The following is a 228,606-nucleotide window of genomic DNA, read 5'->3' as shown; positions in this document are numbered from 1 at the left end:
ACAGTGCCCGCCACAGTGGGGAGTGTCGGGGCACACAATGCGCCTCCTCCCCTCGCTAGTATCTGCCCCGGAGCCGCAGAAAAGGTGTAAAAGAGCCACATGCGGCTCCGGAGCCGCGGGTTGCTGACCCCTGGTCTAGTTGAATTTTAACTGAGCAGATACCTGCAAGATCCTCTAGGTGGCAGCATGGCACAGATGCAGAGACTAGCGACTATTCTGCAAATGTCACACTTTGAAAGCTGATACTGCTTTCTGGACACTTCCTGCAGACCCTCCAAGTGTCTCTATTTTCCACGGGCACCCCTGATTTAGAGAAGCTGTTCCAGTTTCTGATTTAATCCCGGAGTGTCCCACTTTGTTGTTGTTGTTGTTTAGTCATTTAGTCGTGTCCAACTCTTTGTGACCCCATGAACCAGAGCATGCCAGACACTCCTGTCTTCCACTGCCTCCCGCAGTTTGGTCAAACTCATGCTGGTAGCTTCGAGAACACTGTCCTACCATCTCGTCCTCTGTCGTCCCCTTTCCTTGTGCCCTCCATCTTTCCCAGGGAGTCTTTTCCAGGGAGTCTTCTCTTCTCATGAGGTGGCCAAAGTATTGGAGCCTCAGCTTCAGGATCTGTCCTTCCAGTGAGCACTCAGGGCTGATTTCCTTGAGAATGGATAGGTTTGATCTTCTTGCAGTCCATGGGACTCTCAAGAGTCTCCTCCAGCACCATAATTCAAAAGCATCCATTCTTCAGCCTTCTTTATGGTCTTCTTTATGGTCCAGCCTTCTTTATGGTCAGCCTTCTTTATGGTCCAGCTCTCACTTCCATACATCACTACGGGGAAAACCATAGCTTTAACTATATGGACAAACCATTGGCAAGGTGATGTCTCTGCTTTTTAAGATGCTGTTTAGGTTTGTCTAGGTTTTGTGGGGGGGGGGTATAAACAACAACAACAACAACATTTATACCCTGCCTATCTAGCTGGTTTTCCCCAGCCACTCTGGGCAGCTCACAGCATATATCAGAACATACTAAAACATCAAACATGGAATGGGACATCCCTGTTTTCACTGGAGAAATATTGGAAGGCATGTTCCTGTGCACCTTGGCAAAGAGTGCGGCAGGTCCAAGCTATGCTGTCACACTGGAATGCAGTTCCGTGTCCCGAACTTCGCAGGATGTGCTTTGGGGGGGGGGGGAGTGACCTGGTGTGCTATGGAAGTTGCTTGCAAGGGAAGGGTTAAGTGCCACTATCATTGGTGAGTCACCAGAAGAGGAGGAGAGACCAGAGGCAACCATACTTTACCTGCCGAAGGTTCCAAGGTCAAACCTTGGTGTCTCCAGACAAAGGATCTATTAAAGGGTGGTAGGCCCGAGATCCTGAGAGAGGCTGCCAGCCAGAGTTGACAACACTGGGGTAGACGGACAAAGAGTCTGAAATGGAAAAGGCAGTTTCCTATGTTCCTATGGTAACAGAGATAGTTGTTTTAAATTTCAAGGGCTGATTAGATAGGCAGCTGCTTTATTCCAGCAAAAGGGGTAGCCAAGCCCTGATTTCCCCCCCTCTAGTGTGGGTAGAAGAGGAGGAAATGATCGCCAAGAGAGATCTCCAGTTGCCGCCATCTGCTTCAATCAGTGGCAAGAAAATTCACATCGATTTCCAGAGATGTATTTACAGGAGGACAAACTGGGCAGTTTCCCAATTTGACAAATCTGAGGAGGTGACGACCAGCACTCTTTGCATTGCAAATAGGAATAGGAACTTGGATGGTGCAAGAAGACTTTTTTCTTTTTTGTGGGCACAGAAAAGGGAAGGAATCTGTAATAGGAAAAGGAAGTAGTTGTGCTGGTAAAGGGAAGCCCTGTCCCATTTTGGCTGGCAGGCAGGACTTTTCTGGCCAATGAGCATGCAGCAGAGGCCCAGGACATTTATCTTCCTTTGCTTACAGGAAGGTTAGATGGCATGGCATTAAGCAGGCTTTATCCCACGTTTTCCAGTGGGATTTCCCCTTCCTTATCTCAACAACTGCAATATTTTGGGGAAGCGGGTCTGTTTAAAAAGATCGCCCAGTCTATAATTTCACCACCTGTTTACGCCATGATGGCTGTGCCCTGTCTACACAATTGGAAGCAGCAACGCATCCAAATATTAGTTGCTGGAAAGCAGATGAGAGTGCTGTGTTCGAATCCTGCTTGCAAGTTTCCCACAGGCCACTGTGGGGACAGGATGCTGGATTATACGGGTCAGTAGGGGTCTTACATTCTTAATATGAATTTGCTGGGGTGTGGTTGAATCCCACCTGAAGACTGCAACCGTCTGGTGAAAGACTTCTGGGAAAAGATATATAATGAATTAAAAAAAAATGTTGAAATATACATTTATTAAGAAACCAGAAGCCTTTCTACTTGGAATAATAGGAATGGAACTGCAACGAAAAGATGTTAGATTGTTTTTGCATGCCACAACTGCAGCAAGAATTTTGTTAGCCAAAAATTGGAAAATACAAGAAATACCAACAGTGGAGGAATGGCAGGTGGACTTTTTGGAGCTGGCCAAACTGACTGGAAGAATCCACGATCAGAAAGAGGAGGAACATCAAGAAGACTGGAGGAAATTTAAGAAATATTTAGCTAGATATTCTAAAATAACATAAGTAGAACAACTTGCAAGCACCAAACTGGCCTAGGAGTAAAATATGTGGAATTGTATAATATTATGGATTGAAAACATTATGAAAAGATATTAAGATGGTAATTTGAATAAGTTAAATTTATTTGAAAGTGGATATTGGAAAACTGCTACAATGAGATCTATGGAAACTCAGTTTGGGGGGAATCTCAGGAAGTCACCTAAGAATGATAACTAAATTGGGACTTTAACAGTTAGGATACATGTTTGTTTGTCTTTTTAATAGTGTAATGTTTTCTTTTATGTTTGTTAAAAATTTGGAAAACCAATAAAAAAAATTGGGGGGGGGGGGAGACTGCAACCGTCTGAAAGCACCCCTGATGCGCCACTGAGGGATGGAAGATCTTAGAAGTTTAGAACTGTAGAGTTGGGAGGGACCATGACAGTCATCTAAACCAGGCACCCAACCAACTTGGCCCTCCAGCTGTTTCGGGACTACGTCTCCCATCATCCCTAGCTAACAGGGCCAGTGGTCAGGGATGATGGGAATTGTAGTCCCGAAATAGCTGGAGGGCCGAGTTTGGGGATGCCTGATCTAGACCAGCCAGTGTGGTGTAGTGGTTAAGAGCAGTGGACTCGTAATCTGGTGAACCGGGTTCGATTCCCCGCTCCTCCACATGCAGCTGCTGGGTGACCTTGGGCCAGTCACACTTCTCTGAAGTCTCTCAGCCCCACTCACCTCACAGAGTGTTTGTTGTGGGGGAGGAAGGGAAAGGAGATTGTTAGCCGCTTTGAGACTCCTTGGGGTAGTGATAAAGCGGGACATCAAATCCAAACTCTTCTTCTTCTTCTTCTCTTGCAATGCAGGAATCTTTTGCCCAACGTGGTTACTAAGCGAAACCTGTGATCTGATCCGGGTGTGGGGCCCTGCCACGGCGAGTCCCAGCCTTGGTGCAAATCAAGGGGGAACTCCAGGGGAACACAGAACTCAGAGGTTACTCTAGCAAGAAACAAGCTGAAACGGAGCCCTTAGATAGGTGCAGCCTAGCTTTTAGCAGCACCTGTGCTGCTAGATGCTGTTCTGCTATAATAATAATAATAATATATCCCTCCCTCCCCAGCCGAAGCCAGGCTCAGTGCGGCTAACAACAGTAAAATAATACAGCATTCTAAAATCAATCCATTATAAAATCAGTTCAAATCAAATTGATGGCAACCATTGGGCTAGAGTTCTGTGAAGAATTACCACAGGAGGGGGTCAGGCTGTGCCTTGGCCAAAGGCCTGGTGGAACAGCTCTGTCTTGCAGGCCCCGTGGAAAGATGTCAAGTCCCGCAGGGCCCTAGTCTCTTGTGACAGAGCGTTCCACCAGATCAGAGCCATAGCCGAAAAAGCCCTGGCTCTGGTTGAGGCCAACCTAACCTCTCTGTGGCCCAGGACCTCCAAGATGTTTTTGTTTGAAGACCGTAAGGTCCTCCGTGGTACATACCAGGAGAGGCGGTCCCATAGGTACGAGGGTCCTAGGCCGTATGAGGCTTTAAAGGTTAAAACCAGCACTTAAACCTGATCCTGTACTCCACCAGGAGCCAGTGCAGCTGGTACAGCACCGGGTGAATGTGATCCCGTGGCGAGGACCCCGTAAGGAGTCTCGCCGCGGCATTCTGCACCCGCTGGAGTTTCTGGGTCAATCTCAAGGGCAGCTCTTGCGATGGAGCCTCATGTCTTCTGCAATGCAGTCTTCTGTGCTAGAGAATTGGCAGTGCTGCGTTTTTGGGCAGGGAGACAGGAGAATACTTCTGGACCTAGCACCACATGCCCATCCCATTAGCATCCTGGCCCTTATTTCCCTGCTGTTGAGGGATCTGGACCCCAGGGTAATGAATGACACCAGCTCCCTTCTCAAGTTCTGTTTGAGTAATGATGGCGTAAGTGAAGGCAGGCTGGGGGGGGGGGGCGAGCAGAGAGACACACAGACGACGGCTATCGCACCAGCATTACCCATCGCTCTCAGGACCCTGCAGACTTCCTTAGTCATTTGTGTCGCTGTCACTTTCCAAGGAGCCGTTTGGCTTCCCCGGGGGAATGTTGACGCACTGATGGAAAATGTCAGCTTGTCATGTTTGCCCAACGAGGCATGAACATCGCAGAATTACAGAAAGGAAAGGCAATGACGGGATCCTGCGCCTATGAAAACCAGAGGCAGGACGCGCAGCGATAATTTTTTCACAGCTTCATCTTCCAGGGGATTGAGATAAATTAAGTTAAGCAGCAGCTGGAGCAGCATGCATGGATCATGTCTCACGCAGACAGGCCTGGCAACTATTCTACACCGCGCAGGAAATGCATAAGAAAAGAGCATCGTCTGCCCAATGTTGGGGATTTGAGATTGCAGGCCTTGTGACATGCCATAGAAAGAGGTGGCCCAATTCTGTACCAGTTAGGGTATCATTTTTGTAATTCTCTCTCATCGAAAAAAGTTCCTGCAAGTTAATAATATTAATAACACCTGCAAACAGGGATAGGGGGAACTGTCAAGTTCAGGTCTCTCATTTTCCCCAGACTTAACTTCAGATCTCTACATTTTGGCAGCAACTGATTTTTTTAAAAGATCCTCATGAAAATTCACCAGCATCTTAGTGTAAATTTACCCTAATAAACACAGTTTTGACTAACATACACATTTCTGCAACCAATTTTCCCCGAACAGACTACATTTTTATTTTTTCACTTATATTTTTTTATGCACACTTTTACCTAATATGTGCATTTTGGGGAAAACTGGCTTTCAAACTGCATTGCAAAACTGGAGTATGTGAGAATTTTGAAGGATGGCTGTTTTTCAGTCCTCACATTGTTTCAACAAGTGGGGATTTGAGGGGTTTATCTTTAAAAGCAAAAATCAAATCCTTCCCCATCTCTACCCACAAACTACCACAGGGAGAAAAGTGCTATTGCAGCCTGTTTCCCGCTATGTTCATTTCCTACCTAGGTTTCCCCTCTTCCCAGGGGATAATTCACAAATATCTCTCCACCCGCTCTCTAAAGTGGTACAGTCCATTTTACGACCTCAGCAAGGCTCTACCACCTCATTTCCACCCTTCGCTACATATCTAAACTCCTGATTTCATACTCTTGATTAGAGTGTTTCTGCTAATGCAGTCCTATCACAAGCATTCTGCCCTCTCTTCCCACTTTCCCAAATTCCTCCTAGTTTTAAGGGCTGGTTTGGCTGGTATCATCAGTAAACAAGCCCTTAAAATGGTAAGAGGCCTGGGAAGACATGTGAAGAGTACTGCATGCCACACTGCCACATGCTTTGAATACTAGACAGCCTTCCTAACCCTCCTCCCCCGATCCTATGAAAAAATACAAATGGTTAAATAAAAAAATGGGTGCAGAAAGATACTGACACACTCGTGTCTTCCATTACTTCCTCTTAACAAATATTAATAAAAAGAAAAAACCCAAGCTGCTCAAACTGGCAACCAAACCATTCTCCTGGAAAACTCCAAATCATGTGTTCTGAGGTGTGGCTTTTGAGGGAACAGTTCTGAGCATGCTCAGACTGCCCTTCAAGCTGCCCTACTAGGCTTCATAGTAGGAGGGAGGCGGGACTACCACAAAGGGGCATAAAAGCAGGCAGCCCTAGTGCTCAATTTCCACATATTTTTTCTGCCCAGAGACACATCGGACGGACCCTTTTGCCTTAGCTATAATTTTGGGATTAGGATTGGCTGAGCATTACAGAGACCTGGTTGGCCAGAGAACAGTAGACTGGCAAAAACGTCTGCAGAGCTTCTCAGAGTTCAAAGAAAAGTATAAAATGTGTTTGGGGCGAGAAAAGAATATGCAGCTTTGAGATTTCTTGGGAATTTTGCTTTCGATCGCTTGACATTCTCCTTGGGAGGGCTGCATCCCAGTAGCGCTTGTAGACCAGCCTCCACTGCATTTCCTTCTGCTCCCCTTGCTTTTGTGCAGTCACAATTGCCTCTCTACAGACCGTACTATCTAGGGCTATCCTTTTGTGATGAAAAGGGCATTCCTGGATATAATTTTGATATGCTGGATATCTGAGAATCCCAAACTGATCTTCAGGCTGCCTTCATCACAGGCTGAAACATCACATAAAATGGGACTCTCATACCCTTGAAAATACAGATTTCGATTCATTACCAACACCCCTTTTCATCTGAGATATCTACCACTGGTTTGGGGACTTTGAGAGCTGCTTGGCAAGTGTAAAATTAACTAAACAATTAACCTCAGCTTGCCTTGATGGTTCGCCTGTTTCTTTGATGTATTTATTCTTGTATAGATTAATTGGGGGGGGGCGTCTGTTTCTTCACTATCTGCATATTAATTGATTTTAGCTTCAAAGGAAATTACTTCTGCACAGCTGGCGAGGAGGGGGGATCGTTAGAATTGGCTGATCCTAAATTAGCATACAACACCGAGCCCAAAATTGAGCCAGTACTTCAAGCCCAAACTTCTCTTCAAGCATCCGCTTTGAAAAAAAGGCTTTTGCCCCTGTGGAGAGGGGCGGATCTGTCCCATCTAGGCGACCACGAAATGCTTTTGCCTCTGTTCTAAGTAAATGTTTATGTGCAGGATTGGCTTGCAACTAGCAACCCTGCAAAGTAAGGCGAATGTCTTGGGGAACATTTTTTTTTAATACGTGGTACAGTATTTCCCTTTTTGAAATTGCCTGCTTGTTCGGTCTTTCCTCCTTCTGGGTTCCATCAAGAAAGATGCCTCTCCCCACAGAAGAGTGCTAGACTGGTGTAATACCTAAGTTCAAAACGGGCCTCAATTTGCAGAGAACGAGAAGCTGCTGGAATCATACCAGGAGGGGGGAAAGCAATATGGAAAAGAAAGAGTTCGCCATCTCAACACACTCAGGCATGCTTTCTCCAGCAAATACCACTCCATAAAGAATTCTTTATCACGCATACACCAACAAGCCACATGGTGCTGCTTTCCCACACGTCTGTGGGATGTGTGTTACGGAAACATTCAATTACAAGAATGTTTCCAACTTTATTGGTACCGCACCAATAACTATCTATTGGACTTTTATTATGCACACTTAACTAACACCTTTCAAACAGTCACATCAGAAATAAAAGCAATTACATCTTTTACTCTGTTCCCCTGCCCAAACCTACTGTACCAGCACTGCCCGAAGTAAACAATAACAGCTTTATTGGATACAACACACACAACAGATTTTTGTTCTGTTTTTAGATGACACACTTTTGGGGGAGAAGAAGGATATCAAAGGGCCTGTTGAGATGTCTCAACCCTTTAAGTGTCTGACATGGGGGGAAAATGAAGGCAGATCTATGCTGTATTTTGTTTGAACATAGTGTATCTCCCAAATCAGTTATTCTTTCTGGGGATGGATTCTGCGGGGGGAGGCAGGTTCAATGGAGTTCCTGCTTTTATTAGACTATGGTACAGCCTAAGATCAGATTGTAAAGGATGAGGAAGTCTGAGACTTACCCCAGGTTTTCTATCTGGTTAAGGAACATCTTAATAGGCCCAATACATATTTTTTTTAAAGGAAGCCAGGTATAGATAATTTTGCTCAAGGTTATAGTGATGCATTTTGGGAGTTTTGCAGAAAGGAGCATATTACTGATTGTGATGCACAAAAGTTTTTCATAACAACCTATTACTAAGATGATTCCATACAAGAAGCATCTTTTAGAGAACACTCTTAATCAGAAAAATCACTGTCAAAAAATAACGGGCAATATGTTCTAGTCTTCTGCTGGGCTGGTTTACCACAAGCAGATGAGTAATCATCAGAGAGATTGAGCCATCTCACTTGGTTTTCAGAAAAAGAGCTTTCTGGAGAGGAGCCTGCCCAGAAACTATTGTTTTTTGAACAAGAAAGATCCACTTTCTTTTTAACTCCGGACGTTACTGGCATATTTGGTATATTCTGTGAATTTTCATGGAATTGGAGCAGAAGGTGTGGAGACTTGATGGACTTAGGAAACCCTTGTCTGGCATTAGTAGTAACCTTTGAACGATTTCCTCCTTTCCTGGAGGAATAAAGTATTTTCCTCTCGCTATATTTTGGGGGTTCTCTTTTCACCCTGCTTCCTCCACTTTTAATTTGTATCATGCTCTCTTTGGCCAGCTTCTCATTTTTGTGTCTGTCTGCACTGTCGTTGTGAGTCTTCAAATGTGGCTGCTTTGGAGTGTTAAGTCCCTTTGCCCGGCTGCCTTTCTTAATTACTTTCCTCAGCGGTGTGGATAGACTTGGTCCTTGAGTATATAACAAGCATTCCTCGCGGCTGCCTGCAGTGGTGTCTGCACTGGAACGGCAGGTGCAATGAGGACGGTTAGCATCACGGCTCCCAGCCCCAGAACGGCTGCTCTGCTGAATGTCAGCATTTTCTTTGCCCTGTGAGGCTGTGGCAGTAGAAATGACCAGGCTGCTTGGAGGAGCATCACTTGAGTGGGAATTGTTAGGTACCTGTCTGGACATCATGTCTGGGGAAGTCTGGGAAACACTATCTTTTATATGAATTGGTACTCTGGGTGCAGAAATGAATGTTTGCAAATCAGCCAGGAGACTAGGGAGTTGCAGGTGTTCTAACCGCTCACAGAGCTTCAAGTGTTGTTCTTTCTGCTGAGCTGTGAGCTGCTCCAAACTCTCCGTCAGCGATTGAAGGCTGGATTTCAGATCTGAAATCTCTGTATCTTTCTGTGGAAAGTGATGAGGGGAGTAGAATCATTAGATGGTACGAATTCACAATCTAGAACAGAAATAATAATAATAATAATAATAATAATAATAATAATAATAATAATAATAATAATTTTTATATCCCGCCCTCCCCAGCCGAAGCCAGGCTCAGAGCGGCTAACATCAAATGTATAACACATTAACATAAAATCAGACAATCAATTAAAATACATCCTCAAATCAGATCAGGATCAGAATAAAATCCAATCAGATGGCAACCCACAGATTAGGGTTGGGGACCTTAAATGCTCACCAGGCCCAACTGTTTGTGCTGAACTTATATGAGCCTGTGAGAAAAATTGGGAGAGAGGGAGTCAGACTGAACCCCGACCAAAGGCCTGGCAGAACAGCTCCGTCTTGCAGGCCCTGCGGAAAGATGTCAAGTCCTGCAGGGCCCTAGTCTCTTGTGACAGAGCATGCCACCAGATTGGAGCCGAAAAAGCCCTGGCTCTAGTTGAGGCCAGCCTAACCTCTCTGTGGCCTGGGACCTTCAGGATGTTTTTATTTGAAGACCGTAAATTCCTCTGTGGGACATACCAGGAGAGGCGGTCCCGTAGGTACGAGGGTCCTAGGCTTTCAATTCTAAAAAACTAAAACCAAAACAAAACAAAACAAAACAAAACAAATAATGAAGGGAGCATGGATCAATCAATGTTCTAATTAGCTCAGGATCATCTTCTCACAGTGGCCAACCAGATCCCTGTGGAAAGCCCACAAGCAGGACCCAGGAACAAGAAAAACTTCCTCTCCTGTGGTTTCCAGCAACTGCTTTTCAGAAGCATTGTTACTTCAAAGTATGGAGGCAGAACATAGCCATCACGATACCGCTCACTTTCATGAATGGACGAGTGCTGATACAGTGGTGCCCCGCAAGACGAATGCCTCGCAAGACGGAAAACTCGCTAAACGAAAGGGTTTTCCGTTTTTTGAGCTGCTTCGCAAGACGAATTTCCCTATGGGCTTGCTTCGCAAGACGAAAACGTCTTGCAAGTTTGTTTCCTTTTTCTTAACACCATTAATACAGTTGCGACGACTTTGAGGAGCAACTCATAGAACGCAGTGTACATAGTAGCCTTTTTTGAGGTTTTTAAAGACTTTGGTGAGTTTTGAAGCTTTTCCAAAACTTCTTTTGCAGCCATTTGGTAAGTTAAGCCTTTAAAACTTTTTTTGGGGGGGTTGGATTTTGGGTTGGGGTGTTTGGAATTCAAGGACTTGGTGTTGGGGAGGGGTTTGCAAGAATCTGGAAGCTTGTTTTTTTTCCTGCATTTTTATGATTTTCTGTGACCATTGGGCCACTCTGCTGTTTTTTTAAAAAAAAATCTGGATTTGAATTTCTGTGTGCTGAGTGGCTGGGGGAACAGTTGGGGAGGGGTTTGCAAGAATCTGGAAGCTTGTGGTTTTTTTTCCTGCATTTTTATGATTTTCTGTGACCATTGGGCCACTCTGCTGTTTTTTTAAAAAAAATTCTGGATTTGAATTTCTGTGTGCTGGGTGGCTGGGGGAACAGTTGGGGAGGGGTTTGCAAGAATCTGGAAGCTTGTGTTTTCCCCCCTGCATTTTTATGATTTTCTGTGACCATTGGGCCACTCTGCTGTTTTTTAAAAAAAATTCTGGGTTTGAATTTTGAAATGCTCTTTACAGTATGTGTGACTTTAAAGAGCACTTAATAAACTCTTGTTGTACCAAATTTGGCTTTGTTTGGACTTTTTTTGACCATAGGAACGCATTAATTGATTTTCAATGCATTCCTATGGGATTTCGTGCTTCGCAAGACGAAAAATTCGCTAGATGAAAAAATTCGTGGAACGAATTAATTTCGTCTTGCGAGGCACCACTGTAATTTACTCAGCTGAATAATTTAGTGAGCCGATAATTTATTGACCTGAATGACATTTCACATGCATATTTTACCTATTGGAGTAGAAATTTCAATTATTAGAAGGAAGTAGATATTAGTCAAAATCATTCTCCCCCCCCCCCTTTTTTTTTGCATCCCTATTCTTCATTGGTTTCTTTTAGATTCATTCTATTCATGTCATGGCTTTTTCTCTGATCATTCATGAAACAGTGTTCCCAAATTATTCACCTAATTTCATTAATTTTATGACATTCCTAACTTCTCTTTTTTGACTGAAGAAGTTTCCTTATTTTCGTAGGAGTTCCAGGTTCTGAAGGCTACATTTTTAATATATTTGATTCCTGCATAGTACAGTTTTGAAAGCTGACATCTTAAACAGAGACAGCTCTTTGTGACCCTGGTTGATTAATTCTATCCTTGAGACCCTTATTAACCCGTATCCCTTGTTAGGCTGACTTCAGAGGTGTTGCACTGGCATTTCAGGGCAAGATAATTTATTCTGCAAATCAAAGGCAAGAGTATAGCAGCACTGCTCTGAATGTGCCTGATGCCTCTTTTTCATACAGAGCAATTCTCATAGGCTTGAAAGCACCCACTCACCTGCAACAGGTAAGAATTACATGGGGGCAATCTTACCAAAGGCAACTAATTCTTTTTGGCCATGAGTACACTACAAACAACTGAAGGTACCTCCAGGGTTTCAGTATTTGCACAAGTAAAGTAGCTTAAAGCACCCTGACACACTAGTGCAACAAATCCACTTTTTAAAAGACTTTTAGCAGTTAGGAAAGTGACAGGGAAAAGCATTGCAAAGTATGGAAAAGCGCATGATTAATAGAAGGATGTTCCATTCCACAAGCAAATCTCGACACACGCCTATTGTCATATAGCCTCCTCGCAAACAAATCAGAACAAATGTGCAATAAAGACTCAATTTAATCTAACTTCCATGTAAGCTTTGTGCAAACAAATCAGGATGAATGCTTAATAAATAGGTCATCCAGAGGAGCCCTAACAAAAATGTCCTGGACTGCTCTGGTAGCTTATGTTTTCTCATCAAACGTGTGCTTAGAAGAGAACTTGTATCTTTTTTATTAAGGGGGAAACGATAATGAAGGTGATGAGTTTCTAATTTCTTAATAAAACTGGATAATCTTGTTTTTGTTAAATCCACTCAATCCCAAGAAAAATATGTCAATTCCAGACCCACCCTGTTTTCCGGGGACAGTCCCAGATTTACTGAAGCTGTCCCAATTTCTGATTGATCCCAGAATGTCTCGCTTTCCCCTTTTTCATAGGATAAATGTTGGAGGATACAAAACAGGACATCTCTATTTTCACCAGAAAAAGAAAAGGATATGCAGTCCTCCTGTGAAAAGTCCCCATTGCCTGAAAGAGGAGTCTATACATAAGTGATACTTTGAAAAAAATAATGGTGGAGGGACCAATTTATTCTGCCGGTTGTGAACCCGAGTGCTGAGGGGGGTTTTTTGGGGCATTTTGGAGTCTTGTTTGTGGCAAACTACAGTCCCTGACAACAATGCACTACAGCTAAAAAGCTGATTATTATTTCATTACAGGAAATGTACAGATGTGTCTCTGAAGGCACCATCCGATAATTAGTCTGCATTTTCTGAAGAGAGAAAAGAAGAAGTAGGGGCAGAGTTCAGCTAAATAAAGTAGAACAATCTCCACACTTACGTTTTCCAGCCTTTTCTTCTCCACTCCTAGTAATGCTTGTTCCATTTCATTTTTGTCTCTCAGAGCATTCAGCACCAATTCATAATAGGATTGAGACGTTTCTTGCACTAGACACAGAAATCAATACAAACCACATTTATCCTGTCACATTTACTCTGTCAAAGATAAAATGCCACTCAGTGTTTCTCAGCGAGGTTGGAATGAAATTGTATACTGTGGGTTATGAAGTGGGTGCAACATTTCACAAAGAGAACTAGAAAATGTCTCCACCACCACCACCACAGTGTTATTTAAAACTGACACAATGGTGCTTCCAAGTGGGCATGTGCAACGAAGGAAGATTCATTTTATAAATGTTATAAATGTTATAAAGCCCACTTGCTTCTTATTTTATACATACAGATCCCTAGCCCGATCTCTTCCATATAATTCCAAGTAATTCAAGGTATTTTCACAGCACATCCCAACCCAATACACATCATCATGCCACAGTTCTACCAATGACTAAGATGAGACATGTGTGGAAGGTTCTTGGAAATGCCACTTGCTTTTTTAAAAAAAGTGGCACTCAAAAGGCAAAACTTTTGTACAGTTTGTATAGCGCATGCTTGTTAATCAGAACAACAACCCCACACTATGAATAACAGAGCTGGAAAGAACTTTTGAGGCCCATCTGGTCCACCACATACCACATTCCACCCCTCCCACAAAAGCCAGAGCCCCATTTGCTGCAAGCAGGAAGTAAGTGTACAGTGCCAATGATATATCCACAAAGGAATTAGCTATAAGAGAAGTCAGAGTAGGGGGAGGTGGGGTTATGGCTTGTTTTGTTTTTATTACGTATTTTGTGTTTTTATCTTCTATTTTTATGCTGCGAACCACCCTGAGATCTACAGATGAAGGGCAGTATACAAATATTATTATTATTATCATCATCATCAACATCATCAAGGTTATTATTTGCTTGATTTTTGGTACATAACACATAGAGCATGCAGAAGAAGAAGAGAAGAAGAAGAGTTTGGATTTGATATCCCGCTTTATCACTACCCTAAGGAGTCTCAAAGTGGCTAACAGTCTCCTTTCCCTTCCTCCCCCACAACAAACACTCTGTGAGGTGAGCGAGGCTGAGAGACTTCAGAGAAGTGTGACTGGCCAAAGGTCACCCAGCAGCTGCATGTGGAGGAGCAGGGAATCGAACCCAGTTCACCAGATTACGAGTCCACCGCTCTTAACCACTACACCACACTGGCTCCTGCAAGTCTAGCTATCACTGCAAGCCCATGAAGAGCCTCTGCCAAGAACTTCAAATTGGCTACTGCTATTTGCAATAATTTCGATCGTAGTTAACAGGCCTCAGTATACATATTTTGGGTTCTGTGTATTCTGCGTTTTTACTCAGGCATGGGGAAAGTGCCAAAAAAAGTGCAAAACTTTGTACAGTAGTTAATTTCCTGATAATTTTTAGTATTGACTAATTATATAGTGCTATGTACTCTACGTATAGCAAGAAGTAGAAAAAGAGTTTGGATTTGATATCCCGCCTTTCACTCCCCTTCAGGAGTCTCCAAGCGGCTAACAATCTCCTTTCCCTTCCTCCCCCACAACAAATACTCTGTGAGGTGAGTGAGGCTGAGAGACTTCAGAGAAGTGTGACTGGCTCAAGGTCACCCAGCAGCTGCATGTGGAGGAGCGGAGATGCGAACCCGGTTCCCCAGATTACAGGTCTATTGCTCTTAACCACTACACCACACTCCCTGCCAGAGAAGCCTACATTCTAAAAGGCTACACAGGATAGGCAACACAGGACAGACAACAGAGGAAGAGGTGATGGAGCAAAAAATGAGGAAATCAATTTATCAATTTATTTCAGTCTCTCTCTCTCTCTCTCTCTCTCACACACACACACACACACTTAGCATTGGAAATAAAAGATTGTGCGAACTATTGGAATTTTGTGTTGCTGTGCTTGTTTTTGTTCTATGATGAAACATTATGTAGACCACTTTTGTTGTGGTTTCAGGCCTAATTTGGGGATATGGGTGGCTTTGGCCACCCTGGTTAACATTGGAGAGGGGGACTCGTCAAAATGGGCTTCAGAAGGAGAGAAGGGATTCTAACAGAACGATCGCCTTAGTAGAACACTGAATTCCTCCTGATGTGTATAGCTAATAACCAATGCCAATGAGACAGGAAGTGGTACATCTATTCTGACCTTTGTTTTCATATATAATACCCTTTTTACATTTTTAATATATTCCACACTTTTCCTAACCATTCACATTTTGTCAGGAAAGTTGATGCTTTTCAATAGTTCACTGAAGTCAGTAAAGTCAATCTTGCAGCTTATCAAATTCAAGATTATCTCCTGTTTACACACTGCTTCTTTCATATAATCCATCTGGCAAACTAGTGGATCTCAGGGTATTTTACAATTCATCATTTCCTCAACTGAATCGAATTTATCACCGTTTTCCAAAAGGTCATCACTCTTGTACAGTATCAACACATACGATTAAATAAGAAACTCCTTTTGTGTTATTACAGTACCATCATTTCTCATTATTATTATTTTTTATAAATGTTCTATAGCTGTTTTCACGGCAGAAGCACATTTAGATCCATCACTGATGCCACAGTCACAGCCAAGCATATTACTTGACCCCAGTCAACCTTGCTCAAAAACTAGACAAAAAGCAAAAGCCTCATTAAAAGTCTAGCTGCTACATCTAAGACAAGTTTCCTGAAATAAAAAAGGTTCTTTCCCTCTATGGCGGTTATCCTTATTAATGGCTAATACATTACCGCACAAGGCTATAGACTGAAAGCAGAATGCAGATGATGGGTTATCTTTCTTTTCCCTTTCAAAGAAAAAATAATACTGCTAAGTGACAGTTTCTCCACTAATAGCCAACACAATCGCTTTGGGGCTTATTAGTTTTAAGCAGCCCTGTGAAGTCTTGGTGCCCTGGGCATGGCTTCTAAATTTATTTGCTCAAAAACCCATCCATTTCCGTAAATTACTGGATTTGAATGCCGAGCCTCATGTATTATTTGGGTTAGAGTCCTAATGGGAATCTTGAACTTTTACAGTAATTCTCAGCAATTCTCCTGGTGACACCATCCAGTGGAGACAGTGTCAGTTTCTCAAAGGGTGCTTTCAGATGACTTGAGAAAAGGCACAGCAGTCTGGAAGTCATCTTTAGAACTGTATAGTTCGGGAGAGCTGTTTAATCAAATCTCCACACAGGTGTTTCACTGATGGACAGCAACCCATCCAGCCACCTGCTGCTTGTTCTTATGAAGTCGGACACCGGCAGTATAAGGGTTCCCTTTTTAAAATCTGTGAACACAGTGCAGCACCTAAGAAATTACAATCCTGTTTGACTTAGCAAGGGTGTTCATCCAGTTTAGGACCAACAGGTGCCTATACAGTGGTGGTGGTGGTTGACACTCCTGTCTTCCACTGCCTCCTACAGTTTGGTCAAACTTATGCTGGTAGCTTCGAGAACACTGTCCAACCATCTCGTCCTCTGTTGTCCCCTTCTCCTTGTGCCCTCAATCTTTCCTAACATCAGGGTCTTTTCCAGGGAGTCTTCTCTTATCATGAGGTGACCAAAGTATTGGAGCTTCAGCTTCAGGATCTGTCCGTCCAGTGAGCACTCAGGGCTGATTTCCTTCAGAATGGATACATTTGATCTTCTTGCAGTCCATGGGACTCTAAAGAGTCTCCTCCAGCACCAGAATTCAAAAGCATCAATTCTTCGGCGATCAGCCTTCTTGATGGTCCAGCTCTCACTTCCATACATACATCTGCAGTGATCATGGAGCCCAAGAAGGTAAAATCTCTCACTGCCTCCATTTCTTCCCCTTCTATTTGCCAGGAGGTGATGGGCCCAGTGGCCATGATCTTCGTTTTTTTGATGCCGAGCTTCAGACCATATTTTGTGCTCTCCTCTTTCACCCTCATTAAAAGGTTCTTTAATTCCTCCTCACTTTCTGCCATCAAGGGTGTGTCATCTGCACATCTGACATTCTTCCGGCAATCTTAATTCCAGCTTGGGATTCATCCAGCCCAGCCTTTCGCATGATGAATTCTGCATATAAGTTAAATAAGCAGGGAGACAATATACAGCCTTGTCGTACTCCTTTCCCAATTTAGAACCAATCAGTTGTTCCATATCCAGTTCCAACTGTACTTCTTGTCCCACATAGAGATTTCTCAGGAGACAGATGAGGTGATCAGGCACTCCCATTTCTTTAAAACTTGCCATAGTTTGCTGTGGTCGACACAGTCAAAGGCTTTTGAATAGACAATGAAGCAGAAGTCTACACTATGTCAATGAAGTCTCCACATAGTCAGTGAAGCAGAACTCTCCACTATGACCTGTCCATCTTGGGTGGCCCTGCACGGCATAGCTCATAGCTTCTCTGAGTTATCCAAGCCCCTTCGCCACGGCAAGGCAGTGATCCATGAAGGGGTATACAGTGGTACCTCGGGTTAAGTACTTAATTCGTTCCGGAGGTCCATTCTTAACCTGAAACTGTTTCTGGGTTAGCGGAGTCTGTAACCTGAAGCGTATGTAACCTGAAGCGTATGTAACCCAAGGTACCACTGTATTCAGAAATATGGTTCTTTGGCACCATGACACCAGTATATAGATATCAAAGCTGGTGTTTCTCTTTAATGAAATGGCTACAGCTCATGTTTTGCATGTGGAAGGTCCCAGGTTCAATCTCTGGCATCTGCATGTAGGACTAAGAAAGGAACTCTTGTCTGAAAGCCTGGAGAACTACTGCCAGTCACCATAGCCCAGCAGCAGGCAGCATTCAGGCTTGTTGAATCTACCTTTGTTACTTTTTTTTTAAAAAAAATTATTAAGAATTTTGTTAATACAGTAGAGAAAAGACAGAATAAACAGATAATAGACAGAAAAAAGAACAAACATAAAATTTAACATCTTGTAGTACCCATCTTTTCTTCATCCTTTGGACTTCCTCACATCTCCCGCTCTTGCGTTCCAAATTTATAAAACTTTAGCCAGCAACTTATCACCTTGTTTCAATTCTTATTATACACATTTCCAATGTTTTGTCCCTAACTTTGAATATTTTTATCTAGGTCTTAAATACCTAATTTTAACACAATATTTATTCAAAATTTATTTTTCTCATAAAAATCACTCATTCTCATAATCTTGTCAACTAACTTTATGGGCCCTGTTATTTTCGAATCTCTCATCCTTCTTAGCACTCATATAATTTACAATGTTTTTGTAGATAGTCCTTAAATTTCTTCCAATCCTCTTCCACGGCTTCCTCTCCCAGGTCTCGGATTCTGCCAGTCATTTCTGCAAGTTCCATGTAGTCCATCAGTTGCATCTGCCATTCTTCCAGCGTGGGCAAATCTTGAGTTTTCCAATACTTAGCGACGAGTATCCTTGCTGCTGTTGTTGCATACATAAATAATGTTCGATCATTCTTTAACACCCTCTGGTCAACAATGCCCAAAAGGAAGGCCTCTGGTTTCTTGTTACTTATTAGAAAGGTTTCCTATGTTTATGAATTACACCAAGGAATACCTCCATGTGCTCCTGTCTGCAGACCTGTTGCCCATTGCAATTATGTAGATGTTGCATTAGTTAATTCTAAATATTTTAATGGGTTACTCCAAGTCCTCACATCAGCTGCAGTAGTCACAATCAAGGAGGAAGCGTTTCTTGCTAATGTAGCTTGTACATACAACAATTTTTCAGACATGCTACATTAGCAAGGATAATGACACCTTTGATCGTATCGTTGTTGTTTGCCACAGCACCCCATTACTGTGATGGGTAGATAACCGAGAGACAAATTATGTCCAATCTCTGACTCCATTCATACACAATAATTTCAGTGACAATTATTTTGCTTTGTGCTCATTCAGATACTACATTATTCAGATATGTTGCTGAAGTCTGTAATTTCAGGCATGGATTTGAATTTGTCTAGTTTGTAATGTTCAGGTGCGCTGTTTAGAGTGCCATTTACCCCAAAAATAATTTATTTTGCTTGGAATGCAATGCAAATCTGAGAAATGTAGAATTAGCAGTCAGGCTGACCTGGCTGCTTTGTACATATATATGCAAAAGTTCTTGAAGGAAGCCCTTTACTTTCAATGAAGCTCTCATTGATTGCTGTTACGCTGTGTTAACTGCAAAGCTGACTACTTTGTAAGTGCATGCACAGATGTTCTTAACCGTTGGCCTCTTACTTTCAATCAGACTCTCAAAGATCGCCGCACAACCATACTACTTTTTGTTTGGTAAATATATGCTCTAGATTTGGCTTAATTCTCTTGATTGTTTCTTGCAGACATGTTGTAGGTTAGCCATTCCCCCATCCACACTTGTTCTCAGGTGTATCCGTATTGGGAGAAGCATAGCTGTCAACTTACAGATTTGAAAATAAGGGACCAGCAGCCTCAAAAATAAGGGATCAACAGCTAGAATAAGGGATTTTCAAAGCACAGGTATGTTCAACTTCTGAGCCCCTACAAGCCACAGGCAGAAAGCCCAGCCAGCAGCCAAACAAAGCCTCAAGCGGTGGTTCCCACAGCGCAGCAACCCGGCAAAGGGGATGCAGCAAGGAAAACCACCGTCACCTCTCCGCTGGGAAGCACTGAGCAAAGGCGAGTCCCCAGGCAAAGCTGCCGATTTGATCGGCACAAGGCATGCAAGCTCCACCCCCAGTCGTTCTTAGACTCCTTATTGGGTGAGCAACGCAGCCAAGCAACACAGTTGGAGCCTCCCTCCTCCCAGGCTGGCAGGGAGGGAGGGAGAGGAGCTGCTTCCTTTGAAACCCAGGAAATTTAAGGGACATCATCAATAAGGGACAGCAGCGGGACACAGCGCTGGGATAAGGGACCTTCCCGCAAAATAAGGGACAGCTGACAGCTATGGGCAGAAGGAAGGAAGCAGACAGATTTCCAAGCTGCTCTATGGCATGGTTGGGGCACAATTCTCTAGGGTGCATATGCACTTTGGCACTATCCATGCACACATGCCAGTGTTACAAGCTGGGAGAAAACAATTGGGGGAATATGCGAGTTTCTTTCTAATTGCTCGCTAAGAAAGCTAGTAAATAATAAGCCAGTTCTAAATTGCACGTCAGACGTTCTCCACATTGTGTTAGTTTACCATATATTTAGAAACTGCACACTTGAAACAAATCAGTATAACTCAAAATCTTCAGAGAATAAATTATTTGGTGGTAAACCCAGCAATCTGATGTTATAGATGGTACCAATGCAGAGCCCATTCAGTAATAATGAGTGGGAATTCCAACCATAAGAAATATGGTCCTTCAACAACATGACACCAGTTTAGCTGTCCTAGATCTGTAGGCAACATTCTGTTCTCACAGCAGCCAAACAAATGCCTATGAGAAGCCTGCAAGCACAACCTGAAGGCAACAACCCCCTCCCCACTTTTGAGTCCCAGCAACTGGCATTCAGAAGCATACTGCCTCCAAACAGTGGAAGCAGAAAGAGCCTGAAAGGCTCTGGTAGCTTTTGCATTTATGTTATACTGTATAAAACTAAAAGGGAAGTCAGACTCTGTTATGCAAAACAAATGTTTAGAATGTTAACATTAACGGTTTTAATGTTTTGTTTGTTTTACTGGTTAGAATAATTTGCACAATTTGTTCATAATACAAATGCGAAAAGCTGCCTTGAGTTTGGAAACATGAGATATAGATGTTTTAACTGTGCTCGCTTGCCTAGGGGCTTCGGACAGCAACTCCCCCTACTCTTCATGGGAGCAATTTTTCCAACTCTTTTGAAACTGAGTGGGCGAGGGGGTTTAAGGCAAAACAGGGTGCACCAAACAAACATTAGCTCAATAAAATAAATTTGCTAGTGGTCTGTTTTAAGTGGACAGCTGACCTGAAGCCTGCAAGGAAATGTAAAACAGACAGCTTGGTCAGTGCTTGATTTGCTGTTATGTATGTCAAGTCAAAAGCAGTGCACAAAGGAGAATCTGGGCTTGCTCTGCTGAGTCCTTTTTGAAAGGTACATCTGACCTTTAGGTCAGCACTTCTGTGAAGCAGCAGATGGGAGATGGTTTCCTTTCATAGCAGAATTTCAGCATATATGCTTGAATTGCTCACTATTAGGGGATATTTGGAAGAAAAGGTGAATATGAATATATATATATTCTGGGTCTTTTAATCTTAGTTTTATCTCTGGTCCATTATGCTACCTTTATCTGCTGTTTTAAAAATAATATTGTTGTTTCACAATGTATTTTACTTAGCCACTCATTGTTTTATTTGTAAGTTGCCCTGAAAATATGTGTTTTTCCCCCGCTAAAGGGCAGCACATGAATTCTTAAATAAAGATGCAATGGTGGGGAGGGTGCTGCTGTGCAGCCGAGTATGGGGGCACCAACAAGCTATGGAAATAGAAGGTGATATTAAGTCTGCCCCGCTTCTCAGTATTGCAGGAGGGCACCTGGGATTTCCCAGTGACCTGGCTGTGGGAGGGATGCCACCCACGTCATAGGGACTCCTGGCCTCTTGACGCCCCCCCGGCTGACCAATCAGGATAGCTAGGGGCATGGCCATTAGCAGTTTAAACAACAGCATGGCCAGGGGGTGACCTCCTTTCACCTCCTCATGTTTATGTTGCTTGACAGCAGCCTTGCAATGGACTAAGGTCGGCTGCCATATTGTTGGGACCAGGTAGGAATTTTTCCACTTGGCAAATTGGCACCAGCCATTTGGTTTTCGCCTACCTTGTAGCAACTGTCACAACTTTGTAAGGTTAGGGAATGGGTAAGCCTTGTTTATGGGAAAGGAGGTGGTGGCCTCCACCTGTCCCTCCAAATTAAGGGTACCCGTTAAAGGGATCTGGGGGCGTGGTTCCTGTCTGAAGCTTGGCCGTGGGCTAGGGCCATGGCACGACCCCACTGGGACCCTGGGGGTGCCCCGATTTGATGTATATAATAGGGCTCCCCATACCTTTGGTTTACCCTTATGAGACTCCCTGCAGATGGGCAGGAGTCAGGATATAGTCTGGTTTTACCCAATGCCTAAGCCAAACCACTCACATCTGTAACCAATAAAGTTGTGTCCTATTTTATCCCATTAACCTAAACATTCGTGTCTGTGTGTTTGTTAGCTAAGGGAACTGCGGGGCCCAGGACCTCGCTATGCAAGTTCCCATTGGGATGAGCCACTTAGCTGTGAAGTTCCCAAAGTTGAGCTTAGGTGACATTCCCTTAGCTGAGTTTGTGTGCTGTTTTAATGCCTCATCTAGAACACCTAAAGCTGTCTGGGGTTAAGGCCAGGAGGAACCACATGGCAGGACAATGGATGGTGATGGAATAAACTGCCCGTGTGGAAGGTTTCGTTCTAATGTCTGCCAGTGAAAAAACTGCCAAGCAGCAGGAAAGCTGAGATTTCTCCTAAAGTCATTATTACATTAAACGTTTTTGGATCCCACTGTGCTAAATCAATGGCATATATGTCTATGAAAATTCCCCGCCTTCCCCAGCTGACGAACTGCACAGCCAGGCACAGAGGCAAAAAAGGAAAAGGAGTAACAGCTTAGTTATGAGCAGCACAACTCTAAATAATGAGCTTAAAATGAGCTAAGCCATTGCCTTCTTCACATGAGGCCACATTCTCAAAACAAACTCCCTATATTCACAGCAGTTAGAGACTAGGGCATTGCCCATTTGATACACTGGGAAGTCTAATACATCGACCCAATTCCTGCTGCTTTCCCTATCTACCAATAACATATAATATATACAATATTCTCCTAGAGGCACACGCTGACAGCTGCAGTCTGCAAAATGCCTGTCACTTGGAGGAAAACTTTCTCATCTTTTTGCACCAGATGCAGGAGGTGAGAGACTTGGATTTCAAAGGGAACACATTTAACTGATATCCTTCCAAGACTCCACTGCAGTTACTTAATGGTAGGAAGATAATTAACCACCACTGTGATCCCAATCGAGCAGCAGTGTTTATTGGCAACCAGATATGTACAGATGAACCGGTGTAAATGGAAGAAGCAATATGCTGAACATGGCTGATGCAACATTCTGCTGAAATATGGTTTGTTAATACGGCAGATGCCAAGTGTTCTGGTATATGAAAACTTACAATGCCTTATAGGAAGATAGCTAAGTTTTCAAGCAATACTAACATATTTTGCTTTTAAATAATTGGCAGGCAGTTTTTTACATACACACACGCACGCACGCACCTGTCCAAAGCAATTTTTCCAATATAGTAGCCAGTGTTTCAATTATACTTCAATATGAGTTTAATATTTAAATCCCAGCCTGCCGATAGACTTCCTGGACTACCTTATGTAAATCCTTAGCTCATGGCTGCGCTTTCTCCTTCAGTAAAAAAGGAAATTAGTTCCATGTTATTCAAACCAAATTTTCTAGTCATGCCATACTAGAATTCATACTCCTATTCCGTGTCTGAATTTGCCACTGTTGGTGCATCTAAAGTGCCTCTAGGCTGTCACTATTTTGCAGGAGGGATTCAAGAGCATACCATATATTTAGCTTTGGGCAATTAAAGTGGACTAATAATAGTATTAGCCACCTCAGGCGCCACTTCCATAGTCACCTAAGTGAAAAGGGTTTTGGGGTAGCATTAGTGTGGGAAAATGAGCTGGCTCCATAGGGAAAGAGCCTTCATTTTCAGAAGTGAGTGCTCTAACCATGGAAAGGATAGGTGCACAATTTCTGGGGTTCACAGGGGAGAGAGATGGAGGGAAAGTAACACAGCTAAGCAGAGGGGTAGATTTGCCAACATGCCTCAAGTGCACCAAACAATGCCCCACCCCTCCCTTCCAAGGCACTAATACAGTGGTACCTCGGATTAAGAATTTAATTCATTCTGGAGATCTATTCTTAACCTGAAACTGTTCTTAACCTGAGGTACCACTTTAACTAATGGAACCTCCTGCTGCTGCCACACGATTTCTGTTCTCATCCTGAAGCAAAGTTCTTAACCCGAGGTACTATTTCTGGGTTAGCGGAGTCTGTGACCTGAAGCTTTTGTAACCTTAAGTGTCTGTGACCCGAGATACCACTGTAAAACTATTCCCACAATAAGTGACCCCCAAACAGTCATGCTTTCACGGGGCAAAAGTCATTTACTAGAGACGTGGATAACTAGTGTGTCATTCACAACAAGTGGAGAGCCAGGATCACACCGTGGTTAGAGTGCCACAGGAGAGCCTGTGTTCAAATTCCTGCTCAGCCTTGAGGCTTACTGGGTGACCTTTTGCCAAGTCGCTATCTGATATGGTTCTTTTGAGGATAAAAATGTGTTCCTTGGAGGAAGGATAGGATAAATATGAAATTAATACAGTAAATCACTGCATTTCCTATGGTGATAGTGGCTGGTTCATGATCACCCAGGTGAAACTATAGCACCTGGAAAGGTCCCCCGTAGCTATGAACAGATGCAGATGCAATGATCAGTCTGACCTCCACACTCTGATGGGAATAGAAATAGTCCAAGTACTTACTCAACTTAGAAAAGCTTCCGAAGCCATCCAAAATAGATTTCAGAGTTTCTTCAAACTTATCCAAGGAAAAGTGCAGCTGCAAAATAAATAGTTTTGTGAAAGACTTAATATTTATTCATTTCCCTTATGGTGTTTTCAGTATAGTCAGTGTTTCCAGCTGAATCGACAAGCATTCAAACCAAAGGTTCAATTATATTTTATCATAGGGCATGACAAAAGGCAAATGCTCTATTAATTAGAAAATAGGAGAAATGCATGAAACATTTCCCACCCCTGCTTCCAGCTTATAATTTGATTTCACTTACCCTTTGAAGACTCTCTTTAGTGTTCAAAATAAAGGTGTTTAAAAGCTCGCTGAATGGGAGATACACACAAAAAACACAGAATTTGTATGCAAATTAGTCAAATGCAAATACAGGGAAAAGCCAAGATAATCTCACGAGACAGCATGCACCACACAGCAAAATGTAGATTTAACACATTTTAATTCCTCATTTAAGTATTTATCTCCGTGGAACTTTCACCTCTATAGTCAAGTAAATTCCATTAGCAAGAATCCCCAGTGAACTTGTTTTTCTGAAATGCTGACAGATGGCAAGTGCTAAATCAGGGGTTCTAGTAATTGTAGGAGAACTTTGTTTCAACAAGTCAGTTTTACCTGCTAAGATCTGATGATGGGAAAAAAGAAAATGGGGGGGGGGAGGACATGGTAGGTTTGTGGAAGAGGAAACATTTGAAAACGGTGCCAGCAACCCGAGGAAGTGAAGGAATAACAAATGTAAAATGAACAGGAGAATGTGTCTGGGAGGTATTCCTTCCAGGAAGGAAATGGATGTCCCGTATACCCCAGGTAGTGTGGTTGCTGACCTTGAGCCAGACATCCTGGAAAGTGAAGTCAAATGGGCCTTAGAAAGCACTGCAAATAACAAGGCCAGTGGAATTGATGGTATTCCAGCTGAACTATTTAAAATTTTAAAAGATGATGCTGTTAAGGTGCTACACTCAATATGCCAGCAAGTTTGGAAAACTCAGCAGTGGCCAGAAGATTGGAGAAGATCAGTCTACATCCCAATCCCAAAGAAGGGCAGTGCCAAAGAATGCTCCAGCTACCGCACAATTGCACTCATTTCACACGCTAGCAAGGTTATGCTTAAAATTCTACAAGGAAGGCTCAGGCAGTATGTGGACCGAGAACTCCCAGAAGTGCAAGCTGGATTTAGAAGAGGCAGAGGAACCAGAGACCAAATTGCAAACATGCGCTGGATTATGGAGAAAGCTAGAGAGTTCCAGAAAGACATCTACTTCTGCTTCATTGACTATGCAAAAGCCTTTGACTGTGTCGACCACGGCAAACTATGGCAAGTTCTTAAAGAAATGGGAGTGCCAGATCACCTCATCTGTCTCCTGAGAAATCTCTATGTGGGACAAGAAGCTACAGTTAGAACTGGATATGGTACAACTGATTGGTTCAAAATTGGGAAAGGAGTACGACAAGGCTGTATTTTGTCTCCCTGCTTATTTAACTTATATGCAGAATTCATCATGCGAAAGGCTGGGCTGGATGAATCCCTAGCTGGAATTAAGATTGCCGGAAGAAATATCAACAACCTCAGATATGCAGATGACACAACCTTGATGGCAGAAAGTGAGGAGGAATTAAAGAACCTTTTAATGAGGGTGAAAGAGGAGAGCGCAAAATATGGTCTGAAGCTCAACATCAAAAAAACGAAGATCATGGCCACTGGTCCCATCACCTCCTGGCAAATAGAAGGGGAAGAAATGGAGGTAGTGAGAGATTTTACTTTCTTGGGCTCAATGATCACTGCAGATGGTGACAGCAGCCACGAAATTAAAAGACGTCTGCTTCTTGGGAGAAGGGCAATGACAGGCCTAGACAGCATCTTGAGAAGTAGAGACATCACCTTGCCAACAAAGGTTCGTATAGTTAAAGCTATGGTTTTCCCAGTAGTGATGTATGGAAGTGAGAGCTGGACCATAAAGAAGGCTGATCGCCGAAGAATTGATGCTTTTGAATTATGGTGCTGGAGGAGACTCTTGAGAGTCCCATGGACTGCAAGAAGATCAAACCTCTCCATACTGAAGGAAATCAAGCCTGAGTGCTCACTGGAAGGACAGATTGTGAAGCTGAGGCTCCAGTACTTTGGCCACCTCATGAGAAGAGAAGACTCCCTGGAGAAGACCCTGATGTTGGGAAAGATGGAGGGCACAAGGAGAAGGGGGCGACAGAGGACGAGATGGTTGGATAGTGTTTTCGAGGTTACCAGCATGAGTTTAACCAAACTGCGGGAGGCAGTGGAGGACAGAGGTGCCTGGCGTTCTCTGGTCCATGGGGTCACGAAGAGTCGGACACGACTAAACAACAACACATAGACAATAAAAGAGTTAGTGTTAATCCACCGCAGTCTCTGGCATTCATTAAACAAGGAAAGGGAGATCTTGCTAGTGGCAGCAATGCTGTCATGCTTTTCATTGTCCTTTTTAAAATAAAGCTTAAAGGTACGTTCTCTTTCAAGAATTGTACAGCAGGAGAAGAGGCAGAAGCATAGGTGAGAATTAAAACATTTACACTTATAATATGCATGAAATGGCATGAGCACTAGAATACAGTGGTACCTCTGGTTAAGAACTTAATTCGTTCTGGAGGTCCGTTCTTAACCTGAAACTGTTCTTAACCAGAGGTACCACTTTAGCTAATGGGTTGCCGCGCAATTTCTGTTCTCATCCTGAAGCAAAGTTCTTAACCCGAGGTACTATTTCTGGGTTAGTGGCGTCTGTAACCTGAAGCGTCTGTAACCCGAGGCACCACTGTATATGAAATGAAGCTATGTTTGTCACAGAGAAAGCATCACAAAGGGAAAACAGTGGCCTGTTTAGCATTGTGGTGAACCCAGTCTTAGAATGTCTCAAAACAAAGGAAATGTCTGATCACCTATGATTGCGTGGGCACACAGAAATTACAGAGGAGAAAGTAAGTCCTGCTTAATATTTCAACTGACAGGAATACAATGCAACAAAATTACTACTGTATATTGACCTTTTACAAGAAGGTTGCAATTATTACTATGGGAAATGAGCTTTCTCAATGCATTATATCCAACTCCTATTCACCTGTGGAAGTCTTCCATGTGAGGTGGGGTGGAGTGGGAGACAACATGTGCCAGTGTGGTGTAGTGGTTAAGAGCGGCAGTCACATAATCTGGGGAACCGGGTTCGCATCTCCGCTCCTCCACATGCAGCTGCTGGGTGACCTTGGGCCAGTCACACTTCTGTGAAGTCTCTCAGCCCCACTCACCTCACAGAGTGTTTGTTGTGGGGGAGGAAGGGAAAGGAGGTTGTTAGCCGCTTTGAGACTCCTGAAGGGGAGTGAAAGGCGGGATATCAAATCCAAACTCTTCTTCTTCTTCATGTCATCAAGAGGTTCAACAAGAAGTCACGTTACTGACACCATGGATAGGTGTCATGTAAAGGTATGAAATTAGATTAGAGCTAGCTTGGCAGGCTCTGCATTGTTTAGCCTTGCAGTTCCCTCTCTAGCAGAAAGTAACCTACACAAGGGAAGCAGAGTTGCAAAGCTGGCCTAATAGGCCTTCACTCTGAGGTCTCAGGGCAGGTTACAGTATTAAAGCACAATATTAAAAGCAATTTATAACCATAAAAATAAGGGGGCCTTAATAACATACACCTCAAATGTCAAAAGCCTGGGTAAAGAGGTGTATTATCAGCATCATCTGAAAGTCATATAATGAAGGTGCCCAGAGTATAGGAGCCAACTCCTCGAAGAAGAGGAGTTTGGATTTGATATCCCGCTTTATCACTACCCAAAGGAGTCTCAACGCGGCTGACATTCTCCTTTCCTTTCCTCCCCTACAACAAACACTCTGTGAGGTGAGTGGGGCTGAGAGACTTCAAAGAAGTGTGACTAGCCCAAGGTCACCCAGCAGCTGCATGTGGAGGAGCGGAGACGCAAACCCGGTTCCCCAGATTACGAGACTACCGCTCTTAACCACTACACCACATTGGCTCACCACACTAGGGGCTTCGGGGGCTTTGGCTCTCCCAATGAAATGTTTGAGGGGACGGCTCCTTCCCCCAGTTTATGGACAGTGCCGTTCAAAAGGTGTGCGTGCACCACATCTTACCCCCAATATTTTATTCAAGAATATAGTTCTTAACCTGCAGTCTGAGGACCAGCAATGGCCCTTGATGTAGTTTCATACAGTCCTCAAGACTTTAGTGAAAATAACAGAGGAAAAAGGTTGGAGGTTTCTTTGACGTTTCAAGATGTAGGAACTTTGTAAACTATAAACTGAAAAGCTGCCTGCCTTTTCAGTACCTCAAATTGCTGCAGTGGAAAATTTCTCCTCCAAGCCCGCAGAAAGCTTTTTTGGACTTTGTTCCTAGAGGACAAACACGCCAATTAATTTTAATTTAGAAGCACTTTTTGGCAACTTCCCAAGAGCGGCCGTAAGGAACAAAGTTGTGGTGATTTGTGAAGATCAAGCAAAACAGAACCGTGATACTCAACACAACCAAGTTTCTTCCATTTTAACTGAACTCTAGATAAACTCATACCACATAGTGAACTTGTCAATAAACCTAGATGAAAATTAAATTTGGAAATTAGAAGGCAAAAGGTTTGAAAACCCAAGATAAAAACAATGTTGTAAAGAAAATAATTTGATTTTGCACAAAACCATCAAAACAAAGTTGCAGATCTAAAATAATTTTATGCCGGATATGTATCCATTTGAATAGAGAATTCTTGTAGAGGAGAGAGGTGTCCATAAACATTTTATAAACTTTATTATTTACAAGATGAGGAGCCTCTGTTATAGAAAGGCATAGCTTACCTGTTGCTTAATCATTCTGCTACCCAGAGGGGCCTTCCAGTCTCACATGATGCACTTAGGCACAACCCAGTTAAAGGGACAGTGTTCCCACACAGGGAGTCCACTGGCTTTCAACTGGGGTGCTGGGACCCAGTACTTACTGGGTGTGGGTCACAACAGCAGCACTGCCACCACACAAATATATTATTAAAAAGAAAGGCCTGGGTTCCCAAATCCTTGTTTGGGTTAAAAGAGGGTCTTGGGTCAGGAAAGATTGAAGACTACTGACTTAAATTAAATGTCCTCCTTTGTGTTGCTCAGTGCCAGAGCAGAAGGCCAGCATCTATCTATCTATCTATCTATCTATCTATCTATCTATCTATCATCTGTCTGTCTGTCTGTCTGTCTGTCTGTCTGTCTGTCAGGGAACTGCCATCGGAGCCAGAGGGAGAGGGAGGGCTCCAGAGGGATTCCGGAGAGCGTCCCGGGAGGGAGAGAAGCAGTCCATCTTCTGGGGAAGGAAATCAGCGTAGCACCAGTGGAGAAGGGGGGCAGATGGAGGAATCGGCGAGGTGGCTCCATGACTCCTTGCCGGGGACCAGCGGGGAGAGCACGGGTCCTCCGCTGCCCACACCCTCCCTGCGCAAAAGGCTTCCGCGCAGGGAGAGTAGGCGGAGACTAGGCGTCAAAGAGCTTCTTTGCTGGAAGAAGTTCAAGAAGTGCCCACTGACGGAATCTGCCAGCGATTGAGACAGCCATGGGCAAGTGGCTGTCCGGACAGAAAGGGTTCACTCAGGCAACCCAGCCAGGTGTGGCGCCAATTTACGCATGAGCAACCCCTAGAACCATTACACTATCTATCATCCAACCAACCAACCAACCAACCAACCGCCCTTCATCCAAAGAGCTCAAGCTGCTTCACAGCATAAAAACACAAAATGAAGAAACACAAAATACATAACAAAAACAAGAACAAAAGGGGGGGCGGACCTCCACAATCCCCTCTCCCAAAAACACATTTAAAATGACATATAATCTTAATCAGCTTCTTCCTTGGGGGGGGGCAGGAGAGGAAGCATTTGGGGGATAAGGCTGCAGTGTGCATTAGAAGGTTAACCTTTTCCTCTCCAGCTGCATTTCCCCCCTCTACAAACTTCACCCCCATCTACACAGTTGTTAGGCTTGGGGGAGAAGAGAAGCTTTAATCGGGCACAACTGGCATTGAGGCTGCAAGTAGGATCCAAAGATGCCACAGGCCACGCCTGGCCCATGGGCTGCCAGTTCCCTGTCCCTGATTAAGAAAGAACAACATCTTCAACAGAAGATGCCAAATACAGTTCCAGATTTGTATTTGTTACATTATGGCAAAGGGCTAGTACTCAAGTTATCCTTTGCAATGCTGCTCTGTGTGGCATAAAAGAGGTATGGCCTCACAGAGACTTCTTTCTGCTCAGCCCTGGTATACAGTGGTACCTCAGGTTACATACGCTTCAGGTTACATATGCTTCAGGTTACAGACTCTAGAAATAGTGCTTCAGGTTAAGAACTTTGCTTCAGGATGAGAAGAGAAATCGTGCTCCGGCGGCGCAGCAGCAGCAGAAGGCCCCATTAGCTAAAGTGGTGCTTCAGGTTAAGAACAGTTTCAGGCTAAGAACGGATCTCCGAAACGAATTAAGTATTTAACCTGAGGTACCACTGTATAGGCACAAGCTCTGCAAGCAGCAACAAGATCAGTAGCTGAAGTGGGGGGAAACGTGAAAGGTGGGAGGTGGGGTGATAATGAACAAGATACGTATCTTCAGATAGCAGGAATGGTAGATGAGAATTGCCCATGTGAAATCCAATCAAAAGTGGTCAAGCATATGTTAGAACTTGCCACATGTAGGGGGGAAATAATGGCTCTTGCATTATATTTGGCTCAGAAAAACCAAAAGGGAACCCTACATTGAGAGAACAAAGCTCAAAGGCAACAATTCTCTGCAGATGTAGATGATAATGATAAGGGATGATGCTTTGGGTAAGGAGATTATGAAGGAACAAGAAGAAATTGCGTAAGGTTTTTTGAAACAATAAATCTGCATTTAGAATTTTCTCTAAATGTTTATAAAATCAGATGGTTGTCAATCTTGCTTTTAATTTGCTTGTGGATAATGTTTCCCAATAGATTTTCAATGGTTGTCTTATCAGAAGCTTTTCAATGTATTTTGTCAGAGGAGAGATAATCATTTGAGCAACTACAATTGCCTGAAGTCTTTCCATCAAAATACAGCTTTCCTACAAGAACACACAAACACTTTTTTCATATCTTTCTCGCATCTTTTTTTCCTGAACATAATATGTACCAAATTGGAATTATTCATCACTCCACAGGGGGGAATCATTAAAATCCCTCACACTTGGTTCTGAAGTTATTACATAGCTTGCTAAAGGGAGGAAAAACTTCTGTGGTTTTTCTTAGGGTCCATCCATCCTAATCCTCTCTTATTAACAAAGCGTGTATTAAAGAATGCCATAGGGAGGCTGCAATATCAGTAGAACACACAGCTCTAAAATGATTGTTTATATGATAAAGCTATACATTTTAAAAACACATTTATTCCCTCAAAACATACCAATCATTCTAATCATGGCCTACTTTTAATCAAAACATAAAGACTAGTGTAGCAGTGCTTTTGTTCAGCCATAAGGCATTTCCTCTGCATTTTTTTGTTAGAAAATTCCTCCCTGCCCCCGAAATTCACTCGAATGGAACTTGACAAGACAGACTCCTCTCCTCCTGACAAAGAGCAGATGGAAAGTTAATGCCTATTAGGCGAAGGCAAACATTGTACACTCTCATTTTTCCCTTGAGAGGACCTGCTATATAGCCAATTCCCTGTTCAGACTAATATACATTTGTGTTTGGATGGTGCTGTGCAGGACATATTATCATTGAACTGTAGAGTTGAAAGGGTCATCTAGTCCAACTCCCTGCAATGCACAAATCTTTTGCCTAATGTGGGGCTCAAACCCATGACCCTGAGTTTAAGATCACTATACAGTCGTACCTTGGAAGTGGAATGGAATCCGTTCCAGAAGTCTGTTTGACTTCCAAAATGTTTGAAAACCAAATCACAGCTTCTGATTGGCTGCAAAAAGCTCCTGCAGCCAATCAGAAGCTATGGAAGCCACGTCGGACCCTCGGGCTCCAAAAGAACATTTGCAAACCGGAACAATCACTTGCGGGTTTGCAGCATTCAGGAGCCAAAACGTCTAAGTTCCAGGGCGTTTGGGATTCAAGGTACGACTGCACTCTGGAAATGATCGTCCTTAGCACCCTTCCACTTCCAGAGTTTGAAGTCGTATGCCTCTGAATGCCAGTTGCTTAGAATCTTATGGGCTTCCCATAGACATCTGGTTGGCCACTGTGAGAACAAGATGCTGGACCAGATGGGTCACATGCCTGTTCCAGGAGGCTCTTCTTCTTATGTTCTCATTGTTTTAGGGCATGCCCACAATATATACACAGTATTTTTCACTCCATAAGGCACACCTGACCATAAGGGGGGGGGGATTCAAGAAAAAAAATATGCGGCTCTTGGGGGCTTTTGCGGGAGGTGGGGGAAGTGAGAGAGCCTTGCTCTGTCCCTTCCCCCACCTCCCGCAAAAGCCAGGGATAGCCGCACAAAGCCTCCCCAGGGCAGCGGGATGAAGGCTCCCCGCTGCCCTGCGGAGGTTTCGTGGGCTACCCCAGAGCTGCTCAGGAGCTTGTTGGGGCTGGCGGTGGGGAAAGCGCTTTCCCCCACTGCCAGCGCCAAAGAACAGGCCGGGGAGCAGCGGAAAGGCTGCGCGCAGCCTTCCCGCTGCTTCCCGGGGCTGGGGCTGGGGGAAGCCTGGCTCCCCCCCCCCAGCCCCAAAGAACGGGTCGGGGCTGGCAGGGGAAGCCCAAGTCCGTCCCCCCAGCCCCAGGGACCACATTCGCTCCATAAGACGCACAGACATTTCCCCTTAGATTTTAAGAGTAAAAAAGTGCGTCTTATGGAGCAAAAAATACAGTATTTTTCCAGAGGGACTGGATATACTGAATGGCTCCATCTAATCCTCAAAACTCACATGGCAACTTAAGACAGATCCCTGCTAGCCCATGTAGCAGATGAGGACACCAATGGCTATCAAAGTACACACACACACAAACAAACACAAACACAGATGTATAGGGCTCATTGTAGCCAGGGGATCAAATCCTCCAGCAGCACAAACACAGAAAGCAGTAGCCTACACAGCACAATCTTTATGCTTTATGTACAGAGGGAAAGCCAAACCCATATTCCACTGAGAATGCTTTCAGACAACCTGCTTATTCAGTACTCATCCTGATTTGGGTAGGCTTGATGACACTGATTATTTAGGAAGCATTCACCCTGATTTGTTTGTGGGGGAGGTTAGATGGTGTTGCATTGAGCAAGTGATACCTCACAATTTCCAGTGTGTTTTCCTGTCACTTGTTGCAAAAAGTCCAATCTTTCAGGGAAATGGGTTTGCTGAGCAAGACCTCTCAATCAAATGTAACTGTGCAACCTGAATTTGCCAGTATGTGATTGGATCCCGTCCAAAAATAGTAGTAATTTGGAAGCACCAATTCAGGCAACAGGAAAGAGAAGAGAGCTGCTGTAGCCAGGGATGGCACCCTTTAAAGGCCTTCTGCTGGTCCTGCCCCTGGGTATCCACCAGATGCAGTGACTGACTCTTGAGCCACATCAGCCCATGACCACTCCTGGCTTTCTGTCTGCACCATGCTGGGTGCACAATGTGATCTGCTGCAGAGAGGGTGGTGAAGTTGCATTAACAGTAGAACCTTTTAATGAGGGTGAAAGAGGAGAGCACAAAATATGGTTTGAAGCTCAACATCCAAAAAACGAAGACAGTGGCCAGTGGTCCCATCACCTCCTGGCAAATAGAAGGGGAAGAAATGGAGGCAGTGAGAAATTTTACTTTCTTGGGCTCCATGATCACTGCATGATCACGAAATTAAAAGACGCCTGCTTCTTGGGAGAAAAGCAATGACAAACCTAGACAGCATCTTAAAAGCAGACATTACCTTGCCAACAAAGGTCCGTATACCGTTAGTTAAAGCTATGGTTTTCCCAGTACTGATGTATGGAAATGAGAGCTGGACCATAAAGAAGGCTGATCGCCGAAGAATAGATGCTTTTGAATTATGGTGCTGGAGGAGACTCTTGAGAGTGCCATGGACTGCAAGAAGATCAAACCTATTCATTCTGAAGGAAATCAGCCCTGAGTGCTCACTGGAAGGACAGATCCTGAAGCTGAGACTCCAATACTTTGGCCATCTCATGAGAAGAGAAGACTCCCTGGAAAAGACCCTGATGTTGGGAAAGATGGAGGGCACAAGGAGAAGGGGACGACAGAGGACGAGATGGTAGGACAGTGTTCTCGAAGCTACCAGCATGAGTTTGACCAAACTGCGGGAGGCAGTGGAAGACAAGAGTGCCTGGCGTACTCTGGCCCATGGGGTCACGAAGAGTCGGACACGACTAAACGACTAATCAACAACAGCTGTCGGTGTGGGAGTGAGACCTCTCTACTAAACAGTTTCTTAGCCAAGCTGCAATGATATTTATGGGGGGGTGGAAATCTTGTAGGACTTATACACAATTGTATTCAACAGAAAGAAGAGTCAACTGATTTCACAGCTGTTTGCTTACTTATCGTGTTTTTCCTTGATCTTTTTCTTATTCTCTTCAAATTGCTCCAAGACACCTTTGAATCTTCCAGCTGGAAAATTAAATGGTCCTTTTTCCTTTCCATCCCCTCCAAAGAGCTGTGGTTTAGACTGGTATTTGGCAAAAATACTGGGCTCATTCTGTTTTTGAGAGAAAGAGAGACAGCATGTGCTAATATGATTTTAGAATGTTGTTTGTGCTGTACTTTTGTACTGTTTTATTGTTGTTAGCCGCCCTGAGCCTGGCTTCTGCTGGGGAGGGTGGGATATAAATATTTTTTTTATATTATTATTATTATTATTATTATTATTATTATTATTATTATTTAACATGCATTAACAGAAAGACAGATAAAGCATCACCCAGGCTATAGCAACTACACTTTCACTAGGAAACAGAGCCTCTTTTTCAGAGAAGTATATTTGTTTCAAAAAGATTTACTCCACTGTTCAGTCAGAAAGATTTCATAGCAGCTAACACATGGTATGTTAAAATACAATTCAGTAAAAATGAAAAGGAAAGCAAGGGGTATAGCTTTGTGATGCAAAACATCTTCAACTCAGTCCCTTGGAATCTCCAGGCAGAACTACTTTGAGTAAAGCATCTTTCCTTCCTTCCTTCCTTCCTTCCTTCCTTCCTTCCTTCCTTCCTTCCTTCCTTCCTTTTTTCTAAACCACCAATTCATTTTTAAAAAGCATGTACATGAGAGGAGAGTGCTGTTGCTCTCAGCTTGTGGGCTTGCCATATGCATCCGGCCGGCCACTGTGAGAACGGGATAATGAACTAGATGAGCCATTGGGCTGATCTAGCAGGCTCTTATGTTCGTATGAGTTGTTGGCATTTCAGGAAGAAAAGGCCTGCTTTTAATCCACCAAACCACTGTAGAAGAAAATGGAAACATCACTCCCTTGATCTTCAATTTAAGCAGAAAGCCTATCCTGCTGGATTACTCTCTTTCATCTTCAAAAATGTAGGAAAATCCATTTACAAAGTGCAGATGGGGCAAAAAGTATCAGGACAACAGAAAGGACCACATTGTACTTTTGAATCTCGAACATTAGGGGCTCGTCCATACTTCCGCTTGTCCTGTACTTAGAAAGCACAGCTCTGGGCAGTTTTCCGCTTGCCCCACTGTTGTCCCAGAGAAAACGTGTTATTTAGCACTTAATTGGACCAAACGTCAGTCTGCAGAAACCTCACTGATGTTTACTCCAATTCAGCACTAAAGAGCAGCTTTTCCCCCAGGGAAAGAGTTGAGAAAGTTTGGATGAGCTCTAGATTTCTTTTTTGGTTTTGACCCTTGAGGATGTACCCTGATTTAAGCATGATTTCAGTGAAAAATGACGAATGAGTTGTAAATGGCACACTATTCAGAACAGCACAAAAATGGCAACACACACTTCCAACTAGTGGGTTTAGCTGGAGACGCCTGGCCTTCCTCCCAATGAAGCTCATATTTGCATGTGATTCCCCATCAACTTAAGGATATGGTTACAGAAGTCTACTTCTTTGTGTAGAAGTAGCCTCTAGCCGTATCAGAGAAGCAACTATTTTGTAGCATTGCACACCACCCCAGTCTCTGAGCTGTGTGAAATTCCAGGGATTCCAGGTATTCACCTAGGGTTTAGGAATGAGGCACAGCTGAGACTGTCTGTGGTGTCTTTATGATATATGGTTTATTTACACATATTTACAACCTGAGCCTATAGCCTTGGATTCAAACAGAAATCGAACATTGTTCTGCCTCTCTCCAGCTTGCTTCTTTTTCATCTAGTTCATATCACTGTAATAACTCTGCCTTTTCCTTCTAACTAACCACAAGTTGAGGGAGGAGCCCCACCCCTTTGCTAACTCACACAGAGCCCTTTTCCTTTGTTCTCTTAATGGCCAATCACCCAGGTGACCACCTCATCAAGAACTTAGCTTGCCTTATATTTCAACACTTTCTGGATCCTGGGATTAGAAGGGTCTCTACATACAGCCTATTTCCCCAAGCTCTTAACTATCCGCACACACCCCACACCCCACAAGACATCTGTTCCAAAACAAACAGCAAAATACAAGTTCCCTGTAGAAAAGTAACAAGCAAGTTAGCAAAGGCATTAGAAGACACATAATCAAAAACCGATAATAAAACACAATTACACTTTTAACCCAACACCAGTATAGAAACACCTTTCTTCCTTTCAAGCAAATTTCCAGCCCATCAGGATCTCTTCAGGCCTTCCTCTTTCTCCTTGGTCCGCATGCCCTAGCCACAGTTCTGCACCCCAAAGCAGCTTACTCAGTCTCCCACATTTGAAACCCCTCCTCTTGATTGGGTTATTCCATGCCTTTTTCTCCCTGCATGTGTCCCAGGTAATGAAGGAAGTAGTGATTGTGATATTGGTATATAGTCATCCTTCTTCTTCTTCTTCTTCTTTGGCGATCACTCATAGCCGAGTAAGATTGTCTTCCATAAACACGGTTTTAACAATGAGTCTGTAAGTGACTGTGGAGGCCAATTCTGGATCCACACATCCTTCCATGGTGGGGACATTGGTTTTTGGGTGGAGGGCAGCTTTCTCCCGATTGAAGAGCAGAGTGTTTGAGGACCAGGACATTCGCAGGAAAACCAAAATGCTTGTTTGCAAAGCTATTATCCTACCAACCTTACTATATGCTTGTGAACATGGACCACTTATAAACGCCATCTCCAACTCCTCGAAAGATTCCATTAACGGTGTCTCCAAAAAAATTTACACATCATTTGGGAAGATAGGCGAACTAATATCAGTGTACTAGAAGAAGCAAAGATCACCAGTGTTGAAGCAATGATTCTTCAACATCAACTTCGTTGGACTGGTCATGTTGTGCGGATGCCTGATGATCGTCTTGCAAAGCAATTACTCTATTCTGCAATTAAAAATGCACCCTTTTTCGGGGATGGATGTATTGTGAGGTAAAGCAAAATCAATTTGCAATGAGCTTTTATTTTCAGAATGAAAATAGTTTCTCAAGAGGTGTCTTTCAGGGGGTAAAAAATAAGCAATAGATCTAGATTGCATGTGGACTACATAGATTCAGACTCCATTGGTTCTAGAAATAAATTGTCATGGGTTACACAGCCACATTTGTTGTGAGGTTAATATGCCGCATAGAGCTTCTGCAGGAAGCAATGTAATAACAAACTCTATATAATGTTCAATTTTTACTAATTCCCCAAAGGCAGAAAATTACCAGTATAGAAACATTACACATCAGACTCACATCCTGAGAATTTTGCTGTGAACTTTTGTCTTGTCTCAATTCAAGTGGGGTCAATGCTGACTGTGAATTCTCCGGGCAGAACTGGGAACCAAAAAGGAACTGAGAGTCACTCATACTGCTGTAATCACTGGTCCAGTTCAATGGTTTGTTAGGCCTGAAACAGGTAAACAGAAAAAGCAAGTGTAAAAAATAGTAATGACAATATATTAAAAACATACAGCACAGCCAAAATATATTTGGTTCTTTATCATGCCCCAAGCTGCCTAAACTCCATAACAAAACAGTATTAAATGCTTGGCAATCCTGATGAATGTTCATTTGGAGGCAGAGGAACTTCCACTATTCATCAGAAAGAAAGAAAAACCACAAAACATGGAATCCTAGTATGATTAAGGTCTGTATCATTCTTCTCATGGCATTCAGGAATAATGCTTTTATGTTGCTAGTAATACAATTGATCATTCCCCTCATCCAACAAATTTAAATGTCTGAGGTTTTGGTTGAAATTACATGAGGAGAATGAACAGAAGTGGAAAATATTTCAAGAGTTCTCAGCAGCAGCTGCAAATTTGATGTAACTGATTGTTTTGTTATTACTTATGCCTTGGGTCACTTGTATTTTACAATTCTATATAAGGACAGGACTTTGGAAACAGGCAGTGAATCCTGCATCATCCTGAAAATCTTATTTATTTTTAAAATGAGCTTACAGTTGTGTAGAAAGGTTATAGGTGAAACGTCAGAAAACTGGGGGATGCTGAAATCCCCAGAATTCCCTGGGAAAAGGGATTCTGTCAAACTGCTCTGGGAATTGTGACTTACTGAGAATAGGGGTCTCCTAACAACTACTGGCACCCTTAACTAACTAGAGTTCCTAGAATTCTTTGGGGGAAGATGTGACTGGTTAAAGTGGTATGATATAGCTTTAAATGGATAGGGCAGATGGGGTCTATGTCGCTACTCTGTCAATCATCCTAGAGAGGGCTAGTCCTAGTCCTGGACTGAGCTAACGTCAGCAGCAGTATTATGCTTCCTCAACGGAGCAAGAATGAGTAAAGCTGAATCTTTGCATCCTCTGAACCCCAGTATCAGGTAGCTCATACTGTTATGTACTGAAGTTCTCACCCTGGGCCAGTAGGGGACAATGTAGATAGTTATAAAAATAAGGGATCGAAAGTGACGTTCAGTGATTGGATAGTTTTAGAAAATTGTTACAGTTACGTTGTAGTGGAGCTCTATATAAGCAGGCTGACTGAACCCTTCAGTTCAGTTCTGTTCTGGCCTGTGAATAAACAAGAGCTGTTTGAAGAATCACTGTGCCGTCTGATATGTTCACCCACAACTTAACACATACAAAACTGTTTTCTCTCTGCAACTTCTTCAAAGTCATCAGAATTCTTTGAAGACCCATGGTATGAGCCTTTGGTGTGTTTAGAACCCTAACATACTGCATGTAACAAAGCCATTCATTTAAATCTACATGTTTAAAAAGTAAGTTTCTTCTTTTACTTCTGTGTCCTTAGCTATCCCCTAGTTTAGAGAACATTTTGAGGATTGATTTCTACTAGGCTTGCCAGATCACTCCCTTTTCATCCTTTCAGATCGTGCTTTTCTGTCGCAGCTCAAACACCGACATGCTTATTTGATGTCAGAGGCCCTATTCCAACAAAACAGCGCTTTTGCTTTTAATCTTTGCTATTTATAGGATGCCAGCCATGTTGGAACAGGAGTACTGACACATCAGAAAAATGACTGGGAAGCATATGACTGCAGAAATGCAATAAATATGCAAATGTTGTTTTAAATATAATAACATCAGACTATGAACTCAGCTGTGTACCAGATGCAGACAAAGCTGTATGCTGTGCACAAATTACATCTAAAAAGGGATTGAATACCACCTACAACTGTGCACTTTCCCTCCATCCTACATTAGTAATGGAAATTGATATTTGATAAAAGTCACAATGGATTCACATAAAAATTCTTCCCAAGTCATTTAATCAGTGTGGTTTTAACATACAGTATGGGTCAGCCTTTTTCAATGCAGTATGCCAGAACTACATATTCTGTTCCAACAAAGAGGCCATCACCTGCCTATGAGATTCTGGAGGCACCTGGCTGCTGTTAGTGACAGACTGCTGAACTAAACTGACACTTGGTTTTAAAGTAGCCTGACCTTTTACTCGCCGCCCCAGATTTCTTTTTCCTTAGGTCACCCTGAGGGCTAGTGAAGGGAGCAGAACAGTTTTTATATGCAAAGGTTGGAGGCTGTATGCTTCTGAATACCAGTTGCTGAAAAACATACGAGAGAGGAATGTGTTGTTGTGCTCATGTCCTGATTGCAGGCTTCCCACAGGCATCCGGCTGGCCACTGTGAGGACAGAATGCTGGACTAGATGGGCTACTGGCCTGATCCAGCAATCTCCTATGTACAGTGCTATCCCACCTCTATCCCTGATGAAGCAGCAACTCTTGTTGATGAGGAATGTTCTACTGGGGCTTCAGGAATAGGGATTTGATGAGAGAAAAAGCCTTAGATTTGTACATTCAGAGCTATATTAGTGCAATTAACTTTGCTAATTCTGCTGAGTGGAACCTTGGACAGTTGCCTCAAAGTCCTAAATTGACAGCACCACTACGTCGTCCCCCCCCAAAAAAAAACACACCAGGTTTTTAGGGCTAACATTATCCCATATGGAACACACCTTTCTAAATTTATTTATTTCTTGTATATCACACTTCTTTCTCCAAAGAGCTCAAGGCAGCATACATTGCTCTCCCTGTCCTCTTTTAATCCCCACAACAACCCTTTGAGGTAGGTTAGACTGAGAGGCAGAGGCTGGTGCAAGGTCACCCAGCAAGCTTCAGGTCTTAACCCAACTCTCCAAACACGACACCACACAGGCTCTCAGTATGTGAAAAAGTATCTTCCTTTGTAGTAAGCTGCAAGCACAAAAGTCCAGCAATAGGGGACAGCGGAGAGGGCAATTTATTTGCCTGGGGGAGATCTGGCCTCCTCTGATACCATCTGTGGTTCAGGCACTAGCATCCCTGCTAGCACTTTTCACGTTTCCATCCTCTGTCATTGAGACCCTTTTCTAGCCTTGGAATGGTGTTTCTGCAATCACTGCCTACATGATAAAAAACAACAACAGGCAGTGCTCTCACCAAGTTGTATCACAGGACTGGACCTGACCTGAAGTTTAACTCTCTGCCCTAATCACCACACATTACTCCACATCCATCCTGCATGTCATCCTCTGATTGACTCCCATGATGATGTTAGTGTGAACAAGCTAACTTATGTCATATGTGTTTACCTGATTCAAATAACTATTTATTTTTAAAAGTGGTGGGGAAAGATAGGGAGGGAGCAGATTCTTCCTGAGGGCATCATACAGTACAGTGGTACCTCAGGTTACATACGCTTCAGGTTACATACGCTTCAGGTTACAGACCCAGAAATAGTACCTCAGGTTAAGAACAGTTTCGAGTTAAGAACGGACCTCCAGAACGAATTAAGTTCTTAACCCAAGGTACCACTGTATTTAAATCAGGGGTGAGGAACCTGTGGCCCTCCCGATACTGCTGGACTACAACTCCCATCACCCCTGACTACTGGCTATATTAGCTGTGGCTTATGGGAGTTGGAGTCCAGCAACATCTGGAGGGCCATAGGTTCTGATGCCCCCTTGTGAGTCTTCCTATATAACTGTGGTATCCTTACACTGGGAGAAAACATTAAAATTGATTTAGATATGAATCTAGTAAGCCTCGTTTAAAAAAAAACAGACCTTGAAAACTACTAGATGGTAACACAATTAAGCAGCATGTGTTTAAATAAATGGTAAATCATGCCAGAGAAAATTAATCACACTGTTCTCCATGTTGGCTTTGTTGACTCCTTCTGCCTTACAAAATCCTATTAACTTGCCTGCCTGACGTGAGTACATTTCCCTTAATTGGCAGATAAATTATTAATTTATTTTCTTGTTTTAATCCTCCTCCTCATCCGCCATCATAGCAAAGCACAAGAGCAGAGGATTTAGTGTGTACACTGGTAAATTTTTGTGACAGTTTTAGAAGGTTAATTTAGAGAGCATATGCTCAGTGGGCCAAATTGGTCACGTGGCTGTGCTGGTGTTACACAGGGGATTAATCTGTTTGTGAAATGGGTCTACTTTGCTCCCCTCACTTTTACAAATTGCCCTGCCGCTGCTTTCTCTCGATGTCTACAACAGGAAAAACACTGGGTATTTTGCTACATCCTAGATGCAGAACCTATTCTTCTGTTACTTCTTAAATGAAAAACTTATAAGCAAGCTCATAAATGCAGTAGAATAAGCTCCACAGTTGTATAATGAGTAAATTGTATTCTGAGCATCATGATTCATTTCAGCACTGTCTTCATCATGACTAGAGAGGCCCTTTTCACATAATAAGCTTTGTACTGTAAACAGCACAAGGGAAATTACAGAGATAAAATGTTCGCAAGGCCTAGAATAATTTAATCTGGCGGTAAAACAGTATCTTCCGCACATTTTAATATTCCCCCTCAAGTAAAATTAAAATATATTACCATGTCTGTGTTCTTGTAGCATGATATAAGATCAGACATTTTCAGAAAAAGTAACAAATTATGCATCACCTTCCATTTGATGGATGTATTTGCATGTCACCTTAAATACTACTCATATCAACCATATAAATGCAGTCTGCCCTACTTCTAGAGATGCCTTTTTTAAAAATCACAAGGTCGTGGGCTTCAGATTGCATAATCATGCATTGCATTGTAAATTCTAATTTAGACTAATGAAATGCTTTTCGAGCCAATTCACAGAGGCAGCAATTCCTTATTTCTCTAAAAGCAAGGACACTAGGCTGTCCAGATCACTAAGAGCTAATCTGCACATTATGAAATAGCTCTGATATGCACAAATAAGTGCTCTGAGCAGTGTAATGTTCAAAAATCATACTCGAAGACACAGCAGGAGCTCTTCTATGTGGAGATTTCTTTATCTTTTTTTCTCCTGCTCTAGAGAATAGGACTCGACCCAATGGCTTCAAGTTACAAGAAAGGAGATTCCGACTAAACATCAGGAAGAACCCAGTCAGGTGGGTTCTTATTAGTAGTTATTAGTACTTATTAGTAGTAGTAGTAGTAATATTCCTATTATAGCTGTTCGAAAGCGGGACAGACTCCATTGGGAGGTTGTGGACTCTCATTCATTCAAAGGTTTTCAAGCAGCGGTTAAATGGCCATCTGTCACAGATGCTTTAGTTGAGATTCCTGCATTGCAGGAATTGGACTAGATGACTCTGGGGTCCCTTCCAACTATACAATTCTATGATCCCCAGCATGCCACTGACTTCTTCTTCTTCTTATTATTATTATTATTACAACTTGTATACTGCCCTTCATCTGCAGATCTCGGGGCGGTTCACAACATAAAAATATAATATAAAAGCACAACATACCTGATAAAAACAATACAGTGGTACCTTGGGTTACATATGCTTCAGGTTACATACGCTTCAGGTTACACACTCTACTAACCCAGAAATAGTGCTTCAGGTTAAGAACTTTGCTTCAGGATAAGAACAGAAATTGGGCTCCGGCGGCGCAGCAGCAGCAGCAGCAGCAGCAGCAGGAGACCCCATTAGCTAAAGTGCTGCTTCAGGTTAAGAATAGTGTCAGGTTAAGTACGGCCCTCTGGAACGAATTAAGTACTTAACCAAAGGTACCACTGTAATAAAAAACTGATAACAAACCAATAACCCCCCCAAACGCATTTAATAGGCGTATAACATGTTAATCAACCAAAGGCCTGGTTGATGAGGAAGGCGCATAATGAAGGCGCCAGACTTCCCTGGGGAGAGTATTCCACAAATGAGGAGCCACATCAGAAAAGACCTGTTCTTGTGCTGCCACCCTGCAGACCTCTCATGGGAGGAGATGCATGAAGAAGGGGGCCTCAGATGATTATCTCAGGGTCCAGGTAGGTTCATATGGAGAGAGGAGCTCCTTGATGTATTGCAGTCCTGAGCCGTTTAAGGCTTTATAAGCCCAAACTACAGTTAGGGTTGGTTATAGCGTCAAAACCAGAATCGGAACCCATGGTTGGAATTTATGCACTGTCAACGATAACGACACAAGAATGCTACTATAACGGGCCTTAGCTTCCAAAGGTGAGAGCCACCTTGGAGTTTTATTTTCCAATAAGTCTTTATATTTTGTCCAGACATTAAACACTGCTTTTCTGACAATATGGTTCTTAAAGGCCTTATTGATCTTAACCTTGTCATACCATAGATATGCATGCCAACCAAAAGCATTGTTAAAACCTTCCAAATCCAATACGTTAGTGTCTTCGAGAAGTAGCCAGTCTTTTAGCCAGCAGAAAGCTGCTGACTCATAATACAACCTTAGGTCTGGCAGGGCAAAGACTCAATATGGAGGCCAAATGGCCAAAATATTGGGAAATATTAGAAAAAGACGGAGACAATTGGAAATTGCAGAGTTTGGAGAAAATGAAGGATAAAGTGCGAGATTGGTTACATTACGCTCAGATTAAAGAAGTTTTTTAAAATGACAAAAAGTTAGGGTTCCAGGTGGAGAAATCAAAGTTGGAAACAGAACTATTAGAACCTAGGACCAAGGTACTTTCAAGAATGTATAACTTGCTGTTAAAATGGAGCACACAAGATGAAGCGGTCAAATCGGCTATGATAAAATGGGCACAGGATATTGGGCACAATATAATGTTTGAGGACTGGGAAAGGTTGTGGACCACTGGGTTGAATTTCACTGCATGTAATGCTTTGAAAGAAAATGTTATGAAAATGATATATAGGTGGTACATGACCCCAGTCAAACGTGCAAAAATATACCATTTGTCTGATAATAAATGTTGGAAATGCAAAGAGAATGAAGGAACATTCTTTCACCTCTGGTGGACCTGTCCTAAAGTGAAGGCCTTTTGGGAAACGATATATAATGAGCTGAAAAAGGTATTTAAGTATACCTTTCTTAAGAAACCAGAGGCCTTCCTTTTGGGCATTGTCGGTCAGAGGGTGACAAAGAAGGACTGAACTTTCTTTCTGTACGCAACAACGGCAGCAAGGATACTCATCGCTAAATACTGGAAAACCCAAGATCTACCCACACTGGAAGAATGGCAGACGCAACTGATAGACTACATGGAACTGGCCGAGATGACTGGCAGAATCCGAGACCTGGGAGAGGAGAGGATAGAAGAAGACTGGAAGAAATTTAAGGACTATTTGCAAAAATATTGTAAACTGTATGAATGTTAAGGAGGATGCTTGATCATAAACAATTTGGCACCACTGAATTAGATGAAGTGAATTATGAAGATAAGTTAAATTTATGGAAAAATCAATTTTTTAGATAATGATTAGGCTAAGCCAAATGTCTTAAAGAGTGAAATGAATATATCTAAAATTTAAGACATAATATTGGAAAACTAGAATCTAAGGTGGGGACAAGGTGATAAATTGCTGAACTAATTTTTATAACTTTGGAACGAAGGAGCGGGAGATGTGAGGAAGTCCAAAAAGGATAAGAAAATATGCTATAAAATATGATATTTTTGTATGCTTTGTTTTTTGTGTTGTAATTAAAAAACATTTAATAAATATTATTTAAAAAAAAGAATGCTACTATAACAATGGCAGCAATAACCTGCTTACCCCATCTTTATAGGAGTGCTAAACATCTCTTTGACATTCCAGAGATTTGGATTCATTTCCCAGGCTTGCCTGTTAAAACATAAAGAGAAATATGTGAATGTTGCAGTGTGGTACATTATTCTTCTCATACACCGTTTCAGCAAGGCATCAATTTTAGCAGCTGTTTCCCCCACGACTGCCATGAAAGCTAGGCAGTGGAAGAAACTACCCTAAAACAAGACACAATCTCCAAGTAAATTGCTGAACACCTTGCTTCAAGAATGGATACTACCCAGGCAAATATATTGCTTTGGCTTTGTTGTTATTGTCAAGATTCTAGTGCCACTCAGCATTAAAAATCAACAGGAGTGAAATACAGGGTGCTTCAAGATGAAGTCACCTTCATCAGAATGCCAGCCCATAGATGTTTGTTTACATGTAAACTAGATTTTTCACTTCCCACAGAAAATCCCATATGTAAAAATAGCCCATTATACATTGGAAATTGTCGTTTTTCTTTTGGGGTTTTTTTGGAGGGCAGTTTGTCACATGTACGGTGTGACATTTTGATGAGTGGTCTCTGTCACCATATCTGATCCTCTTTGTTCTTCAGCTGAGCACAACCTACAAGCCATTTTATTTCTGGAGGTCCCCAAAACCAAATGAAAGACATCTATTTCCACTGATTTCTACATGCTGAAGGCACCCTCAATTTGGAAGAGCAATTCTCTCATGATCACCACACAATAAATATGTGGGGTTACCAAGGAAACTGTAATCACAATCCATATATCAGGATTTCTGCTGCTGTTGTTTTAAAAAATAATAAAAGAGCTCTTGTGGAAGGCCTCTTAATTACTCTTGCACAAGCCTTATGCAAGTCAAATACTATTCTTGTGAGAGACCTCAGTATCAACTTTTTCTAACAAATAGAAATTTATGATGCTGTTACTCATTTCCTGGCTTCTTCTTTTTAAGATGTTGTTGTTGTTGTTGTTGTTGATGTTGTTGTTGTTGTTGTTGTTGTTACATTTATACCCTGCCCATCTGACTGAGTTTCCCCAGCCGCTCTGGGTGGCTTACATCTAAAACATAACAAAAACATCAATCCTTTAAAAAATTCCCTAAACAGGGCTGCCTTCAGATGTCTTCTAAAGGTCAGATAGTTTTTTATTTCCTTGACATCTGAAGGGAAGGCATTCCAGAGGGAGGGCGCCACTACCAAAGAAGGGTATTGGAGGGTGGAAAAGTGATTGAGGGCAGGTACAAAGCAACAAACAATACATATAAAACACATTTACAGTGGTACCTCTGGTTGCGGATGGGATCCATTCCGGAGGCCCGTTCGCAACATGAATAGAACGCAACCCGCAGCGGCGCGTCTGTGCGCGCACGGGTTGCGATTCGCTGCTTCTGCGCATGCGCGTGACATCATTTTGCCAGTCTGCACATACGTGAGCGGCGAAACCCAGAAGTAACCCTTTCCGGTACTTCCAGGTCGCCGTGGGACACAACCTGAAAAAACGTATCATGAAGCAAACGTAACATGAGGTATGACTGTATACACAATACACTACAGTTTACCCCTCACAGAGCTACAGTTCCAAGCACCTTAAACTCCTGTTCCCAGGATTCTTGGGGGTGGGAATGTGCTTTAAATATATGGTGTGTCAAGTTCCTCCAACTGGGGTAGATGAAAAGCCCTGGAATAGAAACGTATATTTGAAAAAGAAAAAAGAAATTTGGATTTGAAAAACATGCCTCTTGAAAAAATGTGTGAAACATGCTTAGCATGCACACAGAAAAATCAGGGCTCAGTTATGGCCCATGTTACTATTACAATAGCAAATTGTGTCCCTGGCAAAACAGTGCTGACAAAAGGAGAGGAAAGAGGGAGCTTGATAGCAGCATGCTTGGGGGGGAAGACAACATCAGAACATGGGCATAGCGGGGGGGGGACAGGGGGGCAGTTGCCCCACCTAAATCAATACAAATCAAGAAAATGACATAGCTAACTGAGGTTCTGCACCTCCCTTAACAAAAGGCCTGCCCTCCCAAACAAAAATCCTGGCTATGCCCATGTATCAGCATCTTTGGAAAATACCCCCACAAGGAAAAACTAAGGGGCAAAACACCCCTCGCAAAAAAAATGATACTATTTATTATTATTTATTTATTTATTTATTTATACCCCGCCCACTCTGGGCGGCTTGCAACAAAATATTAAAATACAGTAATGCATCGATGCTTAGATGGCCACAGGACGCTGCTGTCGGGCTGGTGGTCAGAAAACACCATTTTGTGGCAGGTCCCATTGGCGTCGCTTTGACGTTTTTATTTTTATTTTTGACGCCCTGAACGGTTCATACCCCACACACTCCGTCTACTGTTACAAAGTCACTCGTGCCTGAAAGGCGCTTAAGGTATTGGAAGAACCATTGCTGCCTCTGCATGATTTGCAACCTGCCGCATCCCTTCCCTTCCGCCCCCAAATGCCAATGTAAAACGAAAAGGGACTTGAGGCGAGACCAGTTCTCCCCTCTTGGGGTTGGGCTGCTGATGCAGCTCCTCCTCCCCTTTGAGAAATGTCCCTGGGTGTGCAGAGCTGACATGCAGGCATTGGTTTAAACTGTAAACCTAGCGTGCCTCCTGCTCCTTTCTTTCAGCAGACCTTTCTTTCTTCCGCCTTCCCTGGCTTAGTGGGCGCGCAGCGCGCGAGAGGCGCCTGACGCTCTTCCTCAGGCGAAGCGCCTCCAGAGGCTCCCTCACGGTTCTCCCTCACGCAGCGAGGGATCCTCGCTATATATATTTATAAAGTTTTAAGGGTGGTCCACGCGCAAAGCATATCGCACAAGGCCCGCACAACTAGTCTCTTCGCCACACCTCCCCCCCCAAGAGAGGCAGCGCCACAATAAAAATAAGTATTTTAGTTCCTTGACCGAATTAATGTTATCGCTTCCCTCACAAGAAACGTCCTCATCTCGTTTCCACCTTCCCTTCACAGCCGGAACTCCCCATTTGGGAGCGGGCAATCTTGTTTTTCCTAATCTCACCCGTCTTTTCAGAGCCTCAGGAATATTGAATCACCACAGACTTGGGTTATGTGTACCGACATTTCATCATCATCATCATCATCATCATTATTTTAAACTGTTTAAAAAAATAAATCAGATTTCTCCTCAAGAGAAATTCCACTCGGGAAGATCCAAACCCCTCACAACATTCAGTTGCTGTTTCAAGAGATCTCAGCACTCTTCATCCCCTGAAAAAACACTCTTGGAAATCCCATTACTCCGAATATTAAGACCTCAGCAATCCAGTTTTTCTGTATAAAGAAATGGTAGCCAAGTCACCAGGGAACAAAAATCACAATTGTTAAGTCAGTGCATATAAATGTACATCAAAAGTTACATTTGCCCGTTGCCTAGCTCTGAACAGTCTCTTAAAAGTTCATGTGAAGTATTATATTGATGATAACGATAATAACAATAATAATGTATTTGAGTCTCAGGTTGGGGTATGTAAGCTTACACCCTGAAAGTCAGAGAGAAAGAGGTGAAACCTGTTAGGTTGCTTCAAAGCTGGTTTAATACTCATTCTCTCAACTTGCAATCCTTGGAATTGAGGGAGAGGCTAGGAAATTTCTAATAGGCTTTTCAACACCTCACGAAATTCCAATATATTTTTTTTTGGGGGGGGGGAACCCATGTCAGTTAAACTGCTAGAACACAAATGAAAGTCTGTAGCTTAACTAAGCGGTCCACATAATTTTTATGCAAAGTCACCCCCAAAAAGCTGACACTTGTGTGGTCATTAAAGAAATGGGGGCAGAGCAAAGTGCTCTCAAAGGGCAGAAACGCCTGATTCAGGAGATAAAAAGTGGCTAATTCAAAAAGATACAGACATAATATTATTCAAACTGGGTGTGAGCAGATCTGACCCAAGCATAGGATCCTGATTCCTGCTCCTCCATCAACATGCCCTTCATCGACCCATATCCCCCCTGGCACTGTCAGTGTCCCGCAAACAGAAGAGTTGTTGCAAAAAGTGTCCTTTTTGATTGCCAGTGTGAATGGGGATTTGGGAGCAATCCTACTTTACCCAGCAAGCATAAATTGGGGATAGGATGACATTGTTAGGTTCCTAATGAGCCATTCCATTAATCCTAGCCCCTGTGATTCAGGATTCCCATTCTTTTTTCCTTTATGTTACACAAAGCACTTTGCAGTAAGCCCCGACAAAGGGCAGAACAAAGGTGTGCGAAATAAAGTGAGTTTTGGCAGGCAGCCCCTGCTATTCCAAAAATTAAGACGTGGCTTTGAGCTTGCTTCTCACTGGGTGAAAGTGGGGGGAACATATGCTTGCAATCTCCCCATTTACTAACCTCTGTTTATCCCATAAAGAACAAAATCAAGGTAGGAAATCTCATTCCAACAGATAGGAGTCTGAAACATTCCCTCAAAACAGGTTGTGCAAACTGGCTTCCTTTAAAAGATATAAAGACAGAAGAAGCTATAGCATATTTTTCCACACCATATTGGAAAAGGGCAAAGTTCAGTCTAGTTAAATTGCCCCATGGACCTTCACTCAATCCATATCCAGCATTCTTGTGCTCCATTGATTTGCCTGTAGGCAAATGGCATTTTTTCTCCTAGTGAAGTGTAAAATACAAATTCCAAATCAATCTTGAAGTGATGCAGTGTGGTGTCTTAAGTTTTGATAAGTTTTTTGTTCTTTTGCATACAGCCTGATCTGCGCTGGCCCAAGACCTTTTGGCACTTGAGGCAAACCACAACATGGCGCTCACATCCACTGGCCAGGGAAGAGGGGGTGAGTGAAGATCTACACCAGGAACAAGGTGGAGGGGAATCAAAGCAACCTTACCCAACAGCTGAAATGCGAATCAAAGGTCATTGAGGGTGGTTGGGGGGAAGGAGCCAGGTCAGAATCAAGCTGAGTGGCCACAGAGCCCAGACCCCAGAGGGCAGCCCCCACCATTTCCTCCCTGGGAGTGGGAGGGAGACCAAGACATTGCTGTAGAGGCGGCATTGGTGGGGGGCGCTGAGAAAGAGACAGATCCAGCCTCCAAGGAGTGTGCCAAAGCCATTGCCACTACTGCAGTAGCAGCAGGCAATGCATATATTGGAGGTCAGATCTGCTATCCCCATGGATCCGGCCGCCTGAGGCAGTTGCCTCAGCCTGTCTCATGGGTGAGCCAGGCCTGAGTCTGATCTTGTTCAAGTTTTCCCTAGAACTTCGCTCCCACGGATTTCAGTAGCACTTAGTTACCTGTATTTTGGATTGCAGCCTGAAGAACTTTAGTCACTATCTCTACTGTACTGGGCACAAGAATTGTAGGATTCATACTGACTTTGCAGAGAGTAAAGTGAAAGCTTTACCCATTGTAGGCTTGTAATTTATGCAATCAATGATTTACTTTAGCCTTGGGGTGGTAAGACTTTCCGGTTTTTTCCTGCTGTCAGAAGGGCATGCAAATATGCAAGCAAAACCAATGTTTGTAATATATAAACACCATGGGAATTTCACTTACTGAGGAAATTAGAGGGAGCTAAATTTTCCCATCACAACAACTGGGTAAATAATCCATGAGCTACATATTCTCCAAGGGAAAGTTTATCAGCGTTGGTTATGCAGATGTAATGACTTGTTAACTATTCATTGTTTCAATATCCTGCTAAAGAGTTGAAAAGGGAGTAATAATATTTATCTGTTTTTTCCCTTTGTAATGATCCCACCCCCCAAAAAAATAAAAAGTCAGTGTTACTATTACTAGATACAGTAATTTCTTTTATTTTTCATTTCCTTTTTCAATACAGTTATTTCTTGAGTATGATGGTACCGGGTATATAGCCAGTACACCATAATGCCAACCTGTGCAAACTGAAGAGATGGTATGCTCTGTTTCAGCTTTTACATGTGAATGCCAATACAGTATTGTTAAAGTAGAAGGATACAACATGAAAGAGAAAGTACATTCCCGCCACAGGGTTGTTTTTTTTAACATCCCAATTATATTTTGAGCTGAGCTGAGTTAAGACACTCAGGTGAAAAAAGATCAGTTTTATGTTCAACTCTGGGCTCTTCCTGCTGGCTGCTGCCCCCGGGTTTGGTAGAGTTAAAAAGGAAGTAGGCTTAAAAATACCTCTCAGTAGAGATACTAAATAATATAGGAAATTGATGCTGCCATTGCTCACTTTAGACCACAGTTGCTATGCTGTGCATACTGATCCTGTGAGTCCATTTGACTGCTTTACCTTCAAGAATACATTTCCACCATATCCACACATATTGTGTGTGTGTGAAATATTCTGTTAATCATCTGCTAAATATATTTCAGGACAGGTGCAAATTATGTACATGCCAGCAAATAATACACATACTGAAAGAAACAGAGTTTGAGAGTATATTGAGACACAGGCTAACCATATGGCACAGTTGGAATAGGGCCTAAGAATCATGGTGAAAGATACAGATCCATGCATAACACAAGCATATCCCCTTACCAAGTATAATTGTGCTTGGAGAGCCCCCCCTCTGGCTTCTGACTTGCAAATAATGAAGCCTTCCTTTGCCACCGTGAAATATGAAAATGTATTTTTATAACTGCATTTTTAAAATGACTTCGAAAGTAGATTCTCAACAAGTCAAAATCTATGCCGGATAATGGATTTCATGCTTTTATCAGTGCATACCCTCCAAGGCACACTCCTCCATAGTCTCCTGATACAGACGGATGCCAACCAACCAACCAATGTAGGCACTAAATGCTGCATACCTGCTTCGTTGTTCTCTTGCCCTTTCTTTGTGGGATTCTTCTCTTTGGCCATCTGCGCAACAAAAAATTCTATTAAATTATTCTATTAAATTATTTTATCACCATCCCACAGACTATGACAAAAATCCATGCTATTCTTACAAGGCTTCATTGGCTCCTATTGAAGACATTTCCATACACGTTAAGAAATAATGAGTTGCTTTGGCACTGTACAATTTCAGTGAGATTTGGCACCAGTTTGTTGCGTTATTTTCTGCTATTACACAGAATGTTCCCTGATTCAGAAGTGGCTGTGGAGATTCAGTTTTGTGCTGATTGCTGGCTGGATCTCTGGGGCTCAGAAAATGAGATTTGATATTTTCCGTGGGCTTCTGTGCAAAAAGGTAACATTTCATTAAAGAAGGACATTTCCCTTCATAGCCATCTATGACAGCTAACCTCATTGTTACACTCTCTAGTTTCTCTCCTTCACAGCACAGAGCTTAGGGCTATTGTCAAGCACTGTCTTCAAGTATATATCTGAAGGAAGTGGATTTTTTTTTGCCTCTGTAGTGAGACACAAGAAGCCTTTAATCTATTAACAAGCAATGAAGGTGCCTGAAAGCAACTGGTCTCCTATTTAGTGGATGTTCTTAAGCACCTTCCAGCACCTTTTTTACAAAAACTTCTACAAAAACACATAGTTTTTCTGGGCACTTAAAGAGGTTGATGTTCAACCTGGCATAAAAGCCATAACTTTAATATTTAAAGTTAAGGTAAAGGTAAAGGGACCATTAGGTCTAGTCGTGACCGACTCTGGGGTTGCGGCGCTCATCTCGCTTTATTGGCCAAAGGAGCCAGTGTACAGCTTCCGGGTCATGTGGCCAGCATAACTAAGCCGCTTCTGGCGAACCAGAGCAGCGCACGGAAACGCCAATATTTAAAGTTACTATTTCATAAATCCATTCATCTTCTCTCCTACAATGGCTATGGTGGGTAAGGATCTTGACCAGGCTTCCTCAACCTCGGCCCTCCAGATGTTCTGAGACTACGATTCCCATCATCCCTGACCACTGGTCCTGCTAGCTAGGGATCATGGGTGTTGGTAGGCCAAAAACATCTGGAGGGCTGAGGTTGAGGAAGCCTGATTTTGACCATATAAAATGCTTATTTGGTCCTAAATTCACACTCTTAAGGCAGATCCAATGAGTATAGCTGTGTGACAAGATGCCGTACTACAGACATTCATGAGGATGTGTTTTAGTGGCACACGTAACTGTATCGTAATCCTAGTCCATCTCAAAGAACATATGTTCCACTATGGCACACAGCTGTATGGAGAGAGATAGGCAGACAGACAGACAGACAGACAGACAGATAAGATAGATCAGAACCTAGCAAATGTTTTATCCCTCATCATTATAGAAATAAGTTTGAATACAAGTTGTCATACGACAATGTCTGCTGAAGATCAAATCTCAGTGCCAAGCCAAAGTGCCATTTTAAAGTTGTGACTATTTATTTAAGTGATTGGTTAACACACTTCACCTATTGGTATTTGATTTCTATTAAGTAAACCCCTTTCAAAGGTACTGGAATGTTGCGTTCTCAAAGTAAAGTAAGGATTGAACTCTGATTAATAAGAATACACACAGAGACTTGAACCAGCAAGACTCTGGGAAGGGTGCGTATAATCATGTCTCTCTGTGCCTGTCCGTGTGCAGCCCCTGGCCCAGGTAGTTTTATTCACAAAAGAACTTTTTACAGAGTGTTCGTAAGAACCAATCAGATTTCTTCTGAGCATTTCCACAAACCCACATGGGGGAAAAGTTAAACTATAAACACTAGTTAGGCATACATACTCTGGAGTAAATGAATGAAAACAACAAAGGAGCGAATACAGCAACCCCGGAGGTCATAAACAAGCAATACATATGATAAGAAGGATGGCCAGGAGGACAGCGGATCATTATCACCTTCGTGTGAGATCTGTTTCCTGGCCCTAAGATTAACATCCTAAGATTAATATATTGGAAGGCTACTTCAAAGAAGCTTGCCCACTATCTTTATGGCCCAAGATGCCTGCCTGGCTAAGCAACTGGGCTGTGTATGTGACATGTGAGGAAGAGAGGAATGGAACAAGGATGCAGGGGTGTAGATTGATCAAGAATCATATCAAAATAGTTTAAACCCAGTCAACGCAATGCTTTCATTGCTGACACAGATGGCTTACTCTATATTTGTTATAATTCCTCATAGCAATCCCATCTGATCACTACATCTCTGGATATTTGCACTCCTACACTGGAACAAGCCAGGCAAGGGTTTTTATTTATTTATTTTGTCTTGAGAGCAGTTGGCAACCCTATCTACCTGCCCTTCTGACTACCCCAAACTGTCTGAGTACTAATCACCACATTTTAATAACACAGGTTCCTTCTCAAGAGCAGAGAATGGGCTGAAATGTCACATTGAGCATCAGGCAGACTTCTTGTCCCTGATCTAACAATCCATGCTTTCCGCATATAATAGTTGCTTGGCAACCATGTAAACATGGGTGGCAAGCCCTATGCCCAGGTACCAGCTAGCTTCAGGTGGCGGCTCAAATAACTGAGGGGACAGGCCACTTTTACGTGGCTCCCCTCAGATCCTGAGGGGATGCCTAGCCCGATCGTAGGGACATGGGTGAGTTCAATGTTTGTGATAAATGCTGTCTGTGGCTGTTTGCAAGGCTTCACAAACACTTTATATTCTAGAAAAAGATGACTAGGTATGTTTAGAAATGCTGCCCTCTAATCTGGAAGTATTCCCCTCTAATCTGTGGCATCTGGGCTGCTTTGTATTCACTTGGGCTACATACACACTCTACCTCTGAAGCATATCTGGTGCTCATTCTTTCCTGTAAAGAATCTTGGGCACTGTGGTAAAATTCTCAGCAACTTTTAACAAATCACAGTGCCCAGAATTAATTGAGGGAGATAATGGGCTTTGGAGGTATAGTCGGTGCAAAGCTTTCCAAACTGTGTGTTATGACACATTAGTGTGTTGGCTGCAGTGTGTAGGTGTGTTGCACAAATCCTCTTATAAGGGGTTAGTTTAACCTCCGGCTTGCTAGTAAAACTGAACTACTGTGCCGCGAAATGATGCATGTCTAAAAAGTGTGTGACCATCATGGAAAGTTTGGAAAGCTCCGGTATAGTGTGTACCGAGCCTTGGTGAAAAGATAAATGCATTCTGCCCTGGCTCAAGTATTCCCTCATTTTTGTCCTTACTTCACATGTTCCAGGCCTGAGTCTTGGCAACCCTTGGTGCAACTTAAGCCCTGCACATGAATTGAAGCTTATTAAATAAGGGGTTGAACCATAAAGAAGTCTATGGGATGAAATTAAGGGGGTTGGCTGAGGTCAGGTTAACCCTGCAAAAAATCCATTCCGATCTGTATGGGAGGGATGGTTTCTACTCAATGTCCCCATTTCCTCAGAAATGACACTCTAATGATGGGAAATTCTGTACAGCAGGATGGGTGCATGGTATGTTTAGACTCTATAATAGGACAGAAATGCTTGGCTCAGATCCTGCCAGTTGTTTCTGAACAGGGCCAGCAGGAAGCAGTGAGGTACTCTGGATGACTCCAACTCCCTTCTCCTTACTTGCTGGTCCACTACTTTTGCCACAAGAAAAGGGTTAGGGAGCAAGGCCTATGGTTGCCTGGCAACCATAGCATCCCAGGCAGGAAACAGGAGTTGCCTTAGGCATATTGTTGCTAGGCCAAATATAAAAATGGCAATTTTGCTCCTCCGTTAGATACATCCTGTAATCTTGAGTGTTGTCTTTTGGGCTGCAAAATTCTGCATGGATTTTTCCGTTATTTTAGCAGCAATGGCAGCTTTTCCCTTGCTGGGAACTTAGGCTGTGTATACACTACACCTTTAAATCACAATCAAAGCACATTTCCCCCCCCCCCCCACAGAATTCTGGGCATTGTAGTTTGTGTTAAGGGCTGATGGAAATTGTAACTCAGTGAGGGGTAAACTACTGTGAGGAGTATGCTCTACTCTCCATCAGCTTTTGGCGACAGTCTTTGGCCTCCTAGAGAGTCTTTATGTATGAGTGTCAAGCAGTTAAAAATTCACCCACAACTCCAATCTTTACCTCTTGCATCCTCACTTCTTACTCTTCCTTTTGCATCTGATCTCCTATTCTTCACTCTCTACCAGTCCTGAGCAGCAGAAATACACATACCAAATGCACACACCAAACAAGAGGCATAGCCATTTGCTGCCAGTGTATTTTTTTCTAATGCTGATTTAAACTCACTTACTTAAACCCACATTTCATTGCCCTTTTCTTGATAGATAAGATGAACAAACATTCTCCCTTTTCGTTTAGCAGCATTCTAATGTATGAAAACCTTCCAAATGTTTCCTCCCCCAATTCTTTCTTTAACATTTAAGCGTTTTACATCAGTGATCTAAAGTACTTGACATTTTAAACAATGTACAACATTAGTATAATAATAATGGAAATGGTTAAAAATAAAACAGCGAGAGAGAGAAAAGAGGGGTAAGCCTAGGTAGTAAATCTCCCTTGATGCATTAATCTCATTAAGGTTCAATAAATTTAATTTGATATATAGTCTCAAAGCACTTCCAGCAATGCATGTCGATTTATATTTTCCTGTACCTTATTTCCCCAATATACAATAAAAATGATAACATTGTCAACAAAAGGATCATAATCTTGTCTTTCCCCTCTCAGTCACATCATACTAGTCTGTTTAACCATGCAGGCTACAATTCATACTTTGTTTAGCCAAACATGCAATCAGGCATTCTTCCGATTATAGGAAATAATAAAAAAAAGAATAGTGATCTGTCTGAGTGGCATCACATTCTTAAGCGAGTTAACATACCGTATTTTTCGCTCCATAAGACACACTTTTTACCTCCTAAAAAGTAAGGGAAAATGTCTGTGCGTCTTATGGAGCGAATGTGTGGTCAGTCGCTGGCTCTCTTTCCGGCCCAGCCCCCTTGCCCAGGCCTCCATTGTTGAATGTTCTGCAGAAGGAGGCTGTTTGTTTCCCCAGAGACATATGACTGGCTGATTAGCTTATCTGTCTGGAAACGTAGAAACTGCTCCCTTCCCTTTCCTAAGGAAGCTGCAGAACTGTGAGTTGAGCCCCATAAAAACAGGATTTTCTCCCCCTTTGCAAAGTAAGCTCAACAACTTTGAGCTGATCCTCAAAAAACAGGGCTTTTCCCCTCTGCAAAAGAAGCTGTACAACTGTTAAATGATCCCCCCAAAAATAAGGCTTTCCCCCTTTGCAAAAGAAGCTGCACAACTTTGAGCTGATCCTCAAAAAAGGGGGCTTTTCCCTTTTGCAAAAGAAGCTGCACAACTTTGAGCTGATCCCCCCCCCCCCAAATGAGGCTTTTCTCCTTTGCAAAAGAAGCTGCACAACTGTGAGCTGATTGCCCAAAAAACAGGGCTTTCCCCCTTTCCTCCTCTAAAAACTAGGTGCGTCTTATGGTCAGGTGTGTCTTATGGAGCGAAAAATATGGTAACTGCTTCATAATATTTTGTAAATGATGGAACAGCTAACCCTCTGTTTTTATTTCTCCTAGTAAAGTCTTTAAGGCTACCCTGAATCTTTTCTTTTGCTGAATAAACTTGATAAATATATTTTGCCAAGTATCTATAATTTAGGGAAGTACTCTTAATTGGAAAATTCAAAAACAAATATAAATTTTGGGTAAAATTTTAGAAATGTTAATTTCCCTAAACAATATGTTTTCAACAGCAACCAGTTTTTAGTATACCTTTGCCTTTAAACACCAGCTTTTCATGATTGTATTCAAATACATTATTTAGGTCTTATGATAGATGCCATAATATTTAACTGGAGAATCTTACCCAGCCGCTCAGATTTAGTGCAGTTTATTTTATATCCTGAAACTTTGCTAAACTTGTCCTTTACATCAAGTAGCAGACTAATTATATTTTCCAGACCTTTAACATATAAGACCACATCACCTGCGTACAAGCTAATTTCAAAATCTTCCTAGGCAGCTTTAACACCTGTTATCATCTGGTTAGATCTAATAATTTCTGCTAGAGGCTCAACAGATAATGCAAACAAAAGCACAGATAGAGGGCAACCCTGCCTTGCTTGTCTCTTTAAACAAAACCTTCAAAATGTTTTCTCCCCCCTGTTTTCTTCCTTTCATTCTGCAAGGTAATATATACCTTTCCTACAGTTTTTCCCATAGCAGCACTGTCTGTGGGTAGCACAGCTAGTAATCTATCCCATGAGACACATTGCTGAGATATAGGCATCAAAGCCTACCAACCAAGGTGGATAAAAGATGGAATTGTACTTTTATTTTATAGCGGTGAGAAACTGTGACCTCAAAAATACTGCAGAGGCCTGACAATGTGCACAGAAAAGTGGTCTTTATTTGTCTACTGCTGTTGCAACACAACACAAACAAATTTAGAACAGCTCCTCTACCTTTTGCCGTAACCAGGGCAGTTAGCTCTACAATCTCAGGCTACAACACAAAATATTGAGACTCTTAAAAAAATATTGTCAGTTTACAGGGTCACAAAGACAGGTTTGGATACGTGCAGGGAATGCTTGATGAAAACTCAAGAGAGGGGCGAAACATTAGTTCTGACTGTCGGGGACTGAAGCTTCCAGTAGTGCTGTCAGAGTAGGACTTTGGGTGGGGCAGATGTCCAGAGTCCCCGTTTTATATCCTGAAACTTTGCTAAACTTGTCCTTTACATCAAGTAGCAGATTAATTATGTTTTCCTCAAAGGCCCTCAAATGCAGTTGGCTCACCACAGTTGGAAGTTAGTGAAGTAATTTAGGTAAATTAAGGTGAAGGACCCCTGGATGGTTAAGTCCAGTCAAAGGCGACTATGGGGTTGCGGCGCTCATCTTGCTTTCAGGCTGAGGGAGCCAGCGTTCGTCCACAGACAGCTTTCCGGGTCATGTGGCCAGCGGGATTAAATCGCTTCTGGCACAACGGGACACCGTGACGGAAACCAGAGCGCATGGAAATGCCATTTACTTTCCCGCCAGAGCGGTACATATATATCTACTTGCACTGGTGTGCTTTCAAACTGCTAGGTTGGCAGGAGCTGGGACAGAGCAATGGGAGCTCACCCCGTCGCAGGGATTCGAACCACCAACCTTCCGATTGGCAAGCCCAAGAGGCTCAGTGGTTTAGACCACAGTGCCACCCATGTCCCTAGTGAAGTAACATACATTATCTCTAAATAGGGAGAGACCCTGCGAGGTCCAGATGTCTGGAGACAACAGTTACCTAAACATACCACTAGAAGCCTCAGTACGCTCTTACCTCTTCACCCTTCAACATACCTACAGATATTCTGATTGTCTCTCTTTATCAGGGAAAGCACGTTTTCCTGATCCCTCTCTCTGCTAAACCACCACCCTTATTTTTGTATTTGGGGATGGCCTTGTTTGAATTTAAATATGGGATTTAAATATGGGGTTCATCTCTTTCCATGGGCAAGTTAAAAGTTTTAAATGGGCAGATGCAACTTGCGTCCAAGGGACATAGACATGCATTTCACACCCTGTACATGCTGAGATTTACAGTACAGTTGTACCTTTGGTTACATACTTAATTCATTCCGGAGGTCCATTCTTAACCTGAAACTGTTCTTAACCTGAAGCACCACTTTAGCTAATGGGGCCTCCCGCTGCCGCTGCGCCACCACCGCACGATTTCTGTTCTCATCCTGAGGTAAAGTTCTTACCCTGAGGTACTATTTCTGGGTTAGTGGAGTCTGTAACCTGAAGCGTCTGTAACCCGAGGTACCACTGTATTTTGAACAGTTGGTAAACAAATTCGTAGGACAATTATATTTTGCAGACGTCTCTTTAACCAGAAGAATCATTGCCCTCTTGACTTTTAAATCATTGCGGGGCAGCCTAATACAGAGTAAATTAATATAGTGCAGAGTAAATTAATATAGTGCATGGGCAATGAAAAGACTTTAATTATACGTAATACTCATTAAGTGATCCTTGGTTTGAAAATGGAAGTGTTCTGGTAAGAACACCATTATGACTGTCAGCGCTGGAAGCTACAGCAGTCAAGAAAAATAATAGGATAGAAGGGTGGACAACTTATAGAAGCTTATTAAAACAAGAGGGAGGAGAGTATAAATTTAAAGAATTTAAGGAATTATCAGGGAAATGAACTACATGATTAAAATATCATTTGAATGATATTTTAAGAAAGATAGGATACGAGGGTTTGGGGAACAAATGTCACAACTGGAGAGAGACCTGTTGGGATGTAATGTAAAAAAAGTGTTGTCTTGAGGAATGATGAGATAGAATCCATTTGCCCCCAGCAGCCCCTGCCCCAATGGTGATCAGAAAATGTCTGCCTGAGGGAATAGTGCAGAAATCAGCTCAGCAGTTAGAAAATAGAATCTACTTGCCTCAGCAGTCCAACACCCAAAAAGTATCCTATGAGCAGAAAATGTCTCCAGAGCCATCCCGCCACAACCCCCACTTTCGAGTTTGCCACAAAATGCTTTGTAAACTGGCTGGTCAAGAAAGTCAGTCACAAGGAGATGAGCAAACTGTCTGTGTTATGTACTGAAGTTCTCACCCTGGGGGATACTGTAGACAGTTTTCACTCAGGTCCACATATGCAAATAGCGGATTGAAAGTGACGTTCAGTGATTGGATAGTTACAGAAAGTTGTTACTGTTGCGTTGTAGTGCAGCTCTATATAAGCAGGCTGGCTGAACCCTTCAGTTGTGTTCTGTTCTGGCCTGTGAATAAACAAGAGCTGTTTGAAGAATCACTGTGTCGTCTGATATGTTCACCCACAACTTAACAGTCTGGTGTCTGTTTTTAAACTTGCATAGGTCAGCTGAATATGGGCAAAAAACCAACACAGACTGGCAGTTGCAGACAGGCCAGGAGGGGAGCAGTGAAGAGGCTAGAAAAGTTCTGTTTTTGCCTGCTATTGTAATGTCTCCCAAAAATAGGAATTGTTGAGACAGACTCCCAGAAAGAGGAACTGCTTAGGAAAGGACTCTTGTGTGGCTTGTTTGCAAAATAATGTAATCTCGCTCTGCACATGCTCTTGTACCTGTGTCTGGAAGTTGTTTGTGACATATTATAAAGGTAAAGGGACCCCTGACTGTTAGGTCCAGTCGTGACCGACTTTGGGGTTGCGGCACTCATCTCACTTTATTGGCCGAGGGAGCCAACAGACAGCTTCCGGTTCATGTGGCCAGCATGATTAAGCTGCTTCTGGCAAACCAGAGCAGTGCACGGAAACACTGTTTACCTTCCCACCGGAGCGGTACCTATTTATCTACTTGCACTCTGACGTGCTTTCAAATTGCTAGGTGGGCAGGAGCAGGGACCGAGCAACGGGAGCTCACCCCATCACAGGGACTAAAACCGCCAACCTTCTGATCGGCAAGCCCTAGGCTCTGTGGTTTAACCCATAGCGCCACCCGTGTCCCGACACACTATAAAAGTGGGCCCCAAATACCAATCGGGTCTCAGCCTTTGAGAATGATTTCGCTGATGCCAGCTGCAGCTTAATAAACCAGACCTTCCTTGAAGAACCCGCTGCCTGTCGTTATGGACTAGGACAAATTCTGCAACAGTCTAAAATGTATAAACTATTATTGGAATGGGAGACAAAGAATGAGCGAGTAAAATCCTCAGTGATACACTGGGCAATAGATATCGGTCATAATTTAGACATGGCAGCATGGGAACGATTGTGGAACGTGGATATAAAATTTACAGCATGTTATGGTTTAAGAGAAAATTATATGAAAATGATGTATTGTTGGTACAGTATCTAACACCGAGTAAACTGGCAAAAATGTACAAATCTAAATCAAACAAGTGTTGGAAATGTAATGAGAAATAAGGTTCTTTTTATCATATGTGATGGTCTTGTAGTAATGATATATAATGAATTGAAAAGGATGTTTAAAATAACCTTTGTAAAAAAACAGCAACCAAAAGCTTTTCTTTTGGGCATTATAGGGACAGAACTACCTAAATTGTATAGAAAATTATTTATGTATGCTAATACAGCAGCAAGAATGTTGGTCGTAACTTGCCCCAAAATGGAAAGAAGCAGAAGTCCCAGCAAAGGAAGAATGGATACAAAAACTTATGGAATATGCAGAAATGGCGAAACTTACCAGAAGAATAAGGAATCAAGATAACCAACTTTTTATATATAAAAGAATGGAAATGGTTTATTGAATATTTACAGAAAAATGGCAAACAGATAAAAACATTGGCAGGATGATTGTAATAACCTGCAGTTTCATAAGAGTATATATTTAAAGTAGAGAATTAAATGAGCAAATCAAATGAATTTGGGTCTGCAGAAGATATTAAAAAATAAATTTAAGGAACTGCAGTAAGAGGGGGAAGGAAGTCAAGCTTTGAAATGTTAAAATGATTGTAAAATTAATGAAATGTATAAACCTGGAAAGTATAAATAAAAAATAAAATAAGTGTTATATCCCTAGTTTTGATGGTAAAATGTTGGCAGGTATGTAAGTAGCAGCAGTGGCGCCTAGTCCTAACTCCTCCCATATCTGCTATAGTGACTGTGCTGGACAACAGACAACAATGGTTATAGATTCCAGCTTCTTGGCACAGAATGGTTACTTTAGTGCAGTGTTTTGATTGATTGGTTTTTAATGCAGAGTACAGTGGTACCTTGGTTCTCAAACGCCTTTGTACTCAAACAACTTGGAACCCAAACACTGCAAACCCAGAAGTAAGTGTTCCAGTTTGCGAACTCTTTTCGGAAGCCAAACGTGCTCTGTTTTGAGTGCCATGCTTCCGTTTTGAGTGTTACGCTGAGGTCTGTCTGTTTTTGCTATTCATTTTGCGTTTTTGATTTTGCGGCTTTTTCGTTTTGTTCTTGTGACTGTGCGGAACCCAGTTCAGCTACTGGCTGATTGACTGTGTGACTGCAGTACATTGTTTATTGCTTTCATTTGATGGATCAACTGTCTTGTCAGATAGTAAAATCCATGTTAAGTTGGTGTTTCAGGGGTTGTTTTCAAAAGTCTGGAACGGATGAATCCATTTTGCATTACTTTCCATGGAAAAGTGCACCTTGGTTTTGGAACGCTTTGGTTTTGGAACGGACTTCCAGAACAGATTAAGTTTGAGAACCAAGGTACCACTGTATACTCAGTGTCCCAGTCTAGATTATGGCTTTCCAGTCCCACGTTGATGGCTGGATGATGTTGCACACAACCCAAAATACCTTCTCAGGCAGAATGCTGTTTTGGTGAGGGCAAGAGGGCAGCCCGGAAACAGGGCGCAGCTGGGCATTCTCTACCAGCCACTTAGGCTGGCGCAGATCAGCTCAGACTGAAGCTCCCCTTATGTCTGGTCCGTGGCGATCAAGACTGTCGAAACATTACTCTCAGCCCTCCCAAATGAAGCTCTCTTGACAAGTCCTTGGCTGGCGTAACGTGGCCAAGAGATCCCCCGTGGGAAGCTGGCCTGCATCATCGGAGACTCGCCTGTCTGCTTCTTGCCCTCGCCTGAAGAGCCTCTTTTCTTGTCGGTAATAAGAATAATGACAAACCCGTAAGAAATCCTTTCGTAGTTGTCAGAGGCAAAGTGTGACCTTCCAGTGGCCCCTATCAAGCTCGCCAGCGAGTTTGGAGAGGCGACTGGATTATGTTGCTCAATTGCTAATTAGGGGCTCCTTGTTGCCTTTCTTGCTCCAGCACGCCAACGGTTTCTATGGCAACTACAGAAGCAGATGCAGGAGCGACTTCACCCAGGAGTATCGCAAAGCAGCCCAGCCGCAACCTCCTGAACTCTTCCTGAAAAGAATGAAGGTGAGTGACGGGTCATCTGCGGCTGGTCTTCGACAGGCTCCCACTGGGAAGAAGGCAAATGAAAGCCTTCATCCTTACCAGACCTCCTATCTGGTTGTTAATAGGGACAAATGGAATGAAAGAGCCGTATGGGCGTGCTGTGACTAATCTGATTTTGCACAGAGGAAGGCATGAAATGTACTGGAAGTAGGCCTCAGTTAAGATCTGGGAGAGAAAGTTCTCATCTCAAGTTCAGGTATTTAACTCTTTGACCACAGCCTTTTCATACCTGAGACCCACCCACTTTCAACCTGTGGCTACCCCTTTTTTTAAAAAAATAATAAATAAAAACCTATTTATTTTCCAACTGTACACAGCATTCCAAATGCAGTCACGCCATGTAGCAGCATTACAATATTGGCAGTTTTATTTTCTCAACAGCCCATCTGGCTGTTAACCAGAAAGCTGGTGGTTCAAGCCCAGCCAGGGATGGCTGTGGGCAGGATCCGTGCATTGCAGGGGGTTGGACTAAATGACCCTCAGGGTCCCTTCTGTTGTAAACAAAATCTGCGCTTCTTCCCTTATGGGGTATCCAAGAGCCCGTATAGAGTGTTTAAGTGGGTTCCCTATCGGTAGGAGGAAAATAACAGACCAATCAGAGAATATTGAGAAGCAAAGCAGCTGGTAGGCTTGATCTTTATTAAAGCTGTTGCAACAGGGTGCTCCCCTCACACACAGGAGAACAGAGGAGGACCCAGAAAACAGGGGTGCCTGCCCTTATATAGACATTTTAAATTCCCTGCCCTGGAGCTCAAGACCATCCCTCCATACATACATACATCACAGAAAGGGTGTAACCCAAGTCCACACCCCACAAACCTCAATACCTACATTACAGAAAAGGCGGTCTGCAACAGAAATTTGTTTTTCCTGTCTGCCAGGTTATCTGATAATGCCTTATCTGATTGCCTTTCCCGGTAGTCTGGCCATTCCTTTGAGATGGAGATTACCCAATTCCTGAGACAATGGGAAGGTCCCCCCCCCCCCTTGCAGAGAAAACATTTGGTCAGTTTGGGAGTCAAAATGGTTTCAGGACGGTCTTCCTGTGCTGCTCCAGACATGTGGCCCACATATCTATGTACAGTGGTACCTTGGGTTAAGTACTTAATTCGTTCCGGAGGTCCGTTCTTAACCTGAAACTGTTCTTAACGTAAAGCACCACTTTAGCTAATGGGGCCTCCTGCTGCTGCCGCGCCACCGGAGCACAATTTCTGTTCTTATCCTGAAGCAAAGTTCTTAACCTGAGGTACTATTTCTGGGTTAGCGGAGTCTGTAACCTGAAGCGTATGTAACCTGAAGCATATTGTTGTGACGTGGGGTTTGTGATTTCAGCTCTCTTGACATATTATGCTGGAGACGGTTCTCTAGTAACACTTCTTTATTAAAGCAACAAGACTGAAGACTGAGGAGGGGAGAGCTACATTTATAGGGACAGGGAACAAACTAGAAAGGATACATTTTGGAGGGAACAATATCAGGCAATCACAGTCCTGCCTTTTGGAGGAAACCAATAAGACAGAGGATCCAAATACAACAGCTTAAATGAACCAATAGTAGCTGTACCCTCTGGAACCAAAAGGCAGTTACTTTACCCTAATGCAAATACAGACAATAATAATACAGATATAAAATCCTTTGACTCAATGCACAACACGTATGTAACCCGAGGTACCACTGTACGTGCTTGGCTGGCACATTTATGAACATTTATTATATATATAAGACCTTAAATTTTTATTTACACCTCCAACTCTACGATTCTATGATTTTCAGTTCCCTTCCTAGTGATTGCTAGCATGGAATGTGCCTTCCCCCCCACACACTGCGTCAAGATCTTCCTGCACCACGACCCCAAGGTCTCATTTCTGATCAGTCAACTCATGAGCCTATACTGTATATGAACATGCTTCACTTTTACACTCGTTTACACCGGATTGCATTTGCAATTTTACCACCCAGCTTAGAAAGGAGCTTTTGCAGTGTGGCCCTAGGTCACAGAGTACTCAAGAGACACACACTGTGATAGATATGGGATGGCAACTGATGGATCCCATCACGAAGGTTGGTGGTAGTGGTGATGGCTGTAGCTGACTCTTTCACTTGCATTTGTGTGTGTATGTGTGAAGCCTGGGATTAAAATCCTAGTTCAACCTGCATAAAATTGCTTGTCCCAAACTGCTGATTTTCTCCCATTTGACCCTTCGCCGATGTGAAATTAATTTGAGCTAGAGCAGCAGGTAGGCTTCTGAATCCCTAGTGCTTGACTTTTCTGCATAGTGTTGCAAGAATATGTCTTCCTGTAAAGCATAATATGTCATGCTGTAAAGTAAAATGCTTTTCTGATCCAAAAAATCTATTTAGGAAGATGCGGTTATGTTTTTGTGCTTCCGTTACAATCAGTTTTAGGAGGTTGTGAATATCACACTGTTAGGACTTATGCTAGATGCTGCTTAAAGCTTTAATAACTAAAAAGCAGCTAATTGTTTGTTAATTATCTTCTTGCTGTTTTTAATAGCTGCCTTGAGCGCTTTTATAGTGAAAGATGGATATAAATTTCTCAAATAAAACAAAAATGAAAGGTAAAGCAAATTCCGTGCGCCCAAGGTTACATTATTGGAAATTCTTCTCTATCCTCTGTTTACTGAGTAAAGGTAAAGGGACCCCTGACCATTAGGTCCAGTCGCGGACGACTCTGGGGTTGCGGCGCTCATCTTGCTTTATTGGCCGAGGGAGCCGGCATACAGGTCATGTGGCCAGCATGACTAAGCCGCTTCTGGCGAACCAGAGCAGCACACGGAAACGCCGTTTACCTTCCCGCCGGAGTGGTACCTATTTATCTACTTGCACTTTGACGTGCTTTCGAACTGCTAGGTTGGGAGGAGCAGGGACCAAGCAACGAGAGCTCACCCCATCACAGGGATTCGAACCGCTGACCTTCTGATTGGCAAGCCCTAGCCTCTGTGGTTATCCCACAGCGCCACCCACTGTGTTACTCATCCTAATATGCTTGCGAGGAGGTTAAGATGGCATTGGCTCAAGCGACCTTCCAGTCCATTTCCAGTCCAATATTTTGGGGAAACAGGTTTGTAGCGCAAAACCTCCCAGTCAGCTATAATTGTGGAACCTGAATTTGCAGGTGTGTGATTGAATCCTACCTGAGAACAGCTACAGTCTGGAAGAACCCTCTTGTCACCTGCTCATGAGAGGGATCCATTGTCGGTAGTGTCTTTCCTGCCAGGTTGTCCTTTGTTATTGTGGTATGGAAGTGCCAGCCCTCCTCTTTATTAAACCTATCTGCTGGGATTTCGGGTAGCAGCTAAGCTCTATTTAATTGCTTTGCAATATCTCGAGCGGCATGTTGTGGATTAGGCTCCTTCTTCCCCCACATCCTGGCACTGACAGCCGGAGACTTGGCTTCTGTCCCCATTAAGCGATGAAGACAGCTGCCTCTTAATTCTCTTCCGGGAACCCACAGCGGTTTTGACAACAGGTAAAGCCACGGCTGCTTCTCGTCCTCTGTGCCGCTGCGCCTGGAGCCCTGTCACCTCGCAGCACTGCAGAGGCAGGAAACGGAGCATCGTGTTGTGACAAGGGGCTTAGCTCATGTGACTCTGCATCTGTGCTGCTTGGATAATCTCTTTCTCTGATCCTTTCGGTTTGCAAGGGAGAACTCCCACTGCTGATTCCCAAGCCCCAGTGCTCGTCCTCAGCTTATTTCATGGAGGGGAGAAATGATATAGCTCAGTATTTTATCTGTGGGAGATCTAATCAGGGTGATCGGATGCAAAGGCAGGGGCTTGCGTTCACTTAATAGTTCTGCCTGTTTGAGCAGGCACTTGTTTTCTGACCCCTGCAGCATTTGGGGATTACAAACTGTACCTGTTGAAAATCCCTCACCGGCAATATTTTATTACAGTTACAAAATCCCTGACAGCTTGTGGGCTGGATATAACCCCCCAAAGCACTTTATCTGGTCCCTAGTTACCCCGTACTACATGTTAATTATGTTGTGGCAAAGTGTTTGCTAGCAGTTTCACTGGTACAGAAAATATTGTTTTCAAAAGCTGTGAGAGACCAGAGGCGGAGTCCCTCTCTCTCTCTCTCTCTCTCTCTCTCTCTCTCTCTCTCTCTCTCTCTTGGTTTCAAAGCCCATGCTGATCGTGGGGGTCAACTTTATTTATAAAGCCTCAGCAACAATGAAGGCTTGGCAAAACGCCTCTCCTACCCAACCTTGAAATTACAGGGTGGCTTTAGAGAATATAGAAGCAAAGGGTCATAACTCAGTGGCACAGGTACATGCCTTGCATGCAGATAATCCCAGGCTCCATCTCCTCCAAATAAAAAGGTAGCAGGTTTAGAAACAACTTCTATATGAGGACCAAACTAGATGTGGTATTTATCATATGGTTGCCCTGGTGCCCTTGATCTATAAAAAAATTAATAAATCGCTGGTACAGCCCATCCCCGCAAGCCGGATCAGGACTATACTGTGTGTGGAGGGGGCCTTAAGCCTTTTTCCTCTGCTTTGTTCCCAATGAGAATCCACACAACCCCATGAGCCCAGGAAGGGGAAGGGGGCAAGGCCAGGGAGAGTTTCACAGGAAAGGATGAGAAGTTGCTTCTGGATCCAGGAGAGAACAGAAAGATAGTATTGGGGGGATACAGGCAAGGGCATCACAATGTCAGAGCGACGAAAACAGGGATTCATTTTAGCAGTGGTCCTGGGTAGATTGAGCAGGCAAAGGTGAGCTATCGGAAGGCCAGAGAAAATATTATTGCGGACTGCAATTGTTATGTACTGAAGTTCTCACCCTGGGCCAGCAGGGGGATAGTGTAGATAGTTTTCACTCAGGTCCACATATGGAAATAAGGGATTGAAAGTGACGTTCAGTGATTGGATAGTTACAGAAAGTGATTACTGTTGCGTTGTAGTGGAGCTCTATATAAGCAGGCTGGCTGAACCCTTAAGTTCAGTTCTGTTCTGGCCTGTGAATAAACAAGAGCTGTTTGAAGAATCGCTGTGTTGTCTGATATGTTCACCCACAACTTAACAGTAATCACTGGGGGATATTAACAGGAGCACGTACCAGATGTTGCATCTTCAGTGGTGCAGAACAGGCCATGCTGGCCCAAAATATGATAGGGCCAACGAGTGTAACAGCCCTTGGGATGTGGTTAGTATGGGTGTGAGTTCACCTGCTAGGTTTGCCATCTGCGCCTTGTCTCTGCTTTCTAGGCAGCAATATACAAGACACCCAGGTCCTAGGATTAGAGATATCGCCCAAAACCGGTTTGAAGTCCATATCATGATATCAGTTCCATAGGTTTTTACCTGACAATATATTGCGAATCATGATGTGTATTAAAGCTGGGCAATATATTGTCCCAAACCAGTTTGAAGTTCATATCGTGATATTGGTTTCATAATTTTTGACCCGGCGATACATTGCAGATCATTACGTGTGTGTGTGCAAAAAAAATCACAATGGGGGAGAAACCATGAAGCCGGCCAATGCCTGTACATAGCTGCATCCTTATTTCAGACATTGTGATATATTGGTGTATCACGATGTTTAGCTGGTGATATATCGCGATGTTGAAAAACCAGATCCCGCCCAGCCCTCCTAGGTACCTCACAAGAGGGTTACCGTATTTATTGCTGTCATTCATGAGAAGACATTTGCTTCTGAAGAGCCACATGGCGTAGCCTCCACTCCAAGGCGTGCGCTAGGAGAGAGACCCTTCCTCCAAAAAGAAACTAAAATTTGCAGCCTGTATAATGTACAGGCACCTATACACACTGTACTTCACAGTGAGGGGCTAGCTAGTACCTTATACACTAGCTTTCAGCATGATTTGGATAGACATGGAAAATCAGTGAGGTATAGGCAGTGCATTACAAAACGCAGGAGAGCAATTCCGGCTTCAGCTTGTAAAATGGAGAAATTCCCTCTAGCCGGACTGACTGAGATTAGTTGTGAGGGAGAAGTTGCTCTAAAAGAGCCAGCACCTCACAAACACTTTTAGGCAGCCTATAAATGTCGGCTTATAACAATCAGAGACCTGTAGCAAAATATGTGTTTGGCTACTTCAATAGGATAAATACAACCTGCGCATCTTCAGCTCCTTGGCTTGACCGCCCTGTTGGCTACTAGGGATGCGCAGGGACGCCAGCTAAGGCAACAGAATAAGCTCCTGGAGGATGCAGAACTGATCTCCAGCTGCCAGCTTGCAAGAGCTTTTCAGACATCAGTGAATGGCACAATTGACTCCCTTAGAATGATTCCTCCTGATGAAATTCGTCTGCTAACAAAGCATCCCTTGAAGCTGACATCTGCACAGAGAACACAAGAGCATCTCCAATTTTGTCATATGCTGGGGAGCTCTGGATTCAAGAGAGGAAAGGGTCTTAGCCCAGCGCTTTGCAGGATAAGGCCCCGCAGGTGTACACTCTGATAATGTGGGTGGGCAAGAGCACTCCTCATGAGACACAGAGCAGGTACAGAGTGACAAACACACCACAGCAATTTTGTTTATCCTATCGCTGTGCCAGCCTGAGAGGCCCTTGGGTGGCCTGTTCAGCTCTGCTTCCCACAAAGACCAAGGGGTCTGGTACTCCCATCTCAAGATGCCCCAGTTACAGGTTTCCTGCTGCCTGCCATCAGAGAGAGGATCGCCAGTGATAGTTTACTCCCCACTTGAGTAAAGGTTGGACCTTCTGCGAGGACCGCGAGCCTAAGACTAGGCCTCGTATGCCTAGGCATAGAACGGTGTATTTTCTTTTGTTTTGCATTACATTTTATTTTGAAAATAAATACAGTGAAATCACTAATTAAGAGAAAGGGGGGGGGAATCAAACTCACTAATTACCGTTTTTTTGTATATCAGCATGGGTGGGCTTATGAGATAGAGTGAAAACAAAAAGGCTGCGTAGAGACTTACTGGTTGTCCCTGACAGTTGTGAGTATTTGGATAAGTTACGTATCTGAGTCATTTCTTATTTCTTGATGGAAGCTGTGGAACAGGCAACTGACGCTTTTATTTTTCACTCCCTACCAGTCCTGAGCAGCTGAAATATACATACCAAATGCAGCACACCAAGCAAAAAAGGCATTCCATTAGCTGCTGCTAGGGTGAAAATTGTGGAACAATCAACTGACCCTTTTTAGATCCAAGGGGCTTGGCCTTATAGAAAGAATCCTAGAGGCTTCAATGTAGAATAGACTGAAACCCAAATTCCAGTTTCCTTGGCCAAGACATTGCTGTTTACCTGATTGCATACCAGAAAGTACTCTGTACAATAAAAAAAAATCACACACCAGCAATATTTATTCTATTTTACCACCTTTGTATCAAACCCTTCCATAAAGGATTTCAGGGATTTTCTTTTGTGCAGGGATTTACCCAATTTTCTCCTCACAACAATTCTGTGAGGTACAAAATGGAAAGAAAGCGTGACTGGCTAAAGGTAGTTCAGCAAGCTTCGTGAATCGTGACTGAGTGGGGATTTCATTCCAAGTCTTCCCCAGTCTGCCCAGTATGGTATGTACTGGATAGGGATAGCTTGATCACACTTGTCCATGCATTAGTAACATCATGGTTGGATTACTGCAATGTGGGGCTACCCTTGAGGTTGGTTCAGAGGCTGCAGCTACTGCAGGTAAAAGATCCCTGAATGGTTAAGTCCAGTGACTAGGCTGCTTGTGGGGCAAACTACTGCCAGTATATAATACAGTGGTAACTTGGGTTCTCATTCTGGAGGTCCGTTCTTAACCTGAAACTGTTCTTAACCTGAGGTACCACTTTAGCTAATGGGGCCTCCTGCTGCCGCCGCGCAGCTACCATGTGATTTCTGTTCTCATCTTGAAGCAAAGTTCTTAACCTGAGGTACTATTTCTGTGTTAGCGGAGTCTGTTACCTGAAGCGTCTGAAGCGCCTGTAACCTGAGGTACCACTGTACGTTGTTTGTAGGATTTTCACCAGCTGTGAGTCTGCCCCCTATAAGGCCCTATATTATCCCAGGACCAGGTTATGGCGAAGCGAGGATGTTCAGGAGAGCCTTTCACACTTGCTTGCCCAACTGCAACTCAACAGCTCTGCAGGGTTGCCAGTTGAGTCTTAATCTAAGGTAGTTGCTGCCATTATCATCTCACTTCCTTCTTGCAGCCAAGGTGCACCTGGGGCGCACCAAAATTTTGTTGTTTTTCTTAAGGCTTCAAGCCAGGCTTCAAGCTGCACTCATTGGCTCAACCTACATACAAACTTGCTGGGGAAAGCAAGGCTAGCTTCTAGCCCACCCCAGTATCAAAGCAACTTGCTCTTTACCCTGGTAGTTTCCCTCCCTAACTTCCCAAAGCCCAGGAACTCTGAGATCAACTCACCCTGTGTTTCACAAGCAGTTCCCTTATATGTTACTCAGTGTGGAAAGGCAGGCCACATTTCACAAGTCTTTCCCAGATCTCAGAAAAAAATGGGTTGGTCTCTTACAACTCTGATCTAAACAGTAGCCTGGATTCCAGAATCCCGAGGCTTGCAATTGCAGAGTTTTATGGCCTAGTTGTGAATCTTTACTAGAAATAAAAGGTAGGGGAGAACCAGACAGAGGTGAAAACAGAATACAAAGTAAACCAGAACACTGTGGCTCTAAAACTGGGCTAATCCTACCCTACTGACTACAGCAGCTTTTCTCAGCCTTGGGTCCCCAATCGTCTTGGACTACAGCACACGAAATCTATAGCTTCCCAGTACGAATCCCTCTCCTTTGGGCCAAATTTGCCCTCACCTGGTGTTTGAAAGCAGATGCCATCTTTACCCCACTGGTACAACTGCAGGGTGTGGCGTTTGACAGGGAGCCGTGGGCTAATCTCGCTTGTACTCTTTTCCAGGAAACCCCTTCAAAGCACATATTCTCTAAGCACGACAACAGGCACGCCTTCCCAGGATCAGCTACATATTTTGAGAACGTGAGTGTGATTGGTTTCGGGGGGGGGGGGTGCGGGAGCGTGGGGGCGGGGAAGTTTTTTTTGTCCTTTTCCTCTTATGCAGCAATAGAGGCGGTAGAGAAGTTAATCAGAGGAGTGCTTGATTAGAGACACCGGTTTCATTCCTAATGTGATTAGCTCTCCCTTGGCAGGCTCCAGGGCTCCCTCAGGAACTGATGACACCCACCGGCTGCCTCTGCAAAAGCACTAGTTAAGTGCTCTTGGCTGCACGAAGTAGCCTGAGGCTTTGCCTTACACGTCTAGTGGGTACCTGATACACTCGAGCATTCAGGGTCAGGTGCCGCAGGGACAGGACAGAGCTGGGCAAGGGTTAGGTTCAGCACTGGAGTGCTCCATACCGCATCAGGTCCCTTACCTTTCCCGCCCTGACCTGGCCAAAGTGATCCATGCAATGGTCACCTCCAGGCTTGACTACTGTAATTTGCTCTACGCAAGGCTGCCCTTGAAGCTGTCTCAGAAACTCCCAGCGGGTGTAGAATGCTGCAGCGAGGCTCCTCACAGGGTCTCTGTCATGGGAGCATATTCACCCAGCTGCACTGGCCCCCGGTGGAGTACAGGGTCAGATTTAAGGTGCTGGTTTTGATCGTTAAAGCCCTTCACGGCCTAGGACCCTACGGGACCGCCTCTCCCGGTATGCCCCACGGAGGACCTTAAGTTATCCATTAATAGCAACACCCTAGAGGTCCCGGGCCCTAAGGAAGTCAGATTAGCCTCAACCAGAGCCATGGCCTTCTCAACACTGGCTCCGGCCTGGTGGAACGCTCTGTCTCATGAGACCAGGGCCCTGCGGGATCTGATTTATTTCCGCAGGGCCTGTAAGACAGAGTTGTTCCACCTGGCCTTTGGCTTAGAATCAGTTTGATTCCCTCCCCCTCTTTTTCCTTTCTCCTCCTGTGAAGAGGCCGCATCCTAATGTTTTAATGTTGTATTTTAATCTTGTTTTTTTTAATTGTATTTTAATCAACTTGTTTTTATTGTTGGTTGTTAGCCGCCCTGAGCCCGGTCTTGGCTGGGGAGGGCAGGGTATAAATAAAATTTATTATTATTATTATCATCCTTTGTTAAGGCAGGTGTGCGCCGTAAGATTCCTCCCTGGTGCTGGGAGGGAAAGTCGGCTAAGCTTGAACTCAAAGGTTAATCTAGTGAAAACCACACGTTCTGAAACATTATGAGAACCAAAGCACAGCCATCCTTTGAAACTTGCACATTCGAATTTTGCAGCGCAGTTCTCCAGCCAACTAATGTGTAGGGGGGAAATGCATATATTTATGAGAATAGCATACAAAATGTGTTAGGATAAACTGGTTGCAAAAATGTGTATATTAGTAAAAGAAAAACCCTGCACGGAATGTGTTTATCAGGAGAAATTTGCACTAGAATGCCAAATAATTGCAATTTGTGGCATACCGGCTAACTTGTGGGTTACTATATGCAGGATCAAGTATGGAGGGCAGGAGTTTCAGCTTGGTGTGAAGACAGATTAAATTTTTAAAAAGCAATCGCAGAGTTGTGAACCCTTCTTCAAAACTTTTGTGAGAGACGCCAAGCACTTGATCAGTCGCAAATTTTGTCCCTCGATTCCAAGGTAGTTCACCCGTCACTAGTTTCGATTAAATGTGGCAAAGGTTTCCTCCAGTGCCCTCCCCTGCTCTCAGAATATCACACCTGTCTTTCACCCTTGGTAACCTCCTGGCTTCTTCTTGTTCTGCATTTAAAATGGTGTGCTAGGTGGCTCCTTTCACAGTGCAGGTGTGAACAGTCTGGTCATTGTTTCCCGGCAGGGCTTAGGAAGGAGGAGAATAGAGGGAAGCCTTCCCAACACCAAGAACTTAATTGACTGGGTTCCCTTGAAGGAGGAGTTAAGACGTGAGAGACCCCTCATCTCAAGCTACCAGTATGACTTCCACTCCAGAGAAAAGGTCCCCCAGGTGTTAGTTCATCACTCCCACAGGCAAGGGCAGCCCCTGCAACGCACACCCAGCACCACCTACCAGCACACTTACCGGAGCTACTCTTTGTATGAACCCATCCTCAGGACATTCAAGCGTGAGGTGGTGAAAGATGCTGAGCCCACCGCCCCCATCTCCAGTGAGCCCACCGCCCCTGTCTCCAGTGAGCCCGCCACCGTTCCAGGCTCGTGTGAGCCCACCGCAACAGATACCAGCAAGACCCCAGAAGCCTTTGCTCCAGGACCCATTTATGTGCGCCCTGGCACCCACAGGCCAACCCGGTGGACTGTCTCAGACTGTTTGCACTGGCACAATTGCTGATCACACGTGGGAGTTTCTCCGTTATCTGCAAGAACAGTTAAATGCTCCTTTGTACAAGGTGAAATATGGGAAAAAATAAAATAAAATCTTGCTGGACTGTGACACAAGTGGATGCTACGGGTTTTGCATGTCCTTTATTTCCCCTCTGCCAGGTAACCTTTTGCCACAAAACTCTTGATTTTGGCCACAGAGTTGTTTTGCCGGTCAGAAGAGTTGTGCGGAGGTATGCTTGCTTAATTCTACTGTTTTGTTTTCAAGACTAAGCACAAAGGGTTGTTTTGTAGGGACAAATAGGCACCAAACAGGGAAGCCCCGGAGGAGGAAGGCTCAGAGCCTGGGATTGGTGGGGGGACACTGAAGAGAGATCAGAGGCAGAAGGTGTGGGCGGGCGGGGAGAATGTTTGGATGCTAAAGAAGTAACAGGCTTTAGTGAGCAAGGAGAGCCTGTGACAGGGAGCAGCTTAGACTCAGAGGCTGAAGCAGAGGCGGGGAGGGCAAGAGGCTGCAGGAGAATCCCAGAAGTATGACTCTCCTGCTGTGGCAAGTTCCCCTTCCTGCTTGTCTCCAAGGTCACACAGGACAATGAACAGGGCTGAACAGAGATTGCAGGTGGGCCGCTACAGTTTGAGGATGCTTGGACAATGTCTGGTAAGAGGAGGAAACTGGCTGGATGACGAGAAGCGGCAGGAGGCACCAGCTGGCAAACCCCCTAGGGAAGCCTCAGAGGAGGAAGGTTCAGGGCACCGGGAATGGTGGTGGGACACTGAGGACAGGTCAGAAAATGAAGGAATGGTTGGCTGCTTAAAAAAAAAAAAAGCAACAGGCATGAGCGAGAGGGAAGAGCCAAGGGCAGAAAGCAGTTCAGACTCAGCACATGAAGCTTCTCAGGAGCTTGCTAATTCGACTCCCCCCCCCCCCTTTCTCCAAGAACATGCATGTGGCTGAACAATGAGCAAGAGTTCACTCTTGCCTTAGTGTATGCCAACGTGGGCAACCTCCGGAAGAGGAGGTGATCTTAGGGGGAAATGGGAAACAGGAACCTGTCAGTCCTGGCAACTGTGCTATGGAAGCTGGCCCTGCCTTGAGGCTTCTCTGCGTTGTTTGCTGTTTTCTTGAATAAAGAATTAAACTTCCTGCTCCTCTCTGCGTTTGAGTGCTGAGCTGCATCTGACAGATTGTCAGCATTGGGGAGAAGGAAAACTGCTGTTGAGCCTTAACAACCTTCGGACTTTGTTCAACGCGAGCTTTAAATCTGCCTTTTGGCACTCTTTCTCCCTCACCTATGTTGATGCTTGACAACCTGCTAACAATTGATCTTACAATGACTGCTTACCACCAGCAACAGCAGCTAAGAGTTAAGTGCAGACAGCAGCTTAGGCACATGGAGCACATCTTGGAACAAGACCCATTTTTAGGAGACAGAAAACCAGGAGAGAGAGAAAAAAATCCACTGGTTTTATTGGCATGAGGTGCTACACCACCTCCTAGGCACTGGGCTAGAGGGCACCTTATGTGCTACATGAGACACAGACCAAGTTAGGAACACACAAGAGGGTGTCGTGGCTGCACCCAGCCTTCCTGGAGTCAACTCAGCTGTGCAGCGTAAAAGACATCAGCGCAAGGATAGCAATGGCAACTCAAAAGCAGAAACACTGGAGTGCCTGCTCCACTTAGTGTCTGCACCTTCCACCACTCCTCCCCAGAGCCTGCTGAGGAAACCTTGCTGTCCTTCGGAGTTAAGGGCCAGACCCACGCAGCCCAATGAGCATGGCAAGAACGCAGGTGGAGCTGTGTCTTGGGCTGTATGGCGGCTTCACTGCTGCGTTCGTCTCCCAGGCTCAACTTTGCGTGTCATCGCTCGCCCTTTTACCGGCAGCCTTAATAGCGGTGCAGTAGAACGTGAGCTGTCAATATAGCACTATCGATATCCGTTATACATGGCGAGTTTACGGAGTAGCACAAGCAAAGAGGGAGGAAAGGGGAGGGGAGGCCTGTGCCCCAGAGAGCTTACAATCTAAAGTTCAACAGCGGGACAGACAATGAAAGGGGAGGGTGCTGAATGGAGCGTTCCGGTTGGCCATCGCTCCGCCGCTTCAACCTGAGCACGGCGCAGCCCATATTCTCTCCATGTTCCTTTGGAGTTGGAAGGCTACGCGCAATGAAGAAGCCATGGCTGGGAAGCAGGAGACCTTCTGCGCCTGCTGTGGCACTGAGAAAGTAGTAGATCTTGCTTCGGCTGGCTTGGTGCGCTGCGAAGGCGCTTCGCCTGTGCCCTGCTGACAGTGCCGGGCTGGCCCAGTCTCTGAGCTACTACTCTATGCTTTGCAAAGATGAAATGAGCTACTTGGAGAACAGCAAAGGGAAAGGTCACTGCTGCAGGGCGCCGCGCCAGCAACGGAGCACATGCTCTCCTCCCTGCTCCCTTGTACGCATGTCCCGTCACCGTCGTCGTCAGGCACTTTAGTCCTCTCGGCTTGTATTGGCAGAAGAAATCTCTCTACCGGCAAGCATCACTCAGACGCCTTCCTGAAGGCACAGGGCCTCCACGGCGCTGCTGGGACCCTGGGCCACCCCTCCAATCACAAAGAGCAGGTTGGCAGCCTCCAAGCTGGAACAGGAGCAGCGGCCGGTGGGCATGGGCGGCAAGGGCTCCCATTTCTTCCTCGCCAAGTTAAATCCTTCCACGGATCCAAGAGCACTTGACTGGTTCCCTGCAAAGGGGGTAGAGAGAGAGGCGGATCCATGAGCCAAGCGGTAGTTGGTGTCAGCAATTGCAAAAAATAAAAAACCTGGCATATCTACTGATTTCACTAGTACAACAGTACACTATGGCTGAGCCAAGCTCCAAGGCAAGCATCTCCCATGAACAGCAATGGCACATCCTGCTGCAGCAGGAACGAAAGGTTTCGTTTACAGGCCAAGGGATGTTTATGAAAGGCAGGGATTTAGAAATCAAACTGACGCCTGAAACAGTGCAAGCAGATCCTGGCATGCTTTCTCACAGCAGGCCTCTTTGCCAGCATCCCAGGACTGCCAGCTACACCAAGAGGGTGTGAATGAAAGCCAGAGACCCAATGCTGAAAGCATTCAGATGACACATTTTTAGGTAATTGCTCCCTCTAACTCTCATTCATTTCAAAGACAACCTTGTTGGAGTTTTGCAGTTTAACTTTTATGCCTTCTTTATTATTGTGTTTTGTGAGGACATCTAGGGTAGTGTTTAAGAAAGGCAAGAAAGTTGACAGAAAGAGGAGGTTTCTGCAGAAAACAGAGGTCGCTAAAGGCACTCTCTCCCCATGCTCAGTCTCAGTGACATGTAGCAAAGCATTTAGCCCAGAGATGGGGAATCTTTGGCCCTCCCATTGTCAAGGGATGATGGGATTTGTAGTCCAACAACATCTGGAAGGCAATATTTCCCATCCTTGAAACGGACCCTAAGGCATCGTGCAGCATGTATTTCCACTGAGAAAATGGCATGCAAAACTTACCTGTATCTAAGAAGATGAGTGAATCAGTGGCTGCCCTGATAGTTTGTGCAAGAGGTGGAGGATGAGCAAACTGCAACAATGCAGAGGAAAGACCTACAAGATTCAGTGCTGAAGGAAGGGAAGGCTCAACCCCCTGTATTTTCTCCTACTGTAATGCCTGTCCCACTCATTCATGTTAGGTAGCAACATGGCCCCCCCAACACATCCTTCCAAAGGCGTTTGGTTCTAGATATGTGTTCCTGACACAAATTGCAAAAATGGAAAACTGCCACCTTCTCCCTCACTTTGATTCTATCTACCAAAAGGCAGTTATCCTCTGTTTAGGGACAACTCAATTCCTGTTCATGTAATGGGCTAGTTCGCACATCACAGTAAGCCAAACTGAACTGCTCACATTGTTCCCATTTTGCCCTGCCCGGCCTGGAACAAAGAGCAACCAACCACAAGCCTTGGCTTAGTGTGACATGTGAACCAGTGCTCATGCGGTGTGCTCTATCACTTGTGCGCTGTTTGTTCCCGGTGAGCTGTGGCTTACGGCTGACCATGGTATGTGAAATGGGTTGGGCCAACTGCTGCCAAAATGGTAGCTTGCAGGGGAGGGAATATCTGAAAACGCTGTGCACACTGATGTAGTTGTACGAGAACTGCATTAGCCTTGATGTTCAGAAACAGAGTCAATACCCTGGTTTCCAGATGCAGGGGAAGCCATTTCTATAGCTTCCCTGGTTGGTGGAAGCAATAAACCTCTGAATGCTATTTGATGGGAATTATAAGCCTTGCACTCAAGTCCTGCTTCTGAGTGACTGATTCCAAAATGCTTGGATTGGTCACTGTGAGAACAGGAAGTTGTATTAGATAGGACACTTGCCTACTCCATCAGGCTGTTCTTATCTTCTCATAGTGCATAGAATAAGGGACTGTTGCAGGCTAATCCAGAACAGGAATGCAGAAAGAGAGAGAGCTGAACAACGAGGCAGAAAGGAGCAACTTCACAAATCAGATCCACGTCTCTCGGCAGGTAAGGGAAGATGACACACTTGAAAGAGATGGTGTAGGTCTACTTGTTTTAAGGAGTTGCATTCCATCCGACAAGCCCTCAAGCCCAGGGGCTTGATCTCACATGCAATCCAACATATCCCCAGCTTGGAACAAATTCTTGTGCATCTCCATCTTCCGCACACCTCAAGAGCACAGAAGTGGCCCATCTGCCACACTTACCAAGCCCCCCTGCTGCTACCACGCGGCCACCCAAGCGTCCAGCCACGAAGTCAGCCCTCTTGTCCCTCATGCGGATGGCGCGGCTCAGTCGATTCCAGGACCCTGGATGGGAGATGGCGGAGAGGAAGAACTCAGCTCACTGTGGAGGGAGAGGAACTAAGACTAAAGGGGAGGACAAGAACCTATGAATGCCAAGATGGATCTTGACTAAAGGGCTATAATTTGGGTATTTACCTCTCTTGACATGGACAAGAGATGACTCGCAATCCTTATCTACCCATCTTAAAGGTAAAGGGACCCCTGACCATTAGGTCCAGTCGTGGCCGACTCTGGGGTTGTGGTGCTCATCTCGCTTTATTGGCCAAGGGAGCCGGCATACAGCTTCCGGGTCATGTGGCCAGCATGACTAAGCCGCTTCTGGCAAACCAGAGCAGCGCATGGAAGTGCCGTTTACCTTCCCACCGGAGTGGTACCTATTTATCTACTTGCACTGTGACATGCTTTCGAACTGCTAGGTTGACAGGAGCAGGGACCGAGCAACAGAAGGACACATCGTTGCGGGGATTCAAACCGCCGACCTTCTGATCGACAAGTCCTAGGCTCTGTGGTTTAACCCACAGCACCACCCGTCTCCCATCCACCCATCTTAAGCAGGGGCAGTTAATCTCAGGGAGCTCAGTTCCCTGTCTTCACTCACTCTGTGGTGAAATGTGATGCTGGATGATAGCCAGGGAAGGCCTTATGTCAGAGCTCATCAGCCTTTGGTGCCCAGATGTTATTGACCTGCAGTTCCCATCATCTTCAGCCATCTTAGCCTTCATACAAAGGGAAGTCTATTGCAAAGATGTTTTCAGCCAGGGGTGATGGGAGCTGCAGACCAACAACATGGAGAGGACCAGAGTTCAAGAAGGCTGTCTTATATGGTATTGCCTGGGAAGTGAAAGTGTGACTAGGGCTGAAGCACAAGGAGTTGCTGAGTTGCTTAAGGCTGTTGTGCCATCACTTTCAGGCAAGAGTTGCTGTCAATCGACCGCAGTCCCTGCTTTAAACCCACTTTCCTTCAAACAGGCACAGCATGACTCCAGCTCACCCTCCTCCAAGTCAAACATCTCCACAGTGTTGACAAAGTGGGGCCGGGAGTAGAAGTTGTGGGGTCCCGGCTGCTGCAGCCCTCCCAGGCTGAAAAAGCAGCTGTCCAACATGGCACAGCTGGCAAAGGCACGCCGGCTGGGCACACTCGGGTAGCGGGTCCAGCTCCTCACTTCCAGATCCAGGGCTTCAAAGGCCGTTACGGGCAGCTTGCCTTGCCTTCCTCCTGTGGGAAAAGGAAACGCCAAAATACTAGTTCGGCCACCCGTATTGGTTCCAAAGGGCAGTGGCTGAGGATTCTGGGGACTAACAGAGCAACCAACACCATGTCTACTCGGATGTCAGTTCTGTCGGATTCAAGAGGGGTTACTTTTCAGGTAAGCGGGGTTACTCAGCCTCTCCACCTAACAGCTGATGTGCTTTCCTGTGTATCCTCCAAACTCCTGCTGGCCTCAGAGCTTCAATTCTAGTTGTGGATATTTTTGGATACAGTATTTTTGGTATGGATTGAAGAGAAAGCAGCAGAGAGGGCGTTTAGAGGGTGCTCCCCACTTTACGCAACTCTGTTTATGCGTGCAGGAGCCTGGAACATTACCTTGTAAGTAGGAGAGTCACCTGTACAGTGGTACCTCGGGTTAAGAACTTAATTCGTTCCGGAGGTCCGTTCTTAACCTGAAACTGTTCTTAACCTGAGGCACCACTTTAACTAATGGGGCCTCCTGCCGCCGCCGCACTGCCGGAGCACGATTTCTGTTCTCATCCTGAAGCAAAGTTCTTAACCCGAGGTACTATTTCTGGGTTAGCGGAGTCTGTAACCTGAAGCGTACATAACCTGAAGCATATGTAACCCGATGTACCACTGTATAACAACTTGAGCCTACATTGGTGGGGTTCACAGCCTCAATACCCCAAAAGGCTATTGCTTCTCCCATAGCCACAGCTCTGGATTTCAGTAAAGATCCAGTAGGTCTCTCTCTTTTTCTCTCTTTCTCTCTCTCTCTCTCTGCTTGCTGCTTTTCATCTAAGCCACATCCCTCCCACTCTCAACTCTGGCTTTTGTCCTTCTCGGGATCTGTGAGTCGATTACAATGGTTTTAGTTCACCCATCTAGCCGATTAGTCAACTAAGCATTGCTTCCTTACTTCTTACCCATCACGTAAATCTTGCTCCCGTGCAAGAAAGTGGAGGCCCCATAGCAGGGGGTGGGCATAGAAGGCAGGGGCTGCCAGTGATCCTTTGCCAGGTCATACATTCGCACCAGCGCTTGTGGAGAGGTGTCTGCACCCATCCCACCTAGAGCATAGACGACACCATCTGGAAATGAAGAGGGAAGAGGCAGGTGAAGAGTTTGGATTTGATATCCCGCTTTATCACTACCCGAAGGAGTCTCGAAGCGGCTAACCTTCTCCTTTCCCTTCCTCCCCCACAACAAACACTCTGTGAGGTGAGTGAGGCCGAGAGACTTCATAGGAGTGTGACTGGCCCAAGGTCACCAGCAGCTGCATGTGGAGGAGCGGAGACGCGAACCCGGTTCCCCAGATTACGAGTCCACCGCTCTTAACCACTACACCACACTGGCTCTGTGGTGACGAAGGCTGGCAGACGATGTTAAAAAAAAGCAGTGAATGTACGTCAGGCACAGACAACAAGGTCATAAAAATAGTCACTGCCGTGTGTAATCACTGTCTAGCTTCCGACAGTAACCAACCCAAAACACGAGAGTGAGAAGTGTAGAATAAATTACAAGGCACTGGAACAATATCTTTGGCTCTCCAAGTATTGGCTGTGCTTGCTGGGGCCGATGGGCAGTGTCCCCACACCTGCACTTCACAAGGACTCTGTGAAATTCAAAACGTGACTAGCAGAGGCTGAAGGATATCCAAATCTTAAAGCAAAGGTGTCACACAAGGTCCAGGGGGCCAGTCAGGTCTTTTGAGTGCTGTGTAAGACGTGCGGCATTGCAGCACACTTCTTAGTAAACTGTCTTAAAGATCAGGGACATGGATGCCTTTAACAGACAGTAGGACATGCGCTATATATGTTTTACCATAATATATTTTAATTATAACCATGTTATGAATATTCAAGAACAGAGAATGCATCAGAACAAGCTGGAACTACTTCTACTTTTCCGAACGTTAGCATCCTAAGGGAGTTTTGAAGTAAAAAATTGTTGCAATATACAGCTACCTACTCACACTTGCGTGCATGAAAGGACTAACCTGAGTACACTGTTTTATTTTATGTTGCACCTTGCTCTGGGATTTGTTCAAAAAGAGGGTTATAAATATATGCATATATTTCTGAAGAAGTGTGCATGCACACGAAAGCTCATACCAAGAACTAACTTAGTTGGTCTTTAAGGTGCTACTGGAAGGAATTTTTTTTGTTTTGACTATGGCAGACCAACACGGCTACCTATCTGTAATTTTAAATTCTGTGTGTGTTGGCAACCCATGCCACAGGTCAAGAGTGGGGAACCTACACCCCTTCTCCAAAATCTCATTATAATAATAATAATAATAATAATAATAATAATAATAATAATAATAATAAAATTTATTATTTATACCCCGCCCAACTGGCTGGGTTTTCCCAGCCACTCTGGGCAGCTCCCAACATAATACTAAACAAAATAAAACATCAAACATTAAAAACTTCCCTAAACAGGTCTGCCTTCAGATGTCTTCTAAAAGTCAGATAGTTGTTTATTTCCTTGACATCTGATGGGAGGGTGTTCCACAGGGCGAGTGCCACTACCAAGAAGGCCCTCTGCCTGGTTGCCTGTAACTTCTCGCAGTGAGGGAACCGCCAGATGGCCCTCAGAGCTGGACCTCAGGGTCCGGGCTGAACGAGGGGGGTGGAGATGCAGTGGTTGGGATGAGGAAGCTGTAGTTCAGCAGTATCTGGAGGGCCAATATGGGAGCAGCAAGAGGGGGCAGCTCGCCCCCCCCCCGATCAAGTAGGGCAATACAAATACTTAATTAACTGACCAATCACTTTGGTTCTGTCCCCCCAACAAAAGTCCTGGCTCCACTCATGGCCACATCCTTGCTATAGGTTAATAAATAATAATAATAATAATAATAATAATAATAATAATAATAATAATAATTTATTATTTATACCCTGTCCATCGGGCCACTCTGGGCAGCTTCCAACGAAGTATTAAAATACAGTGGTCTGTTAAACATTAAAAGCTTCCCTAAACAGGGCTGCCTTCAGATGTCTTCTAAAAGTCAGGTAGTTGTTCTTCTCTCTGACATCTGGTGGGAGGGCGTTCCACAGGGCGGGTGCCACTACCGAGGAGGCCCTCTGCCTGGTTCCCATCGTTCTCCCCCTCTAAGGCGATCAGATGGAATGGAGGAAGAAGACTGCTGCAGAAGCAGGAATTCTGACACACAGAACTTTTCCCTCACCTCTGCGCAATAAGCTGCAGTTCCCCAATCCCATCTGATACAGAGCTGTCAAAGATAATGAAGTTCTGTCTCCGGCATCTGCCCTCTTCTTTTTCTCTTGCAAAACCAAGCGCTGTTGCATTCATGTCCTGCTTGCTGGTTTCTAATAGGCATCTAGTCAGTCACTGTGAGACGGGCCTGATCCAGCAGTATTCATATTATGTTAATATAGTTTTTTTTCTTTCTTTGATTGCACTGTTAAGTCCTTCATTCCTGTCGAATCATCATACATCTCTCCTTTTGGTGAAATAAACCAGCACCTTTTAATGGGCTCCCCTCACCGCACATTCAACGCCTTTGACCTTTCAGCTAAGTTACTTTTCAAAAATAAAGCATTTTATAGTCCTCCAGAGGATTTGGTGAGCTCCACAGCCCAGGTAAATCTGTAAACAAAAGTAGCGGCTTCTCCTCGTCACTTATTACAGATACCTGCTTCAAAATGATCCTGGATTTTGTGGCAAACCTACCAATTTAACCCAAGGTTTTGAGCGGATTTAGTTCCAGCAATAAAGCCTGGGGAACTTGACCCCCATCTAATCTGGTGTAGTGAATCACGTTCTGGAGTGTAACTGGATTGGGAACGAAGGGGAAGCTGGAAGCAGCTCTTAGGATTTGTCAGTAAAAGCTGACAATCGGGGGGGGGGGGAGATAGATGTGAGCCAAGGTTAGGAAAAAGGCCTACAAGATGAGAAGTTTCTGAGTGAAAATAATTAAAATAAGGGCTGTGGGAATAAGTTGGCACTGCTGCACTCACTATCAAGCTTAGCTCGATATTTATTTTTCCTCCCTACCTGAACGCTCAAGTTGATTCTAATCCGTCTCCCATGGCATTCACCTTTTAAGGCTTCCACTGCCCATTCGGAAGGTGGGGAAGTACAGTGGTACCTCGGGTTAAGTACTTAATTCGTTCTGGAGGTCCGTACTTAACCTGAAACTGTTCTTAACCTGAAGCAGCACTTTAGCTAATGGGGCCTCCTGCTGCCGCCGCACCGCTGGAGCACGATTTCTGTTCTCAACCTGAAGCAAAGTTCTTAACCTGAAGCACTATTTCTGGGTTAGCGGAGTCTGTAACCTGAAGCATATGTAACCTGAAGCGTATGTAACCTGAAGCGTATGTAACCTGAGGTACCACAGTATTCATGGGGAAATCAAGACACTAGCTGCCCAAGTGACCCCCTGGGGGAAGAGCTTTCCTAACTCTCTGACTCCATTCCTCACACTGAGCAAGAAGAGTCCTTTATCTCGTACTTCCATCGTCCCACCTCCACCAAGCATAAAGGTAAAGGTAAAGGTAAAGGTACCCCTGCCCGTACGGGCCAGTCTTGACAGACTCTGGGGTTGTGCGCCCATCTCACTCAAGAGGCCAGGGGCCAGCGCTGTCCGGAGACACTTCCGGGTCACGTGGCCAGCGTGACAAAGCTGCATCTGGCGAGCCAGAGCCGCACACGGAAACGCCGTTTACCTTCCCGCTGGTAAGCGGGTCCCTATTTATCTACTTGCACCCGGAGGTGCTTTCGAACTGCTAGGTCGGCAGGCGCTGGGACCGAGCAGCGGGAGCGCACCCCGCCGCAGGGATTCGAACCGCCGACCTTTCGATCGGCAAGTCCTAGGCGCTGAGGCTTTAACCCACAGCGCCACCTGCGTCCCCACCAAGCATAGCTGTCAACTTTTCCCTTTTCTCGCGAGGAATCCTATTCGGAATAAGGGAATTTCCCTTAAAGAAAGGGGAAAGTTGACAGCTATGCCACCAAGACACTGCCCTCTGGCAGGCCCCCCAGGACCTGCCCTTCCCCAAACAACGCCCCCACCTGCTTCCCAACGTGATCAGCAACGAACATCTCAGGGATACCAGGCAATCGCATCGAATTATACTCGCCGCGTTGTATCCCTGGAGACGCCATGGCAACCCAGCCATGCTGCCAAGTTCTGCTTCTCGTGTAGCCTGCCCACCGTTCTGCAGACAGCAGACTCAGAGACACGCCCCTCTCCAAATCTGAGATTGGGGGGACTGCAGGAGAATCCGTTGTGAAGGGACTGTCATATTTCTTGCAGATATGCACTCTTTCTCTCTTCCTGCGTTCCTCCCCAACCCCCAGTGCGCAGGGCTGGTGGGTGCAGCTGGGAGCGGTGATGGTGACCAAAAGGGTACAATCTTCTTGTCCCAGATCCCAGTAGAGGCCTGGGAACAGTAGGTTTCCGAGCACAATTCAAAGTGTTGGTGCTGACCTTTAAAGCCCTAAGTAAACAGCCTCGGCCCAGTACAGTGGGACCTCTGGTAATGAACTTAATTCATTCCGGAGGTCCGTTCTTAACCTGAAACTGCTCTTAACCTGAAGCACCACTTTAGCTAATGGGGTCTCCCACTGCCGCCATGCCGCTGGAGCACGATTTCTGTTCTCATCCTGAAGCAAAGTTCTTAGCCCAAGGTACTATTTTTGGGTTAGCGGAGTCTGTAACCTGAAGCGCCTGTAACCTGAAGTGTATGTAACCTGAGGTACTGCTGTATACCTGAAGGAGCGTCTCCACCCCCATTGTTCAGCCCGGACACTGAGGTCCAGCGCCAAGGGCCTTATGGCGGTTCCCTCACTGCGAAAAGTGAGGTTACAGGGAACCAGGCAGAGGGCCTTCTCAGTGGTGGCGCCCGCCCTGTGGAACACCCTCCCATCAGATGTCAAGGAAATAGCCAACTATCTGACTTTTAGAAGACATCTGACTTTTAGAAGACATCTGAGGCAGTCCTGGTTAGGGAGGTTCTTAACGTTTGGTGTTTTATCACATTTTTAATACAAAAAAAATTCCTTCCAGTAGCACCTTAAAGACCAACTAAGTCAGTTCTTGGTATGAGCTTTCGTGTGCATGCACACTTCTTCAGATACACATCTGAAGAAGTGTGCATGCACACGAAAGCTCATACCAAGAACTGACTTAGTTGGTCTTTAAGGTGCTACTGGAAGGAATTTTTTTTGTTTTGACTATGGCAGACCAACACGGCTACCTATCTGTCACATTTTTAATATTCAGCTGGGAGTCACCCAGCGTGGCTGGGGAAACCCAGCCAGGTGGGTGGGGTATGAATAATAAATTATTATTATTAGACGGGATGAGGAAACTTTAGGCCCGGGGTCTGGGTGCAATCCTCTAGGCCCTCTCCGCAAACCTCACCTGCTCCCTAGGCCTCAGCACCTCTCATTAGCCCTTCCCTGCACCTTCCTCAAATGTCTTTGCCTGGCTGGAATATGTCATCAAATGGCAACGATGCTTCTTGCTTGCTTACTTGTGAGTGTATGTGTGGAAAGAAACCTCTGGCTTTTGGGTGGCTGGAACGTAGCTTACTGCTCAAAGGTAAAATCTGTGGAACTCCTTCAACACAGAGTTGCCCCCAGCAGCTTCAACTACGTATACAGTTTGTAGCCAATGCTAAAAACAATCTGCTTTAACCGGGCCTTTAACCCTTGATATGTTTCTAGGACCTATCTTGTTCTTTGGACTGTGATTCACTATAACTGATTCAATATTGTTGTTATCCTCACAGTAATTTACTAATAAAGGTAATGGGACCCCTGACCATTAGGTCCAGTCGTGACCGACTCTGGGGTTGCGGCACTCATCTGGCTTTATTGGCCAAGGCAGCCGGCGTACAGCTTCCGGGTCATGTGGCCAGCATGACTAAGCCGCTTCTGGCAAACCAGAGCAGCGCATGGAAATGCTGTTTACCTTCCCGCCGGAGCGGTACCTATTTATCTACTTGCACTTTGACGTGCTTTCGAACTGCTAGGTTGGCAGGAGCTGGGACTGAGCAACGGGAGCTCACCCCATTGTGGGGATTCGAACCGCCAACCTTCTGATCAGCAAGTCCTAGGCTCTGTGGTTTAACCCACAGCGCCACCTGCGTCCCCACCAATTTACTAATAACTTGCTGCTATTAGTAAATTTATTGCCCACCTTTTCGCCAAGCAGGTCCCAGGGCGAGTTGCGAGAATTTAAAATTCAGGATTAAAAACAGTTAAAACAGATGGCAGTCACGGAATACTGAGTTTTAAATTGTTGTAACCTGTTCTGTGACCTGCTGGTCAAGGAAAATAGAACCCAAATATGAAAAAAAGATTAAAAGGAATGTCCAGAGCAATTAAATTCTAGACAATTAAGGATATAGCATTCAGGCCATTAGAGTTTTTGAATTGTTAACTCTGTGAAGTTGAGATCGATAGACATGTACTGTGTGGCTGTAATGTAAAAATTATTAAATGGACTGAATAAAATCAATGTGCCGACCCATGTTGGGGAGCCACACATCAATGGAAGAGCACCTGCTTTGCATATATAAAGGTCCCAGGTTTAATTGTTCGCATCTCCACTTAAAATGTTGGTTGGGTTGGTGAATCGTTTGTCTGAGCACCTTAGGGCTGATATGACCAGTTGTATTCATGTTTTTTAAAAATTGGGTTTATGATTATTTCACCTTCGCATTGAAAGCTGTGGCTTTCTCATTTCTGCTGCTAAGAGTTGCGGTGACTTCTCCAGCTGCTAGGTGCCGTGTGCACATCAACAGCAGGGGTATGGCAAAGTGTGCAATGGCTGTTTTGCAACAGCAAACTACTGCATATAATTGAATACGCTTGCTTGGAGCAGTGTGCTAAAAATCAGTGCACCTTTGCTTTCGTTTTTCAAGGAGCCAGTATATTGCTTTTGAAAAAGACTTGGATAATAGTACCTCTTTAGATTTTACATTGGATTTTAATGTCACCCTCCATTTTTTTCCTTCCCACTGTCTTTATTTGCACAACAACCCTGCGAGGTGGAGCTGGCTGACAGTGACTAGCTCAGGGTCTCCCAGTGATCTTCATGGCTCTAGTCTGAGACTCTAGACACTACCTCACACTGACTCTCTTTCGCCTATGTATATATTGGAGGGGCGGCAAAGTTATGGAGAAATATTAAAAGCCAACAGGGAACATGTTGGAGGGGGCAGGCCAGAAGAGGATTTTCCAGAGGTCAAAGACCAGGACTTTTGCGCCCTGCAAAGTTCCTTGCCTTCCCTTCTTGAGGAACAAAAGCAAATTTATGCTTCATAGGTAATGGTAAAGGGACCCCTGCCCATTAGGTCCAGTCGTGGCCGACTCTGGGGTTGCGGCGCTCATCTCGCTTTATTGGCCGAGGGAGCCGGCATACAGCTTCCGGGTCATGTGGCCAGCATGACTAAGCCACTTCTGGCGAACCAGAGCAGTGCACGGAAACGCCGTTTACCTTCACGCCGGAGCAGTACCTATTTATCTACTTGCACTTTGATGTGCTTTCAAACTGCTAGGTTGGCAGGAGCAGGGACCAAGCAATGGGAGCTCACCCCACTGCAGGGATTCGAACCACCGACCTTCTGATTGGCAAGTCCTAGGCTCTGTGGTTTAACCCACAGCGCCACCCGCTGACCATAGCAGCATGCTAAAACACATGCCCTGAATGTAGAATGGCGCAGCCTCAATCCCTGGCATCTCCAGTTTAAAGAATTTGGTAGTAGGTGATGGGAAAAGCTTGTGCCCAAGGCCCTGGAAAGCCACTGCCTGAGAAAGAGAGACAAAGTGCCTGACTTAATAATAATAATAATAATAATAATAATAATAATTATTATTTATTTATACCCTGCCCAACTGGCTGGGTTTCCCCAGCCACTTAAGGCAAATTCCTGGCAGATTAAGCAAATTTGCATGGTGGTTGCAGAATGCAGTTGTTTGTGATAAAAAGTGCACTGCACCCAGCTCAGAGTAGACCTCTCCCTTCCTCTCTGTCGCCTCCAGTATTACCCAGCACCCAGCCGTTCAGAATCCTCTTTAAGTGAATGTATCAATGAGTTCCGCTTTCTGCAGAATGTTATAAGAGTTCCTCAACCATTCAAAATCTGGGGAAACCCATCACCCATTTTTGTATATGGAGCAAATGGCCTACAGTATGTTTTCCTATGCAGTGAAGCTGAAACAGAGCAATGCTTTCTACCTTGGGAGCAAGCGTAGCTCTTTGCAGAAATCAGTGCTGGTTCAGAAAGCAGGGCTGGGCTGGGGTGCAGTTCAACCACCTTAGGGCCTAAGTAGCCAAGATAACTTTATCCTGTATTCTCTAAGACACACTAAAAACAAACAGAGGAAACTATGATGCTCTCTTAGAAAAGTTCTCAATTCGCAGACTGGCAAATAGGGCACACCAACGAGTTGCAGAATAAAGCTTTTACTCGCCATTTTCCGACATGTATGTTTGTTCTAATAAAAATGTCCTGCCTCGCAGTGGATCTTGACATTTAGCCTGTGTTTTCATTTCCAGAAGACCCGCCACCGATTTAACCCTCTCAGGTGCTTTGCTATAAGACGAGAACATACATATACCCGTATTTTTCGCTCTATAAGACGCACCAGACCACAAGACGCACCTAGTTTTTGGAGGAGGAAAACAAGAAAAAAAATATTCTGAATCTCAGAAGCCAGAACAGCAAGAGGGATCGCTGCGCAGTGAAAGCAGCAATCCCTCTTGCTGTTCTGGCTTCTGGGATAGCTGCGCAGCCTGCATTCGCTCCATAAGACGCACACACATTTCCCCTTGCTTTTTAGGAGGGAAAAAGTGAGTCTTATAGAGCAAAAAATACGGTACTTTTACCATTATTATTATTGTTGTTGTTGTTGTTGTTGTGGCTTTTTTGTTTGTTTTATTGTTTTTTTTCTGACAGGGTTTGATTTGGGGTTTGTTTTATATTTTGAATTATTTTTTTCATATTGCGGCTTGTTAGCCACTTTGGATTTAGTGAAAAGTAGGCAGGATATTGTTTTAAATATGTGTGTGTATCTGTGGGAACTGCAGGAAAGTAGATTTTAGCTAAACATTAGGAGAAACTCCTAACCAGTAATAGCTGTTAAGTCAGTGAAACAGACTGCTTTGGGAGGTGTTGGGCCATTTAATGTGTAATGTTTCATTATGTTTTTATATATGTTGGAAAACACCCAGAGTGGCTGGTGCAGCCCAGTCAGATGGGCGGAGTACAAATAAATGAGTGGTACCTCTGGTTAACTGCAAGAAGATAAAACCTATCCCTTCTTAAGGAAATTAGCCCTAAGTGCTCACTGGAAGGACAGATCCTGAAGCTGAGGCTCCAATACTTTGGCCACCTCATGAGAAGAGAAGACTCCCTGGAAAAGACCTTGATATTGGGAAAGATGGAGGGCACAAGGAGAAGGGGACAGCAGAGGACGAGATGGTAGGACAGTGTTCTCAAAGCTACCAATATGAGTCTGACCAAACTGCGGGAGGCAGTGGAAGACAGGAGTGCCTGGCGTGCTCTGGTCCATGGGGTCAGGAAGAGTCGGACACGACTAAACGACTAAACAACAACAACAACAATTCTTGGGTTAAGAACTTAATTCGTTCTGGAGGTCCGTTCTTAACCTGAAACTGTTCTTAACCTGAAGCACCACTTTAGCTAATGGGACCTCCTGCTGCCGCCGCGCTGCTGGAGCACGATTTTTGTTGTCATCCTGAAGCAAAGTTCTTAACCTGAAGCACTATTTCTGGGTTAACGGAGACTGTAACCTGAAGCGTCTGTAACCCGAGGTACCACTGTAAAATGATGATGATGATGATGTCAGGAGTGCATCACTGGTCCATCTAACTCAGTACAGTGGACGCTCGGGTTGCGAACGTGATCCGTGCGGGATGCATGTTCGCAACCCACAGCATTCGCAAACCGCGTCTGCGCATGTTGCAATTCAGCCCTTCTGCGCATGTGCAAAGTGTGATTTAGCGCTTCTGCGCATGCGTGACTGCCGAAACCAGGAAGTAACCCATTCCAGTACTTCCGGGTTTCAGCGGTCCGTAACCTGAAAAATCGCAACTTGAAGCGTCCGTAACCCGAGGTATGACTGTATTGTCTATGCTGAGTGGCAGCAGCTCTGTAGGATCCCCAGCCTTACCTGGAGACACCAGGGATTGAACCTGGGGCCGTCTGCATGCAAGGCAGATGCTTTTCCACTGAGCCACCATGGCCCTTCCTGACAACAACCTCCAGAGATGACCTCCAAGGTCCCTTTCAACTTCGTAACGCTAGGCTTCTCTGAGCAGCCCCAGCAGTAGGAACAAGCTCTCCCCTCTCCTCCCGTACCAAGCAGCTCTGAGAAAGGGGTTGTTCTTGATCTTGCTCAGAGATGTTTGGAGTTGGGGGAGAGGGTTCTGCTAACCAAAAAAGTTTGTTTTTCACTCGCCGCGAAGGAAAGTGACAAGTTTAGGAATCCCCCGCTCTTCAGAGTCTCAAAAACGTGGCTATTCAGCTCATGCATTTGACGAAAGTGTTAGCCCTGACTTGCCTGGTGTACTTAGTATACTGTCTGCTTTTACTTTGACATTTGCATTTAAATGAAATATTGCCCTTTGTGTTTCAATGCTGCTCCTCGCTCTGTTCACACAACGAAGAGTGGGTTAGAAATAAACAAATTGGAAGGATTCAACCTAGCGCTAAGGGGGACCATTCCATCAGCTCAAACATTTCAACCTGCCAGAGGCAATGATGTGCCCTCTCCTCCCCCAGCGTGCTAATCTGGTGGGTTCCCCTGGACCCCCTTTTCTCCAAGCCAATTTGGGGTGGGGTCAGTAGGAGGAGAGGAGGAGAAAAGCCTTGTTGTGCTAGCAGAGGTCCTTGTACTGGCTTCCGCTAGCAGGGCTCATTAGTTGAATCTGGCCCATTGAGATTACAGGTGTGTGTCCCCCCCAACTGACTCGTACCACTGTATTCCTCTTTAGCTATATTGCTCTGCAAATAAAAGCTTTTTTGAATATTTTAACAAGTGTTTGGACATGGTTTTAATTCCAAGGGTAGGAGTCAGTGTTGCACATGATATTGGCTTCCTAGCTGCAACTGTAAACAACTGAGAATCGCCACGGATTTAAAACAGCAGTGAAATCTATTTTAATGTTTTGTAATACGGTAGCGCAGGGAGGGGAGAAGAGCTCTTGAACATAACACAACCACAAAAACCACCCGAGTATGGGCAAGAATAGTTTTTAAGGCCATAGTAAAAGGCCAACGGAGATGGTGGTCATAAATTTCCCTGGACACACATGCATCTCCTTCCTAGTTTATCCTCGCAACAACGCGGTGAGGTTGAGAAGCAGCGATGGGCTCAGGGTCACTCAGTGAGCTTAACAGCTGACCAGATCCACTCCCTCCTTCCCTTCTGGATCACATCGGGTACCTGCATAATGGAAATGCAGCTTGGCTGAAGTTGCCCCAGATTCCGATTGACACTTAAGCTATTGGGCGCCTCTTTGAACTCCTACGATACGCAATGAACAAAAGCCAGCAGACAGAGCTGTGCGTTTTGATCTCGCCTGGAAATTGCACCCAAGCCAAGCAGTGATGAAAGGCATCAGCGCTTTATGCTTTTCTGTGCCACTTGTATAATACATTTCACCGAGCAAGAATTTTATCTTAAAGGGTATCAAGTTTGCGCTCACATTTTGAAGCAAGAGACAGCCCGGACAACATATTTACAAACTTTCTTTTTTAAAAGGGGCCTTACAGCCCCAAATATTTGGCCACAGTAGCTCAGTGTGTGGAGCAGGTACAAAAGTTCCCACATTCCCAAGTGGTGGTGTCGTGGTTAAGAGTGTTGGACCAGGTCCTGGGTTCAAATCTTCACTTGGCCATTGTTGAGTCTGAAGGGGCCATGAGGATAATAAAGTCCAGCTCCCTGCAGAGCAGGAATCTTTTGCCCAACGTGGAGCTCGAACCCACAACCCTGAGATTGAGAGTCTCATGCTATACCAGTGAAGCTCTCAAGGTGACCTTGCGCCTGTCGCTAACTCTCAGCTTTACCTACGTCACAGGGTTTGTGGTGGGGATTAAATGAGGAGCAGGGTTGGGGTACCATGTAAGAAACCTTGAGCTCCTTTAAGCACTTAGGGTGCTAATTGCCTGGCCTTTGTGGCAATCATGAAGCCACTTCCCCTCCTCAGCTTGAAGCTATGTTTCGAGCAGAAAATAAATAAATCAGGAAGCTGCCTTGTAAAGAGTCAAACTTCCAGGACAATCTCTAGCCTTACCTTACCTAGAGATACTGGGGATTTTATTTATTTATTTATTTATTCCATTTACAGTGGTACCTCAGGTTACATATGCTTCAGGTTACATACGCTTCAGGTTACAGACTCCGCTAACCCAGAAATAGTACCTCAGGTTAAGAACTTTGCTTCAGGATGAGAACAGAAATCGTGCTCCAGCGGCCCGGTGGCAACAGGAGGCCCCATTAGCTAAAGTGGTGCTTCAGGTTAAGAACAGTTTCAGGTTAAGAACAGACCTCCGGAACGAATTAAGTATGTAACCAGTGGTACCACTGTATTGTGTGTGGAGGGGGCGGAATACATATAGATTACTTATATGTATCTGAAGAAGTGTGCATGCACACGAAAGCTCATACCAAGAACTAACTTAGTTGGTCTTTAAGGTGCTACTGGAAGGAATTTTTTTGTTTTTATATGGTGGAAGCGATGCTTTGTCCAAACCTGGAGTAAAGGTTTGTCTCCCCTCCAAGAACAAACCTTGCTTACAGGCTCATGATTTATTTGGAAGGGAGACAAACCATAAGCCCAGGTTGAGACAGAACGCTAAGACAAATCATGGATTAGCTTCCTGGTATCGCAGCAGCAGAAAGGGCTAAAGCAGGCACGGTTTATACTCCATGCATCAGCGCACTGTGAATTCACATTTAGGCTTGACTGTGGTTTAAAGTGAGGTCTGGCATAAATGAATTAACAGAGTTCAGGTTCTCGTGGAAAACAACTAAGTGCCAAATATTTTTTAAAGACAAAAACTTTCTGCGATTGCATGAAATATCAGCGACTATGTTTGCTAGCGTCAGATGAGTAAAAAAAACAAAAACAGCCCAGAAAAATAACACGTACACTTAAAATTCTTAGTGATGAAACTATTGTCTTCATGCCTATCAGACAAGGCTTCTGAATCTATTCCTGATTGTATGAAACACTGAAGTTTTAGGGTGGTTTAAAAAGAAAGAAAGAAAAGAAAAGAAGGAAAGGGAAGAGGAAAGAGATAAGCAAAGAACTAAAAGGACTGCAACCAGCTCCAAAGACAACAGAGAGAAAATTGACACGCACACTAAAAAAGACTCCGAAAATGGAGAAAAGATACCCTAAAAAATTCTAAGCATGTCAAGCTTTTAATAAGCAATGTCTTCAGCTGCAGAAACTGCTAACTGCATATTACGAGGGAGGTTGTGAGTGCCAAGCTACACATTACGTGGGCAATTGATGAGCGGATCTTCTGTTTCAGGGAGGGGTGGGGGATTTAACTTTACAGCAGCTGTGGAAGGCCCCCAAATCTTATCAGAGCAGCAGTACTGGGTGAGGGAGTATTATACCACTCCACACTTGTTCCATATATTTTTCCGATCTAAATTACCTCTCCTGAAGCTGTTGTTAAGTCCTGTAGGAGAGGAGAAACAGCCCAAGCCCCCCGCAGGGCTAACAAGATCTTAAGGGTGTACAATTTTGGCGGAGGAAGTGCGGGGGGGGGGAGATGTTTAGACACCCTCTTTCCCAGCACCCGGTCTCCAATCAAACTGGCAGGCTCCTTCAGCAGCATTGCATCAAAACCAGAAATGTTCTTTTTATTTATTTAAAAGCATTCTTATCGCTCTCTTCAGCAGAAAAGACTCTTAAGAGCTGCTTGCAGAGAAATAAGAAATAACAATAAAGCCCCTGTCCTCGGGCTTATGAGCTGAAAGACATGGCACAGAAAGAAAGGGTATGGGGAGGGAAGAGGAAAGCAATGGAGCTCAGGCATCAATTCTCAAAGTTCTTGTCGTCATCAGTTCAGGGAGGTGGAGTTTGGAGTCAAAAGGAGCTAATCTCTCAGCAGAGCCAATGGAGCGGCCCTGCTTCTCATTTCTGCCTGTGTCACAGCCTAGTGGGACTGCAAATTTCACAAGATAATATCACAATATGAAAAAAACAGGGGTATCTGCATGTTTCCATCAGGAGGAGCATAGAAAGAGGACAATGTCCTTCAGTTTGTTAAACCTGCTTTAAGTCGTTTACACTCAAGTCTTCTCTTGTATATTATTTACTACAAAGCTCAATGACTAAGCTCTTTAGTGACGAAATGTCTGAACGATCTCTGAGCACTGGACCACTGGTATATCACAAATGGAATCATTATTACTGTGTTGTTCAAGATAAAATCTATTTTGGAAAGAGAAGAAATGAGCGCAGAACCACTGTTGTATCATATGCGAACTCTTTATTTACTGTGTTTGCAATTGTTTAAGATAAAACCTATTTGGGAAAGAAACTACTTTTGCCATTTTTATGGATGTTTATTGTTTGTTTACAGATAGTAGCCTTGGTGATAATTATCTTCTGTCAATTGCAGCATATCACAACTCTGTTCATTGTTTTATTGAAGCCTAATGTTAACAGCAGCTACAAGGTGATGGTTGAGAAAGAGGCTGAATAATGGGTGTCACGTGTAAATGTATAGTTTGGCCATAAGAAACAAAACAAACAAGAACGGTATTTGTAAGGCTTTCCTGTTGTAATAAAAAAATTTAAATTATTTTATATATATACTAAATGTTCATAAATGTACCAACATAGATATGTGGACCACATGTCTGGAGCAGCACAGGAAGACCGTCCTGAAACCATTTTGACTCCCAAACTGACCAAATGTTTTCTCTGCAGGGGGGGGGGGGACCTTCCCATTGTCTCAGGAATTGGGTAATCTCCATCTCAAAGGAATGGCCAGACTACCGGGAAAGGCAATCAGATAAGGCATTATCAGATAGCCTGGCAGACAGGAAAAACAACAACGTTCAAATTTCTGTTGCAGACTGCCTTTTCTGTGATGCAGGTATGATGTTTGTGAGGGGTGGTCTTGGGTTACACCCCTTCTGTGATGTATGTATGATGTATGTATGGAGGGATGGTCTTGAGCTCCAGGGCAGGGAGTTAAAAATGTCTATATAAGGGCCGGCACACCTTGGTTCTGGGTCCTCCTCCTTTCCTGCATGTGAGGGGAGCACCCTGTTGCAACAGCTTTAATAAAGATCAGGCTTACTAGCTGCTTTGCTTCTCAATATTCTCTGGTTGGCCTCTGTTATTTTCTCCTACGGATCGGGAACCCACTTAAGGACTCTATATGGGCTCTTGGATACCCCATAAGGGAAAGAGGGCAGATTTTGTTTACAACACTGTCTGGAGACAAATCCTTCTTGCCCAAGCTGACCAAATGTGAATCTCAGGCCTGATTTGAACGTGATGCTGGATCAGCAAGAAAAACTTACCTATGTGACACTGTATATGCCCAGCATCTTATTAAAATCAAGTTGCCTTCCCTACAGAAATGGGAGTCAGCACACATATCAGGGATTCATAGCCCAAGAAGGCTCTAAGCTTATGCACCAACCCTGCACAAAGATCAGTTAAGGACCCAGCATAGCTTGGATCCCCACCTTTTAGCAAAGGCGTTTTCGAGGCAGGTTGCAAAGTGACAAAATTAAACATGGGAAAACATTGCAATGGAGAAGCCATCAGGCTTTCTTTTAAAAGCAGCAGAGTAAGCGGCTTTTGAAATGGAGCACCAGGTGTGTGCAATTGCACTTAAGTTATTCCTCCCTGCCTGATTCCCATTAAAGAAACCCGAAACTCCATTCATCATGCAACGAGTGCTTAATTAAAGAAGCAGCTAATATACCAACAGCAATTCATTTGCCGAGTGCAGGTCCTTGTGCAGTCAAAAGGACACAATCTGTACATAAGAAACAGGCTTGGAGAAACCCTAAGGTTTGTAGAGGAACAAAAAAATGAGGGGGCTGAAATAGACCAATGAGAACTGAACAAGCTCCGTGGAACGGAACACTGATGAGGAATCAATAAAACTGGGGTATGGCAGAATGGAGCGTCCTGATAAGGGTGTGGCTGGTTGGTGGCCTGACCAGGAGAACCATGCTGCAAAAATTTGTTGCAGATCCCTAAGGCTCAGAACAAAAACACACTGTGAGATTCTTGTTCCACATCATGCTACCCTGCTTAGCTACATGAGAGCGAATCTTCACCTACCTTTCTCTTTTTTAAAAAAGTATTTTTACTGAAAATTTTCGACATAAAATACAGTAAGAATCAAACCAGTCTACAGAACAATAATGTTATTTTAAAAAGGATATAAAAGCAAAAGAAAAGAGAGAGAGAAAAACGTATAAGGGCCTTTATCATATTTATATCTTATATAGTCATACCTTGGAAGTTGAACGCCTTGCGAGACTAACGCTTTGGCTCCCGAATGTTGCAAACCCAAAAGTGATTGTTCCGGTTTGCGAATGTTCTTTGGAACCCGAACATCCATCACGGCTTCCGATTGGCTGCAGGAGCTTCCTGCAGCCAATCGGAAGCTGTGCCTTGGTTCCCGAATGTTCCCAGAACGGATTCCATTCATCTTCTGAGGTACGACTGTCATTCATTCGCATACAAAGAGATAAACCCTCCTGTCTCCCACCTTGGAGCTACTTCTTCCGGGACTCAGCTATGCAGCTGCAAACAGAACGTTTTAAGTGTGTTCTAAGTGCATTATACAAATGTGATGCTAGATGGTGTTGGTGAGCTAATGGAAAATGCCACATATATATTTTTAAAAATATTTTAAAGTATTTTCACAGAATCTTTTAAAGCCCTAAATGGCCTCGGTCCAGTATACCTGATGGAGTGTCTCCACCCACATCGTTCTGCCCCGGACACTGAGGTCCAGCGCCGAGGGCCTTCTGACAGTTCCCCCGCTGCGAGAAGTGAGGTTACAGGGAACCAGGCAGAGGGCCTTCTCGGTAGTGGCACCCGCTCTGTGGAACGCCCTCCCACCAGATGTCAAAGAGAAGAACTACCAGACTTTTAATAATAATAATAATAATAATAAATAAATACATAAATAAATAAAAAATAAAATTTTATTTATATTCCGCCCTCCCCAGCTGAAGCCAGGCTCAGAGCGGCTAACAACAGTAAAATAATACAACATTCTAAAATCAGTTCATTATAAAATCAGTTCAAATCAAATTAATGGCAACCATTGGGTTAGAGTTCTGTGAGGATTGCCAAAGGAGGGGGGTCAGGCTGTGGCTTGGCCAAAGGCCTGGTGGAACAGCTCTGTCTTGCAGGCCCTGCAGAAAGATGTCAAGTCCCGCAGGGCCCTAGTCTCTTGTGACAGAGTGTTCCACCAGATCGGGGCCACAGCCAAAAAAGCCCTGGCTCTGGTTGAGGCCAGCCTAACCTCTCTGTGGCCCAGGGCCTCCAAGATATTTTTGTGTGAAGACCGTAAGGTCCTCCATGGGACATACCAGGAGAGGCGGTCCCGTAGGTACGAGGGATTTTTAGAAGACATTTGAAGGCAGCCCTCTTTAGGAAAGCTTTTAATGTTTAACAGACTATTGTATTTTAATATTCTGTTGGAAGCCACCCAGACTGGCTTGGGAAACCCAGCCAGATCGGCAGGGTATAAATAATAATAATAATAATAATAATAAATAATAATAATAATAATAATTACTACTACTACTACTATGTATGTGTAGATTCAGCCCCAGTCTCTCGCCGCACCTACCTTTCTCGACCGCAGAGACACCCATGGAAGCCTGGCCAAGGTCTGCCTTCTTCTCCCACCTGCCCTCATCCGCATGGTAGACTTCGACCGAGGCCAGTGGGCTCTGCGTGGCGTCCACCCCTCCGATTACCAGCACGTCCTTGCCAAGCATCACCGCCGCAGCCCCTGCCCGCGGGGTGGCCATAGGAGGCAGCGCCGTCCACTTGCGCGAAACAATATCCAACATCTCCACCGTGTCCAGGGGCTGGCCCTGCTGGCTGCAGCCCCCCACCACAAAGAGGTGCCCATCTTGGAAGGTTGGGCTGCAGTAGACCCGGCAAGTTGGCATGGGCGGGAAAGCCTCCCAGAAGAAGGATTTGGCACTGGCGGCTTCCATGTCGCCCAACAGCCTGGCATCTCAGGAGGCAGACATGGCGACGGCCCCTGCGCTGGCACCGTGTCTCCGTGGGGCAGCCCCCCAGAGACCTATAGGGATTGGCCTGAGGCGGTTGGTAGGCCTTCCTTCCTGCGCCGCTGAAACTCCGCATCCACAAGGCATTAGTAGACTGGGAGGCAAATATGGCCGCAAGGAGAAGCCAAGGACTCCTGAGGGAGAAGGCAAGGAACGCTGTGATGCCCGAGGGATGCTGTCTCCGGTGGGGAGGGAACCATTCCTAACCGGAACTGCGAGGGTTTTTCTGCAAGAGATGCCTCACGTTCAGGCCTGAAATGCGGGAGGTAGCCACCAAATGTCTAATACACACAAGCCAGTCTTCGGAAATACGGCTCTCTCGGCAAGTTGTCTTCTAATAGGGAGAGAGAGAGAGAGCGAGAGAGAGAGAGAGAGCGCATTAAGGAAGGAGAGGTACAAGATTATCGGTGACTACCATGGGAGCCATTTTGAGGAATCTATCTACAGACAAAACAGGCCACGGTGAAATCTCCCAAAGGGTTGCCCGCAAGGCTTCAAGTTGCCTTTCACATCTGGGCAGAAATCCCAAATCTGGCAGCTGCTAAAGTCTCCAGCTTCCCTGGGCCTTTGGATTAATTTACACATTCCCCAGAACCAGCTCAGCCCATCCCGTATAAACCGAGGCACAGTTTGCAAGCTCCATCTGCCATGTGAAGACCTTCCCTACAAGGCCACACAGCCACCTCACTGCTGCGTTTTCACGAGAAGCAGGGCCGACCCAAAAAACCTGAGGCGGAGCAAGGCATGACAAGGGCCTCCCACCTCACAAATCAAAACAACCAGGGTACCCAAGGCCAGTGAAGTGATTTTGGCACCTGAGGCAAAACAAATCCCATTCAGTGTTTCCTCCTGCCCTCTGCCAGTAAAAACTCAAAAATGAATAAAACAAAAAATGAAGGTGTCAGGGGTTCAGAAGGAGAGACACAGGAGGGGGAGCAAATGGAGAGTGAGGAGGAGGAGTACGAGGGGGGCGCAGGCAGTGACAGTGGCCAGAGTTATTCCACAAGCCTCTCTAGCGAATCGGAGGACTCACAGAAGGGAGCGCCGGTGGCCAGAGCGAGGGGGGCTCCAGGGGGGAAGCCCCAGGAGGAAGGGGCCAGCGGGGAGTCCCTGAGCAGCAGTTGGAAATCAGGACCAGCTTCTCCACCAGAGCGCAGTGGGGAGGGGGAGTCCCAGGAGTCGGGACCAGTGTCCTCACCACCAGAGAGAGGAGAGGAGTCAGGTTTGGCAACGCCCACATCAGGAAGCGGGGAAACGGTCAGAAGGAAAGTCACCGGCTGGGCGCGCGCGCCAAGTTCAAATGTACAGGAGCGCGGCACAGCGGGGAGCCCGGGAAGGGAGCCAGGTCCTAAAGCCCACCGGAGGGAGGGGCAAGACTCAGGAGGCTCAGCGTCAGAGGAGTCCAGGAAGGAGGGAACCCCAGAGGGCAGAAGGACCCAGCGAAGGAAAGAACAGCGTAGGAGGTGGAGCCGGGCTAGAATCTTAAACTGGTGTGGGTGGAGCAGTGAGTCAGAGGGGACTTAGCCGGTCTAGCGTCGAGACGTGGGTCTGCGCGCCCAGAGCTTGGAAATGGAAACTAAACTTTAATAAAGACTTTTGTATATAACATCCACTGGGCGTTGGTCCTCTGTGAGCTGGGACCTAGCGGCAGTCCTGACAGAAGGATTTGTTGCTGCCTCACTCCACCAAAGGCTAAGGCTGATCCCTTTCTCCCTCATTTTGTACACACTACCAAAAGCAGTTAATTGGGGAATGATTCTCCCCATCCCTAAAAACACCTGAGGTGTGAGCATGCCAACCTACGTTTTATAAGGGCAGAATCAAGAGTTACTGTTTATTTGCTTATTTATTCCTTTACGAGTCGCTTCCTTTGAATCACCTAAAAGTGATTTCACAATACCAGAGAGAGTGAGAGAGAAAAGTTCCTTTTATATTTGTTAATGGTTTACATTTTTAATGTGTAATTGTGTGATATATGCAGTCTTACACATGCCTCCTTTTTGCCTCTTCAGCCCCAGGATCACATAGGGCAGGCATGTCCGAAGTCTGTTTCAGGGGCCTAATTTGGCCCCTGTGGCAGTATATGTCCTGGGGTAAAATCCTAAAAGAAGCTCAACAACTTTAGGGTTAACTTCAATCCTAAAAAAGCTCAACAACTTTGGTAGGCCCTCAACGCATGTTCACTTCATCAAATCTGGCCCTCTTTGGGCACCCCTGAATAGGGCAACAGAAACCGAAAAACAACATTTGCTGCTTACACAGCATACGTTTAAAGCACATGGCTTCCCCCCAGAGAACGTGCTCTAACTGCAGCCAAAGTTGGGGCTGGGACAGGGAAGCCGGTTTACAGTGGTACCTCGGGTTACATACGCTTCAGGTTACAGACTCCGCTAACCTAGAAATAGTACCTCGGGTTAAGAACTTTGCTTCAGGATGAGAACAGAAATTGTGCTCCGGCAGCAGCAGGAGGCCCCATTAGCTAAAGTGGTGCTTCAGGTTAAGAACAGTTTCAGGTTAAGTACGGACCTCCGGAACGAATTAAGTACTTAACCCGAGGTACCACTGTATTCCTATTCTGCAAAGTCCCCCTGTGACCGTAGTGACAGCGGCAGAATTAGCTCGGCCTACTGCCCTCCGAGAACAAGAGCAACTTCCAGCGCCCTGGGGTCAAGACCACCTGGCGTCAGGATGGCTGTGGTCAAACAAATCGCAGGCGCCCCTAGAAGACGCAACGGGGGCCTGTCAGGTACATTCACACTCTGGTGCAAAGACAGCCCACACCGGAGAGAGGCAGACTTAAGTGAATGTGAAAGGTCCCTGCTGGGATGGAGACAGCTTCAAAACACATTTAACTGCAAAAAAAAGAAAGGAAAGGGGGAAAAAACGACAACAGCGAGGAGGGTCACCAGAGGATAGGAGAAGCTGGATGTGGCAAAGGCAACTGTGGGAGGTGGAAGGACCGTCCCAGCAACAGCCTCCATCCCCTTCCCAGAATCACATCCACTCCAGCTGCTGTAGCCTGGGAAAGCGAAATACAGTGGTACCTCGGATTAAGAACTTAATTCGTTCTGGAGGTCCGTTCTTAACCTGAAACTGTTCTTAACCTGAGGTACCACTTTAGCTAATGGGGCCTCCCGCTGCCGCCGCTCCACTGCCGCACGATTTTTGTTCTCATCCTGATGAAAAGTTCTTAACCCGAGGTACTATTTCTGGGTTAGCGGAGTCTGAAACCTGAAGCCTCTGTAACCCAAGGTACCACTGTAACAGCAACCTGGTAATTAACAGTTTGCTAATAAAGAGCTCCCTCTGTAGGTTACCACCGTGTACGACCACAGCTTCAGCCACAGTCCTCACCTGGAGCTCCTCCAGGCTGTTTGTTTTTGGGTTTTTTCGGTAAGTGTATCCTGCAACGTTATCATTGAAGCTATAATAGTGGTGGATTTAATAGTGGTGGACCATCTGCTTTTCTGAGATGCTTCCCCAATGCTGCTGCCTTATTGGCATGGCGCTGTGCGGCCATGGATGTCCAGGGCGAGGAATTACACTAGTGGCCCAAATTGTGGAAACCTTTTGGGGAAAGTGTTTTTTGAGGTTTGATGGCTCATAACACCTCATAAACACTCATGTTCATTGGCTACATTCAAATGAAGGAAAGCTACTGTCAACCTAAGCAAGTTGTGCTTCTTTTTTCTGGTTATTGGCCTATATCTTTTGATAGAATACAGATAATTGAACCAACATTGTCGCATTACATTCTTCATTAAATTATCATTCCACTGATCTATAATTTTATGGTATTACTCCAAAAGAAAGTGGTGTTACGAGCCATCAAACCTCAGAAATACACTTTTCCCAAAAAGGTTTCCACAATTTGGGCCACTATGGTGTAACTCGTTATTGTCCAAGGTCCTAACTTACAAGTTAGGAAAAAGCACCCATCAGCCCTACATCTCTCAGCTTCTCTAGGTGTGAGCCCCAGGAGGCAGCTGCCGCAACAGAGAGACCCCTCCCCTGACCTCAGCTTACGTATCTCCCCCCACCTGAGCTGCACGCAAGCAGGCGAAGACTGTGTCCGTGTGCAGCCTGCTTCTGCTCCTTCCTCTTCGGTCCTCGCCTGGTCCTGGGAGACGGTGGAGCAGGAGAGGTGGGGGCAGGAGGAGGTGGTGTGGCAGCGCTTCACACCAGGCTGACCTCTCCCTCCCTCCCTCCCTCCCTCCCTCATCGCCATCTGCAGAGGCGCTATTTTGCTGCATTACAACAAAAGCAGGGCAAGCACACCCACTGAGCATTTCTGGTATAAAAAAAAATGCAGGATGTCAGTTACGGGACATGCACTGATTTGGAAAGGAAGCAGTGCAATGAGCACAAATCGTCATGGATGGACAAAGGAAAGGATGCCCAAAGGGTCTCCCCCCGAGAATCTACTTTATCTAGCCATCCCGACAACCAGAAAATGTGGCAGGTGCTTCTCAACAATCAGAGAGTAAAGGACCAATAGCCATAGGTAAGTGACGAAGGGCCCTTCCATTGTTCGTCCGCATTCCCTTTTAAACTCCGCCAGCTAAATTCCTTTCCTTTCTTTTCTTTATAGGTCTGGGGGGGGGGGTTAAAAGTCCCTGAAGAAGAAGAAGAAGAGGCAGAGAGAATGAAAGAGAGGGGCGCTTTCCCAGGCTGCACAGTGACAAGCAAATGTCCTGCATTGGAACCGGACTGGAAGGAACGGAAACAACGGAATTTCCCCCATCCCACTAGGAGGGCAACTCTCGTAAACCTGAATATTCCTGCCCCGTGGACTGAAGTGAGAGGGACAACCCGCTGTTACAGGAAAATTAAGGAAACACAATAGGGCTGTCTCCTAAAAACAACAACAATAACATTCCCACAAGGTGCACCATTGCATCTCAATTAACTCATGCATTCTGAATGAAGCTGTGGTGTAGTGGTTAAGAGCGGTAGTCTTGTAATCTGGGGAACGGGGTTCGCGTCTCCGCTCCTCCACATGCAGCTGCCAGGTGACCTTGGGCCAGTCACACTTCTCTGAAGTCTCTCAGCCCCACTCACCTCACAGAGTGTTTGTTGTGGGGGAGGAAGGGAAAAGGAGATTGTTAGCCGCTTTGAGACTCCTTAAAGGGAGTGAAAGGCGGGATATCAAATCCAAACTCTTCTTCTTCTTCTGTGCAGAATGAGAGGGAATGTGTTTATGGGATGCATTTTAGGTGCTGCAAATAGCAGCTTAATAGTTACTACTCTCGCACGTGGTGGTGCAGAATAGATGCACCCAGGGACAAAAACCGAGCAAAGCCCATGCATAAAGTATTTCCCTATGTACCTGTACAACACATTAAAATCTCCAGTGGGGAAGGGCTCCCTCCTGGTCTCCTGGTCAACCTAAGCCAGGTCAAGTGGCTACAGGAAAGAGGGCCTTCTTGGTGGAGGTGCCCCAGTTATGCTCTTCCCCACATGGTGTCTACGGTATTTTCCTTCCCAGAACTATGCAAAGACCTCCTTCTCGCTCCCCGCCAACTTGTGCTTTTTAAGGACCATTTTAAACCTCCTACCTGCTTCATGCCACTTTTATGATTTTGTGGCTTTGCATATTGTACAGTGGTACCTCGGGTTAAGTACTTAATTTGTTCCGGAGGTCCGTACTTAACCTGAAACTGTTCTTAACCCGAAGCACCACTTTAGCTAAAGGGGCCTCCCGCTGCTGCCGCGCCGCCGGAGCACAATTTCTGTTCTCATCCTGAAGCAAAGTTCTTAACCTGAAGCACTATTTCTGGGTTAGCGGAGTCTGTACCCTGAAGCGTATGTAACCTGAAGCGTATGTAACCCAAGGTACCACTGTACACATTTTTTTATTTTTGCATGTTGATTTTGATCTATGCTTTTTTGCAAACCTCCTGGGAATATAGCTGAAGGACAACATAAAAATGCATATGTTAAATAGAAGCGTAGAATCTTAAAGAGTTGGAAGGGAGCCAAGGGTCATCTAGTCCAACCCCCTGCGATGGCAGGAACCTCACCTAAAGCACCCAGGACAGATAAATAACAATACAACAAACAATAGGCTCTCTCTGTCCTGCTCAGTGGGGGGGGGGGGGAGAAAGAGGAAAGCAGGGCTTCTTCCCGCACACGGTTCCCATATTTTACAGGCAGCTGCTGCCCCTGCCCGTTCCGCAGCAGTTGGATCTGCAGACGTCAGCAAGTGATTGTGTGAAAGCTTCGCTTGCTTATTTCTGCACAGGCCACAGGCCAGGTCAGCCACCAATCTTATTTGCACAGCTGCAGGGGTCAACCAACCTGGGTCCCTCCTCTGTCACGAGCTCCTCAGCTGAAGCCATCAGGGAGACCCGAGCGAAGCTGGCTTTGAAGGCAATTTGTCATATCATTGTGAGATGAAGAAAGAGAGCAGAGAGGTGGCAGCAGCAGCTGCCTTTGAGACTCTGGGAATCTCAGGCCTGGTTCCCCATGCCACCACGGAGACCCTACCGCGCTCCGTGCCCCCACCTGGAGCTTTTAATTTGAGCGATAAATCTCCCCCTTTTAAATCTTGTCAAGTACCAGGACTCTACAGCTCATTTATCTTCCTCCCCGCAAAAATTAGGATCTCTAGTAGCTTAATAGCCAAGAGCTGCATAATTCAGCAACCCAGGCATGAAATATTGATAGCCAGTCCCCAGATCAGAAATAGCTTTTGCCTCTGGGGGGTCTTCCAGGGCTCTTAAGGAGACGGAAGGGAAGGCACTTATTTTGCCATCTTCAGCACCCAAGGGACCTGGGCACATGCTGGCTCTTGAGAACTGTTGAGAAAGGGGGGGGGGTTAATCAGGAGGCAACGCCATAATCGCATTGAACAAGAACTGGGTGCCCCCCAACATTGCCTGGCATTTGTTCCCAGGTGTACCGCAGCTGCAGCATCTCATTTGCGAGAAGCCACAGCTCAGCGGGCTAGAGAGTTATGCGGCAAAAGGGCCTGGAGTCAGTTGCTAGAAAACTAGTTAAAGGAGCTTCTGCAAGAGCCTGTAAAAGATGAGGAAAGGAAAGCTATGCAGCAGCATATGTAACCACCCATAGAGCTAAACTGGGATTTAAACCTAGGATAGCAGGCTATTTCAATGGTGCATATTTATTTATAAAACTTTCTTATACCACCTCATATACTGCAGTTATGTTAAGGAGTGGTCATTAGGAGGTTTGGGGCTGGTAAGCGAGGGGTTAAATCCTGCTCAGTATGGCTCTACATGCTCTCCGGCTCGGAGCAAGCGCACATAGCCAAAGCTCAGTGCAAAAAAACGGTTTGAAAGCCCTTTTGCAAACAGCTCTGAGCTGCTCTTTAAAGCCCTTTTGGAAACAGCTCTTGCGCTGCTCTTGAAACCTTTGGGTTTTGGAGGTTCAAAGAACAGCGCAGGGCTATTTGAAAGCCCTTTTGCAAACAGTCCAATGATGCTTTCTGAGCCCCTGAAATTTGCAGGTTGAAATCGCAGCACCAAAGGATTGCAAAAAGGGCTTTCAAGCAGCCTGTGATGTGCTTTGTAGTGCGGACAGTATGGTGTCAGGTGATCGACAGCTTGTCAAATTTGACCATCCGGGGGGTGAGACGATAAGGATCTGGGCCACTGGCCAGAAAAGGTTCCTTAATACTGCATAGTATGGGCCCAAAGTCTGACTTGGTGTAAGACAACTTTATCTATCAAGGGCTACCAGTCAAACACACCCTCCAAGTTCAGAAGCAATGTACCTCTGAACCATAGCTGTCAACCGTCCCTTATTTGGCGGGAAAGTCCCTTATCCCAGCGCTGTGTCCCGCTGCTGTCCCTTATTGATGATGTCCCTTAAATTTCCCGGGTTTCAAAGGAAGCAGCTCCTCTCCCTCCCTCCCTGCCGGCCAGGGAGGAGAGAGGCTCCAACTGTGTTGCTTGGTTGCATTGCTCACCCGATAAGGAGTCGAAGTACGACTGGGGGGTGGAGCTTGCATGCCTTGTGCCGATCAAATCGGCCGCGTTGCCTGGGGACTCACCTTTGCTCAGCGCTTCCCAGCGGAGTGGTGACGGTGGTTTTCCTTGCTGCATCCCCTTTGCCGGGTTGCTGCGCTGTGGGAACCACCGCTTGAGGCTTTATTTGGCTGCTGGCTGGGCTTTCTGCCTTTGGCTCGGAGGGGCTCAGAGGTTGAACATACCTGTGCTTGGAAAATCCCTTATTTTGGCTGCTGATCCCTTATTTTTGAGGCTGCTGGTCCCTTATTTTCAAATCTGTAAGTTGACAGCTATGCTCTGAACTGCAGTCACTGGGGAACAAAATTATCTTACAAATAATTAAAACTACATTTCTGTCATGGGGGCTTTAGTTGCATTCCAGCATTGCAGAGGGCTGGACTAGATCAGTGTTTCCCAGCCTTGGGTCTCCTGCTGTTTTCGGACTACGATTCCCATCATCCCTGACCACTGGTCTTGCTAGCTAGGGATAATGGGAGTTGTGAACCAAAAACAGCTGGAGACTCAAAGTTGGGAAACACTGGACTAGATGACCCTCAGTGTCCCTTCCAACTCTACAATTCTTTGTAGGTGGTGAGAAACTTCTAAAGGATAAGTACTTACCTGGACAACGAATCTATCCTGGCTGTAAATGGTGTATACTTTGGACATCCCTGAGAAAGGCTGCTGTATGTAGAAACTATGTTACCCTATTAAGAAAAGAAATATATAGCATTATTAAAGGTAAAGGGACCCCTGACCATTAGGTCCAGTCGTGGCCGACTCTGGGGTTGCGGCGCTCATCTCGCTTTATTGGACAAGGGAGCTGGCGTACAGCTTCCGGGTCATGTGGCCAGCATGACTAAGCCGCTTCTGGCGAACCAGAGCAGTGCACGGAAACTCCGTTTACCTTCCTGCTGGAGTGGTACCTATTTATCTACTTGCACGTTGATGTGCTAGGTTGGCAGGAGCAGGGGCCTAGCACCGGGAGCTCACCCTGTTGCAGGGATTCGAACCGGCAACCTTCTGATCGGCAAGTCCTAGGCTCTGTGGTTTAACCCACAGTGCCACCCGCGTCCCTTAAACATCATTTGGAAATGGATGTGCGGAAAGGCAGCCCTTGGGGGAAAGGGGGAAGCGACAACCCCTGATTTGCACAAACTCCCATTTCATCCATCCATCCTTTAGGAAGGGAGCTGGCTCAGCTACTTCTGACGTGAACTGAGGCACTCCAATATTCTAGCGGGCACTGAGGCCACAATAAATAAATCAATGCGTGGCTGTTTCCTTACAGCAACGGTTCTCAAACTTTCTTTTCCCTGGGCCACACTTTCAGAATAAAAAATTTGCTCACGTCGCACCCAATGTTTTTATTGGTAAGAAATGTATCAGGAGAAAACGATCGCTAGCAGGGACTGGTTCTTAACACAGAACACGACAACTTTGTGAGACACCCAAAAAGTATAAAAAACAATGAGAACATGGATCCTTTCCAAAATTCTGCAAGTGAAAAAATTAACTTTGATACTATGCTACGCTGAAAGGTGTGCACGTTCCTCTGGTTGCCCTTGAATTTATCCTGCCACACTTGCCACCCTCTCCCGCCACACCCGTTGAGAACCCCTGCGTTGCACGCTTGAATATTTATCATCATGTACGCGGGCACTCTCGCTTCAGATCTGAGACTGCCTACCTTGCTGAAACACAGGGCAATACCGGCTTTGAGCACCATACTTCAAGAGCAGCCTCCGATCCTACCATCCAGACCTTTAGCTCATGCTGCTCCCTTGCTGGACAACAACAGCCCACTCCCATGGACCCTGCACACCCTACGCAGCTGTAGAGCAAGATTGCGGGGCTGGCGATGGAGCTGAACAGGGTGCAGCCGTCTGAAGAAGGTGTCCGGCCACACTTTGCCTTGCTCTGATGCAGAGGCTTTCGACTGCATTGCTAGCACTGCTGACTCAGCAATCCCCAGCTCTGGCTACCCCTGCAGTTCAGTGCAAGCAGCCAAGAGTTTGGAATCTGTATCTTAAAAAAAAAAAAGGAAGCTAAACCCCAGTGGCGCTCTCTCTCTCTCTCTCTCTCTCTCTCGCAAGACAGGACGTGCAGGCTGGCCGCGATAATTCTGCCGCTGGCACCTTAACCATCTCATCCCACAAAGGGAGACCAGAGGATTCAGCCTTAAGCCGGCAGAAAATTCCTTTTTTATTAAATTGAGCCAGATTAAGCCTCAGTTGATTTGAAGGATCACGCTCACTACAGGTAAAGGAAGGTGAGGGAGCCAAGCGTCAACATAACGCGAAAGGGAGAGGGAGGCCTCTTTTCCCTATCCGCAGAAATTCCTACCCCCCTATGCAAACCAAGTCAGTGATAAGTGCATGATTTGCATATTAATGTCTGCTTCCGAGATATGGATTAGTGGATAATTTGGAATTGTAAAACAAGAGCTGGAAAAGCAAAAGGCGATAACAGAATATGAGGGGGAGCAGGAGAAGGGCACAGAGGAAGAGGTATAGGTGCAGATTAGCAGAACTGGGAGATAAAGGTATGGAATATTCACAGAACTGTAGAGTTGGGAGGGACCTTGAGGGTCATCTAGTCCAACCCAATGCAATGCAGGAATCCTGCCCAAAGTTGTCCGTGCATGGGCTTGAACCACGAGTAGACCTAGAGGAACCAAAGAGAACGCCAAAGGGGACTGAAGCCCCTGACCGCTTTCAAAACCATTTCCTGCCTACCCTCCTTTGAGCCCATGCCAAATACTGATCCGAGTTACATATTTCCCACAAACATGAGGACTAGATGCTTGAGAGCAAAGATGCTCAAGACGCCATGTTAAGCAAACAGGGGAGACCGAGGGCACAGATTAACAGGGCACACATAATCCTAGCTGAGAGGGGAAGAGATTTTTCAGCACCAGATCCGACAAGAACACCGTTCTGCGACATTCCTCCATGCAGAGCCGCTGAGTTGCCAAGCAAGGCAAGTGCTGTGCAGTGGCTGGGCAGGTCAAAGGTTGAGGGCACAGCAGTGCATTGTTGTGGCTTTCTGACAAAATAATAATAATAATAATAATAATAATAATAATACATTATCCTGCCCTCCCCAGCCGAAGCCGGGCTCAGGGTGGCTAACAACAATAAAATAATACAACATTCTAAAATCATTTCATTAGAAAATTCAAATCAAAGTGATGGCAACTATTGAGCTAGAGTTCTGTGAAGATTGCCAAAGGAGGGAGTCAGGCTGTGCCCTGGCCAAAGGCCTGGTGGAACAGCTCTGTCTTGCAGGCCCTGCGGAAAGATGTCAAGTTTGTTGCTGTTATTGAGAGCGGCATCTACCCTGCTCTTCAACTCAGTAGCCAGGGCAAGGAAGACGGTGTCTTTGTACCTCATAATGCTAAATGGATTTATAATAACCCACCCTTTTAACACTATCCCATGGCATAGGGGACATGTACAGGCCATCTTTAGGGGCATCCGTCTCCCTTAAAACACAGAAAAAGAGAGACGCATATGATGGGAAGAAGAGCAGCAGCAGCAAAACACCGGCTACATGCTCCCGACGAAACAGATCGAACTCAACCGAGCAAAGGCAGGCACTGTAGCAAAGGCACAAAGAGGGCACAGCCATCTGCCCTACAGTTCAAAAGAGGCCTCCCCCCTGGGCAGCTTGCATGATGGAGACTCTGGTGGCAAGGGAAAACTATGCCATTCTCCCAGGCATCCTTTGGTTCCCTTGTTCCCCTGCTCTTGTCTTCTTGCTTGTTTGTATTAGCCGAGTCGTTTCTAACGTATGTAATATTGTACTTTGTGCATTCTTGGAAACCGCTCTGGGATTATGCTGGGAGAAGTAAACAAACAATAGAAGGAGGAAAATTCATTTTGGGGGCGGGGGCGGGAGCAGGAGAAGGGATTCACCATGATCTGGTATGTTAGGAACTAAGGATGCAAACAGGAACGCAGGAATTCATTCGAACACATGAATTAAAAGGGGGCAGGAGAAGAGTATCTGGTTAATTAGTGATGTTTGAGGGACAGGATCAAGAGAGGAGGAGGAGAGCCTCTTCCTGAACAGGAATGTGACCTCTCAGTGTGCGCATGTGCAATGGCATTGTCAAGGTGGGACCTTGGAGCAGATGTGCAGAGCCCCCCTCAGCCAGGGATGAGCCAATCTGTCCATTTTGGATGCTCTCGGTTTCTTCCTCTCCTCCCCGATCTTGAGTTCATTTTGTCATTTTAAAAAATAACAACGATTCTTGTGAAAATTCACCTGCCTTTTAGTGCAAATTCCTCGTAATATTACAAAGGTTGGCATGCCATCTTGTCCAATACACACATATTTATATATTTTTTGCAAAGCAATCCCCCCCACTCTGACAGTTATGGACACCTTTCTTTCATCTAAAGATTTCAGTACGCACCCACCGATTGCAGAACAGCATTGCGAAATTCACAGAAGGTCCGCAAATTGTTTTGGAAAGGGTGGAAGGCAAATTTGGAATTTGGAAGGCAAATTTCGAAGGTCCGCAAATTGTTTTGGAAAGGGTGAAATTAGGTGGACAGAATCATTGAGTTGGAAGGGACCACGAGGGTCATCTAGTCCAATCTCCTGCGATGCGGGAATCTTTTGCCCAACACGGGGCCGAAACCCACAACCCTGAGATCAAGGGCCTCGTGCTCTACCAACTGAGCTATCCCAGCTTTGCCTTTTAAGGGTGGACTGAATCAAGTCTCCTACAATCAGCAGAATAAGCAGCAGGGCACCCGATTGCAGAAGAGCTGGATTTCGTATGTTTTGAAGTAAAGCCATTTATGAGCTTACGGAGAAGAGGGGGTTGTGGGTTAACCCCTCCCACACACGCGGGGGCTGGCCTTTTGCCCCCGCGTGAACAGGGAATCCCCGGGCGTGCCTTCGACCCTGCCCGCCAATCAGCGGGCTGGGGAGGCGGGGCCTAGCCTATTTAAGGCCAGGCACGCCCGGGGATTGCCCTCTTTCCCCTTTCCAGCTGAGCGGTTTTTTCCCATTCCACCCACCCTTTACGATTAGCTAGCTATGACCTTGCTATGGACTCCGGTTGGTCGCCGCAAGGGGCCTGGTAGGAATTTTTCCAATTTGGCGCACTTCTAGCCTTTTGGTTTTTTCGCCTACCTCGTAGCAAACGTCACAACTTTCGCGGTATTGGCGGTTAGGCATTGGCAGGGGGTTGAATTGCTATGCAAATGAATGGGGGGAAGGAAGCGCCATCACCTCCCCCCAATGAAAAGGGTAGTCTGGTAGAGGACTCCGGGGGGCGTTGCCTTGTCCGAAACCTAGGGAGGTAAGGGCCTCCAGCAGGCCCCCGAGCAGTGACACCCGTGGGATCCTAGTTGGCGTACTTCAACAGGACTCCCATGGCTTGTGGATAACCCTTCCCAGTCTCCATGCCAGGTAGTCGATAGGAGCCAATGCCTAAGGCCAATACCTTTCAATTCTGCAATCAATAAAGTTGTGGCCTTTTTATGCCCATTAACCTTAAATAATGTGTCCAGTGTCTTCATTTCTCATGGGGGAGGGGACTTGCCACGCAATACATATTTGCCATCGAAGCAGAAAGGACAGGAGCGTTCAGTCCAGACTCTAAAAGTACCTCGCTCTGCGCACTGTGTCCATGTGGCCGGGGGTGGCGCGGGCACATGCTAGCTAATCCCCAGCTCTTCTTACTGTTTTGCGGTTCAAAGGCTCATTATGAAAAGCACAGCACTCTAATCTTAAACCCCTTCCCTGGGAAATACGTTCCACGGTGGAACATGTGGCAGTGAAATAACAGGTTTTGCTTAGGATCTGGGTAGAGGAAGCCACTTTGCACAGGCATGTTTCCAAAGAGCTGGGGATTGCTCTCTCTCCAATCGCCACCCCCTCTTCCATTTTTGGGTAAGACACCAACGGGCTTGCAATTAAGACCTCAGCCAACTTGACAGCGACTGCAGGCAGCCGATAGGTCAGCCATCTGATCGACCAGCACTTAATTTGTAACAAGAAGCGCTGGGTTTCAACCCCTGCGGGGAACACTGCATATATCCTTTCTCCTTGAAGCCTTTCCCTCAATCCTCAGATGCACGGCAGAGATATATTGTGCACGTGATCAAAGCAGGCATTCCTTTCCTTGCAAAGCATGTTCCAAGGCCTGGATGGCTCAGTTGGTAAGAGAACGGTGCTGGTAACGCGAATGTTGCAGGTTGGATCCCCACATGGGAAAGCTGCATATTCCTGCATTGAAGAAGGTTGTATTTCTTCAGGGCGCTTTCCAGCTCTGCGATTCTAAGACTCTAAGGCCAAACTCTGGCTCTGAAAACACACCCAAGGGCCAAACTAATCTCTGGGTCCAGGGTTGAGATACCTGAAGGAGCGTCTCCACCCCCATCATTCTGCCCGGACGCTGAGGTCCAGCACCGAGGGCCTTCTGGCGGTTCCCTCATTGCGAGAAGCAAAGCTACAGGGAACCAGGCAGAGGGCCTTCTCGGTAGTGGTGCCCGCCCTGTGGAACGCCCTTCCAGCAGATGTCAAAGCGATAAACAACTACAGTACTTGACATTCAGAAGACATCTTAAGGCAGCCCTGTTCATGGAAGTTTTTAACGTGTGATATTTTACTGTATTTTTGATTGCTATGGAAGCCACCCAGAGTGGCTGGGGAGGCCCAGCCAGATGGGCGGGGTATAAATAATAAATTATTATTGAGATGAAACCAGCCAGACCCGCCTTTGCTTCTTTCTATGTTCCCTTGTGGTGGTCCTTCTCCGAGAGCATTTCCAGGCCACCTGCTGTTTATTTATCTTGATTGGTTTCCAGGGAGGTTAGACGATGCTGTGTCAAAACAAGGAACATCCTGCACTTTCCTTGCGCTTTTGTTAACGCAAAAAAACCCCGATCTTTTAGGGAAGCACGTTTGTTCCACAAGATTCTCCCCATCAAACTGAAATTGCACAACCACAATTTGCCGGTATGTGATGGAATCCTGCTGGAAAATGGTGACAGTCTGTGAGTCAGCAAAAACAATACTAGAAAAGTCTGGTACAGTACTAATCTTCCGGCGACACGGCTGTGCCACACTGCTCCTTAATTCTCAACATATACTCTGTGACTCTCAAGCAGATAATAACGCATGTCAGTGCTTGATGGTTTGTAATAGAGATGTCAGAGAATTCTGACGGAAACGGGAGCAGCAATTGCCAGTGTCTGCTTATTTGCCCTGTGTCCGGAACGGAAACCGATCCAGCAAACACAGTTGCTATTTGACGTTGTTGATGTTTTCGGTCTGCCAACGATACCTAATTAATCATCCCCATTTCCGCTGCGCTTCTGTTGCTCCGAAATTAATGGAACTGGCCCTGTTACAGGAGCCACGTAATACTCGTTCCATATTTGCAAGTAATCCATCATGGCATTACCTACACTTTGGAACTCCCTGCCTCTTGACCCCAGAAAGGCTTTGCTTAAAGCTTAAAACATTTCTGTTTAGGCAAGCATATCCAGACACACAGAAGCTGTCAAATTTTAATCTCTTTTGCTGTTAATTTAAATTATTTATTAATCTTTTAAACTGGGTTTTTTATTGATAATTTTAATATTTCTTGTAAACCACTTGGAGGTTTTGCTGCAATCAAGGGGTATATACATTGTGTTAAATAAACGTAATGATAACGTAAGTAATTACATAAAATTCTGCCGCAATGGGCAGCAAGACGACTATCGTAATTTTTCTCGGAAGCCGAAATGCAGTGGAATGGAAGCAGCACAGCACGCAACAAATACAAGCTAGAATGGACATCCATGCCTTTTAAAATCCCTATTTTTCCCAAAGGGGTGGGCTTCAAACAGTGCAACGACTAGCTATTTATATACTGCCTGGAGCCCCACTTCTTGCCCCAAGGACCAGAGCTGAGGCTGTGTAAATTCCAAGACTTCATCGTCGGATGGATTCAGAAGGCTGAACTGATGCATGCTGTCCGCACTGCTTCTGATCACACTTCTCCAACCAAGATCACTGAACGGCTTAATGCACTGTGCTGTGTGAGGCTGTAGGCTGAGGCCAATGAGAAGCTGCAACCATCTCCGCCCAGCCTGATGCATTCATTAATAATAATAATAATAATGTTTATATGCCGGCCATCTGACTTGTTTGCCCCAGCCAGGGTGGGCACCTCCCAAGAAAAAAAGAATAAAAACACAACCCAATTGAGTAACCCAATTAGGTTACTCACTTCCAGAGTGCTGCTATTTTGGGGGCAGGATTCAAGCACACACCAGGAAATTCAGGTTGTACGACAACTACAGCTGATCAGGAGGTCTGGTTCAACAAACCCGCTTCTCCAAAAAGATAATACTTTTTGCCAGAGTGAAGAAGAAATGCACGGATAAGTGTGGAATGACATCTGCTTCAATGGTGGAAACAAATCAGGATGAATGCTCACATCAACAGGTGTCTTGAGTGACCCTCGATGGGATCCACTCACTTCTTTCTGTTGCAGTCCTCTTTGAGAAGAGTCTCATCTATTCAAACGAAGCATTGCGGAAGAACTGGGCTCAGCCAACGACGCTTTAGGGCAGATATAAAGAAGTACTTGTCCACATGGCACACAGTTAAAACGACAGAACACGTTGTCTCCAATTCTGTGACAGCCAGTCACTTAGACAGCTTTAGAGAGATCAGACGGTATCATGGAGAAGAAAGTCACGATGGCAATATACTCTCTCTCCGGGATCAGAGTCCGTTTGTGTCTGGGTGCCCCTTGCTAGGGGGTGCACAAGGAAGGGAGGGGGCTTTGTACCGTGCTTGGTGGGCCAGTCCCCGAGGCGTCTGACTGGCGAGTGTAGGGATCCGGGTGCCAGACTGGGCAGCCGTTGCTCTGACGCAACCGGGCGCTTCGTCAGGGCGAGTGAGAGCAAGCTGTTAGGCTAATGGAAGAGAAGCTCTCCTCCCCAGGAGTTTGAGGGAAAACAAAAGTCTGAAGGGGACGCACTATAGAAGGGATGGGCATTAAAAATAAAGCATTGGAGGGGTTAAATAAGACAGAAAACTCCTGATATTTGGTGCACCGCTATTAAGCCAGTGTAAGAAAAACACCAACCAGTCCAGTATCCTGGTTGGCCAGCCACCGTGAGAAAAGGATGCTGGGCCATTGGCCTGATCCTGCAAGCTCTTTTTATGTGCTGTTTGCACTGCGGCTAGCCAGCAAGGAAGACCTGAGGGCTGCTCACCTGCCATGTCCAGCAGTTCAGAGGCAACCTCCAAGAGGGGAGGGAGAGCATGACCATCAGGACTAGTGGTCACGAAATTGCAGTCCGGGTTGGCAAAGAGTTTAGCAAGAGGTAGGGGTTGCAGGTGGGCAACAACATTTTAGCTTGGTTAAGAAGGCAAACAGGAGTTTCCTCCTGAGCTTTCCTTTATTGTTCATATCATTTCTCACCTTCCAATCTTTTCCCTTCCAATCCCGTCTTCACAGTCCCCGGTGTAACAACCTACCTGGCTGCAGTAGATCTTCCTTCCTTGCCAACATATAGAGGCTCAAGCTACCTAACAGCACGGAAGAATTGGCAAGAGCACTCTGCACGTGCTCAGGGACACGGCCGGCACGGCGCTGAATACAGGCCTCCTAAGCCCATCTCAGTTCTCAGCGCTACCCACACATCTCCCCAGGGGGCGGGACAGAAGGAAAAGTAGACTAGGGGGCGACACACCGGGGAAGAACTGCGCCGCGTCGGTTGTTGGCAGGCGGCGGCTGATCTCCGGCTCGCCTCGCAGCTTTACTCGACGGCGCGGAGACTTCGCAGCCCCGGGCGGCTGAAGGAAGGGCTGGGCCGGCTCCGGGGCGTGCGCCGCCGCCGCAGCTCGAGGGAGTCGCGGGGGCTCCCCCCAAACACACCCAATGGCCGCAGAAGGAGGCGCGCTGCGCCAAGCTCCGGCTCCTGCGCCCCCTCGCCTCTCTCCGGCTTGGGGACGCGCAGCCTTCCCGGGCTCCCTGCGGCCTCTCTCGGCTTGCCCAGGAAAAACTTTGCAGAGGAGTCGGAGGAGTCGCCCCCTTCCCCACTCACTCACCCGGCCACCGCAGGGCTCCTGGACGCCACAGTCCGGCGATCGGAGTTCTCCACCCGACGGCCCCGGGCAGCACCGCGCGCCGCGCTCACCTCCCCGGACTGCGCGGTCCGAACTCTGCAGGCGCGCCGGGGTGTTGTTGGAGGGGAGGGGATGGCGCCTTCCTCGCGCCTTCTTCTCGCGGCTCCCCTGCTCCGATCCAGCTTCTCCCCTCTCGGCGAGCTCCTCTATACCGCGCAGGGGGAGGAAGGAAGGGGGAGAGGTGGGCGGCGGGCAGGAGGGGTGGGACGCGGCCGCCGCCGCCGCCACACACGCCGCGCGCGCTCTGCCTTAACTCTTTCTCCGCCGGGCGCAGCAGCGCGCTCGGGACAGGCGCTGGGCAGCGGCGCCCGGAGCCCCGGGAAGGCGGGGAGCGCGCGGCGCCGAGCTGGCCGAAAGCCCCTCCGCCTCGAAATGCGACGGCCTCTCCTCTCCCGGATCCTCTCCTTCCTTCCCTACCCCGCACTCACCCATCATCCCGTTCTGTTTAGTGGGAATTTTAACATTTCCATTTTCTGAATGGTTAAAAAAAAATCCTATATGGAACAATTACATAAACGGAGCGGGGTGGTGTATTTTGGTGGGGTTTTTTTTCTGAGAAGCGGAGAAAACCCAAGGAAAGACGCTGCTGGAACAAAACAACAACATCTCTTTCCTGAAGGCCGGTGCAATCCCACCCCAAAGACCCAGAGATGGCGGAGCACATGAAGAAACATACCTTCTCCACCTTTTTTTTTTTTTTAACATAGGAAGCTGGCTTTGTCCACCGAACTCCATATTGTCTGCACTGACTGGCAGCAGCTCTCCATGGGTTCTGGCAGGGGGCATTCCCAGCCCTGCTGGAGAGGCCAGGGGTTCAGCCTGGAACCTCCTGCCTGAAAAGCAGATGCACTACTGCTGTGCTCACTCATCAGCCAGAACTGAAGGAACAGGAGGGCTGCCGGCCTTGGCTTTTTACAACCTCTGTTTCAGGCCCTTGTGGCATAGCAGGGCTGGACTGGGACGTGGATGAAGGAACTGCACTGCAGGGGTGCCTTCCAGCTCTACAGTTCTATGATCCTGTGCCACTAGGTCCAAATCTTCATTCATAAAAGCTAAAAGCAGCAAACACCATCTAAAGAGACTGTGAGACTCTCCTTTCACACACAGTGGATGCCACATCTGCAACACAGGCAGCCTTGCATTCAGGCACTTGCCTGGTAGCTCTAGGTGTCAAGGCATGCTGGCGAGATGCTCCTTTCCTCCTCTGCTTTTTAGCATAGAAACCAAGCCGGCTACCAAAAGGAAAGCCGCCTGCTTTTCACCCAGCAGAGAAATGCTCACCACCACCGTCTGACAGCCCCTAGCAGGCTAGATCATTTTTTTTAAAAAATTGCATGCAAGAGGCTGCTATGATGCTTGCATGCTTGTACAGTGCAAACATGGCTCTTCCCCCACCCTGTTTTCTGTAACCTGTCTTTAATTTGTGCTGGCTCGATGTCCGGCATGTGGAAGATCGCTTTGGCGAGGAATGCTCTTGCCCACTAACCCAGAGCTCTGGTCTCACACAACTCCCTTGTGCTCCTTTATTGTTCCTTCCTGGATCTCGGATGATTCGCCTCTTGCTTAGCTAGCACCCATTTCCTTTTGCAGCGATCCACTATCCCCACCCAGCTCATGGGCTTCCCAGCTAACAGATTGCAGTTGAATCCTGACAAGACAGAAGTACTGGAGGTGGGTGGGTGTGGAGGACTCCCTGGTCCTGATTGGGGTAACTGTGCCTCTGAAGGACCAGGTGTTGGTGCTGACCTTTAAACCCCTAAACAGCCTGGGTCCAGTATACCTGAAGGTGCATCTCCACCTCCATCGTTCTGCCCGGACACTGAGGTCCAGCTCCGAGGGCCTTCTGGTGGTTCCGTCACTACGAGAAGCCAAGTTACAGGGAACCAGGGAGAGGGCCTTCTCGGTAGTGGCACCTGCCCTGTGGAATGCCCTCCCACCAGATGTCAAAGAGAAAAATAACTACCAAACTTTTAGAAGACATCTGAAAGCAGCCCTGTTTAGGGAAGCTTTTAATGTTTAATAGGTTATTGTATTTTAGTGTTCTGTTGGAAGAGTGGATGGGGAAACCCAGCCAGATGGGCGGGGTATAAATTAATAATAATAATAATAATAATAATAATAATAATAATAATAATAATCTCAGTAGCATTCCATGATGGAACAAAGGCAGGCTAGGAAACTAATGAAAACATCCTAGGAAGCTATTGCAGACCATTGGCCCCATTGGCTCGGTTTGGGCTAGTGGCAATCAGCCCAGTAACTTTTGAGAGCCAGAGGTTCCCTGTCCTGATCTGCAGGGTTTCTAACACAATTCCCCCCCCCCCCCAGCCTACCAGGAGATGCCTGCGGTTGATCTTGGAGCCATCTGCATACCAAGCATGGGGCCTGCCACAGAACTGCAGCTCCTTCCCTTTAAGAACAAAACGAAACACAGCAATTCTTCAAAGAGAAGCTGCTTTTCTGGACTGCTCCCTTTCCAGCCGGCCGCTGGCATGCAGTATACTTCTCCTTAAAAGGGTAGGCAGTGTCATGTACAGACAGTATTTGTTTGGGTGGTACAACATGGAGAAAGCTGCCCCCAGAGTGCAACCATCGTCAGGGGCCAGGGGGCCTGAGGCTGCTTTTTTATGCTGGGTCCCGCTAAGCCTGGCTTTCCCCTTTTTTTCTAAAACCGTTTTAGTTTGCTTACAGGGTTTCTGTGCATCCAGGCCCCATCAGGGACACAGACACGTTGCCACGCAGTACCTTGATTTGCTCAGATATAAAGGCGCACATATGTTTATTAGCATATAAAAGGTAAAGGGACCCCTGACCAATAGGTCCAGTCGTGACTGACTCTGGGGTTGCGGCACTCATCTCACTTTATTGGCCGAGGGAGTCGGCGTACATCTTCTGGGTCATGTGGCCAGCATGACAAAGCCGCTTCTGGCGAACCAGAGCAGCACACGGAAACGCCGTTTACCTTCCCGCCAGAGCGGTACCTATTTATCAACTTTCACTTTGACGTGCTTTTGAACTGCTAGGTTGGCAGGAGCAGGGACTGAGCAATGGGAGCTCAGCCCGTCATGGGAATTCAAACCCCCAATCTTCTGATCGTCAAGTCCTAGGCTCTGTGGTTTAACCCACAGCGCCACCCGCGTCCCTATATCAGCATATACCCAGAGTCTTTTAAGTACCTAGAGGAATCCCTACATCACACATAACGTTCAGTGCGGCCTAGTGGTTAGTGTGTCAGGCTAGTACCCAGGAGAACAGGGTTCAGACCGCCACTCTGCCAGGAAATTCACAGGGTGACCTTGGGCCAGTCACTGCCTCTCAGCCTAACCTACCTCGCAAGGTTGTCGTGGGGTTTAAATGGACAGGGAGAACTACGTTCCCTTGGAGAAGGTGGCATATAAATCCAATCCATCAAATTTTACTTCCATGAAGAAATGTATATATGAAATATACATAAAATATATAAAACGTCCAGTTGGTTTCTGGCTATCCAGTTCTCTGGCAGCTGCCTGCATCCATCTGTCATATGTTGATGGTTTGCCAGAGGTGAGCAACTGGCTCAGGACCGAGTGCTTCACTCGAAATGCATAATTAGTGAGAAGGCTGCAGCTAATTTGTTCATTTAGGGGACAGGCAATGAACCTACCTTGTGCACCGTTTGCATGAATGTGATGTACAATAAGCCAGAGATGTCGGACATATTGGATTTATTATGCAATATTAGTCTGGAATCATAAGCCACATTGTATGTAAGAACACAAGATTTTGTCCACCTGCTTCCAGGCAGCCTGGGACTTCACAAGCAGTGCATTAAGCTTGTATGCATCTCCTGTTGCTAGTCCCTAGCATATGGATAATCACAGATATACTACTTGTATACATGGAAGTGTTTTTGTTTTTGTTTACTTGCTGTGGTTAGTACCCTTGGTAGTCCATTCCTCCATAAAGTTGTCTTAGTTTTTTAATTTTTTTTAAGTCTTATAAACTGGTGGCCACCTTCACTTCTTGGAGGAAAAGATTTTGTGCATGATTTAAAGTATAAAAAGCACCACTCGAGTCTTAAAAAAACCCCCAGAACTCCAAACCAATTAGAATTGACATTTTAATAACTTAATAGATCTGTGCTTTTAAAGCATTTGTGTATACTTTGTCACCATCTTTCAAACCTTATTTCCATAAACATGACAAGTAGATGTGCACTTGATGAAGTAAGTTACAGCCTTCAAAAGTCACGGCAGTTTCCGTGGCAGTCATTAAACTGGTGCAAGATGCTTTCCTCTTGTGTTTGCAATGGATGAACAGTTGTAGAATGTTCTGACAAGGATAACACCGAAGATTACATAGATGTCATGTGCAAAAGGTAGTTCTGTTCAAACTGGACCCAACTTTCTTTTTTTAAAAGGCTCCTGAGCTTTCAAAATGCAAAAATATCACAGGTGAAACCTTTTTGTCTCCATGCACAACTGCCTGCTAGGAAACTAATTTGCCAAAGCTACATATGAAAGGGTCAGAACTCCTATGTCTTGAGTGGCAACTCATTTCCTGTAGTCATCTTCAGAACAAAACAGGGCACCCTGGCCTTTAGCGAGATAATTGGAGGATTTGCGGGTGGGGGAGAAAAGCAACTATTCCCACCACTGCAAGATCATGACTGGAAAATCTGTGCCTATTAAAACTCCCTCCTCTTGTATACACTATTTAAGGACACAGGAGACCTTTAGAGGAGTTAGTCTAGCAGCTCTTATGATTGTTCACAGTACACTGCGAGGGAAGTTTGCAGAAAATTGACATTAAACATTATTGATTTGCAAGGTTCATTTGGCCCCCCAACATATAATCTGCATGATTTCACCTTGAACACCAATTACCTTGTCCAAAATGAGTTTGGGCAGCAAGGGCAAATAGCTTTGGCAAGCAAAGGAGATGCAATCTGTGCAACAGAAGCTGTGTATTGCACTGTGTGGAGGAGCGAAGTCCTGGACTGATGCTCAGACACAAAGGGCGAAAATGGAAGATTAACTCCCAAGATGAGAGATGGGTAAGGAGAAAGGGGCAGGGCCCATACTTATTAGATCTAAAAGGGCATACAGAGATGGGGGTACACATACCAATATCACTTTTATTTTTTGACAGAAACTTGTTTTCTTTTTTGACAGAAACCTGACGCAGCGAACGCTGCAACGAACAAACTTCCAAAGTAAACACTCATAAAAGGGCCATTATAAATGCTTAAGCCAGGCATGGCCAAACTTGGCCCTCCAGATGTTTTTGGGACTACAACTCCCATCATCCCTTGCTAACAGGACCAGTGGTCAGGGGTGGTGGGAATCAAAACATCTGGAGGGCCGAGTATGGCCATGCCTAGCTCAACATAAATATCTCAGAGCAATAGAGTGCTTGAATAAACCTGCCTTCAAAAACAAGGTTACGGCTCCTGCTGGCCTTCCTGGGAATCGTAGAACTGCAGAGTTGGAAAGGACGACGAGGGTCATCTAGTCAAAGCGCCCCTGCAAATGCAAGAATCTCTTGCCCAAACTCATAACCCTGAGAATAAGAGACTTGTGCTCTACTGACTGAGTTATCCCAGATGTAAGAAAGTGCTACAATTTAAAATGCCCCAGGATTAATCCTTGACACATTCATAATTCAAAAAAATAAAAATAATGGAATGATCCTGCCCTGCTCTGTACACAAAAAACCTTTAGATGCACATTTATGTTTGGAGAGCAATTTGCATATCCCTCTTCTTGTTTCATCCGGAGTAAATGAGATGATGTAAGGTGACATCTGGCATAACGAAGGCACCCAAATCTTCATTCAAAACTGCTAGCAGTACAATCCTATCCGTGCCGACTCAAAAGTAAGTTCCGTTGAGCTGAGGGAGACTTACTCCCAGGGGTGTATTGGACTGCAGCCTAAAAGCATTTAGAATTCCCATTACCAAGGTAACATTGAAAGGGGGGGGGGCAAATGGACTCTCGCTATGTGGGTTGCGGATATAAAAGGGTGGGTTAAAAGCAAGAGCTCAGGTTTTGAGCATGCATTCAAAAGGTGTTTTGTGTGTATTCAAAGAAAATGGGATGTTGGAGAGAGAGAAAAGGGGGTGGAAAATGTTTGTGAGACACTGAAAATGGGGTGCAAGAGAGAGAAAAAGGGACCCTCTTTGGGCTCTGTACGCTCTCACTGACAGCTTTGGTTTCACCCCCCAACAGTATTCAAACACCCCGCATCCTGGGCACAGAAACAAATGGTCGCTAGCCCTGTCTTAAAAGTGCCTTGTGTGCGCAGCAGCTGAGATTGTGGAGCCAGGAGAGCGGTACAATGTTTGGGATTAATCAGCCTTGAAATAAAAGAAAGATCCGATCTGGACACGGGCGCTGCTAGGAGATGAGTGGGTCTGTTTGCCAAGGGGCCACTTCACAAATGGCAGCCCGGCAGAATCGCGGCATTCTCCTCCTTGCCCGAGAGCCGCGGGGCTGCCAGCTCTGTACAGGTGCCTCCTCGCACGGCAGGCTGCGAAAGCGAAGCCTCCAGCTGCCTTAATCCCTCAGTCTCGATGGCAACTGAATTCATAATTGATGAGGAGAGGCTTTGGGGAGAGAGCTGTCAGTCACTTGTCAGGCAGAGAAACAGGTGGAGGGACAGGACCACACGCTTCCTGAAGGAGCAGCGCTCTGCTTGGAGGGGCTTTGCATCTGGGGCACAAGCCCCTTCTTTCAAAGACAGCCCCCCAGCCAAAGGGGGGCAAGTGGAACTGCGCAGTTCCCCCCGCACTCCAGCACATCCCTTGTGCAATATTAAGCCACTGGATCTCCCATTCAGACCAGTTTCGAAACAGATGATAAAGCAGCCAACGTAGCGAGCCGCTTCTGGGTATCTTTGGGGGCAAAAACAGCGAGGCAAACCAAGAGGACAGTTTGCATAACACTTTTTAAATGCGCAAACTGCCCTGCAAAAGCCTCAAGCATTTCCAGAATACTCCTGTGAGACAGGAGGTTACTAATTTCCATTTGCAGCTGATGCCCTGCCCACAACAGCAGGAGCCTGCCTAGGTTTCAACCGGTGCTGCAGAAGGGAGCTGGAGGTGATGCAGCAAGCACTGGTCCACTTATAAGCTGGAAGAAGAATCAAAACACGCATTGCGCTTTGCATAGATCCACCCAACCCATATTTCCAGCCTCGGTGTGGATGGGCCCAAATCGGACCAAGGTGGAAATCTGAGCTGTTTCTGCAGCTATCTTCCTAGGATTACGCTGGTTCTCCAAGCTTTCCAATCTACATAGACACCATTAGGAGGGAGCGCATTGGTTATGTCTGTTGCCTGCTTGACGAACCTCTTCTGCCAGCAAGACCTTGAATCCTATGCACTAAATAAGTCACCTCCTCCCCCCTGCTTCCTTGGCAACCCCTTGACTGCATTCTCCTCCAGGCATTATGAACAGGAATGACACCCAGAAAAGTACACTTGTTGGCTTCTCCCCAGGCTCTGGCCCACCCTTCTTCCAAAGGGTCAAGGATCAAGCTGGACCAAAGCGAGGATCCACCAAAACCAGCATCCCGTACTGGCAGATACCGCTGAGACATGCACGAGCGAAGCATGGAAGCAACAGCACTTCTGCAGGGCCCGATATCCGGGGGTACATCATCTCTGAATATGGATTTTTTTTTACCTAATACAGTGGTACCTCAGGTTACAGACGCTTCAGGTTACAGGCGCTTACAGACTCCGCTAACCCAGAAATAGTACCTCAGGTTAAGAACTTTGCTTCAGGATGAGAACAGAAAACGCACGGCGGCAGCAGGAGGCCCCATTCGCGAAAGTGGTACCTCAGGTTAAGAACAGTTTCAGGTTAAGAACGGACCTCCGGAACGAATCAAGTTCTTAACCCGAGGAACCACTGTATGGCTAATCGTCATGGATAAGTGTATCCTCCTCAAATCCATGCAGTGAGTTTTTAAAGGTAAAACAAAACAGAACAAAACAAAACAAAACAACCACCTCCAAGAGGCAAATGCAAGAAAGCACTTAGTGCCCATGCAGTTTCTTTAGTTGCATATTTAACATATATTTTGAGATGCTTCTCTTTCTAAAAGTCTGTGACAGTCAAAAAGCGATACAATAGATAGTAGCAGGACCTAATAAAAAGGAATAAGCTAGTTTGGTCTGTGAAAAATCCACGGGGTTTCTGTTCCAACTTTGAAACTGCCTGCTGGAAGCTCTTGTGTGGCATATGCAGGCGACAGGGAATAAGCGATTCCGACTCAGCATCAGGAAGACCTTTCTGCTGGTAAGAGCTGTTTGACAGTGGAACAGACTCCCTGGGAAGGTGGTGGACTCTCCTTCCTTGGAGGCTTTTAAGCAGAGGCTGGGTGGCCATCTGCCACGGATGCTTCAGCTGAGATTCCTGCATTGCAGAGGGTTGGACTAGATGCCCCTTGGGGTCCCTTCCAAATCTAGAATAATAATTATTATTATTATCATTTATTATCATTTATTATTATTATTATTATTATTATTATTATTATTATTATTATTATTAATAATACCCTGCCCATCTGGCTGGGTTTCCCCAGCCACTCTGGGCGGCTTCCAACAGAATATGAAAATGCAATAGTATATTAAACATTAAAAGCTTCCCTAAACAGGACTGCCTTCAGATGTCTTCTAAAAGTCTGGTAGTTATTTTTCCCTTTGACATCTGGTGGGAGGGTGTTCCACAGGGCGGGTGTCACTACCTAGAAGGTCCTCTGCCTGGTTCCCTGTAACTTGGCTTCTCGCAGGGAGGGAACCGCCAGAAGGCCCTCAGCGCTGGACCTCAGGGTCCGGGCAGAACGGTGGGGGTGGAGACGCTCCTTCAGGTATACTGGGCTGAGGCTGTTTAGGGCTTTAAAGGTCAGCACCAACACTTTGAACTGTGCTCGGAAACGTACTGGGAGCCAGTGTAGGTCTTTCAAGATTCTACGATCTTGCCTTCAGGACAATCTTCAGCTGAGCAACATTCCTGCTTTCTCAAGGCTCTTTCGCACTTTATGTTACATTTGCTCAGCAGCTCAGCAAAGGGGAGGGGTTTAATACAACCTGAAAAGACTTGAAGCCAACTAGGAACAATAGCTTCCCCAAGCTGGTCCTCCGCCAGCTTTCTTGCCAATGCCTGGCAAAGGAGTTGGGCTCAGCCTCCCGCTGCTGAGAGGTAAAGCTATTCTGTCAAACTCCTCTTTCAAGCAGCAAACGGGAGCTGTGGCCTCACAGCGGTGGCAGCAGGAACAATAGGCACAGCCAGCCTCTCTGCGGGGGGTGGGAATCTTGCTAGCACAAGAGCTCACCACAATGAGCTACAGCAGCCAGAAGGGTGCTCTCGCTGTTCTATAAAGAATTGGGTGCGGGTTTTGTTTGCTTGCTTGAATTTTAAGAAAAACCCTCCTCCCGTACAACAGGAAGAGCAGGCAAGCAGAACTGAGGCAAAGATGGGAAACATGTGGCCCTCCACTGCCCTTAGAGCACATCTATCACCCCGGCCATTGGCCAGGCTCACTGGGGCTGATGGGAAACCAGGAAACTGCCTTATGAGGTAAGGTGAGAGAGGGAGAGAGAGAATCTCTGTTGGCCACCAGGCAATGGCTTTTTCCACCTGACCTGCCCCACTGTCCAGCTCTAGGAGCATTCGCAAGGGGACTACTTCCGGAGGAGAGAGACTCTTGTTTGCCAACAAAGATGGCTGGTTTCATCTGGGCCGCCCCACCTCCAGCCCAAAGAGCTTTCAGAAGGGAGTTGCTGCCACAGGAGTCATGTGGATATGGGTTTTAATGAGCTGAACAGTGGTAGATATGAGTCATTGGGGTGTGCAGGGGGTGTGCATGAACTTAGTGCTTAGTTTGTGATTTTGGCTGCTGTTTTATTCATGTTGTTAACAGGGCCGTCTTAAGTATATCCGTGGTGCAAAGATCCCTCCGATGCCCCCCCTCCCCTTCCTTGCTGGCAGCTTTGCGGGGTTGGAGGAGGCGGGCAGCAGCTGGAGGGCGGCTCTTCTGGCAAAGGAAGAGGTGCAGGCTCTGGGTGCAGCGCTGCTTCAGCGAGGTGGGCGAGGGCAGCGAGCTGATGCCAGGAGGCAGTGCGTCCAGCCTCCGCTTCTTCCCTGGCACCCTCCAGAACTTGGCGCCCCGGCGCCCCGCGCCACTTGCCTCTATGGGCAAGACGCTCCTCATTGTTAATATTGTTTTATAGTTCATAAGGGCTGTATTGCTTGTTCATCACATGGTGCAACTTTTGCTTTAATTGTGATGTTTAGCTTATTTTTCAGTTGCTGCTCTGTTAGCGGTGTTGCCTCACGGGCAATCTGTTAATTATCCCGTATGTTTTATGCTGTACTTTTGATGGGCTATTACATTCTATCATGTTGCTGTTGTTGTTGTTGTTGTTGTTGATTTATTTATTTATTTATTTATTTATTTATTTATTTATTTATTTATTTTATTTTATTTTATTCCGTGAACTGCCCCAAGATCTCTTGATGAAGATCGGTTAAATAAATAAAATAATGAATTAATATTGTGTGTATTGTGTTGATGAAGATCAGTTAAATAAATAAATAAATAAATAAATAAATAAATAAGGAATGAATGAATGAATGAATGAATGAATATTGTGTATAAGTCGGTTTAGGATTTGAATGAAAAGCGACGAAGAAACAAAACAAATCAAAAATGCCAAATCGGACTGTCCGTCATCCGGCTCAGTCTGCCCACACTGGTTGGCAGAAGCTCTCCAGGATTTCAGAAAGGGGTCTCTAGAGGCCTACCTGGAGATGTCGAGGATTGAACCTGGGACCTTCTGAATGCAAGGCAGATGCTCTACCGCTGAGCCACGGAACCTTCCCTGGACCACAAGTTCCAAATCCCTGACTTAGGAGGTCCCCTTACCATCATGAGGAGCAGCTTCTTTCTGTCCACATTGATCTGCATGCACACAGAGAGGGAAACGAAGCGAAGCCCCCGTTTCTGAAGGCAAAAGGCTCTGGAGGGTGGCTGCTGGATGATCTCGCAGCTGTCCTGTTCGTGAACGGGGAAGAAATGAACCATTCTCTAAACGGGCAAAATTCACAAGCTGCCGAACCTCATTTAGCTCAGCTGTGCCAGGGGTAAAAAGCCGTAACCCGTGAACCTCTCCCACGGGGACCCACTTAGCACCAGGCTTTACGCGTTGGGGTCAGCCGCCGCCACAGGCAAAAAACAAACAAGAGCAGCTGGAGTGGAGTTTAATGTTTGGAAAGATGGGCTGCGTTAACAGGCCAGCAGTTTTTCTCCACACCGTGGCCGAGACCAGCGAGGTAGGGCCCACGGGCCAGCTGCAAGCGCTTTGAGACAGAGGTTCGCCCAGGTCAGCCATCTCTCCATGAGCTCGTCCTCCAACGTCTGAATAAATATTAATAGGAAGAAAGCCTCTGTTCAGGTGATCAGGTTCAGACAGCACCAGAAAACTTGCTTTCTGGGCTTGCAGAATTTCCCCCGCAGGGCTCTAAGCCGGAAGCGAAAGTAAGGATAGCGACTCCGGTGGGAACTCTGACACCCAGAGAGAGGCGCCAAATAGAAGATTCTCCTCTTGCGAACTCCACACTGTATACGAGGGGAGACTCTCCCGCAGGTCAGCCCCACTTAGGTGCAACAATTCCCCTCAGCACTGGCCAGGTAGCTCTCATAGTTCTCCTCACAGCGTCGGACGCAGCGGCAGAAATAGCTAGGGTCAGCAATGGCCTCCAGGAGGTCTGTTTGAACCAGGCAGATGTTGTACAGCTCGGAGGTAGGGGTCGTGCGAAGACAGCTGCTTGCTCGCCCTGTGAACACCTGCCGGGTAAAAGAAGAGAAAGCCAAAATTCTGAGGCCGTGGATGCGACAGAGGAGCTGAAAGAAGGTGGCAACAGAAGAACAAGCTGTCAGCCAGCCCACCCCTCTCCTCTTTCACTCTGGGCGGCAACATGTCTCCTTTGGTGAGACGGAGAGGTGCTGGACCTCAAGGATAACCCGGAAGCCCCTTCTCTTCAGAAGCCTGACAGTCTGGATGCCACAAAATTGGAGACGGTCCAGCCCAAGGAACGGGAAACAGATTAAGGCTCTTAGAACACAAGTAGTAATGGCAGAGGATGCCACTGAGCGTGTGCAGAGTAAGGTAAAGGTAAAGGGACCCCTGACCATTAGGTTCAGTCGTGACCAACTCTGGGGTTGCGGCTTTATTGGCCGAGGGAGCCGGCGTACAGCTTCCGGGTCTTGTGGCCAGCATGACTAAGCCGCTTCTGGCGAACCAGAGCAGTGCACGGAAACGCCATTTACCTTCCCGCTGGAGCGGTACCTATTTATCTACTTGCACTTTGACGTGCTTTTGAACTGCTAGGTTGGCAGGAGCAGGGACTGAGCAACGGGAGCTCACCCCGTCGCGGGGATTCGAAACGCCGACCTTCTGATTGGCAAGTCCTAGGTTCTGTGGTTTAACCCACAGCGCCACCCACGTCCCTCATGTGCAGAGTGGCACCCCCTCGATACAGAGAAGTAAAAGCCTACCTGCCTATGATCAGGGGTTAGGAGGAAGGAATTCCAGAAGAGAGCCTGTGGCTTCCAGCAGGCCTGAGCCCTCATTAGAAAGTGAGGCTGGCTAGGACAACAGTAGGGAAAAGGAACTTTCGGCCTCTCGGACACCATTTCCTCCAGCAAGCATTCAGTCAAGAGAGTGTCAAACATCCCAACAAATACATCACGAGTGGCTCAAGTCCCGGGATCTCAAGAGTGGCCTTTGGGCTGCAAGCTATGGCTCAAATTTGTATGGCAGGGGAGGGGCAACGACGACGATGACTTTGTAGTAACTTGCTTTGGGTTCCCTCTCACTGGAAGGAGTTCTGCAAGCCACTCTTCCTGAAAGCACTCCTTGTGGACGATGCAGAATGGCAAAGCCCTTCAAATGCATTGGCTTTCAGCTTGCGTGGCAGCAGGGTCCTCTCCTGCCCTCATCTGCATATAGACTACTCCTAAGGAAAGGACACAGGTGGTGCTGTGGGTTAAACCACAGAGCCTAGGATTTGCCGACCAGAAGGTCGGTGGTTCGAATCCCCGCAATGGGGTGAGCTCCAGTTGCTTGGTCCCTAGCCAACCTAGCAGTTTGAAAGCACGTCAAAGTGCAAGTAGATAAATAGGTACTGCTCTGGCGGGAAGATAATCGGTGTTTCCGTGCGCTGCTCTGGTTCGCCAGAAGCGGCTTTGTCATGCTGGCCACATGACCCGGAAGCTGTACGCCGGCTCCCTCGGCCAATAAAGTGAGATGAGCGCCGCAACCCCGGAGTTGGCCACGACTGGACCTAATGGTCAGGGGTCCCTTTACCTTTAAGGAAAACACAGAATGTTGTTCCCTGTATAATCTTCAATCTTGGTTTATGTCCTTACTGAACAGCACCTAAAGTGGCCCGATCTATAGGAGCTTCAGGTTACGGAAGGGGAAATTGGACCGACATCCCCTCCCCTGCCGGCGCCCTTGACTGGAAACATGCACAGGCCCCAGTCCTCCCTTCTGCGCTGCTATGAAATGCGTCGCAGCCCTCTCTCGCCCTGAATCTAGCAGGCAACCTCCAGGAAGCAAAGAGCAGACCAAAAAACTATAGCCAGAGGAGAGCAAGCTGGAGCACGTTGTGTTATTACAGTCATTATTATCTGCCGCATTTTTACACTAAGGTGTCTCAAAGCGACTTGCACAATAAAAACAGAAATAGCCCAGACGATAAAACCGGTGATAAAAATAGCAACGGCCAGAAATAAAGGAATGTGATCCATGCAGTGAAGAAGAAAAAGCGGGATCGGGTTTGAGGCTAACCTGCAACTGGCCTCTGAAGCCAACAGATTTGATCAGGAGTCTGCAGAAGCACCAAAGGTCACCTCCACAGCATTCTCTCTAAATATAATTTGGCCCAGGGTCATGCGGCCAGGGGTGGATGAGGAACTGCTGCCCTGCTCAGCAAAACAGGGGCTCAAACGTTCTGCAGATAGGGCAGAGGCGGTTCTGGGAGCTCCTCGCCTCTAGTGCAAAGAGCTCTTTGCGTTAACTGATCGGCTATTAAGTACTGAATGCAAAGGAAGGAAACTTCCTTTATTTCCAAAACGGAGGGGCAGATAGCATCCCTTCCCATGCGCAGCAGAGAACCCCAGGAGGCCATTGTCATGACTGGACTCCAGCAGGAACCAATTAACCTTTCCTGCCCAGCCATTCCTCATTCTGCCAGCCCAGCCGGTGCCAGTGCATTCCCTCCCATGCCCTCTCCTCCTCTTGGGAGGGCACACTCTCAGTCATGCACAAAGAGAGCTGCCACAATGGCCGGATCCTTCCCACTCCTCTCCCCAGAATCTCACTTCTGAGCATGCTCCTCTGGGGAAGCTGCCCTTTAAGCACAGAGGGCTGTGAATGAGCTTCAGACCGCTCAGAGGCAGAATCCTGGGCAGGCAGTGGGGTTGACTCACACCAGCAAGAGCAGGCAGCACGCACCTGCCGTTCTGTGCCAGCGAAGTCTCCTCTCCTCACCTGGCTTATCCCTTCCACCCTGTTCTGCATCTCCTCTGGGGCTGCCCAAGGGTTTCCCCTGACCAAGCAAGGCGTTTGGAAGGCAGCTCTGCCATCTAAGGGCGGCACAGGGTTTCAGAGGTGCATGTCAGAGGGGCCCTTGAGACTGACCCAGAAACTCCAGCAGATGCAGAATACCACAGTGAGACTCCTTACGGGGTCCTCGCTGCGAGATCACATTCACCTGCTGCTATACCAGCTGCACTGGCTCCCGGTGGAGTACAGGATCAGGTTTTAGGTGCTGGTTTTAACCTTTAAAGCCCTATACAGCCTAGGACCCTCGTACCTACGGGACTGCCTCTCCTGGTATGTTCCACAGAGGAACTTACGGTCTTCAAACAAAAACATCTTGGAGGTCCCGAGCCATAGAGAAGTTAGGCTGGCCTCAACCAGAGCCAGGGCTTTTGGGGCTGTGGCTCTGATCTGGTGGAACGCTCTGTCACAAGAGACTAGGGCCCTGCGGGACTTGACATCTTTCCACAGGGCCTGCAAGACAGAGCTGTTCCACCCCTCCTTTGGCAATCCTCACAGAACTCTAGCCCAATGGTTGCCATTAATCTGATTTGAATTAATTTTATAATGAAATGATTTTAGAATGTTGTATTTATTTTACTGTTGTTAGGCGCTCTGAGCCCGGCTTTGGCTGGGGAGGGCAGGATATAAATAAATTATTATTATTATTATTATTATTATTATTATTATTATTATTATTATTATTATATGTCTTTGCTCTGTCTCAAAGCTCTGGCCACAATACTTCACCAGCCCAGTCTGGCCCACCTCCCAGGGTTGTCGTGAGGATAAGAGAATTATAAAGAGGATATGATCTGATAAGTGGGGTGGTTTTTGTTTGTTTCTACACTGGAATATTTTAGAGCAACGATCCATGGCAACGATACCCGAGGGTGGATGATGGTGTCGGCATCGTTCAGGCGAATGTTGTCATCGATACAGATATGGTGGGTGCTTGTGTCGTGAGGGTCGATCCAAAGGGGCTTCCCTCCTCGGCTGGAGAACTGGTTCCTGGCCCACCTGGAACACACACACACACACACAGAGAGAGAGAGAGAGAGAGAGAGAGAGAGATTATCAGAACTTCTATGGGGATTTTTCCTAGGTTGCTGAAGCAAGAGTCTGCAATGAATCTTAGCAAAGACCCCACCAGCCCACCTTGTACCCCTCCAATGCAACGAATGGAAACGGGAAGGCAAGAAATGTATTGCATGCAGTGATCATAAGGGTCAAGCTGGCCTATTCTTTCTGCATACAAATACCAACTCAATTAATACATCTATTCTTATCCTACACAATTTATTCTGCTTTCACGGTTCAGCATTTGAGAAGATTTAGATGACTTTTGACAAGGAATGAGATGATAAAAAAAAAGAAAAGGTTCAGGTCGATGGCGGATAGGGACTAAGAGCCAAAAAAGATGGATAGAAGTTGTGTTGGCTGTTCACAATCCAGCTCTTCACCACGGGAACCTCCCTCTTATTTCAGAGCTCTCTCGTGAGAATACAAAAATATTTCCAAGCTCCTGTGCAAAAGAAACCTGCTTCTTCAAAATCATATTTGAAAAGCTTCTTAGGCTACCACCACAGGACCCTGAATAGGAGGGGAAACTGCGAACAGGTATGCATAATTCTCAGTGCAGGACTTCACATGCAATGGGAGCTGTTTGTGCTACATGTACCACAGAACAGAACCCAGAAAAGGGTCAGGAAGGGCCACCAGTGTCTGATGAAGGGCTCAGGCAGGGCAAGCCTTACAGTACTCAAAACAAATAGATGCTCAAGTATTACAACTGGGTTGTGCTCAGCTTTGTCTGGCTACATTGCCAGATGGCCAAAGAGTCCATCTTTTCTAGATCACAAACTAATAGGTTTGCTCAAAGCTTCCGGTGGCTCAGGGGACGCAGGTGGCGCTGTGGGTTAAAGCCTCAGCGCCTAGGACTTGCCGATCGAAAGGTCGGCGGTTCGAATCCCTGCGGCGGGGTGCGCTCCCGCTGCTCGGTCCCAGCGCCTGCCAACCTAGCAGTTCGAAAGCACCTCCGGGTGCAAGTAGATAAATAGGGACCGCTTACCAGCGGGAAGGTAAACGGCGTTTCCGTGTGCGGCTCTGGCTCTGGCCAGAGCAGCGATGTCACGCTGGCCACGTGACCCGGAAGTGTCTCCGGACAGCGCTGGCCCCTGGCCTCTTGAGTGAGATGGGCGCACAACCCCAGAGTCTGGCAAGACTGGCCCGTACGGGCAGGGGTACCTTTACCTTTACCTTTATCCGGTGGCTCAGGCTGCATGTCAAAGCAAGAGAGTTATTTCCAATATTCCCAACCTGGATTTAGCACAGTCCATTCCCTGCCTCTCCTTTTTTCCCCCCCACTGGTATAGGACAAGATGAGCCCTCAGTCCTAATCTCAGCAGCAGAACACGGCAGAGTCAGGTGGATCTTAAAGAACCAATAGCGACTTTAAACAATTGTTCTCGGGTATCTTGGCAGACGTGAGCTCAGTAAGGGAGAGGTGGCGAACCTATGGACCTCCAGACGTCCTTGGACTACAGTTTCCACCAGGCCCACTTAACATGGCCTTTGATCAGGGATCATGGGAGTTGGAGTCCAAGAGCATCAGGTTCTCTATCCTGGAGGAAGGAAAGGAAGAGGCAAGCAAACATGTCTCAGTCCTGCAGGAATGTCAGGCTGGAGACAGGGGGAAAGGGAGGAATCACTTTCTTTCTTCTTCTTCTTCTTAATAATAATAATAATAATCCTATCATCATCATTATCATCATTATCATTATTATTAGGATTTATACCCACCATCTTTTTCCAAAGGAGCCCAGAGTGGCAAATGCATTGGGTAAAATTCAACTAAGCGCTAAGTGTGTGCATGCAACAAAAGTCTCCTTGTGCACTGAGACTTCCCCCCAACCCTACTTCTCTATGCTCCTTAAACCTGCTCTGGGTTTTCCTCCAACCTGCCAGAGCAGATTTAGGGGCACAGGTGGGGGGGGGGCGGGGAGTCCCATTGCAGAAGGGGACCTTGATCCATGCACGCAGCAACTTAGCTGAATCCCACCCTACAATACTAATGCAATTAAAACTTCTAAAAACATTGGATGCTCAAACATACCCTAATTTATACCAGCCGTCCCCTGCCTGATGCTCTACAACTGTTCCGGATGACAACCCCCAGCCAGGATTATCAGGGATAATGGGAGTTATAGTTCAACAGCATCGGGAGACGGGGCGCCACATTGGAAAGGCTGTTTTAGACCACAGTCATTTGCCTGGCTCGGAAGCGACTGTCACATGAGGCCAGGACACAATAAATTTGTGTGCTGGTGGGGCAATGAAAAAAGTCTGGCCAAGCTGGGTTTTTTTGAAAGCCACTATAAACAAATCACCGACATCACCCTAAGTAAAAGCACATCAGTCGCCACAGGCTAAGAAGCAAGATGCCATTCTTATTCCTCACCAGTCAAAGTGATCCTGGAAGCCGCAAAGGCCTTCCCTGGAGCTGAAGTAGAGGTACAGTTTCCTCTCGCCATCTTCACTGGAGAGCCGCCCTGCTCCCTGCGTCAACACCACCTTTCGCTTGCTGCAACGTATCGTTCCAGGGCTGATGTCCACCGGCAGCTGCCATAGTGTGGCGGGGAGGAGGAGGGGGGTGAAAAAAGCAAATGAAACACAGATCACTCTCCTGTCAAGCTCTCAGCAGCAAACTTGAGGTCATCAAAGCAGAGCGTTGTGTGCACTGAGATGAGGAATCACCCTGAACTGGATCTGAGGATCAAGGGCGTTGCACTGGCGGAGGAAGGCGGGTGTGGAGGGTGCGGTGCGCACCGGGTGCCAGCCGTGAGGGCGGGTGACATTGCAGCGCCACCCACCCCCGCTCGCTGTGCAGGCGGCGGGCTGCTAGGGACAACGCTGCTGAGGGCGGCTAATGGCACCCCCCCCAAATGCTCGCTGTGCAGGCGGCTAGCCACACCCCCACGGGGTGGCTAGCCCTGCCCCAGCCCCTGCCCCAGGTTCCAGGGCAGGTAGCTCCGCCCCTGGGGCATCGCCCCACCTGGATGCAGAAGGGGGCTGTCCCACCAAATGGATTAAGGCCTCCTTCAGCCTTCCCCAACCTAGTGCCCCTGTTTTGGACTACAACTCCCATCAGCCCCCACCAATTTGCCCAAGAGATTGGATTTGATATCCCGCTTTATCACTACCCAAAGGAGTCTCAAAACGGCAAACATTCTCCTTTCCCTTCCTCTCCCACAACAAACACTCTGTGAGGTGAGTGAGGCTGAGAGACTTCGGAGAAGTGTGACTGGCCCAAAGTCACCCAGCAGCTGCATGTGGAGGAGCGGGGAAGTGAACTCGGTTCACCAGATTATGAGTCTACCACTCTTAACCACTACACCACACCGGCTCTCAGGATTCCATGAGTTGGAGTTCAAGAACACTGGGCACTCGGCTGGGCTACTTCCATGTGACCAGCAGAAACTTTCTCGACTTGCGTGTGAATGTTCTGCTCACATCAAGCAGTGTTGCATGTTAAACCTGGAGTTGAAATGGAGTAAAGGCCAAGCGGTCTTTAGAATTCCCTTTCCCATAGCCAGATGCCTCTGGCAAGTAGGGAATAAGAGCAACAGCCTGTTGTGTGCTACCAATATCTGATCTTGACAGAAATACTGTTCCTGGGTATGGATCTCAACTGCGACAGCTGGAGAACCATGCAGTATAACAGACAGCAAACTCTATTGCAGAGATCTGGGTGGAAACGTCCACTCAGGCATGAAATTTACACAGGGCAGCTTTGGGCCGGTCCCTCACCATTAGCCGAACCTACCTCACAAGTATGAAAATGGGATCGCCTCCTGAGCGCAATGGAGGAATGGTGAGATAGAAATGTAATACATTAAGTAATAAATATAATTGCATTACCATCAAACATCCCCTAACAGATCACAAAGGTTGCCATAGCTGAATTCTCTCGGCAGCTGGCAGTGTACCAGAACTGATGAATGTGGCAAAAGTTCAGTCCTTAACAACACTGAAATTGACTCACATTTAATTCCAATTATAAAGGAAGGCTTTTAGTGGTGTCAAAATATTTATTTGGTCCTCTCAAATGCCACTAAGCATCAACGGATGGCAGAATTTGTCTCTTTTCATGCATCAAATGCCTTCTGTCTAAGCAGAGAGCCAGCACGGTCCAATCTTGTGGACAGTGTTTTGGACTTCAATCAAATGCCGCCTTAGTCACCATCTTGGCAAGCTCGTTGTTGTTAGCTTCAGTTTCTCATCTGTAAAATGGGAACATTAAGTGCCCCAAGCTGCACAAGGAGTACCAGCTAAAGTCTGCAGCGCTCTACCCATCAAACCTAGCTAAATAAAATGGAGCCTAGGATTCAGAGAAATGTGGCAAATGGAGGATGCACAGGTGCTTAAGAATGGAAAGGTAGGTACAGGGGCCCACAGCAAGGGCACAGGAAGCTCTGCAAGCTAGAAGCAGACCACCTCAAGATCATTTAAGTCATAACCAGGCTTTCCCCAGTTCCTGAATATTTAGCCCATTATTCAGAAGCTTCACTTTGGAAGTACAGAGACCAAAAACCTGCTATTTTTAATGACAGCTGAATTCCTCCAAGATTCCAGCAAAGCCACCAGGATTCTTCACTTTCAGACAAGATATTGCAATGTATAATGTTGGCAGCCTTGGTCCCCAAAGCGCAAAGGAGAGTCCCTATCAAATCCAAAGCTCCACACCTCCAGTATTATATTCATTTCCTATCGGGCAGCCTAATTAAATAATGCCAGATTTAATTTTGGCTGCCTAGCCTTCAGAGAGAGGAAGCAATCAGCTGTGAGCTTGGCAGGATTTCCTAGAGGAGGGAAGAAGAAGAAGAAGAAGAAGAAGAAGAGGAGGAGGAGGAGGAGGAGGAGGAGGAGGAGGAGTTTGGACTTGATATCCTGCCTTTCACTCACCTTAAGGGGTGTAGAATCAGGTAGTCTCAGCCTGCATCTCATAGGATGCCAACAGAGACTCCTAAAGCCTGCTGAGGGGCTGCATGGAAGGCTGGGACCTGGGAAACCAGGGTTCAAATCCCCACTCAGCCATGAAGCTCACCGGGTGGCCTTGGGCCACTCACTGCCTCTGAGGTTAACCTATCCCACAGGGTTGTTGTAGGGATAAAGGAGGACGGGGAGAACCAAGTATGCCACCTTGAGCTCCTTGGTGGGAAAAGGTAAGGTAAAGGGACCCCTGACCATTAGGTCCAGTCATGACCGACTCTGGGGTTGCGGCGCTCATCTCACTTTATTGGCTGAGGGAGCTGGTGTACAGCTTCCGGGTCATGTGGCCAGCCTGACTAAGCCGCTTCTGGCGAAACAGAGCAGCGCACGGAAACTCCGTTTACCTTCCCGCCAGAGCGGTACCTATTTATCTACTTGCACTTTGACGTGCTTTCGAACTGCTAGGTGGGCAGGAGCAGGGACCGAGCAACGGGAGCTCACCCCGTCGCGGGGATTTGAACCACCGACCTTCTGATCGGCAAGTCCTAGGCTCTGCGGTTTAAACCACAGCGCCCCCCGCGTCCTCCCTTGGTGGGATACAAAGGCAATAAATAAAAAGGTGTCTTCAGCGGAAAGGCATCTAGAATACTGAACAAACAAATAAGGCAGAAGGCACTGGGATCAAAGAGCCTCAGCCAAGCTTGCTGGGCTTGTGGAAAAGGCAGGTCATGACTAAAGCAGCAATAGCAATGGAGGAATCCATAGAATCATAGAATTGTCGAGTTGGAAAGGACCCCAAGCATCACCTAGTCCAACCCCCTGCAATGCAGGAATCTAAAATGTCCATAACAGATTCTTAAAAACCTCCAAGGAAGGGGAGTCCACAGCCTCCCGAGGGAGACTGTCCCAGGGTGCTCTTTTTCTGCCCACTCACCGAGACGTCCTGCAGCGCAGGGAAGTGGGGGTGCTCCCCCTCCAGGGCGCAGCGCACTGCCGTCAGGACACGAGCCAAGTCCGTGCCAAAGGTGCGGAAGACGACGGCAAAGTGCCTCCCTTCCCGGCGCAGGCTCTCCACGAGGTGGAAGAAGGAAGGCAGCACCAAGTGGTAGCGCTTGCCCCGCTGGCCGGGGATGGAGAGCAGCGGGTGAGGCTGCCCCTGCCACTCCAGAAGCTGCAGGTGGCGCTTGTGAAGATCGCGGAACTTCCGCCCGGGGGGCGTGTCCGTGAATCGGGTATTGCGGCCGTACTGGGAGTAAAAACTCACGGCGCCCGGGCACGGAGGGAGCAACGAAGGGGACTCACTCAGCCACTGCCACTTGCCTGGAAGGAAAGAGGAAGGAGGTGAGTTGAGGGCAGCGGTCCGCAAACTTTTTCTTTTTTAAAAAAATCATTTTTATTAAGTTTTCCATTTTAACAATCCAATCAAATCACATTAAATACAGTGGTACCTCGGGTTACATAGGCTTCAGGTTACATATGCTTCAGGTTACAGACTCCGCTAAGAACTTTGCTTCAGGATGAGAACAGAAATCGTTCAGCAGCGGCATGGCGGCAGCAGGAGGCCCCAATAGCTAAAGTGGTGCTTCAGGTTAAGAACCGTTTCAGGTTAAGTACGGACTTCCGGAACGAATTAAGTACTTAACCCGAGGTACCACTGTATTCCAAATTATACATATACATATCAAATAATCCAAATATTCTGCCAAATTATAAAAAAAAATTATTGGGACTTCCCATGCTTCAAGTTCGGGAGGCGAACTTGAGGTCAGCAAACTTTTTCAGCAGGAGGCTGGTCCACTGTCCTTCAGACCTTGTGGGGGGCCGGACTAGTATTTTGAAGAAGAAAAAATGAACGAATTCCTATGCCCCACAAATAACCCAGAGATGCATTTTAAATAAAAGCACACATTCTACTCATGTAGAAACACCAGGCAGGCCCCACAAATAACCCAGAGATGCAGTTTAAATAAAAGCACACATTCTACTCATGTAAAAACATGCTGTTTCCTGGACCATCCGCGGGCCGGATTTAGAAGGCAATTGAGCTGGATCCGGCCCCGGGGCCTTAGTTTGCCTACCCATGGTTTAGGGTCTAAAGGAAGGAAGAACTTTCTCTCTCTTCCGTTGATGGGCTCACACTCTATCGTGGGCCCTTAGTCCCAGCACAGCTTCACTTACACCTTCAGAGCCAACTCAAAGCCTGGGAAGGGGACAGAGCTTGCCAACAGAAAATCTGCTTGGCATGCAGAAGGCACCAGCATCTCATAGGAAAATAAGAGCTTGCTGGATCAGGCCAATGGCCCCCCTGGTCCAGCATCCTGTTCTCACAGTGGCCAACCAGGTGCAGGATTCGAGCACTCTCCCCTCTCGCAGAATCTCAGAGTTTAGCTGGGAAAGACTCCCTGCACAAAATCCTGGAACTCCACTGCCAGTGCCTAGAATGCACAGAGCTCAGCGTGTAGAGTGCACTAAATAAGGACCTCCTTTACAGCAACCTTTGCCAGCCCGGTGCCCTCCAGATGTTTTGGTCTACAATGCTCATCGACACTAGCTAGCACATCCTAATGGGAATTGGGAGTCCAAAACACCTGGAGGGCACTAGGTTGGCAAAGCTGCTTCAGTGTTTCTGCAACAGCCTTTAATTGAATAAAGGTAAAGGTAAAGGGACCCCTGACCATTAGGTCCAGTCGCGGACGACTCTGGGGTTGCAGCACTCATCTTGATTTATTGGCCGAGGGAGCCAGCATACAGCTTCTGGATCATGTGGCCAGCATGACTAAGCCGCTTCTGGCGAACCAGAGCAGCGCACGGAAACACCGTTTACCTTCCCGCCGGAGCGGTACCTATTTATCTACTTGGACTTTGACGTGCTTTCGAACTGCTAGGTTGGCAGGAGCAGGGATCGAGCAAAGGGAGCTCACCCCGTCATGGGGATTCGAACCGCCGACCTTCTGATCAGCAAGTCCTAGGCTCTGTGGTTTAACCCATGGCGCCATCCGCATCCCATTTTTATTGAATACCTTTTTTTTAAAAAAAGTGGGGGATTGGTGGAAGGAAGAGAACAATGCGCAGTGAAGTAGAATACAAATCTATCACGCAAGTGGCGACAGTTCAGACAGAGGGCACCTGAAGTCAAACAGCTTAGCTCAGTACATGTTAATTTTAACTTCTTGGTGCTCCCGCATGTGTGCGAGAGAGAGTTGGCAGGCGGCTTTAACCTAATTCTGAAGAGACCAACAATATGTAAATGTGCCTGGGCGAGATACAGGATGCAACAGCTCCTTTGATAAGGTTCCCTTCGCACAGAACAAAAGAGCCTGATCTATAAGGAGATTTGGCTCGTGGGCGGCATAATAGCACACGGTGCTGTCTTGCAGCAGAGTGCCAGGCTAGTAGTCTCTTGGTCCAGATCCAAAAAGCCGAGGATGTAGGCAAGTTAGCCTTGAGACTGGGATGAGATACAATGGGCAGGACTGCCCTGTTTGCTTTCCAATGCTAATGCTGAGAGGGAGTGCAAGTGGAGGTGTCATGAGAGGGTGGGTGGCTACTTCCAGTCCATTTTTAACCCATCTTCCCACCTCCCTGTCCAACCCCTTTTTCCTCTGTGGTATGCAGAGTACAGGTTGGGAGCTTGCCAGAAAGAGGGCAGTACCAACTCAAGGTGGGGGGAAAGCAAGGCAATCATAAAAAGATGCCGAAGAAAAGTTTTTTTTCTTTACAAAAACACTCAATTTTCTATCATTATGTATAATGCATCTGGAAGGCTCTCTGAAAAGACAAAAGAAACCCAACAAGCGACGCTTGCGGCCTCTGATGAACAGGACATCATACTTGAAAATGCGTTAGGCATAATAATAGAAAATTGGGAGTGCATTTGTAAATAGATTAATATTATTTTCTTCAACAGCTGGTGAGGGTTGTCATTTTTTGGTTTTGGTGGTTTGCTTGCAACCTTTTTAAATATCTAAAAAACAGGGGGGGGGTGTAAATTTTTATTCTGAAAGTATGGCCCAGAGAAAAAAGTTTGAGAATCACTGCACTATAATAATAATAATAATTTATTATTTGTACCCCGCCCATCTGCCTGGGCTTCCCCAGCCACTCTGGGCGGCTTCCAACAAAGATTAAAAAGACATTAAAATGTCACACATTGAAAACTTCCTTGAACAGGGCTGCCTTCAGATGTCTAGATGTGAATTAGCACAACGGGGGCTTCCCCCAGCCCCACCTTCTCCCCACAGAACAGCACGTGGGGGTAGGAGAGGGGAGACTGCTCCATCAGACAAGGAGAGATGCTTGTGCTAACAGAGCAATCTCCTTAGCCCTACATTAAATTATCCCCCAGGCTTCTGCCTCCTTCCCTACATACCCCTTGGCTATACTCTGTTTCTCTGCATCACCTATCCTGAAAATCAAAAATGATTAAAAAAACCACAAGCAATTCTTATTTCTTGCAGTTTCATCCAGCCATTGAACTTAAGTTTTATGTCACAGGAACTGGGATTTCAGCTGCTCGCATGGTCTTACCTGTTGGGTCGATTTCCCCCCAGGTGACAGTACTCAGGAAATAGTTCAGAGCAGCTCTGGGGTCCTGACCGGTGACAGCATCAGACACTACGATAGTGTTGTTTAAGTCTATGTGTAGAACCAGCTTCCGTTTCTTAGGGCTTAAGATCACCCCGGAAAGAGGGACTAAGCTGGTGGTAGTTCTTGGATGCTGGCAGTCCATTTCTTCATCTTCTTCTCTTTGGGCAGACTGGCCATGTTGCCCTTCTGCACAGCTGAGATTGGTGACCTGGTTCTCCTCTGGAGAATTTCTTACACCATTCCCAAGACCATCAGTCTCAGAACAAGATTTTCTTTTCATCAAGCTGGAACTACCGGAGACGGACTGTGTGCCAACTATTCCAGGAGCCATCTCTGTACATATGGTCATCAGCTTGGGTTTCAAATCGTTCGGATCCGTGTTGGAAATATCATCTCCTGCAGTGCAGCTGCCAGAGAGATCTCTCTCCCTTGAAGCCGTTGGGTCACTCATGGGCTGGGATGAATTAGGAGGGAGATGCCGCCTCAGGCTCAACTGTAGAGACAAGAGGAGTAAATGGTCACTATTTTCCCCTATGTCATTCAATGTGAAGCAGAAGCTTATACAGTGGTACCTGAGGTTACATACGATTCAGGTTACAGAGTCCGCTAACCCAGAAATAGTGCTTCAGGTTAAGAACTTTGTTTCAGCATGAGAACAGAAATCGTGCTCCGGCGGCGCGGCAGCAGCAGGAGGCCCCATTAGCTAAAGTGGTGCTTCAAGTTAAGAACAGTTTCAGGTTAAGAACAGACCTCCGGAACAAATTAAGTTCTTAACCCGAGGTACCAATGTATAATTAGATCCAGGTTCACTCAGCTATAAAGCCCACTACATGGACATTCTACTGCTCAGCGTGGTGAATTGTTGAGACTGAGGCATTGTGGGAATAAAACAGTGTGCTCTGATCAACTTCATAATCTGCACCCTCAATATCCTCTGAGCTAATTTGTGCCATTTCTTTTTATAGATGGGCGATTGAAGCAGAAAAAATGTTTACTTTCCCCAGACCACCCCAGCGAAAGCCAATCCACAAATTTAACAAAGCTATCATAATGCGGAGAAAGTGTATTGACTTCCTAAGGTTTGCATGTGTGAGAAGAAACCGGAAAGAAAGTGCATTGAAAGATTTGCATTTATAGAAACCTGCCTCTAACTGATCAATAACTGAGCTAGTTCTGAACTCTAGTTTTAGGAAGGAACATAGGAAGCTGCCTTATACCCAAGTCAGAAAATTGCTCCTTCTAGCTCAATATGATCAACAATGACTGGCGGTGGCTTCCCAAGGTTTTCAGACAGAAGCAATTCCCAGCTCACCCTGGAGATGCTGGGGACTGAATCTGGGAACTTCTGCACTCAAAACACATGCTCTGCCATTGAGAAATGGCCTTCCTCTCACATGGTTTTTTAGATCACACATGCAACCTACTCCCTTATCTATTCACTAAAATAAATAGGGTTTCTCGTCTGTCAAGCTGAATCCAACATTTTACCCACCAGATGCTGTCAATTCTGGAACTAGAACACCGCAGAGACTCCAGCGTACAAGGCCTGAGCACCTTAGATTCACCTGATCTTTCTCCTACGGTTCTTTATGTCCCTCTTTCAAACTGCCCAAGCACTAATTCCCACCATACCTTGCTCATCTGTTTCCTCTCCTACCTGATGTGTTGGTGTACACTCACTCTGTCCCACAGAAGCAGACAACCATAAGCAACAGCTTGCAGACATTCCATAGCCACCCGCTCACAAACAAAAGGAATAACTTTGCATAACTGAACTTACGCAAATCATTGTCACAAGATGTGTGGGAAACAATTAGCAGAGAGAGAGAGGTTCTTAAAAAAAGGATTAGCTGCTGCCAGACATATGAAGGTAGAGTCTACCACTCAGAGTCTACTACTCGCCACAATTTAACATGGAACCTCAGCATTCAGGGCACATTTGTATGCAAGAATGTTCAGAGATCTTCTCTATGTGTATTTCTGATCAGCACATGCAGGAGACAATGGGAAGTCTACTTCCCATTCTTCCTGCTTCTCAGTTTTCCAAAAGCAAAACAAGATAGCCAGTTGGAGAAGACTTGATCTTTGGTCTGATCCAAAAAAGGCAATGCAACTGATGTTTTTATTTCCACCTCTGGCAAATGCATTTCATACAATATGTAAGGAGGACTGTTATTCCACATCAAAGGCAAAACAGAACCACCAAATATTTTCTTGCAAGAATCAGAAGCTAAATATTCTACTCTCTTCTTTACTCCTACACAAACCCGCCTTAGCTTAAAAACCAAGCAAATTAACCAGACTTGCGCAAGGCTGGCCAGCAGTTCCGCTGTGCTTAATGGCACTTGTTACTTTCAAGCCAGCTCCTGAACCCTAAGGCTGCCTTTTTTCATGTACACACCTTAACGTGGGAATAAAGCTCACCGAACACAGGTGAGCGGATCTGCAACAGGGTAAACCCGTACTGCAAGGCTGGTGATTACCAGTTTGGTGAGTCCCGCATGTCCGCCCACACAAGTCACAGAATCATAGATTTGCAGAGTTGGAAGGGACCACAAGGGTCATCTAGTCCACCCGCCCGCAGTGCAGGAACCTTGTTGTCCAACATGGGGCTCGAATCCACAACCCCGAGATTAAGAATCTCATGCTCTTAATAACACTATACAAATTTATACAATACAGTGGTACCTCGGGTTAAGTACTTAATTCATTCTGGAGGTCTGTTCTTAACCTGAAACTGTTCTTAACCTGAAGCACCACTTTAGCTAATGGGGCTTCCTGTTGCCACTGGGCCGCCAGAGCACGATTTCTCTTCTCATCCTGAAGCAAAGTTCTTAACCCGCGGTACTATTTCTGGGTTAGTGGGGTTTGTAACCTGAAGCGTATGTAACCCGAGGTACCACTGTAATGTATGGGAATATCGTATATTGCCATTTGCGTGTGTGCATATTTTCGCTTTTATATGTATCTTGTAGTTTTTCTCCCTCTCACTTTTCCTTCTTTTTTCCTGTATCACTTGATTTCTTTTAACTGAAATCACCTCCATTTTATATATATGGAGTGAGTGAGTGAGTGTGTCTCATGCCCTACCAGCTGAGGTACCCCTCAGGCATGGCAGCAGTTTTCTTAAGCTTCTTATTTCCTCCAGCCTGACCTTAACTGCCTCTAACCCTCTCATGGCATCCCCTCTTAGCCACCATCACAGGATCCCTCGGCCCAGGGACCCTCTCTCCACACCCAGCCCCGGACCCCCAAGGGTCGGGGGGAGAGGGCAAGTGGGTCCATGAGGCTCGTCCTCTCCCATGGGACCTCTGGTGGGAGGGCGAGGGGTGGGCGAGGGGTGCCCTTCCCCCTCCTCCTTCCCAGCCCTGATCCAGCCACGTGACCCAGTCCCGACAGGCACCACCAACAACCGCCATCCCCACCAGCAGCGCTCCCCCTCCCCCACCCGCCCCTTCTTCTCCACCGTTACCAAGATACCGCCGCTGCCCGGCGTCCCACTTCCGCTCCGCCGCCTCCGGCATGTAACCATAGAGGGGTTTTTTCGCTCGGCGCCTAGAGACGCCTCTTCCTCCCCTTTTGCGTTTCCTCGTTGCGCTTACGGAGGCTGCGGCGCCCCCTGGCGACCGGACTCCGTTTTCCGCTCAAGTTTGCCGACTGCTGTTCATTGTGGCTGGTTGGTTTTTGCCATTCGAGTGGCTGCTTCGTTGGCAAGTTTGATAAGAAAGAAACGACGCTTGGTTTTACACGTGTGCAGCGGATTGAGGAAACCCAGCCAGATGGGCGGGGGTATAAATAATAAATTATTGTTATTGTTATTATTATTATTATTATTATTATTATTATTAATACCTCTCTACTTAAATGAAATAATATTAAGACTTAAGAAAAAGGGGGGAAACACCGCTCCACTTCGGTAGGGAGTTGAGCGTTTTTAATCACCACTCGCGTATTTGTTTGTGAACCCCCTGCAAACAGAAAGCTAGCCCATCACGCATAAACATTTCTAGCTTTAAGTTGCTTCTTGCTAGCTTTCTAGCAAGCTAGCTTTCTATTTGCTAGCTTTCTATTTGCAGGGAGGTGTTTGAACAAAAAGGAAACGTTCAAAAACAGAATGCCTCGCAATCAGAAGAGCCCCTATTCATCGGGAGCATCTGTGGGTTCCCAGATGTTGTTGGACTACAACTCCCATCATCCCTAAGCTCTGGCCTTGCTAGCTATGGATGATAGGAGTTGTAGTTCAACAACCTCTGGGGACCTAAAGGTTGAGAAAGGCTGGTTTAAACAAATATTTAAATGGGGTTTAAACGGGAGCTCACCCCCTGGTTTAAACGGGGGTGGTGCTGTGTGTTAAATCACAGAGCTTAGGACTTGCCAATCAGAAAGTCGGAGGTTCAAATCCCCGCGATGGGGTGGGCTCCCATTGCTCGGTCCCTGCTCCTGCCAACCTAGCAGTTCGAAAGCACATCAAAGTGCAAGTAGATAAATAGGTACCGCTCCGGCGGGAAGGTAAACGGCGTTTCCATGCGCTGCTCTGGTTCACCAGAAGCAGCTTAGTCATGCTGGCCCGGAAGCTGTACGGAAGCTCCCTCGGTCAATAAAGCGAGATGAGCGCCGCAACCCCAACGACTGGACCTACCTAATGGTCAGGGGTCCCTTTACCTTTACCTATGCCCAATAGCAGGTGGATGAAAACATCACTGGCAAAGTGTGAAGTTGCAGTTATCACAACTTCCCAATAACAAAAAAAAAAAGGGGGAAAGAGAAAAGGAAAAAATCTCTGCAATGTAGTTTGCATAACAGGCAAATCAAAGATAATCATGCAAATTAAGTGTGCTTTTGGAGCAGCATATTTCATTTGCCTAATTTCTGGAAAATACTTCATTCCTTCTCCTACCAACCAACAATCTGAAACAGTGACAGGAGAAGCAAAAAGTGTTTGCCTGTTTGCATTGTTCAGGAAGCAAGCTTTTCTCAGAGAGCATTTATTTTAAGGGTATATATGCTGCCCATCAATAAATATTAGTTTTGGGGTGGTCAGTAAAGTTCCTTCTGTCCACTGCTCCTCTTTGTTCATCCCTAGAGGATCCCTGTTACAGCTTTGGGTGTATTTACTTTAGTAATGTGCTGGGCATTTAATGGAACACAGGAATGAAACCATCCCTATGGAATATCAGCTTGCTCTTTGTTTATGTTGGCATCCTTCTTTCTCGAGAGGCAATGGCATGCACTGTTGGGGGTGAAGTCAAATCACTGCAAGTACCAAATTGGCCTCCCAGGGGCGCAAACCTGGGCAGTGTGTATGGAGGTCCTGAGATGCCCAGACTGTTAGGTTGTGGGTGGACATATCAGACAAGACAGCGATTCTTCAAACAGCTCTTGTTTATTCACAGGCCAGAACAGAACTGAACTGAAGGGTTCAGCCAGCCTGCTTATATAGAGCTCCACTAGAACGCAACAGTAACCACTTTCTGTAACTATCCAATCACTGAATGTCACTTTCAATCCCTTATTTGCATATGTGGACCTGAGTGAAAACTATCTACAGTATCCCCCTGCTGGCCCAGGGTGAGAACTTCAGTACATAACACAGACGACCATACCAGCCTCACTAATAATAATAATAATAATAATAATAATAATTTATTTATATCCCACCCTCCCCAGCCAAAGCCGGGCTCAGAGCGGCTAACAACAGTAAAAATAGCACAATTTACATAAAACCACAGTCAATTAATTGAAATACATTCTAAAATCAGTTCAGAATCAAATTACTGTAATGGCAACCATTGGCTAGAGTTCTATGAAGATTACAGAAGGAGAGAGGGGGTCAGACTGTGCCTTGGCCAAAGGCCTGGTGGAACAGCTGTGTCTTGTAGGCCCTGCGGAAAGATGTCAAGTCCGGCAGGGCCCTAGTCTCTTGTGACAGAGCATTCCACCAGATCAGGGCCACAGCCCAAAAAGCCCTGGCTCTGGTTGAGACCAGCCTAACCTCCCTGTCACCCAGGATCTCCAAGATGTTTTTATTTGAAGACCATAAGGTCCTCCATGGGACATACCAGGAGAGGCGGTCCCGTAGGTATGAGGGTCCTAGGCCGTATGGGGCTTTAAAGGTTTAAACCAGCACCTGTGGTCCAAAGGAAAGCAGAGCAATATGTTTGGCACCAGCTTGGAGTCTTAGGGAGTCCACTATGAATTGGGTTTACTCCTTAGCTTTTCCTTCACCCAAAGATATTCCACAAGGCAGCAGAGGTTTAGGACCAGAGTTTTCCTTCTCATAGATGGGCTACCTTCTCACTTCCCTCTACAGCAAGTGCAGAATCTGCCTTCTTGACCATTGGGCCCAGGCTTGGCCTCATCCACTCAATCTGCTACAGCTCATCTTTGCGTTCAGGGGAAGTCTCTAACTCTCCGAGGGTTTGAGACCCATGCTTTAAATGTATCTTGCATACGCACTCGCAGACTCCTCTCTGTCCTCCATGCAAACAAGCAAGTTCAAGGGCATGTTCTAGCGAGTAAAAACAATCAAGGTGGGTGCTATGTAGTCTGGGTGGGGATGAGTGTGGCTGATGTGTAGCTTGGGGAGGGGCTCAAGGGCCAGATACAGGTGCCAGTGGCCCTCAGCTCGCTCATCCCTGTGCTCAAGGCACAAAACCAGGCTACGCGTACAAAAAAGGCGGCTGCTAAGCTCGCAGAAGATGAGCCTGAGCTTCGACATTGATAATTCTGGATGGCATCCAAAGCAATTAAGTTTATAATGGCTCATGCTATCTGGCTGATTTTGATGGGCCTAGAGTGCATCCTTCACTCAAGAAAGGCATATTGAGGTGGGAGAGACTCCCCGCTTGCCCGCTGCCTTCAAGGCCCCCTACGTTGTGAAATGTCAGAGTGCGCCTTTTATATGATATTTGAATTGACTTAAGCCGAGGTGGTAGTTCCGCAATGGCGTGAAGGAGCTTGCTGTTCCCACGGTAACAAAGAATTTCTCCTGTCCCTGGGCGGTCTGGTAGCTAAGATACCTGCAACCGCTAGGCTTTCCCCTCCTTTTCAGCCCTTCCACCCTAGGTTGGCTGAGGTGTTTGCGCAAGAGGGGAGGCCATTGCTTTCTAAAGGGAACGGGCCTGGGTGAAGGGCAAGGCAGCACTTGTGCTGTTGACACAGCCTTTGGGTGCTTCAATAAGGAAATAACCTATTTGCATGCCACTGAGAGTCCAAACAAACAGTACAGTACAAAGCTCTCCATCCATCCAGGACCAATCCCAGGCAGGGTCGCCCATTTCCATGGGGAACGAAAAGAGGGACCACAAACTGCTAGCCACAGCTCCTTTGGTCTCCCAACACCTGAGTTCCAACAAACAGAGGAGGCTAAGGACAGGCTGGTAAGCAGAAAGACCGTCTCAGAGTTCCCTTTCTATTATATTTCAATTTCAGTTCAAGCAAAGGGGGCTGTTGGAGGTGGGGCATGGGCATAGCCAGGATTTATTTTAGGCTTTATGTTGGGGGGGGGGGCAAAACCGAGTTAACTGCAATGCAGTTGGTCAGTTGGTTAAGTATTTTTATTTATTTACTTGATTTAGAGAGGGCAGCTGCACCCACCCCGGCTACGTCCATAGCTGGGGAGAAGGATAAAAACCTTGAGGTTGTGATACAAATGCGACATTCCTGTGCCATCCAGGAGTAGCAAAACTTTCCATGCAGAGAAAACAGAGCACCAAGTGCTGTTTGATTGGCTATCCAAACAATTGGGTGGAACTTTTGTAACACTGTTAAGTTTTTAAAAAAGAAATTGGGCTGCCTTTTAGCTGGATCTAACGAATTTCAGGATTTTTAAGGACTGGGTAAATCAGGGGTCAGCAAACTTTTTCAGCAGGGGGCCAGTCCACTGTCCCTCAGACCTTGTGGGGGGCCGGACAGTATTTTGAAAATAAAATAAAATGAACAAATTCCTATTCCCACAAATAACCCAGAGATGCATTTTAAATAAAAGCACACATTCTACTCATGTAGAAACACCAGGCAGACCCCACAAATACTGGTAATTGAGAGATGCATTTTAAATAAAAGCACACATTCTACTCATGTAAAAACACTCTGATTCCTGGACCGTCCACGGGCCGGATTTAGAAGGCGATTAAGCCGGATGCAGCCCTTGGGCCTTAATTTACCATGGGGTAAATTAATTGAGGATAAGGCTATCTGTGGCTGCTAGGCCTGGTGGCTATGCTCTGCCTCCACACAGAGAGGCAGTAATAATGCTCCTGACAGGTGGGGAGGGTGCAATTGTGCTTAGGTCTTGCTAGAGGGGTTCCCACAAGCATCCGGATGGCCCCTGTGAGAACAGGGGACTAGAGCGGTGGGGCCCCTCTTAGGTTCTCAACCGTTGGGACGAAGCCTCGTGGAGATCTTGCATTTAGTAGGGCTGCAATGTTGAATCATTGGTTGGTTAGATTAATCAAGTTAAAAGCATTTACTTGACTGTAAATATGCCCCTGATTAATCGGGGGCGGGCTCATCTTACGTTCTTAGATTGCAAGTGAACAGGGGTGCCAACTTGAATAAAATATCACCACCACCCCTGCTTAATCAATTGCAAGACACGGAACACACAGATGATTTGAACAGCAATGCCCATCAAGTTGGGGGGGGGCCCTCGGTTACTCAAATATTTTATTGGGGAGGGTCAAAGGGACTTTGGCTCCTATGCAAGTCAAGTGGGCAGCAGATTTTAAATCTATCTATCTAGCTATTAGAATTTATAAAATCAGCAGTTGGCAAGCACCGCCTTAAAAGACACTTTCTGTTTTCTTTCTCTGTTTGTTGCACTGGCATATTCTAGAATGTTCTATCAGGGTATCTCTTATGCCACCCACAAGTCTCACATTCTGCTAGTGTTTCTACCATATCCTATATCCCAGGGGTGGGAAATTTCTCCCCCCCCCCCCCAGCACTTGTGGGCAGCCTTCTGGTGGGGAGGCACATGCCGATAGTGGTAATTACTAGAGAAAGAGAGAAACTGGGTAGCACAATTAATGTGGCCCAAACAAAGAATTCCTCTGTAAAAGCCATATGACCAATCTATTCATTATAAGCACTTTTTTGGGGGGGGAACCCCAGTGATTTATATTTATGCCTGTTTCACATAATCCTAGCTTATAGGTGTTTTGAGTCATTTTTTATTTTTGCTTGCCCTTTGTATCTAGGATGCGCTTGGTTAGAAATTCACAGTCACTGCGATAAATACTGGTGCCATTCACGGAACAATGGCAACGGTGGCACCTGATCAGCACAGATATTCTTCAAAGCAGCACCCACCAGCTACACCAGCTTTGGGAATATTGTGGCTGCTTTGGAACGCTGGAAAAAGATAACGTGTGTCTCTGTTGTGAGAAGGAAACAAATTACTGTACGTTTATCGGTGGATGTCACCTGCTGGCAGGAACGAGATAGGCAGATCAAAAAAAAAAGAAAAGAAAAGAAAAAAGGAGAAGTTCATTGGGCTCTGAGCTGGCAGGCAAGGTTGGCAGCTATCAGGAAAGTAAGAAAGTTTAAATGTTCTGGGACACATGAGGCAGGTCCAATGTTGCTGGGTGTCACTGGTTTCCAGGCACCGCTCACCTGTAGCTCCTAGAAGCTATCGGCATGTGGCAGCAGCCACACCTCGGGAACGGCTTTGACTGGCCCACTAACCCAGGTGAGAGTAGCTGGTGGGTCTCAAACCCTTGATGAGTTTCGGACTTCCCCTGCATGTGGAGACAGGCTCTGGCAGATGGAGCAGACAAGACCAATAGTGGGTCCAATGGCCAAGAAGGCAGTTTCTGCACATGCTGTAGCATAGCTGCCAACTTTTCCCTTTTCATGCGAGGAATCCTATTTGGAATAAGGGAATTTCCCTCAAAAAAAAAAAAAGGGAAACGTTGACAGCTATGTGCTGTAGAGGGAAGTGAGGAGCAGACAGGGCTCATCTACTTGGGAAGGTAGCCCACCTAGGAGAAGGAAAACTCTGGTCCTAAACCTCCACTGCCTTGTGGGACATCTTCAGAAGAAGAACAGGCTAAGGAGTAAACTACACAAACCTGGAGTAGAGTCCCTAAGACATGGGGAGGCAAACTAAGGCCTGGGGGCTGGATCTGGCCCAATTGCCTTCTAAATCCAGCCCGTGGACAGTCCAGGAATCAGTGTTTTTACATGAGTAGAATGTGTGCTTTTATTTAAACTGCATCTCTGGGTTATTTGTGGGGCCTGCCTGGTGTTTTTACATGAGTAGAATGTGTGCTTTTATTTAAAATGCATCTCTGGGTTATTTGTGGGGCAAAGGAATCCGTTCATTTCTCTCCCCCCCCCAAATATAGTCTGCCCCCCCAAGGTCTGAGGGACAGTGGATCGGCCCCCTGCTGAAAAAGTTTGCTGACCCCTGCCCTAAGATGTTTAGATGGCGCCTTGTGCTCTTCCTTCTGGAAACTACTCCAGCCAAGCTGGTGAAAAATGTATTGCTTTCCTTTCCTTTGGACCACATCAGTGAGGCCAAGAAGGGGGGCAGATCTTGTCATCTGAGCAGCCCAGGCCCTGCATACACATTGCCTCCCAGGCTTGCACTCTGGGGAGATCACTTCAGTGCTGCTAATGCAGCTGTTTGACTTCACCCCCGGAGGCGCACTCTATTCTCTCTTGAGGCAGACGGGTGCCAACAATTTTGATGCACAGACTCCGCACCAACCCACCACAGTAGATGAGAGATTCAGAACAGCTTTAATAATTAATAATAATAATAATAATAATAATAATAATAATAATTTTTATTTATACCCCACCCTCCCCAGCCAAGGCCGGGCTCAGGGCGGCTAACAAGCAATAATAAAAACAAACTGAATGAATACAACTTAAAAACAAGATTAAAATACATCATTAAAAGATTGAAACATTAAAATATTAAAATGCAGCCTCATCACAGGAGAAGGAAAAAGAGAGAGAGGGAGGGAATCAAATTGGCTCCAAGCCAAAGGCCAGGCAGAACAACTCTGTCTTACAGGCCCTGCGGAAAGAAATCAGATCCTGCAGGGCCCTGGTCTCATGAGGGAGAGCGTTCCACCATACCGGAGCCAGTGTTGAAAAGGCCCTGGCTCTGGTTGAAGCCAATCTAACTTCTTTAGGGCCTGGGACCACTAGGGTGTTGCTATTTATGGACCTTGAGGCTCTCCGTGGGGCATACTGGGAGAGGCGGTCTTGTAGGTACGAGGGTCCTAGGCCGTGAAGGGCTTTAAAGGTCAAAACCAGCACCTTAAATCTGACCCTGTACTCCACCGGGAGCCAGTGCAGCTGGAAAAGCACTGGGTGAATATGCTCCCATGGCAGAGACCCCGTGAGGAGCCTCGCTGCAGCATTCTGTACCCGCTGGAGTTTCTGGGACAGCTTCAAGGGCAGCCCAGCGTAGAGTGAATTACAGTAGTCAAGCCTGGAGGTGACCGTCGCATGGATCACTGTGGCCAGGTCGGGGCGGGAAAGGTAAGGGACCAACTGCTTGATGTGGCGAAGGTGGAAAGTTTTGCAGAACTGGTTTCCTTTGGGAGAGAGTATTGGAGCCTTCTGGTTTATTTGTTAGCACCGGCTCATTTTCAGGTTGAGAAGGAATCACTGCAGGCTTCAGGGATTCCAGCAAGCTCCATACCCACTTGGTGCTTCTGCCCAGCCTCTGTGGAAAACTAAGACAGAGGGCAGTGGGTGTGGAGGACTCCCTGGTCCTGAATGGGGTAACTGTGCCCCTGAAGGACCAGGTGCGCAGCCTGGGAGTCATTTTGGACTCACAGCTGTCCATGGAGGTGCAGGTTAATTCTGTGTCCAGGGCAGCTGTTTACCGGTTCCATCTGGTACACAGGCTGAGACCCTACCTCCCCGCGGACTGTCTCGCCAGAGTGGTGCATGCTCTAGTTATCTCCCGCTTGGACTACTGCAACGTGCTCTACGTGGGGCTACCTTTGAAGGTGACCCGGAAACTGCAATTAATCCAGAATGCGGCAGCTAGACTGGTGTCTGGGAGTGGCCGCCGGGACCACATAACACCGGTCCTGAGAGATCTGCATTGGCTCCCAGTACGTTTCTGAGCACAATTCAAAGTGTTGGTGCTGACCTTTAAAGCCCTAAATGGCCACGGTCCTGTATACCTGACAGAGAGTCTCCACCCCCATTGTTCAGCCTGGACACTGAGGTCCAGCGCTGAGGGCTTTCTGGTGATTCCCTCACTGCAAGAAGCCAAGTTACAGGGAACCAGGCAGAGGGCCTTCTCGGTAGTGGCGCCCGCCCTGTGGAACGCTCTCCCACCAGATGTCAAGGAAATAAGCAACTATCCTATTTTTAAAAGACATCTGAAAGCAGCCCTGTTTAGGGAAGTTTAAAATATTTAATGCTCTGTTGTTTTTAATATTTGATTGGGAGCCGCCCAGTGGCTGGGGAAACTCAGTCAGATGGGCGGGGTATAAATAATAAATGTATTATTATTCATTATTATTAAGGGTGGAATCCTGCACTGCAGATATGCCAACTGAGGGGCTATAGCAGGAATGTGGGACCCAGAATTGGCTGGGGCTGCTGGAAGTTGTAGTCTAAGACATTAGGAAGGGTCCAGGTTGATGAAGGCTAGCCTGTAGAGTATGGTGGAAAAGTTGTTAATAATAACAATAACAATAACAATAATAATAATAATAATAATAATAATAATAATAATAATAATAATTTATTACTTACTCTGGGCGGCTTCCAACAGAATATTAAAAACACGATAAAATATCAAACATTAAAAACTTCCCTAAACAGGGCTGCCTTCTAATGTTTTCTAAACGTCAGACAGTTGTCTATTCCTTTGACATCTGATGGGAGGGCGTTCCACAGGGCGGGTGCCACTACCAAGAAGGCCCTCTGCCTGGTTCCCTGTAACCTCACTACTTGCAGCGAGGGGACCGTCAGAAGGCCCTCGGCGCTGGACCTCAGTGTTCGGGCTGAACGATGGGGGTGGAGACGCTCCTTCAGATATTCTGGGCTGAGGCCAGCCATGTTGTTTTAGAAGATTTACACCCCACTTTTCAGCTAGAATCCTCAAAGAAGCTAGCAAGATTTATAAAACACAACAGAGATGCCCCAAGAACCACATGTTCTCTTACATACAAACTAAAACAACCAGCCCCGCAGAACCAGCAGTGCCACAACAATTCTACAGCCCCACAATCTTTCCAAAAATACATATGCATATTTGCATAAGCAGCATTAATCTGCCTGATTTCTTTGAGTCGTGGGATCTGTGAAACAATTGAGAGTTCTTTGTTTTGGAAACTGGATATTTTTAGACCTTCATTTTAATCTCTGTCTTCCCACACACTTGGTTCCCCTCCAGTTATCCGAGTGCACACACTCCTGGCCTTGAAAGGACGATGACTAACTGCACATCACTGCCTCCCCTTTTCTTTTCTGTGGATCCCTGTATAAAAATAAAAAAGGTAAACATAAATACTGGGGATTGCATCCAACATTAGACCCACTGAATATAATAGACACAATCAACTTAGGTTAATTAATTTCATCGGGTCCTTTTCAACGTCACACTCATGCCATGCAGTTAAAGGGCTAACATACCACTTTAAACAGTCTGGGAAATGTAGTTTTTTAGGGGTGTTGAGAATTGTTAGAAGCTTCCTATTCCCCTTTCAGAGATCCAATTGTCAGAGCTGCCTGGGAAGAAGGATTGATTGGTTAAACCACTTCTGGGAGGGGAACAGGAGTCTCCTCTGAGCACCCTTAAACTACAGCTCCCAGAATTCTTTGCAGGAAGCCACAACTGTTTAAAGCGGTATCATAGTTGTGAATGTGGACCGTGAGTCCCCTTGGTACAGTTTCAGCTCAATGGCTCCCTTCCTGTTCTTTTCCTATAACATGAAGATTTGATGAAGCAGCTTCTGTGGTGACAGGAAATGGACACTGACAATTTAGCTGCAAGCCTCCAGCTCACCACTGAGCAAAAGAACAAGGAAGCACCGCCTGAGGTATGAGCAAAACCCACACATTTGCTTGTCAAACCCTCGTTTCATCAATGCTCCATGTGGACTGACTATTGTTAATCACCACCTGCTTTTCAGAGGGCAAAGTGCCTGTTTAAAAACATCCTCAGGAAAAACTACCGGAAGTGGTGTCTCTCATTTTGCAGATAAAGGAGCTAGAGTTTACACACAAGAGACCTAGAGCAGGAATTGGGCCTTACATCTCTCAGTCACAAAAACCGAGGTCCACTCTTAGTTTGCACCTGCTGAGTGCAAAGAGGGATTTACACCACAGCTGGGGTCCCAAGCAAACAACTGCATTGTATGAAATAGCACCCACTAACCTGGGCAAAATTACCCCTTATACTTGAAACCTGACGCGGGTCCGCTGTGGGTTAAACCACAGAGCCTAGGACTTGCTGATCAGAAGGTCGGCGGTTCTAATCCCCGTGACGGGGTAAGCTCCCGTTGCTCGGTCCCTCCTCCTGCCCACCTAGCAGTTCGAAAGCATGTCAAGTGCAAGTAGATAAATAGGTACCACTCCGGCGGGAAGGTAAACGGCGTTTCCGTGCGCTGCACTGGTTCACCAGAAGCGGCTTAGTCATGCTGGCCACATGACCCGGAAGCTGTATGTCGGCTCCCTTGGCCAGTAAAGCGAGATGAGCGCCGCAACCCCAGAGTCGGCCACGACTGGACCTAATAGTCAGCGGTCCCCTTTACCTTTACTTGAAACCTTACATAAGCACTAGCTAGGTTAGCAAGGAAATTCATCCAGGTACGGAGACTCAAAGTGCCTAAATGGGAAGGAGAAGCAGGCTAGGAGTGGAGTGCAGTGGTCTTGTTCATGGTCTGTATTTTTTAAGCTCAGTGGCAAAGAACCTGTCTTAGAGAGCTTCTGCCAGTCAGAGTTTACTGTACTGAGTTGGTTGAACCAACGGTTTGACAGCACAAGGCAGATTCATATAATATAAGCTGGTGCACACAGACACACAACCCTCCAAGTGTACAAGGAGCAAGGGTGTTGTCTGTGGGCTGCAAAGGAGAGCTATGCATGGGACGCTTTCTCCAAGTGCCAACCCTGACATCATTCCCAGCCAGGTAGGGGGGTTGCTCTTTGGTTTTATGAAGCGTTATCAAGCCATGTTGGAGTGGATTGTCTTAAGGGGAAGGAAAATATACAGTAAATGCGAAAGCATATGTGGCTTTGTATTTCATGTACAGTGGTACTTCAGGTTAAGTATTTAATTCTTTTTTTATATACATTTTTATTAAGTTTTTCTTTTACAAATAAATCCACACAACCGTGTTTACAGATTTCCTGTTTTTGAACTTCCACCAGCACCTCCCTCAATCGTCCATTTTTCTTATCTTCACGCATTTTTTATATATTGCCAATTTAATATTATCCTTCCCTCTCTATTTCTTTTTTACAATATACCTTGTACTATCACAAAGCCTCCTTAAAACCCACTAGCGTTGTCTGTTTGTCACATATAGTTTTCAGATAAACCATGAACTTTCCCCAGTCCTCGAAAGTTCAGGTTAAGTATTTAATTCGTTACGGAGGTCCATTCTTAACCTGAAACTGTTCTTAACCTGAAGCACCACTTTAGCTAATGGGGCCTCCTGTTGCTGCTGCGCCGCCGGAGCCCGATTTCTGTTCTCATCCTGAAGCAAAGTTCTTAACCTGAGGTACTATTTCTGGGTTAGTAGTGTGTGTACCTGAAACGTATGTAACCTGAAATGTATGTAACCCGAGGTACCACTGTATATCAGCTGTACATTGTGCATCACCTTGAGATTATTTACAGAAGGCGATGAATTAATCACAATTAATTGTTATTATCGTCAGTAATGCCACATGTAAACGTTTAGTCAACCAAGCTGGAAGTGCGAATGGGTCCAGGCTGACAAGCAAATTCTCTTGGCAGCCATTGTTAGTCCAAATGCACTCCAGAAGCAGGCCTGAGAAAAGAGATGCAGCTGGATAGGACAGGCTAGCCAAATAATAAAATTGCTCTTGACAAATAGGTGATGAAGTTGAATGATAGAATGATAGAATTAAAATAACTATATGTACACAAGGAAGTGGAGAGGACAAACCAAAGCGATGGCTTTTTATAAAACCTGACACCAGTTCACCACAGTGCTGCTCCTGGGAATGACATATTGATTCAAATAATGTTTGCCACACAGGTTTCCTCCTACCTAATAGAGCTATTGCTAAACAGCCGTATTTTCTTCCAGTTGCCTAATTATTATAATTACCACAGCATCATAATTGTTCTGATTATGATCAGATAAGCGCGTGTCAGGGTTCAGGGTGTCCTATGATTCTTGTCTTGTGTTCTCTGGTGTGCAGGACATTGTTGGGTGTTGGGTGTGTGCTACAGATGTTCAGCTGAGCTGAAACAATTGTGTAGCGGAGGTAGCTTTTACTTAGCATACACAAGCGCGCACACAATGTACGCACGCTATTTACAGTTGCTACAAGAAATTCTACTCTTTGAGCCTGGAGAGCATGCCAGCTTATGAAGTCCATGCTGAGACAGAGTCGGCATAGCAAGTGCAAAATGCTAACAAAGTCCTGCAACTGCCAAGAGTTCTCCGAGTCTAAGAAGCCTTGCAAGTCGTCCATCTTCTCTCAGACAAGCTCTTCTCAAAGCCTTACACATTTTCACAGGTTATTTCCAAGAGTTTCCAGTCTCCCAACAGATTATCCTGTACTCCACAACAATGAATGCTGTACTGTAATTTGAGTCCTTATCTACCCAGTGCTATGATGTGCTATTTTGTCCAGCAACTCAGATAAGAGAGTCACAAGATGCCTGCAGCTGTACTGTGGGAGGGGGGGGGACACCATTTCTGCAGACTGGTGGAGAATTAAACAATTTTTCACTTTCCTTAACAGTCATGAGCATGTACAGTCATACCTCGGGTTGCGTGTTTTCAGGTTGCGAACACGCCAAACCTGGAAGTACTGAAACGGGTTACTTCTGGGTTTCAGCGCTCGCGCATGCGCAGAAACACTAAATCATGCTTTGCACATGCACAGAAGCACCAAATCGTGTCATGCACACTATTTACAGTTGCTACAAGAAGACGCAGGGCTGTGGGTTGCGAACATGCCTCCCGCACGGATCACGTTTGCAACCCGAGGTTCCACTTAATATCCCTTGTACAGGCCTCTTCTTCTTCTTCTTCTTCTCCTCCTCCTCCTCCTCCTCCTTCTTCTTTGGCGATCACTCGTAGCCGAGTAAGATTGTCTTCCATAAACACGGTTTTAACAATCAGTCCGTAAGTGACTGTGGAGGCCAATTCTGGATCCACACGTCCTTGCACAGTGGGGACATTGGTTTCCGGGCGGGAGTTGATAATCCAGTCAGGGAAAAAGGGAGACTATGTTTAGGGCACCTTTTCTAGTCCGTCCCCCTTTTCGGGGTGAGCTGAGTGGATCCTAAAAGGGGCTGCTCAGTCATGGATACAGCTGCTGAGCTGCTCAACTGCCTCGTTCCTTGAGTCAGAACGACTGAATCTGTATCCACCGCCCATGTGTCGGTCCATGACTAGGGTCTTCCAGATTTCACGATCCTGCCCCTGTTACCATTTGTCGATCGCCATGGGCCTTTTGGGGTTTGGGTTGGGTTTTTGGAAGACGCCTGTGTGTGAATTTGTTTTATGTGTGTAGATCAGTGAACGCTGACCAACGCACAGTCTTCGCAGTAGGGCTCTGTTCTGATGGCATGAAGTAGTCACGACAAACCGATAGATTCCTATCTGCTGCAGCCTTCATCCGCCTTCACAGCCGTTGTAACATACTGCTTGTTATCATCCGCCCGTTCTGCCGTTGAGGACTTCTTGGATCATTCTTTGTCTAGCTCCTTCCCTTTGACCTTACCGCCTTGGGTGACCCTGCTGGGAGTACGAGATTCCTGATGGCTTCGCTCACAAGGGTCATAGGAACATGCAAGCCCACTCAACACGACAAGGTGATGATCCAGTGAGTGGGGGTATTCACTGTGTCACCCTTGTACTGGTGCCTTATGCTGGGAGTTGTGTTGCCCTGGCATAAGACAGGGTTGTCATACGTCTGGACATAGCTGGGATTCGCCCATCGAAAATGGCATCTGGGTGAAATTTTCAAAAATCAGTTAAAATGTCCGGGGAAAACCCAGGCAATATGGCAGCTCATATCAGAAGTGTTCGGATTTTCACTTCTTGAAATATGGCAGTCCTAGCATAAGATACTTAAGTTGTGCATCTACAGTGGTACAATTATGCGAGACCAAAAATGGTGTGACCAGATGACTTGACATCCTGCTCATCATTCCAGGATCGTGGCTATTCCTGAAACACAATAACAGCCATCTTGATGAGACCATAGGATCAGGGTGCAAAGGTGCAATTGCACTCCTATTACAGTTGCACCTTGGATATCGAATGACATTTTGTCTCCCAAATGCCGCAGACCCAGAAGTGATTGTTCCAGTTTGCAAATGTTAGTTTGGAACCCAAACCTTCGACAGGGCTTTTGCGGCTTCTGATTGGCTGCAGGAGCTTCCTGCAGGCAACCAGAAGATTTGGTTTTCGAATGTTTTGGAAGTTGAATGGACTTCGGGAACTGATTCCATTCGACTTCCAAGGTACGACTGTACATTGAAAGTCTCAGTGGAATCAGTAAATGAGTTTAGGTTTAGAGCAGAGAATTGAATAGAGACAAAGGTACACCATGATCAATAGCTCACACCCAGTACTGATTCAGGACTTTGAGCTAACAATAATTTATTGTTCAGTGTTACTTATTCTCAGCTACCCCTGTCCCAAAATGTTTTCCCTTGTCAGCTACCTCCCATATTCCTCAGCCTTGTAGCAGATCCCCCCCCCAAAAGAAATTATGGGAACTGTAGTTTCCCCCAAGAGCTACAATTCCCAGTACCCGAAACAAATTACAGCTCCCAAGATTCTTGGAGAAGTCAGGTGCTTTAAATGTGTTTTGGATGTGCTTTAAATGTATGGCATGGATCTGCCATTGGTTAATTGGAAAAGTAGCAGTATTATTTCTTGGCTTTGAGAAGTTATGTTTCCCCTCCTCATCCTGGCTTCTTGTATTAAGACTTCTTATTTTGCCTTTAGTTGGGCCCTGTACCTCATTCTGAAGGCACCTCAAAATACGATGAAGATTTTTTCTCTGGGCTAAGCCCAGAAGAGAAGGAATGTCTAGAGAACTTGCTGCAGACAATTGACTCCTTGGATGAGGATCTTTTAGATGATGATGAAGAAGAAGCAAAAGAAGAAGAGGATGAAGTTAGTCATCAGGAACTGGCAGAACCACTAGGTGAGATGAAACCATTAACAAAGATTTGTGGATGTCTTCTAGAAAATGTGGAACTACATCTCCCATCAACCCTAGCAAACATAGCCAATGGCCAGGAATTATGGGAGCTGTAGTTCAGCAACATCTGAAGGACCAAAGGCTCCACAGCCCTGATCTACAGCACACAGGCCAGCTGGCTGGTGTAGCGAGGTCCATTCTCATGTGGCTTCCTGCAGCTGTGATTTGGCTGGTGGTTTTCATTTAACACATTAAAATCAACATCTTCTTACTTCTCCGGCCCCACATCCCATGCTCACTGATGCCTACAGTCCTTTCTGTCGCTTGCCTGTGTGAGGGGGTATATTTCTGCTCCTCTACTGCCTCCTAGGCCCCCATTAGCACACTGCCTTCCAGTCAAACTAGTGGGAATGACGTTTTTGGCATTCCATGCCTAATCTTTAATCCTTAGCACTTAGAATGGTAACTGCCAACAGGCAACTGCCAACTTCAGCCCACATACACAGTAGATGGGTGCATCTCTGTCGCACACACATGGCCCCAAACATGGATCCTTCCCCACTAAATCAGCTTTCCCCAGCCTGCTGTCCTTGAACTACAACTCCCATCATCCCCAGCAAGTCAAGTGGCAATGGGCAGTGATGATGGGAATTGTAGTCCCAAACTTTTGGAGGGTACCAGTTTTGGGAATCCTGCTTTAGATCTGAAATCCAGTCATCATCGCCCCTCTGCTTTCTGCCTTCATGCTTGATGTGCTTACTGCGGGAACCATTGGTGTAGCATTCACATAGCTGCAGCAAATGCATTTGCCACAACCAGTACGTTGGGGTGGACCATATCTGGCCGGGCTGGGAGGGAGAGAGTTCTTAAGGAAACCTCCAACCTCTTTCCTTAGAATCATAGAATTGTGGAGTTGGAAGGAATCCACAAGGTTGATCTAGCACTGCAGGAATCTCAGCTGAAGCATTTGTGACTTTCTGCAGTCAACTTTCCTCACTCGCGTTGGTTGTGTGTGCAGGTGCTGAGGACCAATGCAAAGACAGTGTTGATTCCAGGATGCTTCAAAGTACGTCTGTGGAGGCAGCCTCAGCCAAGTCCAGTTCTCCTCGCCCTGCCCTTTCCAAGATTAAAATGACCAAGTCCCTTTCGGAGGAATCAGCTGACATCACTCCGAGGAGGAGCAGGCCCAACCCTTCTTCTCCCAAATCCAGAGGGCCTCATAGATTGGCAGAATCTCACCCTGCTTACTTCAGGAAGTTTGACACAATAATGAGGTCAGGAGTCAACGTCCAAGAGCTTCGTTCTCGCTTCCTCCAACACCTTGACAGCTCTACTGCTGTCAGAGGGCCAACAGAGGATGCTGTAGGAACAGATAAGCATCCGTTGCCATTGCCTGGAGGCCAGAGGTCCCCTAGGGATGAAGCCCTGCAGAAGTTGGGCCTCTTCCAGAGAATTTCTAGCCTTCCGAATATGAAAAGTCCTCTGGTGCCCACGGTGGGCCAGCATGCCCAGGAGTCACAGGCCGAAAGTCTGAACCACGCGGGAATGGCAGGCTCCATCAACACCATGGAAAAGCCTGTGAAATATTGCACACACCCCAATCTCTGAGAGGTGAGAGACTCCAGGCGTTCCAGCCCTGACCCAGCTTTTGGTTTCCTTGGAATGAAGGCCAGTGGAGACTGGTGTCTTTAGGATGTGTGGTTTTATTTGCACATATATCCAACCTAAGCATAGAATGGAGGGACTCACAGCATTAACAGTCCAACAGATCTTGCTTCCCCATTAGGTTTCCAGAGAAGACCCAAAGTGACCGGTTTGGGCCCCACGCACAGAGCAAGACGTATCTCTGTCTCTCCAGCTTCCAGCCTCAGATAAAACTCACCCACCAGAACCAACTCCCCTGGCTTAACACTCCCCTTCCTAGGATGACATGGCATCCAGCCAGGTGAGGTGGGAAATGACCCACCCATTTGTATCTATGGCAGTCTCTTAGGACATGTAAATGACGGTGCTTCAGGGCCGGATTAGGACCTTTAGAGGCCCTGGACACTTAAAAGGTTTTGGTGCCCCCTTATATATCTAATTCAAAACATAAACAATGATAAAACCATAAAATTAAGTTTTATTTTTTGAAATGAAATGAAGCCTACGGTAATATGGAAAACAATGTTTATTTTTGTATACTTCCACTTTATTTATATTTGAAAATTTTTCTCCTGTGTTTTCTAATGCAAAGTGTTTGATCAGATCTTCATTCAATAATCATTAATCTCTATTTTTACCATGTTGTTATTATTATTTTTTATTATTGTATATACATAGATATGTATTTTTTTCAATTATTTTGGAGGCCTTTTTTGTGGAACCTGGTTCAGCTGACCATTTGGTCCATGGTAAATCCGGCAATGGGGAATTTCCATGGTGCCCCTTTTCCCTTGATGCCCTAAACACATGCGTATTTTGCTTAATGGTGAATCCAGCCCTGCGGGTACTTAACAGTCCAGCCAAGGCCATTATGTTGTCAGACCAGTTCAGCAGCCTCTTCTACTAGATTCTAAACCTCCCCAGTGCCAGGATCGCTGGTTCAGAAGAGAATCTCGACCATCCCCAAGACTGACCCCCTACAAACCTACAGCAATAACAATGGCTACTGTTCAAGTACAGGTACTTTCTTAGGTATGGTTGGGCCAAAAGGGGGGTTGCAGAAAGAAAATGGACCTGCAGAGTCCCAAGAGGCTCTTTGCAAAACCCGTCCATTAGCTGAGAAAACAAGCGGCGTGGGCTCCTCTAGTGTCAAAGAGAAACTTCCAAGTTGCATCTGCATACCCTGAACTGCCTCCTTCTGCAAGATAGCCTGTAATTAGTGCAGAGAGGCAACTCAGTAAGCAAGACACAATGTATGATAACACATTTGATATTTTTAGCCGTTCTCATCCTTAAGGAGCTACTCCCTGATAGTCCGTCGAGGTGGGCTGTGTGAAAGTGTTGGATTTCATTGCTAGACTTCACGATGCCTGACATGTTTGGTGTTGATTTTTGTTCTGTTTTCATTTTGCATGTGCTCTTACCCATCTGCCGTTGGTTAGCCTTCCAGTGCAGAGATTTGTGTGCAACTTGGTTTCCCTCTTCTTGTGGAATAATAAAATCTGCAATCATTGTGGCCAAAGATTTATCTTCTGATTTGTTCTTCTGTGGAGAATGTATTTGGCGCAAGGGATTCTGTAGCATTAACTGGTACATGTGGGTGGCAGAAATCAGAAGTAAAGGAAAATGTCTTTAGTCCAGTTGTTTTATTTATAATTAAACACACAAGAGACAGATATTAACCTAATATGAAGAAGCTAAGGTTTTTCTTTACTTCTGCTTTTTGTCTTATGAGGACCCACATATTGTAATTAGTGCTAGAGATAAAGGTAAAGGGACCCCTGACCATTAGGTCCAGTTGTGGCCGACTCTGGGGTTGCGGCGCTCATCTTGCTCTATAGGCCGAGGGAGCCGGCGTACAGCTTCCGGGTCATGTGGCCAGCATGACTAAGCCGCTTCTGGTGAACCAGAGCAGCACACGGAAACGCTGCTTACCTTCCCACAGGAGTGGTACCTATTTAGCTACTTGCACTTTGACGTGCTTTCGAACTGCTAGGTTGGCAGGAGCTGGGACCGAGCAACGGGAACTCACCCCGTCGCAGGGATTCAAACTGCCGACCTTCTGATCGGCAAGTCCTAGGCTCTGTGGTTTAACCCACAGCGCCACCCGCGTCCCTAGTGCTAGAGATACATCCATGTAATTGAGAAATTTTACATGCTCAAAAGGTATTATGGAATTGTAGAGTTGGAAGAGACCTTAAGGGTCACACAGTCCAACCACCTGCATTGCAGGAATCTCCGCTAAAGTATCCATGACAGATAGCCATACAACCTCTGCTTAAAAACCTCCAAGAAAGAAGAGTCCAACATCTTTCAGGGATATCCGTTCCACTGTCAAACAGCTCTTACCACCAGAAAGTTTTTCCTAATGTTTAGTTGGAATCTCCTTTTTTTGTAATTTGAATCCCTTGGTTTGGGTCCTACATTCCAGAGCAGGAGACAACAAGCTTGCTCCATCGTCCACGTGACAAACCTTTAGATAATTGAAGACGGAGAGCACAATATTTATATATTCAATACATTCTTACTCCAAGCAATCTTGGGTGCAATTTGATTATCTTTTTGCACCTAGCAAGTCTAACCCAATTAGCTTCCCAATTTGTTCGTTTCATTTATTTTATTTTTATTTATTTATTTATAATATTTTTATGAAAGTTTTCTTGGTTTACAAAGGTATGCGCAATGTCTCATTTTTCAAGTTGCATTTTCCATAGGTCAGTTTCATTTGCCCTTCATTCAAAAAGCTCAGGGGTGGAATAAATTGTCCTCCCCCTCCCCCATTTTACCCTCACAACAACTCTGTGAGATGAGATAAGCTGAATGATGTGCATGTTCACTTACTGCAGCCTTTGTCTGCGTGAAACCTTCACCATTTTATCTTTAATAGTGTAATCCTGTGCATATTTGCTCAAAGGTAATTCCCACCATGTTTAGGACTGCAGCCTGAGAGTACAAACAGCAGACACTTTTCCTCTCCTCCACACTTTTATTTAATGTGCAGCAGTAAAAGAACTTTGGTGAACCCAAACACTTTCTCATTTCAGCGGTCTAATTTTTGCATATCAGTGGTACCTTGGTTTGCAACCATTTTGAATTACAGCCATGGCAAACATGGAAGTGTGTGTCCCTTTTTTTGGATTTCAACTCATTTTTTTTGGATTACAACCCATTTTTTTGAGGGGGGGAGGCCTCATTGGTGAAAATGTGCCTTAGGTTACAACCTGTTTTGGTTTACAACCGGACCTCCGGAACGGATTGTGGTTGTAAACCAAGGTACTGCTGTAACTTAAAACCATAGTTCAAAATAAACTATAGGTAGTTACTGACTTTTGGGATGTGGGTGGCGCTGTGAGTTAAACCACAGAGCCTAGGACTTGCCGATCAGAAGGTTGGCGGTTCAAATCCCCACGACGGGGTGAGCTCCCGTTGCTCGGGCCCAGCTCCTGCCCACCTGTCAACGATTACTCACTTTATACAGGGTGAGGAGTGGCAATTCTACAGTAAAGTCAGTAAGTAAAAAAGGTAAGGGACCCCTGACCATTAGGTCCAGTCGCGGACGACTCTGGGGTTGCGGTGCTCATCTCGCTTTATTGACCAAGGGAGCTGGTGCACAGCTTCTGGGTCATGCGGCCAGCATGACTAAGCCACTTCTGGCAAACCAGAGCAGCGCATGGAAACACCATTTACCTTCCTGCCGGAGCGGTACCTATTTATTTACTTGCACTGGCGTGCTTTCGAACTGCTAGGTTGGCAGGAACAGGGACCAAGCAACGGGAGCTCACCCTGTCGCGGGATTCGAACCGCCGACCTTCTGATCGGCAAGTCCTAGGTTAAATTCCACTGCATTGTTGCATCTAACATGTTGCTTAGGCTGTACAACTGATGTGACTTCAAAGCTGGAAATTATCCCATGCAAACAAAAAGGGCAAACAGAACAAAAAGGTCTCATGTCACCGTAAAGGCCAGATTGTTTATAATGATGTAAGCTTTTGTGAACTAGAGTTCACATTATCAAATGCATGATGTCCTAAATTGCTCACATATATACATATTAGTGGAGGAATTGTAAATAGTGAAGTCAGATAAATTATTTTTTTGCAGCAAAAGCAACAAAGATCCTTGTGGCAGCTTAGGTAAAGGTAAAGGGACCCCTGACCCTTAGGTCCAGTTGTGGACGACTCTGGGGTTGCACGCTCATCTCGCTCTATAGACCGAGGGAGCCGGCGTACAGTTTCCGGGTAATGTGGCCAGCATGATGACTAAGCCGCTTCTGGCGAACCAGAGCAGCGCACAGAAATGCTGTTTACCTTCCCGCCAGGGTGGTACCTATTTATCTACTTGCATTTTTACATGCTTGTGAACTGTCTAAAGACTAACAAATATATTATGGCAAAATTCTGTAGGCTAGAGTTAGGAATTCATTAGCTGAATGAATTTTTATATTCTGGGCTATAAGTTCATATAGACATAGTTGTTCGGTGTGGGTGTATGTGTATGTGTGTGAAAAAAGGAAGTTCAGAGGGACTAAACTGAGAGATTATTAGCTCATGCCTGTGCCTTGTGAATCATCACTGTTAAGTACATTATTATCACTGTGCATTGGTTTTGCGCATTTCATTTCCCTCCTGCTTCACCTTTAACAATCCCTCGCTTTCGCAAGCCACGCTCCTCTGAATTTTACAGTGCAGTTCTCCAGCCAAGTAATGGGCACAACAAATATGCATACACCAGATAAAGTGTGCATAAAAACGCACATCTTCATAAAAAGTAATATTAAAAAATGTATTATATTAGGGAAAGTTGCTTTGCAAAAATGTGTTTATTAAGCAAGATTGCATAAGGTAAATGTGTGCATTAGGAAATATTTGCACTAAAATGGTGGTGAGTTTTCCTAAGGACTACACACAGAGAGAGATACAGAAATGTGGAGAGCTGAAAACTGGAAAAAATGTGAAACAGATAATCCCAAATTGACAGTTTTGCCCACCCCTAAGTGGCTGACCTTACTAGATCTTGAAATAGTATTACCTTAGTAGATATCGATGCATGCTTTGCACACAGAAACATGCTTTGCACACAGATTATCTCAAAATTCAATCCCTGATATATTGGGTCAAAAATGGGAAGGACCCCTGGCTGTATCTCTGGAAAGCCACTGACAGACAGAGAGTAGATTTTTGTGTGAAAGGGCTGTGATGTCTGTTCTGGTACTGTACCTTTAAGTGTTAACTGAATCTAATTTCTCCCCCACCGCTAGATAAAAGTGAGTCTGGTACCCTCTAATAATCTCATACATGTGGAAACCGCTGGATGAACAAAACTGACTCTTGTATTGAAATAAAAATTATCCAGTCCAAAAATACGGTTCAAAAAGCTTTACTCACAGAACTTAACTTTAAACAATTTTAAACAAATAAAATTACATTCACTTAGTTGCTTATTCCTTACACAACTCACAGCACGAGGCATAAAAACTTAGATTACAAATAACTTGCATTCTGAGCTAAAATCAGAGCTCCATCTATTATCCGTTGCATTCTCTTTCAGCCTTAGGCTGTTTTGCTGGAGATAGAGAAAATCACATCCATTCTCTTCAGCAGTGTAGAACAAAGAGACACAGCACCCAACATGGATGCCTATGAGTTAGTGTAGCACCTCTGCTTGTGGTTAACGCTTAGCTGGAATGAAATATTCAACGCAGCAATAGAGAAATTAAAATAGTAATTTATTTGTCAGACAAATAAATGAGAGGCACAGTGGTATATGGTTACCAAGCTCTGGCCTGCTCTCCTGCCATTCTGGCCAGCACTTATATTTCCTTAATCCAGCCCCCTTGCTCCTCCTGTGGCTGCCTCTGTCCAATCAGCCTGGTTGAAATTCCTATTGGCTGTTTGCTAGAACCAATCACAAAAGATACACCCACTTCCTTCTGTCCTTTTATGGAACACAAAGAGCTATATATAAATGACAAATAAGTAGTAATATATCTTACATGTGTCTCAACAAGGAATCTTAATTACCAGCTCACCTCTTGCCCTCCTTGCCCTATTGCCTTCCAAAACAGATAGTTAATCTTGAATTTTTATCTTCAACAGATGTCAAGGATCTTGAGTTCACATCAACATTGAAAGATCTCCTTCATTTGAAGGTTTCTAAACAAAAAGCCTGACAACTATATATCAGGAGTGCTCTATGGCGTCTCCTGTCAGGCAGGGGGGCTAGGCTGGTGGCTGACTTAATTTCAGGATAGTTAAAACTCTTACAACTATATGAAATAAGAATCTAGCATTTCTTAAATCCTTTGCATAATTACATTTAAGCCAATATATTTAATACATTATCATAGGTAGCCTTTTAAAAGGAATAAGGCCTTTGTAAAGTAAAAAAGGAACTCAGTAAAAAAACAGCTTCAAAAGAAGCCTCTTCAGTTTACACCCCTCCTTTCACCCCTCCTTTCCCATTAGCTCTTCCCAACATTTATTGCCCTTTAACTCTCTCAGTTTAAGAAAGAAACAGCTTTAAAAGATTTCCTAAAAATGCTCTCTTTTTCTGCCAGCTAGATGCCTCTCCATTGCTCTTGGCCTTTTTTTAACCTTAGGAAGAAGATATGGCTCATTTTACTGAGAGGCACATGGTATCATTTTATTATTTACTCATTCCTAATTATGTTTATCTCTGCTTTTTTTATCTTCTGTAACATGTAGGATCAGTGTCCTCGCTCTCAGCCTGTAATTTCCTTTTTTACGACTTTGAGAATTGTTTTCTGCTATAAATCAGGGGGCCCCTTGTCTAGGAGGAAAAAACATTGCCAAGGCCTTTTAGGCAGCTGGTCTTTTGCCTGGCATGAAACATTTGAAAATCTTTAAGATACAGGCCCTGATTGAAATATATAAGCTTTGATAAAAAATGCAGGCTTATGATTAGATGCCTCATTAGCATATGCATAGACCTGAAATACAATCCTTTTCATGTGACTGCGAGCTGATGACCCTGTGACTAAGCCACAGAGATACATCCCCACTAATGATTAAACAGGTAGGCTCTTCTCTAAATTAATGGAAATTTCCAACCATACTTCACAATATACTATACAGACGCATTATATATCTCCAATTTCAATGTGCATTAAACAGTCATACTTAACACCCTCATCTAGACAGAGGCTAGTTACTCAGGTTTGAACATGTAAAACCACAGAACAGCCACTTGGCACCCTCCAGATGTTTTAGACTACAACTCCCATGATGGCTGATGGGAGTTGTAGTTCAAAACATCTGGAGGGTGAAGGGAAGGAGGTTGGCAAAGGCTGACATACATGATATCTTGACATGTTCACAGGGAGCAAGAAGCAAGATTGTAGGTATGAAGTGTCATCTACCTGCCAGACAGAATAATTTCCTGGTTGTGGGTGGCATGAGGGATGCTGTGTATGTGAGATAGGAACAAGGACTTGTACAACTGAACCATTTAGACGGGCAAACTGGAATCATAAATGGAAAAGCTACTGAGCTATTTTTATCTCTTCCTGCATGATTCTTCAGATCATGTTTTTGCCATACTTGAAATAAATAGGTTCCAATTTCTTTGCAGCTGAAGTTGGGGGAGAGCATTAAGGGCTTAATTTGTTCTAATTTCTATGTACTCTTTATATTTTATGTTATGTATCTTATATATTCTGATACTCTGTATCTGTATCTGTACCTTTATTTTTAGGGACATCTGTTCTTTTTAAAGTTTTTTTTTTAAATGTGCTCAATAAAGATTTATTTTAAAATTAAAAAAAAAAATTTAAAAAGGGCTTAATTTGTTCTGATACTCAGCCTCACAATCTGTTTTCCATGCCAGAGCTGGACACATCATGACCTCGGAAGAGATGGAAGTGATCCTGAGCAGATGTGAAGTGCACTTTTCTCGCCACTGACTAAATTAGAGAGTTGCAGTCAGACATAAAATCCATCTATCATTTTTCTAGAAATTAGGCACTGGATAGCTACTGTGCAAAGTGTGAGGAGTTTGTGAGATAACTGAGCAGATGTAGCCTTCCTAGACCATAAAGATCTTCTCCCTGCTCTGATTCCATTCAGTAGCCTGTGGAACATTCCAGAAAACAAGGCTGGTATCAACACATCACATCTTTGTGCAGCTGCCAGGGACCCACCACCAGCAGGGCCCACTGTTGTTTTAATACCCCACCAGGGGCTGGGTGGCCAAGTCTGGTTGCTGCTCAATTTCCCAGAATGCCCCTGACTCCAGGGCACATCAGGGCATTGTGGTGGATTGAAGCTTAACACTCACTGCACTAGACGCTATTGCCAGGAAAGCCTGTCAGGCTGGTAGCAAGTTCCCTAACCACAATCTGTGTACGAACAAACCTCAAGAATTGTAGGCCTGGCCCTTGGGAGAGCTGAGTAGTTTTTAATAATTTAGGGAGGCTTTCAGGAGCCACATCCTTTTTAAAATAATATTTCATCGATTTTCAAAAGCAGGTAACAATCAGAGTACAATAATGTGCTAAACAATGATCACCCCTCATTCCTCAACCCTCCTTCACCCAGAATGCATGTAGGACCAGAACATTAACCGAATGTGTGTTCCCCTGCCACATCCTTCACTCTGTCTCCTCGAATGTTGCGTGGCCAACTCGCCAAGTAGTAATTATTTGACAAGCTTCCTTGCCTGATAATTCCACCTAGGGCAGTTTAAAAATAATAAAATAAGACAAGCTGCGAATTCCCTGGTGCTGAATCACACTGAGTGGGATGTAAAATCTGTATTGACTAAGTAGCGCTTTCCGCCAGTTTCGTTTTAGAAGATGCCTTTAACCCACAGCTCCCAAAGCTTTGTCATCATCAAAAGTCTCCTGTAATCTAAAACGAAATAATCTGAACTTCCCCAAGACAAAACAAAGGTGACTCAGATGGTGGGGTTAAAAGTTCTCTCGAGTCAAGAGCTAAAGGTGTAAATACAAAAGAGAAAGAGGATGATATATGCTAATGCCCCAGGATTGCCTGGTGCCCATTGGGACTGGTGGAGAAGAAGACATGGAGGCCAACCATGAGGGGAGCCAGAGCCAGTGACAGACAGAGCCAACTAAGTCTATGCTTGATTTTGTCCTCTTTTCTACAACACCACCTGAAGTCCAGTTCCCGTCAGCCCCCACTATGGTCAGGGATGATGGGAGTCCATCAAAATCTGGAGGACATAATGTTGGTTGCCTCAGGCGATAGCTGTTGACCTCAGACTCTTCTATGGGCTTTTGATATTCATCTGACTGACCTCTTTTTGAAACAGGTTGCTGGACTAGATTGATCTTTGGCAGGGCTCTCTTTTTATCCTACTGAGGCGAAAGGAAAGGAGGAAAACTTGAGTCTGGATAGGGAGACAAACCACCCCTTTTGTAAACTGCCACCCATGGGAATATGGCTGCAGGGAGCGATAAACGTACGATGAATAAATAAATGTGGGAAGTTCAACAGGCTCGTCTTTCCACATTTGACCTTAGCTGTTCATATCCCACAGTTTTGTTCCTGCTGCTGTTTTTCTGGTGGGAGGGAGGAGCAAACATTGCCAGTTGACATGCTGGAAAGATCTTGGCAGTTAGGAGTTGCCTCAGGCAAGCAGACTGCCATTTTGAGGGTCTTGAAATATTCATGCTTCACAATTATCCTGGCTTTCCTATTAGCAGTCGGCCTAACTGGAGAAGACAGGGAGAGATGAGTCATGTTCTAAGAAGAACTTAGCATTCCCTGGCAGCTCAAAATTAATTTAGGTGGAGGTTTCAGTGTCACACACCCTGCAACATTTCACAGCTGGAAACAAGGACACAGTTAATGCCTCTTTTCTCAATCCCAAGGCGGACCACCTGCCCCAAGACAAGCTCCCCGCAGCACTTCATCAATTACAAATTACTGCAGCCTCTTCTCTGATTTACGCCACGTGAGTGTGTTTGTTCCTTGGATTAATGGTATTATTTTGATTAAAGAACATCTGAATAGCTCAACAACGTTATCAACCCCCCCCCCAAAAAAATGTATGAGCCATTTCAGTGTGTACATTGGCAGGCTGCACAGTGCCTTATTGTTCATATGTGTCCAGGGATGCAGGTGTCGTGGTGCTCTAAACCACTTGTGCTTGCTGATCAGAAGGTCGGTGGTTCGAATCCTTGTGACAGTCCGAGCGCCTGTTGCTTCGTCCCAGCTCCTGCCAACCCAGCAGTTTGAAAGCATGCCAGTGCAAGTAGATAAATAGGTACCGCTGTGGTGGAAAGGTAAACAGAGTTTCCGTGTGCTCTGGTTTCCGTCACGGTGTCCCGTTGTGCCAGAAGCCGTTTAGTCATGCTGGCCACATGACCCAGAAAGCTGTCTGTGGACAAATGCCAGCTCCCTTGGCTTGAAAGCGGAGATGAGCGCCGCATCCCATAATCACCTTCTACTGGACAGAGGTCCTTTACCTTTTACTATACGTGTCCACTCACTGACACCCATGCACATTAAGGTCGTTCAGTTCAACCTACAACCGCATATGGACTCAACCATGGGTTCAATAATAACACAAAGCTTGTAATCTTATAATATACCTTGGGCAGAAGATTTCTAAGAAGATTTGACATATTGGCCAATAATTATGAGGGGAAGAATGGAGATTGGTTGGGAAGTCGCTCAGTGAATTGATTCCCTGGGTCCCCTGTCTGTCCAGTGGAATTAGTAAAGTTATTCCTGAGTCATTCTAGTCAGCCGAAGCTTTAATGAACATTCTGAAATTACAGTCTGCCTTGTCCTCTATAAGAACACATCCTGCTCCCTATATGTTTATTCTTAACAGATCATTATTCATGCTTGTTATGTTCAAAGTACAGGTCCTCCTGTCCTGGGTTATAATTAAATCAATTTCCTCATCTGAGTGATCATAAATCAGTTTTCCTATTACCAGTAATTTGTAGCTTTTCCAATTCTGTAAACTATCGTTTTGTTATCTTTTATTATAGGAACAACACACCATTCATCATAAGTGTGATCTTGTGACTTGGGTAGTGTTTTCCCCCCTTCAAGTTATCTGTACAGTTTGAATGCTTCCAGAGGGAAGTTTATAGTGAAATTCGTGTTGCTCATGTCCACAAACCTTTTGCAGAATCCGCGCAATGTTATGTGTCATCAAAATACCAACCTGTGCTTTAAAAATAAAGAAATTAATAAACATTCTCCTTGCTGCAAAAAATCCAATAAGTAAAAATAGTACATTTTTGGGGAGTGGGCGGTTTGTAATGTGAGGCAACGTTTCAAATTATCTCTCCACACCCAACTTCTGTTTGCTCATCACCTGAGAATAACCTTTGTTTTCACTGGCTTCCAGCACCAAAGGAAAGAAACCGACTTCTACTGATTGACACATGCCCAGTTCACAGGAGATATTATTTAAGATATCTGCACAGTAAAACTGGAGGACTACCTGGGCAACCACAATTGCAGCAGTGCCTAAAATTGATTTTTTAAAATAAATAAAAATGTGTGTTTTAAATACATTTTATCACATTTGCACTCTTGCACAAGACTTCAGTATCACATAAAAAACAACAACCAAAGACCACACATATTGGAATAGCTATTGCGTCCCCCACAAAAAAGCACAAGCTTCCATTTTGCCTCTTGTGAAAGAGCAACTGCCTAGATAAGGCTGGTAACGTTTGCTGCAATTTTATTTATTTTTTTAGCAAAACAAAGGTTTGTGTACACAGAGATACAGAAATACCTGTACATATGCCCAGAATGGAAAATGATAGCCGAGACAGGGAAGGAGTGATTGGCGAAACTGAAAAACACAACTTGTATACACTCTGTCAAGCTTTGCCCATTGGTATGGTTGGCGCGTGACTAAAAAGCAATAAATGGCCATCTAAAAAAACAAAAATGCATGGAAACTGATTGGCCAAGCACTTACATGGAAAGATCACATCTGAACGACCTGCTTTGTGATATAAGATCCCCATCAGGAAACACTGTCTGTTAAAAGTCTTAATTCGGTTCAGGGGCTTTGATTTTTGGTTACTGAAGTGCTGTGATAGCACACTAAATGGGACATCTTGTTTGAACGTGAAAGGTGGTGGACTGATTGAGAAGTCAAAATCAGGGGCCATTTCAAAGCGATCACCACAAAACTCGAGCTTTCAGGAAACGAATCTTTAGAGGAATTTAGGGGAGAGTTTTATTGTGGGAAGACCTGTTGGCCTTGGTTGGCCAGATGTGTGAGGTAAAAATTATAAATTATTATTTTTATTATTAGTTGGAGGACATGGGGAATCTGAGAGAAGGGCAAAGAAAGCAGATGGAGTGCTGATGAGAGAAATAATTTACTGGAGTTCATGGAAGAAGCATGCCAGGAATATTGTGGATTTGGAGAAGGGGGCTCCAAAAGTGCTTGGACATAGTGAAGGGAGATGGGAAGGATTTCTCTCAGTATTCCCTGTGCTTTGTACTTTGTACCTAAGAAAGATTGCTCTCAAGTATTATCTGCAGGACATTCCTGTGCTAATCCTGTGCTAATCTTACTTCTGCAAATTTCAGCTAGACAGTTAGCACACCGCCAGTGAGTGTTTGCTAAATTTGTCTGGCGGGTCAAAAGTCCATTTCTTAGCTTGCAAAAACATTTTAGCTGCTGTTTGCAGATTTAACCAGGCCTGCTGAGGAGCCCCCCCCCCTTCCTGCCTTATGCTTACTAATGCAAAGATGAGAAAAGACACGTACAAGCAAGAGGGGAGGGGGAGTGCTTAGCTAGTAGAAAGATACGTATGGGGAAGTGCTTAGCCAGCAGAATGATAGGAATGTTTAGCAAGAAGTTGAACATTTGCCAGCTGATTGGGAAAGTTTTGAGAGGGTATGGGAGGGGGGAAGAGTGCTCAGAAAAGTATAAGAAAGTCTGCTGAAGTGTCTTGAAACACAGCCAGTTTGCAGGAGCGATCCTGCTGGCTGTCCTGTGCACAGTTTGCAATAAACTCTTTTCTCCAAAGAAGAAACTTTCCTGGTGCTTTTAGCTCTCTCTCTTCGGCACTGGGGACGCGGGCAAACGAATTCCCTGGCAAGGACAAGGTTCAGGCTTCAGCTTGGTGCGTTGGCCGGGAATTCTGCCCCACCCCAGAGGGCCGGGGAGGGCCAGGCTCGACCTCGGTGAACAGCTCGGATCGGCGTTTTGCAGGCTCCAAGCGCGCACCCTACCAATTCGTGGGGGGAACCAGCCACACCGCTCCGGAGTGGAGACACAGGTCGAGGGAGAAAAGAGAACTGGCCAGAAGGGGTCTGCAGCGAAAAAAAGGTAAGCCCAAGGGAAAGGGTGAGGCCTGATCAGCCTCACCTGGCTGTGGCAGTACAGTGCCAGCCAGGAACAAGGGGATTGGTTGTGCAGTAGAGTGCCAGCCACCAGGAACAAGGGGATTGGTTGTACAGTACAGTACCAGCCACCAGGAATAAGGGGACTGGTTGTGCAGGAGAGTGCCACCAGCATAAATTTGGAACAGAGGAAGGAGGGGAAATTATATTGATGTGATTTGTATGTTGTGTGTGTTGCATGTCAGATACTCCGGTGATTGAATTGTCGAGTGTGGGCCGGGGTATTAGTGCCCCTTGGCCGAGCGGTTGCAGGATTGTGCATTTTCTGTCAGGGCGACCTCGGCAGATCACAATCTGTATTATTTGGTGTGTGAAAGAATTTATAACCCGGTTAGGAGAGGAGTATCTGAGGGAAAAATGGGGTCTGGGGCAAGCCAATGTAGTCCCCTGGAATGCTTTTTAAACAACTGGAAAGCAGCCACCAAAAATGATGATTGGGGAATTAAATTACGAAAGCAGAGAATGAGGACATTGTGTGAAGTTGATTGGCCCTTACAAGAAGTTACTTGGCCTTCGGAAGGAAGCTTTGATTTGCAGCTAATCAGCCCATTATATCAGAACATCTTGAATGTCCACCCAGATCAGATCCCCTATATTTCTACTTGGAAAACCAATGTAGAGAAGAACCCACCATGGTTGAAAGCCTGCCGGGGCGACGCCCCACAAAGTACAATTTGTGCAGTTCGACCAGTGGGGAAGTCAGAAAGGCCCCCAGTGGTACCAGATCCAGAAGATGAGGAGGGAGGAATTATTAAACCACCTCCCCCCTATGCTCCACCAACTACCCCTCAGGCAAATCTACCAGGCCCAGGCCCCCAGGCACTGGGAAGAGCTGGCTCACCCAAACCCAAGACTGATGAGTCAGAAGAAGAAGAGGATGATGAGGATGAAGAGTTTGTAGAAAGATTAGTTACGCTGACGAAAAATAATAAGACATGGACAGAGGAACAGGCAGAACGTTTAAGGAGGTGTGTGGAACCTTATGCAAAGGAAGTGGATGTTAGCCACCATTTGTTAAAGGCGGCGGAATGTACAGGACAACAGAAAAGGAAGTGGCAGAGAGAGTGGGGGAGGGCAGCGAAAAGAGTGACCCTCCATAGGGCACATGAAGCACAAGGAAAGGGCGCGGCCAGAGTAATGCCTCTCCGCAGAGTATATGATCCTCCGGCCCCCGCGGGACCTAACGGAGTGGTGCCCAATAGAACTTATACAGTTCAACATGTCCCCTTCTCTAGTGCAGATGTTTGTAATTGGAGGAACCAAAACCCTTCATTTGAGGAAAACCCAGCAAAAATAATTAAGTTGTTTGAGGGAATTTTCAAAACCTACAATCCCACCTATGATGATGTACAGTACTTGATGGATGCCCTGCTAACTACAGAGGAGGTTAGGCGAATTCATACTGAAGCTAGAACTCATCTGAGACAGCAGCAAGTACAGGAGCCCAACATTGTCATTTTATACCCAGCAGAAACCCCAGATTGGGATTACCAAACTACCAATGGTCAGAACTCCCTCATTACCTATCGCCAGAATGTCTTAAATGGCATGAGAAGGGCAGCCAGGAAGCCTACTAATTTTGCCAAGATCAGGGAGATAATGCAAGGGAGTGAGGAGCCCCCAGGCGCCTATCTGGAAAGACTAAAGGAAGCTTACCGCCAGTATACCCCTGTGGACCCAGATGAGGCTGCCAATGCCCCGATCATAAAAACTGCCTTTGTAGCTCAGGCAGCACCCGATGTCCGCCGAAAAATCCAGAAGCACGAGGCTTTCATGGGCCACACCCTTGAGTGGATGTTAGAATTGGCTCAAACCACTTATAATCAGAGGGAGGAAGAGGCACAAAAGAAGAAGGAGAAATATCAAGCAAAAAAGTTGATGGCGTTACAGGTTACCACACCCACCCCTCATGAAAGAGGAAGCGCCCGGGGAGGAGGGCAAGGCCGTCTGGGGAGGAACCAGTGCGCCATCTGCCGGCAGGAAGGGCACTGGAAAAGAGAATGCCCACAGGCTCATTCAGGTGGAAGAGGACGAGGAGAACGAATCCCAGGGCCAATCCCCGTGGGACCTGGACAGGAACTGAGACCCTGGACATCAGTGAATGTCGGCAGGGGTAGAGGACGTGGACAGGGACCCCCCTGGCACCCCCCAGCCCAAAGGCAGCCCGGCGCAATGAGCCTGAGAGAGGAAGAGGAGGAATATTAGGACAGACCGGGCCCAGCTGATTTAGGTTCCCGTGAGCCCATGGTCAAAATACAAACAGGGAACCGAACCATCCCCTTCATGGTGGACACCGGAGCCACACACTCTGTTTTGCCAGTACCAGTATCTAAGCCCACCAAGCAAACAATTAACATAATAGGAGCTACAGGCAAATCACAAAGAGCCCCATTCCTGCAATCTGTTGCCTGTCGCTTGGGCGGCCAAGTGGTCCAACATAAGTTTTTGTATATACCGGAGTGTCCCATCCCATTATTGGGCCGAGACCTGCTATCAAAATTGCAAGCCCAGATTTATTTCCAACCAACAGGAGAAGTAACAATGACCACAGGGCCAGCAGGGGAATTCTCCTTAGAGGTACCCTTAAGGGAACACTGACGCTTAATGATGGTAAAAGAAGAGGAGGGGATTATTTCAGAGGACCTCCTGCAAGAAGTTAACCCTGATGTGTGGGCAGAAGGCAACCCGCCCGGAATGGCAAAAAACATCCCACCTATAATAGTTAAGCCCAAACCATTCGCCCCCCCCCTTCCTGCCTTATGCTTACTAATGCAAAGATGAGAAAAGACACGTACAAGCAAGAGGGGAGGGGGAGTGCTTAGCTAGTAGAAAGATACGTATGGGGAAGTGCTTAGCCAGCAGAATGATAGGAATGTTTAGCAAGAAGTTGAACATTTGCCAGCTGATTGGGAAAGTTTTGAGAGGGTATGGGAGGGGGGAAGAGTGCTCAGAAAAGTATAAGAAAGTCTGCTGAAGTGTCTTGAAACACAGCCAGTTTGCAGGAGCGATCCTGCTGGCTGTCCTGTGCACAGTTTGCAATAAACTCTTTTCTCCAAAGAAGAAACTTTCCTGGTGCTTTTAGCTCTCTCTCTTCGGCACTGGGGACGCGGGCAAACGAATTCCCTGGCAAGGACAAGGTTCAGGCTTCAATAGGAGGGGGAAGGTGGAGAAGACTATGAACATTTTGAAATTAACTGGAAGGAAGAGGCCACTGTGGTGCCTCAGTGAGATGGAAGCCAAATGATTAGCCAGTAACGGATGGAGGGGGAAGGAGTGATTATCTGTGGACGCGGCTTCAGCAGGGTAGGCAGGGGTCTTTGGGTGGGCGTGGCCTCGGGAGTGGGCGGAGCCACGGACGCGCCGCGTGGGCGTGGCCGAAAAAAGACTCGACCGTGGGCGTGGCCGCCAGCGGCGAAGGGGGGGGCGTTGACCAGGTGATAAATGTGGAGGGTGGTCGGGGCCGTCCTCGGCGGGGGCCGGAAGCGGAAGTGGCTTCGTATTTCCGGCGCTCCGCGGGCGGCCATGTTGCAGGGGCTGGAACGGCGCAGCGGCTTTTGCTGGGTCCCGCGGCGGCCGGTAGGTTGCGGGGCCGGCGGCGCTGCAGTCGGGATTCGAACTCGGGGCTCGGGTGGCTCCCTGCCCGCTCTCTCCCCCGTCCCCCCCCGCGTCGCCCTTCTCCGTCCAGCCATGGGATGCCCCGCCCTTTGCTCCCTCCTTCCCCCGAGGGGGAGTCGCAGGACCGGCCCTCCGCCACTGGCTTTGCTGGTATCCTTCGCTGAAGCAGCCTCTCCCTTGCACACCCCCCAGGGCCTTATCCCACCCCACCGAGCCCCGCCCGCCTTTTATTCCGGGGCTGCTTCTCTCTCTCTCCCCCCCAAAGATCCCCCTGGGAGACCCCCGATGTTGTGGCTCCAGTGCCTGTCGGCCCCGATCCTTCCCCTGCAACAGCTGCAGGGATGGATCTCGCCGAGCCCCTCCCAATCTCTGCTGCCACCGAGTAGGGCCGGGCTTAGGGGACCCGTCCTCGCCTTAGGAGTGGCTGTAAATCTAGCTTTACTTTACTCCCCGCGCCGCGTTTCAAACCTGCGTTGTTGCCCAAGGTTCCGTTTGTTGCAAAGGTGGGGTGGGGTGGGGTGGGGAATATTTGCTGCAGAAGCGGAGGGAGCCAGCTCTTTAAATTCCTGCTACCCTTTGCTGGCTTCCCTTGGAGTGACCTCGGTCATGCTGGTATATCAGTCGTTTCCCCGCACAATTTGCACCAAATATGCACATTCATGATAAGCATCTCAACAGGTAGCCAGATGCTCGTTTGGGATCAGTTAGGAGCGCAGGTTTATGTCCCAGTTCCTGGAGACTTGGTTGCGCTCTTCTGCAGGTGGCGTTTGTGGCTTTTTAAATGAGGGAAAACTAGTCCTGTAGCAGCTACAGAAAAAGGACGCTCAGTGTGCACTCACAAACCAACAGTTACAAACTTTTTTGCAGCTCTCGGTCACTACTGTGAGATGCTTAATTAAGATCTCTGTCTCAAGATTGGAAACATTTGTTTAGGGTTATTTGCGTATTCTCTTCCAAGCTAAGGAGCATATCTGGCAAAGTCGAAGGGAGCTAAGAGGATATGCTTCTTTGTGGATACTTATTTTGTATATCGAAAAACAACTTTTAGCCTTCAAAGTTCTTGAAGAGGCTGACAAAATTAACTCCTCGGTGTAGTTGTAGTCCCTAGCTTGTGTTCTAAAACAAAAGCTGGAAAAATAATACCAGAAGTAAGCATTACATTTATTACAGGTTACTATAATAAGTTAAAAGGCCATTAATGAGTAATGGTTACTCATTAAAGCCAGGAATGGCCCAACCAAACACACTTTTCTCTGCCTGGTCACCTGTCCCCAACTTGTCATCTTAATGTAAATTCTGGGCTGTTCCTTCTTTTAAGGCCAGCCAATTTTCTTAAGATTTCTGATGCATGGTTTCTAGTCCATTTATATGAGGATCTGAAACCTTTGCATGTTGCAAGTTTCCATTTCTGGTTTGTGGCCATTGACACCTTCTCATTTTTCTTAACATTGCAATCCTGTGCAGGTTCACTTTAAAGTAAATCCTCCTCTGCTTACTAATAACGCTCCTTAGAAGTGTGATTAGGATCGTAGCCTTAAGACTCCAGTTGCTGCTGCCTTTGCTTGCTTCTAGCATTCCTTTGGACGATAAGTTGCAGCATTTTAACTTTGAAAAATGCATTGGGTGCTCCAGAGGGAGCGATGTCTTGTGGTTCATTTTGGGTTGGGTTCTGTGGTTTAATTGGTTTCTCAGCCTATGAATCTGAATGCGATTACTTTGGGAATGAGATTATTGATTTCTGTACCCCTTTTGTTATAAAGGGCTTCATGCCCCACACATTATTTTTGAAGCAACCATATGAAGCAATTTCCATTTTATAAATAAAGGACCTGAGGCTAGTAGCAACTTGTCCAAAGTCAGCTTGTCAATTCATTGAAGATTTGTGATGCATATTGATGTCCAGGCCAACCACTCTCCACTGGATCAGTCTGGCTCTGCTGTTATTTAACTAGTACTGTGTTTAGGGGGGAAATGTGTGGATCTTGTGTATGACATTGGCTGAAACTAGACATAGTGCCTAATCTGTTTGCTTCTAAAACAGTAGGCCCATGTCATCCACTCTTTCCTTTATAGTGACTAGTGATCTAGATCATGTGACAGGATTGTATCATAGAGTTGCAAGAGCACCTCAAATGTCATTTAGTCCAATCCCCTGTCGGTGGCAGGGAATCTACAGTATGCATGAAAGCTGGCCATCCAACCTCTGCTTGGTTCTTACAAAGGAGAGTCAGCTTTCTAAGGGATTCTTAACATTTCACGTCATCAGGAAACTGTTTCTCTTGTAATTTAAACCATTTGGATTGGATCCTGCCTTCTGGAACAACAGAAAATAAATTTGGTCCATCATCTGCACAGCAGCCCTTTAAATCTTTGAGGATAGCCATTGTAGCACCTCTTAACCCTCTCTTCTCCAGGCAATCATGACAAATGCCTTAGACTTCAATGCAACTTAGAATTTCATTGGTATTGTTTGTCCCACGTTGCACTGCTGATTCATGTTTAGCTTTTGGTCTCATTAAACCCCTACGTTCTTTTCACATGTACTGAAGTCAAACCAGGTGTCTTCCCTACAGACTGAGTGTATATTAGGGGGAGCCCTCCAGATGTTGGGACCTACAACTCCCTTCCAGCATGGCTAAGTCTGGGATGATGGGAGTCTAGCAACACCTAGAGGGCTGCAGGTTCCCTATTTGTGGTGTAATTGCCTAACTGCAAAGTTTTTATATATTCACTGCCGTTGAAATAGCTGTCTTTGGCCCAGTTCTCCATTCTGTCAAGATCATCTTAGATTTGGTTTCCACCTTCTAAGATATTAGCTATCCAGCCCAGTTTGTTGTCACCTGTAAATTTGATGAGCATCTCCTTCATCCATATTACAGTGGTGCCTCGCAAAACGAAATTATTTCGTTCCGCAAGTCTTTTCGTCTTGCGAGTTTTTCGTCTTGCGAAGCATGGTTTCCCATAGGAATGCATTAAAAATCAATAAATGCATTCCTATGGAAACCGCCTTCAGACCAGGTCCGGGGACAGTCTGTCCCCCGACCTCTTCTGAAGGCGGGCGGGGGACAAAAGTCTTTGTCCCCCCTGCCTGCCTTCCCGGGGGCTTTTAAATCGCCCCGGGACTGTCCCGGGGCGATTTAAAAGCCTCCGGACGGCTTTTGAAGGCAGGCGGGGGGGAGCAAAGACTTTTGCCCCCCGACCGCCTTCAGATGATGTCCAGGACCTCTTCTGAAGGCGGGCGGGGGGCAAAAGTCTTTGCTCCCCCCCCCGCCTGCCTTCAAAAGCCATCCGGGATAGCGGGAAGCGCTTCCCTGCTATCCCGGACTGCTTTTAAAATGCTGGCGGTGGGGAGCAAAGCCTTTCGGCCCCCGCCGGCCTTCCTGGACCTCTTCTGAAGGCCGGAGGGGGGGGGAAAGGCTTTGCTCCCCACCGCTAGCATTTAAAAGAGGTCCCCGGAGATTTCCCTATGGGCTTTCTTCTTGCGAAGCAAGCCCATAGGGAAATTCGTTTTGCGAAGCGCCTCCAAAACGGAAAACCCTTTCGTCTAGCGGGTTTTTCGTCTTGCGAGGCGTTCGTCTTGCGGGGCACCACTGTATTTATAAAGATGTCAAATGTTACGAGCCTGGGACGGAACCATGCGTCACTCCACCATGTCACTTCTTTTCAGGGTGGTGAGATGTTGATTAGTGGTCTTTTGGGACAGTTCATTAGGATTGCCATATCTTGAACAGCAAAAAAGAGGCCCGAGCAGAAGCAGGACCCCTGCTCCTACCTGATCTTTGCTGCAATGGCCTTGCTCTGCTGCAGCACTTCTGCTTCCAGGGCCCACCCAAAAAAAACCAACTCCCCCCAAAAAATTTTAAAAACCAAACCTGGACATGTCCTTTAAAATGTAAAAATCCACCCAGATGGGCACGTTGGCCCTCCAAAAGAGGGCATGTCCAGGTTTTCCCGGACGTATGGCAACTCTACAGTCCATCAACTAGCCCCAGATCCACCTAACACAGGACCATCTAGACTGTATTTTACCAGCTTGCAAAAAATAATATGGGGGACCTTGGCAAAGCGTTGCTGAAATAAATGTAGTTCCCTGTTGTACCTCCACTGTTGGAGGCAGTATGCCTCCGAATACCGGTTACCGGCAAGAGTGATGTGCTGAGGTCCTGTTGCAGGCTTTCCATAGACATTGGGTTGGCCAGTGTGAGAATGGGATTGCTAGAAGGGTTGCTGGCCTGATCCAGCAGCGCTCTTCTTATTTATTTATTCAATTGTTGATTCACTTTAGCTTGCCCAAGGCAACCCAAAGCAAATTACAACCAAATGGACAACACACCCCACAGAGGTAGATTAAAACCAAGAGGAAAGAGAAATACATTAAAAACATCCCACCCACTTCTAAAAGGCCACTTATAGTTAAAGACCAAAGGCTTGGTTATAGGGGAAACTGTTTGCCTGGCACCTAAAGATATCTAATGAAGGCGCCAGGCGAGCCACCCCGGGGAGAGCATTCTACAAATGGGGAGCCACCGCAGAAAAGGCCTGTTCTCATGTTTCCACCGTCTAGACACACAAAGAAAGGTATCACATGATGAGCGCAGGGTCTGGGTCAGTTCATATGGGGAAAGGAAAAAGAGGTAGGAATAGGCCAATATGTGTAGAGTCAGTCCCTGGATCAAGTGACTTTTCTTCTTTAAGTTCTCACTAATCTAGCTCAAGGTTTAAAAAAATTCCTTCCAGTAGCACCTTAGAGACCAACTAAGTTTGTTCTTGGTATGAGCTTTCATGTGCATGCACACTTCTCCAGATACACTGAAACAGAAGTCACCAGACCCTTATATATAGTGAGAGGGTGGGGGTGGGGGTGGGAATGGGTGATTGGCTGATAGGTGTGCTAAACCTGTTGACGCCTGTTAACGACTGCAATTGGTCTTACAGGAAAAAAACAAGGGGTGAGATGCCTAAAAATAGCTTTATCGTGTATAATGAGATAAGAATCCAATGTCTCTATTCAGACCAGGTCTCTCCATGGTTTTAAGTTTGGTAATAAGTTGCAACTCAGCAACTTCTCTTTCCAGTCTATTTCTGAAATTAGCTCAAGGTTGTCCTTTGAACCAGCCAGATGGGTAACTGATAATCCATCGCAATCAGTCCATCATTGGAGCCAAAAATGGCAACTGAACATTCCATTTTGGCAACTACAACAATGGTTTAAGGAGCCATTTGGTGCCTAGCTTATATATTGTGAGTTTCTAACACTGGCATTGTGTGCTAGTTACATATACATTGGTACCTCTGGTTACGTACTTAATTCGTTCCGGAGGTCCGTTCTTAACCTGAAACTGTTCTTAACCTGAAGCACCACTTTAGCTAATGGGGCCTCCTGCTGCTGCCACACTGCCAGAGCAAGATTTCTGTTCTCATCCTGAAGCAAAGTTCTTAACCCGAAGCACTATTTCTGGGTTAGCGGAGTCTGTAACCTGAAGCGTATGTAACCTGAAGTGTATGTAACCAGAGGTACCACTGTAAATGTTAAGTGGTTGTTGTTTTACAGATAGGAGTGTGAGCTAGATTTTCAACATCCATGTTTAAAAACCATGGACTGGTTAAATCAGGCAGTCCATATGCCCTCTTATAAAATGCCATGTTCCAGCTGACATCTGGATTCTAGCCAGCCTGGAAGATCCAGTATAATATTGGTTCTCAAAATATTATTCAGGGGAGCTATATTGACTAACAAAAGCCTGATTTTTGGACCAACCCATCCACATAAAAAGTTTAGCCGCAGGCTAGTGTTGGGTGTGCTCTGGGGTGAACACTCAATTAATGTGGAGCAACGGTGAGGCCCAACTAGTTTGGCAAGCGTCATGTCTGAAGTAAGCATGTACCCAGAAGCTGAATGCTTTCCAGACTCCTTTGTAACACCCAGAGATTCCGTGCCAGACATGCAGGAATTTATTTGCGGGTAGCTCTCCGTAGGAAAAGTTCCCTGAAGCTAGGAAGTTCGAAAACGGCTGCAGTTTGGCATTGTGCAAGGATGGGCAGCCTCTGGCACCTGAATCTAATTTTGGCCAAGACATGCTCACCTGCCCTGCATCTGACATAACATATAAAGTCAGGTATGGGGCAGATAAAGACTTGGCTCAGCCAAAGGGAAGATTGGCAGGCACTGCCAATCAGCTGATCAATGGTGTGTGCATTAAGTGGGTAAATAAATATAGGGAAAGCAAAATGTCACTTAGAGAAGGGTCTGGAATATTTTCCTTGAAGCTTAAATTCGTTTTATTCTGCATTGGTTTTTTTTTGGGGGGGGGGATGCTTTACTGCAGGCATGTCCAACCAGTAGATCATGATCTACCGGTAAATCCCCAGCTGATCCTGGTAGGTCACTGGATTCTTATCTATCGTGGGCTTAAATAAAGTGTACAAAAATTTAATTTTTTAAAAAGCTCAAAAACTCTGTGGAATCCTCCCCCCTCAACAAGTCTGGGCAATCCACTCACCCCAAGCATGCTTCTCCTCCCTCCAATGACAATGGGTACATCACTGCCAGTTTTTTAATACTGGGAGTAGATCACAGTCTCTTGGGAGTTGGACGTGCCTGCTTAGTGTGTTGCAAACTGCTTTGAGATTTTCTCTTGTTAGATATATGTTTTTATTATTATTATTATTATTATTATTATTATTATTATTATTATTATTACTTATACCCCACCCATCTGGCTGGGCCTCCCCAGCCACTCTGGGCGGCTCCCAACAGAATATTAAAAACGGTAAGACATCAAACATTAAATAACAATAATAATTTATTATTTCTACTCTGCCCATCTGGCTGGGTTTCCCTAGCCACTCTGGGCGACTTTCAACAGAACATTAAAAACAGAATAAAGCTTCAAACATTAAAAACTTCCCTAAACAGGCTGCCTTCTGAAGTCTTCTAAAAGTCAGATACTTGTTTATTTCCTTGACATCTGGTGGGAGGGCGTTCCAAAGGGCGGGTGCCACCACCAATAAGGCCCCTCTACCTGGTTCCCTGTAACTTCTCACACGGAGGGAACTGCTAGAAGGCCCTCGGAGCTGGACCTCAGTGTCTGGGCTGAACGATGGGCGTGGAGACACTTCTTCAAGTATACTGGGCCGAGGCCATTTAGGGTTTTAAAGGTCAGCGCCAACACTTTGAATATATGTTATGATATATGGTATATCATCTATATATGATGTATATTGTTATGAATACATATATAGAAGTAGTTAAAATCAAAATTGCCGTCTATGCTTAAGAGTCAGAACTGCTTGTCAAAAGCAGTGTCCGTAAACAGCAAGAACCTTGCCTTAGCAATTATGTTCTTTAATAGGAGATTAATAGATGGCCAGATAAGAGGAGGAAAATTTATTGGAATGTAATGACAAGGAGTTCTCACAAACAAGGAGAATTGCCAAGGACAAGTTTGGGAGGGATAGGTAACAGAATGTGCAAGCCAAAACCTGCTGAAAAGGAATGATTGAGGACGACACCTTAATAAGGTAGTAGGAATTTCTGAGGAGAAGACAACTCCAAAAATGGTGTGTCCAATTGGAAGGCCAGGCAGAGTGTCCACAATCTGTTCACGCATTGCTTTATCCAATAGTATTGCATAAATGACACAGGCACGAGGATTGCATATGTATTTACCTGATAGAAGAGGAGTATATAAGAAAAGCCGAAGGGCATGCGCCGAGGTCAGACCATGCTTGTGGCAATAGCATTGTGGCTGACCATTTGGCACTGTCTTAATGATGAATAAATCTCCGTTGAGCCTACCTTGTGTACCTGGCTCCTCTTTCCTTAGAAGCTTTTGGCTGTCTACTCTAAGGAAGGAACCCTAGGAATTTCCCTAACACTCTTTAAAATACAAAGCAGCATAGAAATGAATAATAATAGATCTCATTGAAAGAAAAATGGCGCCTAGACATTCTGTTGCGACAACCGTAACCTAGGTTTAAGGTTCCATTTGGCGTTTGGCTTATATACCTGAGTTTCTAACATGGGGTCTGGAGACCAAAGCCCTACAAGAAAAGGTTGCGAAGGAGTTGGGTATAGCTAACATGGAGAAGAGGCAGTATGGTATAGCCACCTTCACATCAGGGCCATCACATAGATAGTAAAAGCTAGATGATGGTACAGACTGTTTGGCAAGGAAGGAGACTTGTTTGAGAAATGGTGTGCTCTCCTTTATTAGAGGTTTTAAGCAGAGGCTGGATGGCGTCCCATCAGGAATGCTGTAGCTTCAGCAGAATGTGAAACTATTTTTCTAAGACATAGCCTGCGTTCAGACATGGGGCTTATTGCAATAGTTTTCCTGGCTATAATGCTCTAATACTTCTGTCCTGATCTCTAACGCTACTTTCACACCATAGTATCTGTCGTGTTATGGAACTATGGCTTTTGGAGTGGTGTGCTGCCATGTCACACGAAATTTTATACGGCAGAAAATAACTGTATGCCAGGATACTGCCTCAGATTTTGTCACATGGAGTTCTACTGCAAACTGTGATTTCCAAGTTAATTGTGTTGCAAATGGTCCCCCCCCCCCGAAGCAACACAGAATTGAGTGCTTAACTTCCGCTGGATTCCACAAATGGCTTTTACGTTGTGTGAAAGATTACGTCTAATGCAGAAATTAATCAGGCAAGGAAGCACACGGAAACCAGGATAAAGTGCTTTTTTGAATGCAGCCACCATCTCTCAGACTAATCTGTCACATGAAGTGAGCTCCCCATTGATACTTACCTGAGCTCCTTGAAGGGAGAATCAGAGAGCTAGAAGGGACCATGAGGATATCTAGTCCAACCCCCTGCAGTGCAGGAGTCTTTTGCCCAACCTGGGGCTCAAACCTATGACCCTGAGATCAAGAGTCTCCTGCTCTACTGACTGAGCTACCTATGGTGATCATACAGGTGCTCTTGAAGAAGCAGGGCTTTCTTGGTGGTGGCCTTGCAGCTGTCAAACTCCCTCCAGAACCTCTATAATCTTTCAGAAGGCGTGTGGAAATATTTCTGTTTAGAAGTAGAATGCTATTCTCTTCTGATTCTTACAAATGAGATGCTCTTATGGTTCTTTTTCTGCCAGTTCTAAATGGCTTATGTACCCTGCCGCCTTCCTTGTATTCTGAGCCAACCCGGACTGCTCCTTTGAAAGAATGGGGCACTATAAATTATAAGAGTGAGCTTTTGTACAAAAAATGCTACCTCACGCCAGCTAAATTCTCCCAGGCATTACAGAAGATGCTTAAACTCAGGCATGGACTGATACTTAGAGGCGGAAGTTCCGTAGCTGTGAGATACTTGTGGATAATTCAGAGGCCTTTGCAGGAGATTAGATAGCGCTTTAAAAAAATAGTATTATAGGTAGTGAAATATTGGCCATGGTATCCTTGCCTCGGAGGGATACATGGCTTGTCACTCGAGAGAGGTTTGTGTATGTGAGGACAGCTAAAGATATTAGCTAGTCTAGGGCTGGGCGTGTGTGCAGGGACTTAGGCCAGGGGTCAGCAAGGTTTACCTCGCCTGGGCCGGTTCACTCCAGCGCAGATCCCTCTGTGGGCTGGATTGTGCCCGTGCGCCTGCGATTTCCAGCATCTGCACAGACGCGATTTCCGGCGCAGTGGAAGTGAGTCCCTGCAGTGCGGCGGTTAAGCGCAGCGGCAGGGACTTGCCGATTGGGCAGCTCGGCTTGGGGGCCGGTTAAACGACCCCTGCGGGCCGCTTGTGGCCCGTGGGCCTTAGGTTGCCGACCCCTGACTTAGGCTGTGTAAGCACCATACATTTGAAACACATGACTTCCCCCAAATAATCCTGGGAACTAATCATTCAAGGGTGCTGGGAGCTGTAGCGATGCAAGGGGCAAATGACAAGTCTCAGGATGGGGAAAGTCATGTGCTGTAAATGTACGGTGCCTACACAGCCTTAAAAAGGGTCTGTGGGGAAGGGGAGCATTACTACAGCAGATGGATTTTGCCTTGCTAGCTTCTGCCACTGGCTAAACCGAGGGGCCATAGCTTAGCAGTGTGTTTTTGCATTCTGAAGGCCCCTAATTCAGTCCCCTGCATCTACAGGCAAGGCTGTTAATGGCCTTTCTGAAACCAGCTACTGCCAGTCAGTATAGATGCTGCTGCTGCTGCTGCTGCTGCTGCTGCTGCTGCTGCTGCTGCTACTACTACTACTACTATTTTAATAATATTTTAATGTTCCATTATTTTAATTGTTGTGTTTTATTTTTGTTTTTATGTTTGTAATCATTCATCTTGTTTTTTTTTTCCTTGTAAGCCGCTCTGAGCCCGGCCTTGGCTGGGGAGGGGTATAAATAAAAAATTATTATTATTATTATTATTACTACTACTACTACTACAGTGGTACCTCGGTTTACAGACGCTTCAGCTTACAGACTCCGCTAACCCAGAAATAGTACCTTGGGTTAAGAACTTTGCTTCAGGATGAGAACAGAAATCGCACGGCAGCAGGAGGCCCCATTAGCTAAAGTGGTGCTTCAGGTTAAGAACAGTTTCAGGTTAAGAACGGACCTCCAGAACGAATTAAGTTCTTAACCTGAGGTACCACTGTACTACTACTACTACTAATTTTTACTATTTATATCCCATCCATCTGGCTGGGTCCCCCAGCCACTCTGGGTGGCTTATAGCATATATAAAAACATAATAAAACATAAAACATTCAAAACCAGAATATTTTATACAGACAATAAGTAAACCATTAAATCAATAGAAACTAACAACAACAGTTAGAAGGACCAGTGGTTTGGTCTAGTATCATCTATTTGCATGCTGCCTTTCCACGATCAATATTGTCAAGGAGGCTCACGGGGTGAAAATTACATAATTCACAAGTTACAAAATATAAGAAAACTTGAGCAGTAAGTTAACGAAAGCATCCCATTAAGAAATATCCGATCAAATTAAACAATCACCTTACAATTCATAATTGGATCTAACAGCAAAATACGAAAAACAGCAAAAATAATATATTGTACCCCCCCCCCAAAAAAGTAAGTATAAGCTAGCTTCCTAGATTTAGAGGTTGATAGCAGTGCTCCTTCACTGCAGTGGGCAAGCAAATGTTCATTATACAGATGTCTTCTTAGGTTTGGCCTCTGGGCTTGGAGTGGAGTTTCTTTCAAAGGCGCAGTCAGGGTTGCCTTCACAACCTTTGAATTTCCCATTTTTCAAGTGATTCCTCCAGTTGTTGTGGCAGCTCACATTGCTGAAAGTGTGCAGTGTTTATCTTTGTGGTTCAAATGCCCTTGAAACTGCAAGGACTCCCAAGCAGCAATATTGCCAGAAGGTTATATAAACATCAAGTATAACCAACCAGGTATGGGGTTATGAAACCAGCATATTTGAATCTGTTTTATCCTGGTCCAAGAGTCACAGTTCAAAGAGTAAGGGCTCCTTCCCACTTCTGCCCGACTCGTATCTTGAGCGTATTGTATACTGATTAATTGCCTTGGATCCGAGGGCTTTTCTCGTTATTCCGTGGCCGTGCTTTGTGGAAATCCAATCCTAACTGCTGAATGGAAGCTCAATTAAGCAAAACCTCTCTTTGGATTTTCTGCACATCAGATAAGATGCAATTTAGTCACCAAGGCCGGATTTTCACAAGGCACAGCTGTGTGGCAGCCATGTTAAAAAAAGAAGTCACAAACATGTACAAATGGTTGTTAACGGTACAATTCAGTTCACACTTAAGGAATCCAGCAACTCTGTCATTTTACCAGTGTATGAAGAACAGGCAACAAATCCAGCCAAACAGGAGAAAACATCAGTATAGTAGAAAGAAAATGATTATACATTCAACGTAGAGTAGCCCCATTGAAATTGATGAACCTAAGTTAGCAATGTACATCAACTTCATTGGATCATCTACTCTTGAGGAGGACTAATATTGAATATGACCCTCCAGTCCTCAACAATGTCAAGCAGACATAAAGCATTTCCATATCAGTTTCTGCTTCTTCACATTTGTCACCATATTTATAATGGACTTACAAAACACTGAAAGTTTGTTTTCAGAAAAACAAAACAGAAAGGCTTGGAGAAAACCCATCCTCTTTCCCACAAGGCCTTCACCTCTCTAAGTGTTTGATCTTAAATGGACTTTGTAAGTTGTGCATCTGAACTAGTTCATGGTAGAATTGGAACATGAATTTGGAAGCTGGTTGCTACCTATATAGGACCAAACCAGTAAATTGATTAGAATCAAATGCATCACTTAAGAACCGAAGGAAAGAAGTGGTCCTGGCTTGGTTAGAATTGGGGAACAGAGTCCTTAACCATCAGTATGTATTATGGGGGGGGAGGCCTCATCCATGCTCATAGTGCTCTCTTCACTTTTCAGACTTGTCATGCTGGAGTGTCCATGATTCAACTTGAACCTTTGTTCCAGGTGACAGTGTTCCTGAACTCCGTTGGCTGGCTATCCTCTTCTTAAGACTGTTTGGATTTGGGGGGAGGCGTCGTTGATGAAATTATTTTCCTGTATTTGTACCGTGACTAGGGCATGATATGTAATATGGCCTGGTTGCTGCTGGGCCCTAAACTTCAGTAGACTTATTAAGAATGCAATCAAGTAGATAAGTGTCTTGAGCTGCATCCCAGCTGTTCCTGAGCGCGAGTATCTCCCCAAGCGTTTCCGGCAGGCATTATGATGAGAAATTTGACTCATCGTGAGATTGGCAGAGCTACTCTTGACGCGCAAGCCTATTTCTTTATCTGATTGAAACATAATCGCAGGATGGTGTGGCCTGCACAGGGGAAGCGTGATTTTCTGGATTTTACTGTTTTATCTTTTTGTAAAACCGCACTGAGGGGTTTTTGTTTGTTAACAGACAAGGGGTGTATAAATTTTATGAAATAAATCAGGGGTCACCAACCTATAGCCCTGGGGCCGGATAAGGCCCGAGGGACTCGTTTATCCGGCCCGCGGCAACTGCCACCTGCTGCCACCCGCTCTTACCGGCACGGCACAGGGACCCACTTCCGGGTCAGAGGAGGCCCGTGCGCATGCGCATAAGCTATTTCCAGTGCTCCTCCGACCTGAAAGTGCGCCAGAAATAGCTTGTGCGTATGGGCACGCGCTCCCCCACCCTCTGGCCCACCATGCAATTGTCGCTGGAGACACTGGCCCGAGGCAAGGAAAGCTTGGAGACCCCTGAAATAAATAATAAAGAAATGACAGAATATAAGTGCTCAAGAGAGCACATGCTCAAAAAATAAGTTACTTATGAACAAAATATGGGCCAGATGATGACGGTGTCGTGTGTATTAATGAAAAAGTGTGTGTTTCGTTTGAGTCAGTCACCCTCACACCAGCACCTTTTTACCTAGTCAGCTTGTGCCTTGATGTGCCTTACCCTCCTGGCAACCTATTGCCCTAGCAACTTTTCTCTCTCTTTCCTCTGCCATCAGCAACGGGAATCAGAATGTCCCCCTGTACCTCTGTAGAATCAAAAGGAAGAACAAAGCCTTAATTGTGATGGGTGGGTGGTCAATAGAATCTTAGCAAGCGACTTCCTTGAAATAGTCTTTGCTTAAGGTGATGATAAGGCAGGGTTAATTTGTTTGAACATAAGAAATTACTTAGACATTTGTTTTGGGACACCTATAGACCAAAATGGAAGATGCAGGCATGTTCTGAGACTTAGGGCAGGGGAAAGGTTTGCAATGATCTAGTAAAGATGCTGTGCGAGCATCTCTTTAGGATTATGGCCTGCTGAATCATGAAAAAGTGTTAACATGGAAGAATGTGAGTCCAGTGACGGGACAGGAAGTCCTCTGCTCCGAGCTCGCCTTTTTGAGGTAGTTTTGGGCAGCTGTGGTAGCATTCTGAAATTTAGACTAGCTCCTTAAAATTACATCTGTGGCTGATACAATTCTTTGGGGAAGGGGGGAGAGGCAACTTGCTAAATGGTATACAGTTCTGATTTAGGTTTAAGGTTTTCTTAAATTCAGGCCATTCTGTGTCCTCTGCAGCTTTGCTACAATGTGCTTATTTAGTCAATGGCGTTCTGGCAGAGTTGACCCCTTGTGATTGTAGGCCTTGTGCTCTTGAAAGGTAAGGCTAACTCACTGCAGGGCCTTGAGAGCCTCCACACAAGAAAAAAACACCCCTGTATTTGTCTGTTTCTCGGGCTGTAAGTTAACTGCCTTTTCCCCCTTTTCATTTGAGGTGACCTGCATTGGCTTCCACGTGGTTTGGACCCCTAAGAAGTTCCCGCTAGCCTAATGCCATGAATGTTGAGGCGGACAATGCGGAAGAAAAAGCCGTCCATTCGTGGTCAAGGATCTCCTCCGCAGGACAGAAGGCCTTGGAAGAAGCTCTGCGAGTCTTCAACCCCATGTCCAGGGACCTGTCTGACACGGAGACCCAGCTGGTAGCTTTTCTCCAAGGCCTCAGGGAGGAAGGCTACCAGCCCACCATCCTCAGAAGCAAAGACGTTTATGGGTACATGTCGTGTACTGCCCGTATGCCTGGCCAGGCAAAAGACAGCATTCCGGACACTTCAAAAGCAGCTGCCCCTATTTCGGAATCCGCAAAGGCTCCAGCCCGAAGCACCGCAGTCGTGGCAAAGGTATCCGGCCCCTTAGCAGGCGTTACCGTAAGTTCTCCCAAAGCCTCTGAAAAGCCATTGCCGAAGAGCAGTAGTTCCACCAACCTCCTGTTGAACTCTTTGAAACGGACACGCTCAGGCACATCGAATGCATCTGCTGTGGGCTTCCCTGCTCACTTGTACCCTGGCGTCTACCCGGCCATGAGACTGTCTGTTGTGCTGGAAGCCTTGGTCCCTCTGAAAGCCACAGCCTCCTGCCTGGAGTCCAAATGTGAACAAGGGCGCCTTGGGATTTCGCCCTCGGACCTTAAGCTCCTCAAGGCAGCTGGGCCGTCCAGGCAGCCTCCAGCCATCAAAGCTACTAAAATGCCACCCGGTCAGTTGGACCCCAAAGGGTATAGGCACGCGGCGAAAAAAGGACCGGACTCTGGTGCTCTGGCGGTGAGCCTTGTGAAAGGACCCAAAGGTGGCGTTCTGCAGGAGAGCAACGCTTGCAAAGCCTCCGGGGTTCTGAACGGCCGGCTTTCTGGAAGCGCCTCCCAGAGCTCCAGTACTGGGACGTCCAGGACGAAGGAGCCGCCCGCGGCCAAAACGGAACGGAGAGGTGGCGGCAGCCGCCAGGAGACGGCCGAGCAGAAGAGGAAAAGAGCGGAGGAGGGGAAGGAGTTGCCGCACAGGAAGAAAACGACTCCCGGCAAACCAGATCTGGCGTCCGCAACGTTGAACCTGCTGAAGTTCCGGGCGATCAAGGTGAACAGCTCTTCCGACGACGAGTTGCGGAGGAGAGCACAGAAGATCCTCCGGGTGAATCTGTCCCCTGTCATCAGAATCCAGCCGTTGCCTCACTCCCGCAGCGTCCCTTGAGGGGCTCGGAGAAGTTGGAGCCGCAGGGCCACCAATGCAGGCGCCATCGAGCAGACTGCAGGCCTCTTGCGGGGGGAGTTGATGAGGATATCCACATTTGCAGTCCTCAGGCCTGTCACTAGCAGCTGGGGAGAGTTCTGCAGAGTTGGGCAACTGTTGGATTATATATTATAAAAAAAAAAACTTTTTAAGAGGCCTCCGAGGCTTCATCCTGATAGATATAAGGCGCAGAGCATTAGCCTTCCTCTAGAACACTTTTCTACCATGCTTTTTTCAACATGGCAGAGCACACATCTGGGATGTGGCGGCACTGGGGATGATTGGTGTACTGTGATATTTTACTTTAGTTTTTTTTAAAAAGCAAACAAACCTGTAAACCTACGTGGTTTTGATTTGATCATATTTTATATACGTATTATTAAATATAAATATCTACGGACTCACATACATGCATTGCCCAAGGGCTGTCAGAATGTGATCCCTTCTTCATTGCCCCCCTACCCCCCAAGTTGGTTTCAAAAGCTTTTCTCTCCAATTTGTTGCTAGATTGTTTAATGGAAGGCCTTTTCCTGTCTGCAGTGTTGCCTCCCTTGGCTGTAAATCTGAGTGGCTGGCTACCCTTTACCACCTGCCGGCTCCTACTTGCTGCCCATGCCACCACCTTATACATCTGACTGGGGGATAAAGGTTGCACATCAGCCGGAAGAGTTTATAGAAAGGGAAGTAGAAAACGTTTGCTTTCTCCGGTGCCCTCGTCCCTTCGCTTGACCAGATTTTTTAATCCCAGCAGACCATGAGTCAGTGGCAGAGGAAAGGGGATTTTGGGGGAGGAGAGTTGCCCCCAGATAGGGAGACTTTGCATATGAAAAAAACAGCAAGGGAGGACATACCAAGGCCCCTGGCACGCCCCAAGCAAGCAGAAAAGGGTGCCTCATAATTTAGTGCAAAGATAGTGCCATAGTGGGCAGGAAGGGCGCCTCTCTGTGGAAGCCCCTTCTGAAGATCTACAGTTCATGGTGGGGGGGCTCTGCTTGCCAGCCAATTTCCTGTGTCCTGTGTTTTATTCTCCAAAGGGCAACTTAGCAAACCATAGTGGAATTGACCCTCCCCTCTCTTTAGTTTTTTTTTTTTAAAAGAACCTGTGGCTGCTCATGATAAATATTTTCTAGTGCAATCGTTGGAACGTTTCTGCCACCAGACATTTTAGTATGTCTGACCTACAGCCATTGGGCTGTCTGAATGTACCCAGGTGTATCCTGCTGCAGTAAGGTGACGAGAGGTTTTTGGGCCTGACGTAGAAGTGACTGGGCGTGATTCTTGTTGCAAAAAGAATCCTAGAATCCTAGCATGGCAGACTCGGAAGGGACCTAGTCATCTAGTCCAACCACAGCAGAGGCTTCGGGCCTGTGAGCCTTTAAAGCAGCCTTTCTCAACCTTGGGTCCCCAGATGTTTTGGGCCTACAACTCCCATCATCCCTGACCACTGGTCCTGTGAGCTGGGGATTATGGGAGTTGTAGGCCAAAAACATCTGGGGACCCAAGGTTGAGAACCACTGCTTTAAAGGTTCTTATCCTTGCCAGCACCTCCAGTATTTCAAGAAGAGCATGCTTCAGCTTTGTGCCACGTTTGCAAACCTAAGCTTGTTTTAAACCTGTTGAACCACTGTGGTGGAAGGTGAGGGAACTTCTCCACGAGCCATTGGCAGATGCTCTTGACTTTGCAGAGCTGCCAGCACCATCATTGTGGAAATCTGCCTTCTCACGCCTATGCTGGGACAATCTTTGCTTTTAGCACAGCGGCTCATCTAAGTTGCTGCTTGGCATCTTTCCATTGGGGGTGGGGGTCTCTAGATTTGAGCGTCTCCTCTCAGTTGAGGCAAGGAGAAAATCTAGCCTCTTCCGACTACAGCTCCAGCACTTGGGCCTGCCCCAGTTAAGCTGCTTTCAGGAAACATTCTCTCCAAAGGATAATAGCTTTCCTTTCTGCGATCGCTTCTGAGTTAGGTATTTATCTTGCTGGTAGGGCAAAAGGAAAACAGGGGGACCTCCCCCTCCCTTCCACCAAGCTGCTGTAGATGCTTTAAGAGCGTTCTTCTCAATGAATTTGTAGGAAATCCTTTCTGTTCTGCTCATCCAATAGAGAATGTGCTAGGGGCAAGTTTCTTGATGATGCCATTCGTGTGCGTGCGCACACTCACACCAAGTGCCTGGCAAAGTCGAGACTGGGTGGCAGTTGGGTGTGTCAGTACACAAACAAATCTGCTTCTAGAGGAGACTTTTTTCCTCCTGGAACAGCTTTTGGTGAAGCCTTGGTTCTTGATTTGTGCACCTGTTGTACTCACAACTGCGTAGGAGCATAGCCTGGCTTCAGCTGTGTGACTTCCACCTGCTCAGGTGCCCTTGAGGGTTTGTCGTTTTCGTTGGAGGAGTTACGGCTTGCCGAGGGAATTCTTAGCCAACTCACAAAACTCTGCGTACCTGGATTGTGTTCTTAAGGGAGGAACAGTTGTTACAGCATGGAGGGGGAAACTGACACACACACACACACACACACACACACACACCCCAGATGTTGTTGAACTGCAACTCCCAACATTCTTGACCATTGGCCGTGCTGCTTGGGGCTGATGGGAGTTGAAGTTTCCACGACATGTGGCTGAACAAATATCTTGGATCGGTAAGAGGAACAGAGATAGCAATTAAATGAGGCTCCATAACCCGTTTGCAGGCAGTAAAGGGAGATTAGCACTCTTTGCCCTAAATACCAAATGCGAGATTGGCTGAATGTGTACATGTGTGTGTACCAAGTCCCTCTGTAAATGTCCTGGGCTGAGAGCTGTAAAAAGAAACAGAAAGCAAAAACAAAACAAAACATAAACCCACAAAAAACCCCCTACAACAACAGATAAGGTCTCAGCCTGGTATAGAATCATGGAGTTGTAAGGAACCCCAGGATCATCTAGTCTGGTCCTGTTCAACGCAGTAATCACAACTAAAGAATCCCTGACAGATGGCCACCCAACCCCTGTTTAAAAATCTCCAATGCAGGATAGTCTGCCACCTTCCAAGGTGCTTTGTTCCACTGTCAAGCAGCTCTTACTATCAGAGAGTTCTTTCTCACCTGAAAAGGAAAAGGATTTTTAAAATGGAAATTCATCAGGCAGTTTGCTTATATGGATAAGCCATCAATTTTGAGTTTATTTGTTGTGGCTCAACCTCTCCTTTTGGTTTTGCAATGTTAAAATTAGCCAGGAAAGGTAGTGTAATGCATAAGCAGTTTACGAATAGCGCAAGACGAAAGCTCTTCCATTCAGGCCCGGGGAAACCCCAGGGATGAGGTCAAGAAAGGTCTTCTAGGAAGCAGGTTTTCAATCTGCTGCAGCGAAGCGTTCTGTTCCCCAAAGACACTAGCCCGGCACTTAGTCCGGTAAAGATATAACTCTAAAGAAAACCTAAGCAGGAATCTAGATAGCTTTTTGTGCCTTTACAATGGTCACATCTACTTAGCCTGTAATATTTCCTCTCCCTGGTTGATGCTTGAGAAGCCCACGTAGTTCACTGCAATAAGTTAGCGCGAGGAGATGAATGGTCTCTTGCATGGGAAGAATTCCCCCAGCCTCTTAATGCCCATCAGCTGAAGTGGGGGAGAACCTGTGATGACCCCCCAGTAGCTTGCCGCTTCAGTAGCAAGCTTTCCAACTAAAATGATTTTGCTACTTAAAAGAATGCTAAGAGGGGAGGCCGTGTCTTGTGGCGGATGCTTAAACACGGGACTGGTGCCAAAAGTGCTTGTAGACCTCCGCCATCAAGAGCGCCACCTAATTTTGGGCATGGGGAAATGGGGCCAGCGCTCAGCTCATGCATGCAACCTCTGCTACTCAGTTTCCAGGTGTCTTTGGAGTAGCCACTCTCATGCGGTAAAGCTCCACAATAGATCTGATTTCCTGAGATCTATCCTATATGTCTATCTGCCAAGTATTCTCTCTTCGGACTGGTGCTGGTTGTCCAGAGTCTCAGGCAAGGCTTTTTTCCCAAGCCCTGTTTCCTTTTTAGCTGAAGATGCTGGGGTTGCAGCAAGGGACTTCTGCATGGAAAGCAGATTCTCTACCACTGAGCTGCGGGTGCTTTTTTGCATGCGTCCATGTCTGCTAGGTCACAGGGCTAGCCCCAGCATCCCAGTTTCAAAAGAGTCTTTGGGTACAGGGGAAGATTAATTTTAGGGAAAGCGACCTTAGAGAGTAATTACCGGAGAAGGCTATAATGCGTTGAATGCTAGGTATGAGATGACGTCACACGTTGACGTACGTAGTGATCTCCAACCTCCCATAGGGGAGCACGCCTGTGGCTATCTGGCAATGACTACTCAGAGCTTTCATCTTTGGGTCCCGGGCAGCTGTTCGCACTGTCCTGTTCCGCCACCCTGCGATTTCCTGAGCTGAATCAGCTTGAGATTTCCCACGATGGCTCTTTTGTGTCGTTGACTGAGCCCTCGCATACTTGGATCTCTGGGCTTGAAAGGCTTTTGTTCACTTAGAGGTGATCGCTGGATTCACTTCTGCACGGTATTGAGTGCCTTTTGGGGGAGAGAGGCAATTGGAAGGGGCGGGCGAGGCCCTTGGCTGCACAGGCCCCTGGCCAGGTTCTGTCCAGCGCTATTCCACAGCTCCAGTACCAGAAAGCATGCATCCGAATGGTCTCGGATTGAGCCATTCTTCATGACGCTTGCATTTTATAAGGGATTACCTATTCTGTGCGCCCTGTGGTTAGGAGTTAGCAAGTGCATTTGTAAGCTGAGAACATGCTTCATGCGCTCTTGGCTTGCTGGGCATGTGGAGGCTCTGGATGCGATAAATGTGAATAAATGCTGCGGCTGAGTGGGTATGGACACCTGGGAGAAGGAAGCGGGATTAGGAGTACTTACAAGATATTACACACACTTAGCTGCTCAGTCTCCTATTCTTAGTCTCTTGTGACAGGCTGGCGGACTGTAGCCCTGCTCACTCAAACTGTGCACGCATTCCAATGTGAGTCATGGGCATAGCCAGGGGGGCAGCTGCCCCCCCACATCAAGTAAAGAAATAAAAATAGTTAACTAAAAGTAGAAATTGTAGAAAGGTTTTGACAGGTTTTTTCTGAGCGTGGGGTCCAGAGAAAGCGATTTAAGACATCTGTTGGGACATTTCATTCTGAATCTGCTAGAGCGAGCCAGGCAGGTGGGTGTTTTACCCCCCAAAACCATACATCCTGGCTATGCCCATAGTGTGATTGGGGCCGCATTGACCAGCCCCGCCTCTGACATTTGCAAGAAGGGAGCTTTTCGATGTACCACTCTTATGTGTGAAGCCTCCCTCCCTTCAGTCTTGTGTGAGGATTCCAAGGGGCTCCTGTTGCTTTAAGAATCTTTCCCTGTTTTTGTGGGTGATCCCCATGCTTCTCATTGCGCAACCTTGTCTTTGGGAGTTGGGAGGCGATTGGGCATGGCCAACCTGCCTCCTTCCTGCTTCCCTTGGTATGTGTTTACTACCAGAGTAGATTGGAGGTGGTGGATGAAGGCAAGCCAAAGACCAGTCACCTTCACCGCATGGTTTGCAGGACCCAGACCGATCCCCACCAGTCGTGCGAAACGCTTCGCTGTGGCTGTGCCAGCAGGGATCGGAAGTGCTAAAATGTCATGGGCAGGCCCTTGGGGAGCTCTCTCTGTGGAGAACGATGGTCTGGAAATATCCCTTCCCCCTGTTTTTCTTCCTATCGCTCAGACAGGGTATTGCTGCTACGCCAGTGCCTGGAACGGGGAGGGTCTGTGGAAACAGTTGTTAAAACACAAGGCATTGCAAAACCACTGTGTCTCCCGGCTGTCTCTCTGCCTCTGCCGGTCTCCATATGCAAAGCACTTTGAATTGTACCCTTTTGCGCCCGAAGGACATGGGAGCCACAGAGGCGGCCTTCGTTTATGTAGCACACCACGACTCTCTCCTTGGTCTTTTGTGTTTCGGATGCTGTCTTTCCTGGTAGACGCCGCCTGCAGAGTAGCTAGATTCTGCCAGCCAGACTACGGCAGGGCCAGCACAAGGTATTGTGTGTGTGTGGCGGCCCTTCTCAACGTTTCTACATTGCCAAGCACAAACCTGGTGTCCTTTCATGGAAGTGGATCTCATCTCCAGCCCTGAACTTGTGGCTACCCGCCATTTCCCCAACGTGCTGTAAACCTTGATATAACATTATATAGACATATATTTTTCTCTGGCCATTGGTTACTTCTCACCTGTGACTCCCTGGCACTATGTGGGAGGAGAAGCAAACAGAACACTTTGGTATTATGGGTTTGAACCACCACCTGGCTGCCTCGCAAGAGCAGATTTCTCTCCCATTCAATTTCTATGTGCAGGACGCTTTCTGAAGTTCTCTGTTTTGATGTTACATATGCAGCCAGCCCACCGTTCCCGGTTTCAGTGTTTGTATATTTTTGGAACAGCCCCGTGTGACGCGAGGCGACTTTTTGAGTATTATGTTTTCACCAAGGAGGGAAAGGGAACAAAAAACCCCGACCTGTCTTTTATTTTTTAAATGAAGTGAAAGTTTTCTTTCCTTGGTTTTGGAATTGTAGCAGATGACCCCCGCTCTGCCATTCTACATAAAAAATGGTGCTTCAAAACCCAGCTTACTGTGTCTGTCTTGTCTTTTTAAAGTCCTTTTGTCCTTTGGAGATGTTGAAAACTGAGGAGAGATGAGGGTGAGAGTCTTGGGTTGCAGAGAAACTACCCGATTGTGTTCTTAATATCAGACACATGCAGCGGAGGCAAATGTAGAGCAGCCTGCCGATAATTCATTGGTCCGCAGCTCACAAATCTTGAGCCACAATTGATACACATGTCTGCATGGGAGAAGAAGCTCCTCAATTCTAGTGCCTGTTTGAGGAAGAAACCACCATAAGAAGCAGGAACACAACTGTAAATGGTCCATTACTCCAGGGGCAGGGGACCTGTGGCTCTTCAGCTGTTGCTAGGCTACAGCTCCCACCATCCCTGACCCTTGAGCATGCTGGCTGAGCTGATGGGAGCTGGTGTCCTGGAGGACCATAGGTTTCCCTCACATTAGCCTTCCTGTCCCCTCCTTGCAACAATGGATGGATGTAAAGGCATGGTTTGCTGAAACCCTTAATGCTTAGGATTTCTCAGATGAATTATGCCCAATTCTACATTGATAGATGCAGATACATTTAATGGGGTGTTATTGAAAGGGACACAATTCAGCACTGGTTTATTGATAAGCTTTGCTGTTCTGTAGTGTAGACGCAGGTGACGCTGTGGTCTAAACCACAGAGCCTAGGACTTGCCTATCAGAAGGTCGGCGGTTCGAATCCCCGCAACGGAGTGAGCTCCCGTTGTGCAGTCCCTTCTGCCAACCTAGCAGTTCGAAAGCACATCCAAGTGCAAGTAGATAAATAGGTACCGCTCCGGCGGGAAGGTAAACGGCTTTTCTGTGCGCTGCTCTGGTTCGCCAGAAGCGGCTTAGTCATGCTGGCCACATGACCTGGAAGCTGTATGCTGGCTCCTTCGGCCAATAAAGCGAGATGAGCGCCGCAGCCCCAGTGTCGGCCACGACTGGGCCTAATGGTCAGGGGTCCCTTTACCTAGTGTAGAACAGGGATGGGCAACCAGATGGCTTGACGAGGAGGAGGAGGAAGGGATAGAGAGAAGGAAAGACGTCAGAAAGAAAAATGTAGGTGGTAGAAAGGACAAAGAGGACAGGCCTGTCCATTGGCACCAGTCCTTCCCACGGATGGTATGGGGCTTTCCCTGGTAGACTATACCCTTAAGGCAATGGTTTCCAACCAGTGTGCCGTGGCACCCTGGGGTGCCTCGAATTATAGTCGGGATACCACAGGCAACAATGATTTCTACCCCTTTTCCCTTCCCTTCCCTCCCTCCTCTGATGCCCTGTCACATCTCTGCCTCCCAAAGGCTTGTGTGGTTGTTTGTTGCAGGAGCCCTGGCTACAAACTCCCCAAGTGAATGGTGCCTCTGGGGCTGGCCAGGGGGTGCTGGTTGCCAGGAGCTGAGGCGACCTCGGAATAAGCAAGCAAGTGGGTGAGGGAGCCCAGCTAGCCAGTCTGCCAACCTTTGCTGTTGGGAATGGACGGACAAGTGGGAGGCTGGGCAGTCAGGCGCCACGCTGGCCTTTCTGGTGCTTGCTGTGTGCAGGGCCTGCCTGGGAGCTGAGTGCCTGGCACCGTAGGGCAGCCTTTCTGCCATGCTGGCCTGGCAGTGCCCGCTGCTGCCTCCCAAGATGGGTAAGGTGCTGTTCTCACATTCACCTTTGGCCAGTCGATGTCGGGCCACTAAGGCTGGAGGCATCCTCTTCCTAGGCCTCTGTGGGGTGGCGTGAGGAGGCACCTCTCTTTGGGGCGTGTGTGTGGGGTGGGAAGTGGCTCAGAGACCAAGGGCAGTGGTGGCAGCTGCCCAGAGGACTCCCAAGGAGAGAGAAGAGAACAGGAGGCTGAGGGAACACTCCACAAGGGAGGGTATTCAAAAAGGGGTGAGGGGCTTCTGGCTTTGCAGGCAAAGGGTCATGTAACTGGAGGTGCAGAAAGAATATAGTTGATCGAAGAATCGGTAGAAGAAGGTTGGAAGAAGTTTAAAGACTATCTACAGAAACATTGCAAAATTAAGGAATGTTAGAAGGATGCTGGAAGGAAGTTATGTGGTTTTAGCAGTAATGTTATAAAAGAGTATGTAAAAATGGGTTGTCAACAGGTGAGAATGCAAAGTCACAACATATTAAGATAAATGATTAAGATAAAAATAAAGATGGAAAGGATTTTCTGAATTAACTAATTGAACTAGAATACAAAAAAGGGAGGAGTGAGGAGGTCAAGGAAACAAGTAAATAAGCTATGGAAAAATTGATTTGTTTTTAATTTTTTAATTTTTCAGTTTTTTGTAATATTTTGTTTTATTACTTTCTTCTTACGTTTGTAATTTTTTGAAATTTTAATAAATATTATTATATATATAAAAAAGAATATAGTTGATCAAGGGAGCCATGGACTTCCAGAATGGTGAAAAACTGCTTCCTTAAGGGATGTGGGTAGTGCTGTGGATTAAACCACAGAGCCTAGGACTTGCCGATCAGAAGGTCAGCGGTTCGAATCCCCGCGATGGGGTGAGCTCCCGTTGCTCGGCCCTGCTCCTGCCAACCTAGCAGTTCGAAAGCACGTTAGAGTGCAAGTAGATAAATAGGTACTGCTCCGGCGGGAAGGTAAACGGCGTTTACGTGGGCTGCTCTGGTTCGCCAGAAGCAGCTTAGTCATGCCGGCCACATGACCCGGAAGCTGTACTCCGGCTCCCTCGACCAATAAAGCGAGATGAGCACCGCAACCCCAGAGTCGGCCACGACTGGACCTAATGGTCAGGGGGTCCCTTTACCTTTAAGGTAATGTAGCCCTTAACAGAAAAGAATGCCCCCCCCAGCTATAAAAAGTACACCCATTGCTCCTCAGGCATGAGGGGGCTCCCAAGTAGTATTGGTAAGCATACTTTGATATTTGCTTTCATTGGGCTTTCGTATCTAGGGATAGGCCAAATTGCACTGGCAAATAGACTTGTATCACCACCATTCTGATTCAGATTCAGGCCTGAGTGTTGTGTCTTACGTAGGCCAAGGAGCAGCAGCTATGCGCAGGGTGGGTGTGGGGTATCAGCATACTTGGGGTAACCCTTAAATTTGCAGAAACTCTTTAGGGGGAGGGAAACTAAGGGGGGCTGCCCCCCCAAAAAAGCAGTCCAATGAGGACTGGGCATAATGGCCACAGAAACTGGCTTACTGGTGAAGGGGGAAAGGGGCCTCCTGAGCATTTTGTTGCAGCTCCCACTTACTAGATTTGCTGCAGGAGAGCAGTTTTGTTTTTAAGAAAAAAAAAGGTTTGGCCAATTTATGGCAGATTAAGCCCTGTCTCAAAATTCCCTGATTTCCATTCCTAAGCTTCAAAGTCACTGACTTCATTTTTCTTAAATGAATTGGTTTTCCAGTCCAGTGGCCTCCCCCAAGCAAAGTTTTTCTTTTTGAAGCGCAAGGTACACACATATTACTTATTAAAAAAAAAGGTTTTCTACGACTCAAGCTGGTGAAAATTTATTCTCTTTAGTAACTGAGAAGAATTTAGTTACGAAATGCAGAACGCAAAGCAGTATGTAATCACATAGCACATTGATTGCATCTGAATAGCAAGGTTCGCCATAATGATGGCTTCTAGAAAGAATCACCGTTCCTAAAATTATAACGGCTTACCAGATCTCCTACCATGTAAGCAGAGGATTTTCCATAAAGAAACCTCCAATTTGGCATCAATAATTTGCCCTGTTTTGTCCTATGGTAACAATATGGCACAGTATGTTTCCTAACTGTGATAGCCTCTTTGATGTCGTAGCTGCATTACAGTTAATGCAATAATCACAATCATGTTAATGAAGCTTGCAATAAGAAAAGCCTGGATCGGGCCAGCAGCCCATTTGTTCCAGCATCCCTGTTCTCCCTGGGGCCACCCAGATGAAACCTGAGAACAGGACCTGAGCCCAAGAGCTCTTTTCCCTTCTGCGTCTTCCAACAACTGGTATTCATAGAATCATAGAATCATAGAGTTGGAAGAGACCACAAGGGCCATCGAGTCCAACCCCCTGCCAAGCAGGAAACACCATCAGAGCACTCCTGACATATGGTTGTCAAGCCTCTGCTTAAAGACCTCCAAAGAAGGAGACTCCACCACACTCCTTGGCAGCAAATTCCACTGTCAAACAGCTCTTACTGTCAGGAAGTTCTTCCTAATGTTTAGGTGGAATCTTCTTTCTTGTAGTTTGGATCCATTGCTGCGTGTTCGCTTTCTCCCTCCTCTATGTGACATCCTTTTATATATTTGAACATGGCTATCATAGCACCCCTTAACCTCCTCTTCTCCAGGCTAAAGATGCCCAGCTCCCTTAGCCGTTCCTCATAAGGCATCGTTTCCAGGCCTTTGACCATTTTGGTTGCCCTCCTCTGGACACGTTCCAATTTGTCAATGTCCTTCTTGAATTGTGGTGCCCAGAACTGAACACAGTACTCCAGGTGAGGTCTGACCAGAGCAGAATACAGTGGCACTATTACTTCCCTTGATCTAGATGCTATACTCCTATTGATGCAGCCAGAAAATTGAATCCAGAAAATTGAAATCGTTCTTCCTAATAAACTTGCTTGAAGTTGTCTCTGTGTTAAGGCAGTTAGAGAAATAATAGGCAGCTGAAGTGGATGGCATTTGGACGATAGCATATATTGTACTCTGGAAGGTGAACAGGTGAATTAAATAATGGTTGATGTGGCTGAGTCAGCCACATCATAAATGGTTTGTTCACCTTCTCAACTACCAATGTAATAATAATAATAATAATAATAATAATAATAATAATAATAATAATAATAAATATATTATTTATACCCCACCCATCTGGCTGGGCTTCCCCAGCCACTCTGGGCAGCTTCCAACAAAATATTAAAATACAGTAATGCATCAAACATTAAAAGCTTCCCTGAATAGGGCTGCCTTCAGATGTCTTCTAAAAGTTTGGTAGTTGTTGTTCTCTTTGACATCTGGTGGGAGGGCGTTCCACAGGGCGGGTGCCACTACTGAGAAGGCCCTCTGCCTGGTTCCCTGTAATTTGGCTTCTTGCAGTGAGGGAACCGCTAGAAGGCTCTCGGAGCTGGACCTCAGTGTCCTGTAGAATGATGAGGGTGGAGACGCTCCTTCAGGTATACTGGATCAACGCCGTTTAGGGCTTTAAAGGTCAGCACCAAAACTTTGAATTGTGCTCAGAAACGTAGTAGAAGCCATATGTATCCACAGTTTTGCTCTACATTCTGTATAGGATAAATAGAATCGGTGGACTTCAGAAATGTATTTTATTTTCCTCACTTGCTATTTTCACTCCACCACTCCCAATATTTGTACATGTAGAGATTATATGACACATGTGCACACCTGCTACAACTTCACGCATCTGATAAAATGCACTCTCATCCACAGAAGTTTATGCTGTAATAATAATAAAAAATTATAGTGCCACAAGATGTAAATTTTCCTCCTGATGTTGGTTCACTCAGGTTCCATCTCCCATTTTCCAGGCTGGTGCCTAGAAAATCTGGCTCCTGAGCTTAAAACCAATTGTTACAACCCTGCTGATAATGATTGCTCATTTTCTTAAAACCCCTTCAAAGAAACCTGGGGTCTGTTGACAGCCCCAGCTGTCGGGAGGCAATTTTCTGTTTCGTACAGTGAGGTTAATGTTTACTAATCACCTTCCACATATATATATGCCAAGGCGATGTCCAAAATATAATAAAAACAACCAAAAACAGTTTAAAAACACTCACAAAAATAATAACACAAGAAGCTTTTTCAACTGGATGGGGTCTCGAAAGCAGATATATTTGACTTAAGGAAAAATGCAACTATAGGCTGGGATCCACAAAGCTCTAGTAGGAGCACACACCCCACTAAGATTTCGGACTACCTTTTGGTTCTTTTTAGCAGACTCCCATGTCACAAAACTGCTTTTGAAATGCCTCCTGGTTTCAAAAGCAGTTTGCCTTGCAGTATTGCCGGAGGGGATGGAGGTTATGTGGTCAAGACCCTGGCTACAGTCTACTTTTCCTATTTGTGTGTTGCTGCTGCAAACAGGTGCATCTACTGGGCAAAACCCTGCTGATAACCATCTGGAAAAGAAACATGAACTGTAAAAAGGGATATAAATGAGCAGAGGCCAAAGAAAATCAGAACACCTGTCTGTTTCGAGTTCATGGAATTTAAAGCTGTTGCAGCAGTAGATATCCTGATACGCTAATTGTGGCTCAAAGCCAGAATGTTTCCCAGGCTCGTGAGACAGATTCTGAGCCATGGTCTTTACACAGGAGTATGGCTATAGCCCTTTTTTATACAGCCTATTCAGGGATGCTACACCAAGGGGAGGAGGAAGCAAGTGGGGACCATGGCAGCAGGCCCGAGCTCCCTCAGAGTGCCTGGGAAACATAATGGCGTGGACACCGCCTCACACGTATCCCAGTTGCACAGGCCTAGACACCATTCTAACCTTTTTTCCAAATTCATCTCACAATATTTATATACAGTACTGATAAAATATCGAAGCAGTTTACAGAAAGAAAGAAAACCCCAACAAATTTCTTCGTGTAAAACAGTGTTAAACTGTTTCAAACATTTTAAAAAATGAAATCATTGATAAGCTAAAAGCTAGATCAGAGCACGTCAATATTCTATACACTGGGTAAAGGTAAAGGTAAAGGGACCCCTGACCATTAGGTCCGGTCGTGACCGACTCTGGGGTTGCGGCGCTCATCTCACTTTACTGGCTGAGGGAGCCGGCGTACAGCTTCCGGGTCATGTGGGCAGTATGACTAAGCCGCTTCTGGCGAACCAGAGCAGTGCACGGAAACGCCGTTTACCTTCCCACTAGAGTGGTACCTATTTATCTACTTGGACTTTGACGTGCTTTCGAACTGCTAGGTTGGCAGGAGCTGGGACCAAGCAATGGGAGCTCACCCCATCGCGGGGATTCGAACCGCCGACCTTCTGATCGGCAAGTCCTAATCTCTGTGATACACTGTATAGACTTGTCTAAACAAGAATGTTTTAAGCAGGCATCAAACAGAGTACAATGAAGCCTGGTAACAATAAGCAGGGAGTTCCAAAGTTTAGGTGCTGCCACACTAAAATACCAGATTTCTTTTTACAAGGGTAGATTTGAGTTTCATGCGGCAACTGTAGCAGTGCCGGTTACGCAGATCGAAGCAGCCAAGTCTGCTCACGTGAGGTAAGGCAATCTTGCAGTTAAGCTGGTTCCAAGCTGTTAAGGGCTTTATATACCAATCGTAACACCTTGAACTTGGCCCAAATTGGCAACCAGTGCAGGTCTCTGAGCAGAGGCGTCATATGCTGACAAGGGCCTCACTGCTGGCTGCCATCACGCCTTATCATTCTGCGCTAACGGAAGCTTCCAGATCAGGCTCAAAGGAACCCCCCACGTACAGCACATTGCAGAGACCCGGTCTCAAAGTCACCAATGCAGAAAGAACCGTGGCCTTTGCAACTGGTCCAAGGCGCTTCTAATTTTCAAATGAATGAATGTAGGTCAGGGTCAGCCTGAGCAATCCCACTCTCTTCTCCCCACTCCTGCATGTGAAAACGCGACCTTTAACTTGACGTGGTGCCATCTTAAGCCCCCCCCCCCAATGTGCTTCATCTTGGCAGCTTAATTTTTTTTATTTAGTTATCAGCCCAAAGATCCAACACTTCTTTGAAGAAGTCTTGGGGAGCAAGCGTTGAATGGAACAATACTGGCCGTCCCAGGATTCAGAGTAACTACTTCTTGTCGTCTTGCGCCGTGTGGCTGCTGAAGAGGTTGGCTGGCCCCGCTCCCAGAATGAGCTTGAGGAAGAAATGAAAAGGTTGCCGGTGGGGAACCAAAACACAAAGGCGACACACAAGTAAAATACTTCACCCACTTTTAATTGGATAGATGGTTGACTTGCTGCTGGGCTTAAGGATGGAAATGTATTTGAATTAAATATTGTGGCTCCAGTTCTTTCAGTGCACCTATTACATGGCCCCAAAGGCTTTCATTATTGCTACACCTCTCTCGGAGAATGATAGAGAATCATAGAACGGTAGAGTTGGAAGGGACCCTGAGGATCATCTAGTCCAACCCCCTGCATTGCAGGAATATTCAGCTGTCCCATAAGGCGATTGAACCTGCAACCTTGGCATTATCAGCACCACGCTCCAGCCAGCTCAGACACTGAGGTCCAGCGCCGAAGGCCTTCTGGCGGTTCCCTCACTACAAGAAGTGAAATTATAGGGAACCAGGCTGAGGGCCTTCTTGGTAGTGGCGCCCGCCCTGTGGAACTTTTAGAAGACATCTGAAGGCAGCCCTGTTTAGGGAAATCTTTAATGACTGATGTTTTAATGTATTTTTAATCTCTGTTGGAAGCCACCCAGAGTGGCTGGGGAAACCCAGCCAGATGGGCGAGGTACAAATAATAAATGATGGTGGCGGTGGTGATGATGGTGTGGATGTGGGTCTCACATGTGATCCAGGCACAATTTGCATGGCAGAGGCTGGTGGGTGTGCCAGGTCCGCAGCATCAAACTTTGAAAGTGAGCCACATTTATCTCCTCAAGGCAGCTGAGAACGATCCCAGCAACCCTCTCCAAGTCTGCAACACCTGCATTTTATGAGCTGGGTTCCTCAACCCTCTTGCGCCAATCTTACCCCTTGTGTGTTCTCTGTTTTTAATGTCTGATGTTTTATCGTGTTTTTAATATTCTGTTGGGAGCCTCCCAGAGTGGCTGGGGAAACCTAGCCAGATGGGCAGGGTATAAATAACAAATTATTATAACATTTTTATTATAACCAACTGAGTCTTGCAATACTGAGAAGCTTCCAGCATTTAAAGGTTTTCTCCCACACCAGCTCTGTTCTCGGGATATTCTAACTTCTTCATGCGCCAAACTATCTGCAATCTCCCTAAATTTCCCAAGATGCAGTCTAGAGGAGGAGTCAACGGTGTGGTACCCAGAATTACAAATATGCCTGCAGAGGCCTTAAGAGGCTTCTGGATCAGCCAGTGGCCTGTCTGCCTCAACATTTTGCTCTCACAGTGGCCAACCAGATACCTGTGGGAAGCCTGCAAGGTGTGGACACGAGCACAACACCTGCAATTTCCAGCAACTTGTGTTCAGAGGTTGCAGTGCCTCAGAAAGTGTTCCCTTAACCTTTAAACAACGTTTTTGTTGTTTGTTCTGCATTCCTTTCAAAAGCCAGCAGATGGCACAGGTCACATCGTAAATATTACTCCATTCCATTTGGTCTGCATGCGCTTTGTCCTAAGTTTTGCTTTTATCGCCTGACATCACTTCAAACTGCATACTTTTAAGGGAGGGACAAGGCCCTGAGGTAAGAGATGTTGGCTGTTGTACAGGCATAGGTAAATCAGCACTAGATCTTTGCTGAGTTAGGGTTGCCATATTTCTAGAAGTAAAATTCAGGAGACAAAAGTTGTTAAGCTTTTTTTAACAACCCTGGTTTGGTCTGTTTTCCAGAATCCTGGCATGAAGCATAATCATTGTCTCAGCCAGGCAAGATTTGGTCTGAATTTCTTTTGAGTAAGTGTTAGTAATGAGAGGATCCATTTTCTCTCAGGAGTCTGTCTCATAGTTTCAGTTTGCAGCTCCCCAAGATGTTTTATGCTGACACTGTCTTTTCTCTGAAAATTCAATAAAAAGATGTTTAAAAAACAAATTGTTTTATATTTTTTATATAGGGAACTTTTAGCAGTAAAACAGTAAAAGTGGGCTAGAAACATTTCCATCTTTAATATTTTATTATTTCCATCTTTAATATTTTCATCTTTAATATTTTTCCACTAGATTTTGGTAAGGGTTTTTAATCTGTACTTGGTTTGAAATTTGCATACATTCGCAAGGACCTATGAGTGGTAGCTTTAAGAGATTTTCATCCTGGAATCAAAAAAGTAAAAATTCCACCACCCTGCCTTGGGTTGGAAACCACTGAAGAACCTTTGGCTGGGTTTCCCCATCCACTCTGGGCGGCTCCCAACAGAATATTAAAAACACGATAAAACATCAGACATTAAAAACTTCCCTAAACAAGGCTGGCTTCAGATGTCTTCTAAAAGTCAGGTAGTTGTTTATTTCCTTGACATCTGAGGGGAGGGCATTCCATAGGGCAGGCGCCACTACCAGGAAGGCCACTAAGGAGAGAGCATGGGGAACTGGGAATGCTGGGAATTGTTGGAAGACATTGTTGAGGGTGCAACTGAGGCTGTGCACACACGATAAGGCACATCTCTACCTTCCCCCAAGAATCATGGGAGCTATAGTTTAGGGGTGCTGGGACCTGCAGCTCTGTGAGGGGTATGGAAGAATGCAGCCCCATTGCCCGTATTGCAGAAAAGATCCAGCTATTTCAGTCACTTTTAGTAGAGGGGGCACCACCTTCTCCTTTGCCTCAGGTAACACAGTGTCTTGGCCTAGTTCAGGCATGACCAAACTTGGCCTTCCAGCTGTTTTGGGAGTACAATTCCCATCATCCCTGACCACTGGTCCTGTTAGCTAGGTGTTATGTACTGAGTTGAATAGGATCCAAAAGGCAGCAGTCTGATTGGTCCTACAACAATAGGATTCAGAATGCAGCAGTCTTGATTGGTCCACAGGAGCCACCCAATCCAGCTCCAGGTGGAAGTGAATCTGCAACCAGATTGGCCTACAGGTGAATCCCGCAATTAGCCAATCACGTGGGGCCCATTGTGTAAATAACGTACATAAAGCAGACATTCTGGGGGAACTTTCATTCCTCCTCACCACTATGAGCTGAATAAAGGGCATGAAATCCACTCTCTACTCTGAGTATATTTTACTAGGGATGGTGTAGTCCCAAAACAGCTGGAGGGCCAAGTTTGGCCATGCCCGGCCTAGTTGGAAGAAGAAAGTGGAGGGGGGGTTAGAGTCGGGAAAGTAGCTGCCCTTCAGGAACCGTCTGCCTGAGAAGTAGCTTCAAGATTAGGGTGGTCCAGCTCACCTCTGTGGGAGATGTGGATGTGATTTTGGCACCACGCTGTCCACAGCAAGCAACAGCCCACACAGAATTGGGCTGGAAATCTTACATGGAGTTCCACAGCCGTCGCCCCTCCCCATCTTCCCTGGATTAAGTCTGAGTTGTTACCGGTGAAGGCTTCGTTCCTGTTGTGAATGGCCCGCTCTCTCCTTTCAGACCTCATTTAATCAGACAGCCCCATTCACCCTTGATCTCTCTTCTCTCTCTCTCCACCTCCTCTCGTTCTTGCCGTTGAATGTGCCTTATTGTAAAGCTTTCCTCGCATGGAGTTCCTTCCCACTATGGGGGGGGGGGAGGCTTTCCCCTCCCCACACACAAACAAAAGTCTTCCAAACCCCCTATTCTAGCTGGGAATTATTAACAGTCGGGCCCCCACTAACCACCTGCCAGGACTTTGGCCAAGCAAAACACTTTGCTCTCCCTGCACACACCCCCCCCCCCCAAGCTCCGAAACGCTTCAGGCCTCGTGAAACGCAAAAGCCGAAGTTGAAGAAATGAGAATTCACATCCCCTCCTTTAATCTTAAAAACTCCTTTGTAGCAGGAAGGGGTGGTTTTCGTTTTCTTCTCAGAATCTGAAATGTGCAGGGGGCAAATACTAGGGTGACAGCTGCAGAAGGTGTTATGAACAACAGATAAACTGTTGAAGTGTGTGGGTAGGGGAAAAAACCCTGAAAGGTTTTGAGAGAAGGAATATGTAGGCTTGCGCAATGCAGAAGTTGCACAGGCATTAGGAAGCCCTTTTTTGGATGCTATGTTAAATGTGCGCAAAATCTTCCCATAGCCATCTAGCTGGCCGCTGTGACTGGACAGGCTTTTCATCCGATGCAGCAGAACTTGTCTTGTGTACAGTGAACATGCACTTGTTTGCTTCTGCACATTCTGGGTAAGCCTAAGTTCAAAACCTTCCTCTTCCCTTAGCACAGAAATTATATTACACCTTCGGTAAGTTAAAAATGGTTTACTTACAAACTCTCCACATGTCAGATTCATGTGCTTTTCCATACAGCATTCAGAAAAATTTGCAAAGGGAGTCAAACTTGGCTTAGTTACAATGGTGAGAATTCCTAAATTACTGATATAGGAACACAATAATGGCTTGTGAAAGCCATATGGCTGAGATGGAAAAACCAGCTTAGCCTCTTCATATGCTGAGCTTCTTAAGTAGACTGGAGGGGAACAAAGCCTTGATTACTATGCCTCCCAGGTTGCTTTGAGTAGAAAAATGTACTTTAAATCTGTCTTAAATGTATGGTGTGTCTGCAGCCTGTGTTTGAGAAGCCATGGGATTCTTAATTTTCAACCCCATAGGCCAATACTTGTTTTCTCACTCATGTAAATTCAAAAATTCAGCTTAACTTAATCCCAAATAATGGCACATTGTAACACATCCAAATTTTTATACATGCTTAAACTCTAAGGCAAGTCCCACTAGGTTAAATGTGACTTTCTTTTAGGTAAACATGAAAAGTATTGAAGAAGCCATGCAGCCAAATTTCACACATAGGATTGCAGCCTACGCTTTCCTCACTCCCTGTGTTGAAGTGGTTTTGTTCTGGTTTCTACCTTTCGTGAGGCAGGTGGGAGGCAAAGCACCATGGTGACAGCCCAAACAAGGAAGCCTAAAGAGCTTGGATGCCACAGTGCTGCATGACTGCACACCAGGTCCTAAACTCAGAATCCAGCAGGTTAGTCATAAGGCCAATAGGCAAATGAGGGGCTGTTCTTGTGTGAAGAAAGTAGGAAGGGGGACAGCTAGTGGAAGGGATAGAAGCCGGCCCTGGGAAGTTCAGGAAGGAAGGAATAAGTTCAGGTGCAATCTTTGCTTTTATCCCTGTGATGTTCTATCAGGTTATGATGGCATATCCAGGCCATGTCTGGCCCCGTTCTTCAGGACATGCCAAAGATTCTCACAGGTGGGCTGACTCCAATAGGTCTGGAAGATGGAACCTGCAAAGGATTCAGAAGAAGGAAGCTTTAAGCAGTCCCCTGCCAGACTATCAACAGTATCTCCACAGGTGAGCAGCGACCTATCACTTGGGTCAAGGGTTTGGGAGAGCCCTAAGCCCCACAGAGTGGTCCTGTCAGAGACAGGAATCAGAGCAGAGTGCTGATCTGATGGAGGGAATGTTCTTTCATATGTGGTGAACTTGTAAAAGAGTATTGGGAAATGATCCATAATGAATTGGGGGGGGGGGGGAGTAAAAAGGTAAAGGTAAAGTCCAGTCACAGACGACTCTGGGGTTGCGGTGCTCATCTTGCTCTATTGGCCGAGGGAGCCGGCGTTTGTCCACAGACAGTTTTTCTGGGTCATGTGGCCAGCAGGACTAAGCTGCTTCTGGCGAAACCAGAGAAGCGCACAGAAACGCTGTTTACCTTCCTGCTGGAGTGGTACCTATTTATCTGCTTGCACTTTGAACGTGCTTTCGAACTGCTAGGTTGGCAGGAGCTGTGACCGAGCAAAGGGAGCTCGCCCCGTCGCAGGTATTCAAACAATTGACCTTCCGATCGGCAAGCCCAAGGCTCAGTGGTTTACACCTCAGCGCCACCCGTGTCCTACTTTCCCCCCAAAACCAGAGTCCTTTCTGCTGGGGATAATTCAGACTGAAATTCCCAGGTATCAGAAAAGGTTATTTATAGTATGTATGCCACTACTGTGGCCCGTGTTTTGTTAGCCCAAAAATGGAAAACGAGCGAGGTCCCAACTAAAGAAGAATGGCAACTTAAGTTGACAGAATATGCGCCGCTTGCAGACTTAACATAAAATAAGAGAACAAGAAGAACATATATTTAGAGAAGATTGGAAAACGTTTATTGAAAATATGGGAAATAATTGTGTACAGCTGAAAACGCTGGAGCAGTAAGATAAATTTAACAGTGTAAATAAATTTTGATGGATGCAATAATAGAGTACTGAATGGTGCAGTTTTTGTAAAATATGCAGGGATTTATGATATGCTAAATGAACCATGGAAAGAGAAAAAGGGAAGTCATTGATACCTTAAGAATTTAAAAATGAGTATTTTAAATTGTAAAACAGAAAAATTAATAAAAATTATATGCAAAAAAGGGAAAAAAAGAACAGAGCGCTTTCTGGTTTATCATGGTCAAAGGCCTGGCTAATAAACATGTCTTCACCTGCCTGTGGGAGGGCACTCGAGACAGAATTAGATAGGCCTCCCTTGGCAAGGCATTCCAGAACCTGGGAGCATTCCAGAACCTCGTAGGGAGAGCGGTCCTCTCCTGAGTTCCATCCAAACATGCTTCATACATTGGTGGGACAGACAGAAGGGCCTTTCAAGTTATGGATTATGGTTAGAGAGGACAATTTCCAGGCACGCTAGGGCTTCCTACGTTGCACTTTGGAGAACATGTCATTGCTTTTAAGAACGGATGGGAAACCTGTGGCGCTCAAGGTGTTGCTGCACTCCCAACTCCTCATGAGTAATACTACTACTACTAATTTATTATTTCTACCCCACCCATCTGGCTGGGTTTCCCCAGCCACTCTGGCGTCTTTCAACAGAACATTAAATAAAGAATAAAACTTCAGACATTAAAAACTTCCCTAAACAGGGCTGAATTCTATGATAGAAGAAACTTTGGAGATATATGGATCTACAAAGATAATAAATATGTTTTTATTATCCCTGTTATCGGTTATTTAAAATTTAAATGGGGTTTGTTATTTGGAATTGTTCTTCTTAGCCACCTCGAAGACCTGTTCTTAAGATGAAATGCAACCTCTAAAAAAGCCCCACCAATCTCACGCACTTTCTCATGAGTTGTCCTACTGATATCAACTGGCTTAAATGCACAGTTGTGGGTTGAGAAGAGGCTGGAAGGAAGCCCCTGCATTTTACGAATCAGCAATACTTCACTAAAAATAGGTGTAGAATGAATTACAAAATGAGGTGCTTGCAGGTTGGGGAGCGAAGGGAAGCTCATTAATCAAAAACTGGAATGAATAATATATTGTATCTGCAAGGAAACGGACCTGTTTAAACCCAGTAAAGCGCCTTATGAAAATTTGCAACAAAGAGGGAAGCATGTTTGAGTAATATATAACAAATGCAAACAATAAAACATTTCAAGGGTAGAGTTTGCCCTTGTAAGAGCTACATTTTTATATTTCTCCTGCATTGTGCTCTTCCCTTCACTCCTTTTGAAAACAATTTATCTATTTTTCAAAAATGGATTATTAGCTTTAGCACAGCAATGCAACTTATACAAAACTTAAAACGACAACAGCTTTTAATATCAAATGCTGGAGATCACAGTCAGGAGAGTGTTACTGCTATTGGGCTTTGAAACATCGGCATCTAGTTGGCCATTGTGGGAAACAGGAAGTTGGACTAGATGGTCTGATCCAGGATGTATTTTCTTACACATCCCTGGGGGACAGAAAGACCAATGGCCTGCTGGAAATAACCTTCCTAGAACCGGGGTGAACAGGTTGAAATTGCCATCTCTCTGGTAACGTGGCTCAAACGTGGCCCTGTGGAATGCCTCCCATCAGATGTCAATGAAATAAACAACTAGAAGACATCTGAAGGCAGCCCTGTTTAGGGAAGTTTTTAATGACTGATGTTTTAATGCATTTTTAATCTCTTGCTGGAAGCCACCCAGAGTGGCTGGGGAAACCCACCCAGATGGGTGGGGTATAAGTAATAAATTATTATTATTATTATTATTATTATTATTATTATTATTATTATTATTATTATCATCATCATCATCATCATCTAGAGGATATATTGTTGTTGTTGTTTAGTCGTTTAGTCGTGTCCGACTCTTCATGACCCCATGGACCAGAGCACGCCAGGCACTCCTGTCTTCCACTGCCTCCCGCAGTTTGGTCAGACTCATGTTGCTAGCTTCGAGAACACTATCCAACCATCTTGTCCTCTGTCGTCCCCTTCTCCTTGTGCCCTCCATCTTTCTCAGCATCAGGGTCTTTACCAGGGAGTCTTCTCTTCTCATGAGGTGGCCAAAGTATTGGAGCCTCAGCTTCGGGATCTGTCCTTCCAGTGAGCACTCAGGGCTGCTTTCCTTAAGAATGGATAGATTTGATCTTCTTGCAGTCCATGGGACTCTCAAGAGTCTCCTCCAGCACCATAATTCAAAAGCATCAATTCTTTGGCGATCAGCCTTCTTTATGGTCCAGCTCTCACTTCCATACATTACTACTGGGAAAACCATAGCTTTAACTATACGGACCTTTGTTGGCAAGGTGATGTCTTTGCTTTTTAAGATGCTGTCTAGGTTTGTCATTGCTTTTCTCCCAAGAAGCAGGTGTCTTTTAAACTACACCAATGTGGCAAGCATAGATGAGTGCCTAGGTCTCAGACTGGACATGATGAATCCTGATCTAAAATGTGGGGTTCTGATCATGGTTTGGATGCAGTGATGGCTGGTGGAGCAGAAGACAGGGAGACAGCAGTAGATGGAGCTAGAGCCAATAACAGGCAGAGCCAACTAATTTTGGCCCCATCCTTCTCGCTGCTGAGATCTACAAGGGGCAACACAGAGGAAGCTGCCAGGCAGTGCCACCCATAAGAGTGGTTATAATTAAGAAGGCAGGCAGGCAAGAGCTGGCTGAGAGCAGAGTGAGTTTGGTAGGGCAGTGCCCCATTTGCCCAGGTTCACCAGCCTTCAACACTTGGATGGGTTGTTGCTGGGAGGGAGCTAGTCTAATAAACTCAACCTGAGTGGTAGGTGTTTCCAGTAGGGAGGGACAACATGGCCTCTTGTTATCTTTCTCCTCAGGCTGCTGGGCTCAGAGAGAGCCTCCTACTTCCTGCGTCCACCTACCAAGGAGCAGCCAGTAAGCCCTCGGGTGAAGCGCCTGCTGGTGACTGGTTTAGGTGAGTGTATGCTGCTTCATGGGACGCGGGTGGCGCTGTGGATTAAACCACAGAGCCTAGGACTTGCCGATCAGAAGGTTGGCGGTTTGAATCCCCACGACGGGGTGAGCTCCCATTGCTCGATCCCTGCTCCTGCCAACCTAGCAGTTCGAAAGCACATCCAAGTGCAAGTAGATAAATAGGTACCGCTCCAGCGGGAAGGTAAATGGCGTTTCCATGCGCTGCTCTGGTTCGCCAGAAGCGGCTTAGTCATGCTGGCCACATGACCCGGAAGCTGTACGCCGGCTCCCTCGGCCAATTAAGCAAGATGAGCACCACAACCCCAGAGTCGTCCACGACTGGACCTAATGGTCAGGGGTCCCCTTTACCTTTACCTTTTATGCTGCTTCATAGGAACTTTTTGGCTACTTTGCCTCTTCATCCCAGTCCGGTAGTGTAGTGGCAAATTCAGAAGTAATATTCACAGACCTCCCCTCCCCCCTGCCCCACAGTCACTCTCCCTTCTAAGATTATACAACAATAATAAGGATGGGATACAGCACAAAAAATCCATGCTGATCTCCACATGTTGCCTTTCAGCTAGATCTATTTTCTGTGCTCATATATGGGCAAATCGTTTGGAGGGCTCCCAATCTTTTGGAGCTACTTAAAGTTGTGTTTTCCTTGAAGTTCCATTGCACTTCACCATTCCTTTGAAACCCATCCTTTGGACCCTCTAGGAAACTCAACAAACCTGCTACACCTCGAATTGGGTGCGAGGAGTGCAGATGAATGGGACACAGCTGTGGGCAGCCTGAGGAAATACAATTCACCTTGGGCTTGCCCGTAAAATGCAAGTCCAGAGTGAGAGATTAGGGTGATGCCCGCTGTTTCCAGGCCCTCTTCTCATTGCGAGACTTTTGTAGGTGAGGTGAGAATTTGTTTGGACCCTGAGTGAGAACCTAGAGGCTGAGTGGGAGGGTGTGTCAAAAGGAAAAATAAACCGATACTGATTTTTTAATATATTAGTAACTTGGTATTAATGTCACATTTTTCTATCCAACTGTGTCTTTTTGTAATATTTTGCTAAGTTGCCTGTTGTTGCTTCATTTCTTTTGTACATTGCTTGGAGATATTTTTAATATATCGAGTGGTATACAAATTAAATCATCAGTCAAACTGAAGTACCTTGTGTTTTCAGTGTCCCTAAATGCTTATCTTTGGAACCTAGGAAGTAGCCACTCCTCTGTCTTCTTTTCTCATGTCTTCTCCAGAGTGACCCCAGGAGCCGATCCTCAGTGGTCGACTCTCCTCCTTTCACTGTGATGGTCTCCAATCAGCACAAAGGATGAGAAGAATTCCCATTGGCTGAAAATCTCCCCTTTCGTGCTGATTGGACAGCTCTAGGATGCTGAGGATGTTAGAATTCCTGCTCTATGATTGCAGTCAAGAGATTGTTGTCTATCACATCACGGTATATGTTTTGACTCCACAGAGTGGGAAGTGAAGGAGACAGGATGTTTGTGTTACTGTGTTCCGTGAAGTGGGACTATTGTCCTTTGTTCTTTTTCTCTTTGCTGTCTGATGCTAGAGAGAGAGGGAGCCATGTTGCAGTGCTCCGTGTGTGTTTATATGTAAATAAAGTAGATTAGCCAAAATGCTGAGTTGCTGAGGTCTCTTACGCAAGCTGCAAAGACTCTGCGGATCTCTAAGTGTGTCGATGTCTGTTGGCATCGGTCGCTGTGATGTTCGGGCTGAAGAAAGCTTTTGAAGCTCCCGAACGATCGACTAGGAGGGAGAGAACATGCCAGTCAGGCATGTGTCTCTGCCAGGGTCCTACTCGAGTGTAGGCCGAGCTCCTGACAGGGACTTTGCTGCAGAAATAGAAATGGGTCTTCAACTCCCTGCAACCCCAAATCCCTGATGATAAAGTGGGTACTGTGAACCGTTTTCAAACCATGAGGTGGTTCCTTGTTTTGAGTTAATTAGCACAGAGCACCAGAACGTGCTGCTATGTATGAGGAGCAGTTTGAGCCCCAGGTTCCAGAGGGCCATTGGTGAAGGCACCCTCTGTGTTTTTAATATTGCACTTTGACATGCTTTCAAACTGCTAGGTTGGCAGGAGCAGGGACCGAACGACGGGAGCTCACCCTGTCGTGGGGATTTGAACCGCCGACCTTCTGATCAGCAAGTCCTAGCCTCCGTGGTTTAACCCACAGCGCCACCCGCGTCCCTGTCTCATGAAAAGTCTCCTTTAATTCCAATTATCTCTTTGGGGGGGGGAAGTGTTTTGTGTTTTGATTTGATTGCTTTTGATTTATGAGTCGCTTGTTGCCACATAAAAAGAGTCTCTAAGCAACATTCACACTTGCTCCACAGATATGGGCGCTGAGGAGGTCTGGATGGCCCTGCACGAGGAACCCAAACGCCAGCGTGAGGCTGCAGCAGCTAAGAAGGGCCGCTCACTCTCTCAGCAGGTGAGAGGGATGCTTGGGACCAGACCCTACAGAAAACCCAGATGTGTCTGAGAACTATTCTTTTACTGTCACACTGCTACCCCTCTCATATCTGTCTTAAAGACTTCTTCGATACCTATCTATTAACCTGTTAGGAGCCAGAACACTGGTTCATTTTGCTCAGTAGTTTTTATTCTGACCGGCTCTTCAGGCTTCAAAAACAGTAGAATAACAGTGCTGGATCAGGCCAATGGCCCATCCAGTCCAGCATCCTGTTCTCACAGTGGCCAACCAGATGCCTGTGAGGAGAAATCCTGTGGGTTTCAGAGAAGGGAATTTCCAAGTTCTGCCCAGAGGTGGAGACACCGGGAATGTTGAACCTAGCATCACAGGTGCTTTTTAAACTGCGATTTAACCTTTTATGCCACCCTCCAGTTGCTGTTCTGATGCTCGGAGCAGCTTACAGTAATTTAAGGAAACATAACAAAGCAATTGAAACCACAGAGCCTAGGACTTGCTGATCAGAAGGTGAGCTCCCGTTGCTCGGTCCCTGCTCCTGCCAACCTAGCAGTTTGAAAGCATATCAAAGTGCAAGTAGATAAATAGGTACCGCTCTGGTGGGAAGGTAAACGGCGTTTCCGTGCGCTGCTCTGGTTCGCCAGAAGCGGCTTAGTCATGCTGGCCACATGACCTGGAAGCTGTACGCCGGCTCCCTTGGCCAATAAAGCAAGATGAGCCCTGCAACCCCAGAGTCAACCACGACTGGACCTAATGGTCAGGGGTCTCTTTACCTCTACCTTTAACAAAGCAATAACAAAAATATAAAGTTTATGTTTTGTTCTGAGGCCTAGCCTGTCCTAACTTCTCTCAGCCGTAGTCCTGGTTTGCACCCCACTGTGAGTGAATGGCCTCTCTCTCTTAACTGGTTTCCTGTGCTGACTTTGCCATTCTGAGCAACTGAACAGGCTTTAAACGCTGGGAATGAATGGGAATGAATGAAGGAACAGTGGGAATGAATACCCACATCTCTCCATCTTGTAGTCTTCCATCTGATGCAGTGAGCTTTAGCCCATAAGAGCTTATGCCAATGGGACGCGGGTGGTGCTGTGGTCTAAACCACTGAGCCTCTTGGGCTTGCTGATCAGAAGGTTGGCGGGTCAAATCCCTGTGATGGGGTGAGCTCCCATTGCTCTGCCCCAGCTCCTGCCAACCTAGCAGTTCAAAAGCACACCAGTGCGAGTAGAGAAATAGGGAAGGTAAATGGCGTTTCTATGTGCTTTGGTTTCCGTCACGGTGTTCCGTTGCACGGTGTTCCGTTGTCCTGCTAGACACATGACCCGGAAAGCCGTCTGCGTCAAACGCCAGCTCCCTCGGCCTGAAAGCGAGATGAGCGCCACAACCCCATAGTTGCCTTTGACGGGACTTAACAGTCCAGAAGTCCTTTACCTTTACCTTTTTTATAAGATCTTCCAGGGTCTAGGTTTGATAGACTTTTCATTATGTTGATGAATAAATAAATACCTGGACTGACTCTGTCAGCACCCTTGTCCCTTTTTGGAGGCCTGATCCCAGTCTGTGGCTACCACCTGAAGCTCTGCTGCCTCCTTCAAGGTACCCTGGCTGGGACGTCCTTCTATGACGCAGTGTCTGCAGCAAGTATCTCAACGGCGGCAACAGCTGCATGCTATGCACCGTCTTGCGAAGCAGCACCAGCGAACAGCCAGCCACCTTCTGGCCACAAAGCACCTTGCTGATCTTGGTGACGCTTACGGAACAGAAGGACCAAGGCGGTACTTCCATTGCTCTTTGAACCACAAACGGGCGCAGGTGTGTTCGGCATAACTAATTCTGGAACTGGAGAGGGGCTACTATCAGCCCCAGAGAGCATCGCCTGCAGAGGCATGGCCCCTTCTCCGAGATCATTCCGACTTCTCCAAATGTTTAGAGGAGTCTCTAGCCCTTTCAGTTAGATAGAAATGCAGGGAGTATTCTGCATTGACTTATCCCAGCGATCCAATGAGGGCAAAAGCACAGTGATAAGTGTGCCTTCTTCCTTGTATTAGAATCATATCCTGTTCTTCAGCACAAAGGTTCCCAGCACCTTTAAAGCAGCTGTATTTGACACTTTTAAAGCAGGTATCATCTCTCTCTCTCTGGGTATCTCACATGCAGGGAGCAGGATTATTTCCTTGCTTGGAGTGTGTGCAGACTGTTTCCACCTGTTCTATGTTTTGTATATTTGTAAATAAATAAAACATTACAAAAAGGCAATAAGTCTCCTGTGAATCTCTCCTTCCAAAGGAAGCCAAACTCTACTAACTCTACTAACTACTGGGACATTTCTCACTGCTTATAGACATTGGGGGTGGGGACGCGGGTGGTGCTGTGGGTAAAACCTCAGCGCCTAGGACTTGCCGATCGCATGGTCGGCGGTTCAAATCCCCACAGCAGGGTGCGCTCCCGTTGTTCGGTCCCAGCACCTGCCAACCTAGCAGTTCGAAAGCACCCCCGGGTGCAAGTAGATAAATAGGGACTGCTTACTAGCGGGAAGGTAAACGGCGTTTCCGTGTGTGCTGCGCTGGCTCGCCAGATGCAGCTTGTCACGCTGGCCACATGACCTGGAAGTGTCTGCGGACAGCGCTGGCTCCCGGCCTACAGAGTGAGATGAGCGCACAACCCTAGAGTCTAGCAAGACTGGCCCATACGGGCAGGGCTACCTTTACCTTTAGCTATTAAGGGCTTGGGACGCAAGTACTCCAAAGAGTGCCTTCTCCAATACCCAACCACCTTGGACTTTACATTGGTCAGGTGAGGCCTTGTTGGTGCTGCTGCCACCACTAGAGGCTGCCCAGTTGGTGCTTAACTGTGACAGGGCCTTTTCAGTGATGGCGTCCCAGTTGTAGAATGTCCTCCTTGGCGAGGTGTGCCTGTCTCCATCATTATTAACTTTCAGGAGGAATTTGAAAACATTCCTCTTTACCCAAGCATTTGGGAACTGAAGAATACTGTTGCTGGAAATGTCATGATCATCAGATGGAATAATGTTTTTAACTGAATGTGTTTTAGAATGCTTTAAACCAAAACTGCTTTCAGATAATTTTAATTGTAATAGGGTTTTTTTAATGATGTTTTAACTGATTTAGATTTAACTGTTTTTGCTTTTAAATTGTGCATCTGTTTGCCACCCAGGGCTCTTTCTAGAAAAAGGACAAGTTGTTGTTGTTGTTAATAATAATAATAATAATAATAATAATAATATGTTAGTTTTACTAAATATATTCATTAAGTCCCACGACTAAGAAAGTCCCAAAGCGACTTTCAGATATATGGAAATGAAATCTATGTTGGGATTGATTGTAGACGACAGTTCTGCATGCTGGATCCCAGACTCCTGGGGGGATCTCTTTCACAGAAAACTTTAACAAAAATCCAGCTTTAACTTTTCCCGAAAGCAAATCTTTTGGATAGCTGTGTATAATCTCATTTAATAGAACATTTCCTATTAGGAGTCTTTGACATCTTTTTGCTCAGTGGAGGAATCTCAGCCTTCTGGCGCAGAAGCCTTGAGTAGCAGGAGCTTTTCACATAGAACATTAGCATACAAACAATGAAACCGTGTTTCCAAGATGTTGCCTACGAGTTCAAGGACTCTGGATCTTACAGAGTTTCTCATTCTGCGGACAATGGCTCATTACAGCCTCAACATCTGCCTGGGACAACCTGCAGGGGCCGTGACAGTGGGAGCGACAAATGCAGCCGCTTAATCAGGACTCTGCGAAAGAAAACTGATAGGCAGGCGTCACAGAATGGAGTGCAAAAGAAAAGAATAGGAACCACAACAGGCTTCTTATATGCAGAAGTCGGCAACTTCTTTCAAAGCTTCTAGGGCAGTCAAATGTTGAAGTAGGACAGGCCTTTCTGAACATTTTAAAGTGGTAGTTTTTTGCAGCGGCTTCTTCTCTCGTTCTTTTCCAGCACTGCAACACAACACACTCCACCTGCCAAAATACCTCCTCCTTCATAGCCGCAAAAAGGTTCAGGAGCCATGGCCTTTTCCGCATCTGTTTACGGTACTTTCTGTGTTTGGGAGTGCACAGAGAATTATCCAAGGGAAGGTCATTGTGTTTCTCATTGGTGTTCCACATTTCGCAGACTGCACAGCCCATGCACCCACAGTTTGTGGACTGTCAGGCAACAGCGCAGAAGGAAACAGGTGACCTGTCTGGAGAAATACAGACACCAGCAGTTCTGAACACCACCTTCTGATCCTTGCCAGCTGGATATTGCAGGGTCTGGGGCAGAGCCACCAACAAGGCTGCCTGGTGAAGATTTTGAACAGGCTGTGGCTGCTTCCAGATGACCTATTTACTGAGCATTCTCCCCTGGTTTGTTTGCAAAAGGTTTGCAGGATGCTTAAACTAAGGTTACCAGATTTTTTTTTAATGAATCCAGGAACACTTTTCAACTTCAATGGATTTTGTATGGGGACTGATTTGTAAATCTGGGGACTGTCCCCGGGAAACGGGGGCGTATGGTAACCTTAGTTTAAACAATGTGGGCC

The 228,606-nt window shown here is 45.9% G+C and overlaps 7 protein-coding genes across 36 annotated transcripts; 4 read left to right on the top strand and 3 right to left on the bottom strand.

Moving 5' to 3' along the window:
- Positions 1-7,801: 7,801 nt before the first annotated feature.
- On the bottom strand, positions 7,802-56,641 carry IHO1 (interactor of HORMAD1 1). Of its 9 annotated transcripts, XM_083724299.1 has the most exons (10): positions 55,187-55,279; positions 52,794-52,845; positions 47,609-47,700; positions 46,019-46,087; positions 38,303-38,456; positions 35,036-35,193; positions 24,786-24,834; positions 24,481-24,556; positions 12,936-13,042; positions 7,802-9,334 (listed from the first exon to the last, which is right to left on the bottom strand). In XM_083724299.1, exons 4-10 carry the CDS (start codon positions 46,072-46,074, stop codon positions 8,336-8,338), a joined length of 1,599 nt encoding a protein of 532 aa, XP_083580425.1. In that variant the 5' UTR covers positions 46,075-46,087; positions 47,609-47,700; positions 52,794-52,845; positions 55,187-55,279; the 3' UTR covers positions 7,802-8,335. The 9 variants fall into 9 exon arrangements, with proteins under 9 accessions (XP_083580425.1, XP_083580423.1, XP_083580429.1 ...); XM_083724297.1 differs by lacking the exons at positions 47,609-47,700; positions 55,187-55,279 and adding an exon at positions 56,581-56,641; XM_083724303.1 differs by lacking the exon at positions 47,609-47,700.
- Positions 55,306-76,096, top strand: CIMIP7 (ciliary microtubule inner protein 7). The gene is made up of 4 exons (XM_083725281.1): positions 55,306-55,457; positions 64,560-64,673; positions 73,598-73,675; positions 75,496-76,096. The coding sequence occupies exons 1-4, from the start codon at positions 55,431-55,433 to the stop codon at positions 75,982-75,984; spliced, it is 708 nt and encodes a 235-aa protein (XP_083581407.1). The 5' UTR covers positions 55,306-55,430; the 3' UTR covers positions 75,985-76,096.
- Positions 76,097-77,418: 1,322 nt separating this feature from the next.
- On the bottom strand, positions 77,419-119,731 carry KLHDC8B (kelch domain containing 8B). Of its 3 annotated transcripts, none has more exons than XM_083725023.1 (7): positions 119,370-119,731; positions 109,869-109,999; positions 100,869-101,653; positions 82,929-83,093; positions 81,781-82,005; positions 80,691-80,792; positions 77,419-78,695 (listed from the first exon to the last, which is right to left on the bottom strand). In XM_083725023.1, exons 3-7 carry the CDS (start codon positions 101,242-101,244, stop codon positions 78,499-78,501), a joined length of 1,065 nt encoding a protein of 354 aa, XP_083581149.1. In that variant the 5' UTR covers positions 101,245-101,653; positions 109,869-109,999; positions 119,370-119,731; the 3' UTR covers positions 77,419-78,498. The 3 variants fall into 3 exon arrangements, with proteins under 3 accessions (XP_083581149.1, XP_083581150.1, XP_083581151.1); XM_083725024.1 differs by having other exon boundaries at positions 119,459-119,693; XM_083725025.1 differs by lacking the exon at positions 119,370-119,731 and adding an exon at positions 118,797-119,312.
- A 10,950-nt stretch (positions 119,732-130,681) lies between these two features.
- On the bottom strand, positions 130,682-148,238 carry LOC310837663 (uncharacterized protein). Its single transcript, XM_083724615.1, has 6 exons — positions 148,094-148,238; positions 144,562-145,114; positions 140,969-141,354; positions 137,504-137,664; positions 134,931-135,063; positions 130,682-131,282 (listed from the first exon to the last, which is right to left on the bottom strand). The coding sequence occupies exons 1-6, from the start codon at positions 148,151-148,153 to the stop codon at positions 131,094-131,096; spliced, it is 1,482 nt and encodes a 493-aa protein (XP_083580741.1). The 5' UTR covers positions 148,154-148,238; the 3' UTR covers positions 130,682-131,093.
- Positions 148,239-151,184: 2,946 nt separating this feature from the next.
- Positions 151,185-167,131, top strand: LOC310837871 (uncharacterized protein). 13 transcript variants are annotated; one of them, XM_083725075.1, is made up of 5 exons: positions 153,415-154,156; positions 158,000-158,102; positions 158,542-158,645; positions 163,773-163,974; positions 164,990-167,131. In XM_083725075.1, the coding sequence occupies exons 3-5, from the start codon at positions 158,574-158,576 to the stop codon at positions 165,577-165,579; spliced, it is 864 nt and encodes a 287-aa protein (XP_083581201.1). In that variant the 5' UTR covers positions 153,415-154,156; positions 158,000-158,102; positions 158,542-158,573; the 3' UTR covers positions 165,580-167,131. The 13 variants fall into 13 exon arrangements, 11 of the variants coding, with proteins under 11 accessions (XP_083581198.1, XP_083581195.1, XP_083581205.1 ...); XM_083725073.1 differs by having other exon boundaries at positions 153,415-154,312; XM_083725072.1 differs by lacking the exons at positions 153,415-154,156; positions 158,000-158,102 and adding an exon at positions 151,204-152,000.
- Positions 167,132-182,466: 15,335 nt separating this feature from the next.
- On the top strand, positions 182,467-204,725 carry CCDC71 (coiled-coil domain containing 71). Of its 6 annotated transcripts, XR_014560622.1 has the most exons (3): positions 182,467-182,567; positions 196,824-199,318; positions 199,612-204,725. XR_014560622.1 is itself a non-coding variant. In XM_083724942.1 (2 exons), exon 2 carries the CDS (start codon positions 196,885-196,887, stop codon positions 198,067-198,069), a length of 1,185 nt encoding a protein of 394 aa, XP_083581068.1. In that variant the 5' UTR covers positions 182,467-182,567; positions 196,824-196,884; the 3' UTR covers positions 198,070-204,725. The 6 variants fall into 6 exon arrangements, 5 of the variants coding, with proteins under 5 accessions (XP_083581068.1, XP_083581070.1, XP_083581069.1 ...); XM_083724942.1 differs by having other exon boundaries at positions 196,824-204,725; XM_083724944.1 differs by lacking the exon at positions 182,467-182,567 and adding an exon at positions 189,837-190,707 and having other exon boundaries at positions 196,824-204,725.
- An 8,713-nt stretch (positions 204,726-213,438) lies between these two features.
- Positions 213,439-226,319, top strand: LOC310838018 (uncharacterized protein; the record flags this gene model as incomplete). 3 transcript variants are annotated; one of them, XM_083725342.1, is made up of 6 exons in its annotated part: positions 213,439-214,064; positions 217,324-217,431; positions 217,595-217,761; positions 221,513-221,610; positions 223,969-224,066; positions 225,657-226,319. In XM_083725342.1, the coding sequence occupies 4 exons, from the start codon at positions 217,598-217,600 to the stop codon at positions 225,885-225,887; spliced, it is 591 nt and encodes a 196-aa protein (XP_083581468.1). In that variant the 3' UTR covers positions 225,888-226,319. The 3 variants fall into 3 exon arrangements, with proteins under 3 accessions (XP_083581468.1, XP_083581467.1, XP_083581466.1); XM_083725341.1 differs by having other exon boundaries at positions 217,201-217,431; XM_083725340.1 differs by lacking the exons at positions 213,439-214,064; positions 217,324-217,431 and having other exon boundaries at positions 217,583-217,761.
- Between the last annotated feature and the right edge of the window lie 2,287 nt (positions 226,320-228,606).

Source organism: Podarcis gaigeae (genome assembly GCF_964106915.1).
Source record: "Podarcis gaigeae genome assembly, chromosome: 2".
NCBI classification, from domain to species: domain Eukaryota; kingdom Metazoa; phylum Chordata; class Lepidosauria; order Squamata; family Lacertidae; genus Podarcis; species Podarcis gaigeae.
The sequence above is the reverse complement of the archived record's forward strand: the minus strand, read 5'-3'. Positions and strand labels throughout refer to the sequence as shown.

Coding starts and splice junctions, on each gene's coding strand:
- CIMIP7 (XM_083725281.1), top strand. CDS start 55,431: ATGCCTAGCCCGATCGTAGGGACATGG. Junction 55,458..64,559: donor GCCCGATCGTAGGGACATGG/GTGAGTTCAATG, acceptor TTCTTGCTCCAG/CACGCCAACGGTTTCTATGG. Junction 64,674..73,597: donor TCTTCCTGAAAAGAATGAAG/GTGAGTGACGGG, acceptor ACTCTTTTCCAG/GAAACCCCTTCAAAGCACAT.
- IHO1 (XM_083724297.1), bottom strand. CDS start 56,626: ATGCAGAATTTTGCAGCCCAAAAGACAACACTCAAGATTACAGGAT. Junction 46,088..52,793: donor GCAAGAGAACAACGAAGCAG/GTATGCAGCATT, acceptor ATGTTTTAACAG/GCAAGCCTGGGAAATGAATC. Junction 24,557..24,785: donor CTAAAGAGAGTCTTCAAAGG/GTAAGTGAAATC, acceptor TTTATTTTGCAG/CTGCACTTTTCCTTGGATAA.
- KLHDC8B (XM_083725023.1), bottom strand. CDS start 101,244: ATGGAAGCCGCCAGTGCCAAATCCTTCTTCTGGGAGGCTTTCCCGCCC. Junction 82,006..82,928: donor GAGCAAGATTTACGTGATGG/GTAAGAAGTAAG, acceptor CTTTTCCCACAG/GAGGAAGGCAAGGCAAGCTG. Junction 80,793..81,780: donor GATGTTTGACTTGGAGGAGG/GTGAGCTGGAGT, acceptor TCTCCCATCCAG/GGTCCTGGAATCGACTGAGC.
- LOC310837663 (XM_083724615.1), bottom strand. CDS start 148,153: ATGGTTACATGCCGGAGGCGGCGGAGCGGAAGTGGGACGCCGGGCAGC. Junction 145,115..148,093: donor CGGGCAGCGGCGGTATCTTG/GTAACGGTGGAG, acceptor TTGTCTCTACAG/TTGAGCCTGAGGCGGCATCT. Junction 131,283..134,930: donor ACACCATCATCCACCCTCGG/GTATCGTTGCCA, acceptor TTTACCCGGCAG/GTGTTCACAGGGCGAGCAAG.
- LOC310837871 (XM_083725069.1), top strand. CDS start 151,903: ATGGGGAACGAAAAGAGGGACCACAAACTGCTAGCCACAGCTCCTTTG. Junction 158,103..163,772: donor CCTGTATAAAAATAAAAAAG/GTAAACATAAAT, acceptor TTTTGCCTTTAG/TTGGGCCCTGTACCTCATTC. Junction 163,975..164,989: donor GGAACTGGCAGAACCACTAG/GTGAGATGAAAC, acceptor TTGTGTGTGCAG/GTGCTGAGGACCAATGCAAA.
- CCDC71 (XM_083724942.1), top strand. CDS start 196,885: ATGAATGTTGAGGCGGACAATGCGGAAGAAAAAGCCGTCCATTCGTGG.